Genomic DNA, 288,358 nt, shown 5'->3' with positions numbered 1-288,358 from the left:
GAGGAAGGTCAGACAGTCTGGTATTCCCATCTCTTTAAGAATTTTCCAGTTTGTTGTGATCCACACAGTCAAAGGCTTTAGCATAGTCAATGAAACAGATATTTTTATGGAATTCTCTTTCTTTTTCTATGATTCAACAGATGTTGGCAATTTGATCTCTGGTTCCTCTATTGTTTATAAATTCAGTTTGAACATCTGGAATTTCTCAGTTCATGTACGGTTTGAAGCCTGGCTCGGAGAATTCTGAGCATTATTTTGCTAGAGTGTGAAATAATTGCACTTGTACAGTATTTTGAACATTCTTTGGCATTGCCTTTCTTTGGCACTGGAATTAAAACTGACCTTTTCCAGTCCTGTGGCCACTGCTGAGTTTTCCAAATTTGCTGGCATATTGAATGCAGCACTTTAACAGCATCATCTTTAGCTCAGCTAAATTCCATCTTTTGACCCTCTTCAAAATCTGCCAGGGCTGGAATGGTGCATTTTCACTTCCTTGAAAGTCCTGTATGGACTTTCCTGAAGTCCCCTTATCCTTCTCTCCTTTCCTATATGAGCCATGATGGTGGAATGACCGCCAGAGAATGCCAATTTCAGGGGAAAAGAATGAGTTTTCAAAAATAGTGTTTTGATTTTACCTATTTTACCTGTATCATATCTCTCTTGTTCATTGCATTCGTTTTGAAATGAAAAGTGATGACAAAGGTACACATACTTTATCCCATATTGGTTTCCAAACTGCAAGCCACTGAGCATGTGTGTTCATTAAGCAGTCCACCACAGTGCACACAGGTAAGACTGACTAGAGATGTTTCTGCGAACCTGTTAGTTTTTATTTCATGACAATCCTCTTTTTTTTAAATCAGCTAGTGTAGAAAAAGATTTAACAACAAACAAATGGTAAAGCCTAATAGGATGGGTTTTATTGCATATGAAATTTGTTTCAACCATTGGTTACATCGTCGATTATACCACTGCCTCTGTAGACTGTCCCTTTAAAATTCTACAAATAGAATGTCTAGAAACTATTTCCCAACAGTTATTTCAGATACATATGAGCAACTTCCTTTTAAGTTTACTTCTTTAGAAGCTTCCTAATTTAAATTATTAAATAAAATTTTTCAAATTTCCTTCAAAGTGTGATTACACTTACTATTTTCTAGGATACAAACAAGTATCATGGGACAGCATGTCTCACTGGTTGACATTCAGTGCCCCAAATTAGAACCAACTCAAAAGTTATGACCAACCTAGACAGCATATTAAAAAGCAGAGACATTACTTTGTCAACAAAGGTCCGTCTAGTCAAGGCTATTGTTTTTCCTGTAGTCATGTTTGGATGTGAGAGTTGGACTATAAAGAAAGCTGAGAGTCGAAGAGTTGATGCTTTTGAACTGTGGTGTTGGATAAGACTCTTGAGAGTCCCTTGGACTGCAAGGAGATCCAACTAGTCCATCCTAAAGATCAGCCCTGGGTGTCCATTGGAAGGACTGAAGTTGAAGCTGAAACTCCAAAACTTTGGCCGCTTTATGCAAAGAGCTGACTCATTTGAAAAGACCCTGATGCTGGGAAAGATTGAGGGTAGGAGGAGAAGGGGATGACAGAGGATGAGATGGTTGGATGGCATCACTGACTCAATGGACATGGGTTTGGGTAGACCCCGGGAGTTGGTGATGGACAGGGAGGCCTGGCATGCTGTGGTTCACGAGGTCGCAGAGAGTCGGACATGACTGAACGACTGAACATTGTTTAGTCTTCTAGAACACTGGATTTGAGTCCCTACCTCAACATTTACTCAGCCTGTTATTTGAGGAGAACAAGTCAAAATGGTCATCAGTTTTCTCATTTGTGAAATAGGATCAACAACAGCAATTCACCTACGGGAAAGGAGACTGACTTAAATAAGTCGTTATGAAGCATCAGCGTATTGTAGGCACCCAATGAATGGTAGCTATCCTCGTAGTGACTTCTTGCAGTGCTGATAGTATTGTTTTTTGACCTAGATGATCTCATTATGTGGGCATTTATAATTACTGGGCTTTATATATGAACTTGGACTTCTCTGGTGGCTCAGACAGTAAAGTGTCTGTCTACAATGTGGGAGACCCGGGTTTGAGCCCTGGGTTGGGAAGATCCCCTGGAGAAGGAAATGGCACCCCACTCCAGTACCATTGCCTGGAAAATCCCATGGACAGAGGAGCCTGGTAGGCTACAGTCTATAGGGTCGCAAAGAGTTGGACATGACTGAGCGGCTTCACTGTCACTATATATGAACTTCTGCAATTATATTTCACAAAAAGAAAAAAATGATAGCTATTTTGGGAGTTATCTAAATGTTAATTCATTTGATGGTCCCTATAGCCTGAGTCTCTACTAACTGCAAATTCTAATCACATTTACTTTAAAACAGATTAGTTCCAGAGTAAATTAGAGGCTTTCTGCTCCATCCATTGTAATACCTGTTGCAGAAGGAAGCTGGCATCTACACAAGGTCTCATCCATTGCTAAACCCCCTTCTTTTCAGTCCAAGGAGATGCCAAGGAATTGAGAACAGAAGGTAGAGGAATTCAGCCATGGGGTATGGCTGCCCTCTTTCTAAGTAGGTCGGCTCCTGTCAATTTTACACACAGGATTCCACCTTTTAAGAAATGTGACTAAAAGTTTGAAAACCACTGATTGCATATTCAGAGTTTGGATTTTCTCATTTTAATATCCAAGCCCTGCTAAACTGACAAACTTGAAAACAGTCATAAGGAAAACACTAGGTGATCATCTTCTTGCACATTTGTATTTACACTTCAAGTTTTATGTACGTTATATGAATATATATAAAACAGTGCCCCTTCTGTATCATAGTACAGCTTTATAGCTATGTATGCTGTTTATGCTGTTAGTGTGGTTGTTCCTAACACCTTGCAAGAATTCTGATTCTACTCATGAAAATTTCAAGATCACAGGAAGTGTTTAAGGATTGGCATATGAAATCTCTAGTTTTTACTCAAAGCAATATCCTGTATCTAACCCTTCCTGTTTGGTATTACCTTCTGCCACCTCCCTGCACCACCACCCCTCCCCCCACCCCCACACCAAGCTAGTCAGTTTTGTTTGGGACCTTGTCCACTAAATAGACTATTTTTCTTGCTGTGTAAACCACAAAGGAATAAAGAGAAATTTAAAAATTAGTATTTTAAGACAATGATCTTTCTCCAATAGTCTTTTTAAAGAAAAAACAAAAAAGTGGAGAGCAAAGCTGGTAATATGGGAAGAAATGGAGAAAGGAATGGTTCTGGCTGAATGGCAACTAAGCTGTATTCACTGAAATTTCTATCCTTTTCTTTTGCAGAGGGAGTAGCAACATTAGTGACTTGACAACCCTGCCTTTATTTATTTGTTTAAACAGGAGAAAGCTACAAAGAATTCCTTTAATCATCAACCACACAAATTTAAGTCATGCTTAAACAGATACCCATTGATTTGCCAGCATCTAGGAAGTGAGTCAATAGATGGCACCACTTTTTAAGACAAAGTTGAAAATTCCTCTTAAACACCACAAGATGGAAGACAGACCTGGTTCCCAGCCCCTGCTTGCTTTGGTTACCTTCTCATTGCCATTGCTCAGGAAATCAGAGAAAGGAGAAATCTGTACCAAGGAAAGTTGTACTTGGCAAGGAAAATGGATGGCCCTTTTATATCTAATTTAAAATGGAGCATGTTTTTGATAATGTATCAAAAGCCTTGGAATTGCATGTTATCCTCATGACAATTATTTTATCCAATGGCAGCAGTGGAAGGCCCCCAAAATTTGGGTTAAAAACTTGTAACAATCCCATTTTTTAAAGTCAACTCTATTGGAAAAAAAAAAATTCCTGGACTTTAGCACCATCAAGGGAAATTAGTTTTAGGACATCATCTTCTCTCAGAAGAAAAACCAGAATTTCCCATCTCAATATGTCATTTTATTCAGTAAACTTGATTGCAAATTATTTTATTATTAGCAAACTTCAACTGCACCCATATGGGACAATTCCCTAGTTAAGAATATTCAAAACATGCAAGTACTAAGGAGAAGCAGTACAAATATAAAGGCTAAGTGACTCAGTTCAAGGAAATGAGCCTTTAGAATGATGTGGTCACTTAAAACTAGTAGGAAACCAGAGGAATTTTCAGGAATGTTAGCCTTCAGAGAAGTGAGAAAGATCATTAAGCAATAAAACACAGTGAAAGCTTGGACTCTGGAATCAGGTAGGGTCTTGAATTTGGTCTTTGACCACATTACTTTTTCAGTTTCTTCATCTGAAAATGGACCAAATGATAAAAACCACTCATTAGATTCTGAGAAAATGAGAACACACATCCAGGCAGTTCCTCAGCTATGGTGCGCTTTGCATGTATTACCTTGTTTGTTCCCCTCAGTTCTGAGGCAGCTCGTCTATTTTACAGATGAAGTCAAAATGTTGAATTCCCAGTTACATGCCTACTTAAAGAGGCAGAGCCAAGATTCTATCTCAAGATTCCAAAGATTCTTTTCTTCTGCCCTATGCTATTATGAAGAACTGTAAAATATGCATTTCTCTTAAACCAGGGATTCTTTAAATTTTAATAAAGTGATAGCAAGTGTTTATAAATTAGATGTTTTTACACTAAGCAGCTTCCTCCAGTTCTACCATGTTTAATTTAAAACATTTTCAATTGCTTTTATATTAACTTGAAATTTAGCCAATTATTAAACCATCTAATTTAGATATATTACAGAAATTTATTCTTGTAATCACTGACCCACAGATTACAAGGCTGAGGAAACAGGTAATTAAAATAGCTTTCACAACACTCATGTTACTGCTCCTCACAATATATAAAGGCAACCCATTCACAGAATATGGATTTTAAACTTTGGTATCTAATTTAACATGCTCAAAAATGAATCGAAGTTATCTAGTGAAATAAAAATGATTATTTCAAGTATATGTACTTCTATTATTTTTAAAATATAAAACAGAAATAGCTTCTGCATACCTAAATTTTACTATTTATGTCCAATTTTCCTACTCCAACACAACTGCCACGTAAAAGGTCATGTCCTGGTTTTTCTCGGTACATTATCACATCTATGGTCAAAGTGCAGCAATTTTAGAAAGCCAGAAGGCAGCCAGAGAGTAATCCAGTCTGAACCACCTAGGACACAGAAGTAGGACTTCATTTCACTATCAACAACTGTAATTCACTTGAACAGGCTCATTAAAGAGCTGAGCTTAGCTTTTCTACTGCCTGCCCAGTGTTTTTCTGAGATTTGTAAACAAAAATAAAACACCTGGTTCTGCTTCTAGATTTGCAAACTGTTAACCTCACTACCCACTGAAAACTGTTATCAAGCTGTGAAAAATTACCCAGTTGTAACTTACGACGACTGGTAACATGAAGCCTATTCACAAGAATTGGTTCTGACTTCAGGGGTGGAAAAAAAAAACAACAAAAAACAAAAAACCACAAGTTCTTGAAAAGGTAAAATAGCTGAAAGCATTTAATATCTAAACAAATCAATCCGTTAATTATAGTAGTCACAAAATATGCTTAATATAGAAACCCACATTTATGTCTTTAAGAAAAAGGGTAAATTGTAGTTTACCTCAAAACATAAATTAACCCACTTAAAGAATCTGCAGAGGTCAAAATCATGGTGAATTTCAAACAACTTCAGAATAAAATAAACAAGTATTTTACACTGCTTTATATCTTAAAAAATGCTTACAACTTCTCATAAAAATAGTCTGAGGCAACTATTTTCTCTTTTATTCTTTAACAGACGTTCAATATTATGGGCAACATTCTTAAAACCTTAAGCTTCACAGACTTTCAGACATTCAAATACTATGGTCCCCTTTTCTTTGATGTGAAAGTTTATTCAGCTAGTAAAAGAAAAAGCATGGTAGACAACTTATACATTTTTCACCAAATTGAAAGTAGTACAAAAATTTCAAGACTACAGAACTACACATCGTACCTAACGTGTCATTAAAAATAGAAGACAGTATTTTCTTCAGCAAATAAAACAGCATACTGGTATGCCGGTAATGCATAAACCTTTTAATGTATACTGTCATTCACAAATTATTTACAACTTCCACTGTGTGAAGAGAACTAGAATGTAAATTTTCTGCAAAACTGGAAAAAAGCAATACAAAATTTGTGAAAGCTTGTGTTTCATATACAAAAGTAAGCCAGTTTTTTTCTTCAAATACCAGGTAATGTACAGTGATATTTTGGACATACTACAGTAATTCTTGAGGATGTTTTAATGCTGGAGGCAAGTTTACAGGCCTTGATTCTTCATCGAGGAGTACTAAGTCTTCTATTTCACTGCCTCTGTATTTCCTTTTACATATTTTTACCACTACCTTTTTCTTGAGAAATAACTTCAAGGCTTCTCTTGATGCAACTGCTTTAGCATTTTCTTTGCTTTTTCCACAGCCAGTGCCCAAATACACAGACTTACATCTCAATTCACAAACAATACTTTCTTGAGAACTCTTGTTTTGAGGCAGATCTGCCAGTTCTTTTAGCGGGACAAAAAACACATCCAGTGTGGCTTTCAGAGCCTCAATAGCTGCGTTTAAGAGCTCGCCATGATTCACACTGGGACTAAAGCCACCAACAGCCACCAACTTCCATGCCACTGTTTTATACAGTCTATTGAAAAAAGGTTGTTTCTGTTTCACATCTTCGTTGGTTAACTTGCAACAAGAGAACTTGACAGAACTCTCACTCGACTGTGAAGTACTTTTGGAAGGCAGCTGTGCCGTGCTGGTCTGAGAACTACTCTTAGAAGCCAGCTGGGACACACTTGCTATGGCAGTGTTTTTGGAGACCAGAGAGCCACTGGTCTGGGAGCTGTTCTTGGAAGCTAACAGTGACGCAGCTACCTGTGAAGCGCTTTTGGAAGTCAGCATTGTGTTCACTGAGGTGTTGCTCTTGGGGGTTAGTGAAGACATGCCTGATGATGAACTGTTTTTAGAAACTGATGATGAAACACTTGCCTCTGAACTGGCTTTAGAAGTTAACCCGCTGGAAGCTGTCTCTGAACTAGCTTTAGAAGACAACAGTGGCAACTCTACTTCTGAGCTTCCTGAGGAGCCCAACAAGGGTACCTCAATCTCTGAGACGCTTTGAGAGACTGAGGCGGACGAGCCTTCCAAAGCACTCTTTTTCGGCGATCCACTTTGTTGTCTGGAATCAGTGGACTGGGTTACATGACTATTCACACTGGATTTCAACAATGAAGAAACAAATGATGCTGAACCATGCTTATCTGGAACTTCTGGTTCAGAAGCTTTTCCAGACCCTACTGCTGTCACCTGAGAGGCAGCACTGCTGCTGCTTTGGCTGGCAACTGCGCGCTCTCCATCACTTGTGGCGCTATTCTGACTTGGGGTGCTGGAGCTCCGAGCTGAGTTCCCACTACTCTCTGATTTGGAAGAGGAACCTGAACAGGTTGAGCTGCTCTCCTGCTGAGCTGATGTTTTAGCAGGAATTTTCAGACGATCTTGCTCAACTGCAGAATTGTTTTTCCCTTCTATGGTTCGTTTTTTGGCTGGCTCTTCTACCCCTTCTGAAAAAAAGGAAAGCAGATATGTAAGTCTACTTCACACACACACATCAGCTCAAAATGTACAAGACAGATAACACATATTAAAACAAAGGCACAAGGTAAGGTGAAATTACTTCAGGATTTGTAGATTCTTTACAAAGTGTGGAATAACTTCATTAATTCTCAAAACAGCTTTGAGTAACATCAATAATTTCTAACATTAAAAAATTAACAGCATAGGTAACATTTGACACTTCGAAATCTCATGGCAGTCAAAGGAAACTATCAAATTCAAAGCCTAAAGCACATAAACACATAATTTAACATTCCAACTTGATTAATATTATAAAAATTATAACTCATTAAAAATTAGTAATAACGATCATTCCTAATTACATCAAACTTAAGTTCTAAACTCCTATGTATGTTCACATCTATGATCTGCTAACCATTGCTACTCGATATCCCTCTTTTCTTCACCTTGGCAACCAGTTCGTCTCTTGTGATATGGATTGGAGCATCTGTCACTTTGATGCCTTCAGCCATACTAAGTATTTTATCCATAACTTTTTGAGGGTACCTGTAACAAGAAGGGAGAGACGCTTCAGAAAGTGTTTTTGCTCCGCTGCCACTTCTAGGGTACAAAAACTGCAGGCCACAGGAATTGCATTTCCTGGTAGTAAACAAGAAACTGAACCAACCGCCAGGAACTTTCGGTTTCCTGGAACTTCACACACAAACGCCCAGGGTCTGGGAGGCGGGGCCCTTTCTTACAAACCTAATTTAGATTTAGTGTCTCTCCCCCTCGAAGAGCATTGTCAGCTCATCGCCAACGACACCAATGGCAGCTCCCCACTCTACGGGGGCACCTCCAGACCGTGAATCGTGTCGGCTTCTGACAGAGACGCCCTTCTCACCCTTAGAGGGCAGCAGGTCCCGCGGATTCCCGCGCTTCACCACTCCCCCTCCCGGCCGACGGCTCCGGGCCTCGGGAAACGGGGGACGCGGGCTCACTCACCGGCACCCGAGGAAGACGTGGTTGGCCCAGGCCATGGAAAAGGAGATGAGCTGCTGCAGCTGCCGATTGCGGGTCCCGCTCTCGGCGTCGGCGGCCTCCTCCCGGGGAGCGGAGGCAGCACCGCCGGTGGGGGCCAGGTCCCCGGCGTTGCGGAGCAGGAACTCTCGGCGGTGGCGCCAGTGTTTATCGGTCTCGCCGTCGCAGCGTAGCGCCTCCACCCAGGCGGCCACTCGCGGGTTCTGGCTCAGGTATTCCGACACCTCCTGCGCCATGTTGGGCCTGCGGGTCGCGGAGGCCGGGAGCGGACTCTGAGCCGGGAGGCAGGCGGGGGGCGCGGGGCGAGCGGCCCTGTCACTGCGGCCTGCACCGGCAGTCCTCCAGAGAACGCCCCTCCAGAGGCCCAAACACCAAACAACAGCGCCGGGAGCAGCTGAACCGCCCACTTCCGCCCGCCGCCGGCTCCTTCCCTTTTATAACCTCGTCGCCGCTGAGCGCCCGCGCGTCCTTCCGGCGCGAGCCGGCTCTCCCAGGACGCTTTGCGGCGCGCGAGCTGCCGCGACGCTGCCGCCCCGACGGCAGCGGGGGGAGGGGAGGCGGAGCGAGGGCGGGCGGGCGCGCACCTCCCTCCCCAAGAGGGCTGTTCGTCTGTGGGTTCGCCTGGGGTACCCTTGACCTCCGCGCCCGTCTCCCCGTTCTGGGTCGGCTTTGTGACGCCGCGCGCTCCGGCTTCCTCCCTCCCGCGCCTGGCCCGTCGCTCCTGGGGGCGGCCGAGGGCAGCTGGGAATGCGGACTGGCTGGGCGGGGCCGGCCGAGTCCTCGCGTCTAGCGCGCGTCCCCGCCGACTCGAGCTGCTTTCCCAACGCGAGGTCTGGCGTCTCGGCCCTAGGACGCTGGTTTCGAGCAAGGCCAAAATAAAGTTCGCTTTCATCTTTTGGTTACATGGAAAACAGCATCCAGCGCCGTTTCGAATATAGATAAGCGAGGCATTTTGAAGCCGTTCGGGTCTCGGGGCATATAGGGATGTGCAGGTGCATATTAGTTTAAATTGTGCTAATAAAGATCAATGATAACTTTTATCCAGTTCGATGTTGCTCTGTAGAGCCCAGTCTTTGAAACCAGCCCTGACCCCGCAGATTTAGGTTTCGTTTCCGCAGTTCAACCCAGGCTGTACTGCTTCCTCTTGGGTGGATTTTTGGTCAATATGAAACGCTGCACCAGGACCTTCTGTCTCCGTATTTCGTTAAATTTACAAACAGGAACGCCTAGCTGGACGGAAGGGAGGAATGCATTTGTCTCCACGGCCCCAACTTTACCCTCTTATAGCATTTTTTTTCTTTGCATTTTTTTTTTCCCTTTTAGAATGTCCACTCCCGACTTGCTTATGCTTCCAATATTAGGTGTTGAGATGGTTGGATGGCATCACCGACTCAATGGGCATGAGTTTGAGTAAACTCCGGGAGCTGGTGATGGACAGGGAGGCTTGGCATGCTGCAGTCCATGGGGTCGCAAAGAGCGGACACGACTGAGCGACTGAACTGAACTGAGGCAGTCAACAGTCCCTCCCCCTCAGCCCACCCTACCCTCATTGGTTTTCACAAGTTCCCTTCTCTCATTTTCTCTCTGAATTCTTCCTCCCTCTAGTCCAGTAATGTCTCCTTATAGTGAGAAGGCAGTTTAATAGTACGATATATGGTATTATTCTTAACTTCGTGGTCCGTGGTCTATGCCCTGAACCTTCATATGCAAAGTAAACCTTAAAAAAAAGGCATATATCTTTTAGGTCAAGCATCTGGCTCCTGCAAATCACGAATACTCCAGCTTTCAGGCCCAAAATCCTTTCATTATAATTTTAACAATCAGTTTTGAATCCAGTGCCCTCCAAAGCAACATGGCTGGACTGCTACAGGGGGAAAAAAAAAAAAGAAAATTCTTGGTTTAAAATGTCCAGATATCCAGTATCCTTGCCTGGAAAATCTCATCAACAGAGGAGCCTGTGGGCTGGGGTTCATGGGGTCACAAAGAGTAGGACATGACTTAGAGACTGAGCAGTCTACAGTAATGCTAATCTGAAATTTATGTTATTTGAGGAAAACCTCAAATAATTCAATTTACTAAGTTATTAAATGCCCCAAACTAGCAATCATGTTTTCTCTATATTACAAATAAAAGTAATTTATTTTTGAATAGCTAGGAACATTGAAAGGTCATTTTTATTTCTTAGACTAAGTTTATATATACCTACACACACACATACACACACACACATATAATTTGAAGTCATTAAATCATTAGCCTCTTTTTTGGCAAAGTGGAATCTGTGTATTTTTTTAAAAAGGAAGAGGAAAACAAATATTGTATATTAATGCATAGATATGGATTCTAGAAAACTGATACTGATGAACCTATTTGCAGGACAGGAATAAAGATGCAGACTTAAGAGAATGGACTTGTGAACTCACGGCGGAAGGAGAGGTTGTATAGCACACGGAGCTCAGCTCAGTGCTCTGTGATGAGCTAGAAGGGTGGCATGCATGGGAGGGAGGCTGGGGAGAGGCGCTCAAGAGGGAGGGGTATATGGACACATATAGCTGATTCACCTGGTTATACAGGAGACACAAACACAACACTGTAAAGCAATTATATTCCAATAAAAATTTAAATAAAAATAAAATATCCAGATATCATCTAGGTGTGGAATCATACTTACCATCTCCCCCATGCCAGATAATTCATCAAAGGAACAACCAAGAGGCTCTTCAGTTCTTCTTCACTTTCTGCCATAAAGGTGGTGTCATCTGCATATCTGAGGTTCTTGATATTTCTCCCAGCAATCTTGATTCCGGCTTGTGCTTCATCCAGCCCAGCATTTCTCATGATGTACTCTGCATAAAAGTTGAATAAGCAGGGTGACAATATACAGCCTTGACATATTTCTTTTCCTATTTGGAACCTGTCAGTTGCTCCATGTCCAGTTCTAACTGTTGCTTCCTGACCTGCCTACAGATCTCTCTGGAGGCAGGTCAGGTGGTCTGGTAGTCCCATCTCTTTCAGAATTTTCTACAGTTTATTGTGATCCACACAGTCAAAGGCTTTGGCATAGTCAATAAAGTAGAAATAGATGTTTTTCTGGAACTCTCTTGCTTTTTCCATGATCCAGAGGATGTTGGCAATTTGATCTCTAGTTCCTCTGCCTTTTCTAAAACCAGCTTGAACATCTGGAAGTTTGCAGAGCACATATTGCTGACGCCTGGCTTGGAGGCTCTGCCTAGACCTTTGGAAAAAGACAATCCACTAGTGCCCTGAACCAGGTTGGGCTGGCCTTCAGGAGAGAAGTGAACACAGAGAAGATCAAGAAATCACCTGACATGAGATTAAAGGGATCAGACACACTTATTAAGATTAGGAGGCCATCACGTGAGACAAGATTAAGAGGTTCCCCGGGGGGCTCAGACAGTAAAGAATCTGCCTGCCAATGCAGGAGACCCAGGTTCAATCCCTGGGTTGGGAAATCCCCTGGAGAAGGGCATGACAACCCACTCCAGTATTCTTGCCTGGAGAATCCCATGGACAGAGGACCCTGAGCGACTAACACACCCACACACAAGCCGTGCTCATGCCCTAATCTTGTCAGAGACTCCCACCTTTTGAACTCCTGTTCAAACCCCTCAGCAAGTTCTCCAGGGTTGAGACACAGTTTCTCGAGGCAAAAGTCTAGTCTGTCACCCTTTGCCTGGTAAAGCAATAAAGCTATCTACCCTTTTTTATTTCTCCCAAAACTGTTCCCAGGATTTGATTCAGCATTGCTGTACAGGGAGGCTGAGCTTTTGTTAACATAATTACAGTGGTGATGTGTGTGTGTCCTGAAAGTCAATGATGAGAATGTTTTAAGAAGAGCGTAGTGCCCTGTGTCAGAAGCTGTTCTGTGAACAGAGAGAAACTTCATTTAAAATGGAGTGGAGGAAAATGGCTCCAGAACTAGTGGCGGGCTGAGCACACTGGCCCCTCTCGAAGCCAGCACTGTGGTCCCCGGGCTGATCCAGCCCCTCCCGAACATGGAGGATGTTGAGGCGCTTCTTCGCCCTCCTCCTGCTGCCCACCCGCTACCCCAGCAGAAACTGGGAGGTGGACGTGGCGGCCCAGCTGGGCGAGTATCTCAAAGAGCTGGACCAGATCTGCATTCCTTTCGACAAAGGCAAAACCACAATGGGCTTCACTGAGGCGGCACAGCTGATGCAGGGCTCCGCTGTATCTCCAGTCAGAAGGCGGACTAGCTCTCCTCCCTGGCCCACCAGGCTCTCGACTTCATCTCTGACCAGAGGCAGGCCAAGCAGCCCTCCTCCGAGCCGGAAGATGGGACGGTAGGGGAAGCAGCTCTAGGGCCCCCCAGGAGGCAGCGCATAAGTTCCTGTCATTGGACGGCCTCTCTGACTCCTGTGTTAACGCGCTCTCAGGGTGACCAGGTCCCCAGTGGGGCTCTCATCCGCCTCCTGCCTGATGCCCCGGTAGCCCCCGATGAGATGAAGAATAGTAACCCCCTGTACAGCCATCAGGGGGAGGTCCTGGCCCGCCGGAAGGATTTTAGGATGACTGCCCGCCCCAGAATAAGGTTCTTGTTGGAGCCGGTGAGAGTGTCTCTCATGGAGGCACTGCTGCCAAGGAACCAGAAGAAGCCTGGTAGGGTTGAGGAGCAGCCCATGGAAGTTTTTGTGTGGGGGAGTTCCGGCCCGGTGCTCAGCATCTCCCAGGAGCCAGGCACCTCTCCAGAGGGCCCAGTGCCCAGAAGCAGGGGTGCGGAAGAGGCGGAAGAGAATGCAGAGCGGACAGCCAAGCCCACTGAGGCCTCAGCCCCTGAGGTCCCGATCGAGCCCCAGGAACCCAGAGCAGACTGCTGCCCACTCCGGGAGCAGAAGGGGGCCTTGAAGCCTGCATCCTGGCTGCAGGAGACCCCAAACTCCTGGCAGGGCCTGGAGCCCTTCCACTCCCTGGATTCTGAGCGCTGCAGGAAAGGGAGGCCCTACCCCATGCCTCCCGCGTGGAGGGGGCGCCAGGACAGAAGTGAAAGAGGAAGGGTGGCGTCAAGCTGCAGGACTTCCACCAGAGGTACCCGGCCCCACGCCATCAGCAGGAGGCCCTGGCGAAAGGGCCCTTCCTTCGCAGCCAAGGAGGTTCTTTACTGGAAGCATGGGAGGGAGCAGCTGGAGACACTCCAGAAGCTGCAGAGAAGGAAGGTGGCTGAGCAGTGCCACCTCCAAGGGCTGAGGAGGGGCAGTAGCCTGTGGAGGAAGACCACCTGAAGGACTGCGTGGAAGACCTGGGAGCAGCAGATGACCTCCCAGAGCCTGAGGGGTACACAGAGCCCAAGGGGAAAAGGCAGACAGGGAAGCAGCAGCCACGCCAGTGTCCCTGCGCTGTGAAGAGCTGGTCCAAAAGAATGTGGAGCTCTTCGTCACCGCCTGGAAGCAGGAGCTCATCCAGGAGACAGAGCTGAAGCAGCACGTCCGGGCCTGGGAGGACACCATCCAACCCTGCTCCAGGAGCAGGAGGAGCATGTGCCCTTTGACATCCACACCTGTGGGGCCCAGGTCTCGAGGTTCAGCCAACTCAACCAGTGGCGTCCCTCTGCAAAGCTAGTGGTAGGCCAGCCTGCTTTTGAAGTGCGTTGCTCCATGCCGGCCTCCTTGTAGCTGGCTAATGACAACACGGTGGAGGTCACCCAGCAGCCGGGTCTAGAGGTGGCCGTGGACACAATGTCCCTAAGCCTGCTCACATACCAGCAGGCCCATGAACACCCAGACCTATGGTGCGCCCTCCACGGTGCTGCCCTGAGAGGGGAGCACCAGGGTTGGGCCCCGGAGCCCATCTCCCACAGATGCTGGGCATGCGTCGTCTCAGTCCACTTTGCTTCCTGGCTGGTCCAGCCTAATAAAGTGTTGCCATCTCACCAGTCCCTTTAAAAAAAAAAATAAATAAATAAGATGAAGTGGGGAGGCCAGAAGGGAGCCTGCTCAAGCCGTTACACTCAAGGTCAATTGCTGACCCAGTAAGAAAACAAGTGCCTTTGCATCTTCAACAGGAAGCAGGCTATTACTTCACAACCCAGCTGGGGGATGCATTTCTCCTCCCCAGGCAACAACCTAGTCAATGAGAGACTGAAAATCAGCCAAGGAACTCAAGCCGGGGCCTTGGTAACAACCTAGAGGGGTGAAATGGGGAAGGAGGTGGGAGGGATGTTCAAGTGGGAGGGGACATGGGTAAACCTATGGCTGTTTCATGTTGATGTTTGGTAGAAACCAACACAATACTGTGGGAGAAGGCAATGGCACCCCACTCCAGTACTCTTGCCTGGAAAACCCGATGGATGGAGGAGCCTGGTGGGCTTCAGTCCATGCAGTTGCTGGGAGTCAGACATGACTGAGCGACTTCACTTTCACTTTTCACTTTCATGCATTGGAGAAGGAAATGGCAACCCACTCCAGTGTTCTTGCCTGGAGAATCTCAGGGATAGGGGAGCCTGGTGGGCTGCTATGTATGGGGTCACACAGAGTCGGACACGACTGAAGCGACTTAGCAGCAGCAACACAATACTGTAACACAATTATCCATCAATTAAAAATAAAATTTTTAAAAAGCCACTACACTTGAAACTCCGTTTCCTCCAATGGACTCTTTGTTTATACTAGCTCCACCCAACTCCTTCTCCTCTATAAAACAGCCCTCCTCTCCTTCCGTTTTTGGACTTGCCTATTTTTTCTGTGGATTTGCATGTTCTAAATTGCCATCCTTTGCTGTTCCTGAGTAAGTCCATTTTTACTGGGAAAACAATTGACTGTCTTATTGTTTTAGGTCAGCTATGCCAAAGCCTTTGACTGTGTGGATCACAATAAACTGTGGAAAATTCTGAAAGAGATGGGAATCCCAGACCACTTGACCTGCCTCTTGAGAAATCTGTATGCAGGCCAGGAAGCAACAGTTAGAACTGGACATGGAACAACAGACTGGTTCCAAATAGGAAAAGGAGTGTGTCAAGGCTGTATATTGTCACCCTGCTTATTTAACTTCTATGCAGAGTATATCATGAGAAACGCTGTACTGGAAGAAACACAAGCTGGAATCAAGATTGCCGGGAGAAATACCAATAACCTCAGATATGCAGATGATAGCACCCTTATGGCAGAAAGTGAAGAGGAACTCAAAAGCCTCTTGATGAAAGTAAAAGAGGAGAGTGAAAAAGTTGGCTTAAAGCTCAACATTCAGAAAACGAAGATCATGGCATCCGGTCCCATCACTCCATGGGAAATAGATGGGGAAACAGTGGAAACAGTGTCAGACTTTATTTTGGGGGGCTCCAAAATCACTGTAGATGGTGATTGCAGCCATGAAATTAAAAGACACTTACTCCTTGGAAGGAAAGTTATGACCAACCTAGACAGCATATTCAGAAGCAGAGACATTACTTTGCTGACTAAGGTCCATCTAGTCAAGGCCATGGTTTTTCCAGTAGTCATGTATGGATGTGAGAGTTGGACTGTGAAGAAGGCTGAGCGCTGAAGAATTGATGCTTTTGAACTGTGGTGTTGGAGAAGACTCCTGAGAGTCCCTTGGACTGCAAGGAGATCCAACCAGTCCATTCTGAAGGAGATCAGCCCTGGGATTTCTTTGGAAGGAATGATGCTAAAGCTGAAACTCCAATACTTTGGCCACCTCATGAGAAGAGTTGACTCATTGGAAAAGACTCTGATGCTGGGAGGGATTGGGGGCAGGAGGAGAAGGGGATGACAGAGGATGAGATGACTGGATGGCATCACGGACTCGATGGACATGAGTCTGAGTGAACTCCGGGAGTTAGTGATGGACAGGGAAGCCTGGCGTGCTGTGATTCATGGGGTCGCAAAGAGTCGGACATGACTGAGGGACTGAACTGAACTGAACTGTGGAGAAATCAAGAAAGAGGAATACTGGTATTAATGATCCAACGGCTTCCCAGGAGGCTCAGTGGTAAAGAATCAGCCTGCCGATGCAGGAGACATGGATTCGATCCCTACTCCAGAATTCTTGCTGGGAAAATCCCATGGACAGAGGGACCTGGTGGGCTAAAGTCCATGGGGTCACAAAGAGGCTGACATGACAGAGCACACAGAACGCACACATTAGAGACTGGAACCATTGGCTTAGCAAAAGCAGTTTTGGTGGAGTGACGGAGGCAGACTCTGTCTTGGAGTAACCTCAGGAGTAGGAAGTGGAGACATCGGCTGTGAAAGAGAGAAGAGAGAGGAAGCTAGAGAGGGTCATGGATCCAGGCAGTTTTTAAATTTAAGATGAGAGTAGCTTCATTGTGTGTGCCAGCTGACTGATAGGAGCTAAGGGAGACAGGGATTGAGGATACGGTCGAAAACGGGGGTAAAAGAAAATTTCTGAGGAAGTCCGAGGGTCTGGGATCCAACATGGAGGAGGAGAGATTAACCTCAGGTAGATGGAGAAACCTTTCCTCCTTTTAAAAGAAAAAAAAAGTTTGTAAAGATTGGAGATGGGAGGTGAGATGGAGTCTGTGTGATGGAGTAGAGAATGTTTGAAATGGACTTTTCAGAGAACAGGGAGCAAGCTGTCCAGATAAATAGTTAGTGCAAGCGAAGTTGCTCAGTCGTGTCCGACTCTTTGCGACCCCATGGACTGTAGCCTACCAGGCGCCTCTGTCCATGGGATTTTCCAGGCTATAGTACTGGAGTGGATTGCCATTTCCTTCTCCAGCGGATCTTCCCGACCCAGGGATGGAACCCAGGTCTCCCGCATTGTAGACAGACACTTTACTGTAAGTTCTGGTCAATTTTTTAAAAATTGTAAATTATACATACATACATACATACATACATACAAAAAGGAAATGTCTAAAGAGGATTGAAAGTGAAAACATCCCTCCCTTCTCAGCCTGGTTGCCCTTAGAGAGATTATAATGAATATCAGTCTCTTGCTTTCTTTGGGCGGCTATTTTCATAACTTCACATTATATGCTTACATTGTGTGTGTGTGTGTGTGTGCGCGCGCTCAATCATGTCTGATGACTCTTTGTGACCCCATGGACTGTAGCCTGATAGGGTCCTCTGTTCATAGAATTCTCCAGGCAAGAATAGTGGGATCGTCCCTACCCAGGGAAGGAAACCGCATCTCCTGCATTGGCAGGTGGATTCTGCACCTCTAGCGCCACCTGGGAAGCCCATAGTTACATTATTTCTTGATTTTTCAACTTTATGCATTTCATTCCACCTCTGAATGTGAAAAATGATAAATCTGTATCACTTACACAGTCTCTTCCCTCACCTAATGATGGTTAAATATTTAGTGTTCTTCTGTTGGTCACCTGTCACACATTTAAATATTATATCTAATCTTTAATTTCTTAATCTATCAACTTTAGATGGTTAGCTCTTGATTCCCATGTAAGGTAAAAAATTCTGGGGCAGAGGCCATATAGCAGATATTTGGACATTCAGAAAAATCTGGCTTGAAGAGAAAATCTAACCCCTAGTGGTGAACTGGCAACAGGTAGAGAATTCTAAAGTGTTCCTCCAATATCTATGCGATTTTGTTTTTACATTAAGCCTTGACATTAATAAATGTCCACAAATGTGTTTGCTGCTATGAGAGTTAAATAGGATTGTGAAGTTACATCTTTCACGAGGGTTAGTTTCTAAAAAATCAGCATATAAGATGAAAGTCAGATAAGACATGATAGCACTCTGCTTTCTTTTCCTGTGGCATAGCAATAACCTCAATTTTAGAAGGGCTTCTTGAGTATCTAGTGATGTGAAGAAGTGGGGTAACTGTGGGCTTCCTCTACAGATTCACAGGTTCTAGTTTGATTAATTTTAGTTGCATGTGACAAAACTAATTATGAGTTAAAACAACTTCTGCTTAAACAGAAAAGGGGAATTTATTGGCTATATTCCCGATATTTCAGGAAGTAGACTTTTGGGATCCAGGTACTCAATGTAATCAGGAAGCCTGTTTCTTTTCATCTCTAGGCTTTGCTTTTTCTGTGTTAGCCTCAATCTCAGATAAGCTCTTCTTGCATAATGGCAAGATGGTTCCCAGCGGCCCACAGCATGTACATCTGCCAGAGCTCAGCAAAGACTTTGGAAAGAGCCTTTCCTGGTAGTTTCTGTGATCATCTGGAGGTCCTTTTGGGAATTCATTCATTCTGCTGAGGTGTATTTTTATTCCTCAAGCAGTCTAGCCAGGAATGTGAAGTATTCTGGTTGTGCAGGTCTGAGCTATGCGTCTACCCTAAGAACAATAAAACATCTGAGTAGAGTCAATATCATGCAAGAGAAATAACAAAATCAATAAATAAAGAATTCACACTCAAAAAAGTGGGAGTAACAGCCGTATGCACTGTAGAATCACCAAATACCAGAAAATATTTTAAAGAAAGGATGATAATAATGTTTCAGATGGCACACGATAATCCTATACTGTGGGAAGCCCTTTTATAAGATGACTTCCCTTCCTGCACATTTTAGCCAAAGCGATAAAACCTTTTCACAGCAATTAGTATAGTTCCTTACCTAATACTGGGCTTCCCAGGTAGTGCTAGCGGCAAAGAACCTGCCTGCCAATGCAGGAGACAAAGAGATGCAAGTTTGATCCCTGGGTCAGGAAGATCCCTTGGAGGAGGAAATGGCAATCCACGCCAGTATTCTTGCCTGGAGAATCCTATGGACAGAGGAGCATATAGTTCCTTCTGGAAAACAATTCCATTTTTTTAGTCTTCATGTTCCTCCTAATGCTGGTAAGATGAGGTCATTATTACCTGTACTTTCCCATACGTTTGTGACAGTCTTTCTTTGTGCCTTATCCTTAGGTTTAAATCTAGGAGTGAGATACAGATAGAGATCAGACAAGAGTTGGTGCTTGAAGAAGCGCAGTTCAAGCTCCCATACCCATAAAATAATAAACTTGATCCTGGCTCTTCGAAATCATGGAAAGTTAGCACCAGAAGGGAACCATGAGATCGTGTTTATTTCACACGTGAGGAAGCTGATGGTGAGAGTGGTTAAATAATTGCCCAAGGTCAAACAGTGGGTTAATGGGAAAGCAAGAACGAGAAACTAAGAAAAAACAGTCAGCCTGTTGCCTTTTGGTCTAGGACCCTGTCCCCTGTCATATATTGCTCCCTGCTGCTGTGCTCAGTCATGTCCAACTTTCTGCGACCCCACAGACTATAGCTCCTCTGTAGGTTGGTCATAACTTTCCTTCCCAGGAGTAACCGTCGTTTAATTTCATGGCTGCAATCACCATCTACAGTGATTTGGGAGCCCCCCAAAATAAAGTCTGACACCGTTTCCACTATTTCTCCATCTATTTCCCACGAAGTGATGGGACCAGATGCCGTGATCTTGGTTTTCTGAATGTTGAACTTTAAGCCAACTTTTTCACTCTCCCCTTTCACTTTCATCAAGAGGCTTTTTAGTTCCTCTCCACTTTCTGCCATAAGGGTGGTGTCATCTGCATATCTGAGGTTATTGATATTTCTCCCGGCAATCTTGATTCCAGCTTGTGTTTCTTCCAGTCCAGCGTTTCTCATGATGTACTCTGCATAGAAGTTAAATAAGCAGGGTGACAATATACAGCCTTGACGTCCTCTTTTTCCTATTTGGAACCAGTCCGTTGTTCTATGTCCAGTTCTAACTGTTGCTTCCTGACCTGCATATAGGTTTCTCAAGAGGCAGGTCCGGTGGTCTGGGATTCCCATCTCTTTCAGAATTTTCCACAGTTTCTTGTGATCCATGCATTAAAAAGCAGAGATATTACTTTGCCAACAAAGGTCCATCTAGTGAAGGCTATGATTTTTCCAGTGGTCATGTATGGATGTGAGAGTTGGACTATAAAGAAAGCTGAGCCCCGAAGAACTGATGCTTTTGAACTGTGGTGTTGGAGAAGACTCTTGCGAGTCCCTTGGGCTGCAAGGAGATCCAACCAGTCCATCCTAAAGGAGACCAGTCCTGGGTGTTCATTGGAAGGACTGATGCTGAAGCTGAAACTCCAATACTTTGGCCACCTCATGCGAAGAGTTGACTCATTGGAAAAGACCCTGATGCTGGGAGGGATTGGGGGCAGGAGGAGAAGGGGATGACGGAGGATGAGATGGCTGGATGGCATCACCAACTCAATGCACGTGAGTTTGGGTGGACTCCGGGTGTTGGTGATGGACAGGCAGGCCTGGCGTGCTGCCACTCATGGGGTTGCAAAGAGTCAGACACGACTGAGTGACTGAACTGAACTGATGTGGAAGTTCCCAGGCAAGAATACTGGAGTGGGTTGCCATTGCTCCTTGGTGAAGTCTAATTAATTCTGATTAAGTGTCAAGGTGTAGTGGCTGAAAAGAAATAGGAACTAAATCAACATTGGCTAAATCCAGGCACTAAAATAGGACAGCAATATTCCACTTAATTATTGGGCAATTTGAAAACTAGGAAGAGGAAACATTGAAATGTGTGCTTCGTTATGCTCTGGGCTCCAATACATGAATGTATGGTTGCCTTGAAACCATGGGCAGGGGAGGAGGTAGAAAGGTACGTTTCTGGATGGATCCAGGATGCCAAATGAGAGGCTGGTGCTTCACCTAACTTAGTGGTTAAGAACAACCATTTGGCGATCAGACATTCGTAGGGTTGAATTCTCGCTCCATTATATATCACCACTGCCGCCTTGGGCAAATTGTTTAACTTCTGCAAGTCTTTGTTTTCTTTTTTTTAGGTATTTTTGTGTATTTTTTTATGGCTGTGCTGGGTCTTCATTGCTGTGAGGGCTTTCTCTAACTGCGGCAAGCATGAGCTACTCTCTAGTTGCAGTTTGTCAGCTTCTCACTGCTGTGGCTTCTCCGGGTGGAGCCAGGCTCTAGGGTGGGGCTTGGGTAGTTGTGTACACGGGCTCAGTAGCTGTGGTTCCCAGGTTCTAGAGCACAGGCTCAGTAGTTGTGGAGCATGGGCTTAGTTGCTCCGAGGAATAAGGGATCTTTCCAGAGCAAGGATCAATCAAATCGGTGTCTCTTGAATTGACAGCTGGATTCTTTACTACTGAGCCACCAGGGAAGCCCCAAGTCTTTGTTTTCTTAATTTCAAAACAAGGATAATGGTACATATGAGTTATAAGGAATAAATGAGATCACGTTGATAATACTTCTTTTGCCTTCTACATTCTGCTCCAACTTGCAAAAGGCAGAGACCACAGCTACCCTCCCCTCCACCACCACCACCATCACAAACTGGCCAAGTGGTAACAGAAGTCAGAGCCACCTCTGGAATTCCTGAGGAAAATGGGCAAAGGAAGCATCTTTAGCTATATCTGTCACAGGAAGGGGGCCCCCTTCCAGAGCCTGACAGTGGGCTCTTGCCTAACACTCTGAAATGAACTGTCCAAGGAGACACATGCACTGAAAAATCAAAAGGCTTTGTTGGGAATGGGAACCCGGGTGGAAGGCAGGAGGGTAAGGGAACCCCAGGAGGACTGTTCTGCCATGTGGCTCGCAGTTTCAGGTTTTATGGTGATGGGATTAGCTTCCCGGTTGTCTGTGGCCAATCATTCTGACTCAGGGTCCTCCCTGGGTGTGTGTGCATTGCTCAGCCAAGATGGATTCCAGCAAGGAGGATTCTGGGAGGTTGGTAGGACAGGGATTGGCATCTCCTCTCTCCTCTTGACCCTTCCCGAATTCTTCAGTTTGGTGGTAGCTTGTGAGTTCTGCATTCCTTACCAGACCTCCTGTGTAAAGTAACTCATACAAGTGGTTACTATCTTGTGTGGTCACGGCAGACAGTTTCAGTCAGTGAGGCTCCCCTTGACCTATCTATCAAGACCCCTCAGATATTAATGTTAGACACTACTTTAAAATTTTTAATCAGCAATTTATTTAACCCCGTTGAATAAGTAGAGTAGTCGTGTGAAAAATCTGCAAGCTTATAAGGAATATCTGGGTCAATGGATTCAATCCTTCATTCTTTCAGTCTAGCAAGTACCTATTAACTCTCTTCCAAAGGTCATATCAACGAGACCAATGTTATAATACATAATTGGGGTAGGGATAAAGCTGAGGGGCAGAAAAGTGTTCAGCAAGTGGTCTAAACAGAAAGAATGTGCTGGAACCTTTGATGGGCTACCAAAGGCTACACTTAAAAATCCCATCTTCCTGTCTCCCCTTCTATGCAAATGTTGGTTGAATAAGGATGAGTTTTTAAAAACCTCAATTAATTTTAAGGAAGGAAACAAAGTAAGTGTTTTTCTTCTCACCAGGGAAGGCAATTTTGATGTTAAACACCTCATTGATAGTGGTAATACCATGCAGTTAATTTTGAAATGGGAACAAAAGAAGTGTTTTCATTCTCACTAGGCAAGGCAGTTTTAAACACCTCATTGAGGGTAGTACTGCTAGGCTCATTCGAGACTTGATTATAGCCCCTCTTGATATGACAATACCAAACGCAGGGTGAAACCTATCAGCACTTCGACGAGTTTTCACCCCCCACCCCCACCAGCAAAGCCACATTTTCTCTATTTCTTGAAAGGAGTATCGGAGAGCTGCGCAATCCAATTATTTTTACAATGCCAAGTCCCATGGAAATGAATTCAGGAGCTTACTCCATTGATTTCAGTAGGGCTTGGTGTGGTGATATTGATTCCACAGGGCTTTGATAAAGAGTGAAGAGAGTGGGCCAGTTTTTATTCACATTTATTTATTTTTCCAAGCTCAAGCTTAAGAGGATCAGAATGCGCTTTTTATCATGCCTTATGACATTTTGACACTAGAACTAGTAAGCAGGGAGGGGAAAGAACATAGTTCTATTACCTCCATAGCCATGAGTTTACTCACTTTTTGTGCAGAAAATCTGAGTGCAGTTTTCAGTAAACATGTGACAGGAATCAGACACTAGGCTTCAGCTTGGAGTCACAGGAAGAGACTGAAGGGTTGGACTGTTCAGCAGCTCAGACTGGCCATATCATTGGCTGGGTGGCTCTGGACCTACTGGCCTCCTTTGTTTTTTTTTTTTTTTTTCTTTTTTTGAAAGACAAGGGTCATAGTTCTCTAGTTTTTGGTTCCAAGAGAGGAGATGTAATATACCCGTTTGAACAAATTTGAAGAATTACTTTAATTCTCTTCTGACATGTAATTCTCTTTCTGGCGGTTTCTATAGCTGATGCGGTTACCTTGTTTTCAGGAACAAGGAGCATCAGGAGACAGGATCAGAGAGGCCCTTGAACAGTGCCTAGCACTTGATTTCCAGGCTGGCATTCTTTCTACCAGCTCTAGTTTTTGAAAAGGGGTTAGCCTCTCATCTTGAGAGGTCCCTGAATCATACAGAAAGAAACTATCACTTCCAGGGAACCCACTGATTTATAGTGAACCTCATGTGGGGACTTCACAGTGGCTGAAAGGGCAAGAAGAAGATGGAGACCCGTTCACAACACAAGGCAAAAAAGTCTGGAACGACAGCTGCCACCTAAGGTGTGATTCCCTCTCTGGCTCAGAAAAAGCCCTCCCTTGGGAGATTCCAGAATGGGGCCCACCTGGGCTCAGTGGGAAGAGTGCAGTGGCGCCTGGGGGCTCTGTTGTAATCCTTCCTTGGGGAGGGAGGGGAGCTTTTTCATTTAGCAACTGACTTTCACTCTTGCCAAGCGTTCTTTCTTGAGTCTTTCCTGTAAGCAAGACATAGGTTTTGAATATTCTAAGGGTTTTTTGTTTTGTGTGTTTTTAACAAAAGAAGCATGGTCAAGCAATAAGATAATGTTGGCTAGGTGTTTTGTACTGAAATCGCCCCCAAAACAAAAGCACGATAGAAATATAAAGCATGCTATTCTATTTATTTTGTTCCAGAGTAATAAAATGATACTCCATTCGCTTTGACCATATCAGGCCATTTTTCTCTGGGGACAGCGAACTCTCTCCCAATACATCTGAGAAGGAGCTTAAGTAACCCCAAGGGTGACTATTAAATAAAACCGCAAGTGTGAAATCTGTCCCTTTACGGTCTATAGAATCCCACTCCAGGATCTTTTAGTTTCCCTCACGGGCAGCTGGAGACTTTCATCTCTTCTCGGTTCTTGCTGGGCTCTCAGGAATCCAGAGAAGTTGCTGATTGCTCCCGGCTTCAGTTCTTTCTGCGCTTCAGTCCGCCTGCTAAGCCACTCCCGGTGCCGCCTCCTCTGAAGCCTGGTGGGTTCTGCCTGCGGCCAGTGCCAGGGCCCCAGCGTTGAAGGAGCCCGAAGCAGAAACGCGGAGGAGTCGCGCCGCCCAGCGGAGAACCCGCCAAAGCACAGGTTGGGGCTCACCCGCTCTTTCCAGGTCTTTCTCGCTATTCTGGATTAGCTGGTGAGAAGGAGCAAGAGGGGAGAGCTATGTATCCCCGCTGCTGCTGCTGCTAAGTCGCTTCAGTGGTGTCCGACTCTGTGTGACTCCATAGACTGCAGCCCACCGCCCCCCTCCCCGTCCCTGGGATCCTCCAGGCAAGAACACTGGAGTGGGTTGCCATTTCCTTCTCCAATGCATGAAAGTGAGAAGTGAAAGTGAAGTTGCTCAGCCGTGTCCGACTCTTAGCGACCCCGCAGACTGCAGCCTACCAGGTCCCTCCGTCCATGGGATTTTCCAGGCAAGAGTACTGGAGTGGGGTGCCATTGCCTTCTCCATGTATCCCTAGGGTGGGATATTTACAAGTAATGCTACTATGAACATTAGGGTGCGTGTATCTTTTTGAATTAGTGTTTTGTTTTGTTTGTTTTTTCCAGACAGACGCCCAAGAGCGGAATTGCTGGGTTTGGGGGCAGCTCTATTTTTAGTTCTTTGAGAAACGTCTATGCTGTTTTCCACAGTGACTGCACCAATTGGCATTTCCAGCAACAATGTACAAGGGTTCCCTTTTCTCCAAACCCTCACCAACATTTGTTATTTGTAGTCTTTTTGGTAACAGCCTTTCTGACAGATGGGAAGTGATATCTCATTGTGATTTTGATTTTCAATTCCCTAGTGATCAGCAAGGTTGAGTCTCTTGTCCTGTGGCTGCTGGCCATCTGCATGTCCTCTTTGAAAAAATGTCTATTCAGGTCTTCCATTTCAAAAAATCAGCTTGTTTGTTTTTTTCTTGATGTTGAGTTGTAGGAGCTGTTTATATATTTTGGATAGTCATGCCTTATCAGTGTTATGCCCAAGTCCCGAAATCTCCCAATGACCACCAGGGAGCCAATATCCGATGCAAAAGCAAGAGAGTTTTTATTACCAAGCTCGAGCTGGGGCTCCCACCGATAGGGATGCAACAGCTATAGGGAGGAGCCCTGAGCTCTGGGTTACATTGCTTATATAGGGTATTCTCCAGCGAAAAATTCGAAAAACAGGAGTCTCCCGGTCTGATTGGTCACCTGATTGGTGAAGGGTTAGGTGTTGAGTTCTGATTGGTTCTTGTTTCCCCGGGCTGGCCACGGGTGCTGATTAGTTCCCATTTCCTGGGCTTGATTCCAATTTCCCCTGGGCTGGCCAAGGGTTCTGATTGGTTCGCAGGTGGTGGGGTGAGGTCAGGGGATTTCCAAAGGCTCTTGGATTTCCAAAGGCTCTTTTCCAGAACCTTACAAAATGGAGTAGCTTAGATTCTTCCATCAGTTATATCATTTACAAACATTTTCTCAACTCATCATTTTCTTAAAGACTCTTAGTCACCATCATGAATATTGTTCATCACTCCTTGGCACGTTGGTGGACTGTACAGGTGGCTCTACCGAGATGGCCTTCCAACCACTGTCTGTGCTGGGTGAGACCTTGTGTTGGCTGTGGGAGTCACAAAGACTGTTGAGGCACTGTTTGTGCTCTCAAGGAGCTTACTATACAGCATGGAAGCAAGAATATACATTTAAAAATATATACAAAATACATAAAAATACCAGATGGATGCTGCAGGTGCCTTAGTGCTTCAAAGGTGACAGAGACACCAGGGTGCCTTGGAGAGAGGGGCTAGGTCTGGACCTTGAAGGAAAGCATGGTCTTGGCTCAGAGCAAGGGGAGATGGTGATCAGAGGGCAGAGTGAGGAAGGTGCTGGAGATGTGATGGGAACGATGAGTGGACTTACCAGAAACCAGCTGTTAGAACTTGGGTGAGTTATTTAACCTTCCCAAGTCCTGCCTGCCTCCTGTGTACCCCCTCCCAGGGTTGTGATGAAGATAAAATGAAATACTCCACACGAATTTCGTGGCCTAGCACCTAGCACTTTGTGAATGTTCAAAAATATGTCTACGGTTAATAATACAGACTCTGGGCCTTTTGCGGCTGTTGTTGTTTCGTCTCTAAGTTGTGTCCGACTCTGTGACTATAGCCCTCCAGGCTCCTCTGTCCGAGGGATTTCCCAGGCAAAAATACTGGAGTGAATTGCCATTTCCTCCTCCACAGGATCTTCCCAATCCAGGGATGGAATCCATATCTCCTACACTTGCAGGTGGGTTCTTTATTGCTGAGCCACCAAGGAAGCCCCTTTTGCAGATGAAAGCCATGTTTACCTGGCCTCTCTGATCTCAGGATTTCAAAAGATGTTAGACAGATACCTAATAGCAGATATGACTTTTCTCTGCCTTCTACATAAGACCTTGGAGGCTCAGTCAACAGGCAGTGGTAGAACCAGGAATACACCTGAGGTCACATGTTTAGAGCTGAGATGGGATGTTGCAGATGCACTAATGAAGTGGGTTTCAAACTTGAGGGTTCGTAAAACTCACACGAGAAAATTTCTCAAAATTTCCTGAGCCCCACCCAAAGAAGATTCTGATTTAGAAGATCTGGGTGTGGCCTCTGGATTCTGAGTTTTAAACTAGGTTTTCAGGGACTTCCCTTGGTGGTCGGATGGCTAAGACCCCACACTCCCAATTCAGGATGCTGAAAGGTTGTTGTTGAACGAAAAGACGCCGGGATTTTTGGCCTCCAGAGGAGAAGAATTCAATCTGGGGCCAGACATGAGGCTTGATCACTTAGAGCTTTTGTATAATAAAGTTTTATTAAAGTATAAAGGAGATAGAGAAAGTTTTTGACATAGGCATCAGAAGGGGGCAGAAAGAGTACCCCCCTGCTAGTCTTCAGCTGGATGTTATATAGTCACTAGCAGTTTGTTAAGGAAAGAAAGGAATGTCTTAAAACTCAGAATGGCACCAGGTCCCTCACCCATAAAATGCATCTTGGCACCAAATGGTTCATCCTGGGCCATAAAATGATTAACTTGAATTTTATAGAAGGATGGATTACCATACAAATAGTTTCATTTACATAGATTAGGGGAACAACATCTGAGTATAACATGTTGCTTTGTCAAGTAGGTTCTGAGCCATGAGGCGGAACCGACTTGAAGACAGAGTTTGGGGTAAATGCATAGCACATTAGCATCAGTTCAGTTCACTGCAGTCGCTCAGTCGTGTCCGACTCTTTGCGACCCCATGAATCACAGATGCCAGGCCTCCCAATCCATCACCAACCCCCGGAGTTCACTCACACTCATGTCCGTTGAGTCGGTGATGCCATCCAGCCATCTCATCCTCGGTCGTCCCCTTCTCCTCCTGCCCCCAATCCCTCCCAGCATCAGAGTCTTTTCCAGTGAGTCAACTCTTCGCATGAGGTGGCCAAAGTACTGGAGTTTCAGCTTCAGCATCAGTCCTTCCAATGAACACCCAGGACTGATCTCCTTTAGGATGGACTGGTTGGATCTCCTTGCAGTCTAAAGGACTCTCAAGAGTCTTCTCCAACGCCACAGTTCAAAAGCATCAATTCTTTGGCACTCAGCTTTCTTTATAGTCCAACTCTCATATCCATACCTGACCACTGGAAAAACCATAGCCTTGACTACATGGACCTTTGTTGGCAAAGTAATGTCTCTGCTTTTCAATATGCTATCTAGCCTGGTCATAACTTTCCTTCCAAGGAGTAAGCGTCTTTTGATTTCATGGCTGCAGTCACCATCTGCAGTGATTTTGGAACCCCCCAAAATCAAGTCTGACACTGTTTCCACTGTTTCCCCATGTATTTGCCATGAAATGATGGGACCAGATGCCATGATCTTAGTTTTCTAGGATCTTGGCAATTGAACTTTAAGCCAGTCTTTTCACTCTCCTCTTTCCCTTTCATCAAGAGGCTTTTTAGTTCCTCTTCACTTTCTGCCATAAGGGTGGTGTCATCTGCATATCTGAGGTTATTGATATTTCTCCCAGCAATCTTGATTCCAGCTTGTGTTTCCTCCAGTCCAGCGTTTCTCATGATGTACTCTGCATAAAAGTTAAATAAGCAGGGTGACAATATACAGCCTTGACGTCCTCCTTTTCCTATTTGGAACCAGTCTGTTGTTCCATGTCCAGTTCTAACTGTTGCTTCCTGACCTGCATACAGGTTTGTCAAGCGGCAAGTCAGATGGTCTGGGATTCCCATCTCTTTCAGAATTTTCCAGAGTTTATTGTGATCCACACAGTCAAAGGTTTTGGCATAGTCAATAAAGCAGAAATATATGTTTTTCTGGAACTCTCTTGCTTTTTTCATGATCAGCAAATATTGGCAATTTGATCTCTGGTTCCTCTGCCTTTTCTAAAACCAGCTTGAACATCTGGAAGTTCACGGTTTATGTATTGCTGAAGCCTGGCTTGGAGAATTTTGAGCATTACTAGCGTGTGAGATGAGTCTAATTGCGTGGGAGTTTGAGCATCCTTTGGCATTGCCTTTATTTGGGATTGGAATTAAAACTGACCGTTTCTAGTCCTGTGGCCACCGCTGAGTTTTCCAAATTTGCTGGTATATTGAGTGCAGCACTTCCACAGCATCATCTTTCAGGATTTGAAATAGCTCAACTGGAATTCCATCACCTCCACTAGCTTTGTTCATAGTGATGCTTTCTAAGGCCCACTTAACTTCACATTCCAGGATGTCTGACTCTAGGTGAGTGATCACACCATCGTGACTATCTGGGTCGTGAAGCTCTTTTTTGTACAGTTCTTCTGTGTATTCTTGCCACCTCTTCTTAATATCTTCTACTTCTGTTGGGTCCATACCATTTCTATCCTTTATCAAGCCCATCTTTGCATGAAATGTTCCCTTGGTATCTCTAATTTTCTTGAAGAGATCTCTAGTCTTTCCCATTCTGTTGTTTTCCTCTATTTCTTTGCATTGATCACTGAAGGAGGCTTTCTTATCTTTCCTTGCTATTCTTTGCAACTCTGCATTCAGAGTCCAAGGAGCAACAGGGGCCAAGAGGAGCTACTCCAAGTTCAAGGTCAGGAGGGGTGGCAATGAGGAGATACCCATTGTCCAAGGTAAGGAGCAGCGGCTGCACTTTGCTGGAGCAGCCGTGAAGAGATACTCCACATCCAAGGTGGGAGAAACCCAAGTAAGACGGGAGGTGTTGCGAGAGGGCATCAGAGAGCAGACACACTGAAACCATAATCACAGAAAACTAGCGAATCTGATCACCTGGACCACAGCCTTGTCTAACTCAATGAAACTAAGCCATGTCCTGTGGTGCCACCCAAGACAGACGGGTTGTGGTGGAAAGGTCTGACAGAATGTGGTCCACTGGAGAAAGAAATGGCAAACCACTTCAGTATTCTTGCCTTGAGAACCCCGTGAACAGTATGAAAAGGCAAAATGGTAGGATACTGCAAGGGGAACTCCCCAGGTTGGTAGGGCCCATGAATATGCTACTGGAGATCAGTGGAGAAATAACTCCAGAAATAATGAAGGGACAGAGCCAAAGCAAACACAATACCCAGCTGCGGATGTGACTGGTGATAGAAGCAAGGTCCAATGCTGTAAAGAGACAAATTGGGAGTAGTCAAACAGGAGATGGCAAGAGTGAACATCAACATTCTAGGAATCAGCAAACTAAAATGGTCTGGAATGGGTGAATTTAACTCAGATGAGCATTATATGTACTACTGTGGGCAGGAATCCCTTAGAAGAAGTGGAGTAGCCATCATGGTCAACAAAAGAGTCTAAATGCAGTACTTGGATGCAATCTCAAAAACGTCAGAATGATCTCTGTTTGTTTCTAAGGCAAACCATTCAATATCATGGTAATCCAAGCCTATGCCCCAACCAGTACTGCTGAAGAAGCTGAAGTTGAATGGTTTTATGAAGACCTACAAGACCTTTTAGAACTAACACCCAAAAGAAGATGTCCTTTTCATTATAGGGGACTGGAATGCAAAAGTAGGAAGTCAAGAAACACCTGGAGTAACAGGCAAATTTGGCCTTGCAGTACGGAATGAAGCAGGGCACAGACTAATAGAGTTTTGCCCAGAGAATGCACTGGTCATAGCAAACACCCTCTTCCAACAACACAAGAGAAGACTCTACGCATGGACATCACCAGATGGCCAACACCAAAATCAGATTGATTATATTCTTTGCAGCCAAAGATGGAGAAGCTCTATACAGTCAGCAAAAACAAGACCGGGAGCTGACTGTGGCTCAGATCCTGAACTCCTTATTGCCAAATTCAAACTTAAACTGAACAAAGTGGGGAAAACCACTAGACCACTCAGGTATGACCTAAATCAAATCCCTTATGATTATACAATGGAAGTGAGAAATAGATTTAAGGGACTAGATCTGATAGACAGAGTGCCTGATGAGCTGTGGATGGAGGTTCTTGACATTGCACAGCAGACAGGGATCAAGACCATCCCCATGGAAAAGAAATGCAAAAAAGCAAAATGGCTGCCTGAGGAGGCCTTACAAATAGTTGTGAAAAGAAGAGAAGCGAAAAGCACATTAGCATAGCTTAAGACAAACATTTCCATAAGAAAAATGCATCGGTTATCTCAAGGTTTGAGAATAGTTAACTTCAGGTGAAACCAGGTGACATTATGGCAACACAGTATTTTAAGAGAAACCTCCTTTTAAATGTGTATAGAGAAGAAAAAAATATCGCTGGTTTGTTACCTCCTGCCACTTAAGAGAGATAAAAATGTCTGACACTTGCAGGCTGTTTCCTCCATTTGGAGACCCCTGGCCTTCCTGTCTGTTACCCTCTCATTCCCCCCTTTTAAAGGGGTGTCGTTCTCATTCCATAACTGTTTCTGAGCTGACACGGGGCGTTGTCCCTAAATTGGTGAGGCAGCATATTCTCCTAATCCTCATATTGAGGATATCTGATCCAGGGGCCCCAACTCTTAGTTGGAAGAAGCTATAGCAGTAGCAGAACTTTGAGCAACCAGTTGTAACTGAAAAGCTTTTATGCGGCTAGAAACAAGTCTAGTTACACAGTTACAGATGCAGGGAGCAAACAGCAAAAACAAGACCATCAGAATTATTGTGATTAAGATAGTTGTCCACCATGGGGAACCTGTTAAAGTCTCCCAAAGTGAGGCAATTGAGGCTTCAGGAGTATCCATGGCCCCAGTCATCTTGCTCATGTGCTTAGTAAAATGAGTAACGCGTGCTCATATCAGGTGCATGTACAGCACTGGGTATGAATAACAGCACACGTTCTTCCTTGCGCAGCTGTCAGAATATCTAAAGCCAATCTGTTTTGTATAACCACCTTTCTAACTTGTGCTTGTTCAGCAGTAAGAGCTGAAAGAGCTTTTTGAGACTCTTGTAATGCCTGTTGAGTAAAATTAGTCAAAGCACCCACTCGTAGTATAACATCTGTAGTTCCCAAGGCGGGAACAAGCACTGCAGCCAAATAATCATACCAGTGAAATACAGACCTTGCCCACCGAGTTTTAAGGTGGGGGTAAATTAGCAGGCTTTTCTGGAAGCTCTGAAAATATGAGGCCGTGAGTAAAGGCTAGACCTAGGGTGCATCTCCCTATCCAACCAGGGGGAAGCCATGCCCACAGGTAAGAGCCACATATCCAAAAAGTCCCGTTTGGAGCAAGCCAGCGTGACTGAGATATCCAGTCCCAATTAGTACCTGGCCAGACAAAGGGAAGACCTGAACTGGGGTTGGAAAACACGAGAATGATTATGTTGCATATCTCCTGAGGCAAAAATTCCAATTGTTTCTAATCATTGTAATTAAGTTGTTGGCTAACTTTTGGGGATGGCTTTGTGCACTAAGCGCAGGCGGCTGCGACCTGGTGCACCAAGCGCGGCCAAGAGGAGTTACCCCACATCCGAGGTCAGGGGCAGTGGCCGAGAGTACCAGGCTGCGACGGCGCAGGAACGGCCGAGAGGAGCTACCCAAGTCCGAGGTCAGGGGCAGCGGCCAGGAGGAGCTACCATGCGTCCGAGGTCAGGGGCAGTGGCTGAGAGGAGCTACCCCACGTCTGAGGTCAGGGATGGCCGGGAGAAGCCACCTTGAGCCCGAGGCCAGGGGCGGCAGCAGGGAGGAGCTACCCCTTGCTAGAGGCCAGGGGTGGCTCCTGAGGCCAGGGTCAGCGGCCGGGAGGAGCAACCTGAGGAGCGGTGGCTTCGCTGGCACAGGAGGGCCTAGAGGAGACATCCCACATTGAAGGTCAGGAAGGGCGGCAGTAAAGAGACACCCCTTGTCCGAGGTAAGGAGCAGCGGCTGCACTTTGCTGGAGCAGCCGTGAAGAGATACCCCATGCCCAAAGTAAGAGAAACCTAAGTAAGATGGTAGGTGTTGCAAGAGGGCATCAGAGGGCATCAGAGGGCAGACACACTGAAACCATACTCACAGAAAACTAGTCAATCTAATCACACTAGGACCGCAGCCTTGTCTAACTCAATGAAACCAAGCCATGCCCACGGGGCAATCCAAGATGGGTGGGTCATGGTGGAGAGGTCTGACAGAATGTGGTCCACTGGAGAAGGGAATGGCAAACCACTTCAGTATTCTTGCCTTGAGAACCCCATGAACAGTAGGAAAAGGCAAAATGATAGGACACCAAAAGAGGAACTCCCCAGGTCAGTAGGTGCCCAATATGCTACTGGAGATCAGTGGAGAAATAACTCCAGAAAGAATGAAGAGATGAAGCCAAAGCAAAAACAATACCCAGCTGTGAATGTGACTGGTGATAGAAGCAAGGTCCGATGCTGTGAAGAGCAATATTGCATAGGACCCTGGAATGTCAGGTCCATGAATCAAGGCAAACTGGAAGTGGTCAAACAAGAGATGGCAAGGTTGAACGTCGACATTCTAGGAATCAGTGAACTAAAATGGACTGGAATGGGTGAATTTAACTCAGATGACCATTATATGTACTACTGCAGGCAGGAATCCCTCAGAAGAAATGGAGTAGCCATCATGGTCAACAAAAGAGTCTGAAATGCAGTACTTGGATGCAATCTCAAAATGACAGAATGATCTCTGTTCGTCTCCAATGCAAAACATTCAGCATCACAGTTATCCAAGTCTGTGCCCCAACCAGTAATGCTGAAGAAGCTGAAGTTGAACTGTTTTATGAAGACCTACAAGACCTTTTAGAACTAACACCCAAGAAAGATGTCCTTTTCATTATAGGGGACTGGAATGAAAAAGTAGGAAGTCAAGAAACACCTGGAGTAACAGGTAGATTTGGCCTTGGAATGTGGAATGAAGCAGGGCAAAGACTAATAGAGTTTTGCCAAGAAAATGCACTGGTCATAGCAAACAACCTTTCCAACAACACAAGAGAAGACTCTACACATGGACATCACCAGATGGCCAACACCAAAATCAGATTGATTATATTCTTCGCAGCCAAAGATGGAGAAGCTCTATACAGTCAGCAAAAACAAGACCAGGAGCTGACTGTTGCTCAGATCCTGAACTCCTTATTACCAAATTCAGACTCAAATTGAAGAAAGTAGGGAAAACCACTAGACCACTCAGGTATGACCTAAATCAAATCCCTTATGATTATACAGTGGAAGTGAGAAATAGATTTAAGGGCCTAGATCTGATAGATAGAGTGCCTGATGAACTATGGAATGAGGTTCTTGACATTGTACAGGAGACAGGGATCAAGACCATCCCCATGGAAAAGAAATGCAAAAAAGCAAAATGGCTGTCTGGGTGGCCTTACAAATAGCTGTGAAAAGGAGAGGCGAAAAGCAAAGGAGAAAAGAAAGATATAAGCATCTGAATGCAGAGTTCCAGAGAATAGCAAGAAGAGACAAGAAAGCCTTCTTCAGCGCTCAATGCAAAGAAATAGAGGAAAAGAACAGAATGGGAAAGACTAGAGATCTCTTCAAGAAAATTAGAGATACCAAGGGAACATTTCATGCAAAGATGGGCTCGATAAAGGACAGAAATGGTATGGACCTAAGAGAAGCAGAAGATATCAAAAAGAGGTGGCAAGAATACACAGAAGAACTGTACAAAAAAGATCTTCACGACCCAGATAATCATGATGATGTGATCAGTAATCTAGAGCCAGACATCCTGGAATGTGAAGTCAAGTGGGCCTTGGAAAGCATCACTATGAACAAAGCTAGTGGAGGTGATGGCATTCCAGTTGAGCTAGTTCAAATCCTGAAAGATGATGCTGTGAAAGTGTTGCACTCAATATGCCAGCAAACTTGAAAAACTCAGCAGTGGCCACAGGACTAGAAATGGTCAGTTTTAATTCCAATTCCAAAGAAAGGCAATGCCAAAGAATTCTCAAACTACCGCACAAATTGCACTCTTCTCACACGCTAGTAAAGTAATGCTCAAAATTCTCCAAGCCAGGCTTCAGCAACACGTGAACCCTGAACTCCCTGATGTTCAAGCTGGATTTAGAAAAGGCAGAGGAACTAAAGATCAAATTGCCAACATCTGCTGATCATGGAAACAGCAAGAGAGTTCCAGAAAAACATCTATTTCTGCTTTATTGACTATGCCAAAGCCTTTGACTGTGTGGATCACAATAAACTGTGGAAAATTCTGAAAGAGATGGGAATCCCAGACCACCTGACCTGCCTCTTGAGAAATCTGTATGCAGGTCAGGAAGCAACAGTTAGAACTGGACATGGAACAACAGACTGGTTCCAAATAGGAAAAGGAGTACATCAAGGCTGTATATTGTCACCCTGCTTATTTAACTTCTATGCAGAGTACATCATGAGAAACGCTGTACTGGAAGAAACACAAGCTGGAATCAAGATTGCCGGGAGAAATATCAATAACCTCAGATATGCAGATGACACCACCCTTATGGCAGAAAGTGAAGAGGACCTAAAAGCCTCTTGATGAAAGTCAAAGAGGAGAGTGAAAAAGTTGGCCTAAAGCTCAACATTCAGAAAACGAAGATCATGACATCCGGTCCTATCACTTCATGGGAAATACATGGGGAAAGAGTGTCAGACTTTATTTTGGGGGGCTCCAAAATCACTGCAGATGGTGATTGCAGCCATGAAATTAAAAGACGCTTTCTCCTTGGAAGGAAAGTTATGACCAACCTATATAGTATATTCAAAAGCAGAGACATTACTTTGCCGACTAAGGTCCGTCTAGTCAAGGCTATGGTTTTTCCTGTGGTCATGTATGGATGTGAGATTTGGACTGTGAAGAAAGCTGAGCGCCAAAGAATTGATGCTTTTGAACTGTGGTGTTGGAGAAGACTCCTGAGAGTCCCTTGGACTGCAAGGAGATCCAACCAGTCCATTCTGAAGGAGATCAGCCCTGGGATTTCTTTGGAAGGAATGATGCTGAAGCTGAAACTCCAGTACTTTGTCCACCTCGTGAGAAGAGTTGACTCATTGGAAAAGACTCTGATGCTGGGGAGAGATTGGGGGCAGGAGGAGAAGGGGACAACCGAGGATGAGATCGCTGGATGGCATCACTGACTCGATGGACGTGTGAGTGAACTCCGGGAGTTGGTGATGGACAGGGAGGCCTGGCATGCTGTGATTCATGGGGCGACAAAGAGTCGGATATGACTGAGCGACTGAACTGAACTGAACTTGTGTGTTTTCAGCATATAGGGGCAGAAGATATTAGACGTCCTTTGTCAGGAGTTAGCCATATAACCTCATCTCATATTTGATAAACGTCAGGTAAAAAACCATTAGATCTAAACCTATTTGCCTTATGTGTAGCAAAATAGTCATTGAACCGAGCCAATGTATAATCAAAATTAAAAATCACATTATGTCTATAGTTAAAGTGAAACGTGTTGCACCATCCATTTTAGGGTTGTTAGATGTCGTCAGATGAAAAAGAGACATCGCATATGATTGTTGTCGAAGGTATTCATAGACTTGGAGAAAGTCTTTTCCTTGAAGTGGAGATATCCACCATGGGAAGCCTTCCACTGATGACGAGGGGAGTGCTCCGCAGAAGCAGCGTAGGAGTGAGCCCAGGACGGGAAGGCATTGTCTTGAGGATCAAACAGCAGACCCAGGATTTTTGCAGCCAGCAGAAGTAAGCTCACATAGGGTATCAGGCGCATCTGAAAAGTACAAAGTCAGAGCATAGAAAGTAAAGACACAAAATGAAGTCACTTAGTTTTGGTCAGGATGCCACCTCTTAATTTGAGTATGATGTACCCACGAATCAATTCCTGGCACTTTGACAGCTGTGGGAGAAGAAAGAATAACCTGGTAAGTGCCTTCCCAGAGGGGCTCGAGGGATGGGCCCCCAGATCCCAATGTTTCTATGAGGACCTCGGTTCTTGGCTCAAACAGAGGCTTATTTGACTCAGAGACTGGGTCAGGAGTCGTCTCCCAGAGTTTTGTTAATGTCTGTTGAAAAGCCGAGAGCTGAGTTACATAGCTAGTTAATTTCAAGGCTTCAGGGTCTATAACAATGTCTGTGTGTAAGAAAGGCCTTCCATAAATGCATTCAAAGGGGGACAGTCCCTCCTTTTTGGGGGCAGTTCGAGCCCTCATTAAAGTTATGGGTAGGACTTTAATCTAATTGTCTTGTGTCTCTTGAGTTAATTTGTGCAAATGTCTTTTGATAATGGCATTAGCTTTTTTAACCTTTTGTGATGATTGGGGTCTCCAGGAACAGTGTAAGTGATATTTTATTCCTAGAGTTTTAGATACCCCCTGAGTTACAGCAGCTTTAAAGGCGGAGACATTGTCACTCTGAAGGCTCCGTGGCAGCCCAAACCTGGGGATAATTTCATGGATTAAAATCTTTATAACCTCTTAGCCTGTTCACTACGACAGGGAAAAGCCTCAATCCATCCAGTAAAAGTATCTACCCAAATTTGTAAGCAAGAATATCCATTAGCTTTTGGCATATGAGTAAAATCAATTTCCCAGTCCTCTCCAGGATACTTCTCACTTAGTTGTAACCCAGATTTTGTTAGCTATTCAGTCTTTGGGTTATTTTTCTGACAAACTTTACACCTTTTGATAGCGTTCTTTAAAGTTTTCATTACATTTTACCTTCAAACAAATGAGAAGCCATTTGATAAGTACTCTCTGTACCCAAATGATAACTCTGATGTAAACCCTTAAGAATTTTGCACTGAGCATTTTCAGGAATTATTAATCGCCGATCCTCGGACTGTAACCATCTTTTATCAGTAATCTTTGCTCCTCTTTTTTCATGTCTTTTTAGTTTTTCCTCAGTATATTGTGGTTTTTCCTGTTCCACAGGACCGGTCAGATCAAAGGCGTCTGCAGTGAAGGGGTTTCGTCAAGTGCTGCTTTTCTCGCTGGACAGTCAGCCAACTGATTACCTTTGGCTACTTTATGCCCATCCCTCCCTTGCCCTTGGTAATGTATGACAGCTGCTTTTTTGGACAATAGCTTCTCTGGTGGCTCAGAGGTTAAAGCGTCTGCCTCCAATGTGGGAGACCTGGGCTCGATCCCTGGGTCAGGAAGATCCCTTGGAGAAGGAAATGGCAATCCACTCCAGTATTCTTGCCTGGAGAATCCCATGGACGGAGAAGCCTAGTAGGTTACAGTCCATGGGGCTGCAAAGAGTCGGACACGACTGAGCGACTTCACCTTCACCTTAGCAGTTAAAAGTCTCCATCTCTCTGAAATGTTGAATAGGTTCTCCTGTTGTTGTTTTAAACTGTTTTTCTTTCTATATTGTAGCATAAGTATGTAAAGTCAAATAAGCATACTTAGAATCAGTGTCGGAGAAGGCAATGGCACCCCACTCCAGTACTCTTGCCTGGAAAATCCCATGGACGGAGGAGCCTGGTAGGCTGCAGCCCATGAGGTCGCTAAGAGTCAGACACGACTGAGCGACTTCACTTTCACTTTCCACTTTCATGCTTTGGAGAAGACAATGGCAACCCACTCCAGTGTTCTTGCCTGGAGAATCCCAGGGATGGAGGAGCCTGGTGGGCTGCTGTCTATGGGGTCGCACAGAGTCGGACACGACTGAAGCGACTTAGCAGTAGCAGCAGCAGCAGAATCAGTGTAGATATTTACTCACTGTCCTTTGTTTAACTCTAGAGCTCAGGTCAGAGCCACAGGCTCCGCTAAAAGCACTGGTTCCCCGGGGCAGAGATTTTGCTTTTAAAACCTGTTCAGCAGACACCACGGCACATAACCTGCTTTATGCTTTCCATCCCGAACAAAAGAACTGCCATGTGTAAATATTTCCACGTCAGGATTGTTTAATGGGGTATCCATTAGATCCTCCCGAGCTGCATAGTTTAAAGTTAGTTTAAACTTGGGAACAATCGTAATCAGGTGTTTCATTTTCCTTCTCAGGAAGGAAAGTGGCAGGATTTAAATTTCCACAAACTTTAAGCTTAGTTATTGGACTTTTTAACAACAATGACTGATATTTAAGAAGCCTACTGTCTGTCATCCAAATATTAACCTTAGAATTTAAGATTCCATTCACATCATGAGAAGTCAGTACAGTAAGGTTTCGTCTATTAATTATTTTTAAAGCTTCAGGAGCTAATAAAGCCGCTGCCCCAATTACTCTTAGGCAGTGGGGCCACCCACGTGAAATTACGTCTAATTTTCTGTTTAGATAAGCAATAGATCGTTGGTGAGTCAAAACTCCCAAGGCCACACCTTTTCTTTCAGTGACAAACAAGTTAAATTTTGACCCTGTGGGCAAGCTCAGAGCTGGAGCTTGTAGGAGAGTAGTCTGAAGAACCTTAAAAGCCTTTTGAGTTTCTGGAGACCAAACCAGTTTGTCGGTTTGGGCCTGTTGAGTTTCAGCTATAAGTTTATATAAAGGCCGGGCAAGTTCCCCATAACCCGGAATCTAAACGTGACAGTAATCTGTGATTTCTAAAAATCTTCTCAATTGTCTTAAAGTCATAGATAGGGGATAATTTAGTATAGGTTTAATTTTCTCAGGGCCTATGGCCCTAGTCCCTTCTGATATGATTAGGCCCAGATATCTAACCGATTGTTGACGAAGCTGAGACTTTTTTCTTGATGTCTTGTAACCACAGCCTGCCAGAAAGTTTAAGAAATCTTCTAAGGCTCATGAACAAGCTTCCTCTGTCTCAGCACAGAGCAAAATATCATCTACATATTGTAACACCACCACTTCAGAGCTATTAAGGTTTTGTAGATCCTGTGACAACTTTGTCCAAATAAGTGAGGACTGTCACGGAATCCCTGGGGCAAAACTATCCTGGTTAACTGAGAAGCTGGCTGCATAGAGTCTTCAAAGGCAAATAGAAATCGGCTTTCTTCCACCAAAGGCACTGAATAGAAAGCATCTTTCAAATCAGTTACTAAGAAATATTTGGCTCGTTCAGGAATTTCAGACAACAGGGTATAAGGGTTAGGCACCACGGGGCGTAAAGGAACCACAGCCTCATTTATTATTTGTAAATCTTGAACTAGTCTCCATCTACCATTTGAGTTCTTTATACCCAAAATAGGAGTGTTGCAGGGACTGTTACAGGGAATTAATAGTCCCTGCTCTTTTAAATGTTCGATGATGGGTTTTAACCCTTCCTCAACCTCAGGTTTCAGTGGATACTGTTTCTTATGTGGAAATAAGTGCGGGTCTTTGAGCTTGACAGCTACAGGAATAGCATTTTGTGCTCGACCCACAGATTTTCCATCAGCCCAGACTCTAGGATTTACATTTTGTTTAACTAAAGGGAGAGAAAGGGAGGGCTCCATATTCATGAAAACAGAGGCATGGACCTTGTTCAGTATGCTGCTAAGTTGCTTCAGTCGTGTCCAACTCTGTGCAACCCCAGAGGCGGCAGCCCACCAGGCTCCCCTGTCCCTGGGATTCTCCAAGCAAGAATACTGGAGTGGGTTGCCATTTCCTTCTCCAATGCATGAAAGTGAAAAGTGAAAGTGAAGTCGCTCAGTCGTGTCCCACTCTTTGCGACCCCATGGACTGCAGTCTACCAGGCTCCTCCGTCCATGGGATTTTCCAGGCAAGAGTACTGGAGTGGGTTCTCCATTGCCTTCTCCATATCCCTCCCCAAAAGGGGTGAGGGAGATTCTGGCACAATCAGAAACTCGTGTGAAAATAGCACATAATCCCAGTTACAAGATAAAGAATAACTGAAATAATACCTTTTGGCTCATCTAGACAGTCTCATTATGAAAGCGGATCGGGAAGAAAGTGGGCCAGGGGCTTTAGTAAGTACAGAGTAAGTTGTCCCAGTATCTAAAAGGAAATCGATGGATTGGCCCCTCACAATTATTAATACCTGGGGTTCCTCAGGTGTAATTAGGACGGGAGCTTGTGTGGGGACCCCCGGGCACCTTCAGTCTTGCTTGTCTTGAGAGTCTGACCCCTGAGACCTATGCCTCTGGGGGCAGTCTCTCTTCCAGCATGGTCCTTTGTAGACTGGACATGGAGCCAGGGGCGGCTTAGATGCCTGAGGGCAATCTCTCTTGAGGTGCCCCTCTTTTTCACAGTAATAGCAAGCCCATCTCTTTTCACCTGGGTCCCTCTGGGCATTTTTCTCAGGCTGTTTAAGAACGTTTTTTATAGCCATTGTGAAGGCTTCCACCTTTTCCTTTGTCTTTTTCTGCCTTTCTTTCTTTCCTCATATTTCCTACCATAATAGACTGTCTGAGCCAGTCGTAACAGAGTATTTAAAGACTGATTTGGTCTTTACGCCCATTTTAATAGCTTATGGCAGATATCTGGAGTCTACTGAGAAACCTATCCTTTAAGACCACTTTTTTCTTGTTCTTTACAGAACCCGTCTAATTGTAAAACAGTGTTATACTTAAGAGACCCTCCAACTGGCCACTGTTCGCCGTCCTCCAGTGGATACCGTGGCCACCCAGTATCACATAGGAAGACCAGGTGTGTCTTCTTTAAGCCCTGGGGATCAAATCTACCCCTATTTTTCAGGATACAGTTCAAAGGAGTGAGGCTGGAATTGTTAGCTCCCATCTGTAAGAGAGAAAAAAGCGACCAGTGCCATCTTTTTGCAGGAGGCGTCCCTCCTTGCTCTAGAAGGGGGTGTAGACAGACTTTACACCAAAAGCTTTTCCTTCCTGGTCGGACTTAGTCAGTTCCTTATCGATGCAGGCGCTGTACTCGTCCCTCTCGGTTCTACCACCGAGACAGGGTGGGGATGTACCGGGGGGGGTCTGATGGCATCCTTACCTCACATCCAGCTCTTCACCATTAACCTTGCTTGCCTCTGATGTCACCCGGGGTGCAATCAGAGTAACCTTCCGGAATGCCTCCCGAGCTAAGACCTCTGGGGGAAACATTCGTCACCGGAGCGCCCGTGCTGAGTATATTCCTGACCACAACAAGACCAAAATGAACATAAAACTGAGATGTTCCTTCCAAGCATCACCACACCAGAATAAGAGCCTCCTCTGGTCCACTAAGAGCCAGTGTTACCAAAGCGAAAAACCCATTGCGGTCCCAATCTGAGTAACCTTTAACCTCAGAGATGTTCTTGGAGCTAGAGCTCCATCTAGCTTCTGAACTTTACATTCCTAGCAAGGCTAGGTGCCTTCCTGACTACCAATCCAAGTTTGGGACCTAAGCCACAGTAACAGTATAGATCACAAGTAACAGTAACAGTATAGATCACAAGTCCCTTGAAAGTCGATGATCCGATAGATTAGGTTAGTACTTCTAATTCCCAAGGAGTTATGAAATGGTCAAAGAGACCGAAAATTTTGACTGAGAAAGGGGAGTTTGGTCCACATGCTATGCCCATTTTTGGTCGGTTCCCGAAGGAGACATTCGGTGCCTCCTGGCATTGGCAGGTCAGTATAAACCCCCCACAGGTTTCTGCCATAAGCCGTATGAGATCACCGTGGAACTGCAGAGCAGGGCTCCTCACTTGCTTCGTGCAGGGCATGTCATTCATTCACACAAGCACACCGTAGAGTTAGTAAAGCACAGCAGAAAACGTGTTCCCTAAGAGAACAAAGAACTAGAGCTCCAAGCATCCTTACCTTGTCCTGAAGGATCCGGGACGAGCCCCCAAGATGAAAGGTTGTTGTTGAATGAAAAGACGCCAGGATTCTTGGCCTCTGGAGGAGAAGAATTCAATCCTGGGCCAGAGATGAGGCTTGATCACTCAGGGCTTTTGTATAATAAAGTTTTATTAAAGTAAAAAGGAGATAGAGAAAGCTTATGACATAGGCATCAGAAGGGGGCAGAAAGAGTACCCCCCCTAGTCTTCAGCTGGATAGTCACTGTGTGTGTGTGTTAGTCACTCAGTCGTGCCTGGCTCTTTGCGACCCCATGGACTGCAGTCCACTAGGCTCCTCTGCCCATGAGATTTTCCAGGCCCAGGATGCTGGAGTGGGGTTGCCATTTTCCTTCTCTAAGGGAACTTCCCAACTCAGGGATCGAACCCAGGTCTCCTGCATTGCAGGCAAATTCTTTACCAACTGAGCTACAAGGGAAGCTGTTAATGAAAGAAAAGAATGTCTTAAAACTCAGAATGGCACAGGCCCCTCACCCATAAGGTGCATTTTGGGATCATCTTGGCACCAAATGGTTCATCCTGGGCCGTAAAATGATTAACTTGAATTTTATAGAAGGACAGATTACCATAGAAATAGTTTCATTTGCATAGATTAGGGGAACAACATCTGAGTATAACATGTTGCTTTGTCAAGTAGGTTCTGAGCCGTGAGGCGGAACCGACTTGAAGACAGAGTTTGGGGTAAATGCATAGCACATTAGCATAGCTAAAGACAAACATTTCCATAAGAGAAATGCATTGGTTATCTCAAGGTCTGAGAATAGTTAACTTCAGGTGAAACCAGGAGTCATTATGGCAACACAGTATCTTAAGAGAAACCTCCTTTGAAATTTGTATAGAGAAGGAAAAACATATCGCTAGTTTGTTTCCTCCTGCTGCTAAAGAGAGATAAAAATGTCTGACACTTGCAGGCTATTTCCTCCCTTTGGAGACCTCTGGCTTTCCTGCCTGTTACCCTCTCAGTGCCTGGGTGCAATCCCTGGTTGGGGAACTGGATACCACATGCTGCTACTAAAAGTTCCGATGCTGCAACTAAGACCTGGCCCAGCCAAATAAGTCAATAAAAATAAATAAATAAACTAGGCTTTCAGGTGGTAGTCTACCACACTTCGAGACATACTGGTCTCTTTAATAGTCAGAACAAAGCTCCGTCTTCTGTTTGGGGCTTGGCCCCTGCATGACCGACAGAAGCATCTCCAGGCTTTTTTATCCAGTGATGAAATGTACATAATTTACATTACAAAATTTTGTCTTCCGGGGGAAAGGCACGACAGAATACAGACTCAAATGTTGTAGGCTGACTCAGGTTTATTAATGAAGCAAAACTGATTTCTCCGAAAAGTGAAAAGCGACGCAGGTCCTTGAGGGAAGGAACCTTTCAGCTGCCCCTACCAGGATCCCTGATCCTGGGACAGGTTTTAAAAGGCGTGGAATTGGCTGATCCATGGCCTGAACCTGCCCCTTCCCACTGCTGGCAGCTCCAGGTGTTTCTTGGCATTGCTCCCATCACTGACTCCATACATGTGGAAATTAATTTAGGATGAATGGCCATACCCCAGTGTTGAGTCTTCTCATCCAGAAAGATGGCGTGCCTTAATCTGGATGAGCTGTTCACCTGCATTTCAGCTTTTCTTTCCTCCCGAGGTGGGACAGGTGTGGGGAGTGGATGGAAAAGGTGGTGCCTGCCCTGTCAAGGCAGCACCGCACCCCCTTATGCTGCGGGTAAAGGGTGAGCCATCCAGACCACATTTCTGCTTGGGGAGGCTTCCCTGATGCTCAGTTCTTGTCCACCCTTGTTCATTGGGCGTTTACGGGCTGGTGCTAGTGGTAAAGAACCTGCCTGCCAACGCAGAAGACAAGAGACACTGGTTTGATGCCTGGGTTGGGAAGATCCCCTGGAGGAGGGCATGGCAACCTGCTCCAGTATTGTTGTCTGGAGAATCCCATGGACCAAGGAGCCTGGAGGGCCACAGTCCATGGGGTCTTAGAGTCAGACAGGACTGATGCAACTTAGCATGCTTGCTCATCAGGTCCATTCTTTCCCAAGGTCAAGGATGCAAGGATCTCCCCACCCTTGTCCACCCTAGAACTTTAGCCAGAGAGGGCATTCGGGGTGCAAAGGGAGCGGTGTGTGTGAAACTTTGGCTTTGTTCCATTGTTCACTCTTGCTCCGTATACTTTTGCTAGTATTTTGTGCATCCATTTAAATAATATTGGTCTTGTCTGTGTGTGTGTGTGTGTGTGTGTGTGCACTTGACAAATGTTGGTGTTAAGGTGATGTCGACTTCAAGAAATGAACTGGAAAGGCTCTTGTCCTGTGCGCTGCAGCAGGCAAAAAGCAGGGACTATCACTGTGCCAGCTGGCCTCAGGGAGTTTTGTGCAAAAAAGGCGAAGAAAAGGAACAGTTAGAAATACTGCTTGGTGGGGGAGTGGTCTCTGGAACTGGCAGACAGAGCCTCCTGTTTCCAGATGTTCGCAGCATGGAACAGATTGCATCTCCACCTTCCCAGCTGGCTTAGAGCGTCAACTGCACTGACCTCACAGCTCACTTGTCAAAATTTCACAGGACACTCCTGTCTGGGTCTGAGCCACCTCTTCCCTGCCATCCCCCGACCCCAGCTGCGGCTCTCAGCGCTGCGCTCCAACATAGGACACGCGGAGGAGCAAGGAGGAGCCCCGCGGAGCGCCGAGGGGCGGAGGGAGACCTGGCCTCACAGTCTGCCGACTACGTGTCTTCCTTGCCGAGGCCAAGGCGAGTGAGCGGGGCTCTGGCTGCCCGAATGCAGGGCCAGGCTGTACAGGCGCCGAGCCTCCTCGGTGGCCTTAAAAGTAATGTTCACCACAGTTGGTCTTTTTAATTTAAAAAAAAAAAAAAAAAAAAGGCTATAAGATGCAAGGAGATGAAACTGTGAGTCTAATTTTCTTCATCTTTGTGGAAGAGGAGGTTTTGCTGGAAAGGTTTTCTCACCAGCAGGTTAATGGACTGCTGTAGTCAGGAGCTCCATTTTGAATAGCACTGGAAAGTAAGAAAAACATTTTCCTATTTTATAGTTAGTTCCCCGGAGCCTGTTGGATGGACTAGGTGATGTGTGCTGCAGGGCAGGGGTTGGGGGGCGACTGGGCGGGTATTGGAAAGGGATGGAGGAAGGCCCCGAGTGTCTTGTTAGAGACACTGGTCACTCTTCTCAGCTAGAACCAGATCACCTATATATGCTTCCCTGGAGGCTCAGTGGTAAAGAATCTGCATGCCAGTACAGGAGATGCAAGCTCAGTCCCTGGGTCAGGAAGATCCCTGGAGTAGGAAAGGGAATCCCACCCCAGTGTTCTTGCCTGGAGAATTCCATGGACAGAGGAGCCTGGCGGGCTACAGTCCATGGGGTTGCAAAGAGTGAGACACGACTGAGCATGTATGCATATATAAATTATATTTTATGTACAATTATATCTTACATCATTACCTGTAAATATAACTACATATAGTTTTTAAACTATATGAAGAAGTGAAGTGAAAGTTGCTCAGTTGGGTTTGACTCTTTGCGATCCCATGGTCTATACAGTCCATGGAGTTCTCCAGGCCACAATACTGGAGTGGGTAGCCTTTCCCCTTCTCCAGGGGATCTTCCCAACCCAGGGATCGAACCCAGGTCTCCCGCATTGCAGGCTGATTCTTTATCAGCTGAGCCACAAGAGAAGCCCAAGAATACTGGAGTGGGTAGCCTATCCCCTCTCCAGTGGATCTTCCTGACCCGGGAATCAACACAGGTCTTCTGCATTGCAGGCAGATTCTTTACCAACTGAGCTATCAGGGAAGCCCTATTTAACTATATAGTTAGCTATAAATAACTATATATTATATATACTTTAATAAAAATACTTGTATTATAAAATGTGAAAAATATCTGTGAGAAAGAGAGGAAGTGCTATTTGATTTAAGGAACACTGTTCACTTCAATATACAGACATTTTAACTAAATTACATAAAGGTTTTCCTAAACTCCACCTTAGGGTTTATGAATGAAATTCCTTTCTGACATTGTTCATGATAAAGATTTAAATCATGATGAAGATTTAAAATTAGAGTATAACGTGCCTGGAACAATACTGACACAGAAATAATTGCTTTAATTTTTTTGGTTGTGCTTCATGACCTGTGGAATCTTAGTTCCCCATCCAGGAATTGAACCCAAGCCTTCATGGAGCCCTAAGCACTGGATCACCAGGGAATTCCCTTTGTTCTGCAACCCCCCCACTGCCCCCGCCCCAGCTTTGGTTTTTTAGACACCACAGATGTGCCGGTGATTCTTCTGTGACCCTGGAATGGGAAGAGACCTGAAAATGACTGAGGTTGAACTGTCTCACCACACAGGCAAGTCGACTCAATACGACTTGGAAAAATCTAGAATGTGGCATTTTTTAGTATGACTGTTCTGTAATAAAATTCATGACCATTATATAATCTCATTAAAACTCACATCAATCCTACCGAGTAAATAGGTATTACTGTTGTCCCCAATTTGCAGGGGACATCAAGCCTTTAACTCAGTTACTTTAACTCAGCTACCAGGTGGTGGGGGGAACCACCTGAAAGGGATCGTTCTCCTCCTTCGAATTCTACTTTGCATAATTGGCTATGGACTTTTCATTTTTAAATCTGTCTAAACCTTTATTATGAAGTTGTTTCTCCTGAATCCCTTCATGGGAATTGAATTCATTATATAGTGCAGATCTAGCCGGTCACTGCAGCCATATGGCGAGCTCCCCTGATGGACGGTTGCTTGGTGGAGAACAGGAGGGTGTCACTCACTGCATCTCCCCAAGCCTCCTTGCTTTCCACCACGCAGGAAGCAGGGAAAGGAAATGCAGGCTCAGCGTCATTAAAAAAGAAAAAAAATTTTCTGAAAAATAAGTCAAAGAAACACCTATAAGAGAGTCCTTTGTAATAGTAACATTTTGGTCACCTGAACAGAAACCCTTTGATAAGATCCCCAGGAGCGTAAATAATTCTCTCTCACTCTCCGAGTACGGATGGCTGCGGGTCAACTCTGAAACAAGATGACCGGTTCCACCAGCATCAATAAGGCCCTAATCCTGGAGGGAGGAAGTGGGGTCCGGTTTCCACTGCTGCTATTAAAAAAAAAAAAAAAAATCAGGGCTTTGTTTCCATGATTGCTCTTTCAGTCGTTGTAACACACAGCAGTTCGCTTTGGCAGGAAAAGCGCCTTCTGAACACAAAGGGCTGTAGTTTTGCGGGAGTCGCGCTGGGCCGGCAGGATGTTCCACCCTGAGGCCACTGGGTGGCGCTCGAGGAGCCGGGATCGCGGGGGAGGGATCCCCGGCCCCCCGCGCCCCGATCCCAGCGCTTCCAGCTCGGTCCTGTTCCAAGTGGGCCACACGCGGAGGTGACTCCAAAACCGCGAGAGTGAGCCCATCCCTCCTCCCAAAGCCATTTTCAGTGAGGACACTCTTGGTTTGCTCCCTCTTACACAAAGACGAGTAAAAGCGTATTTAGAAATGATGTTCGACTTGTAAAATGCTGTGTGTATTGGTCTGCACTCCCCAGCGTCTCCGCCTTCCTCGAGGGCCAGCGGATGGTCTTCCCTTGCGTTTTGAATGCTGGGTACCACCCCCTTCGACCTCTCCAGGGGGCGACCAGGCCTTAGAGGTCAACCCTTCCCCTGGGCTGCTCTCTTGAATAATCTTGCTTAACACTCCTCTTCTTGGAAACCAACCATGAGAAATAAGAGGTGCCCAGCGCCCCCGCCCCACTGCACCTTTAGCTACAGATTGCCTACCGCCTGGCTCCTATTCCCAACAAAGAAAATGGATTTGTCCTTGAGCATGGCCCCGACTTCTTTCCTACTCTTTACTCAGATCCACCGGGTATAGTTTCTAACTCTCTAGCTCCCTGAAACTGGGTTTGCCCATCATCCCAAATCCAAGAGATGCTTCTGTCTTTTCTCTGTTTTGTTTGATACAGATCATCCCTGTCTCCTCCTAAACCTCCTAAACTTCCAAACCACCCCTTGGCTCCTGAGACCTTCCTTGGGCTTCCTCCAAGGCCCCAGGCCTCCCAGATACCCCCATCCCGTAATCCCCACCCCGCTTCTGGAATCCACTTGCCCACAGCACTGTGCAGAGCTGTGGCTGGGAGTCCACAGAAGTCCCCACTAGAGGGTAGTGAACTTGGGCCTGGTAGACAAGGTGACGAGTTCTCAGTCTTCATTTATTTATTTATTTACAAATAGCCCGGTAAAGAATCTGCCTGTAATGTAGGAGACCAGGGTTCAATCCCTGAGTTGGGAAGATTCCCCTGGAGAAGGAAATGGCAACCCACTCCAGTATTCTTGCCTGGAGAATCCCATGGACAGAGGAGCCTAGGGGGCTACAGTTCCATGGGGTCACAGAGTCCGACATGACTGAGTGACTAAACCACCACCCCCATTTATTTGTCTGGCTGTGCTGGATCTTAGTTGCCCCTTGGAGTATCTTTGATCTTCATTGCAGCATGAGGGATCCAGTTCTCGGACCAGGGATCGAACCTGGGCTCTCTGCATCGGGAGCTTGGAATCTCAGCCACTGAACCACGAGGGAAGTCCCCTCATTTGTTTTTCCTACGTTAAAAGGAACTGGGTGAGGATCTCCAGTCCTGGGCAGGTCCCCCTGATCAGAGGACATGTGAGGGGCATAGTGGGAAAGAGGGTTGGACAGTGTGTGGAAGGTGTTCAGGGCTGGGCCAGCCGTCTTGCGACCCCACCTCACAGACTCCACGTTATCGTGGAGAGGCTGAGCGGGGGGCCGCTTCTTGGGGAGGGGGCTTGGGGAAGGTCAGCGTCCCTCCCTGGCTCCCCCATAGAAGGCTGGTGGAGGCGCTCCAGTTCCTTACTGCTGTCTGACAAACCATCCCAAAGCTTAGTTGCTGACAGGTCAGATCTGCCATTTGGATGGGAATTGGGGCGTGGGAGAAGGCTCATCTCGCCTCCACGTGGCATCACCTGCAGCTCCTCGGGGGCTGAGGATCCTCTGACAAGATAGCTTTTGCCCGGGGAAGAGAGTCGGCGTTGGCTCTTGGTCCAGAGCTCAGCTGGTGCTGAGAGCCCGGGGCCTGGGTTCCTGTCCCCACGGGGCTCTCCCCAGAGGCCTGGCCTTTCTTACAGTTAGCTGGCTGGTACCTGAAGGGCAGAAAGGGGACATTCCCAGTTTCTTAAGGCCTGGTCCCCAGATTGGCACAGCAGTTATCTCGCATTCACTGTATTCTGTTGGTTAAATGGTTGCCGGCTCTACTTCAAGAGTACAGAGATGCCTCCTGTGGGTCGAAGGAGTACAGGAAAGTTAATCTGGGGCCATGTTTTCACGGCCACACCTAAGAGTCTGCCGTTACCCCTCTCTTCTCCCTGGGCTGCTTGTTAACCTTCCCCTCCGTCCTTTCAGTTGGGGCTGCGTGGGGACAGTCACTGAAGTGGAGCCCAGGAAATCATGACCACAGCTCACACACTTTCTCTCTCCACCCCAACCACTTCCTTGAAGGGTGGCCAAGCTTGCAGATGAAAGAAAGGCTGTGGTAATTTAATGTGTCCCTTCCAGGAGCGGGGAGGGGAGGGAGGGGAGGAAGGAGCCTCAGAGAATTTCAAGCAACCTTGCATCCGAGGCAAGAAGAGGGCTGCTGGAGCCCCTCTTGGTGTTTCTGAGAGGCCTCGGGCTGATGGCCTGCTCTCCCAGGGCAGGGCAGAGGTCCTGCTGTTACTGTGATGGTTATAGACGATGGATTATTATTAGAATGAGTTTAAGCTTCTTTTCCATGTTCTCTCATTGTGCTTCAAAAGTAATAGAAATTAATAGTCACGGGGCCCAGCCAGCCCGGGGAATTTTCCTATGAGGTTGATGATGAAGAAGTGAGGTGTCTGCCAACCAAGGTGTCAACTGAAGCCACTAATTCAGCTCACAAACGCTGCCAAGTGACTGTGGGAGCAATCATGGTCTCCCTCCAGACCCAGACCACACTTGGGCCCATGACCTTGAGCGTCACTGTACCTCCCACGGTGGTTCTGAAAAGGGGAGAATGATGGCAGGTGGTGGCCTGGCTCCTTCCAATTAGGAAGGTAATGAAAGGCATAAATACATGAAGTGTCAAGGCCTGCAGGGTGAGAGTGGCTCAGTGCAGCAGCCTTTTCACACCATGAGGCATGCTTTCCTGTGACAATCTTCTTTTTCTTTCGAGCCTTGAATTAATTTCTCTTACACACACACTGGTGGCTGAGCAATAAAGAATCTGCCTGCAATGCAGGAGCAAGGCAATAGACATAGGTTTGATCCCTGGGTTTGGAAGCTCCCCTGGAGAAGGAAATGGCAACCCACCTCAGGATTCTTTTTGTGTGAGTGTGTAAGTGTGTTTTAATTTATTTATTTTTAATTGAAGGGTAATTGCTTTATGGTATTGTGTTGGTTTCTACCAAACACCAACATGAATCAGCCATAGGTTGACCTCTGTCTCCTCCCACTTGAACATCTCTCCCACCTCCCTGCCCATCCCACCCCTCTAGGTTATTACTGAGCCCTGGTTTGAGTTCCCAGAGTCATCACTCCAGTATTCTTGCCTGGAAAATTCCATGGACAGAAGAGCCCGGTGGGCTGCAGTTTGTGGGGTTACAGAGAGCCCGACACAACTGAGCAACTGAGCACACAGACAAACTTCAAGGAAGAAGCTGACACTAAGGACACTCCATAAATAGTTGCTATTAACTACCATGCCTTGCTTTTTATTACACGCTCATTGAGACCAGAAATTTCACATCCTCTGTGTTGCCTGAAGCCCTGGGCAGATTTAATACAATGCCATTGCTACTGAGAAGCACTTGGGAAACATTACTCAGTGTTGATGAAAATGGTGACCACTTTCATTGAGAAGCAGACTACAGAAAGGGACTAAATGCTTTGGGCTCTTCACCTCCGCTGTATTGGGAGAGACTGATTTTTGCAGGCTTCCAACTACTTGTCCTTCCCTCTCTGAAACTCGGACGCACTTGTGCCACTGAGCAGGTGTGTAGGTGGATGAGAGGCTTTCTTGGGCTTAAGCCAGAGAACCAGGCTATCTGCAGCAGGTTTAGACTTTAAAGATAAGGAAACTTGTTAATATGCCAAGTAGGAGACAAGGATGAGATGGCTGAGTGGCATCACTGATGCAATGGACATGAACTTGGGCAAACTCTGGGAGATGGTGAGGGTCAGGAAGGCCTGACGTGCTGCAGTCCATGGGGTCGCAAAGAGTCGGACCCGACTGGGTGACTGAACAAGGAGACAAGGAACCAGGCCACGTCAGGTCAGGCCCCCGCATGGGGCATCCAGAGAGGCTGGGAGGCCATGAGGGCGTGTGAGTGCAAAGACACCAGACAGTGGGAATTCCTTTGAGCAACAGAGGGCTTGGGGTAGCTTTGCGGCCAGTGGGCTGTGTCTCGTCCCCAGTCTCCATTCATTCCTTCAAGCTGCATTTTCAGCTGAAAGTGCGATCACTATCTTGCTGAGTGCAGGCAAGATAAAATCTGGGAGGGGCTGCCAAGGTTCACATTTCCGTCATTCTTAAGAAGTCAGAACCCAGAGTTCTCACTCCTTGCCCAGGGGTAAGTCTGTGGTCAGTTTAGTTCCCAGGATGCTCACCCGGGAGTGTTGGGGGGAATACCATACTCAGTGATTTCTATACAGAAGCTTGGGGGAAAAGCCCTAGGTGGGACTGAAGCTTTATAGAGAATTAACACCACTGTGAGTTTTAAAACCAAAACTAAATTGTGACTGTCACCAGCAGCCAATATCTAGGGACTTGGGTTCCTTTGCAGATTATACTTTTATTTTGTCCAGCTTTTATACATGAGACAATAACATTTGTCAATGACTTAGGCTTACCGGGTCCGACTCTCCTCAAATATCCGGCAAAATGAAACCCACTTTGTTCTAAAGAAAGAGTAGAGAGAGTGGAGGGTTGTGTTTAAACTGCCAGGTTGACTTAAAACACCGTCCCCTCCCATTCAATTTATTTTCCCTAAAGCCAAAGATTCCATTTTCATTAGCCAGGAGTGTTACATAATAAAAGCAAGCTGCTTTTATTTATTTTTTCCTTCCCAGGTGATCAGGATTTGGATCAGTAAATTTTGGTCTTTCCTCCTTCCCGGAGCTAGAATGACAAGGACCCACGGCAGGATGTCTACATTGATTTTAATGACTTTGCCAGAGGTCACTTGGGCTTCCCTGGTGGCTCATGGTAAAGAATCTGCCTGCAGTGCAGCGGACTTGTGGCAGACGGGGCCTCGATGCCCGGGTTGGGAAGACCCCCTGAAGTAGAAGTGACAACCAGCTGCAGTATTTTCTTTCCTGAAGAATCCCAGGGACAGAGGAGCGTGGTGGGCTACAGTCCATGGGGCCTCAGAGTTGGACACAACTCTGAGCGAGTAAACAACAGCAAGGTCACTTTGAGGGGAAAAGGTTCAAAGACAATCCACCCAGCAGTGAAGACTACACTAATGGTCTGTGTGATTCCCCTGGGCATATTAATATGCGAGTATGTGTAACACTCGATTCCTGGCAAATGATACGTCAGGGCAAGCTCGTCACCACGGTGAAGAATGCAATTACCTACCTTATATGACTGTCCCTCTCCTCTGACCCTGAAGTCAGCCCTTCCTCCAGCTCTCTTCCTGGGAGTGTCATCCAGGTGGCTGAAATAGTAGGAAGACTGCTCACATGCTTGTAGAAAAAGGAAAATGCATAATGTCTTTGACTCCATTTAGATTTCTATTGACATCACAGACCATCCTAGGTTAAGGTTGGTCTGCCGAATTAAATAGACTTGGTTTTGAGTCTTGGCTCTGCAACTTCTTAATGTTTCTGTGCTGTGCTTAGTTGCTCAGTCATGTCAGACTCTTTGTGACCCCGTGGACTGTAGCCCAGCAGGTTCCTCTGTCCTTGGGGATTCTCCAGGCAGGAATACTGAAGTGGGTTGCCATGCCCTCCTCCATGGGATCTTCCCAACCCAGGGATCGAACCCAGGTCTCCCACATTGCAGGCAGATTCTTTTACTGTCTGAGCCACCAAGAAAGCCCTCTTAATGATGAGATCTTGGGAAAGTTTGGAATCTCTCACGTTCTCATTTGGTGCTCACGCCTCTGTCATGGGTTTGGGTGAATATAAAGGATGATGTGCACAAAAGCATAGGGTCTTGGCACCTTGCAGAGACTCAGGGTCCGCAGGGAGGTTAGTCTTTCTCTCCTGGTCACAGCCTCTCCCGGAGATGGTCCTGCTGTCTCCCAAGCAGCACGGGGACATGTGGGAAAGAGAGGCGACCTCCACCACGTGGGGATCGTGGGAAGTCCTTCTCAGGAACTAGCCCAGAGTGGCTGCGTGGATGGGGACACCTTAGAGAAACAGGGCTTTCTGTTGTCTCACCGATCACAGAACCTTCAGATGCCGAAGGCAGGGTAGCTGGATGAGGCAGTGAGCAACAGCCTGATCAGGAAATGGGTCACAGAGCAAATGAAGGAGGTGGGCGGGAATGTCCTGCAACAACCCATACAACACTGTGTTCCTGACATTATAACTCAAGACCCAACCCTTTCCCCGTGTGTCCCCACACCCCCAGGTTACATTCAGAGACTGTTTATTCACAACTGAATTGCCAGTGCTCACCCACTACCTGGCACTTAATTATAGGTGCCCTATCATAATTGATGACTAATTAACTGAATGAATGACACTCTTCTAGTCTCCTAAGGACCCAGATTTGCATTTTTCTCTGCCTCTGAGGAATAAAGTGGGCACTTTATAAGGCAGTTCCCAGAGTCTACTTTCCCGAACTACTATCTGAAATCCTTTTAGAATTCACTCAAGGTTCTCCTCTGGAGCCACAGGACAAGAGCAGAGGCGCCAAGAAGAGATTGTTTGTTTTTTTAGAAAAGATTGCATTGCAGTATAATGGCAACCCACTGCAGTATTCTTGCCTGGAGAAGCCCGTGGACAGAGGAGCCTGGCGGGCCGTGGTCCACGGGGCCACAGGGAGTAGGACACGACCGAAGCGACGAAGCATGGCTGCTTTAGAGTGTTGTGTTATTTTCTGCTGTACGGCAAAGTGCATCAGTCACACCTTTACACACATCCAGTCTTTTTTTGAACTTCCTGCCCGTTCAGGCCACCACAGAGCACCGAGTAGATTCCCCTGCGCTATCCAGTAGGGTCTAATTAGTTATTTATTTTATACATAGTCGTGCATATACGGTCAATCCCACTCTCCCAATTCATCCCACCTGCCCCCGTGTCCCCTCTTGGTGGAAACCATGAGTTCTGGTTCTCTGAGTGCCCTTTGTGACAGAAGTCCAGAACGAGGGAGGCTCTGCTGCGGATTTTGCCGGGAGGCCAGCGGAGAACAGACCTGCTCAGTCTGAATTCACAGCAGAAGGACGGGCGTAAAGTGCGGTGCCTTTACTAATAATCTTGGTCAAAGGTTCTACTTTATTGCCTTAACAAAAGTGACTGAATATTTAAAAGCTTGGAGTCTCCAGGCCGATAGCAATTACTGCCTTGTTCTCAAAGGATACATTCCCAGTGTTTTCACTTTTATTTTCTATGGAGAAGGCACCTCTTCTTTGTTCCTTTGCAAACTACTGCACACCGGAAGCCAGCATCTTAAGGACTACACAATCCAGGGGTTCCCTGAAGGATCCTTTGTACCTGGAGCTGGTGTTAAAAAGATCATTAAGAACAGAGCATCCAGTCATTCCCTGGAGCTCCTGGTAATTTGTGTTTAAAGACCTAGACTCTAGCAGAGTTAATATTTACAGTGAGGTAATATATTATTCACATGGACCCCAGACACCAAAGCATCTATAAATTCACACATAGTTAAGCTCTTTCTGGTCCTTCCTCTCTTTACTTATTAAGTCAATTCAAGACCCCATCTATTCTCAGAGATAATGTTCTCTCAATAATTTCACCCACAAGCCCTTTAAAAGGAAAAAAAAAAATTAAGAACTTGCCAGATTCTCATTTAACATGAAGAACCTTTACAGACTTCAGAAGGAGTGGCTCTGGGTAAGGAAATGATAGAAGCAAATTATTGCCATTTTGTCCTTTGGAGTTATATACATATTGAAGAGTAGGAAATGGATTCTAACGGGTGAAATCTTTGTCCAGAATATAACAGGCTGTTCCTAAGGATTTCCAGGGATAAAAGAGTGTGCCTATGAACAAACTAATCCAAAAGAGAAATTGTACTGCTTAACAGGATGCGCTCATTAACATGAATTAACAAAGTATAGATTAGTGTTAGTCGCTCAGTCGTGTCCCACTCTTTGCAACCCCAGGCTCCTCTGTCCGTGGGATGCTCCAGGCAAGAATCCTGGAGTGAGTTGCCATTTCCTTCTCCAGGTGATCTTCCCAACTCAGGGATAGAACCTGAGTTTTCTGCGTTGACAGGCAGGTGGGCTGCCAGGGAAGTCGGATCTCAGGGTCGTAGACCTTCTTTCTGGGAGTGGCTTCCGGAAGAGCTTGCTATCCAGTGAGTGGTAGACGGCACAAGGTTCCTCTGACCTAGCCTTGGAACTCACTCAGTGCCCCTCAAGCTGTGTTCTTTTGGTTATAAGGAAGTCACAAGGCCAAACCAGATTCAAGAGGATGAAACGATACACAGGCATGGATGTCAGGAGTTTTAGCCCAATCAGTGACCCATCTTTGAAGCTTACATACTACACCCTGGCTGTGTGTCTATGTCCAAGTGTTTGATGTAGTCTCATATTTATAAAGTGGGTTAGAGTTAAAGCTACTTATTTTGGTTGTGAGACTTCCCTGATGGCTCAGCAGATAAAGAATCTGCCTGCAGTGCAGGAGACACAGGAGACTCGGGTTCCATCCCTGGGTTGGAAAGATCCCCTGGAGGAGGAAAATGGCAACCCACTCCAGTATTCTTCCCTAGGAAATCCTATGGACAGAGAGGCCTGGCAGGCTATATAGTCCACGGGTAACAAGAGTTGGATACGACTGAGTGACTGGGAACATAATGATAATAATAATATTTGCCATCCATGAAGCAATTGCACTATTGTGCAAAGAGTTGTGCAAAAATAAATAAAAAATTCCTGCTCTCACAGATACAGTAGGAGAGAAAGGCAATCAAGCGAAAAAGGAAATATGAATTATATCAGATGGTGATAAACTCACCAGGGAAAAGTGAAGCAGGAAGAGGATGAGGAAATGTGTGCCTGGACAAAACTTTAAATAGGCTCTGGGAGGAGGCGGCCCTGATGAGGGGACACCGTTCTGCCAATGGGACTGAGGTTCGGGACCTGGGCGCCCACGGTCCCCTCCTCTGTGCTGCAGCGCTTTTCCTGCCGCCCCTCCGGCCGCCCCATCCTGCCCGTAGGCATCAGCGTGGAAACCGTGCCCCCGGAGGCCTGTCCCGACCCCCTGGTCAGTGCTGCGGTCTTGGTCCCCTGCATTTCTCCTCCTACGTGATTGTCACACTGTATCTACTCATCCTCCGTATCACCAACTTGACCAAGGAAGCGGAGCTTCTGTCTCCATTACTGACAGGTGTATGCACCGTGCTTACAATGAGTCCTGGCACGAATCTGGACCCAATGAAAGTGCTGTGGATAACCGGCCAGTCACCCCCTGCCTCCCCAGTCTTTGTTTTTTTTTTTTTTTTTTTTCAGATTGCATAGCTGGTAGGTTCTGGACTCATCCCCGGGCCTCTGACTCCACCGCTGGCCTCCATTATTCTCTGGTTCCCTGGTGAAGGACTTCAGCTCAGACCCCTCAACAGTCAACCAGCACCGTTCGGAGGAGGGCTTAGGTCTCCTTGTTGCTTGTCTTGTAGGCTCAGTCCCAGTCCCAAACTTCCAGCCTCGCGTTTCTGATGTGCATTCTTTGGAGAGCGAGAGCAAAGAATCTGCATATTTACTTTGGATTTGATCCGTGAGGAAGGGACAGTGCAGTTGGCTTGGAACAATTTCGGGAGCTGGCTCTCTCTTTTTGGCTGTTGTCAGCATGCTGATTGTGTAACTTTATAGCCACCATCCGTGTGCCCCGAGGGGCGAACAATGGGAAGACTTTAAAAGTCTAAAAATAAAAGTCAATAAACCGATAATGAGGATTGTTGAGCTACCGTAACTCACACACGACTGAATTTTTTTTCCCCCCAAATCCCAACCGCTTGTTTCCAACACTGACACCAGACTCTGTATCCGAGTTTGATTTGTCTTGGCTACTTACTCCCCGCCCTGGTCCGATTGGCAGCAGGCGTTCTGCCCGTCTGGCGAACCACTGGTCCAGGGTTAGGTGTATCTTTGCATCGATTGGCTTTAGGCTCAGGCAAAGTTCCTGTGCAGACAAAGACCCAAATCTTTCCTGTCAGGAGGGAGAGCACAAAAAAATCCCAATCATCCGTGAAAAATTCATTTCCAAAAACACAAGGGAAATACAATAACACAGGAACCGTATTGAAAGTAATTAAAAGCCGGAGACACTGCCTTTCAATGTGGCTCCCGGTTCTAGTTATCAGGGCTGCTCAGAACAGCCCCTGTATTTTCTCACTGGGCCCTATCGCAAAGGGTTTCTTGCATGGAAAGAACAAAGCTCCACTATAATTAAATCAAAGGGTGATATTATCCTCCCACTGAAGCGTAAAAATTCAGGAAGGGCTACGGTCAAATCAGTAATCCTGGCTCCCTTTCTGAACTGTCAGTGGGTGGTTCCCTTTGGTGGCAGCCCCTGGGGGCAAGGTCTGGCTTCTTGTTCTGCATTCTTTCTTAATGGTGTCTCAAGAAGTCTGGCTGTTTCTCAGCTGGTCACTGAACTGTGGGTTAGAAAGGGGTGGGGTGGGGTGGTGTTTAGTTGCTAAGTTGTACCTGACTCTTTGAGACCTCATGGACTATATCCCACCAGGCTCCTCTGTCCATGGCATTCTCAAGGCAAGACTGCTGGAGTGGGTTGTCATTTCTTCCTCCAGGGGATCTTTCTGACCCAGAGATAGAACCCACATCTCGCAGGCAGATTCTTCACCATTGAGCCACCAGGGAAGTTAGAAAGGGATGTGGGGGAGGGGGGAGATCAGAAAAGAAGGAGAAGGCAGAAAAGAAGACGAGAAAGCAGCAGAAGAATATTTTTGTGCAGAGAAAGGTAAAAAAAAAAAATCCCCTTGTGGTCACGTGACCTTGATTCTTCTGCTCATTCTTACTGTGCCCAAGGGTGAGCCCCTCCAACCTCCCAGAAGAAAAGTCCTCCCTGAGCACACACAGAAGTTCCCTTTCTTGTGACTCTTAGTACAAAGGAGATAAGTTGGCATTTTCCAAAGTGTGTTGACAAGGGACAGGGGGAAAAAAAGTGCTCCAGGAATTATCAGTGGTATGCAAAAGTCAGATTTCCCAAAGACGGATTTATTTTTTTAAACATTTTTAAAAGGTTTTTTTTTTTTAATGTGAACCATTTTTTAAAAAAAAACCTTTATTGAATTTGTTACAATGTTGTTTATGCTTTATGTTTCGATTTTTTGGCCATGAAGCACATGGGCTTTTAGCTCCTCGAGGAGTTTTAACTACTGATCCACCAGGGAAGTCTCATATCAGTGGTTTTCTTTTTTTTTTTTTCTTTAATTTTTGGCTATACCCCAAGGTATGTGAGACTCTAGTTCCCCAACCAGGGGTTGAACCCATGACCCCTGCTTTGGAAGGTGGAGTCTTAACCATTGGGCCACCAGGGAAGTCCCCTTCTTTTCTTACACATTTTAAAATTATTATTTATTTTTGGCCACACCACTTGGCATGGGGAATCTTAGTTCCCTGTCCAGGGGTCAAACCCATGCCCTCTGCATTGGGAGTTTGGCCAGTTTTAGCCACTGGACCGCTGATGAAATTCCCCAAAGACAGATTCTGATCCTACCATGATGATAGCCTTACTCCCTAGGATGGTGCAACACCACAGCCACCAGGGCATCCTCGTGTGATGCGTGCCACCTTAATCAGGTCACCCGGGAGCTGTGTCCTCCTTGACCCTGAGGAAGGCCCCGTTCCCCACATCCTCTGCCATTCGGGTCCACTTTTCCACATGAGGGGTTCACCAGGCAGACCCTCAAGACCTGTACATTGAACTGTCCACCTTCTTGGGGAAGCTGCCAACCCCACCTGCTGGAAGATGACTTTCCAAGTCTGCAGGTCCACTCATGTAACAATAGCTGAAACCCATGATGATCTGTGATGTTCATACAATCACATACACACATTCTATCCTCAGTCTCAGAGGCCCTGCACAGCCTCAGTAAAGGCTGAGTGAATGAATGGTATATTTGAGATTTCAGATTGATTTATAGAAGAGAAATGATGAGAAAGCCTGTAGCCCAGTGAATATGCTATATAAGTATATTGTGGGATTTGTGAACTTCCCCGGGTTCTTCTAGACTGGGTCATTACTTAAAAATCTTTCATCTTTTTTGTTCCTGTTTTCCACCAACCCAAAGCCTTCTGCCTGTCCTCCACATTTTGTACAGAAAGAATCAAAAACAGGTATGTGTTAATGAGAAGTCCTCAGCTCTCTGAGGCAGTGGTGGGTACTATTCAGGAAAAATCGGGCTGGGGGCAGCCCCGTGTGGACGGAAAGAAACGCCGAGGGTTGCAGGCCTTGAAGCACAGCGGGTCAGGGAGGCTGGGGACCTCCACTGGACCGCCTGAAGTGACTTCAGCTTCTGAAGTTTGCCTGAGTACGAAAACTGAAGCATATCTTTGGGAAATTAAGCAATCAGCTTCTGAAACTGCGCTTACACAAAGGCAGGGTTGCTAAGTGTCTTTTTAACAAATGGACAGGACAATAGAAAGGTAACCAGAGATCTATTTACATAATGCCTATACCATGAGCTCTGTCAAGAGAGCAACTTTGACCTTTGGGATGGGCCAAGACGAAAATCAATGTGGGTTCACAGGGTTGCCTATGGAAGTAAGGTGCTTGCAAACCTTCTAGGGGAGGGTATATTTACATAAGGTTGCTCAGGGAGCAATTAGCTGAGCTGTAGCAAGAGCCTTTTTAAAGTGCATTTCCTTTGAGCCAGAATACTCTGTACTTTCCCCATGAAAACACTCATCGCACTTTATTTGAATTCCTTGTTTAATTAATACTTAAATTTTCTACCAGACTAACAACGCTGAAGGAGGGACCTTGCTGGTCTAGATTCTTGCTCTATTCTCAGAGCCAACAGAGATGTGTGATAGTAGGTATTGAATACATGCGTTAAAGAATTAGTCACTACCTCATACTTCTAGGATGTATCCCCAGGAAGCAGGTGGACAAGTGTGCAAAATGTTGGTAAAAGGCCATTTATCTCTTCATTGCTTCTAAACTGTCTGTAAATGAAAGACTGGAAAAAGAAATGAAGGGACTCTATCCAACAGAATACTATACAGCTGCTTAAAATGATGCTCCACATTCATTGACATAGATATTCACCATATAGAGCTAGAAAGAAAAGAAGCTAGCTGCACAACTGTGCACCATCTCTTGGGCTCAGTGGCAAAGAATCTGCTTGCCAATGCAGGGGAGGCGGGTTCAGTTCCTGGGTTGGGAAGATCCCCTGGAGGAGGAAATGGCAACCCACTCTAGTATTCTTGCCTGGGAAATCTCATGGGCAGAGACTGGTGGGCTACAGTCCATGGGGTCGCAAAGAGTTTGGCACGACTGAGCTCAGCACAGCAGCAGCACCATCTATTATGGAGTTTTTGCAAAAAAAAAAAAAAGCTGTGTTGTAGGAAATCAGGTGTTTTTATTTTCCTCTTTAGTTTTCTATATTGTCTGATTTTAAAAAAGTTTCTTTTTTAGAAAGTTCCTTTTATAGTGTGAAAAGCCAAGAAAATCACTTCCATTTTGAAAACAATGTAATTGTTCGTTCCCATTTGGCCTTTCTTTGTATACAGGGCAATTCTGTGCTGCGCTTGTGAAAGGAGGAAGAATGGCTTCAATTAGAGCACACAAGAAATGAGCACATCTGTACCTGAAGGAACTAAAAAGGAGGAATTGTGTCCACTAGAGCCTCTCCCCTTTGTAGCAGACAAAACAAACAAACAAACGACACAGCAACAACTCTGAAAAGTCTTTTGGAAAAGCCCAAGAAATCACGTGGCATCACGGGCCACAGGTGGAGCTGGTGCCCAGTGAAGAAGTCAGAGCAGCAAATCTGGAAATGATGAATCACCAGGGCTTCTCTGCTTTCGGTCCACACTCATAATTATGTGGAATTGTCATCAGTGTCAGCGGCCTGGATGCTTCTATGTTTTCCAGGCTTTTGCAGATCTCCCTTTTTCTTTCATATTCAGACAGACTCGATGGAGGCCCTATGCCAAACTCTGGCTCTAGGACATTCACAGCTCTTCTGAGATTTCTAATGACGTCCCAGAACTGAGGGGAGGGGGTTTATGGGCTGTATTCCCACAGTCACCTGTTGGTACAAATTCCTGCCTTTATTGAATCTGAGTGACCTGTCCATCTTGTTGCTTCCTAAGGCTGCTCTGTCCACCCTAAACACACCTCTCTCTCTTTCCTAGAGCACAAACAGCAGTGAAATCTGATGAACATTTAGGGCCTAAGAAGACTCTTACATCACTGCTCAAACAGGCAAAGACTTGGCTGCTATACTCTGCCCTCTGTATCCATGGGTTCCTAGTTTGTGGATTCAACCAAATGCAGATGGAAATATAATTTTTTAAGTTCAGAAAGTTGCAAAAAAGCAAAGCTGGCATTTGCCATGCCAGGAACATAATATTTGCAACTATTTAGGTGGAATCTACACTGTATTAGGTATCGGAAATAAACTAGAGGCAATTGGGATCAACACGTATATACTGCTGTATTTAAAATGGATCACCAACAAGGACCCACTGTAGAGTGCAGGGAACTCTGCTCAGTGTTATGTGGCAGCCTGGATGGAAGGGGAGTTTGGGGGAGAATGGGTACATGTAGATGTATGACTGAATCCTTTGCTGCCCACGTGAAAATATCACAACATTGTTAATCAGCTATACTCCAATATAAAATTTTTAAAAATTTAAAAATAAATGTGAAGGTGTGTATGCTGCTAAGTCGCTTCAGTCGTGCCTGACTCTGTGCGACCCTGTAGACGGCAGCCCACCAGGCTCCCCCATCCCTGGGATTCTCCAGGCAAGAACACTGGAGTGGGTTGCCATTTCCTTCTCCAATGCATGCAAGTGAAAAGTGAAGTCGCTCAGTCATGTCTGACTCCTAGTGACCCCATGGACTGCAGCCTACCAGGCACCTCCGTCCATGGGATTTTCCAGGCAAGAGTACTGGAGTGGGTTGCCGTAGTTATATGCAAACAATGCAGCATTTTATATGAGGGACTTGAGCATCCGTGGATTCTGGTATCTGTGGGTGGAGGGGGTCTGGAACCAGTTTTTCCACCTTGGATGCTGAGGGACGACTGTAGGAATCAAGCGTCGTAGCCCTCTGGTCCCTTTGCGCTCCCTGCTGCAAGTCTCATCGGCTGTCCTGCTCGTGTTGGTGTCTGCCAGCATATCTTCTCAAGACGCCTCTTTTCATCCCCGTCAGCTCCTCCTTTGACCACCTAGGCCCCTAGAGCCATTTTCCTCCAGAATGGCCAGAGGACCGTGCCTGCTGCCCTTTCTTTATCGAGAGAGTAATTTGGTTTTCTCTCACTCTCTGCCCTTCCCTGCCTAATCTCAACCCACAGAGAGTGAGTAGGGGATGTCCCCTTTCCTGACCCAAAGGTCCCCTTTATTTTCTTCTGTGGCACTAGTGGTAAAAAATCTGCTTGCCAATGCAGGAGACGTGAGACATGGGAAGACCCCCTGGAGGAGGACATCGCAACCCACTCCAGTAGAACTCCCTGGAGAATCCCATGGACAGAGGAGCCTGGCGGGCTACAGTCCATGGGGTCACACAGAGTCGATGTGACTAAGCACACACATGTTTTCTCAAGCGTTTGTGCTGCCCACTATGAGTACCGCTTTTTCCCTAGAATGTAGAAATTCTGCAGTAATTCTATTCTTTAAGCAGTCATTTCCCTTTCTCATAAGGGATGCCCAGATCTCAGATGTCGGAGGCACCTAACTGCGTGGATATTTGCTGCGTTTCTGTCTGTCTGTACACCCCTGCTTATTCCTTTACGTACACAATTAATTTGTTAAATAAATCAAAGCTGGTACATTCTTCCAGAATCTGTTCCCATTTCTGCTGGGCAAAACTTAGAGATGGGGAAGTCAAACAAGAACATATGGAAAAGGTATTTTGGGCGTTTAGCACAGACAGTTCATAAGAAGCAGCCGTGTATCTCAGAGTGTGCTTGCAGGGTGGGGTGATGAACCACAGAGGCCAAACAGTTTCCATTCGGAGGCTCAGCTTGAGAGGTGTCTGCCTCTCGCTCCTGGCAGATGGTCCCCCAGACGGTCCCCCCTCAGCAGGGCTCCTTCTCCCTCACCTCCAGTGGCGAGGGCACCCCCAGGTCCAGAAGAAAGATGGTAGCCTTTGATGTGGCCCTTGGAATGTAGAGCTACAATTTTTTTTCTTGACTTATTCCAAGCCATTAATAATTTCAGGTCTCATTTCAACCCCTAGACTCCATTGAGTATTCAACAAATCTCTGCTCTTTTCCCCTCTTTCTGTCTTTGATTGCCCTGGGAACATTTAATAGAGGATTTTGCATTGAGTTTGTGCCTAAGTGTTCAAGAAACATGACTGAAATAACCCAAGCTGATGCGTGTGCATTGACTGGAACTGGCATAAATGTTGTCTTGAAGTCACGTCCGGGAAGCACGATACCCACGTTCTGGAGGGACATTCATAGCAGCAGCAAAAGGGCCAGATAACGGCCCCATTTAGCCCAGCCATTTAGTACCATAAATGCATCCCATCAAATAAATCTGCGGTGATGCTCAGGCTGACTCCGCCGCTTGGCCACGTGGTTTGCCCTAAATGCAGCCCAAGGCCCCTCCGGGCCTTCATCCCACATCTGGGACATGAGGAGAAACCCAATCAGCGGGCCCTTTTTTGGAAGTGATTGCACAAAATGAGCGAAGAAATGGGGGAAAAGAATCTCACAGGGGCAAGCATTTATTATCTGGCTGGTCGTCCTTACGGAATCATAACTACTGCTACAGGAAAAAATGGGCCACCCTTCAAGACCCAGACAAGTGTTACTACAACTATTTTTGAGATAACAAAAGAAAAACATAGGTTTTCTTGCAGATACACTATAAAGATCAGGGTGGACGGCAGCACGCTGGTTTGTTAACCCTTTAGGGGGCGGGCTTGTTTAAAATCCCCCAGGGCCTCCCCTTGGCTTTCAGGATAAAGCTCAGCTCCCCGAGGATGGCGGAAGGGCTCTTCCTGGTTCAGCTGTATCTGCTCTGCCACCAGGCGTCCTCCAGGGCCTGCTCAAGCCTTCTAGAACCAATAGCACGTATCTCTTGCCCTCTGGGGTCTTCTCCCAGTCCTGTCTGCTCCTCTCTTCACCAAGTGAACAGTTGCAGGGGTTCAGCACACGGGGCATTCCCTCTGGCAGGTCTCCCTGGAATCTCGCCCTCTGCCCCAGAGTGGCTTGGGATGGCATCCTGCCTTGCTCCCCTCGCACCAGTGACTGCTCTGATCATCTCGCGGGATTTTCTTGCCCATTTTCCAGTGGGCTGAGACACGGGCCAGCTCCCTGGCTTTGAAACGCAGTGGGTGTTTGATAAACATTTCTTGCCTCATAAGAGACAACACGTATGTATTCCTACAGTGTAGCAGGCATTCTTCTCAAACCTCTACACGTCTGACCTCCTTCAGTCCTTCAAACAGCCTTGTTTTTTTGGTCATATTCACAAGTTCATTGTATTTTTTAGATTCCACATACAAGTGATACCATACGGTATTATTATGCCTGACTTATCTCACTTTGCATAATACCCTGCAAGTCCATCCATGTGGTAGGTTTTCTTTTTACAGGCTGCTCCTGGTCTTTGTTGGGGGCACACGGGATCTTTAGTTGCACCATGTGAAATCTAGTTCCCTGGTCAGGAATTGAACCTGGGTCCGCAGGCATTGGGAATACAGTCTTAGCCACTGGACCACTAGGGAAGTCCCCCATGGTGGGTTTTATTTTTAACTTTCATTTGAACATCTCCTCCCCACAGCTCAGTTTCTTTCAGGTCTTAAATACATGTCAATTTTCCTATCTGCAGAACTTAGGTTTTGTGGGTGAATAATTTGCTTCCTTGGGATTCTGAACAGCCCTCCAAGGTCCCAAGGTAGCTCTAATGCAGGGATTTGTCACAGCTCTTTTCTGTATCCACTCAGCATCGCATGGTAGAGATTTGCTCCTGATTTCACTGGAAATACCAAATGACTTTACAACATGTGTATTTTAATTCTAGGCAAAATTGGTTTTGGAATAGTCTCAGAGAGTTTCAGAATGGGTTATAGAACTAGGTCACCGTAATCCACTTCCCACCATCTCACAACACAGGCCTCCTAATGAGATTATATCTAAACCTTACCCAGTTGCTCATTTATTATTTTCCTGGGTCTGCCCAGATAGAAGGCATTGACAAACCCAAACTCTGACTATCTTATCACTGTGAGGTCAGCTTAGTGAGAAATCTCCTGGCTGAGACCCAGAAAATATCAGAACTCAAGTAAGATAAGGTCAATGTCATGGTGTAAGTCACAGTCTCTATAGTTAGAACAACCCTCCCCTCCCTGCTGACGTCTGTTTTCAGAGTGTACTTAATCAGGTCTTTCAAACAATGTGTTCTTTATTGGACGGGTTTGCTGCTTTAATCTCAGACAATAATGGCCATTCACTTACTCAAGTGACCTTCTCCCCTCGGCTAAAATTCCTTAATTGGAATCACCCTCTCATTGACCTAAACCATTCATTGCAAACTATTTCAGACAAGCTCCTGATAACCTGAAGCAGAGGGGCTACCTGTTTTGCTCTCGTCTGAGATGCTTTTCCATCCGTGAGGCTCTAGTCACTGCTCAGAAAGCTAATTTATTTTGTCCTCACATTCTCAACCAACAGTTTTCGAGTGTCTGTAGCAGCAAAATCTGAGACAACTAGATCTTTAGGTTTCTTTAATTATCCAACAAGGTTGATGAGAGCTGACATGAGAAAATAGGTCTTCTATGTTCCTGAAGGGAGCATAAGCTGATATAACAGTTTCGGAGGGCAGTTTTGTTCTATGTATCAAGAGTTTTGGATTAAATCATTAACAGAGAATAATATATATTAAATAAACTGTTAGTTAATAATTTAAAATTATTTGATCAAGTGAGTGTATTTCTAGAAATTTTTCTTAAATAATCAAGGGTCTATCAAATGATTTGATTCCAAAGATGCTCACTGATTAAATAAATCCTGAGGGTGTGATATACAGGATACTGACTTTAGTTAACCATACTGTATCAGGTTTGAAAGCTGCTAAGGAAAAAATCTTCCCTGGTGGCCCAGACGGTAAGGCGTCTGTCTACAATGCGGGAGACCCGGGTTCCATCCCTGGGTTGGGAAGATCCTCTGGAGAAGGAAATGGCAATCCACTCCAGGACTATTGCCTGGAAAATCCCATGGACAGAGGAGCCTGGTAGACTACAGCCTATGGGGTCGCAAAGAGTCGGATACGACTGAGCGACTTCACTATTCACTATGAGGAAAAAAAAAAGAAAGTTGCTAAGAGAGTAGATCTTTAAAGTTCTCATCACAAGAAAAAAATTGTAAATAGATGTAAACACGCAGAAGGTGGAATGTCTCTGAACAGGAGGAAAGAAAAGGGTGGAGTTTTGGCTCTGGGTGGGAATTTGAAGTTCCCTATGATCTATTTTTCCACATTCCAAGGCCAAATTTGCCTGTTACTCCAGGTGTTTCTTGACTTCCTACTTTTGCATTCCAGTCCCCTATAATGAAAAGAACATCTTTTTTAGGTGTTAGTTCTAAAAGGTCTTGTATGTCTTCATAGAACCGTTCAGCTTCAGCTTCTTCAGCGTTACTGGTTGGGGCACAGACTTGGATTACCGTGATATTGAATGGTTTGCCTTGGAGATGAACAGAGATCATTCTGACGTTTTTGAGATTGCATCCAAATACTGCATTTGGACTCTTTTGTTGACCATGATGGCTGCTCCATTTCTTCTGAGGGATTCCTGCCCGCAGTAGTACATATAATGGTCATCTGAGTTAAATTCACCCATTCTAGTCCATTTTGGTTCACTGATTCCTAGAATGTCAACGTTCACCCTTGCCATCTCTTGTTTGACCACTTCCAATTTGCCTTGATTCATGGACCTCACATTCCAGGTTCCTATGCAATATTGCTCTTTATAGCAGCGGACCTTGCTTCTATCACCAGTCACATCCACAGCTGGGTATTGTTTTTGCTTTGGCTCCATCCCTTCATTCTTTCTGGAGTTATTTCTCCACTGATTTCCAGTAGCATATTGGGCACCTATGGAACTGGGGAGTTCCTCTTTTGGTGTCCTATCATTTTGCCTTTTCCTACTGTTCATGGGGTTCTCAAGGCAAGAATACTGAAGTGGTTTGCCATTCCCTTCTCCAGTGGACCACATTCTGTCAGACCTCTCCACCATGACCCACCCATCTTGGATTGCCCCGCGGGCATGGCTTAGTTTCATTGAGTTAGACAAGGCTGTGGTCCTAGTGTGATTAGATTGACTAGTTTTCTGTGAGTATGGTTCCAGTGTGTCTGCCCTCTGATGCCCTCTGATGCCCTCTTGCAACACCTACCATCTTACTTAGGTTTCTCTTACTTTGGGCATGGGGTATCTCTTCATGGCTGCTCCAGCAACGTGCAGCTGCTGCTCCTTACCTCGGACAAGGGGTGTCTCTTTACTGCCACCCTTCCTGACCTTCAATGTGGGATGTCTCCTCTAGGCCCTCCTGCGCCCGCGCAGCCACCGCTCCTTGGTCGTGGGGTGGCTCCTCTCGGCCGCCGCCCTCTTCCAACAACACAAGAGAAGACTCTACACTTGGACATCACCAGATGGTCAACACCAAATCAGATTGATTATATTCTTTGCAGCCAAAGATGGAGAAGCTCTATACAGTCAATAAAAACAAGACCAAGAGCTGACTGTGGCTCAGATCATGAACTCCTTATTACCAAATTCAGACTGAAATTGAAGAAAGTGGGGAAAACCACTAGACCATTCAGGTATGACCTAAATCAAATCCCTTATGATTATACAGTGGAAGTGAGAAATAGATTTAAGGGCCTAGATCTGATAGATAGAGTGCCTGATGAGTTAGGGAATGAAGTTCATGACATTGTTCAGGACACAGGGATCAAGACCATCCCCATGGAAAAGAAATGCAAAAAAGCAAAATGGCTGTTTGGGGAGGGCTTACAAATAGCTGTGTAAAGAAGAGAAGCAAAAAGCAAAGGAGAAAAGGAAAGATATAAGCATCTGAATGCAGAATTCCAAAGAACAGCAAGAAGAGGTAAGAAAGCCTTCTTCAGTGATGAATGCAAAGAAATAGAGGAAGACAACAGAATGGGAAAGACTAGAGATCTCTTCAAGAAAGTTAGAGATACCAAGGGAACATTTCATGCAAAGATGGGCTCAATAAAGGACAGAAATGGTATGGACCTAACAGAAGCAGAAGATACTAAGAAGAGGTGGCAAGAATACACAGAAGAACTGTACAAAAAGATCTTCATGACCCAGATAATCACGATGGTGTGATCACTAATCTAGAGCCAGACATCTTGGAGTATGAAGTCAAGTGGGCCTTAGAAAGCATCACTATGAACAAAGGTAGTGGAGGTGATGGCATTCCAGTTGAGCTATTTCAAATCCTGAAAGATGATGCTGTGAAAGTGTTGCACTCCATATGCCAGCAAATTTGGAAAACTCAGCAGTGGCCACAGGACTGGAAAAAAGTCAGTTTTCATTCCAATCCCAAAGAAAGGCAATGCCAAAGAAAGCTCAAACTACCACACAATTGCATTCACCTCACATGCTAGTAAAGTAATGCTCAAAATTCTCCAAGCCAGGCTTCAGCAATACGTGAACCGTGAACTTCCTGATGTTCAAGCTGGTTTTAGAAAAGGCAGAGGAACCAGAGATCAAATTGCCAACATCTGCTGGATCATCGAAAAAGCAAGAAAGTTCCAGAAAAACATATATTTCTGCTTTATTGACTATGCCAAAGCCTTTGACTGTGTGGATCACAATAAACTCTGGAAAATTCTGAGAGAGCTGGGAATACCAGACCACCTGACCTGCCTCTTGAGAAATCTGTATGCAGGTCAGGAAGCAACAGTTAGAACTGGACATGGAACAACAGACTGGTTCCAAATAGGAAAAGGAGTACGTCAATGCTGTATATTGTCACCCTGCTTATTTAACTTCTATGCAGAGTACATCATGAGAAATGCTGGGCTGGAAGAAGGACAAGCTGGAATCAAGATTGCCGGGAGAAATATCAATAACCTCAGATATGCAGATGACAGCACCCTTATGGCAGAAAGTGAAGAGGAACTCAAAAGCCTCTTGATGAAAGTGAAAGAGGAGAGTGAAAAAGTTGGCTTAAAGCTCAACATTCAGAAAACGAAGATCATGGCATCCGGTCCCATCACTTCATGGGAAATAGATGGAGAAACAGTGGAAACAGTGTCAGACTTTATTTTTTGGGGCTCCAAAATCACTGCAGATGGTGATTGCAGCCATGAAATTAAAAGATGCTTACTCCTTGGAAGAAAAGTTATGATCAACCTAGATAGCATATTCAAAAGCAGAGAAATTACTTTGCCGACTAAGGTCTGTCTAGTCAAGGCTATGGTTTTTCCTGTGGCCATGTATGGATGTGAGAGTTGGATTGTGAAGAAGGCTGAGCGCCGAAGAATTGATGCTTTTGAACTGTGGTGTTGGAGAAGACTCCTGAGAGTCCCTTGAACTGCAAGGAGATCCAACCAGTCCATTCTGAAGGAGATCAGCCCTGGGATTTCTTTGGAAGGAATGATGCTAAAGCTGAAACTCCAGTACTTTGTCCACCTCGTGAGAAGAGTTGACTCATTGGAAAAGACTCTGATGCTGGGAGGGATTGGGGGCAGGAGGAGAAGGGGACGACAGAGGATGAGATGGCTGGATGGCATCACGGACTCAATGGACATGAGTCTGAGTGAACTCCAGGAGTTGGTGATGGACAGGGAGGCCTGGCGTGCTGCGATTCATGGGCTCTCAAAGAGTTGGACACGACTGAGCGACTGAACTGAACTGAACTGAACTGATGATCTATTTTATCTACGTGACAGCCTGCCAAGGTCCACATCCCACCAGTAGGAACCCACCTCTCCCAAGGCTTCTTTTATAAATGTGGCCATGTGAAATTATTAAAAAAAACTATCCCTAATAGAGAAAAGCATTTAATTACCCATTACAAAAGGAAGGCTATTTTTGTTTTTAAATTTTAATTTTTCTGCTGCACTGTGTAACACCAGAATGCAAAAGCTTTTGAGAATCATGTTTCAGCAGAAATTCCATTTATCTTGCAACTGGCAAGTCCTTGGTTAGTAGGATGAACAGTGATCTCCCACAAAATGTCCATGCCAAACCTGTGAATGTGGCCTTATTTGGAAAATCTACTTGGCAGATGTAATTAAGGCTCTCCAGAGATCATCCTGCATTATCTGGTGAGCCCTGAATCCAAAAACACGTCTTTACAAAGAGGCGAGACACAGGCTGGAGAGAAAAACACACAGAGAAGGCCCTGACAGAGCCGAGGGACGCCAACAGCCGCTAGGAGCTGGAAGAGGCCAGGAACGCCATGCTGCACCACCATCCACGGCCTCCAGAGGGCGCTCAGCCAGCCGACACCGGGATTTCAGGCTTCCTGCCCCAGAACTGAAGGGGGATAACTTCCTATTGTTCTAAGTGTTGATGATTTTTTGCGACCCCACGGAAGGAAGCCCGCCAGGCTCCTCTGTCCATGGGATTCTCTAGGCAAGAACATTGGAGTGTGTTGCCATGCCCCCCTCCAGGGGATCTTCCCTACCGAGGGATCGAATCGGGGTCTCCTGCATTGCAGGCGGATTCTTTACCAGCTGAGCCACCAGGGAAGCCCCCTATTGTTCTGAGCCATCTGTAACGTCTTACAGAAGCCAGAGGAAAGCAGTACACCTCATCTCAGCATATTATCCATCCTTGTTACTGCGCTGGTCACCAGGAGGCCCTGGAGGGGGTTATATGATTCCTGTCTATCATTCCTGTCAACTCCTCTCAAGAGCAGTTTTCCATTAAAAAGTTGTAGCTGTTTTGTTTGGAACACAGGCCTGCAAATGCATTTCAACTTTGCCTCTTGAATGTTTTCCCGAGTCTCAGCTTCTTTCTCTCATTTCCTGTCTGAGTTCTTCCCATTTGGGGGTGCCCCATTGATTTCTGGAGACCTTCTCAGGCAGCAGAGAGGATCTGAGAGGCTCCACTGTGCGTGGGGTCCAGCCTTGGTCCCCAGGAGCCCTGTCCCTGTGATCCATGATGGACCTCCTCTTCACCTTTTGCCCTTGACCTGAGTGAATATTGGATTATTGGATTATTTTCTTGTACATTCTCATCTACGCAGGGAGGCTGGGTTGTCTCATAAGAAGCTGGGGAGAACTCTTTCACTGTAGATTTCTATGGATTTAGAGGAAACTCCTTTAGTCTCACAACATGGATGGATTCCCTGTCGGGCTCACTTGGTTTGGCAGGGCTGTGTGGGTCTATTGTTGATACGTAGCAGAAAAGGAAGAAGGTCATTCAACTTGGGCCTGATGGGTGGAAGGTGATGCAGGTGAGACAAAGGCAGACGAAGGCATGAGAACCAGAGACAGGAGACAGGAAGGAGGGAGAGGCTTGACCCCAGGCTGAGGTCACTGAGTCTAGCCCACCCTGCGGGCGAGGCCCGTCCAGACCTTCCCAGTTATGTGTGCTGATAAATTTCCTTTTTTGAGGGAGGTAGTTCATGGTAAGTTTCTGTGACCTACCATTGAAAGAGAACAAACTCTTAAGCAAAAATTGCCAATGATATTCTGATTGTTAAAGTTTTTTTGCCTCATAACAGGAAAGCAATAAAGCATTGGCATCTTCAAACTTTTAGTCCCATGTTCTTACATTTAAAAGGGAGCATATTTAAATTTGTCTCATGTGCCAAATGCAAGTCATGTGGAAGGTATAATCAAAAAACTCAGTAAATGATAATTTAAAATTTCACAAAATTCAGTTAAAAATGGATACAAGATTAGTGTCTTCCATTTGCTTCCCTGTTATACCAACACACTGATGTCCCCACGTGCGTGTCTTGTAGGCACAGGAAACTGAAACTCCAATCAGAAGGACTATCAGGGTGGATCTGGTGGTTTTGATGGTGGCCAATCCATGGGGGGAGCCTGGTGGGCTGCCGTCTCTGGGGTCGAGCAGAGTCGGACATGACTAAAGCGACTTAGCAGCAGCAGTAGCAGCAGCAGCAATGCATCCCTATGGTTGGTCTCAATTTAAAGATTAGTCCAAAAGTTACAAATTGACTTTTTGGTGGATACATTTTCTTGCCTCAAATCACAGGATGGCAAGTGATGTTCACAAGTTACATGCTGCTTAAAATTTGACATTTTCAAAGAAACTTGCTAGTAAGCTACTAGGTGAAACTCACTGGACACTCAGTATAAGACCTGCCCTGAAAAAAAACAGACCTGCCCTGCCCAGAGGTCATCAAGCAAAGGTTTTGATCACATCGTCCATTAGCCTGACTAATTGATGTTTTCTGGTCCCCTGGGAAGTTCACGGATGGACGCCACCGTAGGCAGCAGGCTCTCAGCCCGCAGGCTGTTCTAAGCAATTGACTCCCCAGTTGAGTGGTATCATTGCCTTAAATTAGTGACATTTGTTTCCTAACTGGTTTATGCCATTTTTTTCTTGGTACTGATTTGTATTTTAGTTAAATATCACATGAACTAATTCAATTTGAGTGAGAATAAACTTCATTCATATGAAAACTAGTTTGAAAACTTTGGAAAAACGGATCACGGTGAGTAACTCAAAACTGCTCTTATCTTCAGTGTTGGTGAGACAGTTATAACAGATGAGGGGCAAATCAGAAGAATCCTGACATCAGCACCTGAAATGCCCAAGAGCTGTAAATTTTTACTCTGTTTTAAAGAAACCAAGAGCAGATCCAGTGGAGGCTGCATTCAAGTGTGTTTTCTGCACAAAAGTCAGAAATTTCCTAGTCCATTGAGCCGTTCTCCTGAAACGGCCTGGCCTGATGTCGCGAGATGAGTGTTGACAGGCAGAATGTTTATTTCTGTCTGCGAGTAAAGTGATGTGATTCAGGTCAGCACGTCATTATTCCTAAATACTTATTTACTCACGTGGCTGCATTGGGTTTAGTCCTGGCCTGCAGGATCTTTGTTGAGTCATGTGGAATCTCACTGGGGCATGGGATCAGTAACTCCAAGGCATGTGGGATTCTTAGATCCCCAACCAGGGATTGAACCTGTGCACTGCAAGGTGGATTCTTAACTGTTGGACCACCGGGAAGTCTCTGTGTCGTTGTTCCTGATTCCCTACTTTAAGAGACTGTTTTTCCATTTGATGACTCACTCTCCACGCTGATCTCATCTGATAAGCAGGCTTCTGCCCCTCTCAGCCCTCATCTCCCTCCTGAACAGGAATCTGCAGAAATCAGCAGCGGCTGGAGGCTCACATGCCTCCTTCTTCCCCGCTCTCGGCTGTCATTTGCCTCTAGGTCAAGCTTCCACATTTTTAAAAACTGAAATACAGATGATTTACAATATGGAGCTAGTTTCAGGGGTACAGCAAAAGTGATTCAGTCATATATATATTTTTTCAGGCTATTTTCCATTAGAGGTCATTACAAGATATTGAGTATAGTTCCCTGTTGTTGTTCTAGTTGCTTCAGACCTGTCCGACTCTTTCTCGACCCCATGGACTATACCCCACTAGGCTCCTCTGTCCATGGGATTTCCCAGGCAAGAATACTTGAGAGGGTTGCAATTTCCTTCTTCAGGGAGTCTTTCCGACACAGGGATCAAACCTGCATCTCCTGCGTTGGCAGGCAGATTCTTTACCACTGAGCCGCCAGGGAAGCCCCATGGATCACTGTTCGACACACTAGATCCTCGTTGCTTATCTATTTTATTTTATTTTATTTTTTTAACATCATTACAGAGGTTTATTGAACGTCATGTATCAGTTACAGTAATTTTATATATATCATAGTAATGTAGTAATTTTCTATAAGTCTCTCACATAAAGATAGAGAGAGAGTATTCTTTCTTTTTAATTTAATTTAATTTAATTTAATTTTTTAAATAATTTTAAAATTTTTAATTCTTACATTCATTCCCAACTTATCTATTTTATATGTGGTAGTGGGTATCTGTTAATCCCATACTCCTGATTTATCCCTCCCCCTCCCTTTCCTTTTTGGTAACCATAAATTTGTGAGTCTGTTTCTGTTTAAGCCTATGCAATTTTTTTTTTTTGTCAATGGGATAACATACTTAGTATTCACAGGGGCCAGGCAGGTAACATGAGGGAGTGAAATTGTCAATTGTAAGAGCAATAGATACACTCTGCTTTCATTTTAAAAGGGCAGGGATACTCTTTACACTTACAAATAACTATACCTTTTTGTTTTGCTGTTTTTAAGTTGAAATGTGTGCTTCGCCCACTGTCTTTTGATTTTTACCTTTGCTCAAGACTTGGGTAACTAATAGGGGCAGATCCAAGTTTTTCAAGAGAAACAGATACAGTTTGGAAGGTCTACTTTAAGGAAGAAGGTGTAGGGACATCCCTGGTGGTCCAGTGGTTCAGACTTTGCCTTCCAACGCAGGGGGTGTGGATTCAGTTCCTGGTCGGGGAGCTAAGATCTCACATGCTTGCGGCCAAAACCCCAAACATGAAAAGCAGAAGCAATATTGTAACAAATTCAATAAAGACTTTAAAAATGGTCTACATCTATTCATCTATATATAAATAAACAAGTGTAATAGGAAGCACACTCATGAGCCATGCAAATACATTTTAAATGTTCTTTGTTCTGTTGAGCTGCGCAAATGTGATGGCAAATAACTCTGAGATGAAATACATTGACACACTGACGACTGTGTGCCATTCTGTAACTGGAAATGCTTATCTCTTGGGTGATCTCACTCTGCTGGTAGAATTTTGTGTGCTGTTCTGTCAGCAGCTGCGAGACTTCAAGACAAAAGTCGTGTCAGATACGCCAGCGCTTGATATAACACTTTGGATGCATAATGCATGCAACTTCAAGTACAGGTGGTTTTTCTGATTGAAGTACTGCTAGAGATTTGTGCCCTCAAACACAGGGATTTTGATAAATTCTGTTTCACACAGTTTTATAGTCGATCCGTCGTGTCCGACTCTTTGTGACCCCATGGACTATACAGTCCATGAAATTCTCCAGGCCAGAATACTGGAGTGGGTAGCCATTCCCTCCTCTAGGGGATCTTCCCAACCCAGGGATTGAACCCAGGTCTCCTGCATTGCAGGTGGATTCTTTACCAGCTGAGCCACCAGGGAAGCCCAGGAATACTGGAGTGGGCAGCCTAACCCTTCTCCAGTGGATCTTCCTAACCCAGGAATTGAACCAGGGTCTCCTGCGTTGCAGGCAGATACTTTTCCATCTGAGCTATCAGGGAAGCCCAGAAAGCCAAACATGCACCCCTAACGGATGGCAAAGGATGCCCAGCTTCGAGTGGCCCACCTACAGCTTCCTGGGGTCTGCAGCTTCCAATTAGGGCCGACTGGAAGCCTTCCCTTTCTTCCTCTACAATGCTCTCCCACCCCTCTGCCTGCCTTTGCGTCTCTGCCGGAGTTCCAGTCATGACAGTTGACCCCTTTACGTGTTCTCATTTGATTGTTTCCGTTTACCTCCATAGGCCTGAGGGGTTAAGCTGGATGGTTTGAGATTAATCCCACCCAATAAAAAGATAGAATCTAAAAATTATTAAGAAATTTCTTGATGGGAAACGAAACCTCTGTTCCTCTTCCACCCACCCTTCTGTGAATACAATCAGTATTGCTGGTAGACCAAGCTTTTTCCCTTGTTGTAAGTTCTAAGGTCAGGCCTTCCCATTAACCATCCCATGTCAGCCAGGATGCGTTAAACCACCAGAAACTAAAACCTTGGCTTAAACAACAAGCAAAGTCCGGAGGTGGTGCGCCCCTGGGTCACTGGCTCCCAGGGTTACAGTTTCACCGAGGGCCGGGGGTCCTTCCGTCGCTCCATCGTCATCCTCAGCATTGCTTGAGGAAGCATCCTTGCTTCCTCCTCAGGCTGGAAGCAAGCAGTCGGGGCACTTCTGTGAAATGCAGCTGGATGAAGAAAAGAGACCCTGCCTTCCCGTGAGACGGTCCTAGGGCAGACGAAACTTTCCCCAGAATTCCCTAGTCGGTTTGCCACTTCCTGTTGGGCAGCCTCGGGTCCTAAGCCCATTCTAGGACACTCACCTGGAGGAACAGGATTATGCTCGGTCCAGGCAGGCCCACCCTGATGGGGTGAAGTTGGTCGGCACCCCCCTACCCCCAGGGTGCCCAGTTGCCTTTGGGGAGGAGTGGCTAACTGAACCGAGCTGCGGGTGGGGAGTAGATGTTGGGAAGGAGGAGGGGGTGATGTGCCCTGGGTGGGCAGGCATCACCCCCACCCCTACCTGGTTGTACACTTTGGTTCTGTGGTGACGGAGTAATTACGATCTTTCCACACTCTGCATGGATGATGAGGGATTAGGAGGTGATGGCTAAAGGGGACGCAGGGGTTTTGAAGTTGACCGTGGTGATGACTACACAGCTGTGACTACCCGAAAAGCCATTGAATGGTGCACTCTAAATGCGTGAACTGCATGGTGTATAATTACATCTTAATGAAGCTCTTACCAAAACAACAGCCTTTGGGTTGGAATCAAATAGAGGTAATACAATGAAGAAAAGAGAACTGATTGCAGCTATTTCCTGAAGCCCCACTTTGCACCAGGATTGGTGCCTATAAGCTTCTGAGTTGTTAGACCTTAAAGATCCTCAATACCAGGTTGCCGCTCATTCGCTTCCTTGCGTGTAGCTTCTTTACAGGCAGGCACAGCAGATGCCAGTCTGGCTAGACCAGCCCTCCCCGAGGAGAGGAAGATGTCTTGGCTTCTCCATCAAGCTGAGGAATTCCTCCCCTGCTCCTCCCAGGGGCCCCTTGTGAATTCCTGCTGGGCACCACCTGACGCAGGAATGGGACCAGAGGCTCTCCTTGCCCCTGGCTGGCCCGTGGTGCTTGGAGAAAGAAGAGGCGTGTCTTCTGTCTGACGCGGGTGTGTAGCCATCGGCCCCAAGTCAGAGATGAAGCAGCATTAAGGACAGCAGCCTGGCAGCGAAGGAGACACAGACGTAAAGAACAGACTCCTGGCCTCTGTGGGAGGAGGCGAGGGTGGACGATGCGAGAGAATAGCACTGAAACACACACGGTACCATCGTACGAGAGCTGACCGGCGGGAGTTTGATGTGTGATGCAGGGCACCCCAAGCCCGTGCTCTGTGACAACCTGGAGCTGTGGGGTGGGCGGGAGGTGGAAGGGGGCTTCAGGACGGGGAGACAGGTATACCTAAGGCCGATTCATATTGATGTTTGGCAACAACCATCACAGTATTGTAAAGTAATTGTCCTCCAATTAAAAAAAACAAACACCAGCAGCCTGGGGTCCTGACACTACAGGACCCTGGGGCTCCTTTGAGCCCTGGATGGGGTTTTGTTTCCCTTTTAAGGAGCCATCTGTACATCAGCTTTTCAAAAACTTGCTTTGTAAATGACCAACTTGAGCAGCTCTACAAGGCAAGGATTCAAGGACCACTTAAACTTCTTTCCTTTTAGGTTATCTTGTAATGTTTAGAGAATACCTACAAACTTTAAAAACTAGTCACCTTCAGCAGGACACGCCACTTTACATTCTATCCCGGCTTAAACATCCAGAGCCGAACGTGCTGGCAAGGTCCGCACTGGTCACAGCTAATGGCCATAGGCTGTTTCATGTCATCATCACACAATTTGCTTAACCGTTTCCCTATTGTGTGTCCTGGCTTGTTTCCAGTTTTGTATTGTGTTGAATCGCAGTTGCTGTGCATATATTTGTGTGTGCTCGGTTATTTTTTTCTTGGAATTATTTTCTTGCATCATATTCCCAAAAGTGGAATGACTGGGTCACACCGTTCTTAGCTCCTGTTACACATTGTCCAATTTTTTTCTTAAGAAAGACAGGAACCACTATAAACTCACCAGCAGTGTATGAATGTGCTTATTTCCTTAAAGGCCTGCCAGCATTGTGCTCTATTCTTAAAAAAGAGTTATGCTAGCTTAATAGATGGGAGATTGTTTTAAGTGACATATCTGTCATTGCTGGGGTTTGAAATCCATCAGCCTGGCATGGGGCCAGGTGGCCACAGGTCAGCAGAGTTTCTAGCATGAAAAAATGTAGCTGGCCGCGCCCAGGGGAGAGTAAATAGGTCACCTGGGAGGCAGGCCCCCAGTGCCCGGAGGTCATTTCTCTTTCACAGAAGCGGCTCCTAAGGAGGCTTGTACCACATGTGGGAGGTGTCTGTTGTCCCCCGGGGTAGACTCCAAGAATTCTGAGTCTGGCCCTTCAAACTCTCCCATCCCCATCCTTAGGTGGGTAATGCGTTTGGGGCTCGTGAGACACGTCTGGATGTTAGGAAAGCGTGGGGAGAGCCCTGGGGAACCACACAGGGGCTGGGAGCACGGCTCTGCCCTTGCTTCTCTCCACCTGCATGTGTGCTGAGGTTGTGGGCCCGCTGCCTCCAACTGCATCTCTTCTCCAGCCAACAATGGCCTTCCACCCAAACTGGAGCCATTCCAGGTGTCTGAGCCCGGAGGTCCTTGCAGATGGAGTGTAATTTAACCCAGATGATGCTTGGTTGGGGGGCCCCAGAGGGCAGGGAGCTTCCTCCTGGGGCATGGCCTTAACTGTGGACATTCTCAAGATCAATCCAAGATGATCCCGACTGGAGAGGCGTCAATACACCACGGGGCTTCTCGCCTCCAGGTCTCCTGTTTCCTCTGCCTTGACGCCTTCCTCCACCTTTGCTCTTGCTAATACCTATTGTTTCAATGTCATCTTCTTCCAGAAGCTCGTTCCTGACCTCCAGTTCTGGGTTAGGAGCTGCTCTTCTGAGCTCCCATAGCATCCGGCACATACCCCTCCCTGTACTTTTAAAGAAAGATTATTTATTTGGCTGTACCAAGTCTTAGCTGCAGCATGCAGGATTTGTTGTTGTTGTTGTTGGGGGTGGCCTTGTGGGATCTAGTTTCCTGACCAGGGATTGAACCTGGGCCCCCTGCTTTGGGAGTGCAGAGTCTTAGCCACTGGACCACCAGGGAAGTCCCGCGTCCTGCTCTTTCCTCGGTCTAACACTCATCACACTGGACTGTGGTGGCTAGAAGCCTGTTTGAGCCATGTCCAGTCCATGGGGCAGGGCTCAGTTTGTGGAATGAATAGATGTATGGACTAACATATGTGATGATGGAAGCATGGAGTAATTAACCCTGGTACTGACAGTGGCCACCAGGGCTGACATTCCGCAGCAATCCAGGGCTGGACCGGAAACTTGTGAGGCATCCACGGCAAGTGAGCCCTTGGATTCTCTTCAGTTCAGAACCTGGAGATGAGTAGGACTGACTCCCAGCTGAGGCAGCAAGGAGAGCGCTCTGGGGTCTCACAGTCAATGGGTTCTTCAGTTATCTCTCAGCTTTAATAAAGTCAGAATCAATTCTTCTGAACACATTCTGGGCTATGGTCTTAGAGTGTCAGATTCCCATTACGGAATGAGGCCAGAAAGGAAAAAGGAAATAAAAACAATCAATCAAAACGTCGTTGCGAGGAAGCAGATTTCCTTTTCTTTTATGCTGCTCTTGGAAGACCTCACAAAATATCCCATGCGTATTGCAGTCCGGGCCCTTGATGAGTCCTTACCACGCTTCATCCTGGTAAGGTTAGGGTTAGTCCTTAAGGTTAGGTAAGTCCTTCACCACGTACATCAATGAGCCACCGCAAAGTTCTGGTCACACTGGGGGCCAGGGCTGGGGTTCCTTGGGTGGGAAGTGGGCACAGAAATTCTAAATTTGAGGCAACTGTGAGGAACACAAAAATGAAACAGAGAGAAAATTTGAGCTGGAAATTGTGCTGAAAGCTGGGCCTAAGAACAAGGACAACTCTGAGAGTGGGTTGGCAGAGAGGAGAGGGCGTGAGCGTCACTGGGCAGGAGGGCACTGCGGAGTCCAAGCCTTGTTCTGAGCGGTCATGGCAAGATGGTCTCTGAAAGGCCCAAGGCCCCAGAGGAGATGAAGCTTCCGGAAGGGGACAGCATATGGCCACTGCCCTTAAGGACTTTCCCAAACATCTAGTCAGCAGGGAAACCAGACAAGCAAGCGGTCGCAGCACACAGAAGGCACTGGTGAGAGCGAGTACTGTTTTCTAGCCATGGATAGTTTCTTGTTGCAGTGACAAAAAATATACCAGCAGCAAATTTTTTATCTAATAATTTAGACAGGATTCACATTAGTCTTTTTTTTTTTTTTAATTTTTGATTCCTTTTTCCCCTTTATTTCTTTTAAAAACAATTTATTTTTGGCTGCCCTGGGTCTTCATTGCTGCTCTTGGGCTTTCTCTAGTTGTAGTGAGTAGGGGTTACTCTTTAGTTGCAGGGCATGGGTTTCTGTTGTTGAAGCTCCCAGATTCTAGAGCACGGGCTTCAGTAGTTGTGGCCCATGGACTGAGTTGTCCCGAGGCATGTGGAATCTTCCTAGATCAGGGATCGAACCCATGTCCCTTGAATTGGCAGTCAGATTCTTAACCACTGGACCACCAGGGAGGTCCTGCACTTTAGTCTTTGCTTAAGCAAAGAGTTTATTTTGTGTGTGTTTGATATTAAAAATGGTTGCATAAATCTATCGTTTCATGTAATCTTCAAAATTTAATGTTGGATGTATTCTGGTGGAAAAGTGATAAATCAGTAAGAGGAAAAATTCTTGAAACAGTGTTGCTTTGCAGGGTTTATAATTTTGTCTTTGCCAACCTCAGATTCTTTAGAGAAGTAGGTTAGGTGGGATATAAATTATAAATTAATAAGTAAAAAGATAGAATCCCTAGATTCTACTATTTTCTCTCTACCATAGGTTGTGCCCATTAAAATTTAACTTTTTTCAGTATATCATGTAAAGACAATAGCAACTATCCTTTCTTAAGCAACTAGATATCCTATTTATTTTAAATGTAATTTTTTAAAAGTCCCTCAAACTGGGAATCACAGATGATTAAGCATCTGCAAAATTTTAATTTTGGATTTTCACCTTATTGATACTTTTTTAAAATTGGCAGTTATAAAGAGAAAACTTACAGTGTCAATTTGCATTTGGTATTTTCATAAAAGACTGCATTTCTTAAGTCATCGTTTCCTCAAACTGGGATTCATGAGCAAATTCTGAGAGGACTTAAAAATTATTTCTCTGAAAATTCCTCAAGTTTAAGAAACATTCGCTCTAATCAGTTCAGTTCAGTTCAGCCACTCAGTTGTGTCTGTCCATCACCAACTCCTGGAACCTACTCAAACTCATGCCCATCGTGTCAGTGATGTCATCCAACCATCTCATCCTCTGTCGTTCCCTTCTCCTGCCCTCAATCTTTCCCAGCATCAGGCTCTTTTCAAATGAGTCAGCTCTTCACATCAAGTGGCCAAAGTATTGGAGTTTCAGCTTCAACATCAGACCTTCCAATGAACACCTAGGACTGATCTCCTTTAGGATGGACTGGTTGAATCTCCTTGCAGTCCAAGAGGCTCTCAAGAGTCTTCTCCAACACCACAGTTCAAAAGCATAATTCTTCAGCACTCTGCTTTCTTTATAGTCCAACTCTGACATCCATACATGACTACTGGAAAAACCATAGCTTTGACTAGATGGACCTTTGTTGGCAAAGTAATGTCTCTGCTTTTTAATATGGTGTCTAGGTTGGTCATAACTTTTCTTCTTATAATACAAAGTCCATTCTTCTCTGGTTCTTTTGAGCCTCAGATTAATGACATATTAGCATTATAGCTCATGTTTTTCGATGTCTCTTTGATATTAAATTAAGTCCTAGCTTGTTAAAGATCTGCTTCTACCTTTATTTCCTGAAGCACTTTTGTTTTTCTATTTGGTTTTTGATTTATCAAGAAGCAACGTGTTTGGTTTGTTTTTTTTTTCTCCCTTAAGACCATGATTTTCTAAAGATTATTAGAAAATTTTCTAAAGATTGTTACTAAGGATTCAAGTGGGAGTTGCATGAATGTCACAAGCCAGCTGAAATATCTTAGTCTTTTCCTTACTGTAAGGATCATGGAACTGCTCGAAAGCTTCACCTTCACAAAAATAAGTTTCAAATTATGCAGGAGTCCTGATGGCTTTTAAGTCCGTCCAATTGAACATTGAGGGCATGTGAAGTAAAATTCAGATGAGGAAGGTTTACTTACAGTATCTGATGGTTTGAACTGGATCTTTAATAAGGAGACATCAAGGAGATGGATGAAGACTTCCAATCTGTGATCACTCTCTACTGGCAAGGAATAAACCACGTGCAGGGAATTTTTTTCAAGTCCTGCCCAATCTCCTGGGCTGAACTCAAATGCCGCTTTCTCTCTGACAACATCCCAAGTCAGTCTATTTCTTCCTTTCCTTAGCTGGCCTTCCTCCTTCCCCTTAATACATCTCCTTTAATAAGTCCCTGGTCTGTGGCTGGCCCCATCCTTACCTGTGTTATTTGTCTATGGCCCGCCACCCCGTCTTCACCTGTGTTAGTTATACTGGTGCATGTCTTGTCTTCCCTGTAAGACGGTACACCATCTTCTAAAGAGGGGCCACATCCATCTGCCCAGAGCAGTCACAGCATTATATATGTATTCAGGCAGTCAGCCAGTAGTCTTGAGTACAAAATGTTGCGGGGGGGCGGGGGGACATGCTCCAAACTCACGGGGACCGTATCTATCCATCTTTGTGTGAGTCAGAGATCCTACTGCAATGCCCTTCATCTGTCAGCTCTCGGTAACTCTCGGCTGAGTGAATGGAAGGCAGGAATGGCAAGGTCATCACACAACCTTCAAAAGCACCAGAGTCACTCTGCACCCATCCTGACTCCGCCTCTGAGCCAGAATAGGTAGAATAGCATTGGTAACACCTCACTGGTTTTGGTTTCTTTTTTTCCACTCTGCTTGAAATCCGCAGGTACATCTCATGATGACATTGCAACCCCTGACCCCCAATCCCTTTCCAAACTCTAAAATCCTCAGGGTGGCATAACTCATTCACTCATTCAACAAACATTTACAGAGCACCTAACACATGCAGAGACTTGCCTCTGATAGGCTCCAGAGATACAGAGGTGAAAAGACAGATGGATTCGGGTGTGTAGGGAGCTCATGTTTTAGTAAAGACAGAAGGACAAAGACCAGGAACAAATACATCAGAATCCAGAGTGGCTGGAGGGGGTGGAGCTGGAGGAGGTAATCAAGTTGGACTAGGTGTTTGGAGGCTCAGAGTCAATGAACTCCAAGAGAGGGACTCTTCCAAATGGGAAAAATTATATTTTCATTAGCTTAACTTATTATAGGAACACAGCCGGAAATACCTGGTGCAGGAGGGAACAAGGTGATGGATGGCTAGGTGGATGGATGGATGGATGAAAAAATTCAGGGCAGATGCAAAGTAGTTCACATTTACAATGCCTTTAAATCAATTCTTCTCCTCTTAGAAGTACAATTTTCCTCCCAGCTAAGGCTGATGGAAATCTTTGTGCTGATAGTATCGACAGCCCTACTCCCTAAGCAAGATCCTAGGGAGACTTGGCAAGAAATGCTGACTCTCGATTCAGCCTCCCAGGCTTGGCCACGGGTCGAGTAGGTGGGCCGATAGCCACAGGAACCACAGTTGATGACCGGGCCATCTAATCCTGCTAATCTGAGGGCAAGGGAGACAGTCACCCAAAACTGCCCTGGATGGAGCAGTGTCAGAGGAGTAATCCGATGAGAGAGCCATTCACTCTTGTCTAAAGGGAAAGAGCGGGTTTCACCAGCAGGCCGGCAGAACCAAGCCCGCCTGCCAAGGCTTTTCCAATGGCACGAACCCCGGTTTTAGAAGACTCCAGGTGTACAAGGACTTTGGAAAGGAGGACTTGTACAACAACCACCCGACCGCTGAAGAGGCACAATTTCCCATCATCCTGCAAATGCAGGTTTGAAAGACAAAATGCAAGGTGAAAATAGTAGCTCTGTTGGTTGAGGGCCTCCTGTGCTTTGCACTTTCCACAGTTCTCCGCAGCCCTCTCTGTCAGCTGGTGAATGCTGGTGAATTGTTACTATTATCCCCGTCTTACAGATCAAGGCTCTGAGGCACAGAGAAGTGAAAGAAGCGGTCTCCACTGCAGAAGTGTACGTAACTAAGTTAAGTGTTTCAATCAGGTCTTTCTGATGCAGAGCCCAAGCTCTTGCATTTCCTTTAAGTAAGTCTTTGATTTATGGAGAAATCTCATTCTGTTCCGCAGGGGTAGGGGTGCCATGTAACAATTCTGAAGTAAGACCATTTTATGAGTGTTAGGTGTGGATTTTCCAAGGCCCTTTATATTGACTGGGTAAATACTATGGGTCTCTGGGAACTGCTCACAGGTGGGGGTCAAGTGGCTGCCGCCACCCCTTCCCTTGGAGCCAGGGAGGGGATAGCTTGAAATCCACTGCTGAATCTCATCACTCCACTCCAACTCCCAACCCCAAATTCCCTTCCAAACTCTAAAACCCTGAGCAGGAACAGGTGTGTTAATGAAGAGTTTATGAAAAAGAGGTCAAGACAAAAACTGTCATGGGGACAGAAGGATTTCCTTTGCAAGGGGATTTGTGAGCAAGACTGCCTTCAGACCCCCTGAACACGCTGCCCTGGGGAAACCCGAAGGAAACAAGCTCTTGAGAGAACAGAGGGGCTTGTGTTCGGGGAGCTGGGTGCCTGGCAGCGGCAGATGCGCTGGGATGGGGAGGGCCAACGTGCCTGCCCCTCCACGGACTACCCCCCGCCCCCGCCCCGCCCCTGGACTGGGCAGCACCTGCCTCGCTCTGGGTTGGAGTGATGTATCCCTCCCGGCTCTGAAGGCCCAGGGGCACAGCCGGCTGCTCAGATGGGCCATCTCGCCCGGATTTTTAAATTCCCTCCGAAGGCCGGTGACTCCCAGCATAGGTCTCTCTGCTGGGATCTCTGAGTGCTGGGTGCCTTTATCCAGCCACCTACTTGGCATCGCCGTGCGGATAACTAACAGGATCTCGAATATGAAGCGACCCCAAAGGGCTCTTGAGCCTTCTACCCCCTGCCGTCTCCTCTGGTCTGTCTCATTTCAGGACACGTTGTCACCAGCCACCCAGAGCTCAAGTCGCGACCCTGGGTGTCCCTGTCGACTCCTCCGTGCCTTCTCCCCGACCCCCGGTCCAGTCATCAGTAGGTCCTGCGGGCGTCCGCTCCCGGGACCCACTTGAATCCCTCCATCCCCGCTGAGCCGCGTCACCTCCGCCCTGAAGCTGCCTTGTCTGCTCCTCCTGACCTCTGGCCTGCACTTGCTCCCACCTGGTCCCGCCTCACCTTTAAGCAAGGAGACCTCACACGTCTCCTGCCACTCGACACTTTCTTTCTGGCTCCTCAGCCGCACCAGGCGAGTATCCCCTTGGCTCCTTCAGCCTGGAGCAGTCCCCCTCCAGGGTCTCAGCTCGGTAGACCTTCCATTGGTTAGTTCTCGGCTCATGCTTCACGTTCTCAGAGAGACAGAACCACCCATCTCGCATCTCAGAGCTTCCCTGTCACGCATCTCAGAGCTTCCCCATCACGCATCTCAGAGCTTCCCCATCACTTGGCTTCTCCTTTCACTCCTGCACAGTCTGTCCCCCTCGCTGATGGGCGAGCACCGCGCATCTCTTCATCACCCTTCCTGACCCCAGGGCCTGGCGCTTGGCCTCACGTCTAGTAGCTGTTCTGGAGCCGAATGACTGTGACCCCAGCCTGTCTGCTCAGTATCACCCCTGTTACCCCACTGTCCATCTCATCCTCCCGCTAGCCAGAATCTGGGAAGAGAGGCTACTGTGGCCCCAGACTGGCTGCCCCATGCCCTCTACCTGGAGCCGCCCCTCCCTCCTGGCTTCTCCCCTCCCCTAGCTCCTAGCACTCTCCCCTGTGGGGCAGGTGTGAGGTTATTGTCCCATGGAATTTGGTCTCTCTCCTGCAGAAATGGCAAATAAATGCCCGGGTGGCCGGGGCACCATCGAGGGCTGTGGATTCCTTCCAGAGCCCGGCAACGTGGAAGAGCTTCAGAAAGAGCTCCGCAGACCCAGCCTGGAGGCCAGGCCTTCATCTTGATGCTGGTCCTAACCAGGTGCCTGGCTGTCCCATGGAAAGAAGCCACTGTGTGTCTGAGATGTGGGCTGACCCTGACTCCAGGCCTCTCCTGACATTCACCTCCCCAAGAGGGAGGCGCCAAGGCTGCCGCTGATGGGCAATGTACTTCCCATCTGTTAACTGGAAATTAACTTAGCCCCAAGGGTGGTGAGCCTAGATTAATATTTAGAAAGGATTTACAAAGAAAAGGACCCAGTTAATCCTGAGATAGAGGGCTTCTTATTTCTATTTGTGAAGTGGGTGGGGACAGAGTCCCTGGCTAGGACAGTCCCCACTTCACTTTCCTCCCTGAAAAGGTCCTTTGCTGACGCAGCTTCTAGCTTTGCAGCCAGGAAGCTGGCCCCAGATTCTGTGGCTTCAGCCTCCCTGCTGTTGGATGCACTCAGCGCCCAACTCTTGTCCAAGGAGGAGACACCGGGCCAAGTGGATGCTGACGGTGAGCGGGTAAAACTTCCAGACAGGATGAAGAGGTGGTGGTGACAACGGCCAAAGATGACTTTTTACACCATAAACTGATTAAGACCTGGACTGCTGCTGCTGCTAAGTCACTTCAGTCGTGTCCGACTCTATGCGACCCCATAGATGGCAGCCCACCAGGCTCCTCTGTCCCTGGGATTCTCCAGGCAAGAACACTGGAGTGGGTTGCCATTTCCTTCTCCAATGCATGAAAATGAAAAGTGAAAGTGAAGTCGCTCAGTTGTGCCCGACTCTTAGCAACCCCATGGACTGCAGCCCACCAGGCTCCTCCGTCATGGGATTTTCCAGGCAAGAGTACTGGAGTGGGGTGCCATTGCCTTCTCCGAAGATCTGGACTATTTGAGTTGAATTTGAGCTTGAATCTTCCTCTATGCAGGGCAAGCTAGTTGGCTTATTTAAGCCTCAAATTCCTTATCTATTAAATGGAGGTAACAATTGCATCTAATTACATGGTTCTTGTGAGGATAAGCAAGATAATACAGATAAAGCTCTTCTCCTAATGCCTGACAGGCAGTAAGTGCTTGGTAAACACTGGCTATTAATATTATATTTAAGTATGAATATTAAACTTTATAAAGTATGTGTGCTCATTGCGCTCAATCGCTCAGTAGTGTTTGACTCTTTCCCACCCCACGGACTGTAGCCTGCCAGGCTCCTCTGTTCCTGGGTCTTTTCAGGCAAGAATATTGAAGTGGGTTGCCACTTCCTTCTCCAGGGGATCTTCTCTACCCAAGGATCGAGCCTGCATCTCCTGCATTGGCAGGCAGGTTCTTTATCTCCTGAGTCATCGGAAAGCCCTATAATATTTATAAAATTTTATAAAGTATATAGTATATTAGTATAATATATATAGTGTATAGTATAATATTATACTTTAATATTAAAGTGTCCCTCAATCCCATCAGTCACTGGATAACAGGATGTCCTCTTCATTCTCCAGAACTCAGATCTCACATTATCTTTTACACATTTGTCCTTTTAAGGCTTGGGATAAAATGTCAGCTGGGGCCTCAGAGGATGGAAACATCGCATGATTTAGCTTTCTGAAACATTCCACTCCCACACACCAGTGATGAAAAGGGCTTTCAATCCCGGGGCTGGAAATACACCCCTTCCTCCAGGGTTCCCATACTTCCTCTCTTAAATGCCACCTCCTGAAACCGCCCGAGAACTCCTGCAGTCGCTCACACGCTCACACACACCAGTGCTTATGTGTGGGCGATGCATCCTGGTGTGGACATCCGGACACACCCTCTTTGCTTGGAGGGCAGCCCCCAGGGAAGGGTCCACGTACTCCTTCCGGATCGGCTCTCTGGAAGCTCTCCTGCACTGGTCCCCTCCCACCACCTGCTCTGTTTGTTCATCCCCAGAAAGTCCTGAGCAAAATGTCAGGCAGAGGGAGTAACTTTCAGGTGCTGACCACTACCCCGCCTGTGCCCCCAAGATCTTCTAACGCAGGAAGCCTCTGGCTACAAGTGTAAAGACCGGGGCACGCGTGTTAAAGTTGCAGAGCAGTATTAGTTTATACTTGATAGATGTTTCCTTACAGTTTTGTAATGTCCCCCAACTTGGGTTTTTCATTTTTTTTTCTTTTCTTTTTTTTTTTTTTTCGCCGCTTGGTTTTTGTTTTTCTATCCTTTTCGGTTGTGCTACATGTGGAATCTTAGTTCTCTTACCAGGGACTGAACCAGGTTTTTTGTTTTAACTCCAATGGGCAAGGATGGGGTCTTTTCTTCTTACCAAACATTTTCGATGAAAGTCTCAAGAGCCACTCAATATACTGCCTGGCAATTGTATAAATTGATAAGGGCTCTGAATTTTTAAACATTCGTGTGAAAATGAACAAGCTTCCATTTCTAGCATCCGCTGAAAACTTTGGTTCAGCCTTCCTTCCTTTTCCCCAAACCTAGCCTAGGCCCATCTTGACACCTTTCAAGAACAGGGCTGTCTTGTAGGTCAGCTCCTGATGCTTTGACAGCATTTACTATCTCACTACAGGCGGTTGACTGAGTTCACAGCTTTGAGCCTGTTCATCCTGCTCAGGTACCAGCATGTTGTGCTGTTGAGAGGACAGGCCTTGAGATCAGCGTTTGCAGGGCTGCCGTCGTACACCAACACTCACTGTCAGTTCCCAGGTGCTGCAGTGGTAAAGAGTCCTCCTGCTAAGGCAGGAGATGCAGATTCGATCCCTGCGTCAGGAAGATCCCCTGGAGGAGGAAATGGCAACCCACTCCAGTGTTCTTGCCTGGAGAATCCCACGGACAGAGGAGCCTGGTGGGCTACAGTCCATGGGGTCACAGGGAGTCGGACACCACTGAGTGAAGACATGCACACGAGCACAAGGAAAAGCCAGCTCACGCGTTTCTGAGACACGTGCTTGTTGAGCGCTGGGTAGATACAAGGTGCTGCGCTCTAGGGGCTGGAAAGGTACAGGGTGCTTTGTCCCAGTCAGTGAGTTCACAGTGTTGATTGCGAGGATTACTATTTAGCAAACTAGGAATATTAAGAAAAAAAAAAAAAAGCTTAGGTTTCCTTTAAAAAAAAACACAACAACCCCAAAAGCCTTTGAGGACTTCCCCGGTGGTCCAGTGGTTAGGGCTTCACCTAACCAGGCAGGGTATGTGCATTTGATCCCTGATCAGAGAGCTAAGATCCCACATGCCTTGGGGCCAAACCACACCATAAAAAACCAAAAAACAATATTTTAACAAATTAAAGATTTTAAAAAGGATCCACATCAAAAAGAAAAAAAATCTTAAAAATAAAACAGGGAACTCTGTTCAATGTTATGTGGCAGCCTGGATGGGAGGGGATTTGGGGGGTGTGTGGGATATGGATACATGTACTTATGTGGCTGAGTCCCTTGGTTATTCACCTGAAACTATCACAATATTGTTAATTGGCTATGCTCCAATTCAAAATAAAGTTAAAACAAAAAACCAACCTGTGTTTGGCAGGAGGCACCCCTTTGCTTGGAGAACTTGTCCATAGAAAAGACAAGCCTGCCCTGAGCAGAGGTGGGGACATTTGGTTTCTCTGAGTACTTGCCCCCAGGGCCCTCCTCTCTCAAAGCAGTTCTGACTCTACTGTCTCCATATTCAGTGGGTGTGTGTCCTAGAAGATCCTAAACCCAGCCAACCATTTCATCTTGTCCTCCACATGCTGAGCAACCTGCTGGTAATATTTGTTTCCTGGCTGAATTTCACTTCTACCTTCCCTTCTGGGAGCATCAGATCAGAGCTGCTAATCTGTGGACAGGGAGGTGGAGACAGGAGCCCCCAGGTCAGGGGAGCGGCGGCTTCATGCTTCCGGTTTCAGGCTGCTGCCCTGGGGTTTCCTCAGCCTGGAACAGTCACACCCCCGCTTTTTTGTTTTTATTGCTTTGAATGATGGTATTTACTCATTTGCTGACAGCTTTTCCCACTTGAACGTGAGCCCACCCCCTCAACAACCACCACCCCCCACCAGCCCCCGGACCCTGCCATCCCAGGTAGGGGTGGGGCCTGCATCCCTGTAGGTCTTAGCAGTGTCTCCATCACTTACTGCCTGGTCAGTAAGAGGTGCTAAAAAAAATTTTTTTTTTGCATGTTGCAAGAACAAAAGAGTTGGAGGTTATTTCCCACCACGGAGAAATTTCCTCCCCATAGCCCTGACAGGTGAGAATCACTTTTTTAACACATTGGAAATGCAGAGCAGCCTATTCCATTCCATTTTTAAAGTGTCAATGCAATATTAAGAACCATCTCTAGGTGGTGAGTGGTAAAGAATCTGCCTTCATTGGGTTCAATCCTTGGATTGAAGGAGGATCCCTCGGAGAAGGAAATGGCAACCCACTCCAGTGTTCTTGCCTGGAGAATCCCAGGGACAGAGGAGCCTGGCGGGCTGCAGTCTATGGGGTCACACAGTCAGATCCCACGGAGCACTCATGCACGCACGCATGCTCTGTAACTGTTAGTGATGCTCTGGAGAGCTTGACCAACTTGACCTCCTCCTAGAAGGAAACTCTAAGTTGCCAGTATCTTATTCCCTGGGATGAGCCCGCCCCCGCCCTCCGCCAGCCCCCCACAGCAGGTTGTTAGCCCTTTCTGGATCCTTGTGCCTTTGTGCAAACTGAAGCAACTTATTTCAGTATACTGAGGACAGCAATCGATCCTAGGGGATCCTGAATATTTGTAAAAGTTGAGAAAAAATTCATCCTGTTTAATTAATGTCTGATGATGGAAAATGTTGATGAAGGAATGTCTTCTAACCTGACTCCTGTGCTTACTTAGGTGCTTCAGGATCCAGGTGCTGTCTTTCTGATCACTGAGCGACATCATGAAGGAACTCCCTGCATCGTGGACTAGAAATCTGATGATGAGTGGTGGTCTGGTTCATGGATGAGAATCTTCAGGGTAGTAGTGGCTCCGTTTTGGAACCTGCAGGTCCTTTCTGTTCTGGGTGTGCCTATCTGGTCCTGCCCCTCTGGCTATGGGTACAGGAGCCCAGGGGCCCTGCCAGGAGGACCAGCTCTGGAGACATTGGGTGTGGTCTCTCGTCCTGGGCCCCTGAGGCCCCACATTGAGGATACTGTTCTGCAGAAGCACAAGCTCAGGTATGGCTTCAGTCAAAAACACAGACAAAGCCTGTGATTGCGGCGGCTGCTGCTTTCCCCCGCTTTATGGTGCACAGTGTGTGCTGACCAGCAGGGTTCATACACTGTGGACTCAGCCAGGGAGAGGGGAGCAGAGCTGACTTTCTGGAGCAGCTGCCTGAAACCTCTGGAAACTGGCTGGAAACATGCTGAAAACCTCTGGAAACTGGCTAAGGAGCTGTGAGAGCAAGCCCTGAGCATTTGGAGTGAGAGCACTGACTCCAAGACCCTAGACTACCAGCGAACTAACCCCAGGGAGTATCAAATAGTGAGAATTCACACAAAGGAAACCACTTGACTATAAGACCCGGCATCACCCAAACACCAGTAGCACCCTGTGCAGGACGCTTCATGTAAACAAAAAGCAAAACAAAAATATAAACACAGTCATCAGCAGACAGGATTACCACCTCACTCAGCCTTTCCCATCAGAGGAAAAACAAACAAACAAAGAAAAAAAAAAAAACTTAGCACAAATCTCACCCTATATGAAGCTTACACAAACCACTGGACCAAAGAAAGAATTCAACCGTGAAGCCTGGAAAAGTGAAAGTGAAGTTGCTCAGTCGTGTCCGACTCTTTGCGACCCCATGGACTGTAGCCTATTAGGCTCCTCCGTCCATGTGATTTTCCAGGCAAGAGTGCTGGAGTGGATTGCCATTTCCTTCTCCAGGGGATCTTCCCGACCCAGGAATTGAACCCGGGTCTCCCGCACTGCAGGTAGACGCATTACCATTTGAGCCACCAGGGAAGCCCCCAAAGCCTGGAAAAGGAGACCTCAAACACAAGTTTAAAAAAAAAAAGAAACAAAGAAAAGGCAGAGAAATACTACACAAATGAAAGAACAAACTAGAAACATGAAGTCCAAATAAATGAAGAGGAAATAGGTAAACTACTTAAAAAAGAATTCAGAATAATGATAGTAAAGATGATCAAAAACCTTAAAAACAGAATGGAGAAAATGCAAGAATCAACTAACAAATACCTAGAAGAACTGAATAAACATACAGAGACAAACAACATAATTACTGAAATTAAATATACTCTAGAAGGAATCAATAGCAGAATATCTGAAGCAGAATGAATCAGTAAGCTGGAAGATAAAATGGTGGAAATAACTTCTGAAGAGCAGAATAAAGTAAAAAGAATGGAAACAACTGAGGATAGTCTCAGAGACCTCTAGGACAACATCAAATGCACCAACATTTGAATTACAAGGGTCCCAGGAGAAGAGAGAAAGAAAAGGTATGAGAAATTTTTTGAAGAGATTATAGTTGAAAATTTCCCCAACTAGGAAAAGGAAATAACCAATCAAATTCAAGAGCCGCAAAGAGTCCCATACGGGATAAATCCAAGGAGAAACTCATCGAGACACATACTAATCAAACTAACAAATGCTGCTGCTGCTAAGTCATTTCAATCGTGTCCGACTCTGTGTGACCCCAGAGATGGCAAAGACTAAACACAAAGAAAAAATATTAAAAGCAGCATGGGAAAAGTAACATACACAGGAAACCCCATACGTTTAAGAGCTGATATTTCAGCAAAAACTCTGAAGGCCAGAAGGAAATGGCAGGATATATTTAAAGTACCAAAAGGGAAATATCTACAACCAAGATTATTGTACTTGGCAAGGATCTGATTCAAAATTGATGGAAAAATAAAAAGCTTTTCAGACAAGCAAAAGTTAAGAGGATTCAGCACCACCAAACTAGCTTTATAACAAATGTGAACAGGACTTGTATAGTCAAGAAATACAAGAGAAGAAAAAGGTCTACAAAATCAACCCCAGTTAAGAAAATGGCAATAGGAAACATATATATCAATAATTACTTTAAATGTAAATGGATTAAATGCTCCATTTAAACCAAAAGACACAGATTGGTTGAATGGATACAAAAACAAGACCCATATATATGCTGTCAACAAGAAATCCACTTCAGACCTAAGGACATATATAGACTGAAAGTGAGAGGATGGGAAAATATATTCCATACAAATGGGAAGCAAAAGAAGGTTGGAATATCAATTCTCATATCAGACAAAATAGACCTTAAAATAAAGAATATTACAAGAGATAAGGAAGGACACTACATAATGATCAAGAGATCAATCCAGGAGGAAGACAGAACAATTGCAAATATCTATGCAACCTACATAGGAGCACCTCAACACATAAGACAAACACGAACAGACATAAAAGGAGAAGTGGACAGTAACACAACAATAATAGGGGATTTTAACACCCCACTCACCCCAATGGACAGATCATCAAAACAGAAAATTAATAAGGAAACACAAGTCTTAAATGATACATTAAATGAGATGGATCTCCTTGATATCTTCAGGACAGTCCATCCAAATACAGAAGAATATACCTTCTTCTCAAGTGCACATGGAACATTCTCCAGGATAGACCACATCTTGGGTCACAAAAAAAACCTCAGTAAGTTTAAGAAAATTGAAATTGTATCAAGCATCTTCTCTGACCACAACACTATGAGACTAGATATCAATTATAAGAAAAATACTGTAAAAAACACAAACACATGGAGATTAAGCAATACATTTCTAAATATTGAATAGGTTACTGAAGAAATCAAAAGGGAAATAAAAAATTTTCTAGGAACAAATGACAATGAAAATACAACTCAAAACCTATGGGATGCAGCAAAAGCAGTTCTAAGAGGGAAGTTTATAGCCATACAGTCCTACCTCAAGGAAAATAAAACGTTGAATAGACAATCTAACTCTACATCTAAAACAACTGGAAAAAGAAGAACACCCCCCTCCTCCCCAAATTAGTAGAAGAAAAGAAATCATAAAGATCAGAGCAGAAATAAATGAAAAAGAAATGAAAGAAACCATATTAAAGATTAATAAAATAAAAGTTGGTTCTTTGAGAAGATAAACAAAATTGACAGACCTTCAGCCAGACTCATCAAGAAAAAGAGAAAAGAATCAAATCAACAAAATTAATAATGAAAAAGGAGAGGTTACAACACAGACACTGCAGAAATACAAAGGACTTTAAGAGACTATTATGAACAAGTATATAGCAATAAAATAGATAACCTGGAAGAAGTGGACAGTTTCTTAGAAAAGTTCAATTTTCAAAGACTGAACCAGGAAGAAATGGAAATTATAAACAACCCAATTACAAGCACTGAAATTGAAGCTGTGATCAAAAATCTCCCAAAAAACAAAAGCCCAGGACCAGATGGCTTCACAGGAGAATTCTATCAAACACTTAGAGAAGAGCTAATGCCTGTCCTTTCAAAACTCTTTCAAAAAATTGCAGGAGGAGGAACACTTGCAAACTCATTCTACGAAGCCATCACCACCCTGATACCAAAACCAGACAAAGACAACACAAAAAAAGAAAACTACAGGCCAATATCACTGATGAACATAGATGCAAAAATCCTCAACAAAATTTTAGCAAACAGAATTCAGCAACACATCAAAAAGCTCATACACCATGATCAAGGTGGGTTTATTCCAGGGATACAAGGATTCCTTAATACATGCAAATCAATGTGATGCAGTATATTAACAAATTGAAAGATAAAAACCATGTGATAATCTCAATAGATGCAGAAAAAGCCTTTGACAAAATTCAGCACCCATTTATGATTAAAACTCTTCAAAAAATGGGCAGAGAAGGAACCTACCTCAACATAGTAAAGGCCATATATGATAAGCCTACAGCAAACATTATTTTCAATGGTGAAAAATTATAAGCGTTCCCCCTAAGATCAGGAACAAGACAAGGGTGTCCACTTTCCTCACCATTATTCAACATAGTTCTGGAAGTCCTAGCTACAGCAATCAGAAAAGAAAAAGAGATAAAAGGAATCCAGCTCAGAAAAGAAGTAAAGCTCTCACTGTTTGCAGATGACTTGACATTGTACATAGAAAACCCTAAATATAGTATCAGAAAATTACTAGAGCTAATCAGTGAATTCAGCAAAGTTGCAGGATAGAAAATCAAAACACAGAAATCACTTACATTTCTATATATTAACAAGGAAAAATCAGAGAGAGAAATTAAGGAATCAATCCTATTCACCATTGCAACAAAAAGAATTAAATATCTAGGAATAAACTTACCTAAGGAGACAAAAAGAACTGTACACAGAAAATTATAAGACACTAATGAAAGAAATCAAAGAGGACACAAACAGATGGGAGGTATTCCATGTTCCTGGGTGGGAAGTATCAATATTGTGAAAATGACTAAACTACCAAATGCAATCTATAGATTCAATGTGATCCCTATCAAATCACCAGTGGCATTTTTCATAGAACTAGAACAAAAAATTTCACAATTCATATGGAAACACGAAAGACCCCAAATAGCCAAAACAGTCTTGAGAAAGAAGAATGGAGCTGGAGGAATCAACCTTTCTGACTTCAGATTATACTACAAACCTACAGCCATCAAGACAGTATGGTACTGGCACAAAAATAGAAATATAGACCAATGGAACAAGATAGAAAGCCCAGAAATAAACTCACGCACTTACGGGTGCCTTATTTTTGACAAAGGAGGAAGAATATAAAATGGGGCAAAGACAGCCTCTTCAATAAATAGTGCTGGGAAAACTGGACAGCTACATGTGAAAGAATGAAATTAGAACACTTCCTAACACCATACACAAAAATAAACTCAAAATGGATTAAATATAAGTCCTAAATGTAAGACAAGAAACTATAGAACTCTTAGAGGAAAACATAGGCAGAACACTCATGACATAAATCAAAGCTAGATCCTCTATGATGCCCCTCCTAGAGTAATGGAAATAAAAAAGTGTGACCTGATTAAACTTAAAAGCTTTTGCACAGCAAAGGAAACGATAAGTAAGGTGAAAAGACAACCCTCAGAATGGGAGAAAATAATAGCAAATGAAAAAATAGACAAAGGATTAATTTCCAAAATATACAAGTAGCGCATGCAACTCAATACCAGAAAAACAACCCAATCAAAAAATGAGAAAAAGACCTAAACAGACATTTCTCAAAAGAAGACATACAGATGGCTAACAAACACATGAAAAGATGCTCAACATCGCTCATTATTAGAGAAATGCAAATTAAAACTACAATGAGATATCACCTCACAGCAGTCATAATGGCCATCATCAAAAAGTGTACAAACAATAAATGCTGGAGAAGGTGTGGGGAAAAGAGAATGCTCTTGCACTGTTGGTGGGAATGTAAACTGATACAGCCACAATGGAAGACTGTATGGAGATTCCTTTAAAAACTAGGAAGAAAGCCACCATCAGTTCAGTCAGTCAGTTCAGTCGCTCAGTGGTGTCCGACTTTTTGCGACCTCATGAATCGCAGCACGCCAGGTCTCCCTGTCCATCACCAACTCCTGGAGTTCACTCAGACTCATGTCCATCGAGTCCGTGATGCCATCCAGCCATCTCATCCTCGGTCATCCCCTTCTCCTCCTGCCCCCAATCCCTCCCAGCATCAGAGTCTTTTCCAATGAGTCAACTCTTCTCATGAGGTGGCTAAAGTACTGGAGTTTCAGCTTTAGCATCATTCCTTCCAAAGAAATCCCAGGGTTGATCTCCTTCAGAATGGACTGGTTGGATCTCCTTGCAGTCCAAGGGACTCTCAAGAGTCTTCTCCAACACCACAGTTCAAAAGCATCAATTCTTCGGCGCTCAGCCTTCTTCACAGTCCAACACTCACATCCATACATGACCACAGGAAAAACCATAGCCTTGACTAGACGGACCTTAGTCGACAAAGTAATGTCTCTACTTTTGAATATACTGTATAGGTTGGTCATAACTTTCCTTCCAAGGAATAAGCGTCTTTTAATTTCATGGCTGCAGTCATCATCTGCAGTGATTTTGGAGCCCCCAAAAATAAAGTCTGACACTGTTTCCACTGTTTTCCCATCTATTTCCCATGAAGTGATGGGACCAGATGCCATGATCTTCGTTTTCTGAATGTTGAGCTTTAAGCCAACTTTTTCACTCTCCTCTTTCACTTTCATCAAGAGGCTCTTTTAGTTCCTCTTCACTTTCTGCCATAAGGGTGCTGTCATCTGCATATCTGAGGTTATTGATATTTCTCCCGGCAATCTTGATTCCAGCTTGTGTTTTTTCCAGTCCAGCGTTTCTCATGATGTACTCTGCATATAAGTTAAATAAGCAGGGTGACAATATACAGCCTTGACGTACTCCTTTTCCTATTTGGAACCAGTCTGTTGTTCCGTGTCCAGTTCTAACTGTTGCTTCCTGACCTGCATACCGGTTTCTCAAGGGGCAGGTCAGGTGGTCTGGGATTCCCATCTCTTTCAGAATTTTCCACAGTTTATTGTGATCCACACAGTCAAAGGCTTTGGCATAGTCAATAAAGCAGAAATAGATGTTTTTCTGGAACTCTCTTGCTTTTTCCATGATCCAGCGGATGTTGGCAATTTGATCTCTGGTTCCTCTGCCTTTTCTAAAACCAGCTTGAACATCAGGGAGTTCACGGTTTATGTATTGCTGAAGCCTGGCTTGGAGAATTTTGAGCATTACTTTACCAGCATGTGAGATGAGTACAATTGTGCGGTAGTTTGAGCATCCTTTGGCATTGCCTTTCTTTGGGATTGGAAGGAAAACGGACCTTTTCCAGTCCTGTGGCCACTGCTGAGTTTTCCAAATTTGCTGACATATCGAGTAAAGCACTTTCACAGCATCATCTTTCAGGATTTGAGACAGCTCAACTGGAATTCCATCACCTCCACTAGCTTTGTTCGTCGTGATGCTTTCCAAGGCCCACTTGACTTCACATTCCAAGATGTCTGGCTCTAGATTAGTGATCACACCATCATGACAAGGGTGAACGTCGACATTCTAGGAATCAGCAAACTAACATGGACTGGAATGGGTGAATTTAACTCAGATGACCATTATATTTACTACTGCGGGCAAGAATCCCTCAGAAGAAATGGAGTAGCCATCATGGTCAAGAAAAGAGTCCGAAATGCAGTACTTGGATGCAGTCTCAAAAACGACAGAATGATCTCTGTTCGTCTCCAAGGCAAACCATTCAATATCACAGTAATCCAAGTCTATGCCCCAACCAGTAACGCTGAAGAAACTGAAGTTGAATGGTTCTATGAAGACCTACAAGACCTTTTAGAACTAACACCCAAAAAAGGTGTCCTTTTCATTATAGGGGACTGGAATGCAAAAGTAGGAAGTCAAGAAACACCTGGAGTAGCAGGCAAATTTGGCCTTGGAATGTGGAATGAAGCAGGGCAAAGATTAATAGAGTTTTGCCAAGAAAATGCACTGGTCATAGCAAACACCCTCTTCCAACAACACAAGAGAAGACTCTACACATGGACATCACCAGATGGTCAACACCGAAATCAGATTGATTATATTCTTCACAGCCAAAGATGGAGAAGCTCTATACAGTCATCAAAAACGAGACCTGGAGCTGACTGTGGCTCAGATCATGAACTCCTTATTACCAGATTCAGACTCAAATTGAAGAAAATAGGGAAAACTGCTAGACCATTCAGGTATGACCTAAATCAAATCCCTTATGATTATACAGTGGAAGTGAAAAATAGATTTAAGGGCCTAGATCTGATAGACAGAGTGCCTGATGAAGTATGGAATGAGGTTATTGACATTGTACAGGAGACAGGGATCAAGACCATCCCCATGGAAAAGAAATGCAAAAAAGCAAAATGGCTGTCTGGGGAGGCCTTACAAATAGCTGTGAAAAGAAGAGAGGCGAAAAGCAAAGGAGAAAAGGAAAGATATAAGCATCTGAATGCAGAGTTCCAGAGAATAGCAAGAAGAGATAAGAAAGCCTTCTTCAGTGATCAATGCAAAGAAATAGAGGAAAAGAACAGAATGGGAAAGACTAGAGATCTCTTCAAGAAAATTAGAGATACCAAGGGAACATTTCATGCAAAGATGGGCTCGATAAAGGACAGAAATGGTATGGACCTAACAGAAGTAGAAGATATTAAGAAGAGGTGGCAAGAATACACAGAAGAACTGTACAAAAAAGATCTTCACGACCCAGATAATCACGATGATGTGAAAGCCACCATATGACCCAGAAATCCTGCTCCTAGGCATATACCCTGAGGAAACCAACACTGAAAAAGATACATGTGTCCCATTGTTCATTGCAGCACTGTTTGTAATAGCTAGAACATGGAAGCCACCTAGATGTCCACCGGCAGATAACTGGATAAAGAAGTTGTGGTGCATATACACAAGGGAATATCACTGAACCATAGCATATTTGAGTCAGTTCTGATGAGGTGGTTGAATCTAGAACCTGTTATACAGAGTGAAGTGAGTCAGAAAGAGAAAGATAAATACTGTATTCTAACACATAGATACGGAATCTAGAAAAATGGTACTGAAGAATATATTTACACGGCAGCAATGGAGAAACAGATAGAGAGAATAGCCTTATGGACATGGGGAGAGGGGAGGAGAGGGTGAGATGTATGGAAAGAGTAACATGGAAACTTACATTACCATATGTAACATAGATAGCCAACAGGAATTTGCTGTATGGCTCAGGAAACTCAAACAGGGGCTCTGTATCAACCTAGAGGGGTGGGATGGGGTGGGGGGAGATGGGAGGGAGTTTCAAAAGGGAGGGGATATATGTGTACCTATGGCTGATTAATGTTGAGGTTTGACAGAAAACAATGAAATTCTGTATAGCAATTATTCTTCAGTTAATAAATTAAAATGTAGTGAGAAAACACACATACACACACACACAAACACAGACAAGATGAAGCCTCAAAGCTCAGCCCCAGGGAAGCTGTTTTGTCTTGGAATTGGTAGGAGTTTCCTTGCCTGGTGCTGCTTTGTCTTTGTGGCTTAAATGATAGTGAAGACAGCTTGATTCTGGACAAAAAAATAACTACCTGTTGGATACTAAGAAATCAGGTTCTATCTCAGGTCCTTAACAAGGATGGAGAAATTCTCAGAATGAAATCCAGAGATGCCCCCTTCCTCAGCTGGTACCTCTGGGCATGGCCTTGGTGTCTTTCATTTTAATTAATCCAGTGAACCCGCCTCTACCTTTCAAAGGAATCTGAGGGAAACGTTCTCTGCCAAGTCCCAGCCAAGTCCCTGGGACACTCAAGAACGTGGGCCAGGTTCTCGTGTAGGTTAAGGAAGCCTGAGAAGAGTAAAGATTATAGACAAACAGTCTACCTTTCTTTACAAGGTCTTGTTTTGCATCTCTGAAATCTCAGATTCAGCTATTACAATGAGGTCCTGTTGTAGAAAGAGCTGGCCTTTTATCACCACTTAAAATCTAATTAATCCATATTGAAGCACAAAGATTTCTGTTGTATTTTAGGGTGAGGGGTCATAGAGCCCTCTTTGTTCATCCTTAGACTTATAATCATCAAGCATAGGGGATAGAATTTTACCAAGCAAATTGGAAGGTAACAGATCAAATCCTTATCGGAAAGCGTAACTCATAGTTTTAACAGAGCCCTTCGTCCTTTACATGAAATACTATATTTGAGAAGAACAAAAACGCATTTCAGAGTGCACAAAGAGTTAATGACCAAAGCTTATATTCCCTGAGCAGCGTTGAACCGAGATTGTCACGCTACTGCCCACCTCCAGACGGCAGCTCCTATAGGGGTTGCAAGGGTCCTAAGATCTGTTGCAATGGCTTTAGTTTTGAGAGTAGCAATGCAATTCGTGGGGATTTTGCTCTCATTGCTGGGATGGGTTTTATCCATTATTACGACTTACTTGCCACATTGGAAAAACCTCAACCTGGACTTAAATGAAATGGAAAACTGGACCATGGGGCTCTGGCAAGCCTGTGTCGTCCAGGAGGAAGTGGGGGTGCAGTGCAAGGACTTCGAGTCTTTCCTGGGTTTGCCTGCTGAGCTCAGGATCTCCAGGGTTTTAATGTTCCTCTCGAATGGGCTGGGGCTCCTGGGCCTGCTGGTGTCGGGCTTTGGCCTGGACTGCTTGAGGATTGGAGAGACACAGCGGGACGTCAAGAAGCGGCTGTTGATCCTGGGAGGAATTCTGTTCTGGACAGCGGGCGTCACAGCCCTCGTTCCCGTCTCTTGGGTGGCCCACGCGACAGTGCAGGAGTTCTGGGACAAGCGCATCCCCGAGATTGTGCCCAGGTGGGAGTTTGGAGAGGCCCTCTTTATCGGCTGGTTTGCTGGATTTTCTCTCCTGCTAGGAGGGTGTCTGCTGAACTGGGCTGCCTGCGGGACCCAGGCTCCCCTGGCTTCCGGCCACTACGCAGTGGCAGAAATGCAAACTCAGTGTGCATACCTGGAAAATGGAACTGCCAACCCTTCAGTATAAGGCACTGAGGAGAAGAGAGAGGCATGTCTTCCTTCATCAACTGGGATGGAGTGTCTGCAGGAAAAAGGGGTCTTCGTTATGTAACTAATTCTGTGCTGCTCACATTTTCTCATCAGACAATGACTTTTCTATCCTAGAAAGCTCATCTTCCCCAAACCTGGAGAAGAGGCCAATCTTATATCTAAAAGAAAACTGTTGTGGTAAGCATTACATAGGTATGAACAAAAGAAATTTCATTGATCTGGTTATTTCAATCAAAACGTAGTGGTGATTGTTCAAGAGAGTCAGCATTAAGCTTAATATGTTAATTTGGTATTAGAAATTGTTTTTGGTTTTGTTCGTAGCTGAAAATGATAGCCTGTTTCCTCAAGAAAAAAAAAAAAAACAACCTAAACTAACAATTTGAAATCCTTTAAGCATTCTGTACTAGCAAAACCACATGCTAAGCCTCTCCAAAGTAGCATTTTCACAACAATGACTTGGTCTTTCTTGAACAGAGGTGGTTTGTGTTTAGGAAATTACTAGGAACCCTGCTATGCAGGACTTTATGAGGCTGAAGGTTTTCAGTACATTGTGATACTCTTGAGATTTAAAATACCAGCCAATCTCTTCTCTTGTCTCTTCCCTCAAAATCTTCAGACTTAAAAAAACATTTCTTTGCTCAGTTAAAAGTTATAAGCATGGGGACAAACTGAAACGGACGTGGATTCTAACCTACACAGTACTACTGCTTAACTTTTCTGCTGCATAATTATTCAGGAAAAGAAAGAAACAAAAAATAGCAAGTATTTATGCCCACATGAGTATAGCTGTCAGGAAGGCACTGGGGTTAAACAGACCTGATACTTAGTTCAGAATGGTTTGATATGTTATAGGGTATATGTAGCCTAAGAGATTAAAAAACAAAAGTCTGATTTAAAGCCTACAGAAGAAATTTCTCTGTTTGATTTGGTTAAGAAATACTTGTGTTGAACCTATTTTTAGAGCTGATAACACCACAACAGGCGTACTGAAACATGAGACCTCTGAAAAGGAGAAAGTCTGACAGGTGCAATTAGATAAAAAGCAGCAGGAGTTGAACCAAACGTCAATTAAACATTTTGCCTGGAGACTTCTTAATTCTTTGACTTATCAGAAAGTTTGGGAACATGAGAACCATTTATGCATTCACAATGAGAGGGTTATTACCAGTTCATGTTATTTTGGGGACAAACTGCACACTACGAAATGCAGTCCATAGGACGTGAACATGATCTTGGCCACACCTTGGCATGACTGGTTTGCAAAATTATTTCCCTATCCTTCTGAAATCTATTCAACACAGAATCGAACAATAGCAACTCTGGCAAGAATCCTCCTATATACACAATGAAAAAACCGTTTTGAGCTAAGCAAGTGATAATATTAATACAAGTGTCACACTTTTCACAGCCACTGAAAGACAGGGGTGAGCCTGGCTAAGGTCGCAGGATTTTATGATGGCTTTAGTGTTTAGGGCAGTGGTACAATTAGTTGGAATCTCATTATCCTTGCTGGGATGGGTTTTATCCTGTCTTACAAACTACCTGCCGCATTGGAAGAATTTCAACCTGGACTTAAATGAAATGGAAAACTGGACCATGGGGCTCTGGCAAGCCTGTGTCGTGCAGGAGGAGGTGGGGGTGCAGTGCAAGGACTTCGAGTCTTTCCTGGGTTTGCCTGCTGAGCTCAGGATCTCCAGGGTTTTAATGTTCCTCTCGAATGGGCTGGGGCTCCTGGGCCTGCTGGTGTCGGGCTTTGGCCTGGACTGCTTGAGGATTGGAGAGACACAGCGGGACGTCAAGAAGCGGCTGTTGATCCTGGGAGGAATTCTGTTCTGGACAGCGGGCGTCACAGCCCTCGTTCCCGTCTCTTGGGTGGCCCACGTGACAGTGCAGGAGTTCTGGGACAAGCGCATCCCCGAGATTGTGCCCAGGTGGGAGTTTGGAGAGGCCCTCTTTATCGGCTGGTTTGCTGGATTTTCTCTCCTGCTAGGAGGGTGTCTGCTGAACTGGGCTGCCTGCAGGACCCAGGCTCCCCTGGCTTCCGGCCACTACGCAGTGGCAGAAACGCAGCCTCACCGTCTGCATCTGGAGATGAAAACCACTCACCTGAAACTCTAAGCCAGAAGGGGTCCACGGTGTCTCCTCCTCGGATGATTTGGTAGGATTTCCTGGTTACATGGTCACCCATTCACTATGCTTTCCATTTTCTAAAATGCATTTTCCTTTGCTGTTTCTGAAACTGTCATTTCTTTCTAGGGTGGTAAATTATTTTCTTCTACTCTGAGACCAAAACCATTCAAGACTTAATAGTTATCATACTCATTACTGGGGATGGGTTTTCTCAATTTTAAAACAGATTCAGTGACTGCACGGAACTGGTTAATAAAACATTACATTAGCACCTATACATCTTTTGAAGGTGTTATTCATAGAGATAAAATCACTTGGCAAATGAAAATGTTACTGAGAATCATTGACTTCTTTTAAGTGTTTAAAATCATGTTATACTGAAACTAGAAGTCTGGTTTCCCTGGTGGCTCAGTGGTAAAGAATTGCATGGATTTGATCCTTGCGTTGGGAAGATCCCCTGGAGGAGGAAAGGGCAACCCAGTCCAGGTATCTTGCTTGGGAAATCCCACGGACAGAGGAGCCCGTCAGGCTACAGTCAATGGGGTGGCAGAGTCAGATGCAACTTAGCAACTAAGCAACAGAAGTCTGGCTGTCTGATTATACTAAAAGAATCGCTGGTTGTCTGAAAGCATGAGAGATGCCTATGGGGGACACACCATCTCCTTTTTAATTGTAGAGCTCAGTGCCTCTTTGGAGACTGAAGCACAGGGCAGCCTGGAGGTTTAAAGATTCATGTAAAAATCTACCGCACAGATATGCTTTTGCTTCTGTGCCCCGTGTTCTGGAGCAGATGGAGCAGGCACAGGGGCGCTGTGGGCCAGGACCGGGGGCTGTGGGCAGAGCACCACCCCTCCCCAGGCCCCCTTTTAAAAGAATCATTGATATATATGGTCCAGCCAATAGCTATTCACAAGTGTGGGCTTGAGGAATTCTTCCTGAAAGATCTTATATTTGTTTGTTACATAGTTTGAGTAAACTTTTGTGTTTGTGCCAGTCAGGAAAATTAAGTGAACAATAAAGACACTGAAATAAAGTATTAGGCAATATGTATCTTTGTTTAAAAAAAAAACACTGAATTTTTTTCCCATCCACGAACACATGAAAAGTGCAGAAACCAGAGTTAATCTATGTGATGTATTTGCATACTTTTACAAACAAGACAAATTAAAACAGAAACATATTCAGAATTTAACCTGATTAAATATTTAGTTTCAGTCCTGAGCTTTTGATATTTAATACAATATAAAGTAATACCAAAAAAGATTTTAAATTTATTTGATTTGCATGCTACAGAGATTCAGCTAAACTTTGTTCATTTGGCTAGCAATATTCTTTTTGTACCTGTAACACTTAGATTCTGATATACAAAATTGTAATAACATACTGATAATTCAAACTTGAGAACTAAATATTACATTCTTTTTACCCTGTGAAGAATAAATTCTACCTTTAAAAAATAGTATTTATAATATTAAAATTCATGTTGTCCAGATGGTTTTGTGATCAAGTTATTAAAATGTTTTGTCACTGTGAATCATTTGGGTTAGTACAAATACGACAGGATTGTTAAAAGCTGCCTATAAATACATAACACTATTGCTGATTTTTAAAGTGTGAAAAAGGATTATATTAAAATAAGTTTGTCTTTCATGTTAGAAATGAGCAAATGCTGTAAAATAAGACCGAAGCATCTTGCATACAACTGCTAACTACCAGCCTGAGACAGCTTTTACTCTTTTATGCCTGTCTGAAACTCTTGTGTAGTACAAAAAGTTAACAGCTAATCTGATGGAATTTATAAAGCTGTAAATATTCCAATATAGCCTCTTCTATGTCAAACATTTAAGATGGCCAGAACCAAACTATATATTAAACAGAACATAAATAAGACCGTAAATAAATAAATGAAGAAAATAAAATCGTACGGTACAACCACACATAATCCTATAAACATTTTCATGGTCAAACTGAGAAGCTGAAGACAGCTGACCTTCATTTAACTCTACATTAAATAAACTTCTGTTTTTCACATTTGACCTTGACAAGGAAGACCGGTGCTCTTTCTCCGGTTCTCCTCGGTCACCTAATAGGATGAACTGGGCTGCCTGCGAGGACTGTGCTCAGTCAATTCACGAGGCTGGTTTTTGTTCAAAGTACTGTCACGTCCAGTTATCACTTCAGAGACTTTTGTACATAAACGGTGGGGACACTTAGGAAAAGTCATTCCAGTTCTAGGCTCAGAAATGGCTTGATTTGAATTCTGATTCTGAAAAAATGAACTTTCCAAAACATGTGTAATTTCTTTCAAATATAAATTCTTACCAATGAGGATTCTAGCTTAGGAATAGAACTCATGTTTCTTGTTTTATGGGACCCATTCCTTTAAGATAATTTTTTCATCTCTTAAAAAAAATTTTTTGATTTCACTTGCTACCTAAGGTGGCTCACCAAACCCTGCCTCTTCCAGTATTACAGACTGGGTAGAAAGTATGGCTTAACTTGCACAAAAACTGTTTATTTTAAAAGCCTTGTATGCAGGCAGGACTACACTGGGGATCTGTTTAAGAAGTGCTTGAGTTGGGTAAGCTAACATTCTCCACCGGAGGGAACTTTAGTTGGTTTCCATCTTGTTCGTCTGGAATACACTTTCTTTTTTTTTTAACAAGTGACTCAGCCTTTACTTCAATTTAATAATCTTCCCAGGCACTCTCTTCTCTTTGCATCCTAACAGTTTACCACAATTTACAGACAGGATTCCCTAAAAATGACGGCTGCAAAGTAACTTCTAGTAAATGTTTGACGAAATCTGTTTACTGAAGTATTTGGCAACCCCGATTCAGTCAAGACATCCCTTCCTCTGCTCCCAGTTGCACCGCATGAGGCTGACGCGTCTCCCTTCGCATCGCCGGCACTGCCGTTCCTCCAAGCCCCGGGCCCCTACCTTCCTCTACCGGGTACCACCCTCATGCCTCGCACCCAACCCGCCTGGTGCACGCCTGGCACGTGGGTGTGAACACTTACGCTCACGCCGACTGAGAAGCAGCGGCTGCTCACTGATGTGCTGATTCTGTTGTGTTGGAGGCGAACTGGCCTTCTTCCCCTTGCATTTCCCGGCCTTTAAAGACACACGTCACGAGATGTGAAGTGTTGCCAGGAGAACGGCTCCTTTGCATCCTTACCTTCTTATACTCAGCGTTTTGTTTTTATTTTCTTTAGACACATAGAAAAGGACAAAAAGGAAGCTGTTCTCAGGACATGGTGTTCCAACAGAGGTGATGGAGATGAACATGCCCCCTGTCCCACGTGGACCTGGGACCCTGCACTGAGGTTCCTGCTCCCGTGAAAGGAGCCGCCCTCAGGCACCCAGGGTCACCAGCTGCCAGCCTCACGGTGGCTCAGAGGAGGACAATGGAAACGCGAAACCGCCTTCTGCTAAACCAAGTTATTTCTCAGCAGTTGGTCCAGTGGGATACATGTGGGGTCCTGCCTCTATTCCATTTCTATAAAATAAAGCCCACTGGCAATACTGTACATTTGGGTACTGGGTAATCCTGTTTTGGTTATCTGATTTTTTTTTCCTCTTTTTTTAAACAAATAAGAATTATATTCAAGGTACTTCACAAAGTAACATGTTTGAAAATCTGATGTGAAATAAAAGCTCTTTAAGAGTTGACGGTTATATTACAAAACAAAATCCCGAACAAGACACATGTTCAGTCTTTTGCCCTCCCTAAGAAATGAAGAGGTGGAAAACACGAGCTCATTGGCGATGTGGTCACACGTCATCAGCGGGCAGGGATGGGATGGTTATCTTCGCTCTGGTGAAGTAGGCAATCTTCTCCCTGGAACCAGGGGTGAGAAACACACCAGCTTAAACAGGATGCTGAAAATGCTCTGGGCCTGAGAGAAACAGTCCCAAGGACGCCAGTGTCTCTACAGGCCTGGATGGGAGCTTTTGTCCTTAGCTAGAACTCCATTTAAAATCAAGATTGCCTTCCCCTTTGTCTGAAGGACCTGAGGGACAGCAGCAACTCTGTGGACAGAGGTAGTAAGGTCCTTCCAGCGTTTCCAACCTCAGTTTTTAAATCATTGTCGGGGGGGTGGGGGTGTCAGTCTAGGCCTGCGTGTTTCTCAACCAGGGGGCAGAGAATTCCAGAGGCCAGAATCCTTACAGAAAAGTAGATGCTCCTGGGAAAATTCTTCAAACTCAATGCCACGCTAAGGTCGGGGGCAACTTAACAAGTGATGGGTACCGGGACGAGATGGGAGAAGAGATGGGGCCTGACCATTGTAAAGGCAGATCCGCCCGAATCCGACTTGGGAAGGGGCGAGTATAGTGGAAACAACCTTAGAGGCACAAAGTGACTAACAAGGGGGTGGGATGGTCTTCAGAGGTCAGCAGAGTGTTAAAGAAAGAAGGTTTCAGGGTTGCAGTGCCACCCAAGGCAGGAGCAATAGGTCTATCCTCTACAAAGTCTTCATGTGGAACACAGTCTGCTGAGGGGGTCCCCACGCGGGGCATGCTGGCTGCCATAAGGAGGGATACAGATTAGATGGTTGAGGACGATGGTGAAGATGCAAGGACTGAGGAGAGAAGCTCCAAGTCTAAGGAGAGAGAGAGAGAGAAGGAAGGAAGCATGAAAACCCCCAGGAAACTGGAAGGAGAGCTATTTTTGTGGTGCAGAGTCCTGTCCATTTGCTCAATTCCATGAGATAAAATGAAGAATTGAAGAGGCAGGTGAAAGTGGTCATGACGTCACTGAAGACAGACCTCAATACTGGGACCTCTGCTTTGACACTCTCCGAAAACAAATGTCTTCGGCTTACATGGTGCTTTATAAACTCCCGAGTTAGTTGTCAGGGTTTCCACTTGAGACAGGTCACATCAAATTCCTGATTTCTACCTTTGATTCCAGGTGAGACAGCAGCTCAGGCAGTGTCCCCGGGGCTGTGGAGGGACCCTGGCCTGGAGGCCTCCAGGCAGATGCCTTATCCTGGCCCACCTCCCTCATCTGCATCACCTGCCTGGTGACGTGTGTGGGTCTGGATGCTAAAGGACTGGGGAGTGTTTACAACTTATTTTGGGGTTAGTAACTGCTGGGGTTGGATGACTGTGTTTCTTACTCTCCAAGTGACCACAGCACCAAAGGCATGAGAAGGTTCCTCTTGCCGCCCTGCAGTTCCACAACCCCCCGCCACCCCAAGCAGCATCCTCTGCAAGTTCCAAGAGTGATTCTGGAGCTGAATGGAGACAGGAAGATGCTGACTCTTCAGGGCAGCATACTAAGAAGAGTCTGAGCCCATGATGCGCCCGTCCCCTCTTGCCCCCCTGGACTCACTCAGGCGACTCTGACCTCCCACTTCACCCTCTGGCACCAAACCCCATCCGTTCCCGTCCAGCCCCTCCACGTCACCCTGCCTCTGCCATCAAACACGCTCCTCGGGTCTCTCCCCTTCCACCAGGAGCTTCCTACAGTCTCCTCTATACCACACACACAGACGCACCTCTCCTGCCCCACACACATGCACACACACACACCCCACAACCAATAAAGCCACACCTCTTCTGTGTCCCCCTCCCCGCTCCACTGAAAGTGTCCTTGGATGGTCACATGGCTCTCTGTTCAGGGAATGTCAAGCCTCTTCTTGCTGCTGTGTTTGACAACATCCTTCACCACGACCCCAGACCAGGACCAATCACCACCCCCACCCACCTCTCTGGCAGGTTCTTCCAACACCCCAGCCATCTCCTCTGCTGGTCACCTTCTCACCCTCCTGGGGTGCTGGACCCACATCTGGTTGGGGAACCACTATACATAGGATGCAGGCTGGCATTTTTATCTCCCACCTGATCCTTAATCCTGGCTCCAGATTTTTATCTCTGCTTGTCTACAGGCCGTGGTTCCCTGAGCTGCCCTACTGGAAACGTTAGGCTGGTGCGTCCAAGAGCAGAAGTCACATCACCCAGCTCCCGCCTGCCACCCCTTCCAGCCTTCCGTTCCCTCCCCCGACTCCCCCTCACCACCCCTCCGTCCCCTTCCCCCACCGCCCCTTCCCGGGTCCCAGGTCTGGACCCTGCGAGGCGCGGGCCCCCCGGGGTCCCCGCGCTCACCGGAAGGACTGCACCTGCCGGGGCACCTTGCGGCTCTGCTCGCGGAGCCGGCACACGTCCTTGGACACCTGCCGCATCAGCTTCTCCGCGTTCAGGTCCTGCTTCTGCTCCTCTTTGGACTGCTCGGCCTGGCGCGGAAACGGAAGCACAGGGCCCCCGGGACGTTACTCGGAGGCTCCCGAGGTCGCGCTCTCAGGCCTGGAAGCTGCCGGGGCTCCCGTCAGGAGCCGGGCGGGCAGCGCAGGCCGCGGGCGCTTTTCTCCAAGTCTGGGGTTGGGGGAGGGGAAGACACGCGCAAGCCCACCTTGCACCGACCACAGGGAGCAGCCCCTGGGTTGGGGCAAGGGGGGGCTTTAACCCATTAAAAAAATAATCTTTTGATATAGGCAATATGGGATCATTTAGTTACCTCTAGAACTCCTAGTAACCCTCCCTCTCAAAAAAAAAATTTTTAAAAAATTAAAAAGTACTTATAGCACCATGTTCAAGAAGTAGCTACCGTTAAATTTTGGTGAACAGGCTTTCAATCTCTTACCTTTTCTTTCTGTCTCACGCCTTTTAAAAGTTGTTTATTGATATAAAACTGACACACTGTGCCAGAAAAGTGCACAGGGGCGTGCGGCTCAGAGCTTTATAAAGTGATGTCCTTCTCACCCAGCAGACTGTAGACACCCCGGGGGAGGGGTTGGGGGTGGGGTGGGGCAGGGGAAGCCCCGACCCCTAAGTTTCCACAGAGCCTCCAGCTGCGGAGAGGATGAGCTGCGCTGTGGCCCTCGGCAGGGAGGAGAGTGTGCGTCGGGAGGGGTCACTTGAGCCGGAGGGCTGGGGACACAAGCTCGCTTGGGCACCCTTGGCCTCCCAAGTGGGTGCTCCAGCAGCGAGGTTTAAGTGTGGTCCTGCCTCCTGGAGACCACTGGTCACGGTGGGGGCAGCGAGGGTAGTAAAGGAAATGGGTGACGAAATTCGGAGTCTTACAAGAGAGGTCAGCTCAGGCCAGAGGTAGGCAGTCGGCACTAGGAGACAGGCGGGAAAATGGCTTTGTTGATGGCGTTGCCTGCAGCGAGCTGATGGGTCCTCCCGTCAGTGGGACCCTTCTGGGCTCCTGTTATTAACGCAGGCAGCTATACACTTTACAGTCAAAGAATAAGGTCTTCAGGCTTAAGAGACAGGACAAAGTCTGGTTTACAGCCAAGCTGATACAACAGCAATCGTAGGACTAGGAGTTTGTTCTTTGCAAAAGCTACTGAAATGAGAAAGGTGCCCCAAACTGTACAGGAGTGTTAACGTCCACAGGGTCCTGTGATTGAAATCTGGGAAGCCAGTGTTATGCCCCGGGTTTTAGGAGAGGGTGGGGTTCTCTCATAGCTCAGCTGGTGAAGAATCTGCCTGCAATACAGGAGACCTCGGTTCGATTCCTGGATTGGGAAGATCCCCTGGAGAAGGGAAAGGCTACCCACTCTAGTATTCTGGCTTGGAGAATTCCCTGGATTGTATAGTCCATGGAGTCACAAAGAGTCGGACATGACTGAGCGACTTTCACTTTCACTTTTCACTTTCAGGAGAGTGTGATTAACCTTCAGAGTACTGGATAGGGGCTTGCCCCACAGGGAGGTCCAGTGATTTAGTCCCAGTCACGTTAAGGAGCCGGGTGGAGCGGGAACATGATCCTCGATGATTTACAGTCCCGGCTCCTCGCTCTGCCTCCCACGGGGCTTGTATGGCGCACGAAGACACTGATTCTGATTCCCTTTTTATTCTGAGCTGCAAAACAGACTTCCTGCCATAAAGAAGGAAGGTAACGTGTGTGACCTGCAGGCCTGGTGGCTTTCCGGACGAGGAAGGCCAGCCTGGGCTCTGCCACTGACTTCTGTTCACGGCTTCCCTGGGAGCCATATCTTTTATGACAACTGGCAGGCTCTTTGCTCACTGCTAGACACTTTATGGCCACAGTGCTGAAAACCCCACAAATCCCCAACCGCAGGAGACAGGTGGACATGAAGGGGTAGGGGTGTGTGTGCACGTGCAAGTGTGCACTGGGGTGTCCCCGTGTGTGTAAGGAGTGGATGTGGGGCTGCAGAGCAAGCAGGAGAGAAGCCAGTGGTTCTCACTGACCTCCGTGGCCAGAATGCAAGGCGTACAGGGGACACAGTCTCCAGCTGGGGACAGCAAACTTCAGAGATGGGAAAGAAAAGCTCATGACTCAGGTGACCTGCCTGTACACAGAGCTGGTAAACACAGAGATGAAAAAGCACCTGTACTCAGGAGAGGCAGACCCTTCTCCAAAGCCGATGCCCTGTGTGCTGTGGTTCTTTCCTCTCTGCGGTCTGATGCCACGGCTGCCACTGGGCAGGAGAAACATGACGGGGATAGACACGCTGGGTGTGAAGACCGGAGTGGGGCGGGGTGCAAGCTGGCACCCTCCACTGGGGAGAGGCTTTCAGGCGCCACGTACCTGCTTCCCCGCCTGTCTCAGGAGCTTCTGGAAGCGCTCGTCGTCCAGCACACCTGGCGGCAGGTCCGTCTCGCCCTGGGCCTTCAGTTCCTCGAGCCTCTGCCTCAGGCCCCTGAGGGCCTGCAGCTCGTCGTTGAGGCGGCTCTGCCGGGTCAGGGAGGCCTGCAGGTCCAACTCCAGGTCCAGGGAGGTCCGCACGGGGCACTCGGGTGCTGCCCTCCGGAGGACCGGCTGGCACACCGCCTGCGGGGTTAGAGCACGACACGACAGCCCCGCTGCAGTGGCAGTCCCCGGACAGAAGGGCTCCTGGGCTCCTATGTTTGCCGCTGAGGGCCAAGGGGTGGTGGCCCGGTCCCCAGGGAGACAGGAACCAGGCACCGCCCACCTCGGAGCATGCTCGGCCAAGGCAAACGAGCTTGTACTGCCCTGAACTGCAGAGTCTCTGAAGTTGTTACCAGGGTGCAGCCTAGCTCAGCCTGACCAGCTGACTGCCCAGAGCTGCCCTCTGCAGACCGCAGATACGTCGTGAGGAACTGACTCTGAGTCAGGCCTGCACCTGTGTCCCCGCAGTGCACGCCTTTGCCCATCACTTCTGTACGCCCAGCTCAGCGGAGCTGGGGTCCGGACGCCCTCCTCTAACCAACGTCCTTTGACTCTGGCTCCTTCCTCACTTCCCATTGTCTGACACCCACTCTCGCCCCTGAATCACTGTGTTCCTTCTGGGGCCAAGCTTATCCACTTATCAAGAAATAATCATTGACCGTGTATGAGTAAGACCCCCGCTGGGGGTCTGTAGGCAAAACAAACACTAGGAGGAGAAGACGTGATTTCTGACCTAGAGGAACTGGTTTAGAGGATGATGTTGAGAGTCAGTTCCTAGGCAGGTTGATAAGAAGTCCGGGGCTCGAGGAGAAAAGGGTCTGGGGCTCTCAAAGTGGAGACAGGGGCCTGGAATTCTCATGGAGAAGGAGAGGACAGACATCTTTTTGTTTCCCCTACATTCCTTAGTCTAAGTCACATTAAGTGTCTGTTTTTCTTTAAGTCCCCAACTGATGATAACACAACAAACAACTCAGTTTAAACTCTATACTAAGGATTATATAACAACATGTATCCTGCTTGAGGACAGTTTCTCCTTCCTGAACCTTTTGGCTAATCCTGTTATCTTAAAATGTAAATTATGGGAGTGGGCCTAGTAAGATCTTTATAACCTTGAGATATGCTTTTGATTTATTGTAATAACTAATTTAAAAAGTACATAACTCCCTTGCTAACACCAGCTAGGGGGCACTCTCCATCCCCCTTCTGATGTCTGTGTCAGAAGCTTTCTCTGTCGCTTTTTATACTTTAATAAAACTCTGCTATATAAAAACTCTTGAGTGATCAAGCCTGGTTCCTGGTCCTGGAGTTAAATCTTCTTCAGAGATCTTGAATCCTACATCGTTTGGCTATCATCTTGGGGGCTCGTCTGGGATCTAGCCTCTCTGATTTCTCAGTATGCACGTTTTCCACTTTACTAACTCTGCAGTGTGCCTGTGAGAATGAATGACACGCCCCGCGAGAAGCAAGCGATGAGCCCTGCTCTGCGGTTTCGCGGTGCCTCGTCATGACTGAAGGCAGCCCCTAAAAGGGGAACCTTGTCGGGGTTCATACTGATCTGCCAATGCCAAGAGGCACCCAAGGTCCCTGCTAGGAGAGCGGCCAGAGATGGGCAAAGCGTGTGCACCGAACTTTCCTTCCTCGGTCACCTTTTCCTGGTCTCTTGGACCATTTCGTAATAGCGTGGGGAATTAGAACTACTAACATAATCTGCTGGATCACAGACTTTCAGTGGATTGTGATTCATGCCATTACTATGTGCTTTTACTTAGACCCTAAGCTTGGTCGTCATGGAAGCGCCTAGCCTTGCTAGGAGCCAAAAGTTACAGGAACACGTTTGGGAGTGAGGCGGAACTCCAGCTCCAGGAACGTCTCTCAGGCTAGAGGTCACTCTCCTGGTTGCTGGCCTCAGGAGCCAGCGACCTGAAAGTGAGTCTTTGTCACAGCTGCGTCTCCTGTCTATGTGGACAGAAGCACCGCTGGTGACCATGAGGTTTCTGAGGACACAGATCGGGGACTGCAGGATCTGGTCTGATTGGAAGTGCAACGGGCTTCTTCCCTTGGTAGCACTAGCTCTTAGCAGACCCGAGGAAGTTCTCTGGTGGTATCTGTCTCAACTCCCTGCTACTGCTACTGCTAAGTCACTTCAGTCGTGTCCGACTCTGTGTGACCCCATAGACGGCAGCCCACCAGGCTCCCCCGTCCCTGGGATTCTCCAGGCAAGAACACTGGAGTGGGTTGCCGTTTCCTTCTCCAATGCACGAAAGTGAAGAGTGAAAGGGAAGTTGCTCAACTCCCAACTCTCAACTCCCTAGATACTCCTTTTGTGGAATCTGTGGAAATGAACCGGAAGGACTGGTCCTAAGAGCTCAAGGACAAAAATCACTTCTTCCTCGCTGGCCAGCTCTCCACCACCTCTTTTGCTATCACATATCCTGGCATGGAGACACTCAGAATGGGCATCCCGGTTGCCGTTCATCCCTTTACGACTCTCTGCTTCTCCTGCGGTCAGGACTACACTCAGGAATGCGCAGAGGCAAATAAAGACGGACGCTTCCCCGAGGAGTCCTAGCTTGGCAAACGTTCTGGGAAAACTACTCTGCTCCACCCTGGTGGCATCAGGGCAGAGAGCAAACCACACCAAGGTCTTGGTGGTAGGGAACCAAGTCAGTCTGGGGTGCCATAGGTCTACCCCTGGTGCATCTCCACCCCCTCGGAGGTAGAACCGGGAGGGAAGAGTAAGACACCTGCGTCGGTAAGGGACAGACTAACTCCGACCAGGGAAAGAAAGCTTCGGTGGAAAGTCTGTCTACACCCCCACCTAGAGCAGGGAAGGATGCTTCTGGCTGAAAAAGTCATGGCTGTGGATGCTGCTTTTTTCTCTCTTACAGATGGGAGCTAGCAGTTCCAGAACCACTCCCACTCCTTTAAAATGTTGTGTTTTTTTTTTTTTCCTTAAAAAAAAAGCTGGGACAAGTTTGATCTCCAGTGTTTAAAAAGACATGCCTGATCTTCTTCCGTGATACTGAATGGCCGGGTATCCTTTGAAAGATGGGGAACACTGGCCAGTTGAAGGGTTTCTTAACGATACTGTTTCACAACCAGACCAGTTCCATAGAAAACAAGAGAAATAGGTAGAAGTGCCCTATGTGTTGCTCTTTATCTCTCTGCGAGACATGCCAGACTTGTGTCCTAAGGGTACAGATTTGGGTGTGAAACCTTCAGCTCCCTCCTGTCCTCTGACTTTGCCCCTGTATCTGGGGCTCCGAACTGAACAGGCTGAGAGTCAGGGCACCTTTCCAGGAGGGCTTGCCTCAGTCTTGAAATTCAAACAGTACCAGTTGTGGTCGAGACTATCCAGAGGATCCAAAAAGTACACAGAAGCCTTTACAGGACTAACTTTACTTTATGAGCTTACTTGAAGAGATACAATGTATGTTTTGGGACAGACACTGACTCCAGACTTGAGAGCTTGAGTTTTGCAGGAAGCTTTTGGAGACCCCTGGCCTTCCTGCCTGTTACCCTCTCAATATGAGACAGTAAACAATAGAAAACCATAGAAATAGGGCTTCCCTGATAGCTCAGTTGATAAAGAATCCACCTGCAATGCAGGAGAGCCTGGTTTGATTCCTGGGTTGGGAAGATCCACTGGAGAAGGGATAGGCTGCCCACTCCAGTATTCTTGGGCTTCCCTTGTGGCTCAGCTGGTAAAGAACCCACCTGCGATGTGGGAGACCTGGGTTCAATCCCTGGGTTGGGAAGATTCCCCTGGAGAAAGGAACGGCTACCGTCTCCAGTATTCTGGCCTGGAGAATTCCATGGATTGTATAGTTCATAGGGGTCACAAAAAGTTGAACATGACTGAGTGAGACTTTCATGAGACAGTAAACAATAGATAACCGTGAGACAGTGTCACAGGAAGGAAGGCAGGGAGGGATGCTCAGGGCTGGGTCACACCTGCGTGAGGAAAGGTGTTCAGATAGGGTGGGTGGGACTACTGGGGTGGAGGGAGATGAGATGGATGTTTCCTGCCTAGACTGTTGGCAGTGGGGATGGAAAAAAAGGGATTACTGCTCATGAAAACGGGTACTGCCTGATACGAGAGAGAAGGACTCAGGCTTGACAGGTATCCCAGCTGGGAGGGCTGGCATGACGACAGCGCTCATGACAGACGGGAGAGAGAGGTCCGTCCATCCCTCTTCTCGTTTCAGAGCCGTTGCCCAGACCTGAATAGCGCTCACTGTCTCCTCCGATTCCCATTCTCCACCCAGTGTATCCTGCTGGAACGTTCTCTGCTGCTCTTACTACTGGTGCTGTTCAGCTGCTCAGTCGTGTCTGACTGTGTGACCCCATGGACTGCAGCACGCCAGGCTTCCCTGTCCTTCATTACCTCTCAGCGTTTGCTCAGATTCATGTCCATTGATTCATGCTCTCCAGTGATCTCATCCTCTGTCACCCCCTTCTCCTCCTGCCCTCAATCTTTCCCAGCATCAGGGTCATTTCTAATGAGTCCGGTCTTCGCATCAGGTGGCCAGAGTACTGGAGCTTCAGCATCTTATTAGCATTCCCTTTATTCAACCTCTACTCTAACAGACAGCAGAATCATCTGGACACACACCCTCTCTGACTGTTTCAAGACCAGATACCCTTCCCAGCTGTCGGGCATGAGGAGGGTTTGTAAAGAATCCCGTGTGCACAGCCTGCTGGTGAGTGTGTAACCAAGGGTATGCTTGTGTGTAAGCTCTGCCCATCTCCCTGGTGTCGCTGAGCTGGGAAGGGGTGTGTGGATGAGCCCCCGAACCCTGTGCCTCTCGTGGGGACCCTGCCTTCCCAGCCAGGACGCCCGTCCTGCTCCCTTCAGCTCCCTTCACGTCTTGGGCTGTAACTCCTACATCAGAATACTCTTCTTCACTCGCATCTACTAGACTCCACCTGCTCACTTCAAAAGCCATCAACAATGATCTCCTAAATGACGTTTCAGGATTAACCTTTATACGGTTCAAGAAGCTCTGGGAACTAAGGTTTATCAGTAACTCCCCTGTTTTTGAGCTTCACCCAATTCATAAAACACTTCTGGTTAAAAGTTCTCTGAAGAGTGTTATCATTCTCTAAAAGTATGTGTTTTTAAAAGCTCAGGGGCCTTGCAATCCCACTTCTGGGCATGTATCTGGAGAAAAACAGGATCTGAAAGGATATAAGCACCCTATGGGAAATAGATGGGGAAACAGTGGAAACAGTGTCAGACTTTATTTTTGGGGGCTCCAAAATCACCACAGATGGTGACTGCAGCCATGAAATTAAAAGACGCTTACTCCTTGGAAGAAAAGTCATGACCAACCTAGATAGCATATTCAAAAGCAGAGACGTTACTTTGCCGACTAAGGTCCGTCTAGTCAAGGCTATGTTTTTCCTGTGGTCATGTATGGATGTGAGAGTTGGACTGTGAAGAAGGCTGAGCGCTGAAGAATTGATGCTTTTGAACTATGGTGTTGGAGAAGACTCTTGAGGGTCCCTTGGACTGCAAGGAGATCCAACCAGTCCATTCTGAAGGAGATCAGCCCTGGGATTTCTTTGGAGGAAATGATGCTGAAGCTGAAACTCCAGTACTTTGGCCACCTCATGCGAAGAGTTGACTCATTGGAAAAGACTCTGATGCTGGGAAGGATTGGGGGCAGGAGGAGAAGGGGGCAACCCAGGATGAGATGGCTGGATGGCATCACGGACTCGATGGACATGAGTCTGAGTGAACTCCGGGAGTTGGTGATGGACAGGGAGGCCTGGTGTGCTGCGATTCATGGGGTCGCAAAGAGTCGGACACGACTGAGCGACTGAACTGGACTGAACTGAACGTCCACTGCAGCGCTGTTTACAGCAGACAAGACAGGGAAGCAGCCTAAGTGCCCATCGACAGAGGACCGGCCACAGGAGACGCGGTTCACTTATTACCACGGAGTATCACTCAGCCAGTAAAAAGATGAAACAGTGCCACGTGCAGCAACATAGATGGAGCCAGAGATCGTCATACTGAGTGAAGCAAGTCAGACAGAGAGGAAGATATATCCTATGAAATCCCTTATATGTGGATTCTAAAAAATACGATGCAAATGAACTTACAAAACAAAAAGAGGCTCACAGACTAAGAGAATGAACTTATGGTTGCCTGTTATATTTGAAATGGAAAACCAGCAAGGACCTACTGTTTAGCAAAAGGGACTCTACTCAGCGTTATGTGGCGGCCTGGGTGGGAGGGGAGTTTGGAGGAGAACGGATACATGTGTACGTGCGACTGAGTCCCTTCACAGTTCACCTGAAACTACCACAACATTGTTAATTGGCTACACCCCAATACAAAACAAAAAAGCTTTTTTAAAAAAGTGCAGGGGACTTAGGAACGAGTGGAAAAGAATTTTCATTCTAGTTGATGGAAACTGAGGTGCTTTTAAAGCATAAAGTTTGGTAACCTGAAACAGCTATACTTGAAAATGTCCTGAAAATGCTGAGGTTGAATCAATGCTTGCATATTTACCTTTGGAAAAAAAGAAATGTGCTTATGACTGTCAAGTAACTAGGAAGCTAAATCAGAAAGCTCAGTGTTAACCAGTCACTGCACTTTGCCCAGAGGCATTAAACTGGGGTCGCTGGTGAAGACAAATGATTCACCATGCCCTCCAGTCTTCACTCCGGTCCACCAGGCCCAAGCTCTGGCCAAGCAGGGTCACTCCTTCTCTGAATGTGTTTCTGGGCCCTGTGCCATGTCAGGCCACCTACCGACAGTGCCCAGCATCCTGCTCCATTACCCCAACAAAGCTACCACCTTCTTTTGAGATTGTCGTCCGAGGGCCAGAGACCTTCCCCATGGAGGGTTTCTGATTCTTCAGACAAGGTGAGCTCACTGCATAGCTTAGCTCACACAGGGCTGTGCTCCCACTGAGCAAGACACTCTAAGCCGATACAAAGCAACTTCAGAAATCAGCACAAAACAAAAGATTAGCAAACTAAAACTTTCCATTAGCATTTCAGCTGCAGGTAAGTGAACAGGAGTTTCTGAACACTCCAACTGTATTATTCAAATATTTGCCCAGAGCGGTCCTTGCACTCTTATCCAGAGATCTCTGGCTCCCAGGAAAACCTGACTTGAGCTTTTCCACCTACATTGATCTTAGTCTTCTGAAAAGATCTGTCTTCTAAGCAAGCTGCTGAAACCAGGACGTCCCCTTTACGTGCTCCTTTACCAGGACATCTGCCCTTCACACAAGGTACCAGGTGTTATACTCTCCCCACAGCTGCGCCAGAGCTAGCCTCCCCCAACCCCCAGTGGCCAAGACGCCCCCAATTCCCAGCAGCCTTTTCTCCGTCCACACATCATACCGAATCTATCCTCCGCTATCACAGGTTCTACCCCAGCGATGAATGAGCAGTCTCTAACTCATCCTTCTCCGGAACAGACACTGCGTTTGTGTCTCCACGATTACAGTGGCTTCAACCCACAGACCAGGAGCATGGAGCAAGGAGGCCCCGAGGCCCTGGGCTTCTGCGTCTGACATGCCCGACTCGGGGTGGTCCGCGACCTTGGGATGCTGCCGATGGACTACATACCCTCTTGACTCTCAGACTTCGCCGTTCGGTGGAGTTCCTCACAAACAGTGATTTTTTAGCCAGCGTTGAACTGTCGCTGTCACTTCGATTTAACTGGCAACAAAGGATTAAAAAAGAAAAAAGGAAGAAAGAAATCAGTGCAACACCCTGTGCTAGAGGAAGTCTGGAACTGAGAGCTTGATCACAGAGAGAACGTAGCTACTAGTTTGTCTTTTTTTCTCTTTTAACAGAGGGTTATGCCCTTGCAACTCAAAAGTGTGTTCTGAGGATCAGTGACATCACCTGTGTGCGCGTGCTAAGTTGCTTCAGTCGTGTCCGACTCTTTGCGACCCTACGGACTGTAGCCTGCCAGGCTCCTCTGTCCATGGGATTCTCCAGGCAAGAATACTGGAGTGGGTTGCCATTTCCTTCTCCACAGTTAATTTTTTTAAAAAAATCTTCCTCAAACAAGTTTTTCCCTGTTTGATGCTTTTCTAATTTTATTAAATAATTACCTTTTGATTTTAGTTAAAAGTTATGTGTTAAGATAATTACATATATTTTGAAATAAAATTATCCTTTGAATTGTTAGCTAATATGCATTATCCATTCTTTAGAAGAAAAGTTTGTGTGAGGCACAGAGCTCAGGGTCAGAGTGAGGTCACAGCATCAAGGACACCCTCACCTGGGTGGGCCATCCCCACTGCCTCACCTGCTTTAGGTCTTTGCTGAAACATCACCTTCCAGGGACATCTGCTCTCAACGATACTTTAATTTGCGACCCTCATCCTCAACATCCTAACCCTTCTTAACTTGCTCTATGGTTTTCCATAGCACTGGGCCTCACCCAGAGACGTCAGAGGTTATTCACCATGTTTACTGTTTGGCTCAACTCACGAGAATGAAAGCCTTACAAGGGCAGAGCTCTGGGTCTTTTTTCACGGATGAATCCCAAATATCCGCAGTTATGCTTAATAAATAGCAGATGCTTAATAAAAATGTTTGTGGAACCGAATGGATAAATTTAGAATTTAAGTATTTTCTAACTCACTTTGTAACGTCAAAACTAAATTACTATAAATTACAAATACTTATGGAACTAGAATGTGATAAACTGATACATATCACACAATACTCTCCACAGAACTACGAATCTGTTTGGAGGCATCAATGAAGGCGATTTTTGTTCTGAAACGCAATTCACTATTTTTAATTCGGCAGGACCAACGTGGTTTGAAGCAGGCGCGATACACTGCCGAAATACACCAGCCACCGTAACTCTTGCATCACTGAAGGTTTTGAATACACACTGGGGTCCAGACAGACTGAGCGGCCAGGCCCTTAAGGTCAGTTATTTGTCAGATCAAAGGCAGTAGAAACGAACAGATGGTAAATGTGGGAAAAGAAAGGAAAGGAAAAAATTCCACAACCCACACTAAAAAGAACGACTGGGAGTGTGATATTTCATGTATATTTTCTGGCATTTCTAGTCATTAGTATTTGCTAATTTGAATTTGAAGATGCCCGTGGCCCTGTCTATTGTCACTGATGGGCCACCCCTGGGGGCAGGGGGTGGATGTGGCAGCTCCCCAGAAATGACCTGCACCTGACCCTGCTGACCTGTCACCCTGCAGACCCCTGACCCTGCGGACCCCTGACCCCGCAGACCTGACCCCACAGAGCCTTACCCTTCAGACCCGACCCCACAGGCCTCTGATCCCGCAGACCCCTGACCCTGCGACCCCTGACCCCGCATACCCCTGACCCTGTGGACCCGTGACCCCACAGAGCCTTACCCTGCAGACCCCTGACCCCTTAGGCCCCTGACCTCAAAGACGCCTGATCCTGCAGACCCTGAGCCCGAAGACCCCTGACCCCTTAGGCCCCTGACCCCAAAGACTCTTGACCCCTAGGCCCCTGACACCACAGAGCCTTACCCTGCACACGTACTGGCTCCGCTCCCCGGGGGAGAAGGTCTGCGAGCGCACGATCACGCTGCTCCTCACGAAGGGGCGCTGGCGCGCACTCAGACTGCTGCGGTCTTTGGGGCGTACGGCCACGCTGGCACTGCCGGCCTCATCGGTGTTTGTCTCTTTATCAACCTGGAAGAGAGGTCGGTGATCTGTCAGGGGTGGTGAGACGGGAGCATGGGGTGCTCCTCTCCTGAGTGTGGAAGGATCAGCTTATAAGAGACCCAGGGAGCACCAGGGCCTTTCTCCAGATGCAAAAGCGGTTTTCTATTAGTTTCTGGGAAGTCACCCTCAGTGGGTAGGATTGTATTTGTCCAACAAGGTCACCCATAAATGGAATGGCGGGGCCCCCTCTAATAGGTCAGGCCTAAAACAATGAAGCCTTGGTTTACAGAGGGGTAAATGTGCTTTTACAAAGAGTCTGATTTGGGAGTGCTTCATCATTAAACATTATTCAACCTCATGGTTAGTTTTTTGGCTGAATAAATGATAAAAGTAGTTAAAGATAGGGAGATGGAAATACACTAGTTAAACCTCTGGTTTGCACAGAATACAAATTTATATAGAGAGCCATCGTGGGTCTCCGTGGGGGTGGGGTTCCAGCACACTGAGCTCTGTGGATGCGCAGGGCCCACGGCTGGCCTCCCCATCTGGGGTTCCCCATCATCGAGGTCAGCCACTGGTGGACCACGGTTACTATCTGCAGGTCGCTGAGTCAGATCCGTGGTTGGCTGAATCCACGGATGCAGAAACCATGGACACTGAGGGCCGAATGTACTCATACACATGAAGTTTTCAGTCAAGGTATAGCACTGTTTCTAATCAGAAGTTAATTGGAACTTTTAAAGCTCCCACATTTGCTGGCACCCTCAAACCTTGAAAACGGTTTCCCCCCTTTGGAGATGGCAGTCTGGTGGTCTCAGCATGCCTCTTTGTTGAGTCACTAAGTTGTGTTTGACTCTTGGTGACCTCATGGACTGTAGTCCACCAGGCTGTTCTGTCCATGGGATGACCCAGGCAAGAATCCTGGAGTGGGTTGCCATTTCCTTCTCCTGGAGCTCTCCCTGACCCAGGATCAAACCCTCGTCTCCTGCGTTGCAGGCAGATTCTTTACCACTGCACCACCAGGCAAGCCCCCACATCCCTCACTAACCGGCAAAACCACCTGGTTAATGGGCCTGGCAACTGCATGGAATCAGGTCACCTGCCCCTTCCGGACTGGTTTCAGTGAGAATCCCATCTAACCAAAACAGGCTTCACACGCTCACCTCACGTTTGAGACCAAAACAGACTCGTAACATTTATGAAACGTAAAACAGTTAAGCAGGCATCCTGGAGTTTTCCAGGAAATCCTGAAAACGTAAATATTCACAGGACACTCACAGAGAGCTAAACAGCACTGTTTATCTTCTTTTATGAAATTTAAGCAGAGAATGAATATTTGGGGCCCACTTGAAAATGTTCATGAGAAGAGTTGACTCATTGGAAAAGACTGATGCTGGGAGGGATTGCAGGCAGGAGGAAAAGGGGACAACAGAGGATGAGATGGCTGGATGGCATCACCAATTCGATGGACATGAGTTTGAGTGAACTCTGGGAGATGGTGATGGATAGGGAGGCCTGGCGTGCTGCAATTCATGAGGTCGCAAAGAGTCGGACATGACTGAGCGACTGAACTGAACTGAAAATGTTAAGGCATTTATAATGCTTCTTGTGTTTCCACAAACACTCATCTTGATCAGCTTTGGCACAAAAATCCTAACGTGAATTATGCACAGAGACAAGCTTGGACTCCGTGGTGCCTCTAGGAGACCGCTTTAGGAGGGGACGGTTGGCCACACTCACCAGGGCCGGCGTTCCTGCAGGGGGCTGACTCCCAAGGTCACTGGCACAGCTGCTTTCTTTCCTACTTGCGTCCTCATTCATCTCGGGCACACTTGGGCATGAACTTACGTCTTCCACACAGCGACTGCCTTCCGCCGATTTCACTTCGGCCCCTTCCTCGGCCACAGTTTCATCCGAGGCCTCTCTCAGCATGGCCAACCTATGGGTGAAACGGAACACAGCCCCGTTCAGGGTCAGCCAGATGTGCTCTGTGCTCAGTGCTGCTGGGCATGTCAACCCGTCGTCTGGGTCACGAACAGACTCACGCATCACAATACAAGCCAGTTTTCTGGCTGGAACTTTAACTAAAATGCCCCTGAAAAATAAAGTCAGCATCTTACTCTCCAGCAGTCTGCAGTAAAGTCACTACCATTTCATACCAAAAAGTGAAATTCATGAAACTTGATATAATTCCTGCTGCTGCTACTGCTAAGTCACTTCAGTCCTAAATTATGCTAAATATGCTAAAACATCACATACGAAGTTTAACCCACCATTTAAAAATATTGTCAATATTTTTAGCTACACTATAACTTGGTGTCAGTTGTTCATTTATTACACAATTAGTCAAACCACAGAATAGAGCAACTCTGCTAAGGGTGAATAAAAATATCTATTATCAACTGTGCTCACGGTGTAGCAAAGGTGGAACCCTGGATAGAAGAGTCTTAGCACTCGGATAAGAGAAGACTCTGAATGGTCTGTGATCTTGTCTTTAACAAAAGCCACTACCTGGGCTTGGGTGGCCCTACAAGTCAGGCTCCAGGAAACAAATATGGTTCATATTCTGCATAAACTGATCTGACAGGAGAGCAAAGAGTCTCCGGATGAGGAAGAATATCTCATTCTTTGTTGAGTTTCATGTTCTTGGTATGGGAACACTTTTTCCACTGATAACTAAAGGTCAAGCTTTAGCGATCAGTGACATCCGACAAGTTGGAACAGACTAGTTGTTCAACACCTGGTCATGAAACGAATGTGGGGGAACTAGCAATGAGGACTGCAAGTCATCAGTGCCCGCAGGTTACAGTCTCAGCGTATTTTTAAAAATATTTATTTGTCTGGCTGCGCCGGGTTCCAGTTGCAGCACGTGGGGTTTTCGGTCTTCGTCGCGGCGTGCAGGACCTTCAGCGGCAGCGTGTGGGACCTAGCTCTCTGACCAGGGGTCGAACCTAAGCTCCCTGCGTTGGCAGCATGGGGTCTCAGCCACTGGACCACCAGGAAGACCCTCTAAGTGTATTTTTTCGAAATAGGTATAAAACAAGTTGTACTTTATGTAAGCAAGGTATTTAAAGATACGATGAACCTCATAATCACTCTCATACTTACTTTTTGGGGGGCAGTGCTCTGATTTTTATTCACTATAAAGGACTTTTGGTAAGAACAAGGTATCTCTGTACTTTTTTAGGTCGCTGTAGTAAACTGCTTCTTCCAAATATCCACAGTTTTGTTATTTACACCTTGTTACTCCAAGTTTGTAAAAACTCTTGTATATACACACACATACACACAAATGCTGCAATATATGTATGTAAATGCAAATATATGTTGACAGTAGTTCAAACGTAACAGTGTAACAATACACACAAAATTAGTCCAAATGAATTTACATATGTACTAGAAAAAAACCGACACCGTCACTAAAATATGTTTTTTAGAGAAAACAGTGCAAACTCGGAAATACAGTTCTTTATACGTATGTGTATCTAGACAAACGCTGTAATAACCTTTTTTTCTTTAAAAAAATTAAAAGATCGAGGTATGAAAAACGAGAAGGATATAGTAAAAGAAGGTAAATAGCGGCACAAACAGCAAAGTAACCACTCAGAAGCTGCTTTCTAAAACTCTGGCTTGAACTACCAGCGCCTAAATGGCGCCTCCAGTAGTTTTCAGAAAAAGAGTCTGTGTTTAAATTTACCTATGACTCTGTAATAAACTATCATGTTTTTCAAAATAGTTTAGACTTTAAACAAACGAACAAGAAAAGCTCAGAAAGTTGTGTCAAAATTACTGAGGTAAGAACAAAGAATCTTGCTCACACGTTAGTAACTTTGCCCACGGTCTCACCATTACTTTTTCAACTCTCTAACACCAAGAAACAGCTTTGCCTGGGGCTACTTCCTGAAGCTGCGTTACTTTCTATTAATTCCAGAACAAGATCTAAACCCATGAAGGTGTCCCTCAAAGTGTCTTCTGAGAAACTAAACACACCCTCTTTGAGATCCCAGGAGCAGAAAGAAATAACTCTTATTTACCAGTCTCCATCTGGACCTCTGGGCTCCTCTTCCTGCCCTGGTTCTTCTTCTTCTTGGGCTAATTCTTGTTCCACGGCCAACAGCTCAGCTGATGTTCTTGCAAGTAAGGCTGACACTGCATCCTGGAGAAGGTACGACGTAGGGCAATTAATACCATAGACTTCAGAAAGGATTTAAAAACTTGTCAGATGGGGACTTGGGCTTCTGGTTGTGGAGGAGAAGGAAGTATGAGACTCACTTCTCTCGCTGAGAACAAATATAAAAGCTGAGCACAAGAAAATGAAAAGCAAAAAACTCCAGTTGTTTCAAAGCAACGAAGAGCAACAAAGGCAGTTGGGACTCAAGTGTGAAGATCCCAGGGAGGAGGGGAATGTAAGGAAATTTAATGCCACTCTTCTTCTTGGGGGTGTGTCTTGATGCCGTGGCGAGGCACACAGGTGATGGGCCATGGTCGCCCGGACTGTGGCAGTGAGGGGAGGATGCAGAGATGAGACAGAGCTGAGGACAAGGCACTCCGCCTGGGAAGATAAACTGTGAAGTGGGCCCAATATTCTGTACAATATTCCTATCGAGACCTTTGCCCCGACTAAGCCACATACGTGCAGAGTGAGAAGGTGAGAAAGTAAAACCAGCTGCTAGGAGGCTGAACGGTAAGCAGATATTTCAGTTGCCTCATGGTCCTAGGGAGAGAATAACTGGAATTCAGGTCCCTCAAGTGATCCAGGTGAGCTGCCCATGTTGTCATCTGCCTTCCAGAAGGATACTGGATCATCTTTGGAGGAAGCTACCCGCCAGATCCTCTGCACTCCATACATAACATCCAGCACCCCGCTGGAAACAGAACCCTATGACTGAAAGCCAAGAAGAATGACCCGCAAAAGAAGCAGACCCATAGGTGATCCACATACCTAGTTACCTAGAGAAGAAAGTAGAAGTTTTGTAATTAATATGTTCAAGAAAACGGATGAAACAATGGAGAATTGAATTAGAATAAACAGAAAAACACATGAGCACATCTGAATGAAACTGCTGAAAACCAAAGAAAAAGAGGAAATTTTACAAGCAGTGGAAGAAAAAAGGTGTAATACTTTTTAAGAATCAACAATTAGCCTGTCCTCCAGCAGCTGAACAGAATCAATGGAAGCCAGATGACATCAAAACATTTTTTCAATGTGTCCAGAGAAATAATCGCTCACTTAGAATTCTGAATATGCAGGAAAAAGAGTCCTTCACAAATGAAATTGAAAGAATATGCCAACATACCTGTACTAAACGAAACACTAAAGGAAATTCTCCAGGCAGAAGGAGAGTGACCCTAATTGGAAGTACAATAATGCAGAAAGGAAAAGAAAGGCTAAAGGGTATAGGAGGAAACCTGACTAAATGCTGATAAATATCAATAAAACAATGATAATAATGTATTGCAGGATTTAAAATAAACGTAACTAAAATATATCTGGTAATTGCACAAGAAGAGAAAAGAGAATCATGAAGTAAAAAAAAAAGCCTTTAAAAATCTTTGTACCATCTGCAAAAAAGCAAAAAGCATTAATTTAACACAGTTTCTAATAAGTCAAGGATGCATGCTGTAATCATCAGGGAAACAACAAAAAAGACTGTAGTACTAATTAATGATCTGATAGAAAAAAATCTAAGTTTAAAAGTACTTGGTTAATCCAAAAGAAGGGAAAAAAAAAGGACTAAAAGGGAACAAAGAGTAAGATGAAAGGTTCAAAGCCAAATATAACAATAATAGCATTAAGAGTAAATAAATATTTCAATTAAAAGAAGATTTTAAAACTGGATAAGACATCAAAACCAACTAAGTACTGCTTACAAGTGAAACACTTTAAATATAGGAACCCAGAAACATTGAAAGTAAAAGAATAATAAAAGATAAACCATGCAAATGCTAACCAAAAAAAACTGATATGATTATTAATATCAGACAGTGTTATTAGCAACAGAGGGATATTTTATAATAATAAAAGGGTCAGTTGAACAGAAAGATACAATATGATGCTAAATTTATATTCATCTAATAACCTGGATGCAAAATACATAAAGCAAAGACTAAAAGAACTAAAAGAAGAAACAGTCATCTATAATCGTAAGCTGGAGATGTTACTGTACCTTTAAACAGTGATAACATAAGCAAACTGAAAAATCAGTAAATGCAGAAGATCTGAAAAGCAAAACTAACAAAGGTGACCTGCAGAAAATACATCCTTTTCAAGAGTACAGGGAACTTATACTAAAACTGAACACCTGCTAAGCCATAAAGCAAGTCTCAATATTCTTTACGATAGAATGTATGTAAAAACATGTATTAGATACACCACAATTCAGTCTGCTTTATTCCAGGAATCTGAAACAGATTTAGCATTCAAAAGTCAATCAATGTATAATCCACTACATTGAGAGAATAAAAGAAAACAGCCATGTAATCATCTTAGGAGATATAGTAAAAATGCTTGATAAAATCCAATATCCATGCATAATAAAACCCTTAGCAAACTAGAAAGAGAAGGAAACTTCCTTAATCTGATAGCAAGTATCTATAAACAGCCTCAGAAAAAAATCATTCTAAATGATGCATTCTTAAAAGCCTTCATTTTGAAAAAGCCTAGTATTGTCAACAGAGATAGACAGCTAAGCCAACAGAACAGAAAAGAAAGTTCAGGGACAGGCTAACACACAGAAGTCATCTGACTTAGGATAAAAGTTGGCACTGCGGTGCAGTTAAGGAAAGATATATTTTCAACAAATAATCCTGGGTCAATTGGCTATCGCATGGTTTAAAAAAAAAACAACAACGACCCTGACCTCTCCCTCAAAGCCTACACAAAGATTAATTTCAGATGGACTGCAGATCTAAGTGTCTCAGTAAGACTTGACTCACCAAGTCTACGGAATCCACGAGTGGCTGGCTTGGTGGAAATACCGAGTCCTCTGTCTCCTCTTCGCTCTTCTTGCAGGGCGTTTGCTTTGAAGGAAGCAAGTTATACCACAGAGTGAAAATCTCACTGGAAAAGGGTAGGTCGGCCAGGCTGATCTGAGTTCCCGCCTGTGTGAAAGGAAAGGAAAAAAAAAAAGAGAAAGAGAGAAAATGAAATGTTTCAATCCATATTTGCTTCCTCTAACATAATGAAGATTATTGGACAAGCTTGTTTTAGGGGGACAAAAAGATGCCATGCTCATGATACAAAGCATTGGTGGATTTCTTTTTTTAAACCTGGAGATGCCTTATATTTTCAGGTGTGAAAAAAATGCAGTTGACTTTTGAACACCATGAGGGTTAGGGGGGCCGACAGCATTTCCCACTCTGCCGTTGAAAATCCATGTCTAACTTTACAGTTGGCCCCTGTATTCAAGGTTCCACAGCCTCAGATTCAACCAGCCACAGATTATGTAATGTTATGGCACGAATTTAGTAGGAAAAAAAAAAATCTGTGTGTAAGGGGACCTTGAAAGAATCCCAGGGTTGATTTTTTGATTGGTATTACAGCTGACCCTTGAACTACATGCGGTTCAGCTGGAGACCGCATGGCTTCCTGAACACCTGGGCACACCTCTACACACCTGTACCTGAACACCCTGTGCAGCTCTGCTGTGCTGTAATGATGTACACAACGGTGGGTTGAATCCGCCATCAGTGACGTATGAAGTCTTCCGAGCTGGCATGCAAGTGACCCATTGCTCTTAACAGTCACACTGAGGTCTTCCTACCAGCTCTACCCCCATCGCTGGGAGAACGTGCTGAAGTAGGGAACTTTACCCAGCGTCCTGCTTAAATTAAATCTGAACAGTGAACTAGGGGTGGGATGTCCTTTTGATATCTATCCATATTCACAAGCTGCGTGACCTTGAACACATGACCCCTCTAAGGAGTTCCTCATCTGCAAATGTCATCATACCCTTTTCCTAAGACTGTCAAGGGGATGAGTGAGATAATGTATGTAAAGTGCCCAGCACTGGGCTCATATTGGGAATAAATATGCATACTCTACAGTGATGGTCATAACAGAGGCCAAAGTTCTTTATCCAAAGGTTAGAAATAAAGAACTCGATTTTTACAGAGGATCATAATTGCTGAGCAAAATCAGAAAGGTCTGAAATAAAGAGAATGGAAAGCAGAAATTAAGACTTCAGGCAAAAAAATAAAGCCACCGCTAGACTGTGTTGGAGACACTGGGCAGACAGGCAGTAGTTTCGGGGCTGGCAGAATGGCCGCTGGAAAGGGACTCTCGGCACGACCAGCGGTGCCACCCGAGGGTCAAAACGAGAGGTCCTACCAGGCACTCCTCCCTGCGGTGTTTCCCGACGGAGCACAGGTCCACCCTCAGGGTCTTCTGCTGCAGGGCCGTCTGGGAGACGGCCACTCTGAACACATCACCGAACAGCAGGGACTCCGCAGCTGGGTGCACTTTCGTTCGAAACAGACAGCTGACGTCACTTGAGGAGGGAAGCAGAGCAACCCGGAAATACCTGCAAAGAACAAGGATGAAACGGATTCACCGGTTCAATCCTGGCTTCGCAGCTGGTGTGTGGGATGATCCTCCTGGGGAAGGAGCACGGGGGGACACCGACTTCATCACCAACCCCAGGCTCTCGGCCACCACGGTCGTCGTTGTCATACCCAGGAGCTCGGAGGCTCTGTTCCTAACACCCCGGTGCCCGCAGCGTCCTGGATCACGCCAGGCAGAGCTTGCCCCCTCCCACCCTGCCCCACCCTGGGGCTGCAGCAAAGGCCCTCGGTAGGGAAGTGAGGGGGACGAGGACCTAGGAGCGGACGGATTTACGTCCCGCCTGCCCATGTCCGGCTGGTTCCACAGTGACCACCATCTGGACCTGGGAAAGTGGGGACACCAAGTAGACACGGGTGACTGTGTCCCAAAGAACACTCATCCTGTGCATTAGACAAGAAATGCTGATGGTCATTCCCTAGGGATGGGACGTCTTGTCCTTCCAGAGGAAAAGAAACACGAAGGAGCGGACAGTTATGACAATTTAAGAGAAATGAATTTTTAAGTTCAAAAAATCACTGCCTAGCATCTCAGAAGTCTCAGATATGATAAACGATTTTATGCTTTGTTAAATTCAGAGGAAGAGTCTGACAAAACAGTACCTTCTACCACCACTTCCAAGTGAGTTTTCTGAGCGCATATTACGTGAGGACCCACAGTCTCTATAAACAGCATGAGGTATCTTCTGTTAAATTCCCGGAAACAGAATACCCATTAAATCCCTCCCCACAGCCCCATTTCCAGGCTTTCTAATTCATATTCTAAAGAGCTGCCTTCTCCGATCATAAAAAGTATAAGTTCATGTGAAGAACTGAGGAAGGCCATATTATTTCTGTGTTTTGTATCAACACTGATTACCGGGACTCAGCATGAAAAACCTCGTGGGCCCTGGGCCGCAGCCGTTAAGGCTGGAGGTGTAGAGGGAGAAATCTCTCTGCCTTCCTGTTGCTGTCCTTCAGTCGCTGAATCGTGTCCGACTCCTTGTGATCCCATGGACTGCAGCACGCCAGGCTCCCCTGTCCTCCACTATGTTCCGGAGTTTGCTCAAACTCATACCCATTGAGTTGGTGATGCCATCCAACCATCTCATCCTCTGTCTCCCCCTTCTCCTTTTGCCTTCAATTAGGAGGGAGAAGTCACTGATAGACTCATCAGCCAGTTATCCCTGAACACTACTGATGGGGACCCCCAATCTCAGCTCTGGGAGGCAGGCTCCTGGGGTGTTGGAACCACCCCCTTAAGCCCCCACCTCGCTGCCCTGTTCTTAAAACCAAAGGAGGGGGTGAGCCCACATCACTCCCTCTTCATCTCTATCTAGAGCTCATGAAGGCATGACCAGCCCTGCCGCATCTTTCCCCGTGTCTTCACCTGGATGAACTGCTAGATGTAAAATTCTCTCTCAGGAATTTGAAGTTCTTCGATTTGTTCTCCCCCGATTTTACTTACACTTTTGAAGAGTGAGGTATCAGGAAGGCATGCAGATTTCGGAGTTGTGCTACAATCACCATGAAACTCGACCTTTTTGCGTCGTATCTGTAAAGAGAGAAGTGGATGAGATAAGGCAGGGCACAGGCCACTTGCCGGTGCACGGAGGTGAGAAGCCGCCCTTCCGGAGCTGTCCTCACCTCAGCCCGATCTGCACCTGGGCCGTCTCCATGATCGCAGCGTCCTCCTCGCTGTACGGCACGTCCTCGGCCTCACTGGGCCTGCGGGCGGGGCAATGGCAGGCGCGGGTGAACGTTTTGCGAACCGGGAAATGCGGAGCTGTGATTGCTGTCTGCCTGCGTGCGTGCTAAGTCACTTCAGTGGTGTCTGACTCTCTGCGACCCCCATGGACTGTAGCCCACCAGGCTCCTCTGTCCATTGGATTCTCCAGGCAAGAACACTGCAGGGGGTTGCCGTGCCCTCCTCCAGGGGATCTTCCCGACCCAGGGATTGAGCCCATGTCTCTTACATCTCCCTGCACTGGCAGGTGGGTTCTCCACCACTTGTGACACCTGGGAACTGTTTGCCCCTCACGGATTCTGAACAAAAACCTGAACTAACGGCACTCCTGGACTGGCCCGTGGGCCTGACCCCAGTGCAAGCTTGCGCTTTCAAATCTGGCTTCCCCTCGTCGGGGGGACTCTGTACCTGGGCTCCGAGGGGGAGGCCTGCCTGGTGGCTGGCTTTCCCACGGCTCCCCGGGACGTGCCGCACCCCGGACTGGGCTGCCCAAGAGCTGCACACATGAGACGCTCCGTGAGCCAAATGGGCACTGGGCGGCCGCTGTGGCGTGCCCAGCAAATCACGCTTGCGGGATTTCCCTGGGGGTCCAGTGCGCAGGGGACACGGGTGTGACCCCTGGTCTGAGAACTCAGATCAACACGCCTCAGGGAAACGACGCCCTTGCACCACAGCTACATGGAAGTCTGGGCGCCAAAGCTAGAGAAGCCCACAAACCACAGTGGAGATGCCCCGTGCTGCTACCTAGACCTGACACAAAAAAATAAATAGATTTTTTAAAATCGCGTTTAGGTCTCTTAAGAGGTTCAGCTGATGAGCACATCAACCTGTTCCTCACTTCCCTGCCAGTGGGATGCTGCCAGCACCTCTGACCTTCTCAGCCCTTCCCCGCTGCAGTGAGTGGACAGAGGGCAGGGCCCTCCCAGCCGGTCACCCACGTGCGTGCAGCAGCCACTCGGGCTGGGTCCTTACTGTTTCACGAACGCTTCATAGACCCCGCTGTCCCCAGCCACCGACTCATCCGAGACCGCAGCCGACACACAGGCGGTCTTCTCCCCCAGCAGGCGGATTCCTCTTCTTTTTGGTAACGATTTTTCAACATCTAGGGAGACGAGAGTGATAGCAACCATTAATATTTCTTCTTAGGAAAAGTTAAGTCTAACACACGCACGCACGCACGCACGCACACACGCACACACGCACACACGCACATGGTTTGGTTCTGAGAAACTCAAAATAAAATTTCCACTGAGAATCAAGGATGTTACTATTCAAGTCAACAGAAGTGGATGATTCCAGGCGCTATGACTTACAAAATCCTGGGATGCTCGTTATTTTGGTCATTATTTGGGAAAGAATCTGGTGTTCCCGTCCCGGGATGTTTTAAGGGGAGGGATCAGTGGCACACTGTCTCCTGGGTCCTCTGCCTCCCTCGTCTGGGTGATCACTACAGATGCCACGGTCGGGGATAAGAAGCTGTCTGCCTCCCTCAAGTGTTGGAGAAGTTTCTATAACAGCTTCTGGCACTCGATGGAAGAAACGTCTCTCCAGTCTCCATCTCCCCAGCTGCTGCTCTAATAGAAGTTAAAGGGGAAACGTCTTTGACTTACAGAATTCCTCACTGGCTAAATACCATTAAAAACTGTGAGTTACTGAATCCTCACTGACTCCCACTTAACTTTTATCTCTGACTCATATTCATGGCTGGGCGTCCTGCAGAGAGCCGGCAGCCTCCTCTGAAGCTGCGCTCCCGTGTAATAAGCTGCAAGCCTATGGTGCGCTTTCATCCTCGGCCAGTGGAGAGCCCGGCAGAGAGCAGGGATCCACACTGGTATGCATTTCGCCCCCCTTCTGAGTCGTGACTTTACATCTTGTTAAGATGTTTAAGTCTTGAGGCTCTAGATTCTGGATTGATTTCTGCCTTTCCCTTTCTATTTCTGGCAGGGGGAAGGCATCTTCCTTGATGATGGAGTGCCTTCTCTCCACCCACCCCTCCTTCAGGAGTGGTGAAGGTGATGACATGATTTATTGATTACCCCTAGGAATAACCACAGCAGCCTGACAGAGAGTGACTGCGGAAGGACTTCGGAGGTGTTCTTGATTTCCGCCATCCAGCAGGGACAGGATGAAATGCTCGGGAACTGGGGTCCTTCAGGCCCAGAGCACAGGAGAAAGGCACAATACCCACTCTTCTCTCTTCCCTCTCTCTTGCTTTATCTTCCCTTTGTAGATGTCAGTGGTTTGTGGTAGGAACTGGGTTTGGCAGAGTTTGCACTGCTCCGTGTCATAGGGGTGATATTAACTCCCATGAGCGGCACACTGAGGGCCAGGCATGGCTGATGCTCCTGATGCATTATGAGAGCATCAACCTTCCCAGCACCCCACGAAGTAGATACCGTGTTGCCCCCACCTTGCAGGTGAGGAGCTAATGAGCCTGAGAGATGGGGCAATGTGCTCGCTGGAACTGAGGAGCCCCTGAGATGTGAGTGCAGGTCGGGCGGGCTCTGGGGGGTGGCGGGCCCCAGTGCCACACACCGCACGCCTCCCTGGGGGCAGGTGCGAGGCCCTGCAGCAGGTCTCTGCTTTGCTGGAGCCATTCTGTAAACACTGCTTCGGTGCTCCTTTTCTTTGCGGCTGATTATTTCAGTCAACACGTCACTTGCAGCTTTGGCACCTGCCGGGCGAGCAGCACACGAACCACCCAGCATCTCTGTCTGCACCCCGGGCGCTGGAGTCTCTTTCTTATCGTGTTCGGGGCGGGCTCCTCAGACCACAGCTGTGACCACCTGCCAGCCAAGGTGCACGCCATCCCAGGATGTTTACAACCACATCCACTGTATTAAAAGCTCTGGCCTCGCAAAGGTGAGCAATTAAAGCGTAGGAGACTCCCCCTCTGTTTCTGCTTCTCTGAGCTCAGGCAGGAGTGGGAACTCAACCCCATGGCAACTAGCTCTACAGCCAGAAGGTGGCAGGGCGACACCGCAGGCTGGGACCGCTTTCTCCAAATTAACTCTCTGCGGAAAGGGAGAGTCTGGCATGAAACAGAAACTGTATTTATAGAGAATTCCCATAGCAATCTAAACATTGAACCTTGGTACTAATTAGCTGCTATGCTAATTGCCTTGGTTTGAATCTGTTTTAGGCCAACTTTGAAAAAAAAATAAAAAAAGTCCTCTTCCCCACCTCACTATTTCAGAAACAGCCCCTTATCTGGAAGCCTGAAGAATGTTCACAAAGTATGTCCCCAGGCAGCTCAGGACACTGCAGGGTTCCAGACGACAAAATGGACATTTAACGGTTAAATCTATTAAATACGGAAGGCGATTTATATTCGATGAGAAAAAAAAAAAACAACTGTGCGAGTTATAGCAATAAACGTTCTTTCCCAAATGAAGCCAAAATGAAAAAAGAGCAGCAGAAAGAGAAGGGGGACGTGTACCAATACTTGCTCCCACAGAAAAAGTAACCTCCCCTCATCCCTGAAGATGGTTTGGCGGGGGCAGCTTAGAGCGTGGTCTCTGTGTACCTGCGGGCCCCTCGTACAGTGGCTCCTGAGCACACTCGCCAAGCTCCTTGTTCTCGTCCAGCAGAGACGGGGGCGCTCCTCCCGGGTCAGGGTCCAGCAGCAGCTGATGCTCTCTGAGGCTGATGTCTGCAAAGTGACCGCTCAGCTCACAGTCCTCAAAGTCAGCAGAGAACTGGTGGAGGGGGCCGTCGTGGGGAGACATGGGGAATGCGCCTTCCAAGACCAACGGGGAGCCGGGCGGGGACAGGGAAGACAGGGAGGACCTCGAGGACAGGGACGTTACGGACTTGGGGGCCTCTGCCAGGGGGGTGGGGTGGCCTGGGGCTGCGGCCGCCGCCCCCCCGGGGCCGCTCTGGCCAGGCTGGCTGGGGGACTTGGCCACCTCGTGTTCGTGGATGGTGGTGATGGGGCCGGAAGGCATGTAGCCGCCTTTCTCCTGCAGGAGGAAGTCCAGTTTGTACTGATAATCCGCGTCCAGCTGGTCGCCCTGGCTGGTGTAGTAGAGCTCGCTGGAGCTGAGGGAGTTGAGCGACCCTCTGCTGGATGTGTTCAGGGACCCCCGGCTGGAGGCCAGGGAGCCCAGGCTGCTCCCAGAGGACACGGACAGCGTGCTGGCGGAGAGGCTGGGAGAGGAAGGCGTACAGTGAGAGCCTGGACGTGGGCTTCCCTGGCGGCTCAGTGGCAGAGACCCCGCATGCTGAGCAGCCGTGCAGCCTGTGCACCACAGCTGCTGAGCCTGGGAGCTGCAGCTACGGACGCCCGAGCACCCTGGAGCCTGTGCTCCTCGACAAGAGACGCCACTGCCACAAGCAGCCCAAGCACAGCAGCTAGAGGGGCCCCTGCTCGGCACAGCTGGAGAAAAGCCGGTTCAGCGACGGAAAACCAGCGCAGCCAAAATAAATAAGTAAGACCAAACAGAAACAAAGCAAGAAGCTGCGATGATGTGGATGGAAGCCCTTGCTGGCTCCTTTGGCAGAGAGGGAAGGAACCCAGTGATGTCAAAGATCAAGGTCAGCGACCAGGGAAAGGGCACCTGCAGCCACGCCACATGTTTCCATGCCCAGTCTCAAACATTTCCAACCCGGCTCTCAAAAGATTCTCTGAGGAGCAATCCTACCTTACCAAAAATCATCCTCCTTGTGTAAAAGTTTACAAAAAATTTAAAAAGGGATCAAACATCTACTGATAAATCTATCCGCATAAATATCCAGAAGCAACTGTGCAACTAAAGATATATAAAAGTGTGTGTGTGGAGGTAAACAGCATGAAGGGTTACTGCTGTGACTTTACTTAAAGAACGAAATCTTTTATTGTGAGAGAGGAAAAAGCCAGCTTCTAAAGACAAAGGCCGCTAGGCTCACTCCCCTTCTTCCTCTTTCTGTGTATATTTTGGAAGTGAATGTGTGGCTATTTTAGGGCAAATCTCCCTTTTTAAAAGAAGGGATGATGTGGAGAAATGTGTTATTTTCCTAAGTATGTCCTGGTCATTAAAATATATCTTCTTCCCAACACACTGCAAACAGCTTCCAAATAGGACCCTGGGGTTCATGAAAGCAAACAAACAAATCTCTCCAACTTTAAATCTGGTCATTCAGGTTTTAACCGTACTAGTGCAACTATTTTCTTACTTTTAAGTCATCAAAAATAAAGAGGAGGTAATTGAAGCAGAATTGCAACATGCCTGAAGGTAGCCAAGAAAAATTTTCCCTTCAGGAACAAAACAGACTTACTTTTTAAGTTGTGAATGCAAATATGTAGTTAATTTAGTAGTTTCTTCAAGTTTCTGTAGCAGCTCTTTCCTTCGCTCTTCCAATTTCAATCTAGACAAAAAAAAAAAAGGAGATAAATAAATTTATTTTCAACATAATGACGATAAGCATAGAAACTGAAGGGAGAATAAAAAGATTCTTATTATTTTCCCTTGTGAAATCCAAATGAACTCAACACAGAGAAAACAGAACCACCCATCAGAAGGAAAGTGGTCAGAGCCATCCGCAGCCACTGGGCGAAGGTGGAGGGATGTCCACATGGCCAGTGTTACTAGACCTTGCAGAGTTCTGGTATTCTAAAATTTTCTTAAATGAGTAAAAAAACCTCACACTCACAAATTAGGGAAAGACAGTGGGGAGGAAAAGAAAACAAAGGAGATGAGCGAAGATTAAGGATCCTTCTGCAGGCTCGTGACTTCCGCTTCCGTTACTAAAACATCTGACAACAATAACAGGAATTAGGAAATAACAGGAATTAGGAAAGATCATCTGAGCATGGAATTTGGTAAGGACTGTTCCGAAATCACATTCAGTGACAAGAATTCCAATCTCATTTTGATGAGAATTCTGGCGATTAAGAAACAAATTAGTCCAGTGTCCATGTTGCCAATGTGAGCTAATCTTGGCTTAACCCTTTGAGCAAGCAAAAGACATAAAAGTGATTTCCATTAACAGCACCTCTCATCACCTGCGACTGGATTTTCATGAAATTTAATCCACATTCAGCTGAACAAGTGTTTATGAGATTGAAAAAAAAATCCAGGTATTATGGAACTGTGTACTTGAGTAAGCCATTTTAAAAATACATCAAGCATACTGTCTACATCAGGATCTTTAGACATCATTGAAAAGAGCAGAAGGAGACCCAGGAAACCACCACAATTTCGGTTCTGGGGTGGGCTGCTTACTGGCGTGTGCTTATGGTAAGTCACCTAACTGTGGCTCCTGACTTCCTCATCTGTAAAATGGTGATTATAATCCTGCCGTGTCCACCTGCTAAGGCTGTGCAAGAGATCAAACAGAGCCAGCCACGTGCGTGAAAGAACTCCGCAGACATCAAAACCAATCTCCCGTGTTCAGAGTCTCAGCACACCCCACAAGGTGCCGATAGAAAAATTAGCTACTTTTCTTTGCAGAGAAAGAAAAATTCCCTAATTTTTCAACCTCTTTGAAATCCTATGTACGTTTTAGGCAGCGAGGAAACATGCCCATATTTTATTTATAGATATCTATCCTTTGATGTGCCACCAACACAATTTCACTCTGTGTTAAAATAAAAAAAAAAAAGTAACTCTTGTCATTCTGTTTAGTACTTCAAAGGGTGATAAATTCTTAATTCACAGCTTTCACAGGTGTATTTTGAAAAGGAGTATGGTCCCTTTAAAAAAAAATCTCTTAAATATAAACAAAAACAAGGAAAAATATTAATTCAAAGTAGATGAACTGAATTAGAAGGTACACAAGGTCTGGAGAAAGTCCTTCAATCCACCTGATACAGAAGCAGTACTTTTGAGGTAAGTTTTAAAACTGTCACATGTACACGAAGGTGTTCTGGTGTGTTAAAAAGAGAGACATTACTTTGCCAACAAAGGTCCATCTAGTCAAAGATATGGTTTTTCTAGTAGTCATGTTTGGATGTGAGAGTTGGACTATAAAGAAAGCTGAGCACTGAAGAATTGATGCTTTTGAACTGTGGTGTTGGAAAAGACTCTTGAGAGTCCCTCGGGCTGCAAGGAGATCCAGCCAGTCCATCCTAAAGGAAATCAGTCCTGAATATTCATCGGAAGGACTGATGTTGAAGCTGAAACTCCAATCCTTTGGCCATCTGATGCGAAGAGCTGACTCTTTTGAAAAGACCCTGATGCTGGGAAAGACTGAAGGCGGGAGAAGGGGATGACAGAGAATGAGATGGTCGGATGGCATCACCGACTCAATGGACATAAGTTTGGGTAAACTCCAGGAGTTGGTGATGGACAGGGAGGCCCGGCATGCTGCAGTCCATGGGGTCACAGAGTTGGATACGACTGAGTGACTGAACTGAACTGAGAGGCTTCAATGTGACTGTGTTTCATGCTGCAATTTAAATTCAAAGCTTTGTGTCCTAGTCAGTCATACTTGATGGTCCCCGTGTCCTCCCCTGATGATGGCTCAGGTGCTGCTCTTCTGGACCCTTTCTGGTTCCCTTGAACCCCCGAGGCCTGGCCTGTGTCCTGCCACTGTACCCTAAGCTCCTGGAGGGCAGGCCCCAGCTCTTTCTCCCCATTCCACCCAGGGTGCCTGGAGAGCCCGGGACCCCCTCCCCAGACCCCGTCCAGCAGGTGTCTAGGTAACAGGTCACTGGGAGAAGCTTAGCGAAGGCAGGAGTCACAGAAGCCCCACCAGGTGGGTGCGGCTGTCACTGTCCTTGGTCAAGCGCCCCACCTCCTGTCTTTGATGGAGTCAGAGCCTCTTCCGGTGGGAGCTGGTTCCCGGTCTCCTTCCTGGAAAATGACCTCTCCCCCTTCCTCTGTGGTAGGGCCCAAGTTGCTCAGACGTCAGCTTGTCTCCCCTCACCCTTCTCCAGCCCCGGCTGGTGGTCCTCCTGAGCGAGAAGGATCTCTTCCATCTGGCCCTGAAGGAGCCCTCCCACGGTCCCACGGCTCCACACCACAGCTCATCATACCCCTCACCTCTGCCCCAGTGTCCCCAGGGGGAAGGCGCACATCATCTACAGAAGGAACAAGTTCCTTTTCCATTTAAAAAACCCCCAAAACAAAAATACATTCATACCCCCTCCCACTTGCTACAATTTTTTTTTTCAGTGAGTGAAGTGAAAGTCGCTCAGTCATATCTGACTCTTTGTGACCCCATGGACGGTATAGCCCATGGAATTCTCCAGGCCAGAATACTGCAGTGGGTAGCCATTCCCTTCTTCAGGGATCAAACCCAGGTCTCCCACATTGCAGGTGGATTCTGTACCAGCTGAGCCACAAGGGAAGCCCTTTTTTTCAGAACCAGTGGCAAAAATATTCATATAATTAAGAAAGAATGAAGACATCTTGGCAAGACGTAAGGCAAAACCTCTAGCAATGTTAAGATCTTATCAGCTGTAGGAAAGCTCAGGGTTTAAGGAATTTCAGTATCTGTAAGGAAAGGACAGGCAGATGCGTAGGAAGGCTTTTTTCGCTGGAGAGCCGTTTCTCTTTGCGGGAGATGGGTCACACGGGAGCATTACTCCGCCGGATGCGCCTTACGACCACTAGGGGGCGAGCTTGATCTCCTTGGTCCTGAGAGTCAGTGACCCCTCAAGGACTGGGGCTGGGGGATTCTAGGGGCTCACCCGCCGGCTGAAAATTCATGTGAGTTCTGTGGGCTCCTCCAGAGACCACAAGTCAGTAACGACCCAGAATCTCACCTGAGAATCTCTTAAATCTTGAAATTTAAGAGACACAGACACAGATGCTCAAGAGCATCAAGGTAATTCAGGGAAACAACTGAAGTCTGCCTTCTGACCCTTACATTTTTTCCTTTTGGTCTTGCTCAGATGGATCCCTACCTGGCCAGCCCGGCTCACACCTGCCTGCGGGCTGAGCCTGCAGCTCACAAGACTAGAGATGTCAGCGCGGGAGGGGAGGAGATGCGGGGGAGTGACGACAAGTATTTAAGACAGTGAAAGGCCGTCATCTGTAAAGGGTCCCCTTGGATATTTTCTCACTCCTGAAAGCTGTGACGCTGCAGCCACCAGTCGTCGCCGTCAGCACCTTAACTCACGGAGGCCAACGCTCCCCGCACAGTCACGGTCAGACAGGTGCCCATGCTAATGCGTGACCAGGAATGTCAGAGGTGCTTTTCCCTGCCCACCACCCCCACCTTCTCCAGCACTCTACTTCTCAAATGCTTTGGTATTATGTCAGCACACAACCTTAAACACGTATAGAGGACAAGGCATGCAAGAAGCTAAGAAGTTTAAAAAAAAAAAAAAAGGGAAAACCAAAAGTGACTGGATTATGGCTGGGGATTTTAAACTTACTTCCAGGTCACCTGAAAATATGCAAATGTGAGTTTCTTGCCCTTCATTCTGCTCCTTACCTGTGGGCCTAAATGATGGGTGTAGGGTGGGGTTCTAAAGGGCTGCTTGGCCTATGGTTGAGACAGGGAAACAGGTCTGGGCATCTGTCAGCGCAGCCTGGACCCCGGGGGGTGATGGCCTCATGGCGAACCTGCACACACAGGTCCCCCGGCCTGAGAGTGCAGCTGATCCATTTACAAAACTGCATTTTTTTTTTTTTTTAGATCAAATGATCAATTTATACCTTCCCACAGGAAGATCTAAAAATGGCTTAAAGTATTTTCCTTTCTATTTTCCACCTGCTTCAGATGAGTGTTTCAACTGACAAAGTCCAAGCGAACGTCTTGTGACCTGGTGAAATATCAAAGGGAGCAAGACGCCTTTTCCTTGTGAACTGAAAAGCAATCAACTTTTGCATTCTTGTGAGCAATAAAGCCCAGAGTAGGAAGCTTTGCGCTGCTCTAACAGTCCAGATAATCTCTCTTATCAGAGTGCGATAGTTTACAGCCACTGTTATCAGACTGCATTCCTGGTTTTCTGTCAACATTCCTTACTTATTCAACATCTGTCTCAGGCATTTTCACGTTCTCAACAATCACGGAGGAGCCACGGGGCCCAAGGAGAGTGTGCTTTACTGCTCTATGTGGGGGGGATGTCCTTTCGTGCTGGCTCTCGGTCCACCAAGGGCAGGTGCATTTGAGATTTCCGGACCATGGAGGAGGGCCCGGAGCCCTGGGCGGGAACGCACCTCTCGGCCAGGGCCCGGCTGGGCGCGCCCCTCACGGCCAGCAGCTCCTCCTCCAGCCGCTGCCTCTCGGCCTCCAGGCTCTCCAGCTCGTCCTGCGTGCGCCTCTGCGGGGTGACGAACTGCAGCTCCTTTAGAAGCTCTTCCTTCTCGTGGATCAACATCAGTTTCTCCTTCTCTATGTCCAGCGTCCCAGGCCACGCCTCGCTGTCCAGCTTTGACAGTTCAATTTTCAGGTTGGCCATACTGAAATAAAACCTAGAGTCAGTATCTTCTAAGAACCTATAATGGAGAATAATCTGAAAAATAATATGGTGGTGGTTTAGACGCTAAGGTGCGTCTGACTCTTTTGCGACCCCATAGACGGTAGCCCACCAGGCCCCTCCATCAATGGGATTCTCCAGGCAAGAATACTGGAGTGGGTTCCCTTCTCCAGGGGATCTTCCCAACCTAGGGATCGAACCCATGCCCATGCATTGCAGGCAGATTCTTTACCATCTGAGCCACTGGGGAAGGCCCCACCCCCACAATAATATATGTGTATATGTATAACTGATTCACCTTGCTGTGCACCTGAAGCATTGTGAGTCAACTGTACTTCTATAAAATATATATTATGAAAATAAAATAAAATAAAATGGTCGTGCACATTCTAAGAAGTCCCAAGGAGGGGGAAACACTAGGCAGGCTGAGTTTGGGGTTGACCCCCAGGGGCAGCTATGACAGGGAGGAGAGGGTGAGAGGCTGACCGAACCGCAGCCCCTAGTCGGGTCCCCAAGCTGACGCTACACTTCTCATCCGCCTCACCCTCCCCACCTTTAGAATCCAGGTTATCACACCAACTACCTGAAAAGAAGGATGAAGGTCAAACTATACAGATGCTTAAGAAGCAGAGGACCAGTCAGTCCTGATGCGTGGAGGAACACCTGAGGACTTTGTTAAAAAAAACAAACCAGCAACTCTGGTGAGTGACGCCTGAAGGGCTGTCATGCTGGCTCCGTTCCTCTGGGTCGAGATGCTGAACCCGGCTACGCTGGCAGCAACTGAAGAGCAGCCAGTTGGGGGAGGGGAGAAGACAGGGCTGGGCCACCCGGAACCACAACCAAGGCAGCCCCTCAAGGTCCCAGCGCCGCCAGCGAAGAGCAGGCGGGCTGGGCCTCCTCCAGCCATGTCCTTCGACGCGCACAGGGAGCTCGCTTCCCGCTCCGGGGCCTGGGTGGAGTCTACACCACGCGCCACGCGCTCCCCGAGCCGGCCCTGCAGATGCCGCCTCGACCTGGTCTTGCTCTGCACGAGGCACCCAGCACAGGCGGCACCGGGGTGGCGGCAGGAAGGGGCAACGGAGAACACAGCCAAGGGACTCCTCCCCAGCTTCATGGTTTTGCTGACCCCACTCCTCACCGCGTCTAGAGCTTTGTACTCAACCATCAAGTCAACTCCGGATTTAACCAGAAGGACCACCCGAATCCAATAACTTGGTCTGGGGCACCATGAGGACTGTCGGGACTGTTCACTAGAGGAACGGCACTTGGCTGTTTTGACCACAAGCACAGGATCAAGACAAATTATGGGGAGTCCCCTGGTGGTCCAGTGGCTAAGACCCCTCACTCCCAACTCTGGGGGCCCTGGGTTCAAATCCTAGTCAGGGAACCAGACCCCACATGTCACAGCTAAGAGTTTGCAAGCTACAACTAAGATTTGGGGCAGTGAAACAAATAGATAAATAAATATCTTTCAAAAAGATAACTATGAACACAGCTGATATTGGCATTGCTGGTAAGTTACTTCAGTCGTGTCCGACTCTGTGCGACCCCATAGACAGCAGCCCATAGACAGCAGGCTCCCCCGTCCCTGGGATTCTCCAGGTAAGAACACTGGACTGGGTTGCCATTTCCTTCTCCGATGCATGAAAGTGAAAAGTGAAAGTGAAGTCGCTCAGTCTTGTCCGACCCTCAGCGACCCCATGGACTGCAGCCCACCAGGCTCCTCCATCCACGGGATTCTCCAGGCAAGAGTACTGGATATTGGCATTAGGAACCCTATATTCCTACTTCAAAATGTTGGATGATTACTCTGATATTATCACAGCACATAGCAGAAGATGATGAAGGCAGAAAAGGGGGCACCTGCCCCCTCCTTTTAGATGGAGGAAGTTGTACAGGAGAAGAAAAAGTTGACTGAAAAATGTTATCAGGACCAAGAGGGAGGCAGCTCCACATTCTGGTGCCTTGAGTTTCCTGTTTGAGTTAAAAAGAAAGTTGCCACCTTAAACTATGCTGTGTGTATAATGTACTTGTGATTTTCACCTGTCGTCTGCACTTATGATAGATGTAACATCAGCTATTCTTCAGCTTTAACCACAAAACTGTAAACAACTGTCTCAACGTACTGGAAAATTAATCATCAAAATGCTAAATAAGCATGATATTATTGGCTTCATTAAGCATGTAAAACAAAGGCTGCAGGAGAAAACAGGTTTCCGAGAAACACAACCCAAACACAAGTAAACACAAAATTCTTTACTTATTCAGAATTAAGGAAGAAAAAGCACTTTCAGCACACGCAGAAACCCCCGAGACGCACCATCTCCTCAGAATCACTAGTAACTAAAGGAAAACCTCAAATGGTAACAAAGAGCGATGTAACCGAACGGGAAAGAACCAACATCTTAAGTCTTGATGGGACTGAATTAAACAACTGAACCGTGAGCAATGATGTAGTGAAAGAAAGAACAGCACCTGTTGCTTGTGGGATTGGGCATTAGGTAGGTCTTGAATTTGATTTGGAAAGAGTGCGCTAAATCTGAGCAAGAAACTGTGACGCTTTCTTGGAACACCTAGAAGACAAGTGCTGTTTAAGCTCCAGATGGAGCCAGCGTCCAGCAGAAGCTCAAGCTGGCCCAAGGGAAGTCGAGTCAAACCCCAAGGACGAAGGGGGATGAGGCTCGCCTTCCCAAGATTAATTCTGAGTTACGGCCATTCTCCTTCGGAAAGCCAGACACTGATCCTGGCTTTGTTTATGTCAGAGCCAAGGAGTTCTGGCGGCTCGGGGGCTGGTGTGCTCATAGCTGGAGCGACCCGAACAGGCTCCCAGGTCCCCAGGCCGCAACAGCACAAAGGAGCCCTCAGTCCCGGTCGAGGGGAACCGCTAGTGCCGGACGTTAGAAGCAGACAACGAGGTGCATGACGCTTTTCCTACCCTCAAGAAATTTACAGTCCACCTGGGAAACTTTACAGGCATTAAAATTAGCCGGGTATAATTCTGCTCAGAGAGGCGAAGTGACTTGCTCAAGCTCACGGTGGTTAATAATTTGTGGAACAAAGCTTACGGTTCTTTCAGTAAATCAAAGAGCCAAGTAATATTAGTAACAGAGGCTACGCAGAGGTAAATATTGGATTGAGGCAGATCAAATAATGGCATTGTTAAAGCCAGACAACCTCTAAGAAATCTGGCCAATGACTTTTTTAAAAAAATTTTTTAAGATTTATTTATTTATTTTTGATGTGGAATGTTTTAAAAACCTTTATTGAATCTGTTACAATACTGCTTCTGTTTTATGCTTTGGGTTTGTTTTTTTTTTTCGGCTACGAGGTCGATGGGATTCCCAGCTTCCCACCCCCTGCATTGGAAGACGAAGTCTTAACTACTGGACTGCCAAAGAAGTCCCTAGCCAATGACTTTTAAATTCTCATCATCACCAGTATTAACAGATGGACTTCAATATCCACCTACTGGGCTGCCTTGCAGTGGGAAACCACATACTTTCTCAACTGAGCAGCTCATGCTTCTGATAACACGGGCCTGTGCCCCCAGTGCCTTCCTAGACAATGGAACAGTAGCACCCGCACACTCTTAAAAGCAAAATGATGAAGGGTTTTGGTGTGACCCTCTCTCTCAGAACAAGCACAGTTCCTACGTTATGAAAACCTGCTCAGTCTGTCACCAACTTGAGGACAGAGGAGTCTCCCAGACCCTCTCTGGAGGCACAGGTGAGAGAAAGGCAGTGAGGCTGTGCTGAAGAAGAGTGGAGAGAATAAAGGAGGGACCACCCCAAAACTGAGCGACACCCAGACATCCCCCAGGACACCAGTGGGGGGCTTCCCTCTGACACCGAGGAAGGTGCTGGAAGCTGTTTACCTTCAACTCCGAGCTGCTACCAAGCCCAGCACCCGAGTCTCTGCAGCACTGTCTGGGGAACCAACTTCCTCACTTTAAATTGTGAGTAGGTACCGTACAGCCTTAAAGCTTCTTCCTTCCAGAAAGAAGGGGACAGTTCCATTCCTGCCCTTCTCACGAATTCTCCTTGTTCTTTGGCTTTGGGTGGGGTGGGGGAGACCCCACAACATTTATATTCCAAGATCTGAAGGGTGATCTCAGTAAAACACGCTTGGCGAGTGCCCAGCAGATGTCACCACAGGAATAAAGATGAACTCTGGAAAACGCCGGGGAGCCCACTGACCCCTGACTGCCACACAGTGCCCTGCTCTTACCTTCTTTTCGCTTCTTCATACTGGAGGCTCAGCCTGACCTTTTCAGCTAAATTTGATCTACTTCTCACTCCGATCTAGTTAAAAAAAACAAAAGGGGAAAAAGTCAATTAACTCTGCTAATGAATGAAGTAAAACTGCTTTTGTTTCTAGGAAGTACGAGTAATTGAAAAGCTAAAGAAGATAGTTTTGAAATTGGGAACACCAGTTTGCAAAGGCACTTACTTTCGAGTCTCAGTGGGGACAAAACATTTCTTTTTAATTCAAGCTTGTTGAATTTTTTTCAAAGACTTTAACATCCTTTTCTCTACACATTATAATCAGGATTTAAAAAAAAATCAGGTAAATGCTTCTGGTGTCTAAAAGTTTATGAAGGGCGTACAGGTCAATAAAATTTATGAACTGGAACTAATTTCCTTGTCTCTGTGAGCCAAAATTTCCATCATTTAACTTCCAAACGCATAAACATAAATTACTTCAAAACTTAATTTTTCAAACAGGTAAGCCCTACTGTTGATCTCTATCTGCTCTACTTTCATAGCACAGAATTCAAAGAACACAATAATAACTGGGAGCTTATTGAAAAGTAAATATCTGCTAATGGTGTCCCAAAAGGTAGACTATAAACTGGTAATAATATTCAGACCACATTAAATATTTTCAAGTGCCAGTTATAAACCACCAATCAAACATTTTAATATAATCAACTTCAGATGTGTAAAAACAAGTTCTTTGGTTTCATTTTTAAAGGCATGTATTTATGTTTTTCATTAGCCTTAATGTGTATTTGGAAGGACCTTAATTTCCAAGGCTCTAAACTTAAGAGGAAAAACTTAAATTCTCACGTGTCTCTTATCTTTCAATAGAGCCTCTGAATAAATACAGTATGAGAAAGTTTGAACCAAGCTATTTATCTGGACAGATTCTGATATGCTTGGCTGCTGCTGCTACTGCTGCTAAGTCGCTTCAGTCGTGTCCGACTCTGCGACCCCATAGACAGTAGCCCACCAGGTTCCGCAGTCCCTGGGATTCTCCAGGCAAGAATACTGGAGTGGGTTGCCATTTGATATGCTTGGCACTTAGGCAGAAAAGATAAGGCTAAGGTTTGTAAATCCAGTCTTATGAGTACGAAATGCTGCATGCACACAGCTGAACTCGCAGCCCCTTTCTGGCCCCCTCGCATCTGCCAGCAACGCCATAATCAGGGCCCTTTCACACGGATAACTTACGTCCCCAGAGATGCTGGTTTGTGAGCCCGCGTCCAGGGTCTGTCTGGAGAGGGAGAGATGCGAGTTCACAGGACTGGATCTCAGGTCTGGCTCAGATGTGCCGATGCTCTGGTCCATGTGAAACCGCCCCTGCAGCTTAGCAAGGCTCTGTTCAGGAAACACAAAGCACTTCGTAGAGCCGAGCACTGAAGGGGGTGAAACTTCCCCACCAGGGAAAAATTACGTCGAAAGAGCTAATCTCAGTGGAAACAATTCCTTTATCTTAGTGGGTGTTTATCACTTTAAATGACTGACAAAAATAAGGGTACAAGACAGTTTTTGCACATACATGCAGACTCTGAAAATATGTGAGATCATATTAAAACAGGTTATCTTCTCTTTCTCAAGACAGCCTGGGAATTCTTCACCCTGTGAATCATGGTATCTTTATATTTAATAGATGCATTTCTTATTTTAAAAAATTTTTGAATTAATTTTTAATTGAAGTACAGTTGAATTATAATGTTGGGGTAATTACTGCTGTACAGCAAAGTGACTCGTTATACATACAAATGCATTTCTCTTTTTGAAAAATTTGTTAAAAAGTCTATTTTAATGAGGGCTACCCATTTTATGCAGTAGAAATTCTGGAGACATGGGATACCTATAATGCAATCTCATTTTAGATAAAGTAGGCAAACTTCCTACTGATGTCTACAGTTATGCCATTTGATATCTGGATAGGATCCAAGAGATTATTTAGCTCACGTAGACGTCAGAGATTAGGAAACTGAGGCCCAGAAGCTGCAGTCGATCAGTACCTGCAATGATGTTTGTTTTGGGAAAGTGCATAATTACAATTGAACATGGCTGCTGTCAGCATCCAGGTTTAATATAGGGAGTTTATTTTAGAGGGAAGATGTGAGCCAGTGATAGCATTAAAAATGAAAAATCTAAACTTCTACCAACAACCCCCCCCTTGCAAAACACTAACCAAAACCTAAGAAGCTCATTATTATCAGCTTTAAGAAGAGCCAGGATTTATTCCTGATATATAAAATCCTCATGATAAGAAATTAGGACTATCAGAGATCTGATACTTGTTTTTCACCTAACCTCTATTTTCTTTCAAAGGCATTTTTATACAAAATATATATTTTTATACAAAACGTATGAGGGATAAAATGTAAATGGTCACATGGGATAATACATTACAAAAAGAACAATGAATCCTTTTAAAGACTTTGGACAAGTCTCTTCTACATTTTTCTTGTGAACAGTGAAAAGATGTATATTTTTCAAACCTATCTGGGATGACCACGAATTCAATTAATTTAGTAGGTCATGACTAGTATGTTTTAAAATGAAATAGAGGAGACTAGGAAATAAAATCAAAGTATACTACTAGTATCAAGAGCAAGCATGTTTCTGTGAAATTTGGCGTGTGTGTGTATATCTACAGGTGAAGAAATTTGTGTTATTGTGTTTTGATGAAAAATATATTTCCTACTGTGGGTCATATCCAAAGAGGTTTGAAAGTCACAGAAGATATCTAAAGTCCTTTTCAGCTCTGTTGTTGACTTCTAGATCTATTACTTACTTTACATATTTTAGTAATTTAAAAGTTATCTAATTTTTAAACTTAATCTGGCCTATGTATAAATTCAAAGTTTACAGGAAGAATCAAATAGGACCTAAAATTGGTAAATTATGAGGGTCCAATGTAATCTGTACACGAACCATTAACCTTTTTTCAGGGATGACTGATTTAATCAGCAGGCTTGCTGTAGAACAACAAAAAGCGAATCCAAGTAAAGTTCTGTATTCGTTATGTGCATATTAGAACCATCTATTCTGAAGCAAGGCTGCCTGGGTTTGAACCTCGGTCCTGCCACTTATCCGATGTGTGACTTTCAGTAACTTAACTTCGAGGTACAGTGGTTTTCGTATCTGTAAGTTGAGGATAATAACAGAGGCTATCTTTAGGGCTGCCGTGAGAATTAAATGGAAGTATTTCTATGCAAAGCAGGCAGAAGACCGTCTGGCCCGAAGTCAGTATTTTAAGTATTTGCTATTATTACCGTTGTCTTTTATATTTAATTGCTTCTTGAAAGCTATTTTAAAAATCCCCCAATGCAAAATTATATGGGTTCAAGAATATTCACTTGTATTCAACCAGAATTTTGGAAACGGACATTAAGTAGCTGAATATTTTACTTAAATGCAGAGGCGCTGTTCACCGTGGGCTGAAACATTTTTTGAAAGACACAGACTAAATCCTCACCCAGCCAGGTGAAGAATTCCAAATATCTGAACTATTACAAAGAATTCTCAGTGCTTGTGATAATTATGGGATAGAAGGAGGGGAGGAGGAGGAAGAGATACCTCTTAAAAAAAACACTTGACTATATGTGCTATATATAGATGCAGAACACTGCTCCTGCAACGGCTGTTTTATCTACACGTGGGGCTGGACCAGTGGCGCTCAGGTCCGTAAGGTGAGGCGTGTACAGGTATGACCAGGGCGTCTAGTGCCATAGGGCTGTCTCCCAGGTGACTTCACAGGTTCCTCCCCCCACCCGCCCCGCCGCTGGCTCAGCGTCTCTCCGTGCCACGCCCAGCTAGCACTTGAGAATCTCCTGGGGTGGGGAGTAACTTTTCTAAGCTCCTTGCCCTCCCCCACTTCTCAAGGCCTATTATCTAGTTACTGATGGCAGGCGACATGCCCTTTCTGTATCCTGGGCTAAGGATCACTGGTTTAGATAACCCTGCCTATCAGGGCTCCACCTGAAGTTTGCAGTGAGTTGCAGGGCGCACCAAGATGGCAATCTCCATACACAGGCTCCAGGATCCACCAGGCCCTGCCTCAAAGGTCACCCAAAGCCAGCCTTCAAATAAGCATATTGGAGCCTTAGAGCTCATCTGTCCTCCTCCAAGGCAGCGGCTGGCTCAGTACCTGTAACCATCTCCAATGAGACAAAATTCCGTATGAATGGGGTGCAGGCGGGGGTGGGGGGGATGGGGTCCTGGTGGAAAGGGGCCATCCAGACTCTGTTGGAGAACTTTCTGCTCAAGGACGACTTCTGAGGCCCAAGAAGGTAGTAGTTTGGCTTGACCCACAAAAATGTTCTATCACATACCTGCATCAGATCTTGTTTTTCTTTTTCTCCTGAGCTAATAGCCTTTCTGATAGATTTCAGTTCCGTTAGGATGGCTTTGGCTTCACTGAGTTCATAGCCACTCTGGCCTCCAGACATTTTTTTATCAATTCTGTTAAAAGAGAGGGGGAAAAAAATCAAAGAATGTCAGAGTACAGGCTAAACAGACCGCGGGAATTGGGTGTGGGGATGTCGTGGTTAGCTGATGTTTACTGCTGGACTCACACACAGCAGCTTCAGGGTGGTGGTTTCTCCTCCTTTCTCTCCTGACCGCTTCGAGCTGAGACCCCTGCCACCCCCGACCTCATACCCAGCCCACTGCCATCAGTGTCAGGCTTCTTTCTTTCTTTCTTTATTGTTCAGGCTTCTTGTTTACGGTCTGGTTGGGTGGTCCCACTGCTGGCTGAACCCAAACCTCATCACACGCTGATCCTGGCAAAGGTTCGGGGCCCGGGGAACTGATTTAGCAGGAAGACAGAAATGCCAGTAAACTGAGCGAGCCCAGGAACCTTGGGATTCATCACTGCCGTCTAATTTTATGTGCTGCAATGTCTGTGCAAAAACCTAGCACAGGGAAAAGTCTGGTGACCGTTAACAAAGGGTGGTGATTTTCGCTTATACTAGTGAGTATCCTATAGTGCTTGGATTGTTTGGTTAGTTCCCTGTTTCTTTTTAAATATATGAAAAGTATTCTATTTTCATGACAGTTATGAGTCAAGATAACATTGCCTGTCTTGCTGAATGAGTTCAAATCTAGGAACAAGACGCAAGGGCAGATGTGTTCATTTGTCCATTAGTGTTGAATCAAGAGCTCCCAGTGAGCTTGTTGACTAGTACTTGGTAAGCAGTACTTGCTGACTGAACGTCCACATAGTTCACAGGGTCACCCTACGTCAGAGGATTTCAGGTAACTGAAGGGGTCACAGGGCCCAACCAAATGACTTATTCTTAAAAAGAAAAAAAGGCTAAAGTTCTTCATTATCACCTATGTAGCTTGGGACTCATCAGGAAAAACCTGGGCTTTACTTCAGAAACACATAGCCACCCCCTTGCCCCACCAGCCAACAGCGCTATGACACAACGATCTCGGGCATGTCCTTGTCTAATTCCCAGACTCTCCAGAGATACGGCACCTATTAAATCCCAGAAAATTGTCTCTGAGCTAATTTGGTTTAAAACATTTACTAATTTGTATTTATTTCAACGTGAAGGGTATAGTTTGAAAAAAAATTAACTAACGTCATATTATCTTATTCACTCTTCTAAAGTTTACTCAAATGAGGGCAGTTTGTAGATAACTTATTTTTACAAGTAGCATTTTAGAAAATATTTTATGGTGCTGAGCAAGTAATTAAAGTCTGAAAGAACCTAATAAAATAAAATAAATCTCATCATAAATCAATTCTATAATAAAGTACATACAACCAGTGCCACTGGACGGGCCAAAGTGGAAATACGCCTGTCTTGCTGGTGTCCATCTACACACAAGCTACACTACTGCTGAGGGCCAAAGTCCAACTTGGGACCACAGTCTTAAATGAATGACACAGAGAATAAAACTACATTCATTCATCCAGCATAAACGATGGCACCAGGTGGAATGACAACCGGGGCTTAAACCGGTCCACACTCCACAAAATTACTCCATTTTACTGTGAGTGTGAAGTTGCAAAATCCTACAGCGGGATTCTGCTTAAATTTATCCCTGAAGTATATTTTCGGTCATAACCCCAAGTAAGATTCCCTTTAGTATCAGGAACGTGATTTCTTGAAAAATATGGTCTCTGGGTATAATAAATTATTATTCAATGTTCTGGTAGTATGGTGGTAATCATTTGAACGAAAACAGCTTTATTCTGTCTATAGTTCAGATGCACGAGGGGCGTCTAACGTTAGATATGGTATCTCTCTGCTCTTGCTTCCTCAGATTAGAATCGCTGCAAGAGAAAGCCTGGGTTTCTACAACAAATGGCTATTGTTTTCTTGTGGAATGTTATTGACAGATTCTTAAACATGCCTTGGATTCCTATAAAAATTGCTTGCAAGCAAACTGCTTTGAAACAATATATCATTGTTACATTGATATAACAAAAACAGTAAGTTTGGCTAACCTTTAATCCTGGTGGTGACATGAGTTATAATTTCATGTGTCTTAAAAGTATGTAACTTGTGGCTAAATGCTTCCTGGTGTTCCTACCCTGACACCCTTCTGTATGTTGATGGACAACTGACTAAACAACACATTTAGGGGAAGCCAGGTCTGCCCAGGTTTTGCGGGTGCGCTGCAACCTCCGCAGAGGTTCTCTGAACAGAGCTGGACCTGAGAACCACGTGGGGGTCTTGGGATGGAGACCAGACACGTGTATTTTTTTTTAAAGAGCGCCTCAGATTATTCTAATATGCAGTCAGGCTGGAGAACCACCAGGGTGGGAGCATCTGAAAGAATCTCATGGTCATGATCACATGAGGTGAGCGTCAACACCAAAGACTGAGCCGGAATGCCAAGTGTCTGAGATGAAAGTCTCCTGGCTGGTGACGGAGCGGAGCGATGGGAGTCCTGAAATACAGCTCTTCAGCCAAACACACAGAACGATCTGCTCAGACGGCCCGGCCAGTGAACACGTGGGAATCTTTAAGGGGGTGACACCTTGCTGCCTCGGATGCTGCGGAGGCAGACGGAGGAAGGGCGTACACCTGCCTGGAGAGGGGCCCCTCGGGAAGCCCCGGTGAATCCCGCCTCACTGCTGGGGCCCCACGCGGGGCCGCGGGAGAGAAGGGGTCTGGAAGGGCCGCCGGATGCCTTTCAAGGGATGATGGCTTCAGCCCTCCCCGAGGCCGTGGGCTGCGTGAACCGCCACCGCGTCCCTGCCTCGGAGACCCTGGGGTGGGCGCTGCGGGAGCTGGACGCCTGGGTGCACGTCAGGGTCTGGGAACAGGGCAGGGAGCCCTAGTCCTCCAACCTGCCCTCCATCATCCGCATTCTCCTTTGACCTGGCTCAGCCTGGGGCCGGGTCCAGCGGACTTCAGCACAAAGCAGGAAAGGGCAGAGGGAACTCGGGGGCCTGGACATGCACTCGGCCCCTCCGCAGACACCCCTGACTGGCTCCGTGAGGGCGGGAGGCATCAGAGGCAGACAGGCCCCCTGGGTCGGGCTCCACAGAGAACCTGGTCACCCCAGCCTGTCCTGGGCCCCATCTCCCCGCTCCGTCTCCACCTAAGGCCGGCTTGGGGGACTGCGAGATGAAGCTGAGTCTCTCCCTTTGGTTTCCTTGGGTCTTCCACCCATTAGGTAAACTTCAGACCTTTTCAAAGTGAATAGTAGATTTTCCCGAGTGTTTTTTTATTGTTCTATGGTTGATTGTTTTCTTGTTTTTTTTTTTTTTTGGTGCCAAGCTTTGCGCCTCCTACTTGACTGCTCTTTGAGAAAACTCTTATGTCGTCTGCCCTTCTGCTTTCTTTGGACTGGCTCAGCGGTCTTGGATTATTTGAGAGTTAATTTCATTATTTTCATACTCACTGTTTCAGAGTAGCGAAGCCTTGTTCTTTATAGAGCAATTCCTGCTTCATCTGTGAGAGTTCTCGCTTCAGCTTTTTGACCTTTTGTGAGAAAATGTAAATATGAATGTTTGTAAATAATTAGCAACACAGTTTTAAAAGGTAACCTATTAGTAAACTATTAAACACATAAATACAGCCACTGGTTTAACGTTTACTTGACTCGTTTCCCCTGGATATAAATTCCATGGAAAGAGATTAATAAGTTTAGATTAGTGGTGATGTGTATTATTACTCAAAGTTGCTCTCCTTATCTTGTGTAGCAGAGTTGCTCTGAGCTGGGCATCATGACTGGCAGTGCCAGGCGGCACTTCTCTGGCCACCCCACGAAGGCCATTTCTCTGTTTTGTTCAGTTCGCAGTATTTTCCGAGAGCTGGAATTGTCTGTGTACTGGTTTCCTGGCTGTCCCCCATGGCAGAGTAAGCGGAATCACTTCGGCTGCACCCCCAAACTTGCAGAGTGACACCAGGTGAACACCATGGGGTTAATACATAATTTGTTGTCGAACGGGTAACAATGATTTTTTCCCCATTATCTTTGGAAATAAGAATACTAAAACCTCCAGGTCAGAGATATGGTACAAGCCTGGTTCAGTCACAAACTAAAGGTCTTCTCATGGGTGTCAGAAGCTTATTTCCATATAGTAAGTTGCAGCCTGAAGTTTTAAGCACGTTCTGTTGTATAGTAATTCCATGTGTTTTGCACTTTTATTTCCTGTTTACTCATTCCATAAATATGTGTTGAATCCCCACAGTGTGTCAGACCCTGGGTCTGAAAGTGTGAACACAACAGATCTGATCTTTGCCTTTATGGGTATAATAGAACAACGAGGGAGCCTGACAGTGAGCAAATAATCATCCATTGAAATAAACCTTACCAATTGCCATTGGTGATTGAAAAGAAAAGCACAGGATACTTCACGATATAAAATGGGGACAGAGGGACTTCCCTGGCCAGAAGGCCCATAGGCCTCACTGATGGAAGGGTCCCTGCTGGGTGGAGCTTGTGCATACACCCTAAGCTGCGTGGGGCCAGGGCAACCTCAGCAGGTGTCTGGGATTTAGAGATGTTGCCACTGCTGGGTTACAGAGGTGCTGTGTGGGGCAGGAGGTGGGATGGGAAAAGGAGGCCCGCTGATACAGCACCTGAAGCCACGCTGAGGATCTCTAAATTTCCTCCCAAGAACGATGAGAATCACAGTGGGATTGTAGAGCAGGAGCTGCTCCATGGCTGCAGAAGGCCACTGCGGTGACTACAGTGGCCCAAAGGGGCTGTCCTATCTGCAAGGTGGGCGGGCATGCTACAGGGGACGCTTCAGAGGTGGGACCCACAGCGAGGGGTGATGGCCCCAGGGTGGGCGGTAAGGGAGAAGATGTGCCAAAAGGGAAAGGGAAAGTAGCTCAGTTGCATCCAACTCTTTGAGACCCCATGACTACACAATCCATGGAATTCTCCAGGCCAGATTACTAGCCTGGGTAGCCTTTCCCTTCTCCAGGGGATCTTCCCGACCCAGGGATTGAACCCAGCTCTCCCACACTGCAGGCGGATTCTTTACCAGCTGAGCCACCAGGGAAGCCCAAGAATACTGAAGTGAGTAGCCTATCCCATCTCCAGCAGATCTTCCCGACACAGGAATTGAACGGGGGTCTCCTGCATTGCAGGTGGATTCTTTACCAGCTAAGCCACACGTCAGAGGTCACTTCCAAAACATGAAGATGCTCTCATGGGGAGGGGGACCGGATTTGTCCGGGGGGAAGATCAAGGGTTTCTGGTAAGACAATTATTTTTCTGATACCCGCGGCACTTCGGAAGCAATTGCAACTGTCCAGACTAGAGATATAGAAGGGAGGGTCACTGACATAAGGATGTGGTTTTTACATGCATGCGCATAAGTGAGATCATCTAGAGAGAGCGTGTGCGCAGAAGGGACGAAAGTTCAAAAACAGAACTCGGGTGTCTGCAGCGCTCAGAGATCCATGAGCGGAGGAGATACAGGACATGGTGAGGCAGAGGCAAGAGAAGCCAGGGAAACAGAGAGCACTGTGGACCAGAAGGGAAAAATGTCAAGAGGGAGAAGAGCCACTCTGAGGACTCAGACGATGAGGACGAGGGCGGTATGACACTCACGATTCTAGACTGTGAGGCCCAATATTTTGGATACAGTAGATGCTGCATAATTTACCTGCTGGGTTTACCAGAAGGCTTAACAGTTTGAGCCCTAATGCACTTCTATTTTATTAGGGAAAAGGAAACAGAAATAATTGTGTTAGAAGAACATAAATGTCTGTGCGTGTGTAACCGAATCACTTTGCTGTATAAGAGGGATGAACAGCATTGCAAATCAACTATACTTCAATAAAAGTAAACTAAAACCATTGTGTTGCAGGGCCCAATTCCTAACTACACAGAGAGGTACAAATGATGCTCCTGGACCCCAAGGAGGAGAGGATTTCCCTGGCCAGGGGAGGAGGGCTGGCCTGGGAGAGGAGGATCTTGAAGGTGCTTTAACATTCACACAGAGCAACAAGCTCACACGCACTGTCCAGCGAAGACACTGCAGTTTTAGCATCAGACTCTGACCACATCAGGAGCCATCAACAATCTCAGTTCAGTCCACGTGCGATTCTACTTTTGACAGCACTCTCAAACAGTTTTCTACCAAAGAAGACCAGCATTTTCACTTAAAAAGAACAATAGCAGCAGCAGCAGAAATCCAAAAGATCAATAGTAACTCAACTAGCTGGGCTGAAACTTGTGTCCACCTTTGGAAACACAGTTGATACAAGCATGATGCTATCTATCTATTGAGCCCTCTTGGAACAACCAAATTAAAAGTGTCTCTCACAGACATAAAACTTGAAAATCATTTGGACTTCGATGACACACCCATCTAATTTCTTTCAAAAATGATCATTTAAGGACTTCCCTGGTGCTCCAGTGGATGGGAATCTGCCAGTCAATGCAGGAGACATGCGTTCCTCCCCTGGTCCGAGAAGATCCCACGTGTCACGGAGCGACTAGGAGTGTACACCACAGCTACCCAGCCTGCGTGCTGCAACTATTGAAACCTGTGTGCCTAGAGTCTGTGCTCTGCAACGAGAGGCCACTGCCAAGAAGAGTTGCTCCTGCTCACTGCAACTAGAGAAAGCCCATGCACAGCAACAAAGGTTCAGAGCAGTCCAAAAAAAAAAAAATTTTTTTTAAATGATCATTTAAAATTTAAATAAATTTCTGACAACTCAGACTCTGCTCTGCTTAAGTGACGTGAGGCTGTATTGTGTGCTGGGTGACAATGATGGAGGAGACTGACGCACCTGTGCTTTCCTTTCTCCTCCATTCTTTACTTTACCTACACTTGGCTGGAAGCTACTGCTTTTATCCTGGGGAGGCTTCTGAACGGATTACATGAGTGATTCTCAGCTGCCTAACACCAAGGTGCATTTTATTTTGTTAAGGATGAAAACATTTGATTCTATTATAATGATAAGTGAAAACAGGTATTATTTCCAACTCAATGTTATTTGGGATTGTTTCTGGTTTTCAAGAGTTTGGTCTTGGGACTTCCCAGGTGGCCCAGGGGCTAACACTCCTTGCTCCCAACGCAGGGGTTGCGGGTTTGATCCCTGGTCAGGAAACTAGATCCCACATGCAGCCAAATAAAGATCCTACATGCTGAAACTGAAAAAACTCCCGCATGCTGCAGCTAAGACTTGGTGCAGCCAAATAAATAAATAACAGAAAGATTTAAAAATAAATAAGAAAAATAAAATAGAACCCATTTCCATTTCTTATATAGGTCAAAGTTGCAAATGGAAATGTTAGAATACAATTGTATTTTTTAAAAAAGAGAGTTAGATTGTTAAATGTCCAATACCTTTTCTTCTCAGAGAACCATTTGACGTCTTTAGCTATCACTGTTTTCTACTCTCATTCTCCAACCCAGTTTCAATGCAGGACACAGAACATAAAAACAAATACCCTCAGGTCACAGCAAAGGGTTACGCTAGTGCTGACTGGCACGTTTAGCACAATGAGGACTCTCAGTTCAGTTCAGTTCAGTCGCTCAGTCGTGTCCGACTCTTTGCGACCCCATGGATTGCAGCACGCCAGGCGTCCCTGTCCATCACCAACTCGCAGAGTTTACTCAAACTCACGTCCATTCAGTCAGCAATGTCATCCAACCATCTCAACCTCTGTCGTCCCCTTCTCCCACCGCCTTAAATCTTTCCCAGCATGAGGGTCTTTTCTAATGAGTCAGCTCTTTGCATCAGGTGGCCAAAGGATTGGAGTTTCAGCCTCAGTGTCAGTCCTTCCAGTGAATATTCAGGACTGATTTCCTTTAGGATTGACTGGCTGGATCTCCTTGCAGTCCAAGGGACTCTCAAAAGTCTTCTCCAACACCACAGTTCAGAAGCATCAATTCTCTGGCACTCAGCCCTCTTTATAGTCCAACTCTCACATCCATACATGACTGCTGGAAAAACCATAGCCTTGACTAGACAAACCTTTTTTGGCAAGTAATGTCTCTGCTTTTTAATATGCTGCCTAGGTTGGTCATAACTTTTCTTCCAAGGAGCAAGTGTCTTTTAATTTCATGGCTGCAATCACCATCTGCAGTGATTTTGGAGCTCCAAAAAATAAAGTCTGCCATTGTTTCCACTGTTTCCCATCTATTTCCCATGAAGTGATGGGACCAGATGCCATGATCTTAGTTTTCTGAATGTTGAGTTTTAAGCCAACTTTTTCACTCTCCACTTTCACTTTCATCAAGAGGCTCTTTAGTTCCTCTTCAATTTCTGCCATAAGGGTGGTGTCATCTGCATATCTGAGGCTATTGATGTTTCTCCTGGCATTCTTGATTCCAGCTTGTGCTTCATCAAGCCCAGCATTTCTCATGATGTACTCTGCATATAAGTTAAACTATCAGGGTGACAATATACAGCCTTGACGTACTCCTTTCCCTATTTGGAACCAGTCTGTTGTTCCATGTCCAGTTCTAACTGTTGCTTCCTGACCTGCATACAGATTTCTCAAAAGGCAGGTCAGGTGATCTGTATTCCCATCTCTTTCAGAATTTTCCAGAGTTTATTGTGATCCACACAGTCAAAGGCTTTGGCATAGTCAATAAAGCAGAAATAGATGTTTTTCTGGAACTCTCTTGCTTTTTCCATGATCCAATGGATGTTGGCAATTTGATTCTGGTTCCTCTGCCTTTTCTAAAAATGTGGACTAAAAAATTATGGATGAAAATAATGTGGACTCTCTAAAAAAAAACATGGACTCTACTTGGAGGCAAAGATGAGAGGTAACATTCTAGGCACTTCACGTGTTCCAGGCACTGTCCTCTCAATCCTCACAACTACTCTATTAGACAGATACAGTTTTAATGCTTATTTCACAAGTAAGGGATCTCAGTACTAAAGCGAATAAGTAATCCACTGAAGTTACTCTGCTACTGAGCAAGAGAGAGTGGTCTAGAACCCTGGAGAATTTTTGAAAACTATAATTATAAAGGTTTTAGTTATCAGTGGTATGATAATATATGTAAGATCAAAGACAATCTTTGTTGCTCAGTCAGTAAGTCGTGTACGACTCTTTGAGACCCCATGGGACTGCAGCACGCCAGTCTCCCCTGTCCTTCATTATATCCTGGAGTTTGCTCAAACTCATGTCCATTGATTCAATGATGCCATCCAACCATCTCATCCTCTGTTGCCCCCTTTTCATCCTGCCCTCAATCTTTCCCAGTATCAGGGTCTTTTCCAATGAGTCTGCTCTTCACATCAGGTGGCCAAAGTATTGGAGCTTCAGCGTCAGTTCTTCCAGTGAATATTCAGGACTGATTTCCTTTAGGAATGACTGGCTTGATCTCTTCACTGTCCAAGGGATTCTCAAGAGTCTTCTCCAGCACCATAATTCAAAAGCATCAGGTCTTCAGCTCTCAGCCTTCTTTGTGATCCAACTCTCACATCTGTACATGACTACAGGAAAAACCATAGCTTTGACTATATGGACCTCTGTCGGCAAAGACAAACTAGACCTGTAGCAAAATGGCCCACATAAAAACCTAACAAATAAGCTAAGCATAAAGACGTCACTCATGTCTAGTCAAGAGACAATCCCTATTGGTAGCAATTTACATTCTCAGAAGGCATATTTCTTCCTATTTGAAGCACACAGTTATGGTTTTTGTAGGTTAGTTACAGCATTGGTTACAGTGCCATTGTTTGACGAGCACATGAGCTAACTCTGTTCACAGTTACAAACTAACCCTTACGGTGAACCACTATTCTTTTAGAATCTATAGACACAACTACATATAGGTGAGATTGTGGATAGCTCTTCTGAGTCCATCACCATTGGTAAAAATAATTCAAAGTGAATTAATATTAACAACGTATGAGTAAATATATTTAAGAACAAAAGACAGCACACTGTTATCAATAGCAGTGCCCAGGAACCAGCTATGTATTTTGCATGGAGAGCAAATAATTTAACCAAAGGAGCGTTTGCTTCCTTTTTGACACACCTAGAAGTTGGTTCATAGAGCACATGCTGTAGTGACATGCTGGAAGTCTCGAATGTGAGACTTCCCTGGTGGTCCAGCGGTTAAGACTCTGCCTTCCAATGCAGGGGGTGCAGGTTAGATCGCTGGGTGAGGACCTGAGATGCCTCCCAGCCAATACACCAAAACATAAAGCAGAAACAATACTGTACCAAATTCAATAAAGACTAAAAATAATCTAAAACATTAACTAAGTTAATAAAAAAACTTCTCAACTGCATCTGTATTTCTAAAGAAATTTACACTTTTACACTTCCAACATTGTATTTCAGTTTGATAAACAATCAGTAAAAGCAGTCAAAATTCACCAAAATTTTCCTGCATCAAGTTTTTACCAAATCCCACTTATTTGTAATTTTTGCTATGAACTTTTTAAAATATCAGTTTAGTTGAAGGTTTAGTTTATGTAAGATATTCTCCTATCATAAGTATCCATAATGAACAAATGAAATGATGAATTTTGGCTTTGTAAGTATCTATAATTAACAAATGAAATAATAAATTTTGGTATAAATTTTTCACATTCCTCATCTTAAAAAAAAGGTGTTTTTTTGTTTTTTTCTTTTTCAAAAACTTGAACAAGTCAAGTGGGCCTTGGAAAGCATCACTACGAACAAAGCTAGTGGAGGTGATGGAATTCCAGTGGAACTCTTTCAAATCCTGAAAGATGATGCTGTGAAAGTGCTGCACTCAATATGCCAGCAAATTTGCAAAACTCAGCTGTGGCCCCAGGACTGGAAAAGGTCAGTTTTCATTCCAATTCCAAAGAAAGGCAATGCCAAAGAATGCTCAAACTACCGCACAATTGCACTCATCTCGCATGCTAGTAAAGTAATGCTCAAAATTCTCCAAGCCAGGCTTCAGCAACACGTGAACTGTGAACTTCCTGATGTCCAAGTTGGTTTTAGAAAAGGCAGAGGAACCAGAGATCAAATTGCCAACATCTGCTGGATTATGGAAAAAGCAAGAGAGTTCCAGAAAAACATCTATTTCTGCTTTACTGACTATGCCAAAGCCTTTGACTGTGTGGATCACAACAAACTCTGGAAAATTCTTAAAGAGATGGGAATACAGACCACCTGACCTGCCTCTTAAGAAATCTGTATGCAGGTCAGGAAGCAACAGTTAGAACTGGACATGGAACAACAGACTGGTTCCAAATAGGAAAAGGAGCATATCAAGGTTGTATATTGTCACCCTGCTTATTTAACTTATATGCAGAGTACATCAGGAGAAACGCTGTACTGGAAGAAACACAAGCTGGAATCAAGATTGCCGGGAGAAATATCAATAACCTCAGATATGCAGATGACACCACCCTTATGGCAGAAAGTGAAGAGGAACTCAAAAGCCTCTTGATGAAAGTGAAAGAGGAGAGTGAAAAAGTTGGCCTAAAGCTCAACATTCAGAAAACTAAGATCATGGCATCTGGTCCCATCACTTCATGGGAAATAGATGGGGAAACAGTGGAAACAATGGCAGACTTTATTTTTTGGAGCTCCAAAATCACTGCAGATGGTGATTGCAGCCATGAAATTAAAAGACGCTTACTCCTTGGAAGGAAAGTTATGGTCAACCTAGATAGCATATTCAAAAGCAGAGACATTACTTTGTCGACTAAGGTCTGTCTAGTCAAGGCTATGGTTTTTCCTGTGGTCATGTATGGATATGAGAGTTGGACTGTGAAGAAGGCTGAGTGCCAAAGAACTGATGCTTTTGAACTGTGGTGTTGGAGAAGACTCTTGAGAGTACCTTGGACTGCAAGGAGATCCAACCAGTCCATTCTGAAGGAGATCAGCCCTGGGATTTCTTTGGAAAGAATGATGCTGAAGCTGAAACTCCAGTACTTTGGCCACCTCATGCGAAGAGTTGACTCATTGGAAAAGACTCTGATGCTGGGAGGGATTGGGGACAGGAGGAGAAGGGGACGACAGAGGATGAGATGGCTGGATGGCATCACTGACTCGATGGACATGAGTCTGAGTGAACTCCGGGAGTTGGTGATGGACAGGGAGGCCTGGTGTGCTGTGATTCATGAGGTCGCAAAGAGTCGGACACAACTGAGCGGCTGAACTGAACTGAACTGAACTGAATCTCTAAAAATGATGAGTATATTATTAAAGAGCTTAATTTATTCATTTCACCTTTTCAACAACTAGACGCCAGGAAGGACTGCCATCCCATTAGCCTGAGGAGGAAACTAAAGCCTGGTGATCACCAACACCTACGACCATAACATAATATACAGCAGATGTTTTAGACTGAGGCTCCTATGTACCTGGTCCCCAAATACTTGACCCACTTGCTCTAATTCAATAAAAAGAAATAAAGCACACCTGCTAATATTGTTACATTAAAACAATGCAGTATGAAACCAGTGCTAGACTTTGTACGAAAAACTGTTACTAGAACCCAAAATGGAGACAGGTCCTATAAGACACCAAAGCAATGAGGAGCTAGCTAATTCTTGAGTTATTATTTTTGTGAGTCCCCTGAACTGCAAAGAGATCAAACCAATCAATCCTGAAAGAAATCAATCCTGAATGCTGAAGCATTCAGGAAGCTGAAGCTGAAGCTCCAATACTTTGGCCACCCAAAGTCAAGAGCCAACTCATTGGAAAAGACTCTGATGCTGGGAAAGAGTGAAGGCAGGAGAAGGGGACGACAGAGGATGAGATGGTTGGATGGCATCACCGACTCTATGAACATGAGTTTGAACAAACTCTAAGAGATAGTGGAGGACAGAGAAGCCTGGTGTGCTGCTGTCCATGGCATCAGAAAGAGTCAGACACGACTGAGCGACTGCACAATTTCTGTGGCATTACTTTGTGAAAGGGATGGGTACATGCAAGGACTTCTCTGGGATAGGTAAGCCAAGAAAAGCTAGGTTGTCAAAATCCAGGAAACTCGGCTCAAGCTATCCAGGCACTTCAGAACACCTGCTGCTACTGCTGCTAAGTCACTTCAGTCGTGTCCGACTCTGTGCGACCCCATAGACGGCAGCATACCAGGCTCCGCCATCCCTGGGATTCTCCAGGCAAGAAAACTGGAGTGGGTTGCCGTTTCCTTCTCCAATGCATGAAAGTGAAAAGTGAAAGTGAAGTCGCTCAGTCATGTCCGACCTCAGCGACCCCATGGACTGCAGCCTTCCAGGCTCCTCCGCCCATGGGATTTTCCAGGGAAGAGTACTGGAGTGGAGTGCCATTGCCTCTTGGGCATTCTCAAAGAGCTACCTCGCCAGAACACGCCTGCGTGGCAGAGAGAGGGCACCATCTGCCTTGCCACGTTCAAACCATGATATGGCTAAAAGCATCACAAGAGAATGTGGGCCATGAGGGCCCATGTGCTGTGGAAGCATTCCTATTAAAAGGCATTTTCACTGACAGGAAGTGTTGGACAAGCACCTCCTCCTTAATGGAAGAGAGGCTCTCATCTTTCACTCCAGTTACTCGTGAATTCTTCCTCCCCCTTCTTGAGGGGAGCGCCTTGTCGAGAAGGGCACTCCTCCCGACTCACTCTGTCATCCCACAGCGATGACACACAGGTGAACACAGGCTCCTAAGCGTGCATTAAACCTGCCGCAAAATAAGCTTTATCGGAGGGGTTCTGCGGCATCAGGTGATGGGTCTGGGGGACGGGACTCCGTGGGGTCTACTGGGATCTCTCCCAGTTACACAGGGCTCCGTTTCCTCCGGCGGCTATTGGTGTGAGGCAACCTGTATGCTCTCGTTTATTCTTTTTTGAATAATTTTATTTATTTCGGCTGTGCTGGGCTTTTGCTGTGCAGGCTTTTCTCTAGTGGCGGCGAGGGGGGCTACTCTCTGGTTGTGAGGGCGTCTCCTTGCAGCGGCTTCTCTCGCTGTGGGGCACAGGCTCCAGGGCATGCGCGCGCAGCAGTTTTCGGCTCCCGGCGCTACAGGCTCCACAGCCGCAGCACAGCGGCTTGCTGCCCCGAGGCATTATGGGCTCTTCCCGGAACAGGGATCAAACCCACATATCGTGCGTTGGCCGATGGACTCTCTACCACTGAGCCACGAGGGAAGCCCTGCTTTTGTTTTAAATAACCCCCTCTTAGTTTGCATCTTTTCTGAAATGGGATTTAAAGAGGCAGACTACCATAGCCTGTTAAGGTATTCCATATACAATATGAGGTACTGCATTTATGTTCAAAGAAAAGAACTGTGAAGAATAGTTAACATTTTAAAGGGGAAGCAATAATACGTAGTGACGTCAGAGATGGGCACAGGTCCAGGGAGTACTGAAGTTTAGCAAGGGTAAGTTTTGACAACATACCTTCACCCGTCGTCCCACCCCAGCCTTTTTTTAGAAAAGATGTCTGCCTGAGAGATTATAGAAATGTACAGACAAGACACAGAGACGCAGCAACGAGGTGTCCCACAAACCGCTCATGAGCTCCTGGAGGAACAGACAGAGAAATGAAGGCGGGTGGACAGGGCAAAGGGCTGTTTGTGGCAGAAACGAAAACTTCCAACAGTGACTTCATAAATTACACCCAAAAGTCCACACCAAAGAGGTTTGCTTCCAGAAAGTATAGATGGACTTTCTTCATACGTTTTCTGAGAACAAATAGAAAAGTTGTGAGGTTAAACAAACAAACATCTATTTGCACACACTGGAGAATTACCAAGACAGCAAGAACTTCTGTTAAAGAGCCAAATGATAAGAGAGGCCTCATAGGCAAGATCCAAACTTGGCATCAGTTCTCCTTCTGAGGCATCTGCGTACGTGATCGAGAAAGTGAAAAGCTGGGAAAATGCAGCGACCGGGAGCCTGACACGCAGAGAAGCACTGGCTGTTCCTCAGAGCCGAGGGCTCCAGCCTCAATCAGCCTGCTTCCTCAGGAAACAGCCCAGGAATTCCACTGGGATTCTGGAGACCTTTGACCTAAGAGAAAGGGTGCTTGGGAAATAGACCCATTCTGAGGAAAATGAATGAAGCCCAAAGACTTCCCTGTGGGTTCGATTCCCAGTCGGGTCACAAATTCCCCTTATGCCACGGGTGTGGTGAAAAAGTTAAAAGAAGAAGAAGAATGAAGCCCAGAATTCAGAAAACTCAAACCCTGACTGAATGGAAGTTATCTGCCCCTGAACTAACTTCCTCTAAGAAGCAAAAGTAAATCCTCTTTGAAGGATAACAAGATCATCCCAAACCTTAAATTATCTTTATTCTCTTTCATACATAATATATGGCTCTTAATTAAAAGCAAGCAGCTGTTGAGAGGTCAAATACTGACCAAAAATCCAGAGAAAAAAACCCAGACCAGACCGAGGAATTCAACACATAAGAAGTTTTAGATATTATACTAATCAAGACATGGAATTTTAGAATAACTGTGATTATTTTGTTCAAAAAATTATTACATTGATGTGCAGAATTTGGGCAAGTAACTAAAAACAAAAAATAAACAAATTTTAGAATTGAAAACGTGTGGTGGAATTAAGCTGAATAAAGGATAAGAAAATCCCAAACTGTTTAAAAACTAAGCAGAACACTCTGATGAGAAATCATAAAGAAATCAGGAAATATTTTGCACTGATTGACTAACGAGGCCGGAAACTGTGTGTGAGTATCTGCTCGAGTGTATTTTAACACAGCAATTCCACTCCTAGTTGCATAACCAACAAAAACGCGTACATCTGTGAACCCAAAGGCATGTGTAACAGACACACACAGTAAGATGCAAGTTATTAATTACTAGCAATTTGTGTAAACTCTAATGTACATCAATAGTAGAAGAAATGAAGGATTCGTGGTATCTACACAAAGGTGGGATGGTTTACACGCAATAAAAGTGTATGTGGATGAATCTCAGAATGTTGAACAAGGGTCCAGTGGTTGAGACTCCAAGCTCCCAATGCAGGGAGCAGTGGGTTCGACCCCTGGTCAGGGAACTGGATTCCACATTCGGCAAGTAAGAGACCCTGTGGTTCAGCTAAAACCCAACACAGGCAAAATAAATTAAAATAATAATAATAAATTTTTAAAAATACAGAAGAAATGTTGAACAAAAGAAGCCATCAGTAATCCATGTGGTAGCAGTTCAGTTTCACAAAGTTCAAAGCAGGCAGGAAACTGATTTACAGCATTGTCAATAAAGGTCACTAGTGTCACCTTTAGGGAGAAGGACAAGGGCGACAAGGGAATACCATGGGGGCTTCTGGGGTCACGGCAATAATCTCTTTCATGACCTATGCAAGGGTTGAATGAGTTTATTTACTTGGTGAGCAGTCTTTAAGACTCCAAAACTCAAGGATAAACAAGCTGTGACCTTAACAGCCGTGTGGTCAGAAAGATTTAGGGTAAAGATCAGCAAACAACCCATAAGGAAGTGTGAGGCACCAGTAAAGTCTGACCTAGAAAAAGAAGTGATTTGGTAATGTGAACTGTGAACACCTTGATAGATTGGGCCGTCTGATGAAAAAGCAACTAAGCTCCACTTTGGACGTGTACTTTCAGCACAATAAGGAAAATTGAAGTTTTTTAGACTCAGAGTTTGATTCTATATACTAACTGCAAACAATAAAACTGCCCAGAAATGGAACACAGTCTGTCACATTAATAAGAACAATCTCACAAACGTGTTTCAACAAAAGTAGAAAGACCATCCATTGAGGATAAGTGGAACGGTTCCTTCACTGAATTGAGATGGCAGATGACCACAGAGGCCCCTTCCAGATTCTCTGCATATGTTCAGCATATTAATAAAACCACAGTAAAAAAAAAAAAAAATCTTACCCTTAATCGTGTAGTGGAGATCTCAGCTTTTAAGATATCAGGGTCATATTTAGTACTGGATGAAGAGCCTGAGAATACTTTCAAAGGGAGAAGAGAGGGGGAAAAAAAAAAAGTAACTTGTACAAGTTGCGTAACTAGCTGTCAACTTAGAAATTACAAACGCTAAAAACGACAGGATTTACATGCTTCTGGGATACTTACTTAACTTTACAACTCCTTTATTGTCATTCATCAGACACCTAGATATAAAAAGTCATCTTCAAACCTTCATCATTTTTTTCAATAAAAAGGAACGTTATCAAGACCCCAGTGCCTCAGTTTCCTGTGGATTTTATATCTATGGATAAAATCTTAGAGGAGCTTATTGCAGATACAGCTTAACTGCGCTTTGTGTTACCCAGAAACTTGTCACTTAAGTGGGATGTCTGAGCCCATCACGGCTGCTTGCTTTACAAAAGCCCAGCCTCTGAGATGAGAGAGAGATCGGTCAACTCAGGTGGTCAACAGAAACTTCGTCTGTGCTAATAACCGCTCCAGTTTCAGTTTAGTCCCACTAAAAACAACGTACAAGAGCAGCACAAGGGCCAGATTATTTACCCTGATCTGAAAAGGTAAACGTCAATCCCTCAGCGAGGAGACCTTTATCTGAAACGGGGCTGAGGGGCTCCTCCTGCCCAAGAAGGGACAGGACCCAGAGCGCCGTCCCACAGACACCCAGTGGCCTCCCGTCACCTGCAGGTCGGTGCCCACTTCTCAGGTCTGAACAGCCACGCTGTACTTACAGCTGGTGCGAGAGCTGGACTTCTCCTTGTAGGCATCATTCAAGCGGACGTATTCGTCCAGGGCCAGGGCCAGCCTCTGCTCCTTCACGTGGTACAGCTCCCGCTGCGTCCGCAGGGCGTCCTGCGCCACCGACAGGTAGTCCTTGAGCATCTTCTCCTGCTCCCCCCGCCATTGTTTCCGCGGATCTTCGATCTGTGTAGTTTCTGGAAATAAATCAGGTGGGTTATTTTTCAGAATTTAAAAAAGAGGTAGCTGGGACTTCCCTGGTGCTCTCTGTGCTCTAAGTAGTGGCTAAGACTTTGCGTGCTCAATACAGAGGACCTAGCTTCAGTCCCTGGTCAGGAAAATAGACTCCACATGCTGCAACTGAGAGGCACAGCCAAAAAAAAAAAAAAGAGAAGAGTAGCCGTCTTTAATTTTTATCTCCTTCAAGTAGTTAGTATTATGAAGTGACGTCTCCAGAAACGTTACAGTTTTTGCTTTATTTTACCCAGTCCATCGCCACTCTGACCTCTTTCTGTCCTCGTCATCAATTTATTCACACTGCAAATATATCATATACAATGTCAAAGTAAGCACAGTGACATGGTTATGCCTGGGTCAGCCCTTCCCAGAACCCTCTGGCTCCTCAACACCTTCAGAATAGAAGCCACGCTACTTGTGGCCCTGTGTAATCTGAAGCCAATATACTCCCTACGCTTCCGTGCACTTAACACAGGACTCTTACCAGGCTGCCCTTTACATCTACATCCCTCAAGGTCTGGGATGCAGACCCGCACCGGTCCATGAGCTCTGTTATGTGTCTGTGACAATACGTACAGGCGTCGAGAGTAAGCATTTTGAAATCTTACAGCAATTTCATACAGTTACTGTGTACCTGTTGACTCTAATAATACTGGGGCTTGCATTTTAAATTTTTTTCAACTTTTCTAATTCATGGTGATTGTTCTTTTATGAAAATACCAATCAGTCCACAGTGGATCAGAAATTTTAAAACAAGCAAAAAGACCAAACCCCGGTGTCCCGCTTCAGGAGAATAGCCCACGGGACTGTCCTGGGTCCTGCACTTCTGCACACGGGCATCACCTGGAGGGCTCTAAAAGAAATCCCGGACCAATCGGAGTGTCTGTGGGTGGAACCCAGGCAATGGCAGGTTTATAAGCTCCTCCAGCGATTCCCGGGAGCAGCTGCAGCTGAGAGCCTCTGCTCTGCGACAGCTCACCCACTGCATCCTGCGTGGAATTATGAAATTATTTGAAATATCTCATCTTAAACTTGCTGAAACCTGCCTCCTGCACCCCTCCCAGAGGAAACCACAATAAAAGCCCAAGTCGTAGACAGAGGTCAGCCAGTAAGAGCCCAAACATCTCTATTTCTAACATTCCTTATAACTCAAGGTCTATGGCCATGTAAATGTCCAATATTTACATTCAATTCCAGTATTTTGAAAAGTATGAATGCAAACTGTCTGAAAGTAGAGAGAATTCATCCTCTAACACACAGAAATGTATGGTCTTCACTCTGGATGACCCAGGATTATCCTTACCTCTTAGTGTGCAAGCCTCTGAGGGTATTCAGCACTTAGACCAAGTGACAGGCTTCAAACAGAGCACATGGATGAAGACGGGGTGTCTCTGGAGGCTGGGTTACAGGGGCTGCAACCACCGTCTTGCTCTCTCTGCCTGGCTCTTCCTGGCTTTTTCAATCTAATGAAGCCAACTTCCAAATTAAAAGCCGTCCTATGGACACAGCGGGCTCTTCTGGTGGCTCAGATGGTAAAGAATCTCCCTACAGTGCAGGAGACCTGGGTTTGATCCCTGGGTTGCAAAGATCCCCTGGAGAAAGGATTGGCAACTCACTCTAGTATTCTTGCCTGGAGAATCCCATGGACAGAGGAGTTTGGAGGGCTAGAGTCCACGGGGTTGCAAAGAGTTGAACATGACTGACCAGCTAACACTTCCACTTTCACACTATGGACATAGCAGGCTTTCCACCTGGCGCTAGTGGTAGAGAACCCGCCTGCCAGTGCAGGAGATACAAGAGACGTGGGTTCAATCCCTGGGTTGGGAAGATGTTCTGGAGAAGGAAATGGCAACCCACTCTGGTATTCTTGCCTAGAAAAATTCCATGGACAGAGGAGCTTGGCAGGCTACAGTCCATGGGGTCGCCAAGCGTTGGACATGACCGCATGACTGAGCATGCGTGTGCGCACACACACACACACACACACACACACGCAAGGAATGAGGAGGGGGCCATCAGCTGGCAGCTGACAAGAAACTGAATTGTTCTGACAGCCACACACGTGAGCGCAGAAGCATAGTCCCTCCGGTCATGCAGCCCGGCTCACACCTTGAGGTCAGCTGGAGAGAGCCCTGGAGCCAGAGGACCGACCCCGCCCAGCCTTGCCTGGATTCATTGCCCACAGAAACGATGAGATAAACGGACTTTAAGTCACAAGTTTGGGGGTAACTTGTTGCAGTGAGGTAAATAACTAGGAAACTAACCAAATAAAGAGTTGACATAAATTGAACGTGTAAATGAAAAACCTGAAATGCTTGTAAGTTATAAAAGCTGTAGTAAGATATGTATTCCCAGTTCTCTCTCAATATCTTTCGAGGTTTTACCGAATCGTATCTCCCTATATATTGGCGAATGGGCATACTTTTCAATAAAATGCTTGTCAACAGCTAAATTACCACAAAGCACTGAAAGTAACACTGATGCACACTTAAGTGAGTAAAGTACAATGGTAATAACCATAATAATAAACTGTCAGCATTTGTTTTGGATAGACTAGCTGAAATACTCCAGTCAACTGGTTTAAATAGCGATGCTACTAGCTTCGGCAGGCACCACTGACATTTCTGATATGCCGTCCCATTCAAATAGGAACTACAAACGTGGGTTCCCAGAGGCACTTTAAAGAAGGCTTCATAAAGTAGGACTGGGCTTTATCTCCATCACTTATGTTTGCTGAATAGATCAGTGAAGAATATTTATTAAATGTAAATACTCAAAAAAAGTATATTACACAAACGTGTTTTTTTTTTTTTTTTTTAAGACCTGGTGGCCTTAGGAGATCACTGTATTATAATGCAATATAATTTGCATGTTGTCTACTATATAAGAGAAGTAATATATCACATACTGTTAAGACATCACACACCTCAAGGGAATTCACATTTCATCAGTTTTACAGATGGGGAAATTTATAGATAGCAAACACACTGTGAGCTACAAGAACTTATCAGGGAAGATAACATTAAACTCTTCAAAGGAATATTACTTCTGTCTCTAACGCACATTTCTACTCTCTCTGCTGTGCTCAGGAAGAATGAATCAAGTGAATATGAGCGACTCTCCTTTTCTCCCATTTTAGAAATTCTCTGCTACGTTTACCTGTTATGGTGTGTTATTTCTATGGACAGTTGAGCATCTACGGCATGACTAGAGAAAACAAGATGCTCGGGCGTGATCCCTCCTGCCAAAGAGATTGCAAGACTCAGGACAGGCCATGACACAGGAATTAGAGCCATAAGGCGACAGCAAGCATTCTGTACGGTAGAAAATGGTGAGCGCCCGAAGAGAGCAAGGGTGAGTGCCACGGAGCCCAGAGACGGGGGGCCTCTTCCAGCTGAAAACGTCAGGTCCCGTGGAATCGGCAGTGATTAAGCAGGGCTTTGAAAGGTCTGAGACAAGAGGCCCTTCGAGCACCAACCCCTGTCTGGCGCTCCAGCCGTTCTCCCAGCCTCGTTCACACCAGCCTCTGATCACTGACTTTCTCTTCCTTCTTTCATTAAGTCCTGCTTCCTGTGGCCTCTTCAGACCTCTGGCTTTACTTATGGGGCTTCCTTCTGCAGGCAGTTTCTCCTTCCAGCCCCCAAACTGTACCCCATCCCCTCATTCCCCAGCCCTGGTTAACTCACTCATCCTTTGGGCATCAGCTTAAAGCACCTTCTCTCGGGAGCTGCAGGCACGCCGCTCAGAATGGCTGTGGTGCTTTACTTGGTCTCCTTTGATCTACTGGCGATGGTGGGACTAGAATCTAAGGCCCTGCTCTCTCACTTCTTCCCCAAGACCTCAAGAGGGACGAGCTGTGGTTTCTTGAATGTCGCGTTGAGAAATACAAAACTCATTCTGTAAGCAACAGTGTGTGGCAGGAAGGTTCTGAGTAAGGGCATGAAAGGATCTTAGTTATATTTTAGGAAGATCACCTGAGAGAAATGTGAGGTTCTCTTATCAAAAGAGTTGATATGATACGCAGAAAATTTTTTGGATGAAAGATTATATATTAAGTTTAAAAAAAGCAGTTTATAAAACTATGTGATATAGTTCCACTTGATGTAAAAAATATATTGAAAATGGTGTGTGTGTGTGTGTGTGTGTGAACATGAAAAGGTCTGGACAGACACACTGAAAGGTTTAGAGTATCTGGTTATTTCTGAGTTTTCTTCCTTTTCTTTTAACCTATAGTTTATACTTCTCTCCTCAGCACATGTATTGCTTCTATGAAAAATATTTTTAAAATTTTTAAATATTTTTTTAAAGGGAACGGCACAAAGTATCAAGGGTCTGAGAAGGCTACGGGAGCAAGTCTGAAAACACAGAGGGAAAAATTATGTATCTTGATTGAGAAGCAGCTGCAAAGGAATATATATTTGCCAAAATTCACTGAAATAACATGCTTAAAATTTGTGCATTTTTATATGTAAATGGACCTTAATTACTAAAAGACAAAAGAGTTAAGGTGCAACTCTGACTCTATCAAAAAGTGATTTACTTCTGATTGCAGTGATACTATCAAAACCTTACAGATAGTACTTCATAATTACCTTCTATAAATGGCAACCCATTCCAGTATTCTTGCCTGGAAAATCCCATGGACTGAGGATCCTGGTAGGCTATAGTCCGCTGGGTCGCAAAGAGTTGGACACGACTGAGCAATTTAACTAACTAACTAACTAACGAATAGTTAGTTACAAACACCCCCATCAGTATCTATACAGAACCCTGACTCCACACGCATAGCCACCGAAAGGTGAATTCTATTGCAGACACTTAGGGCCTAAAGTAACAACATTGTCAACGTCAAAACTTTTACTTCTAATAATTTAATAGTGTGACATAGAAATAGTATTGAACAGCCAAACACTCTCTAATTTTTTCCTGAAAAAAAAAGAGAAAGAAAGAAAATAATGCTGAAACCAAACAATATCAAGACATAACATACGTGCAGACCAGCTGCTAAGAGAAGAATATGCAACTTCCTCCCAAAACCACTTCACAGGAATGTCTTTAAGATTAATGAGATAACGGATCAGAGCCTTTTTAGTGGGAAGACTACTTGCTGTGGGTAACTGGGGCACTTCGGGGCACAGTAAATCCTCCAGGCCACTGGGATCCTATTACCGTACCAAAGAAAAATGGGAGACCTAAAAATTTATATTCTGATCATCAAGTTTTTAAACATTTAGAACATTTCTCAAGCATAATTTAGAACCGAAATGCACTTTAATTTCTTTAAAATCCATCAGAGAGGTTTTTAATCTGTGCGTCACACAGCAAAGCTCTTCATTGGTCTCACATGGAAGAATTTATCACCATGCGAGGCACCCAGAGGTGGGGAAGTAAAGCTGTCACTGTGGACAGTCACTGTCCACAAGAAGCTCACAATTGAGGGAGAAAAAACCTGCAAACAGATAACGTGCGGGCAGTACAATGAGTGAGTAGCTGGTGCTGTGGACATACCTGCATGGGGCGTGCCACTCGGAATGGGGGAGGGACTTGCAAGGGGAGGGTCTGGTGCCCTTCCAGACAGACAGACAGACAGACAGACAGACAGACTCCTCTCTTCCTCTCTGCCCTCAGAAGCCCAACAAAACTTCCAAAATGGACATTTCTGTTAAAGTGAGGGTTTGAAATACAGAAATGCCTTCTGCAGAGTGTTTGCTCTCCTGTATGACTCTAGGTTTGGGGGGATTACTTGTCTGACATGCTTGTTTGTACTGAAAAGGAAAAACTCACTGTTTATGTGATCGATGTAGTAGACACCAATCTGAGGGTCGAACCCGGCTTCCCATCCCCACGGCAGTTCATCGCCAACACAGTCAGCAAACGACAGGGGCTTGGTCAACCTGGAACAGACCAGAACAAAGGCACAGGTGACTCTTCCATCCAACCGCACGTGTCGAAGCCCAGCACCACCCGCGTGCTAAGCGTCCAGGCTGCATTTCTGTTTTGTTCTTTACTGTTTCTGCTACTGTGTTTTAAATCTTTAAAGAAAAAGAAAAACACAGGACTAAAATGTAGAGATGAATATAGCAAAAGTATATACCAAAAAAGTAGCAAGTCATGATACCTTCTGAAAGTTTACAGCTTAAGACTGGGAGATAAATCTGTACAGTAAATGAATAAGGTCATCCAGGAAGAACTCCAAGCTGAGGGTTAGGACGGCTGGGATACAGAGTGAGCTCTGAAGCTAACTAGCCTTCCTACTGAACAGAAAAGGGCTTCCCAGGTGGCTCAGCATAAAGAATCTGCCTGTCAATGCAGGAGCCGCAGGAGGAGTGGGTTTGATCCCTGTGTTGGGAAGATCCCCTGGAGGAGGGCGTGGCAACCCACTCCAATATTCCTGCCTGGAGAATCCCATGGACAGAGGAGCCTGGCGGGCTACAGTCCACGGGGTTGCAAAGAGCTGGAGCATGCACACGTGCTCAAGACAAGATATACACCTGGTTACACCAACTACAGATTTGGCTGCTCTTCGAAAAATTAACTCGACTGCAAGGTCCATGAAGAGCTCTCCTTGAGAGGAGGGACAAATAGATCTTATTTTTACACTTGGACTAAATAGTCCCTCAACAAAATGTTTAATGGAACCAAACACAAAGTATTAATATTTATATATCGACGTGACCTCACCTTTTGAGATGCCTTATACTTTTTCTTTAAGCCTTAAAAGTAACGGGGAAACTAGTTATCTAAGCAGGTACAGGTTTTGGGCTTTATCATGGGTTGATTTGCTCTCTCACTTGCTTCATTTTCGCTTCTCAGATTTTCCTTGGTTGTTAGAGCAGCTGCAGGCAGGCCAGCGCCAAAGACTGGTGACCACCCTGCTGTAGGGTGGCCAACTTCAGGTGACATCTCTGCTCACTTAACACTAGGGCCCCATCAGCGAAGTTCCAAATATGAAGTCACCTGGACTCTGTGATCCACGCTGGTGGGTATCAGTGATTTCACAGCACAAGTGAAATACAGGTCATTTCTAGAATTGCATCATTCATCAGAGTAATGAGCTGTGTCGTGTTTCAGAACTCTGGGAGGAAAACATGAAAAGGAAGGAAATCCTTTCTTCCCAGGTGTGGCCTGCGACAGCCCTCCTCCGAGGACGTAGTACACTGAGGATCAAAAGAAAGACGCGTCTCCTTTTCTCTCAACCTTCCCTGGGCATGAAATCTACTTCTGGACGTGGCTACAGGGGTCCCAGCCTTCCCAAGCAGTCCAGCCCAGACAAGAGTCATGAAGAATGCCCTCCCAGGACCGACCTCGGGGCCAAGTCACTTCATTTCCATCAAGGGAATGATTTCTAATTCCTGACTTAGCTTTTTTCCTCTTTAGTCTCCCAACTAAACCAATCCTTTTCCAGTAGTCATGTATGGATGTGAGAGTTGGACTACAAAGAAAGCTGAGCACTGAAGAATTGATGCTTTTGAACTGTGGCGTTGGAGAAGACTCTTGAGAATCCCTTGGACTGCAAGGAGATCCAACCAGTACATTCTAAAGGAGATCAGCCCTGAATATTCATTGGAAGGACTGATGATGAAGCTGAAACTCCAATCCTTTGGCCACCTGATGCAAAGAGCTGACTCACTGGCAAAGACCCTGGTGCTGGGAAAGATTGAAAGGCAGGAGGAGAAGGGGGTGACAGAGGATGAGATGGTTGGATGGTATCACCAACTATATGGATGTGAGTTTGAGCAAGCTCTGGGAGTTGGAGATGGACAGGGAAGCCTGGCGTGCTGCAGTCCATGGGGTTGCAAAGAGTCGGACATGACTGAGTGACTGAACTGAACTGAAAGCAATCATTTTAAGAAAATGATTTTGAGCAGAGAGCTGTTTATTCCCCAGGTCTTTTCTAGAGCTCTTCTAGATATGGCCAGTACATTGAGGAGCAGCGAGGCCAGCATCACAGGCCCAAGCTTGCTGTTAACATCAAGCGAAAGCAGGTGACTGGCCTGGCCAGTGTTGTACACATCAGGGGTCAGCACAGCCACGTCACAGGGCATTTGCATTGTACGAAACTGACTTGAGGAAAGCTTCTTTTAAAACCCCCATTTCAACACAGGAGGCTTTTCTTCAGTTGTTTTGAGGACTACTGTGGACACTGTATCTACTTGGGTGGCAAGGGCTGCTAAGAACTGTCAGATGCCTTTTCCATTTATCTCCACGACTTGCGGCTCACTGAGATCAGCCCTGGGATTTCTTTGGAAGGAATGATGCTAAAGCTGAAACTCCAGTACTTTGGCCACCTCATGCGAAGAGCTGACTCATTGGAAAAGACTCTGATGCTGGGAGGGATTGAGGGCAGGAGGAGAAGGGGACGACAGAGGATGAGATGGCTGGATGGCATCACTGACTCAATGGACGTGAGTCTGAGTGAACTTCGGGAGTTGGTGATGGACAGGGAGGACTGGTGTGCTGTGATTCGTGGGGTCGCAAAGAGTTGGACACGACTGAGCGACTGAACTGAACTGAAATGAACTGAGGATCCTTTTATGATCATCTTCTGTATCACTGCCGGGAAATTGCCACAAACGGAGGAGCCTGGTAGGACTACAGTTCATGGGATCGCAAAGAGTCGACCTTCACGACTCTTGCGCGTGCAAGTCGCCCGACTGAGCAGCTTCACACCTTGTTTATCATTACCCTCACATTTTTTTTTAAATTTACAGAAAAGGTTGAATTACATTAAAGAAAAAATAACCTATAGGGTGGGGCTGTCTTACTGGACAGCCTTCCCTACCTCAGTTTCTTTCTCTTCATTTTAAGTGGTGGTCACAACCCCTATCATCTTGCAGTGTGACTACTGGCTACAATGAATGGAAGGATGAGAACGGATTAACTCAAGAGTGTCCAGGACATGGTTAGGCAGTCCATAGATGTTGGCAACTATGAACCCAAGCAAGACACGTGACTTCTCTCAGTCTCCAGGGAATGGAACCAGGCAGCACCGTGTACAGCAGTGTTTCTCAGAGTCCAGTCCACATGATCAGCAGCTTCTACATCTCAGAACCGGTTAGAACCAAATCCTTGGGCCCTGGAGTACAGTATATATTATGCCTACAGGATCAGAAACTCTAGGGCCCAGCAGTGTTTGTTTAATCAAGTGTTCCAAGTAATTTGAAAGAATTTGGCTCAGAAGTTAAGAACTTGAAGTTTGGCCTCAAAGGGACCTGGATTCAAGTCCTTGTTCTGCCATCTTACAACGCCGGGCAGGTTATCAACCTTCAAAGCCTCTGTTTTCCAATCTATTATTTTTTTAAAAAGGTAGGGACGGAGTCGGGGGGAGATCATGAAGTTTAAACACGAACCAACTGGTGTGATGCCTGACAAGTGGAAAGCTTCCACATGCAGTAGACGAGCGAAACGAATCTCAGCCGTGTTAAGCAAGGCATCTAACATGGCAACTGGCCACACTCACTCTGCAAACCTGGCGTCAATTTGAACTTAATCTGAGTCCAAAATCTGGCTCTTAGAATTGTGCTCAAATCCCACCTTATATCATGAAAAATGTGCAGGAAAATTGGGTTTTCTTTTGAAAAAGGGACTAGATTCTATGTGTATCAAACGCTCCCCACCCCATGGGACGCAGCCGTCTTCATACTCTGTCGGTGGGACTGAGCTTCCATCACCTGATTGGACAGAGCCCCTTGCACATCCTTCTGCTGGAGGATCCTCGCTCCCTAACCTCCTCTATCCTGGCTGTCTAAAGGGCACAGGCATCCCAAAGAAATAAAGGATAAGGAGACATGGAAACGGTATGTTTGAATGACAAAAGAGAGACATTATGCAAGTTTTATCCGGGCACCAAGTATGATGCGAATATACCTGCTCCTTCGACAACCAGAAGTCATGAAAGTTTCAGAACATGCACTATGATTACAAGTTATAGTAACTTGGCTACACTTGGAAATAATCCGGCTTTTCCTATTATTGCTTAAAGCAGATAATAAGCACTTTTTTAACTGTCACTGTCCTAACACTGGCATTACTTCTACACGTATAAATGTAACTGTGAACTCACTTAAAAATTCAGACATTTCCCTTCCTGGAACTTTAACATAAATGGTTCCTTGCAGTTATGCTGCAAAAATCAATTTAACACTGTATTTTCTGTATTTAGAAAAACAGATACACGATATTGATAAGAGTAAAACCATTAAATACACATTAATAAATTTCAAACTTTTAATTCTTTTGCAAATTAGGAAACAGAAATAGAGTAACATTCTCAGGTACCAAACAAACAAAAGCACTCAGATACGCTGCTATCCTGATAAAGAAAACATTACTATGATACACTAAGAAGTAACAAGAGACAGAAACAACAGACATATTCCAAAATTAGAAACAACTCAGAAGAAATGTTTCTAAATTTCTTCCTCTTGTTTTGCACAAGGAATCTCTGAAAGAGTCAATCTTCCTTTGATGTCGAGGAAGTAAAAAATGGATGGAGTTTGTTGGTTCTCCCACAAAGGAGCAACAGCAGGCAGAAAGCCTGAAATTACCAAGCGTCTTTATGCTAAATTCCAGAGATTACTCTTTGCTTAAAAAACAGTCTTCCTTTGCACCGTGACTAATGTGAAGAAAATGGCAATTTACTGCAGTACTTTGCCACAGTTTACATACAAAACTTGAACTCTGCGTGGTATTTCCTCTCCTTGTGGGCATTATATCATTCTTTCATACAAGCCATCACTGAGTGTTTATTGTCAGGCCACCGAGTCAGGGTCCTATGACAGGAGACGTCACACACAGATGAATGTACTCCTCCCGCTTATATGATGGCGAATAGTGTTGTGTGTGCAAGCGCACAACCAGACACACTCACTCAGTGCTAACTGCAACCGAGTTTGTGCTAACTAACGTTAGGTGAAACGGCACGTGACAGAACCGTTTTCAGGTTGATGAAACCCTTGCCACGGTTCCAGCCTCCCAAATGTACAGTTGAGCATGAATGTTAAAGGTCTGAAGAGTTATTTTTGCTTCACAGCATCTGTTGCTGCCGGCGTTTAACTCAAGGCGGAGTCGCACCGTCAACTGCGATCGCTACAGAATCGGTCCACACAAACCTGCTTGAATTGCTCTGAGAATAGGGGTAGGGTTAAAGATGAGGTTCACAACGTGAATTTTACAGGGAAGGTAAAAAATTACAGAACTCTCTCTACTCTTCAAAGAATTTTAATTTACAATGATGCTCATCAGTCCCCAGAAAGCAACTTGTGTTTCCATCACTCTTCTTAGCGGGGAAACTACCACCACCAAGGAAAGAAAGGGAGTGGGGAGACACAGGGCTGAGTGAACAGCGGCAGGGAGAAGAAACCGACTTTTAAGAGTACAGACCTGTTCAGAGGAGGGTAGGGCAGTTAGTTAGTTCTGCATCTTTGGGAAAAATAGCTGAAATTCTTCTCAGCAGGTCCTGCTGGATAGAAGCAGGCTGGCAGACAGGCAGGACCACAGATTGGGGAGGGCACGGCTGCCCTGGGGCTTGAAGGGCTCATCCGAGGTTACCAGCCGTAAGGGGCGTCACAGGGGCGTCTAGCCGGGCTCACTTCTTCAGCCTGAGTCCACGTCCTCTCTGATCCACTGGCTCCCATTCCGGTCTCCTCTGCTAGACTCTGGTCTTCCTACAGCTGAGACCCACCGTGGCCGATTTTATTCGTGGTGCCACAGAGAGCCAGGTTCATCCTTCTTCCATGTGACGGGCTTTCAGATATTTAAACACAGCAGTCTTGTTTCTGAGTCTGTTCGCCTACAGCCTGGGATGCCCCATCCCCTCACCAGCTCACCTCTCTCCCTCCACTGAAAAGCCAGCCAGTCTCTGTCCATAATCCCCTCTGCTTCTCTCTGCGCTGCAACGACACTCCGTCAGTAATCATCCAGCGTTAACTGGATAACTGTCTCACACAGTTAATTTCTTCTCCCGCAGCCGACAAGTAAACAGGACACAACGGATGGCATCACCGACTCAACAGACATGAGTCTGAGCAAAACTCTGGAAGAGAGTGAAGGACAGGGAGGCCCGGTGTGTCCATGGGTCGCAAAGAGTTGGACACGACTGAGTGACTGAAAAGCAAGCAACAGTAAGAACAGTCCCCTCTTAACCCTTCAAAAAGCCTTCCCTCAGGTGTTCTGGCTTTTTTTTTTTTTTTTTAATTTTTTGGTCACACCCAAGGCAATCTGGAGCTGTATTTTCCAGACCAGGGATTGATCCTGTGCCCTCTGCATTGGAAGGCAAGTCTTAATCACTGGAAATTTACTTCCTAACTTCAGTCTAACTCTGGCATAGAGATTTCAAATCTGGAGGATGGCAGGAGGCCCGATTATCACATCCATTACAGCACCAAACGGGATCCTCTCATTCCTTCAGAAATAGGAAGGAGAGGCAACATTTGTGAATAATTCACCTTCGAAAGCACACATGGCTTGTGTGCCCCCAAAGTGCTGCTGCTTTGGGGACGCAAACACAGTACCTACAAAAATGTCAATACTTCCAATATTCTATGTTAAAATAAAAGTCAATTTTTACATAGAGTAAATTATCCTAATAAACATTTTCTGAGTGCTTCCATGTACTACACACGCTTTAAATATCTATGTATGAGTTAAATCCCCATAAAATCCTGCCAAGTAGAGGCAAGTATTATCTCCATTTGAATACCCTGTGCAGGAAAAACAAAACAAAAATCAAAGGAGCTGGGACTGTGCCGCACACGCCCCTCCAGTCCAAGTTTGTGGTTTCCAGCCATTAAGTCTCTTGTGCAGGATACAGCCATTGGTACTGCCAATTCTGGGCATGGATTTAACTGCTGATACGCTACTTGGATTGACTGGCCACCAATTTCTGGAAGAAGCTGCAAGAAAGGATTTCCTTAAAAAAGTTCTGGAGGGCTACTTCCTTGGTGATCCAGCGGTTAAGACTCCATGCTTCCAATGCCGAGGGCCTAGGTTCAAACCCTGGTCAGGGAACTAAGATTCCACGTGACTTGTAGTGTGGACCCTCCCAGAAAAGAAATTCTGGCAGGAGGAGGTGGAAGGGGCCCTGGACTTTAAGACGACCCCACTGAGAATGGGTCCATCGCTGCCTCTGCCTGAGCACACCTGTGTCCAGCAGCAGCGGCTGTGAGTGCCCATGGGGGACTCCACACCAGAACCTTTGGCAGGAGGGGCTCCAAACAAGTGAGAAATAAAGCCCAGCTGCAGATGAATGGAAGATACACTCCAAGGACATGCAGCTCTTAAATTCTTTGGAGATTTGATCAAAGATCAAAAGCAGACTGGATAGCAATTTCTAGGTAAAACTATATGATGCGTGCATGTTTAAGAATTAGCAGGAGACTATAATACAATTCAATTTAACTGTTTGTATTGCCTGCCTATTAAAGCTAAAAGAGTTGATGCTAACAAAGCCAAAATTGTGAATTCTCTTTCCCTCAGGGGCTCTTTAATACTGGGACTGACCTGAAATTTTGAGTTAGAGCAGAGGTTCTCAAACCTAAGCGTACATTCCACTCATCTGAAAAGATGATTAAAACAGATTGCTGGGGCCACCTCAGGGTCTGGGACTCAGCAGATCAGGGGTGGGGCCTGGTCTACTGACACCAGGATTTGTAAGGTGTTTTTTTTTTTTTTTTTTTTTTGAGAATTTTTAAAATTTTCATACAGTTCAGTCAGTGTTCATGATTCAGTTCAGCTCCTTCACTGCCAAATCTGGGGGCAGGGACTGCTTCAGCTTCTCTGCCTGCTCTTTGTGATGACCAAGGAGTAAAGGGATCTGCTGCATCGAACTTTAAACTTCACATTTTTCTTATTTCTCTTGTCCTTCCCCTTGGCTGTGAGCAGGAAGTCCTTGATGTCCCCAGTTGTGTAAGACACGGCCACAAGGTGCAAAGAGCCTGGCTGGAACATCCATGGAAGGATCTGTGTCTGTGATGAGTTCCCCAGCGATGCTCAAGCCATTGTTCCCTGGATCACACTTCTGAGAACCATTGTTTAAAGGCACATTATACAGCCCCAATCCACCCAGGTGATAGAGAAAATGAAAACAAACTCAACTTAAAAATGAAACTGAAGGGAATTCCCTTGTAGTCCAGTGGTTAAGACTCTGTACATTCACTACCAAAGGTAAGGGTTCAATTCCTGGTTGGGGAGCTAAGATCCTGCAAGACCTGCAGCATGGGGTGGGGGGCGGGGTGGGGAAACCTGGAAGCAAAAGCCTATGCTTCAGAAATCTCTATAATGACGATGACATATTTAGCAAAATTAGTAGCTTGCTAATTCTCAAATTTGGGCCACTTTGTTTAATTTTAAGTAAACTTTTTCCCTCAAAGAACACCTGAATAATTTTAAAATAAGTTCTTCAGAAACACGGTTTTCTCTTTATCTCATCTTCTCACTTATATACGAAATACACAGTAACAAGTATTCAACATTATTAGTCATCAGGGAAATGGAAATCAAAACCACAATGAGGTACCCACTAGGATGGCTATAATTTAAAAAACAGAAATACCAAGTGTTGATGAAGATGTAGAGAAATGGGACATTGTTGATGGGAAGCTAAGACAGTACAGCCTCCATAGAAAACAGTTCGGTAGTTCCTCAATGAGTTAAACACTGAACTACTGCATAACCCTGCAATTCCACTCTGAGGTGAATAACCAAAAGAACTGAAAACAGGTACCCAAACAATTACATGTACCTGCAGGTTCATAGCGCCACCGAAAGCCAACAGGTGCAAAGAACTCAAACGCCCATCAGTGGATGAAAGGATAAGCAAAGTGTGGTATATATGTGCAATGGAATACTATTCAGCTATAAAAAGGAACGAAGTATCAATACCTGGAAATACTAAATATGCTACAATGTGGATAAACCTCCAAACATTATGGTAAGTGAAAGAAGCCAAACACAAAGGTCACATATCATAATTCTATGTATATAAAACACCCAGTATAGATAAATGCATGCAAATACAGAGAAGATCAGTGCTTGCCAGGGGCCACAGAGAGGAGCAATAGACAAGTGCCCATCGATGGTAGAGTGATGGAAATGTTTTGGGACTAGAGAGAGGTGGGGGTTGGACACCATTGCGAACACATATACGCCATTGAATTGTTCACCTTAAAGGGACTGATTCTGTGCTTTGTGAATTTCACCTCAATAAATTGCTTCATAAAATTAGTAACAAGTTTTAAGAATGCCAAGACTCCAAGTGATTATTTGGAGTAAGTAAAATAATAAAAACATGGGAAAATACTCAACTTCACTAATAATAAAAATAAATGCCAAATAAAACAATAATGAGGCTTGATTTTTAAGACTCTCAGGATATCAAGTTTTTGTTTTGTTTTGCTTTGTCCCAAGGATGAAATTCAGTTCTGGTGGAGGATATGGGATCAGTTCCTTTCATTTATTGCTGGTCATTCTGTAACTTGATACATCCTTTTAACAAACAGTTTGGCAGTATTAAAAAACCATTACACTGTTGATCCCATGTAACCTAGGAGTGCAATTCTTACACAGTGTTCCCCGAACCCTGTCCCACCTGATCACCCCCAGGAAGACTCAGGAGCCACCTTAAGCATCTTACTAGGTTCCTGTCTTTCCCATCAGCCTATGGGCTTCTCAAGGCCAGGGCCCCTTCAGCCTTCTCTGCACCTCTAGCCCGATGCTTTCCTCACACAGTCGGCATAGCATCTGTGTTGGCTGACTGAGTGGGTGCAGGTTAGAAAGGAAGACAAAAATGGAAACAAGGACACCATGGAAGAATGTCATTTTTAAAAATGTTCTGTTTACACAGATGTAACAGTAAATTGCATTAACTAAAATAATAATAGGAAGGTTGATATTAAGATGATGGGACAGGATAGGAGGAAAACATCTTTAAAACCTGAATCAAAATACCTGGTCTCATAATTTATTTCAGTTGACTATCATTACATTATGTATCAGAAATGAATAGCTAAACAGAAAACAGATTCTTAGTTACAAAGAGGGCAAAGAATTTATTTCAGGTGTTTTAAAAATTCAGCAAGTTCTTTTTTTTTTTAAAGTATTTTACCAGGAGAAAACACAGAGGTCAGCAAACACTTTAACCTACACCTCTTTTCTCTGCTAAGTGCCAAGAAATGTTTGCTTGCTGGATTATTTGGTTTTGGAAAATAGTTTGAGAATTTAAGTGGATATGTTGGCAAAGAAGGTAGGAATGTTTAGAAGAGGAAGAGGGCTTAAGAGATTACTGTCCAAACAAACGAAAACCCACCACCAAGGTCTTGTTCTCCTACCTAGAGTTTAAACAACACACAATCGTTACAGATTGCATCACAGATGACAGCTGTTCAAGGACCAGGATGGGAAGAAGCTTGACATTCACTCTGGAGAACATACCCATCACAACAACAAAGAGATGACACACGGCTCACTCACCCTCTGTGTGTTAGATTCAACCTCATTCTTACAGAAGTCGACCAAATGAACCTGAGTTACTTTTATCAAAACTTAAGGAACTAGGCTTCCCAGGTGGCTCAGCGGTAAAGAACCGCCTACCAATGCAGGAGACACAGGTTCAGTCCCTGGTCTGGAAAGATCCCCTGGAGAAGGAAATGGCAACCCGCTCTAGTCTTCTTGCCTGGAAAATCCCATGGACAGAGGAGCCTGGTGGGTTACAGTCCATGGGGTGTCAACGAGTTGGACACAACTTAGTGAATAAAACAACCACAAAGTAAGCGAAGGTTCATTTAACCATATACCACCGTTCCTTGACAAGATAACTGGAAGGGGGACAGAATCTAAAAGACCACTAAGGTTCATAATCTTTCTATATGCTTATTTGCTTCTTCTGTGAATTGTCCTTTTAAAAATTATGTTGTTTATCCTTAATGATTTGTGACAATTTTTAATATATTTTGATATTAATCCTTTGTTAAGCTGTAAATATTTTTCCAAGGATATTACTTACCCATAAACTTTGTTTATGATGAGTAAAAGACTGATTATTTAAAAGTGTTAGGCTAATTGGATAGCCAGTTAGGGGATAAAAGCTAGATCCTCTCTCTTCCTTACAACAAAATTAATTTCAGATAAATCCAAAGAACTATACGTGATACATGAAAATAACTGAAGTATGAAACCCGCTGGAAGAAAAGATAAGCAAGAATTCTTTAGGACTTCTGGATTCCACCCCTTAACCTAGTGTTTCAAGCTGTAGCCTCTTAACTCTTGCCATTGAAAATAAGTTCAATGAAAATAAAATTGTAATATAAAATTTTATCAGACTGCTGGCAGCAGCTTTGAGCTAATGGCTTGCTCTCTTTGTTAAACAAGCAACTAAGTATTAGAACAACAAATGGATTCAAAATTGGGAAAGGAGTATGTTAAGGCTATAAATTGTCACCCTGCTTATTTAAGTTATATACAGTGTACATCATGCAAAATGCCAGGTTGGATGAAGCACAAGCTGGAATCAAGATTGCCAGGAGAAATATCAATAACCTCAGATATGCAGATGACACCACCCTTATGGCAGAAAGTGAAGAGGAACTAAAGAGCCTCTTGATGAAGGTCAAAGAGGAGACTGGAAAAGCTGACTTAAAACTCAACATTAAAAAAGCGAAAATCATGGCATCTGGTCCCATCACTTAATGGCAAATACATGGGGAAACAATGACAGACTTTTTTGTGGGCTCCAAAATCAGTGTGGATGGTGACAGCAGCTATGAAATTAAAAGACACTAGCCTGGAAGAAAAGCCACGATAAACCTACACAGTGTATTAAAAACCAGAGACACTACTTTGCTGACAAAGGTCCATCTAGTCAAAGCTATGGTTTTTCCAGTAGTCATGTATGGATGTGAGAGTTGGACCATAAAGAAGGCTGAGCGCTGAAGAACTGATGTGGTGTTAGAGAAGACTCTTGAGAGTCTTGGACTGCAAAGAGATCAAACCAGTCAATCCTAAAGGAAATCAATCCTAAATATCCATCGGAAGGACTGATGCTGAAGCTCTGATACTTTGGCCATCTGCTGCGAAGAGCCGACTCATTAGAAAAGACTCTGATGCTGGGAAAGACAAAAGGCAGGAGAAGAAGGGGACGACAGAGGATGAGACAATTGATGGCATCACCGACTCAATGGACAAGAGTTCAAGCAAACTCTGGAAGATGGTGGGGGACAGGGAAGTCTGGTGTGCTGCAGTCCATGGGGTTGCAGGAATTGGACACGACTGAGTGACTGAATAACACCAGCAAGTGTTAGAAAGGTGCTAAAGATATAATATTAGCACCATTAGATCTCCTTGATCTAATAAGAAGACTTGAAAAGTAGGGGAAAAAAAAAGGCTAAAAATGACTGACTGTGATTTTCCTACTCCACTATACCTACCTGGGGAATACAGTCTTAGGCTGAATAGAAGACCTCAGCAAGGAATGCAGACCTGGGGCAAATTTTAATTTAGGAAGGCCGACCTGAGAGTGATGGACTGGGTGCATAAAAGTAGCGGGTCTCAAAGTGTGGTCCCTGAACCAGGAGCGTCAGCACCACCTGGAACCTGGGTGGAAATTCAAGGTATTAAGTTCCTCCCCCCAAACTACTAAATCGGAAATGGGGAGGGCACGGTCATGCTTTCCACAGGATCCTCAGGGATCCTCACGCCTGTGAGTGCTGCAGAGAGGCTGAAACGGAACCCAGTCCTCCCTCCCACCTGCGGAGAGGAGGTGATCACAGTGACAAGGAGGAAGGCGACCGAGGTAGGGGTGACGCGGAGGGCCGGGAAACGAAATAACAGGATTCGAGGCTCCTGGGGCTGGCAGCCCTGCTGGATATTTGAAAGCGGAAAAGCTGGGTAATGAAACATTGGGAGTGTTACTCAAACAGTACACTCAACAGACGTGAGAGCAGGAACCGAGAAAGCCCACAAGGCTACGATTTGCAGTTTCAAAGGAGTGTGTTGATACCAGCACAGGTAAGCAAAATGATAATCAATTAATGTAAAAATATGTCGTGTGCCAGCTGCCAGAGGGACAAGGCAGGTGAGATGCGGGGTGAAATTTCCAGGCGGAGATCAGATAATGGGTGAGACTGATGAGCCAGGCAAGGCCTTGGGATGGGCCCACGTTTAGGGAATAAAAGGAGGTCACGGTAAGGATGCCCAGGAAACCAACTTCAACTGGAAGAGGAAAAACAACCACAAGACACGTCAGTCTTTAGCCTTTTTATTCCTGCCAATAGGAAGTAACAATAAAACTACCGACAAAGAGACATTTCGTTCATGCGTCCGTCGGGTCTTCCGATGTTTACCGACAGCCTCTCTCAAGCTCTGGGACACACGAGACACGAAGTCTGGCTCTGGTCCCACCACTGCTTCTGCAGACCATGAGCGCCTGTCCCCTAGGTGCGAGCTGCGTAGAAATCGCCTTGCCGGTGGTGGCTAAACGTTTGCTCAGGAGACAAATACACTTGGACTCTGCCTCTCCGTGGTGTCATGGCTGAACACCAGTGTCTTTGTGACCGTGCACAGAGCTGAGGGGAACACAGAGTCATCCTTGTAACGACAACACGGGGCTAGGCTCCTGGAACCAAAGTGCCCATTTCTCTTTTATGTGCGGAGGCTCAATGTTTGTTACCAGGGGATGTAACCTCCAGAGTCCGGAAAAACCAGCCAGCGCAGAGACCCTGTGGACGTGGTCTCTCTCCTTTCCACTGAGTCCACGGTAACTACCCCCCTTCGTGCCCCTGGTCACTCTGACCACAGGTAGCAGCTACGGGTCATGCTGGAATTGAATAATCCCAAGCCCAGAGCTTTTTTTTTTTTTCCCATAGCATTACTGTAGTTTAATTTACATACCAGAAAATTTGCCCACTGTAAGTGTACAAATCAGAAATTTTTAGTAAATTTATAGAGTTAAAACAATCCCACAATCTAAGTAGAGCAATTCTGACCACCCCAAAAGATGACCCCTGCTCCAGCTGCTGTGCTTAGTCGCGTCTCTTTGCGACCCCATGGACTGTAGCCCGCCAAGCTCCTCTGTCCATGGGATTTCCCAGGCAAGAATACTGGAGTGGGTTGCCGTTTCCTCCTCCAGGGGATCTTCCTGACCCAAGAGGCCGAACCCCCAGATCTCCTGCACTGGCAGGGGGATCCTTTACCACTGCACCGCCGGGAACTCCGTCTCCCCCGCCCCCGGCTACCACTAATTTACTTTCTGTCTCTACAGATTGACTTTTCCTGGACTTTCATACAAATGGAAATCTGTGCTTTCTTGTGCCTGCCTCCGTTTAGCATGTTTTAGTGGTACATCCACGTAGTCTAAAGATTGATTTATCTTTCTTCCCGCCTGCCTACGACCTGTCCTGTCTACCGCAGGAATCTTTGGGGCCCGGAACGACGACGACATCCAACACGTGCTCAACGACTGTCCTCTCTGCCTGTCTTCTCTGCTGAGGACTGCATCTGCGCTGATGGACGTCATGCCCAACTCCCCATTCCCCCAGTCACACTCTAAAACCCTCTCAGGATATAGGCTTTTGCATTAAAAAGTGCCTCATTCTGGTTCTGAGTACAACCAAAAGAATCACAGATTTCTTTTTTCTTTTTTTAAAGCTACAGGAATGGAATTCTGAGAATCAAGTATCAGAAAACGAAGAAATGTTCGTAAGCAGCCCAAGGAAAGGCGCTAACATGCTACAAATCAATTCCATCCCCAGCATTTGGTCTGCTGGCTAAACACATGATTGGCTTTTTATAACTTATAGGATGGCTTTCTGTGGCGGCCTTTCCTTGTGCCCTCCAGCCTCTGCTTTCCTCTGGCAGGGCACCAGGTCCCCGGAGCACTAGGAATTAGACGTGTGGCATGCCAGGAATGTCTGATAACTACACTAACTTCGGAGCTCACCCATTAGTCATAAACAGAAATGCCCTTTGAGCTCAGACTCAAATTCAGCTCGAAGCAAACAAAAGTCATGAGGCTGAGCGCTGGCCAAGCGCACAGGCTGCTGTCGGGTGGGCTGAGAAGGTTCTAAATGCAGTTCTTCATCGCAGCAAAGACTGCTTCATTATCCAAAATGTTAACACACCCAAGGTGCGGAGCATCGCTTGGTTAGGTTTTCGATTAGTGACACCTGAGTGAGAAACACCAACCATTCTAATTATAAAGTTTGCCCTATTCCTGTATACTTCTACTAGCATCTCCTTAACAGGGGCTCATTTTTAGTTATTAATCGAGTTCTATAGGTGGTGGTTGGAGAAGGCAATGGCACCCCACTCCAGTACTCTTGTCTGGAAAATCCCATGGACAGAAGGGCCTGCAAGGCTGAAGTTCATGGGGTCGCTAGGAGTCGGACACGACTGAACGACTTCACTTTCACTCTTCACTTTCACGCATTGGAGAAGGAAATGGCAACCCACTCCAGTGTTCTCGCCTGGAGAATCCCAGGGACAGGGGAGCCTGGTGGGCTGCCGTCTCTGGGGTCGCACAGAGTCGGACACGACTGAAGCGACTTAGCAGCAGCAGCAGCAGCATAGGTGTTGGTACTGCTCAAGATTAACTTAAAGAAAAAATACAAGAAAACGTTGAGGAGGGACTTCCCTGGCAGTCCAGGGGTGAAGACTCTGTGCTTCCACTGCAGGGGAACACAAGTTCAATCCCTGGTCAGGGAGCTAAGATCCTGCAAACTTCCAGGTGGGGCCAAAAAAAAAAAAAAGAGAGAGATAGAGAGAGGGAGAGAAATAACCAACTATAGCATGTTTATCTCAATTGGATCCCAATTTTTAATTAAAAAAAAAGGATAAAAGAATTATTGGGTAATTTAAATATACTAGATGTTATACTAGATGCTGGATGACAGGTGTTAGATGATATGACAGGATTTTTAAAAATTTCCCATAGTTGTAATAGTCGGTATTATGGTTTATAAGGATACTTCTTCCTTGGAAGATGCATGCTGAACTAGTTAATAGTTAAGGGTCATGATATCTGTAACTTACTTTCCAATGTTATAGCCAAAAAAAAAAAAAAACAAACAAAAAAAACCAACATAAACACAATACACACACATATCTAAACAGAGAGGGAGGAGAGACTAAAGGAAATGTGATAAATTGTCAGATTTACAAATTTTTCATAATAAAACATTAAGGAAAAAAATCCCTCATTAAGGAAATTTCAATAAACACAACAGATTCAATACATTCCATCTAGAAAACTGCAGGAAAGGGATTTTAAAAAATCAAGCACAGAAGGACATAGGGTAGGGCTGGTGGAAAGTCGTGTGGTAACTGAGGTAGCAGAGAGGGGAAACAGGAAGCCTAAGTCAGCAAGGGAGAGCCAGGCAGCTGATTGATTCATGCTGCAAACCCCTGAAAGGTCTGGAATTCTGGCTTCAAGGACCTCGGAGAGTTGGGTGTGGCTCTGGAGGGCTGGCCGGAAGTCTGTTAAGAAGTAGCCAGCCCATCAGCCTGCCTTTGCCCAACCTGGGTGAAACTGAAGGTTTCCTCTCTAGAGAGACTCAGCCACGGAGATTTTGCACTTCCCAGCAGCTGGTATAGGCGCCCCATCATTACTCAGCTCTCAGAACCCCTGGTAGAGGGGCTTACATTTACCAAGTTGTATCACGCAGGTGAGGCCAGGTAATGAGTTCTATAAAAAAAAATAATACCAAGGTCTCAGCGGACTCTGATTTCCTACTCAAGCCAAGTTCAAAGTGGTTCTGGATGACTCCCCCGGGCAGCTGGCCTCCACAGTACAGCTCAGGGTTCCCGGATATACCTCGGGTGACTGGCACCTCCATTACAATGCTAGATAGATGGACAAATCTCAATCAGTCTTGTGGGTGGGGGTTACATGTACATCCACACTCTTCACATCCCATGGCCAAAACACATCTCTTGGAGGCAGGGAAATTAATCCCCTCATGTGCCTGGAAGGAGTGGAAGAACCAGAATGATTGGTATTAGCTATTCTAAGGCAAAAGTTCAGGGCACTGGGCCTCTTAAATAAAAGCAGAATCTAACACAAATACACTAAAACAATGAAACATGCAATTTAACGCACTGGAGAAATTTTGAACTTCATTCAGAGAAACTGAAGGAAATTTAACCAATTACCATTTTTGGAGAGATATAACAGATTGTCTAAAAATAAACATTTGGAGTAAGAAATTTAAGACCTTTGGAAATGAACAATATGATAGAAGAAGTGATCCTATCTATTGAAGTGTTAGAAGATTAAGAAAATTTCCCAGAAAGTAAGACAAATAGAAAGAATGGTAGAAAAATTAGAGGACCAGTCTTGATGGGCCGGGGTAGGGAGAACGTGAGGTCTACTATTTGAGTAGCAGAAGTTTCAGAAAGAGAGCGAGCAAAGTACACATGAAAAGAGATGATATTATCAAAGATGCAATAGAAGAAAATTTCTCTGAACAACCGGTTTCTTGATTATAAACAGCCCACCCAGAAGAACTGTTTTGTTTTTTTTTAAAGAAAAGACCCAACTCAAAGCACAATACGTGGAATTTTAGAACACAGATGCAACTGAGAAGACTCTAAAAACTTTCAAGAACTAGGTCACACACAAAAAAATAAATAAATAAAAATCAAGAATCAGAAAGGCTAGGGCTTCCTAGGTGGTGCTAGTGGTAAAGAACCTGACTGCCAAAGCAGGAGAAAGGCTATACACTAACAACAAATTTCTGACAAAGAAATAAAGAAATTAATCTCAATTACAATGGTGTCAAAACCAGTAAAATACCTAGGAATAAATTTAACTACAGAGGTGACATACCTCTACTCTGAAAACTATAAGACACTGGTGAAAGAAATTGCAGACGACAGAAATAAATGGAAAAGTATCCTGTTTTCATGGACTGGAAGAATTAATATCTTTAAAATGGCAATACTACCAAAAGCCATCGATAGATTCAGTGCAATGCCTATGAAGATAACAATGACATTTCTGTTAAGCAGAAGTAAAGAAAATACTCCTAAAGTTTCTATGGAACCACAAAAGACCCTGAACAGCCAAAGCAAACTAAACTAAAAGCAAAGCTAAAACTCAACAGCAAAAATGAACAAATAACCGAATTAAAAAAAAAAATGGGCACAGGACCATTGCTTTGGATAGTCTTCTTTGGATTTTTTTTTCCAAAGAAGACACAGGAAAGGCCAATAGGTACAGGAAAAGATGCTCAACAGCACTAGTCATCAGGGAATGCAAATTAAAACTGTGGTATCACCTCATGAGTGTTAGAACGGCCATCACCAAAAAGACAAGGGATAACAAATGGAAGATGTGGGGAAAAGGAAACCCCTGTGAACTCGGGGCAGGACTGTACAGCCACCATTGACAATAGTATGGAGGATCCTCAAAAAAATAAAAAATAGAACTACCATATGGTCCAGCAATTCCACTTCTGGAAATATATCCAAAGGAAACAGAACACTAACTCCAAAAGGTATCTGCACCTCTACGCTCATAGTAGTATTATTTATAATAGCCAAGACATGTAAATAAGCTAAGGGCCCATCAATGAATGAACGGGTAAAGAAGTTCTGCTATTGGTCCATGTATCACACAACTATGTGTGTGTGTGTGTGTGTGTATACATCTATTATTCAACTATAAGAAAATGAAGAAATCCTATTATCTGTGCCAACATGGATGGAACCTGAAGGCATCAGGCAGAGAAGAACAAATTCTGTATGATCTCACTTATTCGTGGAATCTGTAAACAAACAAACAACAGAACAGAAAAACCCTCAGTAAAGAAAAGAGATCAGACTTGCAGTGGCCAGGGGAGGAGGATGAGGAAAGAAGGAATTGGAGGAAGATGGTCCAAGGCACAGACTCCCAACTGTAAGGTGACTGAGTGCTAGGGACGTGACATTGGGCATGACAGCCGGCAGCGAGCCCTGCGGTGTGATATACAGGGAAGTTGTCAAGAGAGTCAATCCTAAGAGTTCTCCATAAGAAGACAAGTTTTTCTTTTTTCTTCCTTTTCTTTTTAGTGTATTGGTTGCGATACACTATGAAATAGCTGAACCTGTGGTGGTGATCATTTCACCATATATATAAATCAAACCATCATTCTGTATGCCTTGAACTGATAGAGTGCTGCATGGCAATTATTTCTCAATAAAACGAGGGGTGGGGAGGGGGTTGGCTGGAAAGAATCAGAAGGGTACCAGACTTCTCAAACACAAGACTGGAGGCTAAGAAGTCTGTAGAAAAATACGGTCACATTTTTTAGTACAAAGTATTTCCAATCTGAAGTTATATCCCCAGGTACAACATCTGTCAGGTATGAGAATAGAATCATGTGGCATTTTCTGAGATGCAAAGACTCAACAAATTTATCTCCTAGGTCTCCTTTCTAAAGCAACTCCACCAAAATGAGAGACAAAAATCAAGAAAACTGAAAGACAAGGGTTTCAAACATGTAAGTGTTTCAACTTTTAGTAAATGGCCATCCCATGAGTGTATGATTCACGCAACAGTTCTGCTACGTGACTCACCAGGTTGAACTGGAGACCAAGAACAGAAGGAGCAGCAGGTGTAAAGCGGAGAGAATACCTGTTGTGCTTAAATGTGCTGAACGGAGACTCTGGCAGTAAATGGGCGGCAGGGACACAAAAAATTAAGCCAATGGAAAAAAGAGACAATTATTAACTACAGAGAGAGTCAAAGGAGATTCAGCTGGAGTACACTAGATCGGCCATCCAGAAACAATATTTATACAGCCAGAAAAAATGTAAACACTGAATACTGACTTCATGCTGAAGCTGAAGCTCCAATACTTTGGCCACCTGATGCAAAGAGCCGACTCACTGGAAGAGACCCGAATGCTGGGAAAGATTAAGGGCAGGAGGAGAAGGGGGCCACAGAGGATGAGATAGTTGGATGGCATCACTGACTCCGGCCGTGAGTTTGAGCAAGCTCCGGGAGACAGTGAAGGGCAGGGAAGCCTGGAGTGCTGCAGTCCATGGCACTATAAAGAGTCGGACACGACTGAGTGACTGAACAAGAACAAATAATACTCCGAGGATGAAAGGAAGGGGAATGTGTACATGGGGAGGGCGCCTAGGAGAGCAGAGTCCTCACCCCCAGGGGGAAGTCAGTTCTCCAAATCTACCAACTAAAAACTCAAGACATATCCAAGTGTTATTTTAAAATACAGAGGTGAATACCAAGAAAAGCCATTAAATACGTAAAAGTGGTCGGCTGGTGAAGAGTGGTGGGTTAGTCTGCCTCCTGCATCTGACGTTTTAAACTCATGTCGTGTCACAGAGGACCTACTATTTCCTGAAAAACCCACTGGTTTCCGAAGAATGGAAATCGCTCTCTGACCAGCACAGCAACTGTTCACCTAACGTTTCTGGGGTTTTTTTTGTGAATGACTAAGCACCTGGACTGTACATCTGGAATCGTCCTCTCATCATTATTTCTGCTGCGGCTTTATGCTCATTTTGTCCAACAAACCTACTACTGTCTTCTCTAAGTACCTTGAAAACTCATTTTCCAAAGAAAATAAAATCAGCCTTTTAAGTAGGCTCTTCTTTTGAAGCTCAGATTGTTATCCTGAGAAACTATTGATAGCTACTTCCTTACATAGGTGAACAACAACCTGATTGTTTATATTAAAGTAAACTAGAATCAGGTTTCAAAAATTTCTGGGGTGAAAACATATTATTTTGATATTCATACTGAGTATTCAACTATCAGATACTCAGCAATTCTCTGGTTTACAATGGGAAGCTGTTTAACACTTAACACTTCCATGTTTCTACCCCAGGTCTTGAATCTCCAAAATTACCTCCTTTAATACAAAAACTATGTGATATAAACTACCTGGGTTTACATGCATCAAGATTTATACTCCATCACTTGGGTACACCAGAGTCATTCCAAAACTGTATTTCACAAACTCTCTGATGGACATCTAAAAATATGGTGATTAAAAAACCTAAGCTAACTTTCCAAAAAGTATACAGAATATGACATGCCTGTCTTTTCTTCCTCAAACATCTTTATAATAACGAATTTAATTAAATGAGTACCAAAACTGTGATTATGCAATTAAAGTTCTTTCATGCCAACGATTTCTAAGCTTGTACTTGTTTGGTCAATCTTGTTAATTTTAATATTTCCAAAAGTTTTTAAAAATGCAAAGATATAGACTTCATAATACTTTATGACGTAAAAAAGATATTTCATATTTAGAGATAACTAAGAAAAAAACTTTTGTAGTTCTACACATGCCATGATTTAAAATCCTGTTTCAATGTGTGAAAATGGTATCTCTCCTCATTTTAGACTTCTGTCCTGGACAATTTCTACCGTAGCCAGCCTGCACCCTCAGACTCAGTGACAGACAGGGAGGGGATGACTGGCTTAACAATCTGTCCTTAATGTCTGTTTTCTTCAAAGAATTTTGAGGCACCAGACACTTAAAAAAATAAACCTCAACATCCTTGACGTTGAAGTAGACGTTTTTCACTCCATCACAACTAAGCCAAGACACAGATACGTGGATGTATGGGCCAGAAGTAATCGTGGGGTCTCCCAAGATACAGCTCTACAGTGAATCGAAATATCCACCACACCGAAAATCAGAGCATCTGGGTTTGACCCTGTCTTTTCCAATAACTTGCTGGGAGAGCCCTAACACTTAGCAATCTCTCTGATTGTTAGTTTTCTTCAACTACAAAACAATGGGGTTTGAGTCAAAGACTTAAAGTCAATTTATGCTTTCAAGCTTGATGATGTTTTAGATTTTGCAACCCTTCAGTGTGTTGTCATTCATAACTTACTTTCCCACTGATCCAGACAGAAATCTAAATGATCCTTCATCTAAATGACCCTTAACTGGCAGTTGTTGCTGTTCAGTCGCTAAGTCACGTCCATCTCTTTGTGACTCTCCTGTCTTCCACTGTCTCCCAGAGCTTGCTCAGATTTGTGTCCACTGAGTTGGTGATGCTATCTAACCATCCCATCCTCTGCTACTCTCTTCTCTTTTTGCCTTCAATCTTTCCCAGCATCAGGGGCTTTTCCAATGAATCGGCTCTTCACATCAGGTGGCCAAAGTAGTGGAGCTTCAGCTTCATCATCGGTCTTTCCAATGAATACTCAGGGTTGACTTCCTTTAGGACTGACTGGTTTGATCTCCTGGATGTCCAAGGGACTCTAAAGAGTCTCCTCCAGCACCACAATTCAAAGGCATCAATTCTTCAGCGTTCAGCCTTCTTTATTGGCAGTGACCCCTAACAATTCTGTTTCAAACCCCTGTGCCCCCCCAAAAGCCCTTCACTGTATCTGGCAGGAAATACAAGGATCTTTTTAAATCTTAAAAAAGCAAACGCCACTCCCTGACTTCAAGTGCCAACTACATAAAATCCAAGGGATGTGGTCTGGCGTTTAGGACATTCAGAATCTGACCTCAACCCACCTTCCCAACCATTATCACCAAAGAGTCCCTTTCTTGTTGCCAAAGTTACAAACTAAACCTGTTTTTCTTTTCTTTTGGCTGTGCCACATGGCATATAGGACCTTAGTTCCCTGACCAGGGATCAAACCCAAATCCCCTGCATTAGAAGCAAAGCGTCTTCACCACTAGAGAAGTCCCTAAACATGTTTCTCTCAAGAATACCAAAGTCTTCCTGGTGCCCATGTGTTTTGCTCATAGTATTATCTTTACCTGGACTGCTCTCTAGCTCCAAAAGGTTAAGTTTTTCCTGATCCTCAGGTATGGGGACCATATATCATCCAAACTGGGACAATTTTGACAGTGACAGCGGACGCTAATTGGTAGGACACTGGAACATCAGGAATAAACTGGGGCTCCCCCAACACACCAGGCCATGTGAGGGCCCACCTATAGGAAATGTCTCTCCTTCCATCGACATAGATCTCACTGGAGATTTGTATCCCCTTTCGAAGATCATTTCTGCTGTGCATTTGAGTTATGGGTGTAACAGTCTGAATCATGAAATGATTTGGTGTTTGACTCCCCACAATGGCTGGCACTTAGTGGGTGTTCAGCAAACGTTTGATAAATGAGTCTCTTCCTAAGCACGTGTGATTCCAGTAGACAACATTAGGTTCTTTCAAGTCAGTAGAGGCCCTTGTATAACCAGCACCCCCATTCACACAGAGAAGAGCCATACTCCTCGGTCACCCCACAGACCCATCTCCCCCAGGGATGGCCCTATGCACACTGCAATTGGAGTAAGAGTCCTGTGGTCCGGCGGAAGCACGCTGTAAACACACGCTGATCCAGGCCTGCTTCACCCCTGGATCCCAGCTCCTCCATGGGTCAAAACATCCTGTGCAGTAAACACAATGAGTTCCCATTTTACGAACATCTTATGGTTCACAGAAATGATGAGCACTGTCCAGAATGGGCTGCTAAGCGAGAAGCCAGGTCTTAAATCCAGACACTGTCACCACCAGGCCTATCGTGGTCCCCTCAGGACACTTGCAATGAACTCGCAGATACGGGATCTGCATAACAGAAAACATCACTCTCAGCCCTGAATGCCGCAGGCCAGGATGCACAACTGCCCCAAGGGTCCTACGCAGTTCTGCTGATTTTCTCAAAATGAGAGGGGAAAAAATCTTTCAGTAGCTGCTTCTTTCAGCTACTGGTATAGAGCGAACGGGCTAAGTTTGGATAGGAAGGGAAAAAAGGAAAGGAAACGTAAGTAAGAGAAAGAGAAAATTTAACCCAGTACGAAACTGGAAGAAGGAAGTGTGTAGTGTCAGCGTATCAGTGGTGCTCTGGGTCTGCCCCAAGCACACAGCACGCTGGAGACACAAATGCCTCAGGTTACTTCGGGGACACAATAAAGCGGCACTTTATCATCCGGAATGTGCCCCCCGAAGATGGACACTTCTACTAAAACAGAATTTAACCAGAGCATTAAAAAAAAAAAAAAAAAAAATCAAACGCACTAATTTTTTTGTCCAAGTATTTTCATGATCCCCTATTTCAAACACCACACATAGGGTTTGGATGAAAAATTAAAACTTGTACTTTGTGCCAGTTTTTTAAGTTCCTTCATTACCTATAGGGTTTCTACATTCTTTCTTTGTAACAGTAATTAAATTTCAGCCCCAACGGGCTTCGCTCCCGTTGGCTGAGTCTGAAGGCATGAGAAGTATGTAGCGTTTATACAACAGGAAATCTCTAAGAGCATGCTGCTGAGGTTTCCTTCCCCGACACCCCCTCCACACCCATTCCTTAAACTGCCTTCAAAAGGCCTGCTGTACTCCTTAAAAACGAAACACACGTCGCGCACAGAAGCAGCGCACCACTCCTTGGTTTGTTCCGACACCACCGCTGAGGCTGGATGGAGCCTGGCTTCGACAGCTCCCCGAGCCCGTCCCTGACCTCCAATGCTCAAATCCTGTAATGTCAGGCAGGCCAAATATGCTTTTCTGCTGTTATCAGAGTGGAATTTGGGAGGGAAAAAAAAGGAAGCTTACCAACTTGGCTTTCTACTCTCTACATACCAAACCTTCGTTGAGAGGCCCTTCCACGCCTTGACTCGAACGTGCCTCTGACTCTCCAGGTTGGGAGAGGCCTTTCACCCCTGCCCACCCCCGCCCCCCCCCGCCCCCCAACCCCTGACCCTCAGATCAGTGCTGCCCAACCGTGGTCTGAGCTCCCATGGGTGTTTACTGAGTATATGTGAGACTCTGGAACAAAAGAAATGTTTCTTGATGGTCCATTAGAGGTAAAGCTTGTGAATATAGTGCTGAGATGAGACTAACATTTGTTAGTTGTTACGACTTCTGCAATGGGCTTCCCAGGTGGCACTAGTGGTAAGAACCCTCCTGCCAATGCAGGAGGCCTAAGAGACGTGGGTTCGATCCCTGGGTTGGGAAGATCCCTTGGAGGAGGGCACGGCAACCCATTCTAGTATTCTTGCCTGGAGAAGCTCACAGACAGAGGAGCCTGGCTGACTATAGTCCAGGGGGTTGCAAAGAGCTGGACACGACTGAAGTGATTCGTCACGCACGCAATACATCTGCAATAGTCCCCAATAACACTTATTAGTACTTCTGGTTTATGAAATGCCGCCAGTGTGCCTTTTCTACAGGGCATCATTGGTCAGGATAAGTTTCATTATGGTAATGAGGGTGTGAAGGCACCACACCACACACTGGAGGCTGTCACACAGAACTGGAAGCCAGCCAGTCATAATTTGCCTGGTTTTTTGAAAACATCTATCAATGCCCCCAGAAGCCAATCAAGGTCAAGGAATACCAAGGTCAAGCCAATCAAGGTCCAGGAATACCAAGGAGGGCTGACTCCACTGAGGAGCATCCTCATGATATGGTTTAGGGTCAAGCTGGCCTAAACCAGAGCTCTTCTGGGACCCAGACCCACAAGAAAGGACGTAATTCCAAAGTCATATGTATCACAGGGATTTTCTCCAACAGTGCAGACTGCCTTAAGACTTTTTTAAAATAGCGTCGATTTTTAAGAAAGCAGAATCTCAGGCTTACTTCAAACTTTGTCTTTTGAAGACCAGTTCCCAATCTCTTCTTTCTTTTCCCATTACTTAAAAAAAAATGTTGAATCACAGAGGACACTGACCTGCCATTAAGTTATAATATTTTACAAGTAAAGTAATAGGCAGTTTAAGATTATGAAGTCTTACTAAATGAAATTTAGAGCAGAAAGTGAATTTCTTATATGGACCTTCCTAATTGCTGCTCACAGAAATTATTTTGTCCAAATGGCATGAGAGAATTTTAATTTCAGTTCCATTTTCTCATTACCCTCAAAAACTCTGAAAGTACCATTTTGTTAAATTGAGTCTGTCCCAACTGAATAGAGTAATTCAGGGGCTTAGCTCACTTGTCCATTGGAACACTAATTTCATTTTTTCTAAAATTAATACAACCTGTAACATTATAGCAAACCACGCCTACTAATCTTGCCATTTTATTCAATAATTTAATTCTATGTGTAATTACGTTATAAAATTATAAGCTAGATCACAAATCACTTTTGTACAATGACCTAGAAAATACCCAACATCTCTTCATGAAATTGAAAACATTTAGATTCAATTTAATAATTTTGGGCAATCTACACACTGTAACACAGTCAAGATGGAAGAGACTTCCAAAGTCATTTGAGTCAATTCAAACAATCAAATGAAAAATAATAAAGGAAATAGAACACTTGCTGGTTTACACTGGAGTTGGGTTCCAAAAGGTCATTTATTGTAAATCAGCTGCTTGAGCTCTTGGGCTACTTACTTGCTTAGGCCCCCAAATCAGATCACAGAAGTCTCTTAAACCCAGAGTTTATGTAAAGAAAGTTCTCTGCATCTACCCTGTTGTACGACAAGTTTTATCACTGGAAGAAGGATCTGTCGTTCTGTTCTGACCACTTCCATCAGCTGAGAGGAGACACTTTCCAGCTCCAGTTCACCAGGTTCTGCAGCCCTGTTGAGCTGGGAGCGCAGGTGGATAAATAACCCTGGGACGTCGAGCGCACACATCTCCCAAGACTCTGGCCTTCTGATCTCTCTGCGGCATCCGGGTGCACCTGCCTGCTTCCCTTTCTACTGTCATCACTGCCTCTCACCATCCAGAGCGTTCCTCCTTTATGTTCACTGGGGAAACGGTCTCATCGCTTCCTTCTGTTCTCTTTGCTCCCTACTCTCCGTCACAGTGATATCCTAAGGCTTCTCACTGCTAGTCTCTTAGGGGCCAGGGCTCCTCTTCCTTTAAGTCATCTCCTCTCGCCAAGGCACTATAAGTGACGTGAAAGTCGCTCAGTCGTGTCCGACTCCTTGAGACCCCATGGACTATACAGTCCATGGAATTCTCCAGGCCAGAATACTGGAGTGCGTAGCCTTTCCTTTCTCCAAGCGATCTTTCCAACCCAGGAATTGAACCCAGGTCTCCCACATTGCAGGCAGATTCTTTACCAGCTGAGCCACAAGGGAAGCCCAAGGTGTGAGAAGAACAAAACTTGAACGCTGGCAATAACAATGCCTCTTGGAACACAAAAGAACGAGGAACCTGTTTTGAAAAGGCAAACAAACGTATAAAAGGCCTTTGGTAAAGACCTTGGGGTTAATGATGGGACCAAGTACATGCTCTAGGAACCAAAGATAACCACTGAACTAGATTAACTAGACTTGGCAATGGTATGGGGTGGGGGGAAGTGAGAAAATTGGGTGATAGAGTTGAGTTAGCAGAGTTGTTCCTTGTGAGTCAGAAAACCTAAAAGTCCCCCGCCCCCCCACCACACACACACAAAAGAAGGAAGGAAAAGAAAAGGACACCTTTGCCAACATTGCAGACTAGAAGCAAGGCCAGGGGAGTGGAGAACAAGGTATCATGCATTGGTTTGAACAGAAAGTTTGTTCAGGGTTTTCTGTACCATCTTATGGAAAAACCCAAATGAACTTTTTGGCCAACCCGATAGAATAATGGGTAGCATGTTGATGGGAAACACCATGAAGAGTCTAACAATATGGCAAGGCATAGACAACAAAACAGCTGATAATGGTTGCTGCAGTGTTGGCAACGGGAGATGAAGAACTTTTATTTTTAGCACAGGTAGTCTGTGAGGTGGTGTAGGACCATAAAAATGAATGTAAAAGCCAAAATTGTGCAAAATAATCTTAATAATTAGTGAGAAAAGACTTCAATTGTTTCAGGACCTTTGGGATTTTTCAACAAAATATTAAAAGCTCTCAGTGTATAGGGAAATGAAAAAACGGTAAAATTAATATTTATTTAGTATACTGTAATTTACTAAATTATTTAGTATACTGTAATTTGGGGCCTTCCCTGGTGGCTCAACTGGTAAAGAGTCTGCTTGCAGTGTGGGAGAGCCAGGTTTGATCCCTGTCTGGAAGATCCCCTGGAGAAGGACACAGCAAACTACTCTAGTAGTCTTGCCTGGAGAATCCCATGGGCAGAGGAGCCTGGTGAGCTATGGGGTCAAAAAGAGTCAGACACGACTAAGCAACTTCACTTTCACACTGTAATTTAAAACACTGAAACAGAATTAATGTTTTTATTTGTGAAAAAAACTTATCAAGAGTAGTTTGAACAGGGCTTGTCTTCTTCACGTGGTATAACTTATGATTCTAAAAGAGAATCTCTTCAATACCTTGACAAACTGCCACACTCCTTTCTAAGTTTGGATCAATTGCAAACACTTTATCTTTTGTGAATTATCTCCAAGAGTTTTTTTACTGTTAAGATATTCGGTGGCATCACTTGATCTGGGATATCTTCGTCTTTTTCATTATAGTCACTCGCCTCATTTAAGCCAAAAAATTTGCCTTCACTAAGTTCCTAGGGGCACACACCTCGTCTTTCGTGTGGTGGCAGTGTCAACGTTCCCGCTGTCAACTATTTCTTCTGTAACTCTGTTCACATTTGATTTAAACCCTGTGGTGTAATTCCCACGGTGTGGCAAAAGTTTCTGCCACTATTACTCACTGTTACTTCCCACTGTAACGCTTGGTTGTTTCCAATGCATGCTTCATCTTGTATTTCTTCCAAAATTCAGCTGCAGAAAATGCATGGTCTCTGGTTGTAGCATCAATAATCAGTCTGAAAGTCCACTTATGATAACATGCTTCAAAAGCTATTGAAAAGCAAATTTTGTCATTTTCATGCAAGTTCCTGAGAGAATATAACTGTAGGGGTTGTGCTTCAAAAGTTAAATTATTTTGCATACTTCTGGACAAAAACACAATTGATCCGAGTTTTGAAACAATGATACTATAACCCATGATCTTTTATTTATGTGCTAAATGACTGGTTGAGATGCTTTTTCAGGCTGTTTAATGATCTAGGATTCTCAGATTGATGGATACACACAGGTTTTAATTTAAAGTCACCCAGTGCAAACAGGGTAAACACAGTTACTCTGTGTTTATTTAGCCTCTTCCTTCATAACCACGTTGAGACCTGACATCTTTTATGGTACAAGTTCCAACCTGTCCCATCAACATCAATATCCGAGTTTCATCATCATCACTTGCAGCAAATAATCCTTGGGACCTGGATGCAAATTTCTCAGCAGCATCCTTATCTGTGCTACAGTTTCACCTGATGGCTTAGCAGTAATCAATTCATGTCAACTTCTGAATAATGAAGCCAGTCTTTACAGACAGTATGCCTTCTTCACTATCCATGTATTTACTGTTTTCTTCCAGTGTAGCAACTAATTTCCCTGTTTTGGCCTGAATGATAATCAAGCTGACTGGGATATTTAAAACTACAGTCTTTGGTCCAAAATATAAGGAAAGGCCCCATGTCAACCAAAAGCAACTTTCAGTTCCTAGCTCAATTTAAACTAAAAGATGCTGAATGGACTTCACCTTGTTGCCACATTCACAGGGCGTGTTTGATGAGTTTCACGCGGGCCTGAGCCGCACCTTCTCTGCTTTGCTGTCACACCTGCACGTCTCCTAACACTTCCAGTTTCACTTCTAGCACTCTCACTTTTCATTTCTTTGCCGCACCTTCAGTTTTTGTGGGTCCAATTTCCTCTTTCAATTATTCATTCTTGTAAAACGCCACAGGGGGTTATCACTGGGAGATAAAGAGGCGGTACAGATGTACACCCTGTTGTCTGTGCGTGAACTGAATGACTGACGCACGGCGAACAATCACTGGCAGAGTTGAAAAAAGGAACATGATTTGTCACTGATAATTGCACACATTTGTTATCTAGGCAGTGATTTGTGGATGGAAGTGAGGCTTGTACTTTGCACAGCTACAGTTAATATGTGCTGGAAGCTGCAACCTGAACCCTGTCACTGCGGGGCCGGTGTTACACACAGAAACCACACCGTGCATATCAAAATCGTGCAAAATGAGCTCTGCCTTATTTCATTCCAGTCCCTGCATAAAAATTACCAGGGCTGAATCAGGCTAAAGATTTTAAAATCTTACTGAAAAGATGAAACTTTAGGGGAAGACAAAAAGAGCTCTAAAGTCTGACGGATAGGGAAAGTGAATCCTATAAACAAGGCATATGGAAGTAGAGGAGAAGGGTTATAATAACATTTCATTATAAAGTACAATTATTCACAAAGTTGACTTACTGTGACTCAAGTGTTTCTAGTACATTATAAATCAACTCTACTTCAATACAAAATTATAGCCTAAAAGAGAAAGTCCCTCTAAATGTGAAAATATTGGGGAGTGGAGAGAAGACTACAGGGAAGTGCATCCGACTATAGATGATAATACAAACAGAAGAAAGTCAGAAAGACAAATATCATGTGGTATCACTTACGTGTGGACTCTAAAACACGACCCAAATGACACTATCTATGAAACAGAATCAAGGACACAGAGAGCAGACTAGTGTTTGCCAAGGGGGAGGAAAATGAAGGAGAGGGTTGGATTGGACGTTGGGGATTAGCAGATGCAAACTGGTGTGTATAGAATGGATGGTAACAAGGTCCTACTGTTTAGCATTGGAAACTATTTTCAATATCCTGTGACAAACCATAATGGAAAAGAATATGAAAAAGAACGTGTATGTATGTACAAATCGGAGTCACTCTGTTGTATAGCAGCACTATAATTCAACTACACTTCGATTAAAAAAAAAAAAAAAGCACATCCAGACACCAGGAGGCAGTCCTGGTAAGGCGACTATTTGGGGGAAAACAAGGTAGAAAGGAGAGGGGAGGCATTCTCTGGAAACTGCATGGTAAAAAGGAAAAAGCCAAGAGGTGGGAATTCAGAAAACTGCAAGGGAAGAAGCATGCCAACAACTGAGGGACACACAAATCCTCCCCCGGCCCCTGCCCTCCCAGAAGCCACCCAGCAAAGCAACCGCACCATGGACACCGCCAGAACCCCGTCAGACACCCCCTGAAACAAGAGGCCAAAGTTCACATCACCAGCCATGGGACAGACAGAATCACAGACCCCCTGATATGATGCACTAAGAAGGATACTGGATCACTTCCGGGTGTTTTGAGCAAAAAGCACAACCTGAATCTAACCGTGATTCAACACCGGACAGACACAAATCGAGAGACATTCAATATACCAAAAAATGGCTGATACTCTTAAAAAAATGTTAAGTTCAAGGAAGACAAATAAGTACTGAGAGTCTATTTCAGATTGTGAGAAAGTGACGAGACATTACGACTAAATAAAACAGGTGAGCCAGAACTGTATGGCGGACATGACCTCAAAGGCCAATGGTGGGGCACAAATTCGACACAGCACAATTTTAAGTACATAGAACAGATCACTGTACTGTGACTAGGGGAAAGAGTGTCGTGTTGTAGGAAATGTAAAGTAATTTAAGGGTGAAGGGGGTATCAACTCTATAATTTACTCTCAAATGGTTAATAAAAATTAATGTATATAAGGGAGAGAGAGAGGGAGAGGGGGAGAGAGAGAGAGAGAGTGTGTGTGTGTGTGTGTGTGTGTGTGTGTGTGTGTGTAGGGAGACAGGGGAAAAGGGAGGAATGTTAACAATTGAGGAATCTGGGTAAAGGATAGATGGGAATTCTCTGTACTCTTTTTGCAACTATAAGTATGTAATGATTTCAAAATAAGTTAAAAAGAAAGATAAATTTTGCCCAGCCTTCCCATTAGTACTTGCCGGTCAAGCCCTTAGTTCATTCACTGAGAACGACAAAGCCAACCAAGAGTAAAAGGGAGTATAATTAAAGAACAAAGAACAAAAGAGAACGGGAAATTCACAAATAACATTATTACATCATCCTCAAATCTGAATTCAGAAAGCAAAAAAAGGCAACAACAACCTTTTAAGTAATCAGGCTCCATAATATAGCTTGCAAAATCCTGATTTAAACCACCAAGCCTGCCAAGTAGCACAGGGAAAAATTCTTTCAGTCTTTGCTTGGGTGTTCCTGCATCAGTGACTCTGTAAGTATAGAGGGGTAGGCACTCACATACAGAGAAGGGCCAACCAAAAAGGTTATAGTATGAGAGATTTTCTTTCAAGTGCACACAGTCTAACCAACTGCTAACAGAAGAAAGGCTAATGGTGTAACCTAATATATCTTCATTCGCACAGCAGCACTTGACCAAGGCACCCTCATCACCCAAGATCATCATAGTTTTGTCCCAATTAGTCCCCCTCCCTCCAAGCACTCTTCCTTTCAATCTTTCCAGCCACATGCTTCCAGATTCTTCATTCTATACACCTTCCATGCCATGACTCCTTTATCAAGACCCTTTGAAAGACACTTATAAAGAATCAGGTTCAAATCTCTTTCCCTCAATACTCATGGTCTCCTACCAGCTAGTCTTCAGCTTCTTTTCCCAATTTGGTCTCTAATCGTCGTTCAACCAAAACTGGCTACTGCATCTGTGCTGACCCCCAACTATACCCGCTGATCCTCGAAGCCCGTCTGGTGGACCATCAGCTCGGTGAAGCCTGTTCTCACCATCCCAACTGCCTCCCTCTCCTTGGAAGATGTAGTAATTAGAACCTGCTGCATGTAAGGGTTTTTTTTTTTTTTTTTTTTTTTTAAAGCATGGAAGGAAGGAGGGAAGGAAGTATTAATAGAAGCCCTACAAAGTTCTGGTTTCTTTGAGTATCGATTATCTAACTTTGCCTATCAGTTCCCCCTCCTTTCATTCATTTTTCTGCTCTGGTTTTGCACATTCTTATTCTATGATAGGGCTTCCCAGGTGGCTCAGCAGGAAAGAATCTGCCTGCCAATGCAGGAGACACGGGAGACGCGGATTCGATCCTTGGGTCAGGAAGATCCCCTGGAGAAGGAAACCCACTGCAGTATTCTTGCCTGGAAATCCCATGGACAGAGGAGCCTGGCGGGCTAGACTCCATGTGTTAGAAAAGAGTCAGACACGACTTCGTGACTGAACCCCCACCATTCTATAATACAATAGGACAGAGCAGATGTGAGCGTATAGCGATAGCAAAGGAATTGTAGTTCTCAAAGAGGCGTGAAAAAAGAGCTTTCAGGGAGAACTGGCGCTGGTGCCCTGAGAGAAGGGGCCGGGATGGAGGGAAGGAGCAGAGTGCTGGGGCGGGGTGGGGACGGCGCTGCCAATGGGCGCTTCCAGCAGAGGCCTCGGGCGCTATCCCAACCAGGAATGCAAGGCTGGGATATATACAAGGCTACATCCCAACCGGGGAGGGACTGATGATTAGTCAGCTTCGAATGCCACCAAACACACAAGGGTAAACTACATCCTAATCCAGTTCAAATTATTGTTATAATTAGATAAATCTCAGTTAGTGAAATGCTGCTACATTTTCAAAGTATAGCAGTAATAAAGGGTAGGTTCTCTATGGAAGACATAACCATGTGATTACAGAAATAGAGATCCCACTGGTAAATGTACTGGGGCAGACTCAAGGTTATACCTGACCCTTCCCTCCTCTTCATTCAGGACAGGAGGTTCAAGGTCATTTCAAGATATACCCTGGGGGTAACCATGTGTGGGGACCAATGTCAACTAGACTTATTGTGGAGATCACTTCACTGTAGACGTATAAATATCAAATCATTACGTTGCACACCTACACTCAGGATATATATCAATTACATCTAAATCTTTTAAATTAATGAATTTTTTTGAAAGAAAAATTCTTATAATTGCAGTCCAGTTATACAAACTCAGTAGCCCAGCTCAAAGGGGGAAATTTAAAAAATGTGTTTCCTCTTTTAAAAGTCTTTAAAATAAAGACAGACAAAAAGCACTTCAGCAATGGCATTCTGCAACCCCCACAAGGGCTCCCAAGGATCAGCCTCAGCCCAGAGAGCTACACGCTTCACTTTCCAAGTTTCCACATATGAAAACCCTGCACTCCCTTGCCCACTCCTCCAATGGACTGAGTTCTTTGATAGCAAACTGCCTTTTATTTACATATCTACTGCTTCCAGCCCAATATGGGCCCCAAAAATGTTTGTTATGAGAATAAATATTTAACCAGAATGGTGAGAACATAGCAAAAATAGTTGACCATTTTGATTAAAAAAAAGAGAAAGATTTTTCCTATAGGTCAGAAACTTCAGGAATAGTACGTTAACTCAAATGCTCAGTCTGCACAATTCAAGGTAATCACAGAAACAGTTAACACATTTCCAGCAGGTATCTAATCACTTACTCTTCATTAACAAAAATTTGAGTTAGGTACTCCTATGACTTAACGTAAGAAGCAACTGAGGCTCAGACAGGTTAAGGAACTTGCCGCAAATCACACCGCCAGAGAAAGCAGAGCCAGGATTCAGAAGCAGGCAATCTCCAGAGTCCACACTTTCAATATAAATACAAACATATCCAAAAAATCAAATAAATGCATTATTAAAATTAAGCAAAAGTATTATATTTTATATAAAATATAATTTATATTATAATATTTTAATTGCATATTTTGGGGTTAATTTTTAGAATACAGTCTACTTTAAACAGAATTAAATGATTAAAAACAATTTTTGTTTTGCTTTTAAAAGCTACCTAAATTACTGTTAAAATAGTGAGCTCATTAATCATAACTATTTGTAGGGCAATAATAATTACTAAAAATTGGCATTTTAATTATTAGTTTAATCAAAATAACATTAATGTGGTATGGAGCTTTTTCTTTAATAACAATAATCATTTTTAAAAGGCATAAAACAATAATCATTTTAAATGTTTAAATATTTAGATGTAAATATGAATTACATATTTAAATATGAAGGAGATCCAACTAGTCCATCCTAAAGGAAATCAGTCCTGAATATTCATTGGAAGGACTGATGCTAAAGCTGAAATTCCAATACTTTGGCCACCTGATGCATAGAACTGACGTGTTAGAAAAGACGCTGCTGCTGGCAAAGACTGAAAGCAGGAGGAGAAGGGGACGACAGAGGCTGAGATGGTTGGATGGCATCACCGACTCAATGGAGATGAGTTTGAGCAAGCTCTGGGAGTTGGTGATGGACAGGGAGGCCTGAGGTGCTGCAGTCCATGGGGTTGCAAAGAGTTGGACACAACTGAGCAATTGAACTGAACTGAAATATGAATTATAGTGGTAAAAACCAAAATGAAATAAACACAAATGAAATAGAACATTTCAGCTGGGTTACCATGAAAAAATACCTGGTATGTGACTCCATCTCTCCATCCCTTTTTCTGAGAGCTGGTGAACCACAAAGGACCACCTCCAGGCTGTGAAGCACTGTTAGAATCACAGCTGGTCCGTTCTCCAGCTCTGTGACCTCAAGGAAGGTATTTAACCTCTCTGAGCTGTGTAACTAACACCAACAGCCTCAAGTTATTTTGAAGACAAAAGTATGTAATATACACAAGACAGCATACCTAAAGGAAATAAATGTTAAATCCTTTTCTTGTTATAAGAGAAACAAGCACTGACAGATTACCTTTTTCTTTTTTAAATCTTTTTGCCACTACGCTAGGCATGTGGGATCTTAATTTTCTGACCAGGGATTGAACTCACGCCCCTTGCATTGTCAGCAAGGTGTCTGAATCACTGGACCACCAGGGAAGTCCCAATAGATAGACAGCTTTTGGTCTCTCTTCATGAGTAAGTCCAAACTACACTGCTGTTTTCCAGAGTCCAAGGAACAAGAAATCTGTCAATATCCCTCTTTTTCATTTCTGACACTTTGAGGAAAACAATTGCAATAATATCAGCCCTGGGTGTTCCTTGGAAGGAATGATGCTAAAGCTGAAACTCCAGTACTTTGGCCACCTCATGAGAAGAGGTGACTCATTAGAAAAGACTCTGATGCTGGGAGGGATTGGGAGCAGGAGGAAAAGGGGACGGCAGAGGATGAGATGGCTGGATGGCATCACCGACTCGATGGACGTGAGTTTGAGTGAACTCCGGGAGATGGTGATGGACAGGGAGGCCTGGCATGCTGCGATTCATGGGGTTGCAAAGAGCTGGACATGACTGAGCGACTGAACTGAACTGAACTCCAATTGATATGGATGGCTTATGCGAAAACACTTACTTTAAAATTTAACTTCCGAAATTATTTTGTTTTAAAAAATCTTTTTCTAAAAAACTGACAACTTTGGCCTCTGTGAGCCTCTGTGATGACTTTAAACTCTGTGTAAGATGGAGATATCTTCACGTGACCCACTGAAGGCAAGAGATACGACCAGATGACATTCAGTGGTTTCACAGCCAATGCAGGAGATGCCAGTTCAATCCCTGGGTTGGGAATCTCCCCTGGAGGAGGAAATGGCAACCCACTCCAGTATTCTTGCCTGGAGACTCCCATGAACAGAGGAGCCTCTGGGGCTATAGTCCCTGGGGCCACAAAGAGTTGGACTCGACAGAGTGGTTAAGCACACATGCACACATTAGCAAAATAAGGTTTTAGATTTGTCGATAAACAGGAATAGATCAAAAAAAACCCTGAGTAGCTCTAAAGCAAAGGCAGAGTTCATTCTCCTGAAAAAAGATCCACTGATAGTGAGGAGGTAACAGCTAACAATTTGCAGCACAACCACTTGTTCCCTGTCCAAGCCAAGAACCAAAATGCCTATCAAATGGCCTTTTCCAGGTCTATTTATCATCTCAGGCAGTCAGGTAGGCAGAAGAACTCCATGGCTCACACAGGTCCCAGCACCCCAGAAGCTCCCATGAACTCTGTGTGCAGCAACAGAGGGGCAGATGAAGGAAATCCTTCCTTACAGAAATAGTCCAGCTAACAAATGAATGAGGAATGCCTGAATGACAGCATCGGTTTGCAACTCCCTAGTATTCATAGGTCTAGACAATGAACATCCATGACTCAGACACTAATTGTTTTCCCAACCTCATTGAGAAACATCTCATATGTGTATGCTTTCTACTACCAAAATATCTGTAATCTATCTTGAATTTGATCAGATTTATAGCTCTATTATTCATTTACAAGAAACACAAAGTTGCACAAGGGAAATGCTATCAGAAAAAAAAAAAGAGTGAAGACAGAAGCTGTGGATTAAAAAAGTATTCAGAGGAATTCTTTTTCAAAGAATTGATTCATGGTGCTTACAGTCTTTTCAGGATAATTACTTTGTAAGAAGGGATATAGAAGGCTTCCGGAGTGGCTGGTAAAGTTCTAGCATCCTGGGTGGTGTTAGAAAGGTATTTCCTTTATAACAGTTGATTAAGCTTTGTATTTTTAAAAATCTAGTTTCTCTCTCTCTCTACCTGCACACAAACACATGCTTAAAAAAAAAAAAAGAAGAGTTTAAAACTCTTCTTTCCTGTTCTTACACCAATTAGAAAGAATAATTTTGGATTTAATACTAAAAAAAATAGAAATGAAGAGGTCATTAGAAAAAGTCAGAACCCTGAGGAGGTCCTTTATAATTCTCTTACTCTTTAGTACCCTTTTTATTTTGAGGTATCCTGGAGGAACACCATATAATCTTTGCAATGCTCGGGGGCCCTAAAGGTTTGTATTTGCTCTGCCTTTTCTTAAAAAGTAAACCTCTGACCTTATCGTGGGGGTGAGACGGAGGTTTGGTGGATCTGTTCTTAATTGCTCAGGTCTACTAAACGCTTGATCTTTTTTTCTAGCTCTTTCATGACACCCTGATTGGGGAGAGAGAGCTTCTTCTAGAGATTCCAACTTGAATAAGAAAGTCCACGTCGCAAGGAGTTCAAACTCAGGGAGAGAAGTTGCACAGAACCATGGATAACTACTTGGTTAGCTGCGAGCAGAGCTGGGATACAGACAGAAGAGCTACGATGCTCCACCATCCCCAGAACTCAACAGCCCACTCTTGTCATTTATCTTTGGATGGGAAGGGAGCCACGTTTACTCTGCAGGGAAATGGAGAAGGCAGCAGGAGAGAACAGAAAAGCAGAGTCTGGCAAACATCAGTTCACAAGAAAAATCAGAGACGTATCTCAGGTTCCTTATCTAGTTTCAAAATGGGGAGGAGGATGTAGAAGCAGCATGGTAATCTAAATATGTTCACTTCGTTAAAAATCTAAGATCTAGACATAATTCAAATAAGGGTCAACAGGCTTTCCATATCAGTTTATTAAATTTCACTATTCATTAACAGTGATATAAATATGGGCTATGTCATTACCAGATTAATTCTTGAATAGCGTATCTACACCTCTCTCTTTCTCTCTCTCTCTATGGTAGCAGTTGTTTGGTTGTTAAATTTTGCCTGGAAAATCCCATGGACAGAGGAGCCTGGTAGGCTGCGGTCCATGGGATCGCTAGGAGTTGGACACGACTGAGTGACTTCACTTTCACTTTTCACTTTCATGCATTGGAGAAGGAAATGGCAACCCACTCCACTGTTCTTGCCTGGAGAATCCCAGGGATGGGGGGAGCCTGGTGGGCTGCCGTCTATGGGGTTGCACAGAGTTGGACACGACTGAAGCAACTTAGCAGCAGCAGCAGCAGCAGCAGCAGCATGTCCAACTCTTGGACTCCATGGACTGTAGCCCACAAGGCTCCTCTCCTGAGCCACCCAGGAAGCATTTATACATACATATCCAAAAAACCACTTTATATCCCAAAACCACTGCTTAGCCAAGATAGGTATTTTTTTTATGGAGGAGAAACGGGCATACCAAAAGTACAATGAGACACCCACAATCTCACACGCTACATATAGCTTTTGTACTCAAGGAGGTAAACCAGGGTTTAAGGGCGGTTTGGTAAGATCAGCTAGCTGCAGAACTATAATTTCACAGAGTTCTAAACTTTCTTATAACCTACTTTTAATTTTTTTAACTACTCAAAACAAAAGGATTGTTCAATATAATCATTCTAAGTGTTTGTTTTCATACTGAACAATGACACAGAATGGAATATATTAGCACGTGCAAATATATACTTCACCGGAGAAACGTATGTTTCACCTTTTCTTCTTATATTTGCCCTCATCTGCTTTTGTGTTTGTCTTTATGTTTTGGAAAACAGAACTTAAAAGAAATAAATTGTTTGGACGAGTCTTCATTTTAACATCATTCAAGATCACTTACAAGATTTAACTGAAATCCTAAAGAAAAATGTGCCATAAACCTCTGTATCATTTTCAGCTTGATCCTAAACTTTAAAAAATTTCATTATTTTTTCAATATCATGTTTTTACCACATTCTAAGCAAAATGTTGAAGAGGTTTTACCAATTAAAAATATGTGTGATTCACGTGCCAGAATCTAGGTCCTAGTGAATGTAGCAATCTACAACAGCACTGGAGGAATCCAAGCATTTGTTCCTTATCACAGGTGTGAAGCCTCCCTCTAACTGCCCTGTTGTGCAGTTACTTGTAAGGAAAATAATATGAATTATAATAAGGACCTAGCTGTAACTCAGAAAACTAGTCATAACACAAACTAGCTGTGTGGCTTTGGGCAAATTACTTGGTCTCCTTGAGACTCCACAGCCTTACAGAAAACAGACTACATTATGTACGTGCGTGAGAATTAAATGATGCTATATATATATAATGTATATATATCTCATCTGATTTACAGTAAGAACTCAAAAGTTCCTATTTCCTTCTCTTTTCTCATCAGAGGTGTTGAGAGTGGAGGGATGAGAAGAGTTCACCTGAGATACCACTCTTGGTCTAGGATAATTGGCTCTTCAATTGCGGTCCACGGCCAATAGCGCTGACACAGCCTGTGAGCCTGCTAAAAAGGCAAACGCATGGCACACTGAACTCCATCTAGCAAATCACAATCTCTTTGGATGAGCCCAAGAAACTGTGTTTTAATAAGCTTTCTAGGACGGGGGAGCCTGGTGGGCTGCCGTCTATGGGGTCGCACAGAGTCGGACAGGACTGAAGAGACTTAGCAGCAGCAGCAGCAGCAGCAGGTGTTTCTTTTAATCTTTTTTTTTTTTTTTTGTCTTGCTGCTCAGCTTGTGGAATCATGGTTCCCTGACCAGGGACTGAGCCCTTGCTCCCTGCAGTGGAAGCACGGGGTCCTAACCATTGGACCACCAGGGAAGTCCCTAGAAGCTTCTTAAGACCATTAAAGTCTGACAACTTCTGTTCCAAAAACAGAGTCCTGATGGGCAGCAGCCTCTCGCGACCCCTCATCCCGTTTCCTGACCCGGGCTGGCCACCTCCTCCCTCGGCTTGCCACGCCAGCTCCCGCCACTGCCCTGCTCTGGAGAGTCTGCTCTTGACTTCGCTGGCTCACTTCCCAGACCAGAGCTGGTTGCTGTCCCTCCCGGCAGTCCTCTCCTGCTGACAGCGAGGTAATCCTCACATCGCCATCCCCGGGACCGTGCTATTAGACAAACAGGTATCCACCCACTTTGCATGATGCCCCTCAGGAGTGGGCTGATCTGAGCCCATCTGAATCCCAAGTGGTCCTTTTCATCCAGAAAAAGCATCATTCTGCCAGCCCACGGCCTGGGGCAGAGAACTTGCAAGAACTCTGAATTCCCTGCACCTCACATTCAAGGCTTTCCTTGGAATTGACAAGTCAACTGAGGAAGGTCTTACAGATCTAGCTGGTCCAGGTCCCAGAACTGAGTCCACACCCACATCCCACTTCCCTGCCCCAACTGCAGAGAGGGTTCGTCCAAACACCTTGTATTGCGATGTTCTGAAGGCAGCTCATTGCAATTTATATCCCTTCAACCATTTCCATCATACCTATGTTTGTTGGTTGGTTTAATTGCAAAGTCGTGTCTGACTCTTTTGCAACACCATGGACTGTAGCCTCCAGGCTCCTCTGTCTTTGGGATTCTCCAGGCAAGAAGACTGGAGTGGGTAGCCATTCCCTCCTCAGGGGGCATCTTCCTGACCCAGGGACTGAACCCGAGTCTCCTGCATTGCAGGCGGTCTCTTGCACTGCAGGCGGATTCTTTACCACTGAGACACCAACTAAAAGCATCATACTGATTTATAATAGACAAATATTTCTGGATGAGAAAGACCGTCCACACAGTTTGAGGAGCCCACTGTGCACTGTAGTGGATTTCTGTTACTTCAGCTGCTCAGTACCCCATCTATCTGCAAGAGGGAATATGTCCTGCCCTCTCCCTTGGGGCTACAGTGGGCACCACCATGCCCAGCCTGCTCCCTAGCAAGGATATGACCCGGACGGGCCAGTCACATTCAGCTGCCCAAGGTGATTGCTTCAATTAATATAAAATATTCATGCAAATCAACTATACTTAGAAGATAATATGCAAGCATTATTTTAAAATATTGGGTATATGGGTAATTATTTGTAAATTCTTCCTTAGTACTGCTGGTCTGTCATCTTTTCAACAATATGAGAAAACAAGCTTGCCAGGTATGTTTCCAAACAGCTTGAGGAGATCAAGAAATATTACTCGAAAGTTTCTGTATTTATGTAAAAGTTATTTATATGCACTTATTGTGAGTCTGCTGTGATCCTTCAGTGTTTTCTAAATAACACACATTTCTATGGGGTTGCACGGAGTCGGACACGACTGAAGCGACTTAGCCGCAGCAGCAGTCCATAAAACAACCCTCTGAGGAAACAAGCAGAGAAGCCGACTGCAGCTGCACAGTCAGTAATGCACAAGGCCAGAATCAAACCTCAACTGCCAGGCCACTGGGCTTCTTAGCTGCAGGACTAAAACTCATTCAACCTCTTTTCCGCCTATGGGGTCCACACCCTAAGAAGAACAGAGAATTCTGTGAGCACCCCATCTCGTCTATAGCCATGCTCCACTGAGCTGTGATTTTTGTCAGATCTCATCAGCTAAATAAAACCAAAAGCAGCAGGTAGAAACATGAGAAGCGCACAGTGGCTTTAAGAATGCCCTAGATGTCACTGAGGTGGCACGTTTCCTCAATATTTAAAAATAATAACATTGTTTGCATACAATCTCCTAATTAGAATACAATGTGTTTACAATGAACAGTGTTCCACGTACAATAAACATCATTAAACAAATCTTGTCCTGTTAAAAACACTTTATATGAAAACAAATGAAGTCAGAATAACCTCTTATTAATGAGACATGGCATGAATGGATAATGACATCTGGGATCGTATATTTTCTCTCTATAAAAATTTCAATTAGTACTGGCAGCCACGGACTTAATTATTACCTTCAAATATTAATTTTAACCTTCAGAAGAATGATTTAGCAACGCTCCAAGATTAAGAAATTAACCAAGCAGTTTTCTTCACTTGAGTACCTTTCAGTACTAATCTCCTAGTAAAACAATCTCTAAATTGGCAGACTTTCTTAAGATCGAACCCAGGTCTCCTGAATTGCAGGAGGATTCTTTACCATCTGAGCCACCAGGGAAGCTCAGAATTCCAAAACAGGTTACTAAATTAAGCACCAAGTTTTCACAGTAAATAATTACTATTTATTCAAGTCAAAATGGTCACATTTCACCCAATTATTACCTTATTAAATCATCTCTGCAACCTCATCAACACATACACACCAACCAGCGGAAAAGCTCCCTGATTCAGACTAATAAACATTCCTAAACACTAAACTAACGAAATTAACTAACTGCCTAAAGAGCTGGACAGGACTTGGTGAGGGAACAACACATCAACTATTAAAAGGAAACTTAACTTTGTTACTTTTTGAATACTCAAGCCAGAGAAACAAATTATTCAGAAGTTCTGAAGATGTGTAAATGGCATGGGTTCACACAAGATTCTGAAATACAGACACCCTTTAAAGACCCTTGGAAACAGTTTATTATTACTTTCTTCTTCGTGGCTCTGAACCCATTATCTTGATTTCATATTCACTGGTAGGTTAGCCTTTCTGCTAAGGAAGAGTTCATACTAAGAACATAAATGCCATACAAATGCATGACTCAAAATAAGTAGCATTTTCAGTTTTACTAAAAACTTTCGTTAGATTTTATTTACTATTCTAGAAATAGAACTGAGTGTAATTCTTACCTTAAAAAATGTTTGCATATTATTAAAAATACAGAAAGCTGAAAGAATGGTCATCGGATTATTTATAGCTGGTTCCCAATTATCCAAAAAGGTCCATACGTGCTTAACATGAAAGAGACAGCAAATGGGTCTCATCTCCATGGCAACCCTCATCAATTCGTAATGATCTCCCAGAGCACATTTTCGAGAAGGATGCTTAGGCAGCACAGCCAGCGCTGGGACGCGAGGGGAGAGGGCAGCAGCCTGGGTGCCATGCTGCAGTCACCTCTGCCCACTATCAGTAAAGGTTCAGAGACCAGCAGGATAATAATTCAGTCAAACATAGTCCAGAAGGAAAATGAGCCTGCAAGAGTGAGTGGCACGTTACACGTTCCAAAGCCAGATAAAGGCGATTTGGGGGTAAATGCTTGTTGCTGCACCATCTATCTGGTGGTTCTCTTCCAATGGCGCCAGGGTCAATTTCACTGTTCGTTCTTGACAGGAGATTGGGTTTTCTTAGGCTTCACTTTACATTGCTCATTCTGGGAAGAAAATGGCATTTTCTTGGTTTTTACTTTATATATAATTTATGGAAGGAAGTTGGACATTCTTGTGTTTCACTTTACAGGATACTAACAGTAAAACCACCCAGCCCACACCCTAATCCCCCTGGGTAACATTAGCTGCTGCTGGACGCGGGCCAGGACATCCACACACGGCTCTGCTCCAGAGCTGCTCAGCCTGGTGCAGCCCGGGAATGTGCCTGGGGGCGAGGGTACGCAAACCTACAACACAGGCCGGGCATTTGAAACGGTATTTCAGTTTTAAAGTAGGCATAAATGTATTACTTAGAAGAATGTAAAATTGCAATGGATCTCTAGAAGGAGAAAAGAGATTACAAAAAAATGCTCCCTTTATGGAAAGACCTGTGCACATATGCACACACACACACTCTTGGGTTCAGTCTGTGCATCTATAACACTTTGGTGGAAAGCTCAGAGAAACACAGCATCGTTCCATTAGTGTCCATAAACTGAGGACTGACTCGGAAAATGGAACATTTAATCTTGATTTTAAAAGGGGAGAGGGGTGGCAAGCTGATCCTCGTTACAACTTAACTGCTGACAAGTACATTTGGGCAGAAAAAGTTCTGTTTCTTAATCTGCACCATAATCACATTAATGGTAGCAATACTAAACATTTATTTGAGTATTTCCAGGCAATATGACCCAGTACCTGGTGTCCCCCTTCCAGTACTTGCCAAGAATATTCCATCTAGTAGTGAACCTCTGTATTTTGTATTACATCTCCTCTGTCCAGAACGTTCTCTCTCAGATAGTTCCATGGCTCTTGCCAATACTTTTCCACCATTTTTCTAAAATAGCACCCCACCCCATCAAGACTTCGATTCCCCAGTGGCTTCACCTGTCTGTATTCTTCTCAGCACAGATACTGTGCTACGCGTTTCTGCTGATTGGTCAGTTAACCTACAGGGAACACACCGCTAAGGCAGCCCAGCATTCCGTGCTGCTTATCACATACTGTCAAAGCCCATGAACAGTGCCTGGCATACAGCAGGAGGGTTAAATATTTGTGACATGACTGATGACCAGATGTATCTGTATATTCAGAAATGCATCACAGGAGGCATGACGACATCAGACCTCCACGCCCACAACACAGCCCTCCTGGCATGGAAAGACAGGCTCCCAGGCCTCCCCCGCAGGGCCACCGTCTGCCCGCAGAAATGCCAAATATTGTGAAATAAGCCCACTGGTGATACAAAGGTGAACCCAGTCCCTCTGGTGATACCTTTTTTTTTAAACTGCCACTCACCAAGAGGCAGTAGAGAACATACTAGGCACAGGAGGGGTCATATTTGTCCCCTGGTGCGGAGGTGGGGTGCTGCAGACTGTGCCCTTCCGAAACCCAAATGTCAAAGCCCCAACCGTAAACGGGGGTCTTTCGGGGTTGATGAGGGTTCAGTGAGGTCATAAGGGTGGACCCTAATCTTATAGGACTGGTGGTCTTAAAAGAACAGGTGGAGGTGGTGGTTATTTGCCAAGGCACGTCCGACTCTCGCGGCCCCATGGACTGTAGCCCGCCAGGCTCCTCTATTCAAGGGATTCTCCAGGCAAGAATACTGACGGGCCATTCCCTTCTCCAGGGGAATCTTCCTGACCCAGGGATTGAACCCGAGTCTCTTGCATCTCCTGCACTGCAGGCTGATTCTTTACTGCCGAGCGACCGGGGAGCCCCAATAAGAGAAGGAATAGAGAACAGTTCTTCCCTCTCCACACACACTGATGGCAAAGAGCCATATGAGGACACGTGAGAAGGGGGTCAACTGCAAGTCAGGAAGAGAGCCCTCGGCAGGAAGCAAATCAGCCAACCCCTCGGTCTTGGAGCTCCAGTCTCCAGAACTACTGGCATTGTCTTACGGCAGCATGGATTAACGGGCAGAGGGTGGAGACCCTTAACAGCCTTGAAATCCTCTAAAACCCATTTCTCCTTTCCTGTTAACTCCTCCTCAGGTAGAAAAAGAGGCAGTATATGTAAACATACAGCTGATTCGGTCTGATGTACAGCAGAAATTAACACAACCATGTAAAGCGACTATAGCTGAATGAAAATTAACACCAACCAAATCTTCCCAGTGTGGTTCCTACAAGCCTGGCTCATCCTCACGCAGGAGCTGCTCTGGCTGGGACTCCCCACTGCAGGAACACAAGCCAGCAGGCCTGAAAAGGCTTTCTTTCTATCCCGACATCTTTCTAAGGCTCAGTAAGTCTAAATATGGGGGTTTGTTGATATAAACTTCTTAGGGGTCTGTGAAAATTAAATTAACCTATGGTAAAAGTTTAGAACACTGTGTCACACAGAGTAGACGTCATATAATATTGGTTACGATTATTAGTGATGCATCTGGCCCCTTCATTTCATGGCCAATAGATGGGGAAACAGTGGAAACAGTGACAGACTTTCTTTTCTTGGGCTTCAAAGTCACTGCAGATGGTGACTGCAGCCATGAAATTAAAAGACACTTGCTCCTTGGAAGAAAAGCTATGACAAACCTAGACAGCATATTAAAACGCAGAGACATCAGTTTGCCCACAAAGGTCCATATAGTCAAAGCTATGGTAGTCATGTATGGATGTGAGAAAGTGAAAGTCGCTCAGTCGTGTCTGACTCTTCCATTGACTATACAGCCCATGGAATTCTCTAGGCTAGAATAGTGATTTATAGTGAAGTTGCTCAGTCGTGTCCGACTCTTTGCAACCCCATGGACAATAGCCTACCAGACTCTGCTGTCCATGGGATTTTCCAGGCAAGAATACTGGAGTTGGCTACCATTTCCTTCTCCAGGGGATCTTCCCAACTCAGGGATCAAACCTGGGTCTCCTGCATTGCAGACAGACACTTTACCATCTGAGCCACCAGGGAAGCCGAGGCCAGAATACTGGAGTGGAAAGCCCTTCCCTTTTCCAGAAGATCTTCCTAATCCAGGGATCAAACCCAGGTCTCCCACATTGCAGGCGGATTCTTTACCAACTGAGCCACAAGGGAACCCAATGGATGTGAGAGTTGGACTATAAAGAAAGCTGAGCACCATAGAATTGATGCTTTTGAACTGTAGTGTTGGAGAATATTCTTGAGAGTCCCTTGGACTGCAAGGAGAGCAAACCAGTCAATCCTAAAGGAAATCAATCCTGAATAATCATTGGAAGGATTGATGCTGAAGCTGCAGCTCCAATACTTTGGCCACCTGATGCAGAGTTGACTCATTTGAAAAGACCCTGACGCTGGGAAAGACTGAGGCAGGAGGAGAAGGGGACGACAGAGGATGAGATGGTTCGATGGCATCATTGACTCAATGGATATGAGTTTGAGTAAACTCCGGGAATTGGCGATGGACAGGGAGGCCTGGTGTGCTGCAGTCCACGGGGTCGCAAAGAGCCAGAAATTACTGAGTAACTGAACAACAACAACAACTATTATCAGAAGCAGGATCATTCAATTTTACTCCCAAAATAACACTATGCAGTGTATACAACCAGCAGTGCCGTTTCAGGAAACTGAAGCAAAGAAAGGTCACTCAGGTCTAACTGGGGGAGCCGAGATTTGAAGGTAGGCAGTCCTCGTCCAGGGTCTAAGCTCTCAACTCAGCAACCGGCTCAGGATGAAAACTCTGTAAAGGTTACTGCTTTTATTACTAATGCCACACTATCATATTAGTAAAAGTAAACAGAATAGGGCATAAATCAAGTAAGCAATTACTTTTTTCTCATGCTGTTCTTATAAGGGCTCATCAATCATTTTATCAATGGCAAAACCCTAACTTTATCTGCTTATTGAAGAGAATGCTTCTTTGTGTACATGAAAAATAGTTGTTATCTCGATATATTCTTTAAAGTATTGAGAAGTTCTGAGTAAGTAGTTCATGTTTGTGAGTTCTATGGGAGTTAATACCATCACCAATAACAATGAAGGAAGTCAGCTTTGGTCTTTCTCTCTACGGGCAGCGCCTGACCACTCTCCCCTCGGAACAGCGGTCTCAAGTCTCATGTAGGAAAGAAACTTTGTAATAACAGCCTACTGAATACACAGTATTTTCAAGCATATATGTATTGAATAATATTCACTAAAATGGCAATGGGCTCCTCTGGTGGCTCAGCGGTGAAGACTCTGTCTGCCTTTCATGCAAGAGACATGGGTTCGATCCCTGGGTCAGGAAGATCTCTTGGAGAAGGAAATGGCTACCCACTCCAGTATTCTTCCTGTGGATAGAGGAGCCTGGTGCTACAGTCCATGGGGTTGCAAAACAGTCAGACATGACTGGGCAACTAAACAACACAAATGGCAGTATACATAAACATGTTCTCTGACTCCCTTTAACTGCATCAGGAATCAGATTCAATGACAAACCTTTGTTATGGGGAAAAAAATAGCTAAAAATTATAAAATGTGTGAAACAGAATGATAAAATCCCACATGTAAAAATATAAACAAACTCAAGAACAATACCATTAGTTTTACTAGGTAGGAAGTACAATTTTTAAAGGGAAAAGACCAAAATCTTAACCATCTCTTTTAAGAAGTTTTAAGAAAAAAAATTCAGCAAAATCAACCCAAAGTATTTGAAGAATGGAAATAATAAGTGCAGAAAATCGTAATAGAAAGCAAATGATAAGAAAGATGAATAATATCAATGTCAAAATTCATTTCTTTCAAAAAAAGTAAAATTGGTTAACCTCCTACAGGAACAGAAAAAGGAAGAAAATAAAAACACAAACAGAAAATAGCAGAAATGAAGAGGAAGTACAACTACAGATGCTACTACCTAGATTAAATATATATGAATTTCTCATGAATCACTTTGTGCTAACAGATTTGGACATGTGAATGGAATAAACAAATTCCTGAAAACTGAAACTCAAAAGAACTGAATCAAGAAGAAATAGAAAGCTTGAATTGTTTCAAAAGCATTAAGGAAACTATATCAGCAGTTAAAATGCTACACCCATTTGATTTTACAGGCGTGATCAACCAAACAGTCAAGAATGAATTACGGCCAGTATCATTTAATCAATAGAATAGAAAAAGTGGGCACATTCCCCAACTCATTTTATCATGGTATAAATACATAACCTTAATACCAAAATCTGACAAGGAAAGAATGAGGAAGTACAATTATACGTCAAGTTAACTTAAGAATGTAAACATAAAACAGAACAATAGGACATTATATGTTAAAGTATTTTAACATCTCTGAAACCAAAATACATCTTATAGCCTAAGATACTTTACAATCATCATGTGCCACTTAAAATACTAATATCATTGAAATAGGACTGCATGTTGCTTAAATGGCATTTTAAAATTGAAAAAAAAGTATTGTAAGTAAAACTAACAATATGAATTCATAACCAACTTGGGTTTATCCTAGAAATGCAAGGTTGGCTTAACATTAAACTACCAATTATATTTAATGCAACATGCCATTCACAGAAGAAAACTTATTTGATTATCTCAAAGAGAACAGAAAACCTTTTAACAAAATTCAACACATTTGAGAAAGAAAAAAAAACAGCACCTTAATATGCTAAGAACAGAAGGGAACTTCCTTAACCTGATAGAGGTGTCCACAAAATGCCTATTTACATTCAAAGCATTTCCTGTAGGATTTAGAACAAAACAAAGGTGCCCATTATTACTACTTCACTTCAACACTGTATTGCGAGTCCAAGCTAGTACTGTATGGCAGGAAAAAGACATAAAGGAATTAAGGATTAGTAAGGAAGAACAAAAGTGTCATTATTTGCAAATGTTATCATTCTTTTCATATAAATAATCTAGGAGACTTTTCCTACCAAATATTGAGATTCATTATAAAACTATAATATTTAAGATAACATTATAATGGTGAAAGGACTGAATATATAGACCAATAAATATAAATTGAAGAATACTGCAAAAATAGAACCACACAAAGATTGACACTTCATACAGAGAAGCGGACGTGAAAGATATATTGATGTATTACTGCTCAGTGGGAAAAGTTGGACTTTTCAACACATAGTGCTGTGGTGACAAGTTAGATATAAACGGGAAGAAATGAAATTGGCTTCATTCCACCCCCCATACTCAAAAACCAAGCCCTAGTGATCTGAAGACCCAAGTGCGAAAGGCAAATCTTTAAAGCTTTGCAAAGATAATACAGTAGACTGCTTCACGACCTCAGGATACCGTGTTCTTACACAAGAAGCAAATGCACAGGCGTAGATGCGACGATGGGCAGAGCCAACTATATTAACTTAAGAACTGGCATTCATCAAGTGCCCTGGAAGGGAGGCAGAAACAAGCTACGAACTGGGAGAAGAAACTGACAGCAGATATAACTCACAAAAATTTGTTTCTAAAATATGTAAGAAACTCTTTTAAGAATCAATATTAAAAAATAAAACAAAAAACTAGTAAGCAAACAAGAAGATGAGGAACCAAAAAAAATCCCCAACCAGGAGTTTAAAAGAAAAGGCAGGATGTCTCTGGTGGTTCCCTGGCTAAGACTCCGAGCTCCCAAAGCAGGGGGCGCAGGTTCAATCCCTGGTCAGAGAACTAGATCCCACATGTCACAAGAAGAGTTTGCATGCACCACTAACAGACATGCCACAGCAAAGATCGCAAATCCCACGTGCCACAGCTAAGAGCCCGGTTCAGCCTGATAAATAAATAGATATAAATATATAAATATATATATATATATATATATATATATATATGGTGACCAAATGCCCCCTACACATACGAAAATATCCTCACCATGGATAAATTCTAAATTTTAATTGTGTGTTGGCCTTAATGGAGTCTTTTTATTTAGGCTATTTTTTAAGTTGATTGACATTTTTGGAGTGTTTAGTAGATGTACAGATTTAAGTTACCACCATCACAATGAGAATACAGAATATTCCATTACACCCAAAAACATCCTCATCTAGACCTCTGTAGTCACACGTTCCTCCTCCCACCCTGCCCCCAAACCCTGGCAAACACTAATGTGTTCTTCATCGCTATAAATTGATCTTTTTAAGAAGGCTGAATAAATGGAAGTATAGAGCATTGAATCTTTTGAGACAGAAGTCTTTCACTAAGTAAATACCATGAGATACATCCAAGCTGTTGCCACCACTCTCTCTGCTGAGCAGGGTTCAACTGGATTTAAGAGCCGTAATCTGCTCACACCTTCACCCCTTGAAGGACATCTGGGTCATTTCCAGTTAGAGGGAATTATGACCAGAACTGCTGTAAACATTTGTGCACAGGTTTTTGTGTGAATGTAAGTTTTTACTTTTCTAGAAAAAATGCCAATGAGTGGGACTGTTGGGTTTTATGGTAAGTGTGTATGTGACTTCATGAGAAACTAGCCAACGTTTTTCCAGAGGAGCTGTCCTATTCCACATTCCATCAGCAACGGATGAGAGTTCCGGTTACTTCACATCCCCATCAGCACTTGCTAATATCACTACTTTTTTCATTTTAGCCATTTTAATAGGCATGCAGTGGTATCTCATTTTGGTTTCCAATTATCCACTGTTAGCTTATACAAATACTGTTTTACACAGACTTAGAAAATGAACTTATGGCTGCCTGGAGGAAAGATGGGGGGAAGAGATAGTTAGGGAGTTTGGGGTGAACATGTACACACTGCTATACTTAAAATGGATAACCAACAAGGACTGCTGACTGTACAGCACCAGGAACTCTGCTCAATGTTATGTGACAGCCTGGATGGGAGAGGAGTTTGGGGGAGAATGGATACATGTATATGTATGGCTGAGTCCCTTTACTGTGCAGCTGAAATGATCAAAACATTATTAATCGGCTATAGGCCAATACAAAATAATAAGTTTTTTAAAATACTGTTTTAATTTATGTACATATGCACATCATCACTCCCCAGTTCTTAAGTGTGGGCTGTTCATGGTGACTTTCTTCTCAAGAGGACAGAATGGAAAGAGGGGAGGAAAAAGGAACTTTATAATATTAAAAAAAAAAAACACCACCCTGACAAGACGCTGTCTCAGCTGAATTAAGGTCAACACCAACGGGGATAAGTGAAGCCAGTGAAAGTCGCTGAGTCGTGTTCAACTCTTTGCGACCCCACCAACCACAGAGTCGATGGACTCCTCTAGGCCAGAATACTGGAGTGAGTAGCCTTTCCCTTCTCCAGGGGATCTTCCCAACTCAGGGGTCGAACCCAGATCTCCCGGATTACAGGCGGATTCTTGCATTATAGAAACACCTGTAGTAATTGTGGGAGACGACAGGTTAGGGGCAAGGATACACTGAGTCAGCTGAAAACGTGATTTAAATTGAAGAAACCTTGTCTTCAGTTTCATTTGTATTCTCCATGTTCCTAGGAAAAGTGCTCTCTCACTCAGTCGTGTCCCACTCTTTGCGACCCCATGAACTGTAGCCCACCAGGCACCTCTGTCCATGGGGATTCTCCAGGCAAGAATACTGGAGCGGGTTGCTGTTTCCTTCTCCAGGGGATCTTCCCAACCCAGCGGCTGAACCTGAGTCTCTTGAGTCACTTGCATTGGCAGTCGGATTCTTTACCACTGAGCCACCTGGGAAGCCCATATTCAGTACTGTAGTATAAAGATTATGAAAGGCGTATTTTCCCTACAGCAATATCTGGGAACCTTCCCAGAATATGTGACAATTCAGTAAGGGCTTTCAAAAGAAAAAAAAAAAAAAGCTAACTTGTCACCATACCTTTTAAAAGATAATATTTTGGCTCAGAATCAGATGCCATACAATGATTACATGTAAGAATGTTAATATAGGAAGAAACTCCATTTCTTGGCAACATTTAGAAATTCAAATACTTTTGTTAAGGGTATTCCAAAAGCAAAACCTGTATTTCCACCACCCCTGCTTCTCCAGGTTCCTCTTGATACAGGATGCTAACATACTTCATTTGGAGCCTACAGTAAAGGAGAAAAGTCTTGGCTTTAACCATAAAAAGGCAAATGTAACAAAAACATTTGCCCATGTTGGCTGCCACAGGAATTGGAAAACTTTCTACCAAAAGTCAGACTGCGAAACGATAAGCCAGCTTCCACTAAGAAGTAGAAACCACTTTCCTTCTGCTCTTATTTTTTTTCAACTTAAATCTCAACCTGGTTTTAGCAAATCCCAAGGAAAAACTAGGATTTCCAATCCTGATTAATCTAGATTAGCCTCTGTGTCAAGGACACAATCCTTACGACTCCCCAGACAACCTCCGTTTACACTGTTCTTTCACTGCATCTTCGGTTGCACATCGTGTGTGTTTCCAGAAAACTGTATGTGTTTAAGGATATCTCCTTCCTGGGATTATTTCTGTAGTTCATTACTAGAGAAGTTTCCCTGAAAACAGCCAAAGCTATCTTGAGAAAGAACAAAACTGGAGGTATCATGCTCCCTGACTTTGAACTGTACTACAGTTACTGTAATCAAAATAGCATGGTACTGGCATAAAAACAGACACACAGATCAATGGAACAGAATAGAACACCCAGAAGTAAACTCACACACATATGGTCAATTATTATGAAAACTTCTGGCAAAATTATGACGATGAAGGAAGCAAGAACATAACAACAGGGGGAAACACTCTCCAATAAGGGGTTTTGGGAAAACTGGACCGCGACATGTAAAAGGATGAAACTAGACCATTTTCTCACATCCTTTACAAAAATAAATGCAAAGTGGATTGAAGACTCTGATCTGATGGATTTTCCTGTTGAAGAATGCCATAGAAATGGATTCCCACCATACGCAACCACTTGAATTTGGCTTCCTTCCTTAGTCCATGCGTTCTCAGTGGGTGAGTGAGAGTGATACTGTCTCCAAAGAAGTGAAAACTGATTCCTGGCAGGTGTAAACATCTTAGATATTGCAATGGTCTGCCAAAGGGCTACAGCACATAAACAGAGAGATGATACCTCTGTGGCATCATGAAGGGAACAGGCAGGTGGGGGAAGTACGTAAAAGGGCTGCAGGGTGTAATAATTTTTTAAAGGCTGAATCATCGATTTCACGTAATGCATCTGAGATTCATCTACAATAGTTTGTTACTTTTAACAGTTGATGGTATTTTAGTATTTAAAAAAATGCCAGTTTGTTTATCATTCAGATGAATCTGAATGGACAAACAAGGAGACCTGGGCTTGGGTCCAGCTGAGACCCCTACTGGATGGGTCACTTCTGGCAGATCAGCTAACCTTTCTAAACCTCATTTATAAAACAGAAAAACAGAAGCAGTCGTAGGTGCCTCTTCTGTTGTAAAGGCCTAAAGGAAGGACCAGACACTCAGGCATGAAACCAGAGCTCCCTGGAAACCAAGGAAAGACACAGCACCCACAGCAAGACATGAGCAGACCCGAAGCTGGGATCCCTGATCATATAAGGGGCTGCTCCCTTGTGGAAGAAGAGACATCTTCTATTTAGCATGAAAGCCAAGACTTGTGGAGACAGAAATAAAAAGAGAGGCATGCAGGAACCGGGAAGAAATGAACACGACAACAGCAGCAGAGGCCGTTAGTGCCCTAACGCACAGCGACTGGAGCCTGCAGCTGGGACAGGAGATCAACCCGCTGCAGAGCCAGGCCTGTCGGAAGGGCCATCGCAGCCACGGCTCTAACCTTTGCCAGGCACGGGGCCAGCAACACACACACGGCCGGGCCAAACGTAATGGGGAAAAACGACATCTGCCGAGTACTTAGGAAGCGTAAGCACACAGACACTTGAGGGACTGGCACAATTTCATTCACCTAATCTGCACATTACCAAGACTTAGAAAGGGCAGTTAAAACTCTTGGCATCAGCAGTGATGGGGAGCACACCCCCCTGTAAGGTAATCTACTTCATTCTTCAACAACCGAGTAACATTGGGGCTCATTATAGGGAAGAACATGCGGGTCTTCTTGCAGTTGTGCCCACTGGCGCTGTCACTCGAACAGGCAAAGTCCAAACTTTCTTTCCTGTAACAGACCTTCAAATATTTCAGATCACTGTCATTAGGTGATCATGTTCTCATTCGCCCAGGACAGTCCTAATTGTATGCACATCAGCCCAGCATAAGCACTAATAGCACCTTCTTTCACTCTCAAAGAGTTCTGGTTTAGACAATAAATTATAGGATCACTCAGTACTGAGATACCTTCACGATGCCTTCCTCTTCAGACTAAACATTCGCCTTCTCACCACCCACTCCACCTGTGACTTTGTCTCTGGGCTCTCACTCTCCCTAAGCCCTGAGCTCTGAACAAGCTCCAGGTGACTAATATCCCTAAACCAAACCCAATAGTCTAGGTATAACATCACAGGAAAAATCAGAATTTATTCTTCTGACCATATAGGAGCACCTTTGCATTTTCAGAAATCAGCCCAAATTATCAATGAAAACTTTCTCACCCTTTCCCCTCGTGTTTCCACTAGGCGATCCTATATTCATGCAACAGATTTTTAGATCCTGGTGCAAGGCCTTTAATGCTGCATTGGATTTTATTTAGTTCATTACTGTATCCAAGTCTATGCGACATTAAGGTCCTGATTCTCTCATGAACCTGATCTTTTGCTGCCTTGTCCTGTCTGCAAGTCTGATAAACTTGCATTATTCTCTATATTATTAATTAAAATAGAAAAAAAAAAAAAAAGACTGAACTTGGAACTATTATCAGAATCCTAGAATAAGCCCAAAGAAATTGCCTCTCCAGATTCCACTGACCCCTCATGGACACATTTAGGGATGCTCACTCAATTACCAGCATGTCTAACTAAAAAGGGTACCATGTCCGCATCTTACAATGCTCTTGGTAAGAACGGTACACAATATCTTATGTAGATGTTCCATGTCTACAGCAGGAGACTATTCTGGGACACTTAAGTTTGCAGGTAGCATCTGGATGTCAATGTGGAAATATCCTGAAAACAGATCACAAGGACAGAAGCACATTCACTCACTGGTGTTCCCCAAGTCATTCAGTACATACAGGTTCTCACGTGTGTCGAGCACCATGACTGCCTTGGTGGTGCAGTGGTAACAAGGTACCTGGCCCTACCTACATATGACTGTGAAAAAAAAAACAACCACTCATTTTTAAAGAGTTAGAGGAAGGCCCAATAAGAAAACAAAGTAGGGAGTCAAAGGTTACGGTGGAGAGCAAAGAGAATGTCTTACAGAAAGGGCCGAGAAAGAGGCTGGATGATGGCAGAATCAGAGGACCCTGCATCAACATATATGCACAAACGTGTAGAATGGACAGCTGGTGAGAAGCTGCTGGACAGCACAAGGAGCCAGGTCTAGGGCCCTGTGATGACCAAGGGAGGCGAGATGGGCGAGGGGAGTGGGCTCAATCAGAGGGGATAGATGCATAACTATGGCTGATCCGCGCTGTTGTATGGCAGAAACACAACACTGTAAAAATTAAAAAGCAAAAAAAAATTTTTAGAAAAGGACCCTGAGCCCAAACAGTGAAAACTAGTGATACAGACATCCCTGGAATGCAGACAAAGCACAAAGGACAGGTGGTGGTGGGTTTGGCTTTGTGCATGTTAAATAATGATGGGAAACTGATGTGAAGATTAAATGCATAAAAGAGTCCTTAAAAATAGACTGGAAGAAAAATAATGAATATTTGCATAATCTTCACACAGAAATAGGCTTTCTAGGGATTTTAGAAAACACCTAAGGGCTTCCCAGGTGGCGCCAGTGGTAAAGGACCTGCCTTCCAGTGCAGGAGACTCTGGCGACTCAGGTTTGATCCCTGGGCTGGGAAGATCCCCTGGAGAAGGAAATGGCAACCCACTCCAGTATTCTGGGCTGGGGAGCCCCATGGACAGAGGAGCCTGGAGGGACACAGTCCATGGGGTCGCAAAGAGTCGGACCCGACTGAGCGTCTGAGCACACAACACACAAAGCATAAAAGCAAAAACACAAAAATTCAAAACAGTAAACATCATAAAAGTCTATAAAATCTAAATGGAAAATACACGTGCATCACATTACAGCTTTGACTTCACACTCAGGGCCACGTGTCTGAGAGTCCCTGGTGGGAGGAGGGCCCCAAGCACCCGGAAGAGGACGAAGTCAGAATCGGCGAGGGGCATGTCACGTGGGCGGAGGAGGCAGAGGAGGAGGAGGGTGGGCGCGGGACCCCGCCGAGGCCAGGACCTCATCTCTGTGCGTCCAGCCGGCGTGGCTGCTGGCGGTCTGTCCGAGGGCAGGACCTCCACGGAGGTTGGCAGTGGCTTCCTAGCCTGGGTCCTGAGAACCGTCCCCTCCCCGCAGTGTAGACAGGCCATCGGTGGAAGCCCACGGAACTCCAGCCGGCTCTGCGGTCCAGCCCGCGGCCCTGCCAGCCTCCCTGACCTGCAGCGGCAGCCTCTCCTCACTCTTCCAACAGGGGTGAAAGCAGCTGATTCTGTACTAAGCCCTTTATCCCTTAGAATACAGACAGGAGCCTGTTTTCCTGAACGAACCCTGATTGACACCCCACTGGATTTATTAAGAGGATCACTGTTTACTTTTGAAAGGTCAGATTATAGTAAAGCAATGAACAGGAAAATGAGATCAGAGGGTATTAAAAAAAAAACAAACAGCCAGCCATCATTCATATCATTTATAGAGCATATGCTCAACAAATATTTGTTGAATGTTGAGTGTGGAAGGACTATTTCAAGAAGATAGGCAAAAAAAAAAAAAAGACATATTAAGGTACTTCAAAGGTTCATGGGTCACTTTCTGTTGTAAACCCTAAGACAACAGAGAATAACAGTGATACCAATAATAATAAGAAGCTATTTATTGAATGATGTTTGTGTAATATGTCCTGCATGAAAATCATCTCATTTAATCCTCCCAACAGTTCTAAGAGGTTGGCATTAACGTGATATCACCATTTTTCACATTAAACAATGAGGCTCTGAGAAGCTGGGTCAAATACGTCTGTTTTTGTTTCAGTTCTTACTCACAAGCTGAATTTCTCTCAACCTCAGTTTTCTTCACCTAGGAAATGGTAATATAAAAGGATTAACTGATATAATTATGTTGGCACCAAAACAAACTTAAGCCTCTCTGTTGTCATTGTTTAGTTACTTAGTCATGTCTGACTCTTTTGTGACCTCACAGACTGTAGCCCACCAGGCTCCTCTGTTCATGGGATTCTCCAGGCAAGAATATTGGAGTGGGTTGCCGTTTCCTTCTTCAGGGAATCTTCCTGACCCAAGGATCGAACCCATGTCTCCTGCGTCGGTAAGTGGATTCTTTATCACTGAGCCACCCTGGGAAGCCCTTTAAGGCAAAGTTAGCACCATGCATGATACTGTGAAGCTACCAAGCAGACAGAACAGCCAGCATTTTGATCCATCAAGATCCCAAAGCCTACATTCCAGAATCGCAACACCACACAGAGGGGCAAGGGTGATGTTTCTGCTGCAGATGAAAGCTTTTGGTCTGCAGCTGGATCACACAACAAGAAGAACCATCATCCCACCTAACACAAGGGTGGCTGGGACTCCAGCGCCGCTTGGCTCCGTGGCTCAACAGTGTCACTGAAGACTTCGCCTCTGTCCATCACGACCCTGCAATCCTCCCCGTGGGCTTCATTCTGAGGCTGGCAGCAAGATGGGGACCATGGTTCCAGGCAGCACCCATGCAGAACAACATCCAGGAGGATAAGAAAAATTGTCCCCTTCTCGAGCTGTTTCCCAGCCTCAAGCAGACTCCCCCTGAAGTCTCAAGGACCAGAACAGGCCACCTGTCGACTACTGAACCAGTCTTCACAGAAGGGCTAGAAGTTGGCATACACTATAGATCTAAGGTAGAATGAAGAATTAAAAGATGTATTTCAGGAAACTGAAAACTTAAGGCATCTCTTCACGGACTCACAGGGCATGGCTTATAATGATGAAGAGGTAAAAGAATTCCGAGGTGGGGAGAGTGGAGAGCCAGAAACAACACAGGCATTGGAAAAACCACTCTGGTTGGAGAAACGTGGTACCCTATGACAAAGGAAGTCCAGTGTGAAGTCGGTTGTGGAGGTTACACCGCCCCTGGTGTTAGTCAAAGAAGCACCCAGTAAAGCCACTAAGTGTACAGCAATAAAGACCTGAAATACTAAAAATTTGTACACACTCAACCTCGCACCTAATTCAAAATCCAACATACTTTAGGGTGTAGTAACTCTATTGTAGTAGCAATAGAGAATTTTGGTACAGCATTCTGCTTCCTTCTTACAATTCGTTTTCCATTCTCACGCATGAATAAAAATAAAGCAGTGTGTGCATACATAGGACATAGAAGACGTACCAGATCACAGTCATTTTTCATACTCACACAACCAGGTTTGATGTAAAGGCTAACCTGTCCATCCTTTGACCTGAAAATACGGTAATGATGTAAACCCTACAAAGTTCTAAGGAAACTGCTTCCATTTCATCTACAACAGTTCTCTGCTATTCCTAAGAAATGCCAGGTCTATTTGCCTTGAAAATGACAAGAGTGGGTATGAAGAACATCACATATCTCCCATGGAGTCATTTTCATTATCCCATATATCTCCCAGGCACTGGATATTTAGAGGAGCCCCAGGATACACGGGGTTGGGAAGGGTATCAAGGTCACTGCATCTGATACCCTTCTCTGCCATAAGAGGATTCCAGGGGATCAGACGTAGGAAGAAGCTTCTAGGATCAGGTCTTCACTACGGCACAGGTCAGCCTGAAAGAGCAACAGTGCCGTCACTGCTCAAGAATCCAGAGCGTAACTGATTCTCACCTAGCTCTGGCCTGCAGCAGACGAAAGCTCCCTGCACACCTGAATGGCCAAGACGGTGGCTTCTCACTTACTTCGAGGACTGTCGGGCTCACCTGGGCAGCACCTTGGTTCAGCACTGGCGACACTTTGTGCACTTTAGATGGTTTCTTTGGCCACACACTGCATCAGAAAAAGGCACTGTGTCTACCACATCTAAGCTTTTGTGGAGAGGTTTGAGCTATCATGGATTCGAAGTTCTGACATAAGGAGGAATTCAAAACTGAATACTGGTGATTAAGTACCAAATAACCATGAAATCACAACATTTCAGAAGCTCTGATACGACAGCAGGGTTCAGTGGTCTGGGGGGGAGAAAAAAGCCTTCCTCAACCCCCTTAGGGTCCTTGGCAGGGTTGAAAATTAAATTGACAAAAGACCGATTAGCAGAAGAACACACAAATTTATTTAATAAGCTTTACAGGACAGGGAAATCTTCATAAGGAAATAGAGATCTGAAGAAACAGTTAGGCCTGTGTCTTCTTACGCTAAGTCTGATGAAGAGGGGATGGTTGTGAAGAACGTGACAGGTTCAAGTTTGCCCCAAACCATCAGAGAAAAAGAACATTCACGCTTTAGCTGCTAATATGACTGAATAAACAATGAAAATAAATTAAGCATCTCAAGAAGTTACAAAAAATGAAAAAGCAGAAGGATGGAAGGAATAAAGATAAAAAGCCAAAATAACGGAACTGGAAAAAATAGCTGATAACAATAAACTTGGGAGGGTTACTTTAAAAAGAAATATGCAAAACAGCTGAGCAATTAGATACCCTAAACCCTGAAAAGAAAAAATGAAAAAGCACAAATTGAGTAATAAATGAGAACAGGGGAACAACCAGAGATACAGTAGGAAAGTAAAGTATGTTAAGGGATTACCTCGTCCAATCAACTGGAAAACACTGACGATTATCCAGGAAAATATACATACCAAACTGGCCCCTGAAGACAGGGAAAAATCTAATCAGTCGTATAGACACCAAAACTGTTAGCCAAGAACTAATCCCCCAGAAAAAGTACAAGACCAAGTAAGTCGTGAACAGGAACACTACTAAACGGCAAGGAAGGCACAATTTCAGTGAAAGCTGAACTGTTCCATGGAAAACAGTAAAAGCTTCCAAATTCTTTTCAGGAAGTCAGCAGAACATTAGAACGAAAAATCTAATCAAGGGAGCATCAAAAGAGGGGAAGAAAAAAATTAGAAAATCAGACTTATGAATATTCATATAATATTCTCATGAATATTAAAGTACAAATCCTAATACTAGCCATACATTTTTTAAGTGACCAAGTGGGCTTTACACCAAAATTCAAAATTAGGATATCTATTAATAAAATTCATTATGCATGCTCAGTCGCTTCAGTCGTGTCAGCTCTCCAGGTTCCTCTGTCCATGGGATTCTCCAGGCAAGAATTCTGGAGTGAGTTGCCATGCCCTCCTCCAGGGGAGCTTCTCAACCCAGGGACTGAACCTGCATCTCTTATGTCTCCTGCACTGGCAGGCAGGTTCTTTACCACTAGCGCCAACGTGGGAAGCCTGAGCACTTGTATCCATAAATGCTGCCGCCGCTGCTGCTAAGTCACCTCAGTCGTGTCCGACTCTGTGCGACCAGACAGAGGCCCACCAGGCTCCCCCGTCCCTGGGATTCTCCAGGCAAGAACACTGGAGTGGGTTGCCGTTTCCTTCTCCAATGCATGCAAGTGAAAAGTGAAAGTGAAGTCGCTCAGTCGTGTCCGACTCTTAGCGACCCCATGGACTGCAGCCTACTAGGCTCCTCTGTCCATGGGATTTTCCAGGCAAGAGTACTGGAGTGGGCTGCCATTGCTTACACACTCTAATTTTGGGGGGTTTAAAAAAATAATTTAACATGAACGATATACTATATACGTACTTCTGAAACCTTCCTTGTTTCTCTAAACACTATCAAGATTTATCTGTGCTGATATATGTAGGAATATTCTAGTTCATTTGTTTCAACCACTGTATAGCATTCCATTATATGACAAAACCACAAAAGTTGCTTAATGTCCCCTACTGATGGACATTTGGATTTCTGACAATTTTCTGTTTTTATAAATTCTGCTACAATGAACTTGCTTGTATATACTTACAAATGTCGATACTAAGTGGCACTCCAGGCTTATGGGAATGCAAATGTTTAAACTGACATATATTGCCAGTTGCTATCTTAGTAGTTTTATCAATTCACCTTTTTATCAGCAGTGGTGAAAGCTTCTATTTCTCTGCATCCGCTCTACACCTGATTGCTACCAGGCTTATTAATTTTAGTAAATCTGGTAAAAATGAGCTGGTATTTCACTGTAGTTTTCCTTTGCATTTCCCTTATTAATAGTGAAAGTGAGATTTTCACCACATTCATTAACCAGGCATCATGAGGAGACATGAGTTCGATCCCTGGGGTGGGAAGATTCCCTGGAGAAGGGAATAGCAACCCACTCCAGTGTTCTTGTCTGGAGAACTCCATGCTGGTGGGCTACAGTCCATGGGGTTGCAGAATTGGACATGACTGAGAGACTAACACTTTCACTTACATAATTATTTAACATGAATAAAGATGTTTCTCAATAAAATTTATATATTACACAAACACACACCCCTTCAGGCAGCTGATCGTGACCTCAAAAATTCTAAAATAACTGGCTTTTCAACAAACAGGACTTCTCTTTTTCGTCTTCAAGACCAGTGAAGGAAAGTCAGCTTTCTTATCTTTTCTTCAATCCCCAAATTATTAACTTAGAAGGATTTAATCTTAAAGTGGTAAAATATCCTTTCTATATTTGCAAAGGTAACTTTTATCTCTATAACTAGAACAATGCTTCTGATACCTTGATGAAACCGGAGGTTTAGACGACTTGTTTCCATTGTGACTTTCTTTAAAAGTCATCAACAAACAAATGCAAGTTCCTTGAATGAACAGCTTTAGAACTATATAATTATTGCTATAGATAAATATAGGAATAAAGAATTTCTGGGTGAAATATTGACCTTGGAAAAAGAACTGACAATAGTGAAAGGAAATGTACTTTACATACGAGAGGCATGGTTTTCTATGATTTACACATAAAAAACATTCCTTGATGAGTTAAGAGAATATTCATCTCAAACACTATATGTTCATTTAAGTTCTCACTCTTAACTCAGAATATCTTTTAGAATTAATATCCAAACATTGTATCCCTGCTTTTAAAACTGGCATTTTAAAAAAATATAAAAATCCAATTTAAATTTTTAAAATCAAAATGAAACTGTTGTTTCAAAAAAGAAATCACTGTTTCCCAACACACAAGGTGCATAGATGGCTACACAGAGGTGCTGGGAGGTGGGTGTCTGACCCCTTCCTGAAGGTGGAGGGCTCCACAGGTTATTCTGAAATTTACAGAAGAAAGTTATGTTATCTTCCTGCAAACTGTGTCAAGGGCTAGAGCTTCAGGGTTTGCTCTCAAGAGTGAGCTGGGGAGGAGGCAAGGATGCAGGAGGAGGACAAAGGGCGTCTCTTCACTGAGTCCTGTATTCTCTGAGGGAGAATGAATTACATTATCGATATACATCCCTGAAACCCACTCCAGGATTCTTGCCTGGAGAATCCCCATGGACTTTTGTCACAAAGAGTCAGACATGACTGAGCACACACCCATGCACGCATATGTCCCTGCAACAGTCAGTCCAGTTCCCAGCTCACATGCCTCTAACTGGGGAACTGGCCGCCACGGGCCGGCCCCATTCCTGGTATCCTTCTGCAGAGTGAATCCACGGAAATCCACCCAGTAGCCTCCACCGCGGGGCCAGCTCTAGATTTCCCTTCCGAGGGGACAACCTGGGCCTTCACTACTGCTGCTGATCTAGGTGAACACTGCTCGTTTCCACAGCACAGAGCAGTATAATCAAACAGTCACACGACAGACAGAATCAAACAGCAAGCCGTCACCAGGTCAGGAAAATTTAGGCTGAAGTAGGGTAGAGAGCAATGAGACAAACATCAGGACAAACCAAGTCTTTAAGGAGGAGATAATGTGCAGTGTAGGGAGGAGGAGAGGCGAGGTCTTTTTTTTTTTTTTTTAAGACGAAGAAAGTTGGGAAATTTCAGATAAATCATGGGTTTCCTACGCAAACCACTACACACGGCTTCTTTTTGGCCACAATAATAAACGCAGTCAGACTCAAGGCTTGGCTACACTCGACTGCAGCCCGTGGTCTTTCCTCATTTGAATAGTATTTTAGGAATGTTTTGTCAAAGTGTGGATGAGTATTCACTTCTACTGCATTCTTCCCTTCACCGGGATCATTACGGTCCTAGTAACGATTTACTTTATAGGCAGAACATTCACAACATTCAAGGATGACTTTTTTTTTTATCCTGTTAAAATTCATATATTTATTTGCCCACAATTCCTTTAAAAGGGAAGATTAACTTTAACAACTGTTGCTCATAGCAACACAGGAACAAAAGATTTTTCACATGCCTAATCTAAGCATTTAATTGAAATTCACAAACTTAGATCTCAAACCAAGTCAGAAGTGGAAATGTAAGAATACTAGCTTCCCATATAGCAGCAGATACAGAGTATATGCTTCAGCTCTCACAAAGAAAAAAAAAAAAAAAGCGTAGCTTGTGATAGGGATAAGGAATGCGCAAGTTTAATGATTCCTTTACAAACCATGGTTTTAGTGAAACGTTCATATTTTTCCAGGTAAGTTTCACAGCTTCATCTATTTGTTTCTGCCACTTCCTACTGGGTTGTATTTCAGCGTTTAGCTCTGTGCAAGGTCTTCATAAATATTTATTGAATAAAGGAAAGCTTTAACAGGAACCATTAGCGACCCAATTTCAGGAAGCTGAGGCTTAATAGGTGAAGTGTGCGCCTCTTAGTTTCTGCCACTTCCCCTTAACCGAGGCCAGAGCCTGAATCCAAATCTAAGCAGAGCAAAGCAAACGCTAACAGGGCAATATACAGAAAGAAACAATTGCCCCTGGCCAAGACTTGGGCTCAAAGGTTAAAAAAGAATTCCAGTCAAGGTCTGTAACTTACACACTTGTGGAACCAAGGCAGTCTCACAACAGACTGCTCTTCAGGGTTTCAATCAACGCGAGAGAAAGAGTTCTGTCAAAGAATCTGGGAGAGCTGGAGCTCAACGTTATGGCTTTGAAAATTCTCCATCCTTTTAATAATCAGTTCACCTGTCCTCAGATTGGGGAGGGGACATGGGGGGGCGGTACAGGTGCTGTGGATGTCTCTACAGATGCCTGGATTGGGAGCAGGCTGTGGTACAAGGTCAGAGCGGTTTTAGAAACAGAAAGATGTAGGATACAGCCAATCAGATCTCAGCCTCTGAAAGAACTCAAAGCCCTGGAATGAGGCAGGAGTGACAGAATCAGATCTGGCTTCAACTGAGCACCAAATATGCACAAGACATTGGGCTGGGTGTCCTGTGAAGGGGCATTAAATAAAGAGGAGTGCGCATGGTTGACCCAAATGGTGCCTACCCACTTGTTCGGAAAAATAAAAAGTAAATTCTGAAAAAGGTAACAGTTCAATTATAAAAATCAATGAAGTATACATTTAGTTTTGATACTGATGCTGAAAACAAGCACCATGAGAAACAGGAGCTGGAAGATCTCGTGGGGCTGAGAGGTCCAGGGAAGCTTCCAGTGTTGAAACTGAATCTTGAAAGGTGGCCGTGGCCTCCAACCCCAAACCAAGGCCGAGGGCCCTTGTGAGTAGCACCTGGAGGTTCTGCATGGTGAAAGGCACAGCTTTGAAGTGAGATGGACATGGGCGAGTCCCACCACCACTGTTCAACAGCTTTGTGCCCTAGACAAGATGCTTCACCTATTAAGCCTCAGCTTCCTAAAATCGGGAGGCTAATGGTTCCCGTCAAAGGTTCATTTATTACATAAATATTTATTAAGACCTTGCACAGAGCTGAACATTGAAATACAACCCAGTAAACAAGACAGAGGCAGGACCTGCCCTCCTGGAGCCTGAAATGACATGCATGGTACTTAGATCATTATCATCACCGTCTTCATCATCTTTAGCACAGTGGTGGAAAGTACAAGATATGTTCCCATGAGAATGAATATAACATCTCAGCTGGAACAAGGATTCACTCCCCTGCTCCAAATACTTCATGCTTCAAGGCTCAGTCCTGGGACCTCTTCTTTTCCTGCATTCCCAAGAGTCTCACTCCATCCCACAATTCTGAAACACTAGCTATGTATCCCTGAGTTTAGCGCCTCCAGCTCTGGAGCTGTCTCCCGAACTCCAGACTCTACATCCAGCTGCCTATTCGATGTCTCCATGTACATGTCTTAACAACCATCTCAGACCAATAAATCTGCAACAGAACTCTGGAGCCACTGATGCAGTGGATGCCAACCAACCGTATTCCTTCCTCGGTCCTTATTGTTAGTTGCTCAGTTGTGTGACCCAAAGGACTGTAGCCCACCAGGCTCCTCTGTCCCCGGGATTCTCCAGGCAAGAATACTGGAATGGGTAGCCTTCCCTTCTCCAGGGGATCTTTCCGACCCAGGGACTGAACCCGGGACTCCTGAATTGCAGGCAGATTCTTTACCGTCTGAGCCGCCAGGGAAGCCCTCCACGGTCTTTCCCCACCAGTACATGTAAGTTCTTTCACTTTCACCTGAAAAAACAATCTCCAATCCATTGCCAAAGCCATCATTCCAGTTCAAGATCTGATTGTTTCTCACCTAGATTACACGACTGCAATAGCTGCTGTGATTCCTTCTCCATAATGATCTCTTTTAAAAAAATGGGCATACACACACACACACACACACACACACACACACACACACACACACACAAGCCCCATCACTGCTCCATTCAACCAAAAACTCTCCAATGGCCCCCAGATGCCCTTAAAATGTTGATGGTGTACAAGGCATCCCTGATCAGACACCCTTTTTACCTCTATGCCTCCTCTCTTGAGTTCCTTCTTTCCCCATCTCTGCACTGCAGCCACACGGGCTCTTTCAGTTCCCCGAATCCAGCAACCTCCCTAGCACTTTAGGACAGTGCAGTCTGACAGCGCTTTCTGCACTGGCAGAAATGCTCTCTATCTGTACACTTGGCTACTGGGCACTTAGCATTCGGCTAGTGAGATTAAATATTTAGTGAGGAACTAAATATTTAACTTTATTTAATTCTGATTGATTTAAATAGCCACACATTCCTAGCAGATATTATACTAGGCAGGAGGGCTAGGAATCTAACCTGTTCCTCCGCTTCGGACTCTTCCTCCGGATTTTCACACAGATGGCGCGTTCTTATCCTCAGGCCATAATTTCACAGAAAAAAAAAAAAAGCCTGGCATTTCAATTCATTCCTATTTAAAACCACAACACAAAGGAAAACTGTAAAGTTTTGCATTAAGTGAACCGGTGTGCTCTTCAAACCTTTGAGAGTAAACATTATCTACCATGCTTTACATTTGATTTGAGTTAACAGGGCCGCTTAACGAAACCACCCTCGCATACAATGGAGTGGTATCAGTCAAGTAATTTCTGGTCTCTCATTAAGTCAGAATTTTCATCAGGAGTTTGTAGCACAAATCTCTCTAGGTCAACCTTGCCTACAACGCAAACTGTCGGTACTCACGTTGGAGCCTGTGAGAAAACACAACACAAATGGACTCTAGCAAAGGCTCTCTGCCTGCCCACTCCTGACACACTCATTTCCCCCAAAAAACAGGGACATTTACTTGGCTGAAAGTGACTATTTAGTCAAAATAATGTCTGAAAGTGTCAAAGTACTAAGTCGGTTGGTTGTGTCTGACTCTGCGACTCCATAGACTGTAGCCCGCCAGGCTCCTCTGTCCATGGGCAAGAATCCTGGAGTGGGTTGCCATGCCCTCCTCCAGAGGATCTTCCTGACCCAGGGATCAAACCTGGGTCTTCTGCTTTGCAGGCAGATTCTTTACTGTCTGACCCGCCAGGGAAGCCCTCAAAATAATGTCTACATTTCTTTAAAAGTAAATCTCCTACTCTGCTCCCCCCAGCCCCTTCCCCCGAGACCGAAGCTGGTTAAGTGAACATCTCTGCTCAGATTCTCCACTGGGACCTCCCGGTGGGCCTTGATTCCAGTGCCACTCACTGCTGTCTTCTCAGAACTGTGATTTCTTTACTGACATCGGGGTTAATAGTGTCAGAAAAATTATCTGCAGAGGAAAATGATTTTAGCCCTTCACAGCATCTTTGCAACAACTGCACTTGTGAAAGCTTTGTGAAGAGAATACACACAAGTATTTTCTATTTGATCATCATCACCAACTCTGTGCTTTACAAACACTATCAAGATGTCCCTGGGAAAGTCAGCCCTTCCAATGATCAACACAGATCACTGTAATGTTTATACTTCCAAGAGTAAACTGGACACAAACAACTGGGGTACTTCCAAGAGTCTGTGGAGTTTTCTTCTGCCTGTTTCTCTCCTGTCCCAGTGTACAATTCCAGCTAAGACAGGCAAGAACAGGTCTGGAAAACTTTCAGGAGTGTGCTGTATGTCATTGGAAGAAAAGCAGTAAGAGAAACAAGGCATTTCCTCTGATTCAGCATCCATGTCTGATTTATTTTTATACAACAGTGCCTAGAGTCCAAATTATTTGTGAAATCAATGGTCAATGACCACTGATAAACATTCCACCCTATCATAAAAGACTAATATTTCTTTCAAGTGTTTGTATAAAATATTTTGGGCTTTCCTAATAGCTCAGCGGTGATAAAGAATTTGCTCGCCAAATGCAGGAGACGTGGGTTCCATGTCTGGATTGAGAAGATCCCCTGGAGAAGGAAACGGCAACCCACTCCAGTATTCTTGCCTGGGAATCCCATGGAGAGAGGAGCCTGGCGGGCTGCAGTCCACGGGCTCACGAAGAGTTGGACACGACTGGAACAACTGAGCATGCACGCACGCATAAAATATTTTTAAGGCTTTCTCATTTCACTTGACATCAGAGGTTGGCAAACTTCTTCTGAAAAGGGCCAGAGAGTAAATATTTAAGGCTTTGTGGGCCACGTACAATCTCGGACACATATTCTTCTTTGTTTTTGTTTCTTACAACCCTTTAATGATGTAAGACCCATTCTCAGCTAGAAGGCTCCACAAAAAGAAGGCTGTGGTCTGGGATTTGGCCCTTGGGCCATAGTTGGCCCACCCTGCTTTTCAAGTATACTAAAAAACCATAATTATATAGTATGGTCACACTTTGACGAAAGAAAAACACTTCCAACTGTTTTGCGTGTTTTTCTGTAATTTTTTAAAAAGTAAACTAAAATTTTTTAGAACAGTTTTAGATTTACAGAAAGCAAACAGTTGGTACAGAGTTTCCATACATCCCACTCTCAGTTTCCCCCACGGTTAAGCTTTTCAAATCCGTGAACCAATACTGATACACTGTTATTACCTAAGATGCAGGTTCCCTTAGCTTTAATGTGGTGTCCTTTTTCTGCCCCAGGATCCCATCGTGACACCCTGCTGCATATTCATCCGGCCTTCCTAGGCTGGGACAGCTTCTCAGACATGCCTTGTTTTAAGGAATACTAGTCAGATAGTTTATGAAATGCCCTCTATGGAGATTTGGTTGGTGTTTTCCTCATGATTAGACTGGTTTTCTGGGAGAAAGACCACCGAGAAAAAGTGACCATCACATCGTATCAGTGGTACCTCAACATGACTTATCACTGTGGACATTCACCTCAATCACCTGGCTGAAGCTTTGGCGGCACATTTCCTCTAACTGCCTTTTTTTTTTTTAAACGATTTTAATTCTTACCATATATTACTAGTTTAAAGCTTCTAAACATCAAATCATCGAATAAGCTGGCTGTTTACATACACACAGATTATGATTCATTATCTATGCAATTCACATCTATGTCTCTTAGAATATCTTATCCAAGATGAAGACAAAAAATTAATATGTACCTTATCAGTATTTTCTACTTTTAATTCACCCTAACTCTTCTTCCTCTGCCTGTTGGGAGACACAAAAAGGTGGGTACAGTAGCAAAGGCTAAAAGGCTAGGATACAAGGAGAAAACTTGGGTCATATCCAGACTATCAAAACACGGAGGGAAATGCAAATCAAAACCTCAGTAAGGAAATTCCCCCAACGGTCCAGTGGTTAAGATTCCATGCTTGCAAGGCAGGGGGCATGGGTTTCATCCCTGGTTGGGGAACTAAGATCCCATATGCGGTGAGGTGTGGCCAAAAAGAAAAAAAAATTTACAGTAAGATACTAACTCTACTAGCTCATGTCCACTAGAAATGTTCAAAAAAAAAACAAAAACCAAGCATTGGTAAGGATGTGGAGAAACTTGAACACTCACACACTGCTGGAAGAAGTGAAAATGATGCAGCCGCTGTGGAAAAAGAGTCTGGCAGTTCCTCATGAAGTCAAACATACGATTAACACATAACCCGGCAGTTCCACGTCTAGGTATTTTATCCAAGAGAATGAAAGACATATAGTCATATAAAAATCATGCACAAATGCTCATGGCAGTGTTTATTCATAGTAGCCAGAAAGCAGAAACAATACAAATGCCCAATAGCTGACGCATGGGTAAACAAAGTGTGGTATATCCACACAATGGAATATTATTCAAAGTCACAAAGAGGAATGAAACGCTGGTACGGGCTACAACGTGAATGAATCTTGAAAACCTCATGCTAAACATGAGAAGCCAGACACATAAGGAAATATACTGCATTTCTCCATTTATAAGGCCCAGTTAGGCAAAAACATAGAGACAGAAAGGAGATTAGGGGTTTCCAAAGGCATCGGGGTGGAGGAAGAATGGGGACTGAACTCTTAATGGGTACCAGGTTTCTCTTTGAGGTGATAAAAATGTTCAGGAATCACATAATGATCACAGTTGCACAACACTATGAACACACTAAAAGAAAAAAAAAAAACAACCTCTGAACTGTGCACTTTAAAATGGCTAATTTTATGTGATGTTTTTATCGCAGTAAAAAATAAATAGCTGGGGAAAAAAACCCACTAAAGACACTGAAAACATTCTGAAGCTATATATTTGGGGAATCATTTTTACCTACAACTTACATACATAGTCAGTTCAGTTTAGTTGTTCAGTCATGTCCGACTCTTTGTAACCCCATGGACACCAGGCCTCCCTGTCCATCACCAACTCCCGGAGTTTACCCAAACTCATGTCCATTGAGTCGGTGATGCCATCTAACCATCTCATCCTCTGTCGTCCCCTTCTCCTCCTGCCCTCAGTCTTTCCCAACATCAGGGTCTTTTCCAATGAGTCAGCTCTTCACATCAGGTGGCCAAAATATTGGAGTTTCAGATTCAACATCAGTCCTTCCAATGAACACCTAGGACTGATTTCCTTCAGAATGGACTGGTTGTATCTCCTTGCAGTCCCTTGCAGTCCCAACACCACAGTTCAAAAGTATCAATTTTTCTGCACTCTGCCTTCTCTATAGTCCAACTCTCACATCCATACATGACTATTGGGAAAACCATAGCCTTGACTAGACAGACCTTTGTTGACAAAGAAATGTCTCTGCTTTTTAATATGCTGTCTAGGTTGGTCATAACTTTCCTTCCAAGGAGTAAGTGTCTTTTAATTTCATGGCTGTAATCACCATCTGCAATGATTTTGGAGACCAAAAATATAAAGTCAGCCACTGTTTCCGTGCCTTTAAAAATCCCTTTCCTTTTCTTTATATTTCTGTGGTGATTTTTCCAATTAAAAGAGCTTTAGAAATGGATGAAGAAATCAGCCCAAAATTCAAATAGGAAATCAGTTCAACCAGTTTCAGTCCAGTTCATGGGACCAGGGCGGTACACAGGACCAGGGCCAAGTCTCTAGGGATCTACACTGTATCAGGGCTAGAGCAGTTCAAGTCCTACCTCGGCTCCACGAGGCTGGCTACACTCCTCTACAGCGGGGACATGGTTTTCCTACAGACGTCCACGCAGAAAAACTACCCACGTGCCATCCGTAGGGCAACATGTCCAAGCCCCAGAGGCAGGTGGAGCACGACCCACCAGAGCTCACCCACAGAAAAGTGAGATCTTGGCTTGCAGGCCATGTATCATAGTGTCTGATTATGTAGCTCACAACTTAAGTAATTTGTTGCTAAAAATCAACCAATTGCCTATTCATAAATAATAGTCTTTCTTGGAAAAGGCAATTCTTGTCCTGAGAGTTCTAACAAAATTAAACTGCAATCTATGGACCAGTAAAATTCAGGGGAGAAATCTCAGTTGTGTACTCAGCAACCACAGCTCACTCCAGCAAGCGTCACAGCCAACTGTTGAAAACAAGAAGTATTTCTGCTGGGAACTTTTGGAGGACAGCACAGTTATATTTAAATTAGGGCTTCCCAGAGAGATTAAAAAAAAAAAGAAAAAAAACCTTCTTCTAAGAACCTCTCCACACTTCAAATACCATAATCACTCAAATCACAGTAAGCACTCTGGCACTCAGAGTTGGACAAGGCCCGGAGAGGGACAATCCCCAGCCATCTATGACAAGGGCGACTGTGATCAAGACAGTTGGGGCTGATTTTCTGTTCTTTGCTCTCATAAGTAATTCACATATTTATGCTGTTAGTCAAAACGCAGAGGCTTAATGTTCTCATTATTTTTAATCTAACTGGAAAATCAATTGTCTCTGGTTGTTGGTGGTTATGGGTATAGTTTTTGAAAACCCAACAATAAGAAACTGGAAACGAGAGTGGCTCCACTTGCATTCTTTCATTAACTTGACAAACTTTCTTCATCAAGCTCCCCAGGTGGCTCAGTGGTAAAGAATCTGCCTGGCAACACAGGCAATGCTGGTTCAAGCCTTGGGTTGGGAAGATCCCCTGGAGGAGGGCATGGCAACCCACTCCAGTGTTCTTGCCTGGGAAATCCCATGGACAGAGGAGCCTGGTGGGCTATAGTCCATGGGGTCGCAAATTAGTCTGACATGACTTAGCGACTACACAACAACAGAACCAATGTTCATTTAGCACCTACCAGATACAAAGGACAAAGAGAGTAATATTGAAGAATTCACACTCTAGCAGTAAGTTGAGAAAAATTACTTGCTTTGACTTTGAAAGAAAGATAACATAGAGTTTCCACAGAGCCTAACCAGGTGCTGGTTAGGCCGGGTGTGGAGAGCCAAAGGTAACTTAGACGCTGGTGATACCCAGCTGACATCCTCTTCCTATACCCCGCTCCCAATCCCCAGGATTTTTCCCCACCAGTCAGAAAGCACAAGTTGCTCGACATCTGACGCGAGCCATAAACCAAAGATTGTGGCCCATCAACCCGTTTTAACGTAAAGTGGCTTTGCCTGCATGCGTGCTAAGTCGCTTTAGTCGTGTCCGACTCTTTGTGACCCCATGGACCGTAGCCCGCCAGGCTCCTCTGTCCATGGGATTCTTCAGGCAAGAACGCTGGAGTGGGTTGCTGTGCCCTCCTCCAAGGGATCTTCCCGACCCAGGGATCGAATCTGAGTTCTTAGTCTCCTGCATTTGCAAGCGGGTTCTTTACCAAGTCGCTTTATGTGGTGATAAATCTTTTAAGTTCAATGAGACAAAGTTACTGTAACATCCAATTCGAGGACAGAAAATGAACAGAATTCCCCTGGGAGTTTGTAAAACCACTCATCCTGGCCCTGATGCCTGTTTGCCTTAGCCATCTACTCCTCCAAGAGGCAAATAAATCCAACATTCCACCTTTTTCTCCTTCATTGAATAGGAGAAAACGTGGACTAGCTTTTTTTTTTAAAGCACCGGGCCATTTGGCCATGATCTATGGCCCACCATAAACACCATTTGGTGTGGTCAAAGGGGGCCTATGTTGAGCAAAATAAGAGGTAAGTGAGGGTCAGACTTGCAAAAGAACAGTTGGTCCACTTGGGGTGGGGCGGGTTGCCAAGGAATCATGGACACGGAGGAGAAGTTTTCCCCGGGGACTCGGGGAAGGGGAGAGGAAGGGCAAAGTCAGGGTTGTTACAGTAAAACTGTAATCTATTCACATTGATATGGAGCCCTTAACTCTTCCCCAAACTGAACTTCTAACGTGCTCAAGAGAACATTGAACTGCTAAGTTCTAGCTGGACCAGCTCTGTGGTTCAGTGGGGTCAGCCTGACGGGTCCCCAGCCCACATCCCAAGGCATTCACCCTGTGTGGCGAGCTCAGGCATCAGAGAATCCTACATAGTTGACAGGATCCTCTTAAGACCAAGAAAAATGGGTCATGTGAAAATAACTTAAGTGTCCATCAACAGATGAATCGACAAAGATGACGTGGTGTGTGTATATATATATATATATATATATATATACATATGTATGTATATATATAATGAACTATGACTCAGCCATAAAAAAGAACAAAATTTTGCCATTTGCAGCAATGTGGATGGACTTGGAGGGTATTTCACTAAGTGAAATAAGTCAGATAGAGAAAGATAAATACTATATGATATCACTTATACATGGGATCTAAAAAAATACAACAAACTAGTGACTACAACATAAAAGAAGCAGACTCACAGAAACAAACTGGTGGTTACCAGCGTGGAGGGGTGGCAACACAGAGCTGAGAGAGTGAAAGGTATAAACTACTGATGTAAGACAGGCTGACAGAGGTACCGTAGAACATGGGGAATATGGGCAATACTGTGTATTAACTATACATGGAAGCAACACTTAAAAACTGTACAGAATGGAAAAAAATTATATGAAAGTAAAAAAGAAAAAAGACTGTCAATCAGCCGAAAAAATCAACCTTAGGCAAAGAGGTTGTCTGCCACGCAAAGACCCTTGAGCATGCCCAGATGTCCAGTAAGTCCAGAGGGATGACAGCGGACACAGACTCTCCAGTCGGGTTCTGTGGCTGCAAATTCCCACTCCATGTGTCATAGCAACAGTCCCTGTGACTCCATTTCCCCAACTGTAACTGGAAGAACGACACCCACCTCTCAGGATGACTGGCAGGATAAAATGAGATCCCAGTTAAAGAGCTTAGTGCGGAGGCTACCACACAATAAACACTGAGAAAATGTGTGTCAGAACATCTGTTCTTTCCAGGGCTGCCCTGAGCGACCAGTGGGTTCCTGAACTAGAACGACAACACTCCAACTACTCCTCTTTGGCTGGGCCCTCATCGTGGGCACCCAAGATACCCCTATGGGGCAGGTGGTATGACCTTCATTTCAGAGGTGAAAAGGCAGCTTCAGAGGGGTTCAGATACTCATCTGAGCTTTTTTCCAGCTAATAAAGGTGGAGCAATGAGAGCTCTGATCATGCCACAGCAGAGTCTGCATTGTCATCGACCTCCAAAAGCTTAAAAGCATTTAAAACAATACTGCAATATGTTAAAATCACCATTGATTTAATAAAATTATGTTCCTATGAAATCCCCCATTCTTCCTCCAAGATATCTGCATAATTACCTATGCAGTCAGAAATACCTTACAGATTCTGGTAGACCATAAAAAACACAAAATTATTTTTCTGAACATAAATATGGGTAAATAATCATAATGGCTTTAAAAGTTAAAAAGTACTGCAGACCCACAGTTTATCAAGTCACTTTTCTTCCAGGATTTCTCATTTGATCCTGTAAAAAGAAGGGGCACACTCCAATTGACCTGTATGACACCTCTGCCCATGTTTGGTAAGTGTGTAACAAAACTGCCCACAGCTTCCTTCAAATAACATCTCCGACCATCTTCTACACTAGTGAGCAAGACCATATAGACACTTCACTGCCCTAAAAGAAAATACAACCAGATTTAAACTGAGTATATCAGCTCTGACTCTGATCTTGCAGAATATCTTTAAAACTCTTATTATTGATATCCAGAAATATTTATAAGCAGTCAGATTTACAAATACTTAAAGGTACAACAGCTTCAAGAAAAAGTGGAATAATAACAAATCACCTTAGTCAAAACTGTCCCCATCAAATGAAGTGGTTACACATTTCCTGAAAACAGAGTTCATGATAATTGTTAATCCATTAACAATTTAAAATAAAAGACATGCTTAACTTGTTTAAGAAGTGGTGATAAAGATAAGCCAAGCCATATAATTTTACTTCACTTTCTATTTGCTTTACCCAGGCATTACCTAGTCTTGTAGTCCTTATTAGTAAACACAAGAGAGATGATATTAACAAACCATGTAAACTGAAGCAGAAGAGAACCTCAAATGCCTAAATATTTCAAGAATGCATTGAAATTTCAATAACCTGAAACTCCAAGTATCAGAAAGCAGAAAGAATGACCCTACGACTATTAAAGTCAAGTATTTATACAGGTGCCTTAAAAGCCACTGTTGGGTGCACACCATCATCACTGACATTTACTATCTGTTAAGTAGTTTCAAAGTGCAATAACTGGCTTGGAGCGTGAAGTTTATGACAACAGCTAACACGCCTGGAGAGACTGTGAAGGTGTGATGCTTGTCATAACTTTCATCAAGCCAGTAACAGGCAACCAGGGTGGAGCAAGACACGACCTCAGCACAGGTGTCTTTTCTCATTTCAAGAGGGAAACCTAAACTGATACCTTCATGGATAATTTAACAAGGACTGCTCCATAAATTTATAATGCCACTTGTGACTTTCTTATAACTGCTCTTTAATAGCATTCAAAAACAATATTCTTAGGATAAAAGTAACTGAGAACATAAAGTAAGAATAACACACAAAGGTGGAAAGAAAATTCAGAAATGATAACCATCCAAGATTTGGAATTTTCCCTAACAGTATACTATTTAAATTTATAAGTAGGAATATTTCCTTAATAGACAGTTTATAAATTTACTATTAGAAATCTTTCCTATGATTCTTCTAAAAATCTAACTGTGAGACATTTTCTTTTTCAGGGTGAAAAGAAAGATGGAAGAGAGAAACAATGTTTGTGAACATTCACCTAAACTTCAGCTCTTAAACTTCTTAGAATGTCATGTTTTTCCTCTTTGCTTCTGAGCAGGAATAAAAAGTGTGTTAAAAACTTACAGGAACACATGCTAAGCTCAAGTCCGCCAATTCCTCAATAACCAAGGTTCAGTTCTACGGTTCATGTCACCACTTCTTATTTCAAAACAGAATCTGTCTTTTCAAGATCTGGGAGGCAGTTCAAGTATTCAGGTGAAGATAAACGCCAGGCAGCAAACCCCCAAACAAGCGTGTCCAGAATCTGAGGGGCAAAGTCAATTGCACCCACCAGCCGGGTCCAGCAGGGAAGGGCGCCCGGACCCCCTCCACGCCCCGGGCCTCCGGCCTTCTTGCGGGCGCGCCCCGGGTCAAGAAGTGCACTCGAGGCTGGAAGCCAAGAACGGCCCTCAGAGATGCCACAGGTGGCCTAGCCAGTGGGTGACCCCCCACCTGGCGCTCGGGCCTTGCTCCTCTGGGAGGCCCCGGGCCCCGCCCCGCCACCCAGGCCGAATGTGCCCTCCAGCCTCCATCTGGTCAACTGCGGGCGGAGGCGGGCTCCGAGCAGGGCTCAGGTGGCCCTTCTGGGTCCGTTAATCGGACACAGCGCTCGCCCAGGGCATCGATCCCACCCTCGCCTCCGCGCCCCGAGCGTCTCAAGGTCCCGGGGCGCTCGGGTAGGTAGTGGCCAAGGGGGCGCCCGGTTGCGGCGGCTCTCCGCGGGCCCCTCGGGCCAGGGCGCCTGGCCGGGCTGACGCAGCCCCGGCTCGGGCGGAGGGTCCCAGCGCCTCCTCCCCGGGACCCCTCCCGGCAGCAACCCCCGGGGGCAGGCGACGCCCCGCGCGCCCCACGCCCCCCGCGCCGCGGGCGCCGCCGCTCGGCCGGGTCTCCCGGACAACAGCCGCCGCCGCGCTCCCGAGGCAGGTCCCCGCGCCCGCCCCGCGGCCCGGCCGCCCACCTGTCCCGGGGGTCGATCCAGCTGGTCCTCCGGGTGTTGTGATCGATGTAGAAGACCTTGCCGTCGTAGTCCCTGGCCTCCTCCCAGCCCCGGGGTAGCGGCAGCTGCCCGCTCCCGGCCCTCCTAGGCATGGTCGGCGGCCTCGCCGGCGGGCGGCGCCTCCATAGGGGAACCGGGCGCGGGACGCGGCGGGAACGCGACTGCCCGGGCCCGGCCGCCGCACCCCAGATCCGGGCGCCGGCGAGGGGTGGGGGCCCGCGGGGCTGCGGCGGGGGCCACGCGAGGGGACTGGGGGCGTCTCAGGAAACCCTGCTCTCGGCCCCGCCGGGGATTAGTCCACCATGTCTGCGTCGGAGCGGGCGAGCTAACCCTCCTCCGCCTCCTCCTCCTCCTCGCGATCGCCGCCGCAGCCTCCGCCTCTTCCTCCTCCTCCCCGTCCCCCTACGGCCGCCGAGGGTCGCGGCGCCCAGGCTGCCCGAGTCGCCGCCGTCTGGGCTCGGATCCGGGAAGCTCGGCAGAGCGGCGGCCGAGGCGGCGACGGGGCTCCTCATTTGCATGCGATTAGCATGTGTCCGCCCCTCAGCACGCCCCTGACCCGCCCTCACCACCCCTCCGGACCAGCCCCGCCCATCGCCCCGCCCCCCCGCCCGGCTCATCTGCATGCACATTCCTCGCCGCCACATTCCAGGGCTTAACCCTGCCGCTCCCGCGGCTCTGCGCGCGGGCCTGGGCGCCGGCCGGAGCCGGGCGTCAGCGGCGGCGGGGGAGGGGAGCCGCGGGCCAGGTGGGAGGGAGGCGGACGGAGGAATGCACGGCTCGCTGCTTCCTCCGGACTCCCGAAGTCTCCCTACGGCCGAACGCTTGGGGTTTATTTATTTTTTAAGAGTTTCGGGTCGGAAAACTAACGAAAAAGCGCCCCGCAGCCCTCTCCTTCCACCTCTTTCCGACTTCCAGGGAAACTACAAGACTTTGCCCGAGAGGAAGGGGGTGTGGGGAGGCTCCCTTCAGAAGCAAAAAGTCCCGGCAAACAGCGAGGGCACAAAAGGGTCCCTCGCGCGGCGCTCCGCACCCCCTCTCGGTTCCCCGGGCGGGTCCCGTGGCGAGGGGTGGGCTAGAAAGTGTGAAAAGCCCCGCCGGCGCCGGAAAGCGCGTCCGGGGGCCTCTGCGAGGCCGCCCGGCTCTTCGGGAGCTCCGAGGGGCCCTGCGGGCCTCGCGGCGGACAGCGAGGGCGAGTCCCGAGGTCCGAGAGCGCCGCGACCCGCCTTGGCCCCTGAGGGGCCCCGCCGGGAGGACTCGGGCCAGACCCGGAGAAGCCGCTGACCACCCCGCCCTGGTCGTCGTCCACGTCCGCTCGGCCCGCGCGGCCCCGCGCTGGACGTGCCCGCCCCGGGCACCCAGCCCCTTCCGTCCGCCCCCGCCCCGGGAAGTCCCCGGCCCCGAGCCCAGCCGCCGCCCGGGGAGGTGTGGGCGAGCGCGCTGGAAGGAAACCGCGGCGGCCCGGCCCCTGGACGTGTCCGGGAAGGAACGCGGACTTTCTCTCATTCCACAAGTACTTATTCAGCAGCTACTAAGTCCTGGTCGGCCCGGACGTCGGGCTCCGGGCTGGGCTGGGTCACGGGCAGCAGGCCTGGCAGGGCCCGGACCCACAGCATTTGCGCCCCCCAGCCTTTCCGTCTGAGAGGGAGCCTCCCAGTCCCCCAACTCCTCTCCAGCCCGGCCTGCACCACCGTCCCCACCATTCAGAGTCTTCCGGGTTACTGAGCAGCTGCTTTTATAGTGGGGGGCGGGGGCGGGAATCAAGGAAGACCCTGGGGATCGGTCTTTCACCACTAGGTGTGAATTCGCTTAATCCTGCCGCCTTATACGTAGACTTTTTCCCACCTTGCGCCGGACACAGCGCACAGCAAGGGCTTTCAGGGTGGGGGTGGGGGTCTGCAGCCGCGTCCGCCTCCCCTCCTGAATCCACCCACGGGTAAGGAGGTCAGGTTAATTGAGGTTCCCCAGGGCGCGGAGCTGCCCCCGTTAGTCTGGCAGCCGCCTTGGAGGTGGGGACGGCCTTTGGTCCTCTAGGCCGTCGGGGTGTCAGTGGTCCATCTCCAAGGAAGAGAAGGTTGGTCCCGCAGGGTAAGGATGGAGGCTCGGGGGCTTGGAACAGCTTCGTGGTGAGGACTGGACCTGCCTTCTCGGGCGAGGTTCTTAGAGGGGTTGTATCCGTACCTGGAGCATCTGAGTAGAAACTTTTACCATAAGACACTCTAGAGCGCCCAGAGGGTTGCACTCAGGAGCTACCCTAGGGAGCAGGAGGCAGGGAAGGTAGCCACCCAAGATGAATTCACTTTCTGTATCTTTCTAGGTCTTCCTTGTGTACACCCAGGGAGTCAGGCTTCACCGGTGACAAAGGGAAGACCCCGCTTGCTCCCTCGTTCAGCCTCACTCCATTCATCAGGAAGTGATCCCACGGGGCAAGCTTTGCCCTATTCCAGGTGAGATGGGCCATCCTAATGTGTAAGCTTAAGGTTATACTTCTGAATGCTGGGGAAAAGATAGGACTAAAACTAATCTCTCATGCTACTGAGTAAAGGAGAAGCTTTGTTTTGGACTGCTCTAAATTGGCCCATTACCATGGTCAAAATTTGTGTCCTGGTATACTATTAATAATAACATCATCTGGCAACCCAGCCAAGCCATTCTTTAAACCTTGCTTCCGATATGCTTCCCTCCCCTAAACAGAAAACATGTTTTATATTAAAAATGTCTGCATCCTGCTATCAGAGAAAAAAGTGACACACTTTGCCATGGCCACATTTTAGTTTGTTTCACAGGGATAAACTACAACATGATACTTCTCAGTTAATTTCAAATTTGATAAGCTTTCAGATAAGTCAGTATTCTTACCCAACTTCTAAAATGGATGAGGAATCCAAAATAGCATACAGCTGTCAATGGCTGTTTATTGTTCCATAAATCTAAGACTTTGAAAGTGAAAGTGGCTCAGTCTAGTCTGACTCTTTGCCACCCCCGTGGACTGACTATACAGTCCGTGGAATTCTCTAGGCCAAAATTCTGGAGTGGATAGCTGTTCCCTTCTCCAGGGAATCTTCCCAACCCAGGGATTGAACCCAGGTCTCCCACATTGTAGGTGGATTCTTTACCAGCTGTGCCACTAGGGAAGCCCAGGACTTCAAAAAGGGACCCTAAATAGACAGACAAAACTCGAAAGCATTTAAGAGACAAGCTCACTTCTTCTCCCCTCCTGGGTGGCACAGGGAACATTTGGCCACACAAAAGCAGTTCAGATGATAGGAAAGTCGCCCCTCTGCAGGGTTTTTGTCTTGATCAAGTTTTACTCTGCTGTTGTGAGTTCACTCAGTTTACATAGTACCACCCCGTCAGAGAATTCCTAGGGGTTAAGATGAGGACTTTTCATTTTGTTTACATTCACATCTGTAAAAATAAAACCAACCTGAAGATTATCCACTGTTTTATAGATGATATGTTTAGATTTCATTTGGTTCCAGTTCAGAAGGACGATGCTGTCTCTTGCCCCAGATCCCAGATTATTCCAGTTTTCTGGCCTTCAATTCCCTTTTCTCCTAGCTTTCCAATGTTCTCCAATACTGATAGTCGGTGGGGAGGAGCTGCCATTAAACAAAGCTCCCATGTCAATGTCCAGATCCTGGGTGGCAGGAAATTTGAGTGGTATCAAAAACGAGAGTGGAGGGTGAAAATTATTTCAACAGAGAATTCCTTATATCTATCCAAATTGAAATACATGTTTTTAGTCTAGTATAGATGCATATTTAGCAATCCTAGCTCTACGATATGTAAAATTAGTTCGTTTTGGCTGCACTGGGTCTTCGTTGCGGCGCCAGGACTTTCTCAATTGCGGAGAGTGGGGTCTGCTCTCTGCTGCTCTTCTCACTGGGGCGGCCTCTCTTGGTGCAGGCAGGTGTCAGTAGCGGTGGCGCATAGACTTAGTTGCCCCGAGGAGTGTGGACCCTTCCCAAACCAGGGAAAGAAGCTCTGCCCCTTATACTGGCAGGTGGATCCTCACCCACTGGACTGCCAGTGAAGTCCCTCAGGGCTACTACTTTACCTATAGATAGTTCCCCTAGATACGCAAGAATGTTCATTGTAGCATGCTCGATAATAACGAAGCTGGAAAAATGGCCAGTGTCCGTCATTAAGGGGCTAAGCAAATGCATTATCCATACGCAGCGGGCATTTAAAAAGCTTGCGTAAAAATGTGTTTGCTGATACGAAAGGATGCTCAGGATTCTTTTTAATCCAGTATATATACATATACTGGAAGAAAAGGTGCAAAAGACGCTTGTTGTAAGGAATTCATTTGCATTCTTTCTTACATAATGAAAAAATATAAGGTTCCATTCTCCTTTCACCATCTTTAGTTTGCATTTTTCCCCATTCCAACTTTATAATCCATGAAAAACAGCTTTTTTTTTTTTTTCTTGCTAACTTCATTGGAGATGGAGCCAGTCATAAAATTCAAAGAACACAGTCTCCTGTATGCTTCCTTAGTGTCAAGGGGGGGGCATTCAGACAGTAAATGAAGAGACTGGGGGCTATCGGAAAGAAAGGTTTCATCAAGGCAGTATACATGATGAAAATGATCGGTAAGGCAAATGGATGGGGTTGAGATGCGAGGATATGATTCCAAAATGGACCAGCATGCAAGGACAGCAGGCTTACAGAAGGACATGGGTGCCGGAAACTCCAGGCTGAATCTGGCATGCAAGGACCCAAGACTGGCTGGAGCCATCTAGTTAGGAGGCTGGCGTGATAGTATAGGTATGAGAGAGATAAAAGCCTGGATTAGAAATAAAGTGAGGAGGGCATGAAAAGGAATGATCCGGCAAGAATTTGCTCCTGATTAGATTAAGAGGTGACTAGACCAGAAGGAGGAACCTGGTCCGATTCCAAGATTTTAGGCCATCAGGAGAGACTCAAATGGCTGAAATAAATGAGGAAGTCCAAAAGGGGATCTGATATGGGCTTTGATTTTTAGAAATTAGAGATACTCCAGGAGAGAGTTAAAGGTCAAGACTCAAAAGGTCAGGACTGCGAGTGTATCATTGAATGTTGCCCATCTGAAAATTCTGTAAAGGGCCAAGGATTTGGGACAAAGTCTTGGGAAGGAAATATCCAAGTCTAATAGAATTAAATAACCCATCTGTAATCCTGTGTTTGGCCTAGAACTCTTCAGTAATTTGATATGATTTAGTTTATTTCTTTGTAAAATGTGGTCTCCATTTTCAAGGATGTGTGTAGGAATTCGTTTCTGGCTTGTAATACATCTCTGAATGAATTATTGTTATAACCTTTATCGTTAAGCTATTGAGTCAACTCACGTGTAGGACAAGAGGAACTGGTTTTTAATATTTTAATATCCCCTGTCTCTCCAGGAGATCAGGGATTATATAAACCAGAACTTCTAAATAAAGAGAACATTTTTTCCCCTAGATCGAGCTAGTGACTTTTTTGTTTTTGCTTTTCTGCATCCGAAGTGTTAAATAACATTTCTATCTCTATGAGTTATTATGAATAGGTAACCCTAATCCGCAGTTCCTAAACGGTATTATTTGGACAGTCCTTAAAAAGACAGGCATATGAGGGACTCCCCAGGTGATCCAGTGCAGGAGGTGTGGGTTCAGTCACTGGTCAGGGAGCCAACTAGTGCAACCAAAAAATAAAAATTTAAAAAAGAAAAAAAAAAAGAGAGGCATATGACCTTTTAAGAATTCCCAGTGCCAGGCCAGACCAGAAAGCTCAATTACCACAGCCACTTCCCTTCCAGTTAATAATGATACCAACACCTTAGGCAGCAACAGTCATTCCAGTTCAGTAGTAAGCAGCATCAAACAGGTTAGATTTTACCTATTTCACTGCAGATGGTGAGCCACATTGAGCAAACCCCATGATTGCTAAAATGATAGGAAACATTTAATAGCTGTCGTATTAGTGCAGAGGAACCAAGCTCAAATGACATGTTTATATGTGTGAGGCACTCAGAAGGGACCTCTTATATGCTCTGTGAGGTAGACTTTCTTTTTTTTCTTTTTACATGATAAAATAACGTGAGTTTCCATTTTCCTTTTACCATCTTTAATTTGCATTTTCCCCCCATTCCAACTTTATAATCCATGAAAAACAGCTTTAAAAGATGGGATCTGGGACTCCCGGCTTCCAATGCAGGGGGCTTGGGTTCAATCCTGGTCGGGGAACCGAGATCACAAGTGCTGTACAGCGGGGCCAATAAGTAAATAAAGAAATAAAACAAACGATGGGATTGTATCCCCTCATCCCTATCTTTTAAAACAATTTTATATCTCCTTTCCTACCCCTCTGGATTTTCCACTAAAATCTTTCTTTTCTACTTATTATTGATCAGCCTCTCTTTCCCCGCTTCACCTTCTTTCTTCATCTTAGTTCTTGATTTCCTGATGTTGACTCAATGCTGTAGATTTGGCTTTGAGAAATTAACTACAACATAATCTCCCAAATTCATTTGATTTGTGGATTTTCAAATTGAATAAAGAGAAAAAAGGTCTGTGTAATAAAGCATGTTCAAAGAAATAGATTTTGCCAATAAACATGTGGAAAGGTGCCCAACATCATTAAAAGCCAGAAAAATGAAAACTAAAACCACAATGAGAAATACTCATGCAGCTGCTGGTGGTGGTGGTTTAGTCAATAAGTCGTGTCCGACTCTTGTGACCCCATGGACTGTAGCCCACCAGGCTCCTCTGTCCATGCGGCCACCACATGGGCAAAAACTTAAATGTAGTAATGTCAGGTGTTGGTAAGTATGTGGAGCAACAGGAATTGTCATCAGTGACGGGTGGGAATGCAGATTGCTACAGACACATTTTGGCTGTATCTAAGAAAATGGAGGATATCCACACATCCTATGACCTACTGATTCCATTCCCAAGTGTATCCCTAGAGAAATTCACACATACATGCATCAGAGCCATGTACCAGAATGTTTAGGGCTTATTATTTACAATAGCCCAAAAGTGAAGCATGCAAATGTCTGATAAAGACTGTAGTGGATAAATATAGCATGTGGTTTGTTTAAACAACACAATAGAGCGGTGATAAAAGGATAAACTATAGCTACACAAAAAAGAACTGATGCTGAAGCTAAGGCTCCTGTATTTTGGTCACCTGTTGCGAACAGCTGACTGACTACTGGAAAAGTCGCTGATGCTGGGAAAGATTGAGGGCAGAAGGAAAAGAGGGCATCAGAGGATGAGATGGCTGGCTGGCATCACTGATGCAGTGGACATGAACTTGGGCAAACTCCAGGAGGTGGTGAGGGACAGGGAGGCCTGGTGTGCTCCAGGCCATGGGGTTGCAAACAGAAGGACCTGACTGGGTGACTGAACCACCCCAACAAGAAGCAAGAAGCAAAATAATTTGTTCAGAAAGATTTCATTCATATAAAGACCTCCAGGGAAGTTCCTGTTTTTGTCTTTAAATATGTGGAATATTGTTATTACTGTTGTAACAGTGTTATTTTAATATTTAAACAATAAGAAATTGGAGCCATTCACTTCTTGAGACATGCCCAAGACAGTTGGATTCTTTTTATTTTGAAAAACATGAAAACTAGAAAAATTGAGAGCAAGATAAAATGAATACCTAGACTGTCTTCTAGATTCACCAGGAGATAATGACATGTTGCCACGTTACTTTTATGTCTCTATCTATTTTTTTTATTAAACCATGAATAAAAGTAAAAATAAGGACATGAAAGTAAAAATGACATTCTCTGCTATAGCCATGGCATTATTATCAACCCCCCCTAGTTAAAATTGATATAATGAGTATTAGTTAACATACAGTCCATACCCAAATCTCCCTGATTACCCTAAAATGTCCTGTATAGCTTTTTTTTTTTTTTAAGAAAAAAACAGGATGCAGTCAAGGACGTCATGTGGCACTGAATTGTCCTGTCTCTTTCATTTCCTTTAATCTTGAACATCCTTCTGCTTTTTCTTTTTTTTAGACTTTTTTTTTTTTTGATGTGGACCATTTTTAAAGACTTTATTGAATTTGTTACAACACGGTTTCTGTTGTTTATGTTCTGGGTTTTTGGCCCCAAGGCACGTGGGATCTTAGCTCAGGGATCAGGGGTGGTTGGTTAAGACTAACCACTGGACTGCCAGGGAAGTCCCCTTCCTAGTTTTTATTCTTTAAAAATTCTTCTATGACAGTGACGAAGAGTCAAGGCTAGCAGTTTTGCAGAATATCCCACAGTCTGGTTTTTGATGACTTCCTCAAGATTCAGATGAAAAGTCTTGTCAAGAAAATGCCACAGTTAGGTTTGTACTTCCCACGTCATCACATCAGGAGACCTCTGACGTCCTCATCGGTCCGGTGCACGACCAAGCCACCCAAGGTGGTGTCTGACAGGTGTGTACGTGATGCCATTGTAAAGGCGTCTTTTCTCCTTGGTAACTAGTAACCATCTGTGAGGTGATACTTGGAGACTATGTGCATATCCTTTTCCCAAACAAACCTCTCACCTGCTGGATTTGACATTTATCCAAGATCCATGCTTCAGTCAGTTTAGTTGCTCAGTCGTGTCTGACTCTGTGACCCCATGGACAGCAGCACACCAGGCCTCCCTGTCCATCACCAGCGCCTGGAGTTCACTCAAACTCATGTCCATTGAGTCAGTGATGCCATCCAACCATCTCATCCTCTGTCGTCCCCTTCTCCTCCTGCCCTCAATCTTTCCCAGCATCAGGGTCTTTTCAAATGAGTCAAGTTCTTTCATCAGGTGGCCAAAGGATTGCAGTTTCAGCGTCGGCATTAGTCCTTCCAATGAATATCCAGGAATGATCTCCTTTAGGATGGACTGGTTGGATCTCCTTGCAGTGCAAGGGACTCTCAAGAGTCTTCTCCAACACCACAGTTCAAAAGCATCAATTCTTCTGTGCTCAGCTTTCTTTTTTCCACACTTGCATATATCAGTTATTACATTGATGGTTCCAAAATGGTGTGTGTTTCCCTTCCATTTATCAGCCAGCTTTTAAAATCTGGCTCTGTTTTCGTTTTATTTTTTAAATGTTCGCTCTGGCTCTTTGTTGTGGTGCACGGGCACTTCTCTAGTTGCAGAGCATCAGGCACAGTAGTTGTGGCAAATGGCCTCTCTAGCTGAGGGGTGAGTTGCCCCAACTTGGGATCGAACCTACGTCCCCTGAATTGCAAGGCAGATTCTTAACCGCTGGACCACCAGGAAAGTCCCTCAGCCAGCATTTTATGTGAAGACCTTTTCCTATCTCTTTTTGCCCTTATTGTCATTTAAAGAAAAAATTCTGATCATTAGGGACCTATGGACTGTTTTTTATTCTGTGTGTTATACTCCACTCCGTCATTTTTATGCCAAAATAAATACAGCGCTTGCTATTTTAGTCATTTTTAAGTGTACAGTTTAGGGGCCCTCAGCGCATTCACACTGTTCTGCAGCGTCGCCACCAACCATCTCCAGGACCCCCATCCTCCCCAGACTCTGTACCCATGCTCCCCTCCCCTGAGTTCTTGGCAACTACACCATCTTTTTTTTTTTATGCTCAAATTGTCTTAGGTTTGGCCAAGGACGCAAGCTCCTGCGGTCTGTTTCCTGTGTCCTCTGATGTAGCTCCATCTTTCTTTGAGCACTTCCTTGTTGTCTGGCAAAAGAAGACTTTCCAGGCTCCTTTCATCCTTTCTCAGCCTCAGCGCCTGACTCCGCTATTTCTCCAGGGACCCCACCCAGTTCCTTTTTGTGGGCAAGGAACGGTATTTATAAACTGGCATTTGGGCACTTAGGTGGACTCATCGCTCTAGGAGGGCCATCCCAGCCCTCCTAGTGAACATATTTACCTGCATATGTCTTTCTTGGTCTCAGGAATTCCTTCACGTCACACCCAGCATCACAGCATTCACTCCAGTCTTCTTCCTTTTCGTGTTTGTTCACTCCCTTCTCGACCTGGGAGAAAACTGACTCTCCTTGTCCTCACTGTATTTATGTGTGTAATCAACACCTGGGAATGTAACCAACAAGGCTGCAGAGGCGCCTTCCCTGATGGTACCACCCACCCCCACGTGGCCTGCATGCCTCATGCCTGGCCTACCCCCTCCTCTCGGAGGGCTCCCACATCAGGGGCCACCCCCTGAGGACAACATCCTCGTGTTGCCCATCTTCCTCTCCATCCAAGCACACACCTCTCTTACCCTCCTTGGGCTCTGATGTTCCACGTCCCATGCCGGGGGTGGGGTGGGAGGAACTACCCCTCTGTGTGGATGCCGCCATCTGCCCCCGGGCTAGGACTCTGACCCTCACACCTGCAAGGGCAGCATTTCTCCCAGCTTCAGTGAATCTTGTTCACCTCTTGGTAACCTTGTTAAAAATGCAGACTACAGGGTCCCGCTCCCAGAGGTTGTGTATGACTCAGTCGATTGACACGAGATGATGAAATCCGCAGCCTCAAAAGCTGCTTCTGATGCAAGTGGTCTGAGCGACAATTTCAGAAATTCCATTTTCATCTGGAATTATAGGATCAAAAAATAAAGCACATTTAATATTTTGACATGTATTGCCAAACCGTCTGTCTGAAAAGCTGTACCCAGTTGCAACTCCACTGGCCATGCATAGCAGCAGCTCACTGTCCCCAAACTTTCAACATACTTTCAACATAGGAGGAGGCGCTTCCCAAAAACCCTGGGTAAGTGGATGGAGGTGGCGGGTGGTGGTAGGGAACTTCTTCCCTGGGATTCAGTTTCCTTACAAAATCAGGATCTTGGATTAAAATCAGTGTTTCCGAATGTACCTGGTGAGGAACATGACCTGGAGCTCTTGTTAAAGAGTCCGATTTGCAGATTCAGGTCCGATTTGCATAAGATTCTCCTGGAGATGGGGGTGGGGGATTCTGTGAGTTTAATAATAATCCTGAGCTTCTCTTGAATAAGTTCCATCCACGTTACTCCTTAGACTAAGTGAGTTTTGTAAGTATTGCTGTGATCGGCTTTGCATGTTGTCTCCAGTTCTATAATATTTTGATGTCGCCTGACTATACCAGACCTTGTTTAATTATGAACCAATAGCTGTGAACTTTAGAGGAAAAAGTACAGGCTGTCTACAGAGCAGCTATAATGCTCAAATAAGATATATCTGAATGATAAATTCAAGACATATCTTTTATATCTTTGCGAAGGCTAAATATTTCAGACATTTTTTACATTTTTAAAGAAACTGCCAGTGCAGAGATTTAAAATATTCCTAAAATGTCAAGGTTGCATACTAATACCCATGTGCTGCTTTCTCATTGGGAATATTAAAGTGATGGATTAGTACGTAATAAAATAAAAACTTCAGACCTGAAGGAAGATCAGACTTCACTTAAAAAAAAAAAAAAATTTCAACTTTCTCAGCGAAAAGGAAATAAGTCCAGTGGAAAACAGTAATAATGATAAAAGAGGATTGAAAGTAGATATCATGACAGCACGCTAAAGGAATGATGTGTAATTTGGAGAAGTTATGGTTAAAGAGTTTGCTGCAGAGGAATGCATTGATTCATCTTGAGCAAATATTAAACCGCTGAAGATTTTCCACACTGAAGTGACTTTTCTTTTTGTATTAGATTGATTGACGAATCATATTTACAAAACACTCAGAATTGGAAGTCGTCAGGTCACTTTTGGCTATTGGAGATTTTGGTCAAATAAATCTTCTGGTATATACTTTTTTAAAAAAGTTAATTACTGAGCATGTACTATGAGCCAGGCTCTATTCTAAGTGCTTTCTTCTATTAGCTTCTTTTCTCTTCCATCAACCCTGTGAGCTATGTCCTTTCGGAATCCTTTTGAGAGGGGAGGAAGCTGAGACAGATGGCTTAACTGGTTTGTCCACCGACAACACAGCTCTCAAGTGACGAAGCTGGAACTCACACCCAGGGGGCTGACTCCAGGACCCACATTCTCCGCCACATCACAGCAGAGTGGTGGTTAGTGTGGACAGTTGTTATGAAGAGCACATTGCTTCTTTGTTTTCTATCTTCATTCAAAATTGATTCATTATTATCAGCGGTGGTTTGGGTAGACCTGAGCCAGGTTTCTCACTGTCAAAAAAAAAAAAAAAAAAAAAAGTTACAAATAAGCAAGGGGGAGATCTAGAATGAACCCCGTGGTTCTGAAATAGTTTTGGAGGCATCACTATGAAGTTGAATATAGGTAGAGAGATGATAGGTAGATACAGATAATCAGAAATGTGCATGTGGGACTTCTCTGGTGGTCCAGTGGTTAGGAATCTGCCTTGCAATGCAGGGTTTGATCCCTGTTTGGGAAGCTAGAATGCCACATGCCACAGAGCAACTAAACGTGCGTGCCGTGACTGCTGAAGCCCATATGCTCTGGAGCCTGGGCACCGCAACTCCAGAGCCCACACGCCACAACTAGAGAGTCCATGCATCGCAACGAGAGATTCTCCAACACAGCCAAGACCCGACACAGCCGGATAAAAGCAGTATGCATGTATATCCTTGGGTTTATGCACACACATGTATTTCCTGGCTTGTCTCATCAGAGGACCTGGAAACAATGGCACCTCACTGGCCAGAACTTACTACTGCAGACACAGTACTGAGGACCAGCGTTGACCGCTTGGTTTCCAACACCATGTTCCGATAAAAGCAACCCAGGATCCTTGAAGAGGCGGCTGCTTCTAGGGGTGGAGCCGGGGAAATGTGAGAGGTGTCTGGATCACCTCGTAGGCCCAGAAAATAAAGAAGTTCCCAAAGGGACTTCCCTGGTGGTCCAGTGGCTAAGCCTCCAGGCTCCCAATGCAAGAGGCCCAGGTTCAGCCTCTGGTCAGGGAACTAGATCCCGCATGCTGCAACTAAGACGCAGTGCAGCCAAATAGATACAAACATGTGAAAAAAGAGGTTCCCAAAGGGCAAAACAATGGGGTATATTAAAGTGTTGTGATTGTGTACGCTTAGATTCTGTGTTTGTCCACTTGGCAGTCAGCCATCCCAGGGCCAGACGAACAGCCAAAGTTGTTTCCATATCCACTGTGGTCCAGCTTTTGTGGGGGGTGGGGTGTGTGAAATTCGTGCCACAACCTGCTCCCCCCCCCCCCCCCCCCCCCCCGCCACCACCCAATCCCAAACGCATATTCCCAACCACCTCCTTTATTTAACTCTCACACACCAAGCCCGTATTTCCCCAGCTCTGTATCAACCCAGGGCTGTGAACCAGACAACCAAGGACAGCCCCTATGCTTTGAAGCCCATGCTCGAGTTATTCAAGCTGACCCTAAACCTTGCCTTTCCCAGGGAAACCCCAGTAGAGGTTGGGGTCTGTGGTCTTCCCACTCCTGCTTCTGCTCTGACCAACCCTGGTGCTTCTCCATGTGCCCCCGTGTGCCCCACTTCCTTCGGAAAATGTAAGAAATTCTTCTTTCAACGGCGTTAACCTCTGCATGTTCACTTAGTCATCTGCGTAAGTTAGAATCCCACAGGTTTTAACACAGTTGGCACAGCGAGAGGGCGCCTGTATTCTGTAGACAGGCCTCTAGGTGCACTCGGCTTGCTAGCTGGGCTCACCAACAGCAGCTCTGTCCGGGAGGTGTGCCCACTGCTGTGGTCCATGCCCTTCTGCTGTCTCTGCCTGATGCCGTGTCTGCCACCATGGCCTTCTAACCCAGACTGTAAGAGGACTCAAAGTCTAGTCTGGCAGCTGCCCCGATTCCCCAGTTAGCGCCTTATTTTTGGACAGCTTGGTCCACTGGGCCAAACCTGGTTTCCCCCATTCAGTAAACCTAGGTTCCAGGCAGTGACCCCAGGCTGTTTAGGATGAGGCAAAAACTCTCCCACAAAAGGAGCAAGCACAGGCTTCCTCCAATGAGACTGTGTTGGGGACAAGTCTGTCCAACCTACTCAGCCTTGAAGCCAACAGTGGGCCATCGGCTGCCCTATTGGAGTCTCCCTTCCTCTGCCCTTCAGAGGGTGCCTTATGGAGAGATTTCTAAATGTGCAGAGACCACCGTCGCCTCTTACAGGAGATTGGTGCATCTGCATGGGAGCAGGCTGAACCGTTTGCTAACTTGGGATTTCTTCCAGATCTATGATTCTATCTTGATAGGAATTTAACACAGTTCATGCAGCATGGGCTAGTACTCTAGGACTGCCATAAAATACATATCATATGGACAATTTAAAAATATTGTATATTTTGTATGTAACAAAAGTTTACTGTATGATACAATCAAACCCGTTGAAGTAATGTTTTTAGTACAAACAAGAATAATTAGAACTTTAAAAAACACTAGCCAAAATCTTTAAATAAGAACTATTTCTAAATAATTTTGCTTGCTTTTGCAGTTTATGTGGCCTGATTGGGACTTTCAAATATCCAGTATTCTTTTTATTATTGAAAAAATTTATTTGTTTTTATTTAGAGGATAATTGCTTTACAATACTGTGTTGGTTTTTGCCATACATCAGCATGAATCAGCCATAGGTATACATATGTCCCCTCCCTCTTGAACCTCCTTCCTGCCTCCCACCCCTTTAGGTTGTCACAGAGCTGCAGGTTTGAGCTCACTGTGTCATACAGCAAATTTCCCGACTCTCTAATTTTACATATGATAGTGTGTATGTTTCAACGCTCTCAATTCGTCTCACCCTCTTCTTCCCGCCCCAACCCCTTCTCCACAGTCTGTTCTCTATGTCTGTGTCTCCACTGATGCCTCACAGACAGGTTCATCAGTACCATCTTTCCAGATTTCGTGTCTGTGTGTTAATAAACAATATTTGTCTTGAATAGCTGTTTTATGCTAGACACTGAACTGGCAGGTTGAAGACTCAGAGAAATAGAATTCTGGAGCCCAAATACAATAAATTATCCAAGATTTATAGAGGAGGTGCACATAAAGCCTATTTAAATATGTAATGCAACACATCTGTGCCCAATCCTTGGCTAAAAGTTTTTGTTTGTTCTTAAAAGTTCAGGATGATGTAGAGGAAATAAAGTCCAACCGTTCAGACAGCCAAATAGCAGATGAAACAGATGGACTCTGAGCTGCCATAAAGCCCAGAAAATCCGCCTGCTCTTCTGGCTCTTATATTCTAACTGGCATGAAAACTCCATTTTTCTGCCATTGTGGTTGTAAGTTGCACAGCCTTCTGCTTTTTTCTCTCTTATATATTGACCCCTCAAAGTTTATATCATGGATAATAGAATGATAATTTATAAAGAATTTACTTGAAAATAAATATGAGAGATTGAGCTCCATAAGACTAATTTGGGCTCCGTGCCCAGAGAAATCTCGTATTGAGAATTTCTTGACTTAAATATATTCACTGGAGCCACCTACTAGCTAAATCCCTTGGTGGATTTCTGTTTAACTCTGTGAAGGCAGAAAAATGTATCACAGGGCGGGTATTGATTAGCATTGAACGTAGAAAGGTTGTATGTGCTACAGTGACTTTCTGTGTGAAAATACACGATGTAACATACATTTGTGTTTGCAAACACACAGCTAAAAGTCATGGTCATCCAACCACTGTTGGCTTCTAAACCATCTGGCTGGTCTTTGGTTTTTGAGTTAAATAGCTACAAATTTCACTCCTACGTTTTGCTCTGGTTTCTCAGTGCAAAAAGAAAAAAAAAAATAGTGTGTTGACAAGTGACAGCAAAAGATGTGTTGAGAAAGGGGGTTTTTCTTTTTAGCAGAGAGCACTCTTGGCCTCTTTTGAAAAGTCCAAGGTGCAAGCTGGGAGACTCTCCTTACAAACGGGTGAAGCAATCTTCCACCTATTTGATTAAGCCCTGTTCTTGGCTCTGTTCAAGCATTCCTGGGGTGTGAATGCCTTTGCTACTCTGGCGTCAGTAAGAATCAGACACTCCCCTGCCTGTAAGTCTCTGACAGTATCCAGGAGGGGGTGGGGGAGCAGGACCGTACAGGTGAAGCTATAAAGACCTGCTGTGGAACTGTAAAGAGGGCATTTCCCTGGTGGTCCACTGGTTAGGACTCAGCGTGTCCATTGCAGGGGGCATAGGTTCGACTCCTGGTGGGGGAACTAAGATCCTGCATGCTGTGTGCCACAGCCAGAAAAAAGATCTGTTAAAAAAACAAAAACAAACTGTCACTCACAAGGAGGAGTGACACTCTTTGTCTCTCCCTCCTGCTGTATGGAAAGACGACTAGAGAGTCTGACTGCTGTTTCTGAATCTGCTGTTTCTTCCCGGTATACTTCTTTCTCTTTCAGTGAAGGTGGAGATGATAGACGTGCATAAATGTGGAGATGTGTGTGTATTCCTTTCTCCCGGTTTTTTTCTGTGTGTGTGCTCAGTCACTCAGTCATGTCTGACTCTTTGGGACCCTCTGGACTGTATAACCTACCTGGCTCCTCTGTCCATGGGATTCTCCAGGCGTGATACTGGAGTGGGTAGCCATTTCATTCTCTAGGGGATCTTCCCCACCCAGGAATCGAACCTGCATCTCTTGCATTGGCAGGCAGGTTCTTTACCACTAGCGTCACCTGGGAAACCCCCCTTTGTATATATGTATGTATGTACGTATGCATATGTGTGTATATATATATAGGAGATAGTTGGATAGCATCACCAACTCAGTGGACATGAATTCGAGCAAATTCCAGGAGACAGTTGGAGAAGGAAATGGCAACCCACTTCAGTGGTTTTGCCTGGAGAGTCCCATGGACAGAGGAGCCTGGCGGGCCATGGTCCCTGGGGCCGCACAGAGTCGGACACGACTGATGCAACTAAGCATGCATGCACAGACAGGAAATAGTGGAGGACAGAGGAGCCTGGCATTCTGTAGTCTGGGGTCGCAAAGAGTCAGACATGACTAGCAACCACATGTGTATTTGAAAGCACACACACACACTCACACATATGCATATATACCGCAACTTCTTTATCTGTTATCTGTCACTGGACACTTACAAATAGTGCTGCAGTGAACACGGGGTACAGATAGCACTTCGACATAATGTGTTCATTTTTTCAGATACATCCTGAGATGTGGACTTGCTGAATTATATGGTGCTTCTATTTTTCACGTTTTGAAGAGCCTCTGTACTGTTTTCCATACTGACTGTACCATTTTCCAGTCTTTCCAACAGGGCATCAGGGTTACCATTTCTCTTCATCCTCACCAGCTTCTGCTATCTCTTGGCTTCTTGATGACGACAGTTCTAACAAGCACAAGGTTAGAGATCTCACTGTGGTTTTGATCTCATCCTATCTTATCCACATTAACGTGCAGAACTGAGGAGAATAATTTGGGTGCAGGCATCCCTCATTCATCCTAGGCCTACTGAAAAAACTTCAAGGATACCATGGATACCGTGGATACCAAGGATGCCATGGCCCTGCATCACTGTTGCAAATGGTCAAGGATCAGAGGCACTCCTTGGAAAGTGTCAAGAATCCTTGACTCAAGTCCATTGCAGTCAAATGCTTTCCTGGGGAGCCTTGCATAAATATTCCTACAAACTCTTCCACAAATGTTACGTGAATTCGTATGTGAAATCCTGCATAGTAAAGAAAAGGAAATGGAACCTCACTTCAATCTCGTTCTTGGGGCAGTTGAAGATCCACAGACTCCCAAGGGAAGGTCTTCAGCAGATAAAGGAGTGAGACTTGGTGGGGGAATGGAGATCTCTGTGAGGGCCGAAACTTTGCAGCTCTTCCCCAGGAAATCAACAGAACTTTGCCGAAGGATGGCTCATCAGCCAGGGAATGCAGGAGATGAGGAATTGAATCTTCTGTGTGCACACAGAGGAAGGCGGATTCATGGAAAGTGATCCCATTGTCAACACTTCAGTTCAGTTCAGTCGCTCAGATGTGTCCGACTCTGTGACCCCATGGACTGCAGCACGCCAGCGTTCTCTGTCCTTCCCCATCTCCCAGAGTTTGCTCAAACTCATGTCCATTGGGTCAGTGATGCCATTCAACCATTTAACCCTCTGTCATCCCCTTCTCCTGCCCTCAATCTTTCCCAGCATCAGGGTCTTTTCTGATATGCAGGTTTTTGCATCAAGTGGCCAAAGTATTGGAGCTTCAGCTTCAGCAGTCCTTCCAATGAATATTCAAGACTGATTTCCTTTAGGTTTGACTGGTTTGATCTTCTTGCAGTCCAAGAGACTCTCAAGAGTCTTCTCCAAAACCACATTTCAAAGGCATAAATTCTGTGGCGCTCAGCTTTCTTTATAGTCCAACTCTCACATCTGTATATGACTATTGGGAAAACCATAGCTTTGATTCTACAGACCTTTTTTGGCAAAGTAATGTATCTGCTTGTTAATATGCTGTCTAGGTTGGTCATAGCTTTTCTTCCAAGGAGCCAGTGTCTTTTAATTTCATGGTTGCAGTCACCATCTGCAGTGATTTTGGAGCCCAGATGTCACTGTTTCTATTGTTTCCCCATCTATTTGCCATGAAGTGATGGCATGATCTTAGTTTTTTGAACATTGAGTTTTAAGCCAGCATTTTCACTCTCCTCTTTTACTCTCATTAAGAGGCTCTTTAGTTCCTCTTCACTTTCTGGCATAAAAGTGGTATTATCTGTATATCTGAGGTTGTTGATATTTCTCTCTGCAATCTTGATTCCAGCTTGAGCTTCATCCAGCCTGGCATTTCACATGATGTACTCTGCATCTAAATTAAAAAGCAAAGTGACAATATATAGCTGTGACGTACTCCTTGCCCAATTTTGAACCAGTCTGTCTGGTTCTAACTGTTGCTTCTTGACCTGCATACAAGTTTCTCAAGAGGCAGGTAAGGTGGTCTGGTATTCCCATTTCTTGAAGAATTTTCCACAGTTTATTGTGATCCACACAGTCAAAGGCTTTATCGTAGTCGAAGAAGCAGAAGTAGATGTTTCTGGAATTCTCTTGCTTTTTCTGTGATCCAACGGATGGTGGCCATTTGATCTCTGATTCCCCTGCCTTTTCTAAATCCAGCTTGACCATCTAGAAGTTCTCGGTTCTCGTACTTTGAAGCCTGGCTTGGAGAATTTTGAGCATTACTTTGCTAGTGTGTGAGATGAGTGGAATTGTGCGATAGTTTGAGCATTCTTTGGCATTGCCTTTTTTTGGGGATTGGAATGAAAACTGACCTTTTCCAGTCCTGTGGAAGAACTGTGTCCAAGGGCAAAGGAGAAGCTCCAACAAGACAGTAGGAGGGCGAAATCATGTTCAGAAGCAAATTCCATACCCACCGGAAGTGCTCAGAGGGCTCAAACAAAAACTTGTGTGCATCAGGACCCAGGGACCCCACAAGAGACTAAGCCAGACCTGCCTTTGAGCATCTGAGTATCTCCTGCGGAGGTGTGGGGCAGCAGTGGCTTGCCGCAGGGACAGGAGCTCTGGCTGCAGCAGACCCCAGTGGCACGATGTGTGGCATAAAACCTCTTGGAGGAGGTCGCCATTATTTCCACCATAAAGCCACTGAGCAGATGACCCAGAGACTGGAGAAGAATTATACAGAAGTTCTCACACTGTTGGGAAAGTTCTAGGGCCCACAACAGATTTCCCAACCTGGCGATCCAGCAGAGGGTCTGAGAACCCCCAGGGAATTTGAATTTGAGGCCAGTGGGATTTGATTACAGAACTTCCACAGGATTGGGGAAACAGACCCTTGGAGGGCACAAACAAAACCTTGTGTGCACCGGGACCCAGGAGAAAGGAGCAGGGACCCCACAAGAGACTGAGCAGGACATGCCCGTGAGTGTCCAGGAGTCTCTGATGGAGGCGTGGGTCAGCCTTGGCCTGCCTTGGGGTCAGGAGTGCTGAATACAACAATCCTGGGATCCGCTGGCATAAGTCCTTTTGAAGGTGGTCGCCATTGCCCCTACCATAGGCCTCAGGTGATGAAAAGATGTCTTTTTCATCAAGGAGGACAGGAATGCAAACGTAGGAAGTCAAGAGATACCTGGAGTAACAGGCAGATTTGGCCTTGGGGTACAAAATGAAGCAGGACAAAGGCTACCAGGTTCCTCAGGGAACACAGCCCCACCCATCAACAGAAAATTGGATTAAAGATTTACTGAGCATGGCCCCACCCACCAGAGCAAGACCCAGATTCTCCCATCAGGAAGCTTCCCACAAGCCTCTTATCCTTATCCATCAGAGGGCAGACAGAATGAAAACCACAGTCACAGAAAACTAACCAAACTGATCACATGGATCCCAGTCTTGTCTAACTCTGTGAATCTGTGGGCCATGCCACATAGGGCCAAGACGGGTGGGTCATGGTGGAGAGTTCTGACAAAACGTGGTCCACTGGAGAAGGGAATGGCAAACCACTTCCGCATTCTTGCCTTGACAACCCCATGGACAGTATGAAAAGACAAAAAGATGCAGCACTGAGAGATGAATTCCCCTGGTTGGTAGGTGCCCAATGTGCTGCTGGAGAAGAGTGGAGAAATGGCTCCAGAGAGAATGAAGAGGCTGGTGGTGGTGGTGGTTTAGTTCGTGCTAATTCGTGTCCAACTCCTGTGGCACCATGGACTGTAGCCTGCCAGGCTCCTCTGTCCATGGGATTCTCCAGGTAACAATACTGGAGTGGGTTGCCATTTCCTTCTCCAGGGAATCTTCCTGACCCAGGAATCAAACCAAGTTCTCCTGCATTGCAGGCAGATTTTTTACCAACTGAGCTACAAGGGAAGCCCATGAAGAGGCTGAGCCAATGTGAACACAACACCCAGTTGTGAATGTGACTAGTGATGGAAGTAAAGAACAGTATTGCATAGGAACCTGAAATGTTAGGTCCACGAATTAAAGTAAATTAGAAGTGGACAAACAGGAGATGGCAAGAGTGAACATCCACATTTTAAGAATCAGTGAACTAAAATGGACTGGAACAGGCAAATTTAATTCAGATGACCATTATGTCTACTACTGTGGACAAGAATCCCTTAGAAGAAATGGAGTAGCCCTTATAGTCAACGAAAAAGAGTCCAAAATGCAGTATTTGGGTGCAATCTCAAAAATGACAAAATGATTGTTGTTCATTTCCAAGGCAAACCATTCAATATCACGGTAATCCAACTCTATGCCCTGACCACTAATGCTGAAGAAGCTTAAGTTGAATGGTTCTATGAAGACGAGACCTTCTAGAACTAACACCAAAAAAAAAAAAAAAAAAAAAAGATGTCCTTTTCATTATATGGGACTGGAATGCAAAAATAGGAAGTCAAGAGATACCTGGAGTAATAGGCCTCCAATTTGGCCTTGGAGTACAGAATGAAGCAGGGCAAAGTCTACCAGAGTTTTACCAAGAGAACACACTGGTCATAGCAAACACCCTCTTCCAACAACACAAGAGGTGACTCTACACATGGACATCACCAAATGGTCAATACCAAAGTCAGATTAATTATATTCTTTGCAGCCAAAGATGGAGAAGCTCTATACAGTCAGCCAAAAACAAGAGCAGGAGCTGACTGTGGCTCAGATCATGAACTCCTTATTGCCAAATTCAAACTTAAATTGAAGAAAGTAGGGAAAACCACCAGACCATTCAGGTATGACTTAAATCAAATCCCTTACAATTATACAGTGGAAGGGGATTCAGGGGATTAGATCTGATAGACAGAGTGCCTGAAGAACTATGGATGGAGGTTCATAATGTTGGGTAGGTAGAATAGGGAAAAGGAGTCCAAAATGGCGGTGGCTAAAAGACAAGGAAGGGAAAAGCCCGCGAAAATAGAACAAAAGAAGGTCCGAGGACCAGAGAGAAGACTTCAGGTAGAACAAACAGCACTCCCGGCTAAGCCCAGTTTGCACAGGGCAGGCCCGGAGGGTGGCGGGCGGGGGGGGGGGGGGGCATGCAAAAGGAGGGGCCAAAGCCTTGCTCTCTCTCTCTCTCTCCTGTGTGCGTGCACCCTCTCTCTCTCTCTCTCTCTCTCTCTCTCTCTCCCCCCGCCCCTCCCCCGCGCTCCTCCACTCTCTTCTCTTCAAGTCTTTGGGTTGGCATGCCCTCACACTTCAAGGATGTATTCTCCTGCTATCTTCTAAATAAAATAGAGCTCTAACACTGATTTGCCTAAGAGCTATAACACAGTTTGTCCAAGACCCGAGAGCTGTGATGCACCGAGGGCTTTAATGTCCGTCGCTCCAAATCTTTGTTGTGACGAGACAAAGAGCCGAGGAACATACACTCGTGTGACAATAACATTGTACAGAAGGCAGTGATCAAACCGTCCCCAAGAAAAAGAAGTGCAAAAAGGCAAAACAGTTGTCTGAGGAGGCCTTACAAATAGCTGAGAAAAGAAGAGAAGCAAAAGGCAAAGGAGAAAAGGAAAGATATACCCATTTGAATGCAGAGTTCCAAAGAATAGCAAGGAGAGATAAGAAAGTTTTCCTAAATGATCAATGCAAAGAAATAGAGAAAAGCAATAGAACGGGAAAGACTAGATATCTCTTCAAGAAAATTAGAGATACCAAGGGAACATTTCATGCAAAGATGGGCTCAATAAAGGACAGAAATGGTATGGACCTAACAGAAGCAGAAGATATTAAGAAGAGGTGGCAAGAATACACAGAAGAACTATACAAATAAGGTCTTAATGACCGAGATAACCATGATAGTGTGATCACTCACCTAGAGCCAGACATCCTGGAATGCCAAGTCAAGTGGGCCTTAGAAAGCATCACTACGAACAAAGCTAATGGAGGTGATGGAATTCCAGTTGGGCTATTTCAAATCCTAAAAGATGATGCTGTGAAAGTGCTGCACTCAATATGCCAGCAAATTTGGAAAACTCAGCAGTCATTGCTTAGGTAAATGGGGAAAAAAGAGAGATAGAGTGGGGGACTTTCCTGGCAGTCCAGTGATTAAGACTTCCCCCTTCTAATGCACGGGGTGCAGGTTCAATCCCCAACGGGGGAACTAAGATCCCACATACCATGTGGTGTAGTCAAATAAAGGGCGGCGGGGGGGGGGGGTGCGGAGAGAAGACCTCTCTCCAGTTATGTTTTCTGTCTTCTTTTCAGGATTTATCCAAATCTTCATTAACATACTCTAAGGACGTTTTGTTTTTCTTTCTACTTTACTTGCTTGAAACTTTTAAACTACTTTGGTATCATTCTCTAGCATGGGCAGATGTGTGTGTGTGTGGTTTTTTTTTTTTTGAAGTGTTTCTTTAGGGACCATTAAATATAGTTTTTAATCTGTTTCACTTGATTTTTATTTTAGTAATACCCAGAGGAATATTCATATATGAATCAGCCTGAAATAATGGAGCTTGGAATAATTGTATTTTGGGAAATAGGTCAGTTCACAGCTGCCACTAAAAAGTAGCATCTTTCAGCAGTACTTCCTGAATATGGATCACCAAAACTGCTGCTCAGGCACCCATTCCACCTGTTTGAAGCTTGATATTAACGGTTAGAAATGTATAAATGTAGTTCAGGGGGGCAAATTTTTGAACAAAATGACTTTAGGTTAAAATTTATAGGGCGTTTGGGATCCAAATTTCACCAATAGGATTACTCCAGTACACTTCACCTGATTTGAGAGCATTCATACAGGTTCTTACTCACTTCTGAACCCTTAGCTGGGGACATTCAGGCACAAGAATCCAGTGTTTGTACACTGACGCCTCCTCTTCCTGCCTGCCAGGTTTTACCTGGGACACCAGAGAGGTCATGAGGTGATGCTGCCACCTGGTGGTCAATAGGGGTAATCGACAGTGACCCCCAGACTCTTCTCTCCAGGCACCCTCCATCCTGTTCAGTTCCAGGTCTGCCCTGTTCGGTAAATATTTATTGAACTTACATGAGGGCCAGGGACTGTGCTAATCCCTAGGGGACATACCTATCTCCTGTCCACTTTTCTTTCTTTTTACCATTTACAATTCAATTTATTTAATCTCAGGCAATTGCTTTCTGGGGAACAGACTCATTCTCTTTCCCCGTCTCGGTCCCGGTTCCGTCTCTCAGTTCTTGCTTGGCTCCTTTAGAAATGGTTAGCCCTTCTCTCCTTCTTTCTTAGCTTCCATTTGGGCACCATCAATGACGATAACAATAACTCAAAGCGAAGATGTTACGCTGTTAGACATTGTTCCAAGGAAAAGGGAAGTCATACATTTTATAATTTCCCCACAAACTCCTAAAGCCTTTGAGAGGGCCCAGAGTTTCACAAAGGACTCTGTCTTCCCATCTGGTTGTGTCTACACTATTTTTTACTTATTTTTCCTGAGGCACCAACATTGAAAAAAAAAAATTCTAATTCTTCTCATCCATTTTCTATTTCTAGCCACAGTAAGTGTTGCCTTTTACTACTTTCAGCTCATTGTGGGTTATATAAGCTTATTTGAGATTGTTTGTGAGCATAATCACCATTGATTAAACTGCTTTTAGGGAAAATTCATTCCAGCCGAAAAAAGAAGCTAAAAGCTTTTGAAATGTAGTCCACGTCAACAGGAAAATTTTCTTCAGTTAAGAATCATAAATTAGGGGCTAGTTCGTTTATAATATTAAAAAGATTTACTACTTCGTAGATCAACTACCATGGAACCTCTAAATAACACGATCTTCTGAATGCATTTAAATTGTGATTCAATTATAAAGCATTTAGAAGTGGAAGTTGCTCTAAATCCAGTGGGTATAAACACAGAACCAGTCAGAATCAAAGAATTTGGAAAGAATCGCACAATTTCAGAATTCTCTTAGTTCCACAAAGTGTACACATATTTTCTGAAATATTCTTATGTGCAATCAAAACATTTGGGATGACTAATCTTGAGAACTGTGTAACTTTCAAATAAATTTGTAGAATTCATGGTGGGGTTGCTAAATCAAAGGATACATACATTTGTAATTTTGATAGATATTGCCAAATTTCCCTTCATAGAGATTATGCCAGTGACGTTGTTATCGTTGTTTGAATCCCCAAAGACGTCATTATTATTGGTTTATACAGTCAGTGTTAGAGATTTAGCCAAACATTTATGGTTTCCTTTGTTATTCATTCCCTTCTCATCTCTGGCCTTTCATATAGGGTTATTTTCCTTTCAAAAGTATATCCTTCAGAATTTCCTGTAGTGAGTTTCTGCTGGTGGCAAATTCTGCTTTGTTTGTCTGAAAATGTCTTCATTTGCCCTCCTTCCTGAAATAGTTCTAGGCTGACAATTACGGTCTCTTAATGGCAACCCTGGTTGGACTTCCCTGGTGGCTCAGACGGTAAAGCATCTGCCTACAATGCAGGAGACCCGGGTTCAATCCCTGGGTCAGGAAGATCTCCTGGAGAAGAAAATGGCAACCCACTCCAGTACTCTTGCCTGGAAAATCCCATGGATGGTGGAACCTGGTAGGCTACAGTTCCATGGGGTTGCAAAGAGTCAGACATGACTGAGTGACTTCACTTTCGCTTTCAGCGGCAACCCACTCCAGTATGCTTGCCTGGAGAATCCCATGGACAGAGGAGCCTGGCAGGCTATAGTGCATGGCGTACAAAGAGCTGGATTCGACTTAGTGACTGAGCATGCAACCCCTGGAAGAATCTCATCCTTTGAGCTTCCTTTGTTGCTGTTAAAGACTTCGGAATTAACGAAGTGTAATTCTGTCTGCTGCTGTCGCTCACTCACGTCCAACTCTTTTGTGACCCCATGGACTGTATCCCTCCAGGCTCCTCTGTCCATGGGGTTCCGTAGGCAAGCATACTGGAGTGGGTTGCCATTTCCTTCTCCAGGGGGTCTTCCCAACCCAAGTATCGAATCCATGTCTTCTGTGTCTCCCGCGTTGTAGGTGGATTCTTTACCTGCTGAGCTGTTGGGGAAGCCCGACTATAACTCTTTCCAAGGTAATTTGTTTTTTTCCTCTCTGGCTGCTTTTAAGATCTTTCTCTTCGAATTTTAAAATAATTGATATTCTTTTAGGGCTTTTCAAAAATTTGTTTCATTTTCATTTTCTTTGATGTGCCTAAAGCTGGATTTTCTTTTTTCCTGCTTTGGCTTTGATGAGCTTCTTAAATCTGTGGATTTGTCTCTTTTAAATTTGGTTTTTTATTTACTTATTTTTATCCTCTCCAGACTCTCAATAAATGTATATAGGGCCCTCCTAATTCTTCCTTCTCTGACTTTATCCTCTTTTCTGTATTTCTTGTCGTCTGTGCTGCATTCTAGGCAATTTCTTCTAACCAGCATCATCATTCAGTTCAGTAATGTTCTTTTTAGTTCTGTCTAACCTGCTTGCAAGCTTTTTTTGAGTAATTCATTTCAGTTATAGAATTTTTCAATTTTAGAAGTTCTGTTTGCTTGTTAATGTAATGTTTACAGTTTCTGGTTACCTGGAGATACGTTCAAGCTAGTTTTTTACTTCTTAATGCTTGAAAGCAGTTGTTTGATAGCACATGCCTGAGAATCCCCGTGTCTGGCGTTTGTGTGCTGGCCATGAACACGCTCCTTCCAGCTTCCTGTTGAGCGAGGGAATAAATGGCTGCGGTGGCAGCCGCTGCGCTCTGGTAGCCGTGAGTGGTTTAGGAAAAGCCCGTGGTTCCAGGCCAAGGGTGCCAGTTTGTGGTCATTTCTTGGTTTGAGGGTAACTGGACCTGACAGTGGGCTTCCCGGCTGGCACTGCTGGTAAAGAACCCCCCCCTGCCAATGCAGGTTAGAAGTAAGAGACAGAGGTTCGATCGCTGGACTGGGAGATCCCCTGGAGGAGGGCATGGCAACCCACTCCAATATTCTTGCCTGGTGAATCCCATCGACAGAGGAGGAAGAAGAAAACCACATTCAAAAGACCAAATTATGAGAATAAATAGAAAGCAAACAGATATATACATTGTGGCTAAAATTTAAAAAGCACTAGCTATGTAATCTAATACATATAATATACAGTCAAGGCTGTGTATTGTCACTCTGCTTATTTAACTTATATGCAGAGCACATCATGAGAAATACTGGACTGGATGAAGCGCAAGCTGGAATCAAGATTGCAAGGAGAAATATCTAACCTCAGATGTGCAGATGACACCACCCTTATGGCAGAAAGTGAAGAAGAACTAAAAAGCCTCTTGATGAAAGTGAAAGCAGAGAGTGAAAAAGTTGGCTTTTTTAAAGCTCAACATTCAGAAAACTAAGATCATGGCATCTGGTCCCATCACTTCATGGAAAATAGATGGGGAAACAGTGGTAACAGTGAGAGGCTTTATTTTGGGGGGCTCCAAAATCACTACAGATGGTGACTGCAGCCATGAAATTAAAAGACACTTACTCCTTGAAAGGAAAGTTATGACCAACCTAAACAGCATATTAAAAAGCAGAGACATTACTTTGTCAACAAAGGTCTGTCTAGTCAAGGATATGGTTTTTCCAGTAGTCATGTATGGATGTGAGAGTTGGACTGTGAAGAAAGCTGAGCACTGAAGAATTGATGCTTTTGAACTGTGGTGTTGGAGAAGACTCTTGAGAGTCCTTTGGATTGCAAGGAGATTCCACCAGTCCATCCTAAAGGAGACCAGTCCTGGGTGTTCATTGGAAGGACTGATGTTGAAGCTGAAACTCCAATACTTTGGCCACCTGATGTGAAGAGCTGACTCATTGGAAGAGACCCTGAGTTGGGAAAGATTGAAGGCAGGAGGAGAAGGGGATAACAGAGGATGAGATGGCTGGATGGCATCACCAACTCAATGGACATGAGTTTGAGTAAACTCTGGGAGTTGGTGTTGGACAGGGAAGCCTGGCTGTGCTGCAGTCCATGGGGTCGCCAAGAGTCAGATACGACTGAATGACTGAACTGAACTGAACTGAGCTGAGTGTAAACTAAGAGCAACAACAATAATGACTGACTTGAGACTATGTAAATAGAGTTGTAACTACTGGAAAATATAATATGTAAGGTAATAGGTGTTTAAAAATGCATTTTGAAAGCCTAGTGTCAGTTGAAAAGAGAGTAAGGAAACTGACTAAATTTGGCTTTAAGTCAAATATTCATCATGAGTACTAAGAGTAACTCCTAAAAGAAGAGAAGTAGAACATATCACTTAGAAATGAGTTGAAAATAAGAGAGAAGTGATGATGACAATTATTAATTCACTAGGGGATAGGCAAGGAGAAAGAAGAGGCAAAGAGAAGTATGGAAAGTAGCATGAAAATAAGGTGGTAGAAATAAATCCAGTGTATCAGTGGTCCTGGCAAACATAAATGGATAAAAGTTTGTGCTATATTCTGTATACAAGAGACGTACTTAACACATAATGACTTAGAAAGGTTAAGTAAAGAATCAAACAACTGAAACCAAAGGTATACTATCCAGAACCAAAAAGCAGCAAATTTTGCGAGTCATGACAATATGGGGCATCACAGAGCTGGAAGCGAAAAAGCACTGCTGGGGATGATTAAAAGGGTTAAATAATGAACAAATTCACCTAAAAATATAATTCTGAAATAGTATATACCTAATGGTAAAGTCTTAAATGTGAAATGCAGATATTGACAGAAGAGAACAAGAAGTGAACAAAAGCACCAACGTAAAGAGCGGTTTTTAACCAGATCACTGTCTGTCGCTGATGGATCAGGCAGGTGAAAGTTTAAAGTAAAGGTTAAAGTTTAAAGTTTAAAGGTAAAAGTAAAATCCAAGATTTTAATAATACACCAAGTGTGCCCTAATGGCTATATATATATATAAATATAAAACAACTTATGCCCCATAGAGAAGGGCCGCAATACTTAGGCATATGTGCAACATAGTTAGGGTCACAAAGGAAATACCAACAAGTGCCGAAGCATTGTTATCACAGTGGCCACCTTTTCTTACCTCACTGCTATTAACTTGAAATTAATAACAAATAGCAGAGTTTCATGTTTTTGTAAATGAAGAAAAAATGTCTAAAGCATAGACAACAGTTATCATGTAGTAGTAATTGCTAATGTTACTTGAACAGTGACTACATACCAGGCACAGGTTAATGCATCTTACACGTATCAGCCAGTTTAACGCTCATAACAACCCTATGATGCAAGAAGTGTCATCTTCAGATAATGGTGTTCAGTTCAGTTCAGTCGCTCAGTCGTGTCTGACTCTTTGCGACCCCATGAATCGCAGCACTCCAGGCCTCCCTGTCCATCACCAACTCCTGGAGTTCACTCAGACTCACATCCATCGAGTCAGTGATGCCATCCAGCCATCTCATCCTCTGTCTGATATTACAGATATTCTATTAGCTTACAGGTAATGAAATTCAGGCACAGAGTGATTCAATAACTTGTCCAAGAGGCAGAACCATCTTTTTTTTTTTTTTAAATCACAACCCCAAACTGCTTCTCCACTTAGAAAATAAGCCTGTAACTGAATGATCATGAAAATAAAATACACAGAAACATGCAGGGTGCATCAAAAGTGGTAACGACTGGGGCATTTATAGTCTTAAATACCATAGCTGAGTTATACACGCAGCTGAATGAACCCTGCTGTAGTAAATGCGATGAAATTCGTAGAAAGCGTAAATTGGTAAAATAGAAAACAAAGAAACAATGGAGGAGATGATAAAACCCAAAGCTGATTCACTGCAGAAACTAATAAAATGGTAAGACCTGCAAGCAAGATGGAGCAAAAAAAGAGAGATAAAGCACGTACAAAAATGCACTGAGACACGTTGCCAGAGATGGAGCCGAGAGTTTTGAAGACCAAGAGGGAGTGCTGTTCACAACACAGAACCAGTGCTGGGAAAACAGGTAAAATGGACAGTTTTCCCAAATAAACCTAACTTCTCAAGGGACTGGAAGAGGAAGAGAAAAGCTGAATATCAAAAATCATGGAAGAATTCTGTCAGTACTTAAAAATCACTCCCAAAACCTAACCCCAGAAATGTTCAGTGCATACCCAAAGATTATCTGAATGCTAGAAGGACTCTTTTAAATAGATTATGAGGCAACGCTTCTAACTCACTTCACGAACTCATACAGTGAAAGGAAAGTTACAAAGACCCATTTGTGAATGTCTACAAAAATCCTAAATAAATTTGGCAAACTGAGCTTTGGCAATATATAAATAAAAGAATTCTTCCTGAACAAATTGGGTTAATTGCAGAGTGCAAAGATAGTTTAAAATTGGAAAATCGTGTTCGTGTTATTTATCACACTAACAGATTAAAAGAGAAAAAAAAATGAGAGCATTTTGGAAAACACAGAAATGGCACTTGATAAAATTCAACATGAGTTCATGGTAACGTTTTGTTTTTACTAAAACAGGAATAGAAGAAAACTTGCTTAACCCACTTTTACTTTTATTCAGGAAAATTAAAATCGGAAGCCGATTTGCAGAGCAGTGAGCCCTTAGGCATTCGCAGTGTCATCCTCGGAACTTGGTCATGTGTTTATTTGTTTGGTTTTGGTTCTGGATCATCTAGGCGTTAAATGGAAAAATAATTGAGATAACAGAGGAAGTGGTGATACAGAAAATTTATAAAACTGAGACACTGACGAAAGGGTAGAAAACAAACTATCACTAAAAAAAAAAGGTTGAAGAAAAGAGGACTGTGGTTGGTACCACTTTAGACACTGGGTTAGTCCACTCACTTTGCTCTAACAAACTATCACTGACTGCGTGGCTTATAGATAATAGCGATTTGATGGTTCTGGAGGATGGAAGTCCGCGATCGAGACTCTGGCAGGTTCAGTGTCTGCTGGGAGCGGGGCGGGTGGCCTGCTTCCTGGCTCTTGAGCAGCTGGCTTTTAACTGTGTTCTCATGTGGTGGAAGGATTCCCTGGTGGCTCAGTGGTAAAGAATCTGCCTGCCAATGCAGGAGACGCAGGTCCCGTCCCTGGTCTGGGAAGATCCGCTGGAGAAGGGAATGGCAATACACTCCAGTATTCCTGGGCTTCCCTGGTGGCTCAGCTGGTAAAGAACCCTCCTGCAATGTGAGGGACCTGGGTTCGATCCCTGGGTTGGGAAGATGCCCTGGAGGAGGGCATGGCAATCCACTCCTGTATTCTTGCCTGGAGAATGCCCATGGACAGAGGAGCCTGGCGGGCTACAGTCCATGGGGTTGCAGAGTCGGAAACGACGATGCATGTGGTGGAAGAGGGTAAGGACTTTCTGGGGTGTCTTGTAGAACATCTCTGACCCCATCTCCAGGGCTCTGCCTCTCTCCAAGCTCCACCTCCTAATACCCTTACACTGGGCGTCTGGTTTCAACAGATGAAGTTCCGAGGGTCGTAAACATTCATCCTGTGGCAAATGGTTAGGGAATAAAAACAGTTTGGAGAACTGGGAAGCAGACAAGAAGAGGTGAAAACTTACAAGAAGTAGAAAAAGAAGGACTCGTAAGTAAAAACGGTAGAAGTTCATCTAGATGAAAAGTTAGATGGAAACAAAATGGCAATTTGAATCTAGTAAAACATTTGTGGGGACAAGGAGTGGTCATTTAAAACTAAAAAGAGGAAAAGAGGAGGAGAGGAAAGGGGGAAAAAATACCTCTCACTCTGGTACTATGTTAAGTAGAACTCTCAGAGCTAAGGGTTTTTCTCCTCACCTGGGCTAGAGAGCTGTCATCATGCTGTGCTCACGTCATGAATCTTTTGTGCAACCAGTGTGCTGTCAGCCCTGCGCGTCTCTGATTGGGGTGCAGGCAGACAACTGCTGGTTGTATGCTGGGGGCGGCGCTGGCCCCCAAATATCACCTGTGTGGTAGACACTGGAGATTTACGTTGGTTAAAAAATACTGCGTGTAAATGCGTACGTGCTACGTAAGTGGCATTAGCGTTATGGAAGATAAGGTAACACATATGATGGGGATAAGACAAGCTTTACTGCAGTCTGTAATAACACCTTGACAGGCTTTAGGATATACGCAGCATCAGCCTTTATTCGTGTCTTCATTCCAAAGTCTCCCCTGAGTGCCTGCCTGAGATGCGCGCGACAGTCTGCCCTTGAAGAGCTCGCAGTGTTTCGGGAGTGGCCCGGTACTCAGGTATAACACCAGGCAGACGGAGGCGAGTGCCTTGAGACCTACAGCCTCGTCCTGTAGAGGCAGAGCTCAGTGAGCTGTGGGCATCCCGGAAGGCTCCGTGGAGGAGGTGTCGTCTGCCCGGACCCTGAAGCGCAGGAGACATGTGAACGTGAAAAGATGGAGAGACGACTCAGACAAACGAAGCAGTCCTCTTTCCTTTCAGGTAACACTGGATACTCTCCACTCACCCATTCAAGACTTCCCTGGTGGCTCAGACGGTAAAGCGTCCATCTACAATGCGGGAGACCCGGGTTTGATCCCTGGGTTGAGAAGATCCCCTGAAGAAGGAAATGGCAAGCCACTCCAGGACTATTGCCTGGAAAATCCCATGGACGAAGGAGCCTGGTGGGCTGCAGTCCCTGGGGTCGCAAAGAGTCGGACATGACTGAGCGACTTCAGTTTTAAAAAATTTATTCCTTTCATGTAACACTGGATACTCTCCAGTCACCCATTTAAGAAATGCGAGCATAGGTCAGGCACGTTTGTGTTAGGAAAGAGGAGCCCAGAGTCTGGCATGGAAAACCCCTTAGGGGCTCCCTGGACATTTAGGATGAGCTGGAGGAGACAGGAGTATGCAGGTTTCTGGCTTCAGTACCTCAACTTGGGACAGTCTTGGAATTCCAAGTCTCAGATGCCCACTGCCCTTTCTTCTCAGCCAGCTTCCGGCACTGCGTAACAGAAACCAGTGAGGAATGATGCCTGTCCGCCCCTGCCCTCCAGGCGCAGGGGGATGCCAACAGGGTCGGCTTGGACCTCCACGTGGCTTCCCTGTTCAAAGGAATGAATCTAATCATACAGATCTCCTCGCATAGCCCAAAGCAAGGGTACGTATGAATAATTTGAAAAGGCAAGCAGAAATCTTTGATTGGGCTACTTCAGAATATCTCATAATAGAAAGACTCCTGTATTTCAATCATCAGAATTATAATATCCTTCCACATTCACACTTAGGCTGACCATTTTGAGTGGTGGTGTTTCTTTGCGAGCTAGAATAACTGTGGTCAATGACAAGCAGAAATGTCCCCTGCCGGGTTCATAGAGATTTCCCCTGGGAAGTTTGCCCTGAGGGGCAGATTAAGACTCTGCCTGCAGTGCAGGAGACCTGGGTTCGGTCCCTGGGTCGGGAAGATCCCCTGGAGAAGGGAATGCAACCCACCCACTCCAGTATTCTTGCCTGGAAGATCCCACGGAGAGAGGAGCCTGGTGGGCTACAGTCCATGGGGTCACAAAGACTCAGACACGACTGAGCAAGCAATACAAAGGAATCAGAGCTAAAGGACAGACATTGTAAGGCACACGCTCTTTAGAGACGCTGGTAAAGTGTTTTACTTGCCAAGGTGTATAAAGGCGTCGACGGGTATGAGAGGCCTTAAAATCTTTGGCGGCTGGTGATCCGGACCTTGTTATTCCTAAGTCCTGGAACTGGGAGCCTAGCATCTCTGCAGAAATGCACACTCCAGCCCCACCTTGGACCCAGATCCCCAAGGCATTTAGTACGAACAGCACATTTTGAAAAGTCCTGGCTTAGACAGCCTTGAGAGGAAGCCATCGATAACCCTGCTCAGATCCCGTGAGGTTCCCTAGCGGAAAGAAAGCCAAACACTACTGCTTTATATACTCTAATACTAATGTTGATATCAAGCAGCTCAGGTCATACTCTTAAGTTATTTCCCATCAGTATCCATGACCCAACTAGTTACACTGTTTTTCATTAGTTCTCAGAAAAAATAGGGAGGAAATTCAGTCTATTTAAATCCAAATTAAGCTTTGGCCTGCAGTACTCCCACTACGAGGACATGTAAAAAGTCACCGTACCACTTCTGACTGCGCGATGATTGAAAGTAAACACTAACCCAAAAAGGCCTCAGCTTGGCACACCTTGTTTTCCTCAAATGAATCCTTATTCATTAAATGGCTGAATGTTTGTGAATAAATATCATTCCTATTTTTAAGATCCGAAGACAGATAATTAATGAACTATACTGATAATTACAGAATTTTAATATTTATAGACATCTGTCACTTTACATTTTAAGATAGTCTTACCATATGTGCGGCTGTCTTTTAATTCCAGTAATTAAAGTTTATGAACATATACTGCGAAAATGTGGCTGTAACATTGTCAGATTGATTATTAGGAGGCTCTCTTACAGATAAGCTGTCTTGTTTTTTAAAGGGAAATTATTACAAAGATTAAACTTATCCTAGAATCTTGTTCCTCTGTTGTTTAAAAAAAAAAGATTTTGTGTGCACTTTTTAGGTCAAGTTCAGCCCCTGGGTGTGTGGCTGTACTTGGGTTATATCTGTACTGGTGACATTATCTAATATGTGAAATGTACCACTGATTTGCCAGAATTTCTGCCTAAGAAGGAAGACTTGCATCCTTTATACGTTTTATTTATGTGTTGGCTGCGCTGGGTGTTTGATGCCTTGTGCGGGCTTTCTTTGGCTGCGACGAGCGGGGGCTCCTCTTCCTTGTGGTGGAGTGGGCTTCTCATTGCGGTGGCTCTGTCTGTGGAGCACAGGCTCAGCGGTTGTGGCACAAGGGTTTAGTTGCCCCGCGGCATGTGGAATCTTCCCTGACCAGGGATCGAACCTGTGTCCCTCACATTGGCAGGCAGATTCTTTACCACCACGCCACCAGGGAAGTCCCTTCCATTTTAACCTTCACTAACTTGTCCGTGTCTCCAGCAGAGCTCAGAAGACACTGCACAGGTTGAGAAATGCCCTTCTGGCTTCTTTTATTCACCACTTGGTGCGGCATCAAAATTGATTATTGTGTAGTTGAGGTGGGTGAAGTTGTTTTTCTCTTTTTTGCGCTTGCCTGA

The 288,358-nt window shown here is 45.0% G+C and overlaps 4 protein-coding genes, 1 long non-coding RNA gene, 1 other non-coding gene and 1 pseudogene across 8 annotated transcripts; 4 read left to right on the top strand and 3 right to left on the bottom strand.

Moving 5' to 3' along the window:
- Positions 1-5,488: 5,488 nt before the first annotated feature.
- Positions 5,489-9,044, bottom strand: CDKN2AIP (CDKN2A interacting protein). 3 transcript variants are annotated; one of them, XM_015104556.4, is made up of 3 exons: positions 8,598-9,044; positions 8,029-8,159; positions 5,489-7,600 (listed from the first exon to the last, which is right to left on the bottom strand). In XM_015104556.4, the coding sequence occupies exons 1-3, from the start codon at positions 8,867-8,869 to the stop codon at positions 6,264-6,266; spliced, it is 1,740 nt and encodes a 579-aa protein (XP_014960042.3). In that variant the 5' UTR covers positions 8,870-9,044; the 3' UTR covers positions 5,489-6,263. The 3 variants fall into 3 exon arrangements, with proteins under 3 accessions (XP_014960042.3, XP_014960043.2, XP_027818365.1); XM_015104557.4 differs by having other exon boundaries at positions 8,060-8,159; XM_027962564.3 differs by lacking the exon at positions 8,029-8,159 and having other exon boundaries at positions 7,487-7,600.
- A 3,605-nt stretch (positions 9,045-12,649) lies between these two features.
- LOC101107929 (condensin-2 complex subunit H2-like) lies at positions 12,650-14,423 on the top strand (annotated as a pseudogene).
- Positions 14,424-80,193: 65,770 nt separating this feature from the next.
- TRNAG-CCC (transfer RNA glycine (anticodon CCC)) lies at positions 80,194-80,266 on the bottom strand. The gene has a single exon. It is a non-coding gene; the product is annotated as a tRNA-Gly (tRNA).
- Positions 80,267-102,076: 21,810 nt separating this feature from the next.
- Positions 102,077-102,796, top strand: LOC106990148 (putative claudin-24). The gene has a single exon (XM_015104555.3). It carries the CDS (start codon positions 102,134-102,136, stop codon positions 102,794-102,796), a length of 663 nt encoding a protein of 220 aa, XP_014960041.2. The 5' UTR covers positions 102,077-102,133.
- Positions 102,797-104,229: 1,433 nt separating this feature from the next.
- On the top strand, positions 104,230-105,026 carry CLDN22 (claudin 22). Its single transcript, XM_027962557.3, has one exon. It carries the CDS (start codon positions 104,272-104,274, stop codon positions 104,935-104,937), a length of 666 nt encoding a protein of 221 aa, XP_027818358.2. The 5' UTR covers positions 104,230-104,271; the 3' UTR covers positions 104,938-105,026.
- Positions 105,027-105,985: 959 nt separating this feature from the next.
- WWC2 (WW and C2 domain containing 2) lies at positions 105,986-254,051 on the bottom strand. The gene is made up of 23 exons (XM_027962647.2): positions 253,539-254,051; positions 176,176-176,285; positions 170,148-170,351; positions 169,366-169,442; positions 156,006-156,085; positions 152,471-152,600; positions 149,352-149,498; positions 148,126-148,199; positions 143,639-143,881; positions 138,804-138,893; positions 137,074-137,696; positions 134,520-134,649; positions 133,448-133,528; positions 133,269-133,355; positions 131,592-131,784; positions 130,199-130,363; positions 127,297-127,418; positions 125,003-125,201; positions 123,125-123,289; positions 121,209-121,301; positions 113,514-113,756; positions 111,062-111,189; positions 105,986-108,791 (listed from the first exon to the last, which is right to left on the bottom strand). Exons 1-23 carry the CDS (start codon positions 253,667-253,669, stop codon positions 108,725-108,727), a joined length of 3,582 nt encoding a protein of 1,193 aa, XP_027818448.1. The 5' UTR covers positions 253,670-254,051; the 3' UTR covers positions 105,986-108,724.
- Positions 254,052-254,959: 908 nt separating this feature from the next.
- Positions 254,960-265,222, top strand: LOC106990149 (uncharacterized). The gene is made up of 4 exons (XR_001436767.4): positions 254,960-255,087; positions 255,892-256,021; positions 261,779-261,977; positions 263,155-265,222. It is a non-coding gene; the product is annotated as an uncharacterized LOC106990149 (long non-coding RNA).
- The last annotated feature ends 23,136 nt before the right edge of the window (positions 265,223-288,358 follow it).

The sequence above is a fragment of the Ovis aries genome, chromosome 26 (genome assembly GCF_016772045.2).
Source record: "Ovis aries strain OAR_USU_Benz2616 breed Rambouillet chromosome 26, ARS-UI_Ramb_v3.0, whole genome shotgun sequence".
NCBI classification, from domain to species: Eukaryota; Metazoa; Chordata; class Mammalia; order Artiodactyla; family Bovidae; genus Ovis; species Ovis aries.
The sequence above is the reverse complement of the archived record's forward strand: the minus strand, read 5'-3'. Positions and strand labels throughout refer to the sequence as shown.

What these genes read in the sequence shown, in the direction of transcription:
- CDKN2AIP (XM_015104556.4), bottom strand. Translation starts at nt 8,869, where the DNA reads ATGGCGCAGGAGGTGTCGGAATACCTGAGCCAGAACCCGCGAGTGGCC. An exon ending in CACGTCTTCCTCGGGTGCCG is followed by an intron (nt 8,160 to 8,597) that starts GTGAGTGAGCCC and finishes TTCTTGTTACAG; the next exon opens with GTACCCTCAAAAAGTTATGG. An exon ending in AGGGATATCGAGTAGCAATG is followed by an intron (nt 7,601 to 8,028) that starts GTTAGCAGATCA and finishes CCTTTTTTTCAG; the next exon opens with AAGGGGTAGAAGAGCCAGCC.
- CLDN22 (XM_027962557.3), top strand. Translation starts at nt 104,272, where the DNA reads ATGATGGCTTTAGTGTTTAGGGCAGTGGTACAATTAGTTGGAATCTCA.
- LOC106990148 (XM_015104555.3), top strand. Translation starts at nt 102,134, where the DNA reads ATGGCTTTAGTTTTGAGAGTAGCAATGCAATTCGTGGGGATTTTGCTC.
- WWC2 (XM_027962647.2), bottom strand. Translation starts at nt 253,669, where the DNA reads ATGCCTAGGAGGGCCGGGAGCGGGCAGCTGCCGCTACCCCGGGGCTGG. An exon ending in GTCCAGCTCTCGCACCAGCT is followed by an intron (nt 169,443 to 170,147) that starts GTAAGTACAGCG and finishes TCCCTTTGAAAG; the next exon opens with TATTCTCAGGCTCTTCATCC. An exon ending in ACCGCAGGGAGGAGTGCCTG is followed by an intron (nt 130,364 to 131,591) that starts GTAGGACCTCTC and finishes CCTTTCACACAG; the next exon opens with GCGGGAACTCAGATCAGCCT.